This window comes from Cervus elaphus, chromosome 22 (genome assembly GCF_910594005.1).
Source record: "Cervus elaphus chromosome 22, mCerEla1.1, whole genome shotgun sequence".
Lineage (NCBI taxonomy): Eukaryota > Metazoa > Chordata > Mammalia > Artiodactyla > Cervidae > Cervus > Cervus elaphus.
Window position 1 is genome coordinate 24,558,832 of NC_057836.1, and position 288,358 is coordinate 24,847,189.

General features: G+C 41.1%; 12 protein-coding genes across 28 annotated transcripts in view; 3 read left to right on the top strand and 9 right to left on the bottom strand.

Annotated features, from left to right (window-relative positions):
- Positions 1–350: 350 nt before the first annotated feature.
- Positions 351–1,001, bottom strand: LOC122679957 (40S ribosomal protein S6-like). The gene has a single exon (XM_043880810.1). It carries the CDS (start codon positions 999–1,001, stop codon positions 351–353), a length of 651 nt encoding a protein of 216 aa, XP_043736745.1.
- A 5,501-nt stretch (positions 1,002–6,502) lies between these two features.
- On the bottom strand, positions 6,503–90,805 carry GUCY2C (guanylate cyclase 2C). 5 transcript variants are annotated; one of them, XM_043882188.1, is made up of 29 exons: positions 90,482–90,805; positions 78,598–78,704; positions 75,149–75,283; positions 65,496–65,608; positions 63,741–63,805; positions 60,807–61,022; positions 59,169–59,290; positions 56,861–56,957; positions 53,596–53,713; positions 51,578–51,713; positions 47,432–47,517; positions 45,989–46,100; positions 39,689–39,770; positions 38,570–38,675; positions 34,793–34,855; positions 34,096–34,167; positions 33,526–33,630; positions 30,230–30,316; positions 28,938–29,070; positions 26,179–26,316; positions 24,829–24,917; positions 21,555–21,646; positions 17,429–17,587; positions 15,514–15,706; positions 13,696–13,870; positions 11,561–11,659; positions 10,687–10,781; positions 8,700–8,776; positions 6,503–7,169 (listed from the first exon to the last, which is right to left on the bottom strand). In XM_043882188.1, the coding sequence occupies exons 5-29, from the start codon at positions 63,791–63,793 to the stop codon at positions 6,995–6,997; spliced, it is 2,880 nt and encodes a 959-aa protein (XP_043738123.1). In that variant the 5' UTR covers positions 63,794–63,805; positions 65,496–65,608; positions 75,149–75,283; positions 78,598–78,704; positions 90,482–90,805; the 3' UTR covers positions 6,503–6,994. The 5 variants fall into 5 exon arrangements, with proteins under 5 accessions (XP_043738123.1, XP_043738125.1, XP_043738126.1 ...); XM_043882190.1 differs by lacking the exon at positions 75,149–75,283; XM_043882191.1 differs by lacking the exon at positions 63,741–63,805 and having other exon boundaries at positions 90,482–90,804.
- A 329-nt stretch (positions 90,806–91,134) lies between these two features.
- On the bottom strand, positions 91,135–91,538 carry LOC122680611 (histone H4). The gene has a single exon (XM_043882193.1). The coding sequence runs from the start codon at positions 91,497–91,499 to the stop codon at positions 91,188–91,190; it is 312 nt and encodes a 103-aa protein (XP_043738128.1). The 5' UTR covers positions 91,500–91,538; the 3' UTR covers positions 91,135–91,187.
- Positions 91,539–93,298: 1,760 nt separating this feature from the next.
- LOC122680148 (histone H2A.J) lies at positions 93,299–94,015 on the top strand. Its single transcript, XM_043881179.1, has one exon. The coding sequence runs from the start codon at positions 93,449–93,451 to the stop codon at positions 93,836–93,838; it is 390 nt and encodes a 129-aa protein (XP_043737114.1). The 5' UTR covers positions 93,299–93,448; the 3' UTR covers positions 93,839–94,015.
- A 33-nt stretch (positions 94,016–94,048) lies between these two features.
- C22H12orf60 (chromosome 22 C12orf60 homolog) lies at positions 94,049–140,802 on the top strand. 4 transcript variants are annotated; one of them, XM_043881173.1, is made up of 2 exons: positions 94,049–94,087; positions 139,824–140,802. In XM_043881173.1, exon 2 carries the CDS (start codon positions 139,848–139,850, stop codon positions 140,562–140,564), a length of 717 nt encoding a protein of 238 aa, XP_043737108.1. In that variant the 5' UTR covers positions 94,049–94,087; positions 139,824–139,847; the 3' UTR covers positions 140,565–140,802. The 4 variants fall into 4 exon arrangements, with proteins under 4 accessions (XP_043737108.1, XP_043737106.1, XP_043737107.1 ...); XM_043881171.1 differs by lacking the exon at positions 94,049–94,087 and adding an exon at positions 124,646–124,939; XM_043881172.1 differs by lacking the exon at positions 94,049–94,087 and adding an exon at positions 125,081–125,111.
- Positions 109,454–124,365, bottom strand: WBP11 (WW domain binding protein 11). Of its 4 annotated transcripts, none has more exons than XM_043881168.1 (13): positions 124,209–124,365; positions 123,442–123,589; positions 122,153–122,267; positions 121,609–121,640; positions 120,835–120,928; positions 117,776–117,972; positions 116,761–116,894; positions 116,350–116,549; positions 115,552–115,743; positions 113,404–113,508; positions 112,704–112,991; positions 111,606–111,788; positions 109,454–110,465 (listed from the first exon to the last, which is right to left on the bottom strand). In XM_043881168.1, exons 3-13 carry the CDS (start codon positions 122,214–122,216, stop codon positions 110,032–110,034), a joined length of 1,923 nt encoding a protein of 640 aa, XP_043737103.1. In that variant the 5' UTR covers positions 122,217–122,267; positions 123,442–123,589; positions 124,209–124,365; the 3' UTR covers positions 109,454–110,031. The 4 variants fall into 4 exon arrangements, with proteins under 4 accessions (XP_043737103.1, XP_043737104.1, XP_043737102.1 ...); XM_043881169.1 differs by having other exon boundaries at positions 124,203–124,365; XM_043881167.1 differs by lacking the exon at positions 123,442–123,589.
- SMCO3 (single-pass membrane protein with coiled-coil domains 3) lies at positions 126,261–135,475 on the bottom strand. Of its 4 annotated transcripts, none has more exons than XM_043881175.1 (3): positions 135,210–135,475; positions 130,720–130,854; positions 126,261–127,590 (listed from the first exon to the last, which is right to left on the bottom strand). In XM_043881175.1, exon 3 carries the CDS (start codon positions 127,572–127,574, stop codon positions 126,897–126,899), a length of 678 nt encoding a protein of 225 aa, XP_043737110.1. In that variant the 5' UTR covers positions 127,575–127,590; positions 130,720–130,854; positions 135,210–135,475; the 3' UTR covers positions 126,261–126,896. The 4 variants fall into 4 exon arrangements, with proteins under 4 accessions (XP_043737110.1, XP_043737113.1, XP_043737112.1 ...); XM_043881178.1 differs by lacking the exon at positions 135,210–135,475 and adding an exon at positions 130,939–131,458; XM_043881177.1 differs by lacking the exon at positions 130,720–130,854.
- A 2,813-nt stretch (positions 140,803–143,615) lies between the features above and the next one.
- On the bottom strand, positions 143,616–157,556 carry ART4 (ADP-ribosyltransferase 4 (inactive) (Dombrock blood group)). Its single transcript, XM_043881180.1, has 3 exons — positions 157,062–157,556; positions 151,820–152,525; positions 143,616–143,924 (listed from the first exon to the last, which is right to left on the bottom strand). Exons 1-3 carry the CDS (start codon positions 157,230–157,232, stop codon positions 143,833–143,835), a joined length of 969 nt encoding a protein of 322 aa, XP_043737115.1. The 5' UTR covers positions 157,233–157,556; the 3' UTR covers positions 143,616–143,832.
- A 36,555-nt stretch (positions 157,557–194,111) lies between these two features.
- Positions 194,112–197,672, bottom strand: LOC122680259 (matrix Gla protein). Its single transcript, XM_043881430.1, has 4 exons — positions 197,523–197,672; positions 195,995–196,027; positions 195,093–195,168; positions 194,112–194,494 (listed from the first exon to the last, which is right to left on the bottom strand). The coding sequence occupies exons 1-4, from the start codon at positions 197,581–197,583 to the stop codon at positions 194,353–194,355; spliced, it is 312 nt and encodes a 103-aa protein (XP_043737365.1). The 5' UTR covers positions 197,584–197,672; the 3' UTR covers positions 194,112–194,352.
- Positions 197,673–227,854: 30,182 nt separating this feature from the next.
- Positions 227,855–253,940, bottom strand: ERP27 (endoplasmic reticulum protein 27). Of its 2 annotated transcripts, XM_043881427.1 has the most exons (7): positions 253,769–253,940; positions 253,070–253,167; positions 250,749–250,886; positions 235,189–235,305; positions 230,997–231,122; positions 229,433–229,630; positions 227,855–228,545 (listed from the first exon to the last, which is right to left on the bottom strand). In XM_043881427.1, exons 1-7 carry the CDS (start codon positions 253,851–253,853, stop codon positions 228,498–228,500), a joined length of 810 nt encoding a protein of 269 aa, XP_043737362.1. In that variant the 5' UTR covers positions 253,854–253,940; the 3' UTR covers positions 227,855–228,497. The 2 variants fall into 2 exon arrangements, with proteins under 2 accessions (XP_043737362.1, XP_043737363.1); XM_043881428.1 differs by lacking the exon at positions 229,433–229,630.
- A 1,857-nt stretch (positions 253,941–255,797) lies between these two features.
- On the bottom strand, positions 255,798–275,051 carry ARHGDIB (Rho GDP dissociation inhibitor beta). 2 transcript variants are annotated; one of them, XM_043881813.1, is made up of 6 exons: positions 274,876–275,051; positions 264,135–264,318; positions 263,375–263,458; positions 260,969–261,045; positions 259,324–259,387; positions 255,798–256,467 (listed from the first exon to the last, which is right to left on the bottom strand). In XM_043881813.1, exons 2-6 carry the CDS (start codon positions 264,310–264,312, stop codon positions 256,268–256,270), a joined length of 603 nt encoding a protein of 200 aa, XP_043737748.1. In that variant the 5' UTR covers positions 264,313–264,318; positions 274,876–275,051; the 3' UTR covers positions 255,798–256,267. The 2 variants fall into 2 exon arrangements, with proteins under 2 accessions (XP_043737748.1, XP_043737749.1); XM_043881814.1 differs by lacking the exon at positions 274,876–275,051 and adding an exon at positions 274,481–274,856.
- A 2,978-nt stretch (positions 275,052–278,029) lies between these two features.
- The window catches only part of PDE6H (phosphodiesterase 6H), an 18,566-nt gene continuing 8,237 nt past the window's right edge, over positions 278,030–288,358 (top strand). The window contains exon 1 of one of the 2 annotated variants that reach the window (XM_043881816.1): positions 278,030–278,080. The gene's annotated coding sequence lies outside the window, so the exon portion shown is untranslated. Of the gene's footprint in view, positions 278,081–286,316; positions 286,362–288,358 lie in introns of those variants that run through there. The other variant, XM_043881817.1, reaches the window with a different exon arrangement.

The window sequence follows — 288,358 nt, forward strand, 5'->3', positions numbered from 1 at the left end:
AGGAGTTGATGATGGACAGGGAGGCCTGGCATGCTGGGTTGCAGAGAATCGGACACAACTGAGCGACTGAACTCGACTGAGTGGATCTTGCCTGAAAAATTATTAATCTCATGTTCCCGTAGCCATTTTCTTTTTCCTTCATTTTTTCTACATTTCTCAATTAGATTATTCTGTAAGGAAGTGTTGTCTCACCTCCACTTTATTCATATATTTAATCACACCTCCTTTGTTATGGAATCATGGATAATTTTATTATTTATTGATAATTTTCTTCCAGCTGAGACCATTGGGAGTTCTTTTTTTTTTCTTTTTTTTTGATGTTTGATCTTATTTGTTACTCTCAGAACATCTCATTTTTGACTGGACTCAGAAGTAGAAGCTCTCAGGGAGGACAGCCTCCGTCTCTTGGCAATCTGTTCCTGGCATTTTTCTTTGGCTTCCTTCATTCTCCTGGCCAAAAGTTCAGCATATTCTGCAGCCTCTTCTTTATTTTTCTTAGTACGCTGTTTCTTCAGAGCAATACGCTGGTGTTTGTCTTGCAGAACTCGTGGAGTCACGAGATGCTGAATCTTGGGTGCTTTAGTCCTAGGTTTCTTACCGTCTTTGTTTAGGGGCTTTCGCACAACATACTGGCGGACATCATCTGCTTTAAAGAGATTGAAAAGTTTGCGGATTCTGCTAGCTATTTTGGGACCAAGGCGACGAGGCATTGTAGTATCAGTGAGTCCAGGAATATCCTTCTCCCCTTTTTTCACGATGACCAAATTGAGAACACTCAGATTGGCATCCACAATGCAACCCCGTACAGATTTGCGCTTTCTCTCTCCAGTCCTCCTTGGTCTGTAACAGGAATGCCCCTTACTCAGTAGCAGGCGAACTCGGCCATGGGTCAAGACACCCTGCTTCATGGGGAAACCTTGCTTATTGTTCCCGCCACTGATTCGGACCACATAACGCTTCCATTCTTCACCCAGAGTGTCAGCAGCAAATTCTGTGGCCATACGCGTCTCGTAGAAGGTAGGAAGTTTTCGTTCATCATCCACTTCAATTAGCTTCTGGAAGCCAGTGGCTGGACTCTTCTGCAAAGAGTCCTCATTCCTTTTGACAATGGTATTTAGAAGCCATGATCTGGACACTAGCTCTGTTCATTGCTATTTGGGTGTCATGACTTCTAATTCCTAATAGTGGGTTAGTATATAGACACATGCACATTTATGTCTTTCTATCTATCCTGTTTCAAAGTCCACTTTGATATGAGTATTTGTCCCCAACTTTCATTTCCATTTGTATGGAATATATTTTTTAATCCTTTCAATTTCAGTCTGTATATATCTTTAGCTCTGAAATGAGTCTCCTGTAGGCAGCATATAGATGGGTCCATTTTTTTAAATCCAATTAACCAATTCATGGGGTCGCAAAGAGTCGGACACGACTGAGCGACTGAACTGAACTGAACCACCTTATGTCTTTTGATTAGAGCATATAATCTGTTAACATTTAAAGTAAATTTTGATAGGAATGTACTTATAGCCATTTTGTTACTTGTTTTCTCATTGTTTTTGTAGTTCTTCTCTTCTTTTAGTTTCTTCCTTTGTGGTTTGTTGATTCTCTTTAGTGTTAGGCTTGTGTTCACATATCTATTATAGGTTTTTAATTTGTGGTTCCTGTGGTGTTCATATACATTGGACTATATCTACTAGTTGTAAAATGGTAGGCATTTAAGTTCAAACTCATTTTAATAGGGATATATTTTTAACTCCCTCTCCCTATGTTATGTGTTTTTAGTATCATATTTCACATTTCCATGTTTGTGTGCTTGGTCACTAAGTCATGTCCCACTCCATGACCCCACAGATTGCAGTGTTCCAGGCTTCCCTGTCCATGGGATCTTCCTGACAAGAATACTGGAGTGTGTTGCCATTTCCTCCTCTAGGATTTTACATGTTCATGTTTATCCTTTATTTCTTGCAGTTATAGTTGATTAAAAATTTTTTTAACCTTCATACTAGCTTATTTAAGTGGTTGATCCACAGACTCTACTATATACTTGCCTTTACCAGTGGATTTTTCCTTCTGTTTAATTTCTTATTTCTTAATGTAGCCTTTTCGTTTTTCACTTAAAGAAGACACTTTAATGCTTCTTGTGAGGTTGGTTTAGTACTAATGAACTCTTTCAGTTTTTGCTTTTCAGAGAAATTCCTTATCTCTCCTTCAATTCTGGATGATAACCTCAAGTTGTACATTTTCTCTTTTAAAACTTTATGTCATGCCACTCCCTTCTGGCCTGCAAAGTCTCTGCAGAAAAATCAGTTGTTCGCCTTATGGGGCTACCCTACACGTGACTCTTTGTTTTTCTCTTGTTGCCATTAAAATTCTCTTTAACTTTCGTCATCTTAATTAAGAGATGTTTCTGTATGGGTCTCTTTGGGCTCATTTTGCTTGATGACTCTGTGTTTCCTGTACCTGGAAATCTATGTCCTTCCTCAGGTTCAGAGAGAGTTTTCAGCCACAATTTTATTAAGTACACCTTCTATCCCTTGCTCACTCGTCTCTCCTTCTGGGGCCCCTATATTGTTAATGTTAGTAAGACTGATGCTGTCCTAGAAGTACTGAGGCTATTCTTATCTATCCTCTTTTTAAATTTGTTTTTCTTTTTGTATTCTGAGTGGATGATTTCCATTATTCAATCTTCTAGGTCACTTATGTGTTCTTCTGTATCAACTAATCAGCTGTTAATTCCTTCCTGTGTATTTTTCATTTTAGCTATTGTATTATTCAGCAATGACTGGTTCCTTTTTACATTTTCCAGTTCCTTGTCAAAAATTTCACTCTATTCATCTATTCTTTCCCCAGGTTTCAGTTAGCATTCTTATTACTGATGCTTTGAACTCTTTATCTGGTAACTTATTTATCTCTGCTTCATTTGGGTTTCTTTTTCTTTTCTTGTACTTTCATTTTGAACAAATTCCTCTGTCTTCTCAATTTGTTTAACTTTCTCTGCCCCATGAAATTAGGTGAAACAGTTACCTGTTATGGTCTTGAAGGCCTGTCTTTGTGTTGAAGCATCCCGAGCAGTCTGTGGCGCCCAGTGGTTTTGGTGGGAGAGCTGATCTGAAGTGAGCATGTCTGCCCCGGGTGTGCTGGCAGCCCCCACCTCGGTGGGAGGTGAGGCCAGAGCTGGAGCCGCTTAAGCCAGAGCCAGGGACAAACTGGAGCTTCTCCTATGGTCAATGGCTGTTATCACCCTGAGGTGGAGATGGGGCCCAAGGTGCTGTAGCAGGAGCGCTAAGGGAGCTGAGTTTCTCCCCGACATGTGATGGTTGTGATGGTGGTTTCTACCTTGGTGTGCATCATAGCCAGGGCCTGAGGGCTTGCTCGGTGCTTCACTTTTGTGCTGGTTTCACCTTTTCCCAGGTACACGTGACTTGGTCAGAGGTTGGATCAGGGTCAGAGGGGCTGTTGCCACACTACTCAGCTGGTTTTGCTCTCATTTGTTATGGTTACGGAATTAGCACCCCGGAGCTAATTCCACTCCTCCCAAGTGTGGGCAGGGATGCGCATGCTGACAATGGCTGCCTCAGTCTCCATCAGAGGCAGAGTCAGGGACCAAGCTGGCTCCGTTCCCCTAAGTGTAGCCTCCACCCCAGTGCTGGTTAGCCCTAAGATCCTCTCTTCCCACTCTGTCTGCTCCTTCTGAGCTTGGAGCTCCCCCAGGACCCATCCTACCTTTTCCCAGCAGTCCTCTTCTACAACTGCTTTGGGCTACTCTTCCCTTGTTTAGTCTGATCCCATTTGTTTTTCTTTCAAAACTGACTCATAATTTCTATTTCACTAAGGATATTCTTTCCTGTTTCCCAATTCTTTATATAAAAAAAACTTTTCTGTCATTTTGGGTGCATGAGGTGGGAGTGGGTGATTAAAACTTGCACCAAATGTGGCATTATAATGTAGTCTGATTATAATCGGATCATTATTGATCATTGGAGCTGGATCTCAGTGTATTAGTCTCCACATCTAAATTCTCCTTTAGGAGACTGGCTACATAAATTATCTTGGGCAAATATTAATTTATCTTCTGGATCTAACTACCAAATTCCAAGAAATATGGAAAATACAACAAATTAAATAAAACCATGTGTAATCAATCAGCTGAATTCACTGAGGAATTACGTAGGAAAAATGACTCAGTTTCAACAAATCAATGTCATAGGAAAAAAGTGTGTATCGGTGAAGCAGTATAGGTTAAGAGACTAGAGGGACATTTCAAGGACATGCAAACATGTGGACCTCTTTGAATCCTGCTTTGAACAAACTAATTAAAAAAAATTTTGAAACAATCAGGGAAATCATTTAATAAATATAAAGCTATTATTAGTTAATATTAAGGAATTATCATTCATTTCATTGGATATGATAAGGGTATTTTAGTTATGTTTTTAAAAATTCATTAAATAAAAAAAGATTCTTATCTGCTAGAACAGGGTAAGCAAAAAAAAAAACGTGTACTTAGTCACTCAGTCATGTCTGACTCTTTGCAACCCCATGGACTGTAGCCCACCAGGCTCCTCTCTCCATGGTGATTCTCCAGGCAGGAACACTGGAATAGGTGACCATACCCTCCTCCAAGGAATCTTCCCAACCAAGGGATCAATACCAGGTCTCCTGCATTGCAGGCGGATTCTTTACTGTCTGAGTCAGGGAAGCAAACAATAGCCACAAATAAAAATACACTTTGATTGGAACACATTCTACCCACTGCCATTGTCTGTGGATGCTTTCCTGATATGACAGCAGAGATGAGTCACTGCAATGGAGACAGGGCAGCCTGCACGATGTAAACTATTTACTATCTGGTCCTTTACAGAAACTGTTTGTCCACTGGTTAGTAGGGGAGAGGAATAAACAAGTAGTTTGAGATAAACCGATGTATGCTACTATATATAAAATAGATAAATGACAAGGATCTATGGCACAGGGAACCATATTCAGTATCTTGTAATAACCTATAATGGAAAAGATCAAAAAAGAATACATATATATATGTGATACCGAATCACTTTGCCGTACACCTGAAACTAACACAACATTGTCAATCAACTATACTGCAACTAAAAAAATCATTATAACAACTCCTTGAGGTGGATATGATGCAGACTGAATTATTAATGAAACATTAGGGGCTTGGAGACATTGATTAATTTATAGTTAGGAAAGAGCAGAGAAAGAATTTGCCTGGTACTGTCCTTAGTTGTCACTGATATGACATATCCACATTGTTAAGTGGACAAGACAAAGCCACACATCTGTTTAAAGGTCAAGAAATATTTCACAAGCGTGTAGAGTCTATAAAAGAACATAAACACTGGCGCCTTCAGCTGAGAAGCTTTTCATCAATGCCCTTCCCTGGTGGCTCAGCTTGTGAAGAATCCGCCTGGAATGCAGGAGACCTGGGTTTGATCCCTGGGTTGGGAAGATCCCCTGGAGAAGGGAACAGCTACCCACTCCAGTATTCTGGCCAGGAGAATTCCATGGAGTCCATGGGGTCGCAAAGAGTCTGACATGACTGAGTGGCTTTCACTTCATTTCATGAGCCTTAAAAGACCGATTTTCTGGCCGGTCTTAGAGTTGCTGTTGCTAAGTTTGCCTGTTTGTCAAGGTAGATGTTTGGTCTTCACACCCCTTTATCACTTTACATTTCTCTCTCCTGTAAGATTCAAGGCTTGGTAGAGGCCATATCTATACCATGTACACTAAGCCCAGTTCCTGGAATAAGAAGAGAAGCTCAAATATGTTTCCTGAATGAATGACCAACAACGTCCACATCACAACCTCATCCCTGAGTTTTAAGTCTCCTTGTGCTAGACACAGAGGCACAAACAGATCATAAAGCTCCAGGCACCAAGAAAGGGCTTTTGCTGCATATTAAGTGCTCAGCCTGTACACCAGGAGATCATTTATTGTTTGATGGTCTGCTTTTCGAAGTGACAGAGAAGATGTAACCTATTTCTTAACCTCTAGAGTGGTTTTCATGGCAGAGGCCTGGGGAGGCATACTTGGTTGGAGCAATTGTTTTAGTTGTGAAGGTCAATGCCGGGGTGTTACATGCCTGTTCTTGCCTGTGCTGATATTAGTCTACTCAACCTGGCTCTGTCTTTTTCAAGAGATTTCAAGCAAATAAATCATGCTTGGCTGCCCTTAAAAGGGGAAGGAGATGATTGCTGGATGTGAAAGGGGGATATTTGCAGAGTCTGGAGTAAAGTGTCTCTACAAAGAGACAGGATGTGAATTTACCACCTGAACAGCCTCTATAGTAGAGAACTAGACACAAAATCCCCCCATGCACACAGGTGATGCTGAACATCAAGGTTTGGACTTCTGAACAACGATGTGAGCTCTGCCCTTCTTCACTGCAGGGGTGTTAAGTCAGTTTTTCAACCAGCACAAGACAATGGCTGGTGCATTCCAGGAAAATGGGTGCAACAGAGAGAAACACATCCACAGATCCAGGAAATGTTTAACTTTTATTCCTGCCTCACATACAGCATATTGTCTGCCAAAATTAGGAGTTAAATATAATTTAATGGAGATAAAATATTTAATATCACTGGGACAATTAAAAAAAATGTTATCATGAATACAGAAAGAAAAAGAGCCAGTAAACAAAACAAAGCTGAAACAGGTGAAATAAGAACAAAATCTCTTCAACTTTGAGATAGTACATATTCATTTCTCTTCTTTCCCAGGATGAAGTTCCCTGGAGCAGCTATTGAGATCAGGCTGCAGAGGAGAAGGTAATTATTGCACTAAGAGTGTACGTGATTCACAGAAGCAAGCCTACGTCCCAGACAGGGAAGCCGAGGCTATTGGAGACTGCATCTAAGTCTTCTGCTTTACTGAGGTCTCAGAGAAGCGGAAGCTTCAGGACACTTGTGGTCATTGCCCCAGGTGTGGCTGGACTTGAAGTTTTTCCTGAGCGCTTAGCTGTTACCAAGGTTTAAAAATGGGTGCTCTCATTGTCTGTCGTGTTCAGCTGCAAATATTCCAGGGTGCCCTTCTTGTAGCTGGCCACCCGGGTTGGTTTTCGGTTCCTTATCCCCAAGGCCTGTCTTTTCTGTAAAGAGCTGGCGATCATGTCGGCGAACTCAGCTTGCAAGCGCTGTTGATTCTCCCTGGAGAGACAGAGCATGGATTCTCAGCCATTCAAAGAGACTAGCCCTCAGCTCCAGAACCGCCTGTTTCATTCACTGATTTCTCGTTGAATGCCTACTCTGTGCTGCACGCAGGAAGTCCAGAGAACACAGAACGACCCTTGGCTTCCACCGATGAGCCTAAAGAACTGTTACCCTTGTTCTGTGTAGTTGTAGGGAAAGCAGAATATATTTCAAGCAGGAATATATTTCGATTTCAAAGTGAGACAACATAATGCGGAATTGAGAGGTGAGGTTAGGTTTACATATACCACTGGAGCGAGAGGAAGAGAAGCCAGGAGGGTGCTAGGCCCTAGTGTGTGTGCTACATCGCTTCAGTCGTGTCCGACTCTTTGCGACCCCATGGACCGTAGCCAGCCAGACTCCTCTGTCCATGGGATTCTCCAGGCAAGAACACTGGAGTGGATAGCCATTTCCTACTCCAGCGGATCTTCGTGACCCAGGGATCGAACCCGCATCTCTTATGTCTCCTGCATTGGCGGGCAGGTTCTCTATCACCAGTGCCACCTGGGAAGGCCACTAAAGTGTTAGTCGCTCTACTAACACTTGGAGAGTTGTGTTCTACTCTTTGCAACCCCGTGGACTGCAGCCCGCCAGGGTTCTCTGTCCCTGGAATTGTCCAGGCAAGAATACTGGAGTGGGTTGCCATTCCCTTCTCCAGGGGATCTTTCCGACCCAGGGATCACACCTGGGTCTCCTGCATTGCAGGCAGATTCTTTATCGTCTGAGCCACCAGTCACCACAAAACTCTGAAAACGTGTTGGTCCCACACTTTCGTAGGAGTGTGGGTCTTGTCTGGGGAGGGCTCTGAATGAGTGGAGGGTTTTAAGAGATTAGAATGGACCTGGGGAGCTCTTAGTAAGGGGCCAGGTCCCCCCGTGCCATAGGGATGGTCTGCATTGTTTTGGCATCTCTATGGTATTGCCATCTGTCTGGGTTCCGCATCCAGGCATCTGCAGGACAGGGTTTCTCTACCGCAGCAAAAGCCATTCCAATGGCCACATGACTCACTGCAGTGGCCCAAATGCAACTGGAAGACCATCTGAGTCACCTTTAGGGGAAACTGAAACCAGTTAATTAGACCTGAAACCTGTTTTCCTCATCTCAGGGGGAATACACACTCCATGTGAAGACCCCAAACCGCAGTCCTGGAGCTGGGGAGTTCCTGTTTCATCAGGGGACTCAGCAGAGAGCTGTAAGCAGGGGTGGAAATGCCTTGGCCCCTGGTCCCTACTGTGCCCTACTCTTGACCACACGTGCAGGGGGTGAGCCCTAAACTGTCCTCTGGTCTCCCGAGCGAGCCTGAGACACTCTGGCAGCCAGAGAAGGGGGGTTTCCAAGCCTTTTCAATGTGCGTTGTCTCTCACCTTGAGTCAATGCCTCATTGCCACTGGCAAAACATTCGCCAACAGTTAAACTCTGCACACAGTACAAGATAGAAAGCCAAGACCTCTACTTCCCAGCCCCTCCCCGCCCCAGCCAGCAGCTTACGCGGTTGGAGGGGTCGGTAGGTTGTACTCCTGGTCCTTCACCCCGGTCAGCCAGTAGGTGGTCTCAGCTCCTCTTCCCTAGAGAGACAAGAAAGGTGTGTACCATGGAGGCCCAGAAGGCAGCCAGCTCTAACCCACTGTTCTGACAAGTATCAGCTTCCAAGAGACCTCTCCCCTCTGAGTTTGTCATCAGAGCCTATATTTCAATACAACACCTGTTCCTGGCATGATCTGTGTTATCTCTAGACCAATCTTTATTTCCAAGCACCTTTAAAAAAGTATCTCTCATCCACCAGACATGTGTTTTCTTTTTTTTCCAAACTAAAATTTTCTTTTATTCCCCAAAAGACATTTCCAAATATCACCTTAGCAATAGCACAAAAATTCTAAATGAAGAAGGAAGAAAATTCATCTATGATCCTGCTACTCCAATGAATCCAACTGGTTTCTGTCATCCACATTTTATTCTGGCCATTTTTGCCGCAAAACTTTTGCCATAGTTTCCCCACCTGAAGTGTGTAAATTACAAACACAGGTGCCTCATAATAAACACTCACTAATTGACATTTGCTAGGTACATCTGCAGGCTGTAAAATAAATGGAAGCAACAGCAAATTCTTTTCTGGCTGGAGTGTTTTGTGTTTGAAAAGCAGACTGGATAGTTATATTTTTAAAAACCACTCATTCAAAAAAAATTAGTGGTTTGGGGCTGTGTTTGGACTGTAATATTTGAACTTCCCAAGTGGCGCCAATGGTAAAGAACCTGCTTGCCAATGCAGGATATGCAAGAGACTTGGGTTCAATCCCCCGGAGTAGGAAATGGCAACCCACTCCAGTATTCTTGCCTAGAAAATCCCACAGACAAAGGAACCTGGCAGGTTACAGTCATGGGGTCACAGAGTCAGACACCACTGAGCCCATACACCTAACTACCTGGACTGTAATAATTCACACACCACTTCTATTTTGGGGGGAACACTGCAGAGAATGTGTTTACGGAGAAGTAAAAAAGCCAGTGTGTTGTTCGGACACAGCTACCTAAAGGAGGCTCTTCCAAGTTGCTGTCAGTGTAAAGGCCAGCGCTGCTATGGCTGGTGGAGGCAGATGGTCTTAGCCGATCACTGGCTTCAGACCAGTTGGGACAGCATGACACGTCTAGAACAGGGATTCCCACACTTCTATATGCATCACAGTCACTTGATTAAAATACAGATCTCTGATCTATACCCAAAGAGAATTGGACTCAGCAGGTCTGGTCGGGCATCCGTGCTTAATTGCTAAGTCATGTCTGACTCTTTGTGACCCCGTGAACTGCAGCCCGCCAGGCTCCTCTGTCCATGGGATTCTCCAGGCAAGAAAACTGGAGTGGGTTGCCATGCCCTCCTCCAGGGGATCTTCCCAACCCAGGGATCGAACCCGTGTCTCTTATGTCCCGTGCTTTGGCAGGCAGGTTCTTTACCACTAGCGCCACCCGGTGGACCATCCAGGCATCTGCATGGTAACAAGCTCCTCAATGACGCTGAGTCAGGATCGGGGTCCACAATTTGAGATTCACTGGCCGGGAGCCTCAGAGCAGCACGGCAAGAGAGGCAGCCTTAGAGAGCAGCGTCCTGCAGTGAAAGCGAGGATGTAAGTAGATGGATGGGGGCTTTAGCTTAAGTAAGATCTGCAGCAGACACTGCAGCTCTTGGGGTGGAGGAGGAACCGGGAACAAATTTGGGCAGAGGTAGAAGAAATGGTGGCAGCATTTTATAATGCAGTGGCTATCATTCACAACATCAAAAGGGGTTTCTGGAGTAAAGGAAAGGTCTGAGTTTATAGTCTTCAGTGGTGGCATCTCCTACAGGGAAGAGTGGGTGATCACTGTGGGGAGAACAGAAAAGGATTCTTCATCCTTGTGCTCGTCAGCATCACTGACCTCTGGATGTCCAGTCTCAAAGCAGGCATCCCCTGGGTGCTGGTGTGAGCTTTCTTGATGGGTTCCTTACCTTTAAGTAGGTTTCTCCTCTTACTTCATAGAGGAACTGGCACTCTGTCCTCTTCAGGATGGCTATGGTGGAGCCGCTGACATGGATTCTCAAGGCTGGAAATGCAAAATAGATCAATGAAAACCTTGTCCATTTTGACTGCTATCATAAGGCCCCGTTTGCTTCCCCTTCAGCCAGAATATTTACTATGAGTGCTCTTAACAGCTTAGATATTGTCATAAAAAAAAAAAAAAAACTTTAGAATAGCATCGGTGAGATGAGAACCATCATCAGACATGGGGAGAGGGTCTAGTGCTGGTTTTCAGGGTCCTGAGTAAGGAGCTTACATTACATTACATTACATTACATTATATTACATTAAGCCCTGGAGCTTCTCATTCCAGCTCAGAGAGGGGAGCCCCCTGGGCCTGGGTTTGGATTTTACTTTGTGGTGCTGAGCTAAAAAGCTGGAATTTGGTTTGGGGTCTCCATGTAAATGGCAACCCACTCCAGTATTCTTGCCTGGAGAATTCCATGGACTGAGGAGCCTGGTGGGCTACAGTCCGTGGAACTGCAGAGAGTTGGACATGACTCAGCTAAAACTTTCTTTTACATGGATCTAAGACTATTCCAGGTAGAGCATGCCTGAATGCACCGCAAACGAACCCAGACTAATAAGAAGAGTTAAACTAAGCCATAAAGGAAGAAAAAAATTATGATCAGTAAACGGCAATATGTAGCAAGGACTGGATTGACCCAGGCTCACAGTCAGTCAATGTGAAGAGTCATTCTTCACCTTCACCTCACTGGCAGTATTATGCATTTTTATCCTACAGTTCCCCTTGGTTGGGAGACAGAATCTTTGTCCTCTAAGAAAAGTCCTCTCCTTTCTTACGGAGGCCAGTGGATTCCATCCGAGAGGCTGTGTTGACTGTATCTCCAAACAGGCAATAACGAGGCATCTTGATCCCCACGACTCCAGCAGCACAGGGACCTGTGAGGGACAGAAAGCAAGAAGGTGGAGGCCACGGGAGTCCCAGAGTGGTGTTAAGGTGGGTGAGCCTCTTCTCAAGATCACAATGCTCAGTGCCTCATTAGATGGGAGAAGTGGTTTCAGGGGTAAAATGTGAGCTGTGACCTCGGCTCTAAATGAATGTATTTGTTGGGAGTAGCATCATTATCCAAATCACGCTTTCAGAAAGTGTTTTGCTGCATAGAAAAGCACATTTTCGAGAAACAAGAAGACATTTTGAGATCAGCATGCAAAGGTGGAAAATGCTCCTTAATATATTACACAGAAGGCTCTCAGGAAGGATGGAGACCATCTCACCACTTTCTTGTTGTGCCAGCCACACAGCCCAGAGTTCTGAACCATCGGGGGGCACAGTGCACTGAAGGCTCAATGGCCCGTTTGTTTTATTTTGGGGCTTCCTTGGTAGCTCAGCTGGTAAAGAATCCGCCTGCAATGCAGGAGACCTGGGTTCGACCCTGGGTTGGGAAGATCCCCTGGAGGAGGGCATGGCAACCCACTCCAGTATTCTTGCCTGGAGAATCCCCACCGACAGAGGAGCCTGGCGGGCTGCAGTCCATGAGGTTGCAAAGAGTCCCCCATGACTGAGTGACTAAGGCCTGGCTCAGCACAGCATTTTAGGGATTGGTGGCCTGATGATGGAAGACCCAGATGACAAGGACTTGGTACCTTCTTTCATGCGCTTTTCATGCACCACGTGAATGCAGCAGGAAGGGGGAGCCTACGACACAAGGATACCCCAAAAGGCAGAACAAAAGCCAAGGCCAGATGATGCACAGGGGCTTATAGGTAGGGAAAAAGGGCTGCTCAAGCAAGTATTTGTGTGGAAAGACTGAATGCAGGGAGTTAAAATTTGCAGAAGTTGAAGATTAACTCAGAAACTGCAAAACCAGGTTTTGGATAGAGGTAACTATTGATTTTCTGGTTTGTTTATCAGGTTTTGATCTATATGAATTTCTTTATAGATTTGTCCTTTGAACACTGTTGTTTACAGACATTGAAAAAAAATAGAACATTAAGTTGGGCATTGCTTATGTACACTTGAAAAAAAAAATACTGAGTACTGAATCTTCCCTGTTAGGTTCAATGCTAAAATACAAAACAAAAACAGACAGAAGCAGCAGCAGCTACTTGATTAGATCTCTGAGGAAGCTAAAATATGACACAGATATACTTATCTACGAAACAGATTCACAGACATAGAGAAAAGACTTGTGGTTACCAAGGGGTAGGGGAGGGATGGACTGGGAGTTTTGAGATTAGCAGATGCAAACTATTTTATACATATGTATAACCGAATCACTTTGCTGTATACCAGAAACTAATAAAACACTGTAAATCAGCTATATTCCAATTTAAAAAAAAAGGTCTCTAAAATGTCTCAATCACATCAGAAAGATAATAAAATCCATTTAAGATACTGTAATATTTTACTGGAAAAAAATTTACAGAAGGCAGAGATGGGGCGAGGGAGGGAATGGGGAAGAGATAAATAGTAAATGTGCTGTGCTTGGTCGCTCAGTCGTGTCCAACTCTATATGGTACATAGACTGTAGTCCGCCAGGCTCCTCTGTCCTTGGGATTCTCCAGGCAAGAATACTGGAGTGGGTTGCCATGCCCTCCTCCAGGGGATCTTCCCAACTCAGGGATCGAAGCCACGTCTCCTGCACTGCATTGCAGGCGGATTCTCTACCATCTGAGTCACCAGGGAATAGGGTGACTTAAACAGGAGATCTGGAGCTTGTTATTTTAGTTTGTGGTTGGTGTTTATTATCATTCCATGAGTGCTGTCGTGACTGTTGTTTCCTAAAACTCTCCAGACACTTATTATAGGTCTAATTATGTCAGGATGTGTAACTGGACCTTGTATTTGGCCAGTGGATTCAAGAGTAAGCCTCATGTGAAAATTGATCTCATCTGAGGATCCTTCAACCTTTCTAATTTAGTTGGTGTGCAGAGGTACACACGGTTCCCGACTGCTACAGTGCTCAGCTGCGTACCGGAGTGAATTCCAATGCGAATCCATATTGGGAGGCCAGGAAGATGCTCCAGCTCAAAGGTCCCCACAAAGCTGAGGAGGTCCAAGGCCATCTTGGCAATGTCTATTGCATGCCGGTTGCCATTTCTCTTAGGCAAACCGCTGGCCACCATGTAGGCATCACCAATGGTTTCCACCTGTGGAAGTAGTTTCTCATCAGTGAATCTGTCCCTTCTAAAGGCACCAGAAAGTACACAGAAGCAGTTTATTGCACATCAAATTCAGAAATGTTTGAGAACTCATATGAGCATAGCCCTGTACACTTATTCTGGGACTACTTCAAGACCAGTACTATGCTAATTTCTTTAGGGTTTTTATAGCCTAGTTAGGATGTGGCGTGTGCATGCTCAGCCATGTCCAACTCTCTGTGACCCTATGGACTGTAGCCTACCAGGCTCCTGTGTCCATGAAATTTTCCAAGCAAGAATACTGGACCAGGTTGTCATTTCCTTCTGTAGGGGATCTTCCTGGCCCAGGGATCAAACCCGTATCACCTGCGTCTCCTGCATTGGCAGGCAGATTCTTTACCACTTCGCCACCTAGGAAGCTATAACCTAGTTAAAAAGCTGATGAAACAACTACAAAGGATTTTAACTGAGTGAAGTACTTTATAACAATGTAAGTCATGCAGATGTGGTGACAATTCTACAGTGTTGAAACAATCTGAATGGCTTTATGTAATTTTAGTAAACCATCTCTAATTATCAGAAAAGTCATGTTTAGTGCTTTACTTTTCAAAAACTATTTGATAAAAAAAGAATTGTAGGTTCCTCTAAGACATAAAGGGGCTTCCCTGGTGGCTCAAGTGGTAAAAATTCTGCCCGCAAGGCAGAAGACCTGGGTTCGACCCCTGGGTTGGGAAGATCTCCTGGAGAAGGGCATGGCAAGCCACTCCAGTATTCTTGCCTGGAGAGTCCCATGGACAGAGGAGCCTGGCGGGCTACAGTCCACGGGGTTGCAAAGAGTCAGACACGACTGAGTGACTTTCATTTTCACTTCACTAAAGACATAACACACATTCTTGTACCAGATGCTTCCAAACACTTTTCTTGTAATAGGTAGTAGACTCCTATTAACATTATTCTTTGATATTCTCCCTTTTAATTTCATTTTAATAATCATATGCATGGTTCATATGTATTGGTTAGTTAATTTCTTCTTTCTGAATATCGTTAAAATGCATAATCACTTTCTATTGAACTGGAACTCTTGTTAGTAAGACTTTCTGATCTACACAGGGTGAGAATTTCAACTTCTGACCACTCTTATTCTTTCACTTCACTTGTAGCTCAGACTCAACCACTAATTTACTAACTCTTTTTTTGTTTTTTTTAATTTACTAACTCTTAAATGACAAAGGAAAAGACCTGAGTAGAGTCAGCTCTCTGACTCTCTAGGTTCCGCACTGTGGATTCAATGACCCATGATTCAAAAATATTTAAATAAAACTCCAGAAAGTTCCAAAAAGTAAAACTTGAATTTGCCACAACTCCAGCAACTATTTTACATGGCATTTACATTGTATTAGGTATTATACGTAATCTAGAGATGATTTAAATTAGAGTACATGGGTATGTACATAGGTTGTATGCAAATACTATATTATTTTATACCAGGGACTTGAGCACCTGGGGACTTGGGGATCCAGGACAATCCTGGAAGCATCCTGAGGCAGAGGTGGTAGGGGTTGCGAAGGAGAACTGTAATAACAGAAACAGCCAATCCTGGCTCTGCTGACCTGGGGTCAAACCATCATCTGTCTGTTAGGTGTAGTGGTTACCTTGTACACGTCGTGATGGTCCAGAATGTGGTCAAAGTTCTTATAGATGTCGTTGAGCATGTCCACCACCTCCATGGGGGTGCTGTACTTGCAGATGGTAGTGAACCCTACAATGTCACTGAAGTAGACTGTGACCTCCTCGTAGAGTTCAGGCTCCACGAAGCCTTTCTCCTTCAGAGACTTGACCACCAGCCTAGATGAGGAAGGTAAAAACAGGGCCCTCAATTTCAGTAAATCCCTTCTTCCTCTACGGAAATCTTTGAGATAGTACTAACTGTTCACCAGGAATTCTAGAACTGAGGATTTCCAATGAATGGTGTGGCGAGGAAACAAAGACAGTTTGCAAATACCAAGTCTAGGAACATATCACACACACAGAGCACATTTATGTGGCCTCAGATGAATAGGAGGTTCAGTATTAATACTTGATTATAACTCTAATAAATGTGAGTGTTCAGTTGCTCAGTCGTGTCCGACTCTATGTGACCCCATGGACTGCAGCCTGCCAGGCTCCTCTGTCCATGGAGTTTTCCAGGCAAGAATACTAGAGTGGGTTTCCATTTCTTCCTCCAGGGGATCTTCCCCACCCAGGGACTGAATTGAATTGAACTGAATTGCATTGAATTGCATTGAATTGAATTCCGGTCTCCCACACTGAAGGTAGATTCTTTACCATCTGAGCCACCAGGGAAGCCTTCCTGCACTAAAGATGGCTCCTATCTTACTTTTAATTAATTTTTACTGGAGCATAGTCGCTTTATTAATAAATATAAAGTGTTAGTTTCTACTGTTTAGCAAAATGAATCCGCTGTACATATACGTACATCCCCTCCATTTTGGACTTCCTTCCAGTTTAGGTCACCCCAGAGCAGCAAGTAGAGTTCCCTGTGCTATTCAGTCGCTTCTCATTAGTCATATATTTTTCGTGTGTGTACATGTTAGTCGTTAAGTTGTGTCCGACTCTTCTGTGACACAGTGGACTGCAGCCCGACAAGCTCCTCTGTCCATGGGATTTCCCAGGGAGGAATACTGGAGTCAGTAGCAACTCCCTTCCCTAGGGGATCTTCCCAATGCAGGGATCAAACCTGGGTCTCCTGCATTGCAGGCAGATTCTTAACCTTCTGAATCTCCAGGGAAGCCCCAGCGTCTATTTTATACATAGTTATCAACAGAGCGAACCTGCCAATCCCAATCTCCCTATTTCTCCCTACCCACCCACCCCTTTCCCACTCGGTGTCCATACATTTGCTTTCTACATCTTTGTCTCTATTTCTGTTTTGCAAATAAGCTCATCTATATAATTTCCTGTAATATGGCCTTTACTATGAGGCTGAAAGAAGATGGCAAAGAAACTAACGCTTTAATTTTTATTTTTGTATGAAGGAGAGACAGTGACTGGCCTAAGGTCTCCGACTTAGTAAAAGTGACCAACAGGTGTTGGAATCTAGGTGGCTCTAACTCTGCCATCCATGCTCCTTCCATGGCACTGGAAAACAATCTCTTTTAGCAATTTAGACAGTGCAAACCGGGACAAAGCTTAGCAAGAATGTGCATCTTTAAACACAACGATCTGATGAAGAAAATGCAAAAGGGAGCAATCCTATATAAATGTAGAGAAGGGACTTCCCTGGTGGTCCAGTGACTAAGACTCTGCATTCCCAATGCAGGGGACCTAGGTTCTATCCCTGCTCTGGGAACTAGATGCCACACGCCCTAATTAAAATTTCGCACGCTGCAAATAAAGATCCTGTGTGCTGTAACTAAGATCCAGCACAGCCAAATAAATACGTAAAAATAAAGTAAGAAAAGTACAGAGAAAACCAATGCTAGACAAGGATGCTTTGGCTTTCAGCGTTAGGGCTGAGGCACAGCTCTGGAGTCCTGTACAGTCCCGTCCGTGGAAGGACTTCCTTACCGTGGGAGCAACATGAAATTAAGCTGGTCAGCCCTGTCCCTCTCCGCCTTGTATAGCTGTGTCCTTTCTTCCACCAGATGTTCCAGGTTCCGGGAATACAGCTGTAGACGTCGGATCAAGGTATCCATGTAACTCTCATTTTTTTGGTCATGGAAAAGGCTGTAGGTAGAGACAGGTAAAGAGCTCTCCATATTACTAAGAAAACATGAATATTCATTAAAGCAACAGGCAGAAGATATTAAGGACAGGTAAGTAAAGAAAGAATAAAAATGGTCAACAAATATAGAAAAAAATTTAATCTTGGGAAGGATCAAAGAAATAGAAAAGACACTAAAAAAAAAAAGAAAAACAAATGATAGCACAATGGTAATCAATGTAAATAAGATGGAGGAAAAATATACATTATAGTCTTCCTGGAGGGAAATACGGTAAAATGCGTCATAAATCTTAAGAATGCTTATGTGGACCAGCCTCTCAATTCTACTTCTTAGAATTACCCGAAGGAAACTCACGAATGTGCTAAAAGTGAACTATAAAGAAAGTCAGAGTTATTCCTCACAAAGAATCATTTAAAAATTACCCTAAATGTGTAACAAAAAGTAATTAAATTATTATGAAATGATGGACTATCAAATACAAGTTAAAATCATGAAGTACATAGAAAGATACTACTTTTACATTATTTAAGTGAAAAAAGCCATTTATATAACAGCAAACATTATCTTATTTTTAATTTTTGAAAACTGGTCATTATCTGTTGAAAAATAGGTGATGTTTTTACTTTCTTATTTGCCTATTCATATTTCTAGAGTTTTAATAAGGAACAACTTGCAATAAAGGGAAATGTAAGAAAAGAACCTCGTACGGCAGAAACCACCACAACATTGTAGAGCAATTTTCCTTCAATTAAAAAAAAAAAAAGAAAGAAAGAATCAAGAAAAGTAAAACTGAGCCTTATATTATTCCTCAGAATAGAGAGTCAGGGTCCTAAAGCAAAAGCCCTAAGTCTATTTTGTTAGATCAAGATGACTTAGATGAGATGCCAGCTCTTTGTGACCCTGTGACCCCAGGATGCAGGGCCCAGGGGTCCTGCAGGACCCGGGTGCAGACCCCAGCAGGAAATTAACTGTTGTGAGAACTGGAGACAATGTTCATGACACAACCCAAGGGATGAATAAATCGTCCTATTTCATCATCATAACAACAATTAAACTTGCCATTTCTGTGCTCAAAAAGACAGACTATGTTGTAATCCCCTTGGTATGGGGTGGGATGTTTGTTAAAAATTCAATACATTTCTTCAGTTCAGTTCAGTCGCTCAATTGTGTCTAACTCTTTGCTTACTATGTTGTAAAAAAAAAAAAACCCCCCAAACAGGAAATTAACATGTGGACTTTCCTCTTAGCTCAGTCAGTGAAGAATCAACCTGCAATGCAGGACACCCAAGTTTGATTCCTGGGTCAGGAAGATCCCCTGGAGAAGGAAATGGCAACCCACTCCAGTACTGCCTGGAGAACCCCATGGACAGAGGAGCCTGGCGGGCTACAGTCCATGGGGCTGCAAGAGTCAGACAGAGCTGAGTGTCTAAAGCACCACCACCACAGTATTATTAACTAACATATAGATTTTGTTCAAATTTCACAAAATTTTATGCTAGTGTCCATTATTTGTTTCTATACCTTATTCAATTGTGTACCTTATACAATTTCACACTGTATTTAGATGCACTGAGCAGCTTCAGATGCATGCAACAAATTCTGGTAAATTCTCTTTTATTTTTATTCTGTTATAAGTATTTTCTAATTTTCCTTGTTATACCTTCTTAGATATACCCATCATTTAAAAGTGGACATTTAATTTCCAAATACATGGGGTTTTAAATAATCTTTGATTTTAATTTCTCATTTAAATGCTTTCTTCTCTGCAATCACTGTATTTTTTCATTAAGCTGACTTTATTGAGGCTTTCAATGAGACCTTTATTGAGGTCTGTCTTGGTAAATGCCACATTGGACTTGAAAATAGGTGCATTATCTTCAAGTATCTTCTGATATTGATTTCTAACATAATTTCACAGTGATCAGAGAACATACTGTGTATGATTTCAATACCTTTAGACCATGAAATGTTTGCACCTTGTTTTATGTCCCTGGATATGTTCCAGAGACTCCTAGTTTATAGTCTATGGGAACCTGAATAGACTTTGTATCCTACTGTTGTATGAAAATTGTATAAATCTTAATTATATTTAGTTGGTTCATGGTGCTTTTCAGGTCTACTACATCCTTCTACTTTGTATATTCATTCTGTTAACTTTTGAGAGTTTGACATTGAAACTCCAACTAAAAATCTTAGTTTATCTACTTAAAAAATAATTGTAATATATAGTGGAACTATATATAACTTTGTTCTGTATTTTCCAAGTCTCCTGTAAATGTATCATACTTTCATAATTTAAAAAATAAAAAAGAGAAAAAAATTCATACATTTCTGAGTTCTATCACAGACCTATTACAACTGGAAACTGCTAGGTTTGGGATGAAGAGAAATTTTTAACAAGGTCCCCAGGAGATTCTCACCCGAAACCATAAAGAAATCGAGCTGGGTTGAAAGAATGAGGGAGCAGGTGGAAGGGATGAAGATGGATAATCTGATTTCATGATGAATTGATTCAATTAAAACAGTTTCCTCAACCTCGGCTGTGTATTTTAATCACCTGAGGAGCTTATTTGAACTCCTGATGACACCCTGCACCCAGATCAATTACATCAGACTCTCTCGGGTAGCACTCCGGCATCACTAGTTTGCAACTATCCCCAGGTGATTTCAATGTGCAGCCAAGTAGAGAACCACCACATTAAAGGCTAAATACCAGGGGCCTAGTTTTATCTTCATGAGCTCACATTTCATCTGTCACACATACAGTTTCATCTGCTCTTAGTAATAGATCTGGGAAGGAATGAAAAAGAGCAAGATTGAAATCATTTATTATTTCCTGCTCTTTTCCCCCATTGAGTGGTTTAGATCAAGCAATCAATGGCCACACTTTCATTGTCTTCACTCTACCCCAGAGGTCCCCAACATTTTTGCCATCAGGGACTGGTTTCATGGAAGATAACTTTTCCGTGGACTGGGCAGGGGTGGGGGTGGGGGAGGGTATGGTTTCGAGATGATTCAAGGACGTTACATTTATTGTGCGCTGTATTTCTATTTTGTGGCAATCTCAGGATATTCTGCCCTGACTTTAGGGTTAGGGTTCACGCTCCTATGAGAATCAAATGCTGCTGCTGATTTGAAAGGAGGCAGAACTTGGGTGGTAATGTGAGCAAAGAGGAACAGATGAAGCTGCCCCCCAACCCCACCTCACCTCCTGCTGTGTGGCCTGGTGTGGGGGGTTGGGACCACTACTCCACCCCATCTCAGTCCTGGGCTTTATTTAGCTTCAATAAGTGTCTGAGTCTTTGACTTAACGAGACTACAGAAAGAGCTAGAAGGAACTGCAGGAATCATCTACAGAAAATTCATTCCAATTTTACGAGCAACAAAATTGGTAACCATAACTAGCTATTATTAGATCCTAGCCTAGAAACTGGATCTCCTAGAGCTATTTTTCTCACTCTGCATTGTGTCTGCCTCCAAACATGGAAAATCTAAAATTCAACCTTACTGGATAACTGTATGTTACTTTTCTCTTGATCCTGAATTATACTCTGATTCAGCCAAAGTTCCTGATCTTACGATTTTTAAAACTCTAAGGAACTTGCTGATGTTAAGAATTATCCAGGGGTTTTAAGATCCTCAGGATTCTACTAGACTTCTAAATCCTAATTACCTGCAGAAGAGTAAGGGAACTATATTTTTTTAACAGATATAATCATGATCAGTCAGAATCTATTTTCTAATCAGGCTCATCTTGCCCTTGAACATATAGTACTTAGCTTTTCAAGTGATTATTCCTTGAGAAAATGGTCTGTTCATCTCCATATCATTTTAATTTTTTGGAGATAGGTGTTGCAATCTGTGATTTTTCATTAGAAAAGGCATTCTCATACTTAGCTACCACTGAATGTCAACTATTATTAGAAAAAACTGAAGTTAGTGGCGAAAAGTAAAAATGTCCACCATACCCAAATATCTTGGCCAGGGTATTCTCAATTTTCTTGAAATCTGGCCTCTTTTCTGGATCTTCCTCCCAGCAGTTTTTGACAAGTAGATAGACCTGGAAGAAAGAAGTCGTCGAATTGAAGTAACTCAGAAAAAGACAAATGCCATATGGTACCACTTACATGTGAAGACTAAAATATGACACAAATGAACCTACTTATGAAAGAGAAACAGACTCACAGGCTTAGAGAACACACTTGTGGTTGCCAAAGGAGTGGGGAGAGGGAAGGACTGGGAGTGTGGGGTTGGTAGATGCAAACTATTACCTTTAAAATAGGTAAAAACAAGGTCTTACTATATATAGCACAGGGAACTACAGCCAATCCCCTTGGGATAAACTATAATGGAAAAGAATATGAAAAGGAATGTATAAATGAGTCACTTTGCTATACAGCAGAGATTAGCACAAGACTGTCAATCAGCTGTACTTCAGATAAAAACTAAGAGGTGGATTAGCTTAGAGGGTGGTATCCTGTACTATTCTGTTCTGTGATGTAAGCAACTGAAGCAGGGAATATTTTTAAAACATCTCAACTCTCACAACAAGTATGAAATGGCCCAGTTCCCTGTGGTCATCATTGCTGCACTACTTTGCCTCACCCCTCCTTTCGATCCTAGGCTAAGGAGAAAACAGCAATATTGATTTGGACGAGGTGGGATGGGGGAGAGAAAACGCCTTACGGACATCTGCAGGGTTTGTGCTGGGGAGCGGGATAAATAGCTGGGCTTGGTGAGTACCGGGCGACTCTAAAACGAGAGTGAAGCTCTACGACATTAGTTTTCAACTGTGCCTGACCGTGGAATTGTCTGGGGAGCATACACAAAATTTCTTAGGACTTCAGGAGCTTCTGAATTAATTGGTTTGTGAAGGGATCTTGTTAGGGTTCTCAGATGTAGGAAAAAAAAAAAGTTTAACAGGACACCCAGTTAAACTTGAATTTCAGATTAAAAAATTAATAATTTCCTTAGCACAAGTATGTCCCAGGTATGACATGGGCAGAGGACATTAATCTATGTACTTTTGTAAGTTTCCCAGCTGCAGTGAAGAGAAACGAGGAAGGGGGGTTGGGGTTGGGGGAGGTGGGGAGGGGAGGTGGGAGGATGGGAGGGATTGGAGGGTGTGTGTGGGGTGTGGGGGGGTCAGAGGAAGAGGGAGAGGACAGGAAGCCCATGGAACCATCATCTAATTTGATACCGCTTGTTTGCAGCTTTTGTGGGAATCAAAAAGCATGCTGAAGGGCATTTGCTTTAAGTTAAGTTTGTTCTTCACTCTGAACACAAACAGGATCACAAATGGTACTAGATACAGAGCCTGTCTGCATTCTTTTGCGTTAATGAAGAGTCCCTGGGGAGGGAGATGACCACGGTATAGAACTGTAGTTGCCCATATTCATCACTAGGTGGTACCCCTGCCTGGGAAAACAATCCGCTGGCTGACTGCCTTAGAGGATGGGACAGAAACGCCGACAAGTGAGCTGATGCAGCGTGCGTGCGTGCCAAATTGCTTCAGTCCTGTCTGACTCTGCAACCCCATGGGTCCTAGCCCACCAGGCTCCTCGGTCAACAGCACATGCCCTTCAGGCCAAGTCTTGGAGTTTCAGCCCTGTATTCTAGTGGAACCAACTACTAGAAGACGGAATCGAATTCCTCATTTCCAATTCCAGAACCATCCAGCCGCACGAGTAAATGGACAAGGAGGCGGCTTTGGTGAAAGCTGTTTTAAACATGAGGATATACTCAGACTAGAAAGCAGGGTTTGAGAGGAGAGATACTGATGTGCGGAGAGGAATTCCAGGATCCAGAAAAGCAGCAGGAAGGGAAGGGATGAGGAGAAGGCAAGAGGAGTGGATGTAGCTCAGAACACCTTGGGGTACAACCTGCCTTTCATGTTGAAAAACAGAAAGAAATAAAAAAGGCCCATTCATGCTCAGTAGAGTCTGACCATAAACCTCATCTAGCAGGTCACTTGCAAACTGAAGCAAAATGTTTTTATCTTTATCCTGCAAGGAACAAAAGTTTAAAAAAAATTTAATAACCATAAATATTTTTTCAACATTTACTCACCATATTCTGGATTAGAGAAGCTCAGATAAAATTCGAAAGAAAAAATTAGAATTTTTTTCTCCACAGTCCTTAAAGGCCTTTGTGAGGGATTATAAAACAATTAAGCAAATACAGAAAAGTCTCCATTTTCTTCGGAGGAAGGATAGAAAGAGTGAAAGTACATTTCTTTATTGTTTCTAGATCTTGGCATGTTTATTTTATAATCAGGAGGTAGTTTTATAAGTTTAATAAGTGTTTCACAGAGACATCTTGCTCTTCCAGCTCCTAAATACTGAGAATGTGATGTGCGCTGGAGGACCTCTTTTGTGTGTTAGGAGGATGACAGATTGATAACAGCTCCCAAGAATGTGTCCCAACCCCCGGACCTAGTGAATGCTACCTTACTTGGAAAAAGGGTTTCTGCAGGTATGATTAAGGATCTTGCAATGGGAAGATAATTCTGGATTATCCTTTTGAAAAAAGTTTTTTAAAAAATCCAATGTATTTTATTTTTTTAAAACTTTTTGGCTACATGGTATGTGGTATCTTAGTTCCCTGAGAGGAGACTGAACCATGCCTCCTGCAGTGGAAGTACGTAGTCTTAAACAATGAAGCACCGGGGAAGTCCCTGGACTGAAACTTCAGTACTTTGGCCACCTGATGTGAAGAGCCAGCTCATCAGAAAAGACCCTGATTCTGGGAAAGATTGAGGACAAAAGGAGAAGAGCGTGGCAGAGGATGAGATGGTTGGGTTGCATCACTGACTCAATGGGCATGAATGAGTTTCAGCAAACTTCAGGAGACAGTAGTGAAGGACAGGGAAGCCTGGCGTGCTGCAGTCCATGGGGTCGCAAAGAACTGGACACGACCTAGCAACTAAATAACAGCAATAGTCACATGTATCCTCATATAGGAGAGAAGCAGATTAGACAGAAATGGAGCATGTGGCCTGGAGGCAGAGATTAGTGTTGTGGCCACAAGCCAAGGCATGTCAAGAGCCACCAGAAGCTCCTGGGAGAAGTGGGAATGGATTCTCCTGTAGAGCCTCCGGAGGAGGCATGGCCTCTGACAACTCATTTCAGACTTCTGGCCTCCAGAACTGTAAGTGGATCTATTTCCTTGGTGTTCATCCACCGAGTTTGTGCTCCTTTGATGCTGCAACCCCAAAGAAACTCCTGCGGGAGACATACTCACTTCCAGCTCTTTTTCCTCTGCTGTTTCCAGGAACAGATCGGGGCGGAAGGGTTTCACTCCGTTGGAATTCTCCACTCTGAAAATCTTCTCTGATGGGACGAGAACCATTCGAATTACAAGAAAGAATGCAGTGTGAAGAAATTTTAGCAGCAGCCTCCAGACTCTGAATGGGTTCCCGGACCCTGGATGGGGAGCCGGTGGGAGTGTGGCAGAGCCTAGGCTAGCACTCAACAAACAGATGTGAATGAATGGATGAGCCACCAGGGGAAGGGGTCTTAGACCCTCTTACACCCAGGAAGTACTTCAGATAAAGCTACAAACCCTTTAAAACTTAACTCAAAGACCACTATCTTAGGGAGGTTTCCTCTGACCAAGATGCTAGCCTGTCCTCCCTACACCCTTCTGCTACCTTCATCCTCCATACTGGTAAGAGCTGGCACACAGTAAGTACCCAGTAAATCGAGAATTGGATGAACGGAATGAAACATTTCCCCCCAACAAGGACCTGCTGTAGATCACAGAGAACTCTGCTCAATGTTCTATGGCAGCCTGGATGGGAGGGGAGTCTGGGAGAGAATGGATACATGCATACGTATGGCTTAGTCACTTTGCTCTCCACCTGAAACTATCACAACATTGTTAATCGGCTATACCCCAATATAAAATACAAAGTTTAATAATAAAAAAAAAGAATAGTCAAATTTAATATTCCATGGGGAGTAAATATAATCTCTAAATCAACTTTCTAGAATTTAATAAACTATGCTACCCCCCCCCCCCCATACACACACATACATACACACAAGAGATGGGTAGCATCACTGACTCAGTGGACATGAACTTGAGCAAACTCCAGGAGACAGTGGAGGATGGGGAAGGTTTGGCGTGCTGCAGTCCATAGGGGTCACAAAGAGTCAGACACGACAGCCACTGAACAACAGCAAAAATGCCCCCCAACACACACACATAAAAAGAGGACATGTGACAAAACTACTAGAGATATTCTCTTAGTGAGACCTCAAGGATGTATGTGGGCCTGTTAGTGATCTAGTTCAGGTGTTAAAGACGCATATCTCTTAATGGAATCAGAAGGAAAGCAGGGAATTTTACGGCACAGCCCTTTAACTCAATAATGCTGACAGTGGGGGTGGCTGGCAGTAGGGCATTGGCCTACACTTTTCAGAGCCCTCTGACATTCATACTGTCATTGAATCCCTCCAACCGCCCTGTGCAGTGAGGAGCGCGGGAGTGACATTGCTCTCGCTGACAAGGGGACTGAGATGTGGTCACAGAAACCTCGGGGTCTCGGTCAGCCTAGAATTCCTGCCGGCTCCCAGAGAGGGTCCTCACCTTTCTGGTCCCGACAGCTGAGCGTGTAGAAGGTTTCTCTCCGCTGGATGATCTCCTGGGCGATGATGCCATAGCTGTACACGTCTCCTTTCTGTGAAACGCTGGCTACGCGGAGATGCTCCGGGGCCGTCCACAAGTCTGTGTGTTCAGCATTGAGACTGTGAGGTTGAGGGGGTGAGCCGCCCAGAGATCCCCGACACGCTCTTCAAGTCCCTCCACCACGCTCATGCTGGCGATGGGGGCAGAACACACACTTGCCTTCCCAGCTGACTAGGTAATGCCAGGATCTGGGTGAGGAAACATGGAATGCCTTCCCTAAAACTGCCTGGGTCATAGTCCTGAAAACCCTCAAGGTCTACCTAGAACAGCGCCTGGGTACAAGGACTGCTCGGTAAATACTTGTGGGGTGAATTCAGTAGAATGTAAGAGACTGAGGATTTAATAGTTTATGGAACATGCAGCATAAAGCTATGAAAGCCTTTATAAATACTTTAAAATTATATATTTATATATTTTATGTAATATAAAACATTGTGTGCATGCTCTGTCACGTCTGACTCTGTGACCCCATGGACTGCTGCCCACCAGGCTCCGCTGTCCATGGGCTTTTCCAGGCAAGAATACTGGAGTGGGTTGCCATTTCCTTGTCCAGGGGATCTTCCTGACCCAGGAATCAAACCCAGGTCTCTTGCATTGCAGGCAGATTCTTTATCACTAAGCCACCTGGGAAGCCCACATAAAACACTACATATGTATAAATACTTAATAAATATATGTTTACAAATTTTATGTAATATAAAACATATTTCTTTCAGTAAATATAAATATATTTACTATATATATGTTTGGTGGTGGTGGTTTAGTCCCTAAGTCATGTCTGACGCTTTTGCGATGCAATGGACTGTAGCACCCCAGGCTCCTCTGTCCATGGGATTCTCCAGATAAGAGTACTGGAGTGGCTAGCCATTCCCTTCTTCAGGGGATCAAACCTGAGTCTCCTGCATTGCAGGTGAATTCTTTACTGACTGAGCCACCAGGGAACTGCCATATATGTATATTTACTAAAAGGAAATAGTGGGCTTTCCAAGTGCCTCAGACGGTAATGAATCTGCCGGCAATGCAGGAGACACGGGTTCAATCCCTGGGTAGGAAAGATCCCGTGGAGAAGTGAATGGCAACCCACAACAGTATTTTTACTAGAAGAAAATGAAGACAGCACATTTAAACAGAGAGACAGTCACTGATAGTTTCCAGATGTGATACAGTAGCTGCCATGAGGTCAGTTATTACACAGATGTGCTTTCTTTGGTTCCTGTGGTATTCTTAAAAAAAAAAAAAGCATACGATTTACTCAAATTTTACTAGTGTGCGTGCTATTACTAGTGCTTCCCATCAAGCTCATTTCAAGAGTGAAGCGTTCCTGTGTCTGGCTCCTGTAGTCACTTGGGTTTGGGACCCCCATTACATACCTTATTTATAATAATGGGGGCATACAATTAATTATTCTCCAACATCCCTTGGGAGTTTTCCAGGATCACCTAGCTTCCTGTAGACTTATTGAGATTTCTACCTTCAGCAGTTTCAATTAAATAAATCAACAGATTTGTGTGTTTAGGTATCGTGAGATGCTTATGATAAAGCACACTTTCCCCATTTGGCTTTCCATCCAAGTGTTCACTGCCTTTTCAGATTTATGTCTTGTGAATTTATGTGGCTTGTGACTCATTAACAATGGATCCTAATGGTTGGGCTTGTAGGAGATGGAAGTAAATCCACTTATAATAAGATTTCAGGTAACCAACTCCACAGGTAGGCTCATATAACTGGATGTTCAGGAGGGTAGGCTTGGATCTGCAATTCATCTGATTTTGTGTCACGGTGAGTCATTTCATGAAAGGGATTTGCTTACTCTAAGATGAACCCGGGCATGCAGTAGGTTCTCAATAAGCACTAACTGGATTTAGTCCAGTGTCTTAGCATCCTTGACATAGCTAAAGAAGTGGGTGCAGGATTGTAATTTTTCGTCTATTATGGAAAACTAAAAGGACTGCAAAATAGAATTAGAGGTAGAATTTAGTTTTTGAGGAATTTAGTGGTATTTTGAGGCATATATAAGTCCTAGCCCTCTGAGGCTGTTTAACCCTGAGATCTAATAAAGGACTGGCAAACAGTCAACATGAAAAGCCCTTGATACTTTACAGATCACTTTTTTTGACCTTCATCACCACTCCTGAAAGGGATAAAAGAATATATTTTACCAATAAGGCTTTTTTTTTAAGCATCATCATTTCTGATCGTTATCACAGATAAACGAATGATGTCTAGAATTTGGAAAGGGGCTTCAGTCTTAAACTCTTTCTTTTTGGGCAATTCTCTTAGCCTCTCTGAGCTTTAGTTCTGTCTTCTATAAAAGAGGAGGGTTCAATAAGAGGATTTCTAAGGTCTCCTACGGCTCTAACTTTCTGTATTTTTTCACACAGTCCTGCCTCCACAAGCCAATAACTCTTTCATGATTTCTCCCTTAAATCAAGGGACACACAGCTGAAGAAGACCCACAGAGGAGATCTGTTCAACTTGACAGGCACACGCTGAACACTGAGAAGGGGGTAATGCTGGGGAATGAGCCAGCTACTGCCTCTTAGGGAAGTGTTTTCTCTGGTCAGTATCACCATTTCCTGAGCACTTTACATGGACTTGTGCAAAAATTAAAAGAAACATGTTTAAGTGGGAAACTAGTGAAAATTTCATTCATGACAGACCTTTTCTTGGAGGCAAAATGGAATTGCAGCCAAAATCGGTGATCTTCACCACCATCCTACTGTCCACCACGCAGTTGGTCGATTTCAGTCGGCCGTGGACTTCTGTCTTACTGGAGTGCAGATAGGACATTCCCTGTAGTTTTTCAGGTGACAGGAAAACAAAGAGATATGACACTCCTCAGCTGCTCTGTCATTTTCAGGAAGGAGATGACTTGGTGAAATCATTTCGGCATGTGGCTAGAATCACCGTCGAGTTTTAAATTTAATTCCATTAACTTTATAAAATATTGTTAAAGCCCTAATATTTGCCTAAGTCCTGCATCCAGTTTTGAAGGTTATTTAGGTGACACAGTAAAAGGCAACTGTCTAAAGACTCTGGTTAAGGAGCTGTAGACAATATGAAGCAAAGATTGATCCTAATTTTTTCTTTTTAAGTGTTTTTGCTTACCACTTATTCAGTTTGTGACCTTGCGTATGTCTCTGGTTCTCTGCTACCTCAATATGAATATGAAAATAATATGAATAATAAGGCTTTGCCTTCCTGAAGGGAGAAGTTAGGCTAGATTATTTGTTGAAATCTAATTGCTTTCCATCTATTTTGAAACAGAACGTTTCATTCCGTTTTGAAAGAGGAAGTTCTTTTTTGGCTGTTGTGTCTCCCCCTGGTGGCCAGAGGTGGTGGTACTGCAGACACTAGTTACCAGCCTTGGTCCTGGGAGTGAACTGAGGCAAGTAAGATATTGTACCACACTTTTTTCCCCCAACTGATTCCGATGCTATGTGTCTTTCAGGTGATTTAAGACTGCATCAAATAGCTCACTCTTGGGACTGGTTTTTCTTCATTCTTGAATAGGGCCCTAGTTACTGGTAGCCACTTCCTTTTCATAGCATGTCTAGGAAATATACATGTCCAAATTTTTTTATTGCCTCATGCAAGATGAATGCCTGCCGTTATATTTTCTCTTACATTGAGGTGAAGATTCAGTTATCTTCCCTGAAACTTTATGTGATTTTTTTTTACTTCCAGCAAATCTATGAAAATGTGTGCCTGCAACCCAGTGAAGAAAGAATTTAATAATAAAAATAATAAGTCAGTATACATATTGAATACTTGCTTGTCAGGCCTTTTACAAAGCCCATGTGTTGTTTCATAAAATCTTCACAAAAACCCTATGGCGCAGGTAATACTTTCATTATCATTTTACAGATGAAGAAACCAATGCGATAGCTGGCTAGGTCCGTTTTCCAGATTTAACTTTCATAAATATCTTTCATGTCTGTGGGTCTCTTACCTTAGCAATGTCATACAAGACAGAGATTTTAAACTCCCAGTCCATGAATGTACCATCAGGGTAAGAAATTGTATCATTTAAAACTTCCTGAGCAGGAGAAAAAGAAAATGAAGATGAGTTGTCTAAAGGATGCCACTGTGGAGAGATTCTTACAGGTAAATAATGATCTTTTGTTTTTTATTTTTTAACATTTTGATCACACCCCAAGGCATGTGGGATCTTAGCTGCCCAACCAGGGATTGAACCCACGCCCCATGTGGTAGAAGCATAAATATTAACTATTGGACCACCAAGGAAGTTCCAGTAATGATCTAATCACGAGTCCTTGGGCTCAGGAACAAGCTGGAACTCCATTGTCTTGTTTTTCTTGAACATATGTTTCTTTTCTCTCTAAGAAACACTAGGTGGTTCTTTATCACAAGGAGATGAGCATGAGGTGCCCACAGATCCCAAATCCTGGTTCTTCACCAGACAGTGGTAAAGGAATGAGCAGGTACCTGCCAGGAGAGGGGGCTGGTGAGCCCGATTCACAAGTGCCTGGGCTGCAGGCTCTGTTATTATCAAAAATAACACTAGTGTTTTCCTACAAGGAATCGCTATCAGGATATCCCTTCACTAGGCTTCCATTTTTTTTTTTTCCCATTTATTTTTATTAGTTGGAGGCTAATTACTTTACAATATTGTAGTGGTTTTTGCCATATGACCCAGCAATCCCACTTCTGGGCATACACACTGAGGAAACCAGATCTGAAAGACACACGTGCACCCCAATGTTCATCGCGGCACTGTTTATAATAGCCAGGACATGGAAGCAACCTAGATGCCCATCAGCAGACGAATGGATAAGGAAGCTGTGGTACATATACACCATGGAATATTACTCAGCCATTAAAAAGAATTCATTTGAATCAGTTCTAATGAGATGGATGAAACTGGAGCCCATTATACAGAGTGAAGTAAGCCAGAAAGATAAAGACCAATACAGTATACTAACGCATATATATGGAATTTAGAAAGATGGCTTCCATTTTTACTTAGAAGACCAACTGCATCAATTGGTTTAAGAGCTCTAGGTGTTCCGTTCGTTTATTAAGTCCTCTGTCATTAAGACAGAGCTCTTGAATTTTTGTGTGAACTGTATGACCTAGAATTTTGAACTCATAGTATTAACGTGGTGATGGTTCTATCAAGATATAGGGTAGTTAAACTAAGCTAATTCTTCACAGTAAAACTCTAAGCAGGACCCTAACTGAAAACCTAACAACAGTTTCTTGTTTGGGGGAAAAGCCCAGTTTTAGCGTAGGCAGTGTACCAGCAGTCTCCGGCAAAGGGCCCAGAGTCATTGGTTGTTTCAGATGAGGCTCCTGAAGCGGTGGGTAACCCGTCAGTTTAAGGGAGGGGAGTTAGGAGCAGACAGACTCTTCCCTTAGCACCTGATATATGGCTTTTGTTTATTTGTTTATTATCTCTTCTCCCTATGAAAATGTCCTCTGTGATAATCTTCACTTACTGGTGTATCTAAATTTTTTGTCACGTTGAAACCAAATGATTCAGATATGGTCTAGCCCTTTATGGAAAGTATTTCTAATTTTGAAAGACTTGAATTGTTATTATTAGGGATGTGTTTATTTTATTGTATCAGCAGCAATTTAAATGAACATTTTCAGCACCAATTAAAATGATCTATAGCCTTTCTCCAAAGACCTTTTGATATGATGCATTAGAGTAATATTTTTTCCATTCATAGAACTAACATATCTAACTGTATTATGCTTTTCATATATGACTTGGCTTAGAGTTACCTGTATTGCGTTTATAATTTTTCCATTTATATTGATAAATGACAGTAGTCTTTAATTACATTTTAGTATCGACTTTATGCTAGCCTTGTTGAATGTTAAATGAATTTAGAAGATGTTCATGTTTTTCTTTAACTTTAGAACAGTGTTTATAGACAGTGAGAATTATTCATTGAAGTTTAGAAAAATTAAACTGAATCTGGTTTTCTTTGTAATGGAAACGTTAATGTCTTCTACCATTATTGACTTCCTTAAGTTTTTACTTCTTGAGTCAAGTTTTCATAATTATATTGTTTCTGAAATTTTCCCCTTTTTTAGACTTTATAATTTAATAGTCATGATATATTCTTTCATAATTGAAAGCATCTTTTTCATAGCTTTTTTATTTTCATTTTATTTTTATGGTTGCTTTAAAGATCTAATTAGAAGTATAAGAGGCTTGTATATTTTATAGTTTTTTAAAAATAAGTCAAGAATGCACTTTAAAATTTTATGAGTTTTATAATAATTTAATTGTGGTTTCCTTTCCTTTAGGCCATAGTTATTCTAAACTTTTCACTGAATACTTAGATTTTTTTTTTTTTCCAGTTCCATGGAGATAATACTTATTTATTTATTTATTTATTTTCTTGCCTTCTTTTTGCCTTTTATATATTTTTTTGCCTTTTTTTGCCTATATAAATAAAAAATATTTATATATTTTTTGCTTTTATTTATTATTTTTTTTCTTAGATTATTTTTTAAAGAAAGAACAGCATTTAGGGCTATGATTTTTTTTCCTTGAGGATACATTTGAGTTTATGCCATACATACATTTTAAAATCTACACTTTTTTCTAATAACCATCCAGTTTTCTCTTAATACAAAAGCAAATATGCAAGTAAAATAAAATGAATGGAGGGCAATCACTTTTCCACATTTCCACATTTGTTCTTTGTTTTTTCAAGTCTACACTCCTAAATATTTTTTAGCTAGTTAGCTCAGCTGGTAAAGAATCCGCCTGCAATGCAGGGGACCCCAGTTCAATTCCTGGGTCAAGAAGATGCCCTGGAGAAGGGATAGGCTACTCACTCCAGTATTCCTGGGCTTCCCTGGTAGCTCAGCTGGTAAATAATTCACCTGCAGTGTGAGAGACCTGGGTTCAATCCCTGGGTTGGGAAGATCCCCTGGAGAAGGGAACAGCTACCCACTCCAGTATTCTGGCCTGGAGAATTCTATGGACAGAGGAGCCTGGCAGACTACAGTCCATGGGGTCCCAAAGAGTTGGACACGACTGAGTGACTTTCACTTTCACTTACAAAGATATAATAGGGATAAATGGACAAAATCTGAGTGATCTAGTTTGATAAGCATATGGGCCCATACACTTTTCCTGATAACTCTCTGCTGTTATTATTTCACTGAGTGAGCATTTAAAATTTCTACTACACATTGTTTTTTTTTTTTTTTGCACATGGTTGGCTGGTTAGGAAATTGGAAATGATTCTGGTTCCTTACCCGGAGGGATCCTCTCTCGCAGTACTCAATCACCCCAAAGATCGTGGAATCAAGCTTCACCGTGCCGTAGAACTTGGTTAGGTTGTAATAGTCAATCTGAAGCAACTAAAACATAACACACTCATTTACACAGCAGCTCAGCCAGAAAAGAGCACCTGATTAAAAACTAATAATATACTAATAAAACGTGCCATGTCTCAGATCTCTGGGAAGATATTCTACTGCTCCTGATACAATGAATCATCAGTGCGTCTTCTTCTGCACTTGGCATTAATCTGACCTCATGGCCTTTCTCTTGTCAGCAAGAAGACCTGAATACAACAAACCTTTGACTACTCTCCCATCACATCAGGACCACTTTCTAGGACATGCCAGCATGTTCTGTACCATCAAACATCTTTGACAAAATTTGGGGGGAGAATTTTCAACAAGAAGTATGGTCACCCATTCCTTGGTCTATAGGCTTCTCTGTCAGGACTCCCTAATAACATCTTGCTCCATCAGGGACCTCAATGCTTGGGGAAAACGGAGTAAGGTCATTTCTCACTTAAAGGTCTTATGTAAGCATACCTTGTTCAATTCGATCTTCTGTTTCTCAGTGAAATTGCCATCATTGTGCTTGAGATCCTTTAGAATCACTCGCTGCAAAGATCAATTGAATTAAGGAGATCGTGTCGCATGACCGCTATATGCATGTTATAATCATCTGCTCACATGACTATCTTCCCACACTACTGTAAGCTCTTGAAAGCGGTAACATCCCTTTACTGCTGTTTATATCCCTGGTGGCAAGTGCCTGGGATGTGGCAGGCTCATATGAGAGTTTGTCTTTAAAATGACTAAGGGAGAAAAGGAGGAAGGAAGGAAGGAAAGAAGGGAGGGAAGGAGGAAGGAGGAGAGAAAGGAAGGAAAGAAGGAAGGACGGAAGATATAAAACGCTGCTATGGGATTGTCACATCCCCGCTGCAATGATTCAAAATACAATACAGGGTTGCCTGGACTGCTCTGAATCCGTTATTTTTCCTTCCTACACTCTCCCCCTCTTAAAAATTTTATTTTTTCTTCAGTATACTCAGGACTTGGGAATATTGTAAGCGGTAAAGCAGAGCCCTGCCCAGCCCTGTGAAAGGCTCCAAGAACACCCCTTGGGTCAGCCCCGGGACCCGGGCCATCACCCCACCGACATCAGAGCTGCGGCCACGATGAGTCAGAAGGCCCGGCACACATCCCTGACCGAGAGTTCAGAAAAGCAGAGGAGACCAGTCACCTTTTTGTCGTATTTGCACTGTCGCAGTCTCTGGATTGTGTCTCGCCTCTTGTCATCATCGATCTGGCACAAGGACAAGCTAATTATTCCAGAGGCTCCAGGTCTTGGCTCCCCAACTGCTGGCCAAAGGCTGAGAGACTCTGCCTGTGTCTACTGCAGTTAGTTCACAGCATGCCAGGCAGGCTCAGAAAAACTGTTATAATTGTCCAGTGTCCCCTCTCATGCTCACCTCCCCCCTCCAATGGTATCTTCTTTCCAAGTATCCACCAGCCGCACACTTAACTCTGGGTTTTCTCCCCGCTTCTTCTTGTGGCCTATTTCAGCCAGAGACTTCCTTTGCTTCCTTCCCACCCAGCCCCCCCAGACTATTGGGAACCATTGCCTACAGCTACGGACAGACGCTCTCAGGGAATCATGCTTGGCATCTGAGCTGTGAACTCATGCCTCAAGGCCCAAGTAGCATGCAAGTGAGGACACCCTGCTGGGGCTTAAGGAGGCAGCCACATCAGCTTGGGGTTCAGCCTGCAGTTGTGAGATCATCTGGTTTGTCAAAAGAAGCCAGTAATGTGGATTTCTCTATTCCATTCCAAGATTTGTGTATTTGATAATTAATTAAAAATATATTCATTTATTTATTTGGTGGCGCTGGGTCTTAGTTGCAGCATGTGGGATTTAGTTCTCTGACCAGAGATTGAACCTGGACCCCCTGCATTGGGAGCTCGAAGTCTTAGCCCCTGAACCATCAGGGAAATCCCAGTAATTAATTTTAAAAGAAGTTAAATATTGACCGAAACACAACACACACACACACACACCCACACACCCTTGCAGGCTAGATACAGCTCTTGGTCTGCTACTCGAAAGGCAGAAAAGATTGTGAACCACTGCATCTTTCCATTCAATTCTTATAAAAACCTGTGATGTATTTTATTGGTTAAAAGCTACCTCATAGGGACATTTTGAAAATGTGACTGAAATAAGTAATATCCAATTCCATGCATGACGCCTGGCACAGCGCAGATTAATAAACGTCACTGGTCTCCCCTTCTCCTGTTTCTCATTTTATCTGTGAGGTACAAAGGGTTACGTGTCACCACGTGTAACCTGAGAATGTACGGAACCTGGGTGTGATTTCTCGGCTAGTATTCTTTTTACCCTCTCAAGCCTCGATTGGATCATTTAAACCATTTGAACTTCAGTCCCTTATCTGGGCAATCCTAACTTACAGGGATACCTGGGGAATCAAATGAGACCAACGTGGTGCTTGTACTTTGTTACAAGCAAAGGTGTTTTATCCTCAAATGAGTCCTCTGCATCTTTATCATTATTTTCTGTCTGCCACCCTCCCCTCGGGCTTTGCTGACATCTCTCCCTCTGGCTGCCTTGGTTTGCTGACACTTTCCATTCTAACCTGGGATACCTTCTTCTTCATCTCGCCCCTGAGTCTTGCTTCCTTACCCAGAGCTCAAACCAGCGCCTATCCGGTCACATGGCATTTTCCCCTCTTGCTGACTCTGGTCGACCCCCGTGGGTCTTCTTCCAGTCCTGTCTGATTCTCAGCACCAGAAAACCTCTTCTTACAGCGAATCCCTGGTCGTCTGCTCCCCAGCTGGTCTGTAGCTCGCCATAACAATGACTCCCCATGCTCTGAATCACTTCTAACCTTCCTCCTCCTGGCAACTTGTCCCAAAGACCTCATTCTTAGCCAGGTGAGCGGCTAATGATGAATTAACTCATAAAAATTCTGTCATATCCAACAAGGGGTAGACGGGTTATGCTCCTAGGAGTATTTACATTTTAACAAAACACACAGCAACATGATGTTTTAGGCTTAACTCAAAAGAACCAAGTGCAGTACAGGGTTCTGAGGCGGTGGGGGAGGCTTGTGAGGGGTGGAGCCGTGGCAGGACCTGGGCAGAAGTGAACCATGTGGGAACCCAACCTGGGGTCACACCAGAGGCGGGGACCACTCACTCCTTCTACAGGTCTCCTCCTCCCTTCCTAGGGTACTGCCACTAAGTCATTCAGGTCGATGAGTTCTCTTTTCGAAAATCCAATGATCTTACAATCGTAGTTGTAAGTCACAGGTTTTGATGAGAATCAAATGGAAAGATGCAATGTGAAATATAAATGATTGTAAGATTACTGGATTTTCAAAGAGAGAATTGATTGATTGATTTCTTCCTGACACGTGCCTGAGACAGATTGATCTTTTCTTAATTTAAAAATTTTTAAAAAACTATTTATTTTTTTGGTCGCACTGCAAAGCATGGGGGAATCTTAGTTTCCTGATCAGGACCCAGACCTGTGCCCACTGCAGTGAAGTATGGAGTCCTAACCACCGGACTGCTGGGGAAGTTCCTGGTCTTTGTCAATAGCATTTTTATTTCTGTGGCTCAGGATTTAATAGGAGTGTTACTTTGGTGCATGGAGCATTTCTGGAGGAAAGGGAGATCTAGTCCTCACTGAGCCATGAGGGGATCTGAGCCACTGGAGTGCCGCGTGCAGGACTTGGGGTGGGATGCCCAGAGAGCTGGTGGAAAGGCTCCAGACACAAACCTGACCCATGTGGCAATTTTATTTTTGCTGATTCTAAGCAGGGAGGCGTCTCAAGTCACACTGTCCTGTCAGCTTGGCCCTACTCCTAGGGACCCTGATCATTCCTTCATGTGGAGGTTCTGGGACTCCACCGCCTCCTAGTTTGCTTTGGTATAAAACCTCTGGGATTTCCCTGGTGGTCCGGTAGTTGAGAATCTGCCCTGCCAATGCAGGGAACACGGGTTTGATGCCTGGTCTGGGAGGATCTCACAAGAGCAAATAAGCCTGGGACTACTGAGCCTGTGCCCGAGAGCCTGTGCTCTGGAACAAGAGAAGCCACTGCGATGAGAAGCCCGAACACCACAACTGGAGGGTCGCCCTCGTTTGCTGCAACTAGAGAAAGCCCGCGAGCAACAACGAAGGCCCAGGGCAGTCAAAAATAAATGAATTAAAATCTGAAAAAAACCCAGGAAACCTCTGAGGGTTAAGTGTTAAGTGTCACACTGACACGGGGTGGGTTCAGACTGTGGCCAGTTCTTGAAATTCTAGCCCCGTTGCCTCAAAGAGCTCAGAAACAATGAAACAGGTCCCGGTATCAGGCATATGAGAAATGCTCAGAAGTGCTGGTGGGTTACATCTGCAGTAACCTGGATGTGTGTGTGACCCGGCCCTGCTGCTCGACTCTTTGTCCTTCATTTTCCTCATCAGCAAAGACAGGATGATAAAGTTCATCTCCTGAGGTCCTGGTGAGGAGGAGATAAGACCATGCAGGTCCCGAATTAACCATGGCCCACGGGAGGCGGTATTGCTGGTGGCTGCTGAGCCTTCCTGGCTGAGCGCAAGTGTGGGCAGAGGACTCTTTTTTCAGCAGTGAGCAAGTAAGTCACACGTCCTGAGTGTGAGAGAGTAATTCCCCCAGGTTTAGGGGAACTCAGATGCCTTACCCATTCCTACATCCCTTCCATGGCAAATCCTCCCTCTCTGCACTCCTCTTCTGGGTCACATGCCAAAAGTGAGTAACATGCCATATCTCAGCCTCCACCAAAGTGTTCACTGGATCAAGTAGCATCATGAAGAATCAAGGGAAAGGCAGGAAGCTGAGAATTCTAACATCTAAGTCTTGGATTCTGAAACAAATGACCCTGCCTGGCACGTTCTGTACCATGGACCAAAGTCTCCTCAAATCCCTGGGAAGTTGCACCAGTCCGCACATTCTTCACCAGGTAAGGGATGCCTTACCTTTAGGCTAACATGGTTGGTCTCATTGGACTCCAAAGGAAAGATGTTTTCAGAAGGAATATGGGACCACTTCTTCTGACGAAGTGCATGTTCTCTCTTATATTTTCTGTGAAAGGAACAGAGCCAGCCCATAAGCTTTTATTATGCCATTCCGTTTCTGACCATTAGTTGACATCTAGAGCTCTGATGGGGGGGCTTCCTCAATGGCCCAGATGATAAAGAATCTGCCTGCAATGCAGGAAACATGGGAGACACAGGTTTGATTCCTGGGTCGGGAAGATCCCCTGGAGGAGGACATGCAACCCACTCCAGTATTCTTGCCTGGAAAATCCCACAGAGGAGCCTGGCAGACTACAGTCCACAGGGCTGCAAAAAGATTCAGTCGGGACTTAACAACAAAGCCTCTTCAGCCTGAAAGTATATAATACTTAACTAAATGCTTAACAACAACAATAATACTTAACTAAATACTTAACTAAAAAACAACACTTAACTAAATACTTAACTAAACAACAACCACAAAGACTCTTCAGCCTGAAAGTATGTAATAGAGAGACTTTGAAAATTCCCATAATGTACTAATGAAAGAGCAGAAATAGCTATTTCCACCCACAGAATGCCAATTCTATGGTCATTATACAGACTTTATCTCAATTCCCCGCAACAGTTCAGACGAAGATACTGAAGCCAAGTAACATGCTTAAGTTGCTAATAACACAGGTAAGATCACACAACTGGTGAATGTCAGAACTGAGATTTGAGTTCAGGTGTCTCAGGAAGACTCCCTGGAGGAGGGCATGGCAACCCCCTCCAATATTCTTGCCCAGGAAATCCCGTGGACGGAGGAGCCTGGCGGGCTACAGTCTATGGGGGCGCAAAGAGTTGGACATGACTGAAGCAACTTAGCACGCACGCACGCATGTCTCTGAGGGCAAGCTCTAATTCATCCGCTCAGTAGTATTCTGCTCCAGACAGACTTTTTGATGCAGAATGCCTTTATAATCTTAGCTCTATCCAGGGACCTGCTTGTGAATGTATACTGTCAACAGGGATCAGATGCCCCACTCTCACCCACCCCTCCACCTGAGAGATGAGCACCCCAGGTTAGCCGGCAGGTACCTGAGCACCAGGAGAGCAATGAGAAGCAGGAGGACCACTGTTCCCGCGAGTGTGAAGACGGCAATCATCAGGATTTGAGGGCCTGTGGCAGAAAACACAGTGAAAACTACACTAGGAAGGACCCCTGAAAAGAGAACAAATGCATTTCACAAGAGTCTAGTTGTATAGGATAATTTGAGCAAGGGGAAAGGGACAGCTCTTTTTTTTTTTTTTTATTAGTTGGAGGCTAATTACTTCACAACATTTCAGTGGGTTTTGTCATACATTGATATGAATCAGCCATGGATTTACACGTATTCCCCATCCCGATCCCCGCTCCCACCTCCCTCTCCACCCGATTCCTCTGGGTCGGGACAGCTCTTTTAAGAGCTCTGTTTTTTAGAGAAAGACAAATGTCATATGATAACACTTGTATTTGTAATCTAAAAAAACCAGAATGATACACGGACTTCCCTAGTGACCCAGTGGTGAAGTGGAAGACTTCATCTTCCAATGCAGGGGCTCTGGGTTTGATCCCTGGTCAGAGAGCTAAGATCCCACATGCCTTGTGGACAAAAAACCAGAACATGAAACTGAAGCAATACAGTAACAGATTCAATAAAGACCTTAAAAATGGTCCACATCAAAAAGATCTTGAGAAAAAAATTTTAAAAATGATACAAATGAACTTATTTACAAAATAGAAACAGACTCACAGACCTAGAAAGCAAACTTACAGTTACCAAAGGGGAAAGGTGGGAAGGAAGGATAAATGAGGATGAACATATACACACTACTATATATAAAACAGATAATCAACAAGGACATACCGTATAACACAGGGAACTCTACTCAAAATTCTGTAATAACCTATATGGGTGAAGAATCTGAAGAAGAATGGATATATGTATATGTGCAACTGAATCATTTTACTGTACATCTGAAACTAACACAACATTGTAAATCAACTATATTCCAAAATAAAATAAAAATTAAGTTTAGGGGTGGGTTGGGATGGGGGTGAGAAGGAGGTTCAAGAGGAATGGGACATATGTATACTTATGGCTGATTCACTTTGTTGTTTGGCAGAAACCAACACAACATTGTAAAGAAATTATCCTCCAATTAAAAATGAAAATTTTCTAAAAAGTAGGAAAAGTAGGAAGCACTTCAAAAGTAGGAAGTCAAGGCATACCTGGAGTAACAGGCAAATGTGGCCTTGGAGTACAAGTCAAAGCCTACAGAGTTTTGCCAAGAGAATGCACTGGTCATAGCAAGCACCCTCTTCCAACAACACAAGAGAGACTCTACACATAGACATCACCAGATGGTCAATACCGAAATCAGATTGATTATATTCTTTGCAGCTCTATAGTAAGCTCTATACAGTCAGCAAAAACAAGACAGGGAGCTGACTGTGGCTCAGATCATGGACTCCTTATTGCCAAATTCAGACTTAAATTGAAGAAAGTAGGGAAAACCACTAGACCATTCAGGTATGTTAGTCACTCAGTTGTATCTGACTCTTGTGACCCCATAGAAGGTAGCCTGCCAGGCTCCTCTGTCTATGGGATTCTCCAGGCAAGAATACTGGAGTGAGTTGCCATTTCCTTCTCCAGGGGATCTTCCTGACCCAAGGATCGAACCCAGGTCTCCTGCTTTGCAGTCAGACTCTTTACCAACTGAGCTACGAGGGAAGCCCCCATTCTGGTATGATCTAAATCAAATCCCTTACGATTATACACTGGAAGTGACAAAGAGATTCAAGGGATTAGATCTGATAGAGTGCCTGAAGAACTATGGACAGGGTTTGTGACATTGAACAGAAGGCAGGGATTAAGACCATCCCCAAGAAAAAGAAATGCAAAAAGGCAAAACAGTTGTCTGAGGAGGCCTTATAAATAGCTAAGAAAAGAAGAGAAGCTAAAGGCAAAGGAGAAAAGGAAAGATATACTCATTTGAGTGCTGAGCTCCAAAGAATAGCAAGGAGAGATAAGAAAGCCTTCTTCAGTGATCCATGCAAAGAAATAGAGGAAAAGAATAGAATGGGAAAGACTAGAGATCTCTTCAAGGAAATTAGAGATACCAAGGGAACATTTCATGCAAAGATGGGCACAATTAAGGACAGAAATGGTATGGACCTAACAGAAGCAGAAGATATTCAGTAGAGGTGGCAAGAATACACAGAAGAACTATACAAAAAAGATCTTCATGACCCAGATAACCACTATGGTGTGATCACTCACCTAGAGCCAGACATCCTGGAATGAGAAGTCAAGTGGGCCTTAGGAAGCAACACTACGAACAAAGCTAGTGGAGGTGATGAAATTCCGGCTGAACTATTTCAAATCCTAAAAGATAATGCTGTGATAGTGCTGCACTCAATATGCCAGCAAATTTGGAAAACTCATCAGTGGCCACAGGACTGGAAAAGGTCAGTTTTCATTCCAATCCCAAAGAAAGGCAATGCCAAAGAATGATCAAACTACTGCACAATTACACTCATCTCACATGCTAGCAAAGTGATGCTCAAAATTCTCCAAGCCAGGCTTCAACAGTACACGAACCATGAACTTCCAGATGTTCAAGCTGGATTTAGAAAAGGCAGAGGAACCAGAAATCAAATTGCCAACATCTGCTGGATCATCGAAAAAGTAGAGAGTTCCTGAAAAACATCTACTTCTGCTTTATTGAATATGCCAAAGCCTTTGAACGTGTGGGTCACAACACACTGTGGAAAATTCTGAAAGAGATGGGAATACCAGACCACCTGACCCACCTCCTGAGAAATCTGGTGTGCAGGTCAAGAAGCAACAGTTAGAATTGGACCTGGAACAACAGACTTGTTCCAAATTGGGAAAGGAGTTCATCAACGCTGTATATTGTCATCCTGCTTATTTAACTTAGATGCAGAGTACATCATGTGAAATGCCAGGCTGAATGAAACACAAGCTGGAATCAAGATTGAAGGGAGAAATATCAATAACCTCAGATATGCAGATGATACCACCCTCACGGCAGAAAGTGAAGAACTAAAGAGCCTCTTGACGAAAGTGAAAGAGAAGAGTGAAAAAGTTGGCTTAAAGGTCAACACTCAGAAAACTAAGATCATGGCATCTGGTCCCATCACTTCTTGGCAAATAGATGGGGAAACAATGGAAACAGTGACAGATTTTATTTTTGGGGGATCCAAAATCACTGCAGATGGTGATTGCAGCCATGAAATTAAAAGACACTTGCTCCTTGGAAGAAAAGCTATGACCAACCTAACAGCATATTAAAAAGCAGAGACATTACTTTGCAACAAAAGTCCGTCTAGTCAAAGCTATGTTTTTTCCAGTAGTCATGTATGGATGTGAGAGTTGGACTATAAAAAAGATGAGCACCGAAGAATTGCTGCTTTTGAAATGTGGTGTTGGAGAAGACGCTTGAGAGTCCCTTGGACTGCAAGGAGATCCAACCAGTCCATCCTAAAGGAGATCAGTCCTTACTATTCCTTGGAAGGACTGATGCTGAAGCTGAATCTCCAATACTTTGGCCACCTGATGCAAAGAGCTGACTCATTTGAAAAGACCCTGATGCTGGGAAAGACTGAAGGTGGGAAGAGAAGGGGACAACATAGATTGTTGGATGGCATCACCGACTTGATGGACGTGAGTTTGAGTAAGCTCTGGGAATTGGTGATGGACAGGGAGGCCTGGCATGCTGCAGTCCATGGGGTCACAAAGAGTCGGACATGACTGAGCAACTGAACTGAACTGACTGAAAAATGAAAATAAATTTTTAAAATTAAATTTTAAAAAGATATTATTCATTTTTTAATCTCTTCATTGGTAATAGAGATGCTGCATCTTTGTTCTCTGAAGAAAATTGTTTGGAATGTGCCTCCCAAGTGGCATTATTTCAGTTACCCTTATAGTTTATACATCTGTTTTCTTATGGGAGGGCTTCCCTGGTGGCTCAGATGGTAAAGAATCTGCCTGCAACGCAGGAGACCAGGGTTCGATCCCTGGGTCGGGATGAACTACTGGAGATGGGAATGGCAACCCACGCTAGTATTCTTGCCTGGACAATGAAATGGACAGAGGAGCCTGGTGGGCTACAGTCCATGGGGTTGCAAAGAGTTGTACACGACTGAGCGACTAACACTTTCTTATGGGAATCATTGAATGTTAGAAGATAAAATAGTTTCCAGCACAGAATTCGGAAGAGAAGACTATCTGATGTCTTTGAAACTAACATACCTAAGGAAGAGTCATAGAGGAAGACAGTGACAACTGGTTTTCAATTCAGAGAACAAATCAGAGGCAAAGTAGGTCACACAGTCAATGATAGTGTTGCCCGCTGGTCCTTTCCAAGCTCAACCAGGTCACTGAGGGAAGTCAATGGGAAGTGTAAGGAATTTGATTTATTAGTATGTAGGTGAAGCTGTATAGATGGAGGAGTTTGAGAGATTCACAGAAGAATAAGTGGAATTCAGGAAAATGTGGATTCAACCCAGCACAGCATTGAAGCAGAGTTCTGCGTGGGCAGAGGACTAGAGTGGTAAGGACAACAATAATAAAACTGTACAAGAAGGTCATGGTTCACACATGCCTCACAGGCTGCCTCTTGAATGCTCTAACTTCCTATTTTTTTCAGAAGGTAGAGGGTTCAAGAAGAAGAAATGGGATGGACTCCAAGCAATAGACAGTGTATAAGAAGCTAGAAGATAATAGCAATATGGTGAAGAAGACAGGTATTTTTCTTACAGCAAAAATATGAGAGATAGTCAAACTCCAAGGATAAATGTTCAAGGAAGGTGTAGTCTAAAAATAAAACTGTAAAATATTTTGAGAATTTGGCATTTAAAAAATCCCTTTGTGTGCACGTGTGTCACAAAAGAGAGACATTGGGGCTATACACTATTGGGCCTCATAAAGATAATAATAATGAAAATATTTAACGATTTTCAATTTAAAAAACCAACTCACGGGTAAATGCCAGAAGGCTTCCTATGGCTAGCAAATAAATATGATCAGCCCTGACAAATAAAAGAAAAATACAGGAGAATTTGGGAGGTGAGAAGGAGGCAGAAGGAAGGATAGAGACATGAACATCTTCATCTTACAACTTTGGGAAGCAAGAAGCTTTATACATGTTTGATAGAACTCTAGGCTTATGAATATTAATTAAAATTACAAATGTAAAATTATAATACACTAAATGTATTGACAAAAAGACACAACTACGTTGAGAAGAGCTTAGAGAAAAGTACACCTAATGAAAATGAATTTAAATTTATGAATGAATGAAAATAAATTTTAATTTATCAATACAAGAAATAGATAACATCTAAAGCTCATAAATCAAGAAATACATGCATATAATTTAGAAATATGCAAAAAACTAAGCAGAATGGACAAGACCAGAGATGCACAGAGGTGGGACTAGATACACTCCCTTTCTGTTACGAATATTTCTACTCTAGGATTTTAAAATCATGTGCATGAATTTTTCTATGATAAAAATATAACGAAAAAAGTCATTTTATTAGTAGTGCTTGCACCTTTTTTTTGCATCTTTGGACATAAATATTTGTTAAAATTTAAACTTTTTTCCCTAAAAATTGATTAGTAATGTGGAATCACTTACTATTCATTGTGGAAAGCCTTAGCCAAGCCAGCCAAGGGCAGAGAGTCCTGAGATCTTGTTGCTCAGGAGACACTTGGCTGGCCTGTCTAGTGATAAGTCAGTGTCACACACAGCTTTACTTCAAGTTGCATGGATGAAGGTCTGGCCGTGTTAGGACTTTCATGACATGATGGGACCTCACCTCAAGTAGGTAGGTAACCATTGTTATGACCCAAGCATGTATGCTCTAAGGCAAAAGGGGAGAATTTAGAGGTCAGGCTCACTGACCACCCCTTAGCCTGATGACATCAAGTATTCCTTGCTGAAATACACTGGATACATTCCTTGAGTTTCTTGTAGTAAAATGTAAATGGAATGAGACTATTGTCTCTGTGTTCATTCTGCCAATTGCCAAACCTAGTTTTCTATAGGAAAATTTATGTCAAAGGTTGGATAGAACATATATTAAAGATAGGTATAGCTAAATTAGAATGGAATATTTTTGGTGTTTTATCAGAACTGTAATATCATTCATTGGGCAGAGAAGTAAAGTCTGTATTTACAAATCTGGCGCATCTTATTCAGACAATAAGTAAAACAAAACAAAACTAAACTAAAAACCACAAGCTAATTGCATAAACCACAGAATTTACTCTCCTTCTCCATAAAACAACTTTAGGGAAAGGAAATTCATGAAGGATCTCTTACCCCGTCCTGGAATATCATTAGGAAGTTTGTGGTTCTTCCAGATGAACGTGGGGCTCTTAGCCACAGGGCTAGTCTGGTTCACACGGGTGTCATAGGTCAAAAGAACCTCGTACTGTGTCAGGGCATGAAAGAGAAGAAGGGTGCAGAGAAAAAGACACGTTAGAATGACTTCTGATGAGATTCACTGTCCTTCCCAATGACATTTGAATTTTTAAACATTAATTTATTGGAGCATAGTGGCTTTAGAATGTCATGTTAGTTTCTGTTGTACAACACAGTGAATCTGCCATATATATTTCTCAGTGAAACAAGGCAAATGTTACACAGATGGGAACTAGTTAGGATCTACTGGGTTCTCATCATGAACACTATTAGGCTGAATAGTTTTCTGTTTTTAATGACCATACATTATGCCTGCCCAATAGACATTTTCTGGGTCTTTAGAGAATTCAAGTCTTTCATTTTCTTGTGAAAACAGAGGCAAGAATAAAAATATTAAATGGCTAGCTCTAAGTCACATGACAAGGGAGGCACCAGTGTTTTCCACAATATTAAACTGCTATTAAAAATGATGGCTTGAGAAAATACACCATAGTCAAAATTCATTATCTATATTTATACATGTCAAGGGGCTGCTAGAGAATTCTACATTCCTTAAGTTCTATCAATTACATGATTTTTGAATCTCTTCTATCTCTATGCTCTAATGTGCTTTCTTATAAAAAGTTTCTTTTTGAAGCAATGTGCCAATAGAAATATTCATATGTCCTTAAATTACTGCTGCATATATTGAGTCAGCTTTGTAAGAGACATCTCCAAAATGATCACCCTTCTAAAATTCACCACTGATCCCTCAAAACATGCTGGATCAAAGTTTTACATTCTCAAAACTATACTCTTAACTTGACAGCAGAATATAAACTAATATTACATATTAATATAATAATATGTATCATATTCACACACAATACTATGTGTGTATATATACCATGTGTACATATAGCATAACATTACAGGGCTATTTTTATGCGCCCGAGGGATCACACAATTAATGATTTTCATGAGATTGCAGAGGGAGAGAACAAGGAATGTTTCATTGAAATTTTTAGTTTTGGAAATGAACAAACAATTCTTAGAAAAAAAACAACAACCAAAAAGAAAATCTGTCATCTTCTCATTGGTATCCCATCAATAGTCTGGTCTTCATATCAGTGTTTTCTGGGTGGGTATGTTTTACATAGTAAATAGAGTGGATATTCTGAATAAGAAGTTCTATGGGAGAAAATGTTTAAGGAATGTGGCCCCAAGAGGGGCATAACTGTAAATCTGAAATTAACTTGTAGATTCTAAACATAACTTCTCCTAGTCCTTCTCTATGACTTGCCTTTCAGGATAACCCTCCTCACCCAGTCACCTGACCCCAAGTTCTTGATAAGAACATACTTTGCTGGTGTCCACAGAGGTGTACAGAAGGTACATGGTATTGTCAATATCCCCACAGGCATCCAGAGTCACAGGACCCACATGCCCTAGGGCAAAATCAGAAACAGTTAGAGACCATCATTGACTTCCTGACTGAAAAGACCAGTTACATCCTGACACGGGGCATAAAGCAGATTCAGATTGCTCTATTTTACTGAAAAATTGTGACCTTAATGATGTAATTAGAGGGCATTGGTTCTTGGCTCTGAGATCGCTGAAGGATATTTCTATGAGAGACGCTATTTAGTAAGAAGGAAAACTCTCTTTCACTGCATTTAGGATGATGACACTAAATATAGTCAGGAGGTTTCTCCTGATGATTTGAGACAAGTTTTTGCTGAGAGTGTTAACTAGTGGCACAGTGTTTAAGTCATTGCACAACCTAAAGTAGATTGCTAAAAGGTCAAAATCCCTTCACTATCACTTATTAGCTGAACACATTGAGAAAATTAAGTTCTTGGAGCCTCAGTTTTCTCATCTGTGAAATTTTAGCCATATAGCATGAGTCTATGAAATGGCTTGTTAGGTTAAAAAAAAAATGATAGTATCAACAATTTCACATGGTTCAAAATAAGAGCTAGTAATGTTTACTGTACCAGGCTCTGTGCTAAGTATCTTATGTGCACTTATTATTTTAATCCTCCTGGAACACCATGACACACAAACTGTTATTATCTCCATTTTACTGATGAGAAATCGGAGGTCAGAGATATTATTTAATTGCTCCAGGTTATAGGTACAGCTAGCAGGTGGCTAATTACTACTTATGACCACAGAGGTGCAAGTAAAAAGGAGGGGGCCATTGTCTGCATCTCCTCTGCCCCCGGTCCATTGTTGATGTGACTTTCCCCCACTGCCGATGTGACTTTCAAGGAATGTAAAGGGTTGGTGCTCCCTTTGTTCTCTCTTTTCCCCCTTGAGAGCCAGGCCTTGAAGACTACAACATTCAAGCAACTTCACATATGGGGGAGATTAGAAAGTGACTACACATGCCGAGGGGAAGGCAGAGACTCAGAAAACTTGAGAAGACCTTAAGTTTCCATCTCAGGCTGATCCTCAGCAGAGATGGCCTACAACAAAAAAAACAAAAAGCAAAACCAAGTAACAGCAAGCCCTGAGAAGGAGAAAACTCACCATTCCCCAGGTGATTTTCAGGATTACCACATTATTAGATTCAAATGTCCAGTTTTCAATCAAAATTACAAGTCATATGAAGAAACAGGAAAATATGATTTATTCAATAGAAAAAAATAAACCAGTGGAAGCTATCCCTGAGAAAACGATGGTGGATCTACTAGACAAAGGCTTTAAAACAACTACCTTAAAGATGCTTAAAGACCTAAAGGAAGACATGGGTAAAGTCAAGGCATTGATGTATGAACAGAATGGAAATATTAGCAAAAAGAAAGAAATCATAAAAAAAAAAAAAGAAACTCTGGAACTGAAAAGTATAGAGGCTAAAATGAAAAATTCAAAGGCATATTTGAACAGGCAGAAGAATAATTAGTGAACCTGAAGATGAAAAAGAAAGTGAAAGTGTTAGTCACTCAATTGTGTCTGACTCTTTATGACCCCATGGACTATAGCCCAACAGACTCCTCTGTCCATGGAATTCTCTAGGTTAAAATACTGGAATGGGTAGCCATTCTTTTCTTCAGGGATCTTCCCAACCCAGTGACTGAATCTGGGTCTCCCTTATTGTGGGCAGCTTCTTTGCTGTCTGAGCCCCAGGGAAGCTGGAACTTGAAGAAAGGACAATGGAAATCACCAAATCTGAGGAAAAGAAATAAAAAAGACCGCAGAAAAGTGAACAGACCTTAAAGGACCTGTGGAATACCACGAAGTAGACCAACACACGCATTGTGGAAGCCCCAGAGGGAGAAGAGAAAGAGCGAGAAAACAGTAGAGAGAATATTTGAAGAAATAATGGCTGAAAATGTCCCAAATCTGATGAAAGATATGAATAAAAACATTCAAGAAGCTCAACAAATGCCAAGTAGAATGAATTTAAAGAAATCCATGCCAAGACACATTATAATCAAATCGTCCACAGCCAAAGACATAGACTTTTGAAAGCAGCAAAGAGAGAAGTAATTGATCACATATAAGAGATATTCAATAAGATTATAAAGCAGATTTCTCACTATATACTCTGAAGGTTAGAAGGCAGTGGGCTGATATATTCAAAATGCTAAAAGAAAAAAATATCAACTAAGAATCTGTTATTCAACAAAGCTGTCCTTCAAAAGTGAGGAGAGTAGGATATTCTGAAATAAATAAAAGCTGAGAGATTTTTACCAACCAATCTTCCCTGCAAGAAATTCTCAAGGGAGTCTAGGAGGTTAAAATGAAAGAACACCAGACAGTAGCTTGAAGCCATACGAAGAAATAAACATTCCAGTAAAGGTAAATAAGCAATTACAAAAACTAGTATTATTATAAAAACAATGTGTTATTTTACTGCTTCTTTTCTACATTACTTAAGAAATGAATATGTTTAAAAAAATTAGTCAAAAACTTGTATTATTGTAACTTTGATTTGTAACTCTACCCTTTTTTTGACGATTTAGGAGACTAATGCTTAAAAAATAATTAGTTTACTATTTGGACACAAAGCATAAGGATGTAGTTCTGCAACACCAGTGTCTGAGAGGGATGGAAATGGAGCTATTAAAGGAGCAGAGTTTTTGTATTTATTGAGGTTAAGCCAGTATAAATTCAAATTAGAGGGTTATAATTTTAGGATCTAATTCCCATGGTAACCACAAAGAAAACAGCTAAAGAATACACACAAAAAAATTTAAACATTTCAGTGTAAAGAAATAAATACAAAAGAAGACAGTAATGGATAAACTGGGATGAAAAAGCTATGCAGCATATAAAAAACAAACAGCAAAATTACAGAATAAATCTCTCTTTATCAGCAAGGAGATCCAACCAGTCCATCCTAAAGGAAATCAGTCCTGAATATTCATTAGAAGGACTGATGTTGAAGCTGGAACTCCAATACTTTGGCCATCTGATGCGAAGAACTGACTCATTTGAAAAGACCCTGATGCTGGGGAAGATTGAGGGCAGGAGGAGAAGAGGACGACAGAGGATGAAATGGTTGGATGGCATCACTGACTCAATGAACATGAAGCTTGAGTAAATTCTGGTAGTTGGTGATGGACAGGGAGGCCTGGTGTGCTGCAGTATGGGGTTGCAAAGACTCGGACACGACTGAGCGACTGAACTGAACTGATCAGTAATTACTTCAAATGTAAATGGATTAAATTCTCCAACCAAAGACAGAAATTGGAAAGTTAAATTAAAAAGTGATCCAACTATTTGATGTCTATAAAGAGATTCGCTTTTGATCCCAAGACACAGATAGTTTGAAAGCAAAAGGATGGAAAAGGATATTCCATGCAGAGGTGGATATACCGATATGAGACAAAAGTGATCAGACTTTTCATCAAAAAAGTTTATAAGAAACAAGGACTTTCATTATATATATATTAATAAAACACTCAATAGGGCAAAAATATATAAACAAGTATAAACATTTATGTACCTAATAACAGACCAACAAAATATATGAAGCAAAAATTGGCACAAAATAAATAATTTTATAATAGTGGTGCCAGTAGTCAAGAATCTGCAAGAGATGCAGGTTTGATCCCTGGGTCAGGAAGAGACCTCGGAGTAGGAAATGGCAACCCACTCCAGTATTCTTCTCTAGAAAATGCCATGGACAGAGGAGCCTGGCGGGCTACAGTCCATGGGATAGCAAAGAGTTGGACACAACTGACCACACATGCACTGTTTCATACAATAATAGTTGGAGATTTTAACACTCCACTTTCTCCAATGAATAGAATAACAAGATAGAAAATATGTAAGAAAATAGAGGACTTGAACATAACAAGAAACCAACTAGACATGACAGACAAATACAGAACATTCTACCCAACAACTGAACTTTTGCACATTTGTTGCCTCCAGTTAAGTTAAAGGTATTTAACTGTTGACCCATCTATTGCCACACTGTCTCTTTACTGTCCGCAGGGCGCATATCTGGGGAAACTGGAAGTAAAGTGTAGTTTGCTCTTAGGCAACTGGTACCTTCAAAAGTGATGTTCCTGAAAGCATGAGCAAATTTAGAGGTGGTAACATCTTCTCCATTTTCAAGAAATATCTTCAGCATATGTCCAAAAAGCAAGACTCCATCCAGGTAGGCAGCAGCAAAATCATTTTTTGCCTAAATTAGAAAGGAAAATCTTTAAAACGAGTTCCAAAAAAAACCAAGATTCTGGTCTTGAACCTGGAAAAAACATTTTTGGGGTCAAGCAGGGTAACTGGAAAGGTAAAAGAATATTAATGGAATTGCAGGGATGGGATTAAAGGAAGTTTTGGAAAAACTTTCCTTGGACCAGGGCTCTTTCTCATCCCCACATCACAATTCTGTCTTCTTTTGGGATCAATAAACTGTGAACACTGCCTTTAGGGAAGGAACTAAAAGTGGCTGTGCTTCCTCTTTCCCATGATGATAAAATATTTCCTTTTAACCAGAAAGAACAACATACAGCATTTTCAATTCTCATAAGGTTTTTATATAGAAACAATGTTTTCATTTAACAATAAAAGAGAACAGCAACAAAATGCCTTTGAGTATCATGATGGATAGGAAGAGTTTTGATTGGATGATGCCCCACTGTATTTGCTTTGGAGAGAGTCCTGATTCGGTATTAAGGCAGACATTTGACTCCTCTGCCTCTCTGACAGTTGGGTGGTGGTTTTCACAAAATTGGGCTGGATTGAAAGCTCAATGCCCCTGAGACTGAATGAGCTCAGTCAGCTCAGACAATTTGGCCCACCCACCTGTAAAGAATCAGACTTTTGCCAGGGCCTAGAAGCTGTGCAAGTGAAATCTGAATATGACACCCAGAAGTATATGCTAGAAAATATAAAAAGGAAAAATGAAAACATCTCTCATTGGCTTCAGTGTCTTTTGATGAAATCATCTTTTCTTGAGATGAAAAGCACCAGTTAAGACCCAGCCCCCGAAGGGGTTACAGCCCCAAATTTTGGCAGGGTTGCAAAACAGAGGGCTTAGAACTGCCAGTCTAGGCAAAGTGGTGATTCTTCGCTCTTTGGGCCTCGTCATCCTAAAGTCGTTTGGGGTCTTCAGGACTGATCGCTCCTTCCCCTCGTCCCTTCTCCAAACCTGCTCTCAACCGTGTGTGTGTTTAGCTGCATTAAGGTGCAGTGACCATCAAAATCCAATGTGGTGTTAGAGTCTGGGGTCTTGCATTTAATCAAGACATTAATGATTTAATGTCCAATTGGAGGCTCTTTTTCTGGGACAAATGCTAAATCAGATGGGATGCTGGAATAAGAGGAATAAACCAGGACTCTCCTGTACAAATTTGGATGATAATCAACCTAATGATAATAAAGGACTGTGTCTTAACCTGGGAATATGTATCTTTTGAGGTAAACCTCAGATACCAGGGCCAGCAGAAAGTTGCTTTAGGATGTAGGGAACTTCACCTATTCTACATTGTCTAACATGTACCTCCCCTAAGTTAGCAGGGCTTCTTCTGATCATCCCGTAACGTCACTTCTGTTCGGATGTTACAGCAGCGTGCAGTGTGGTGCTGGACCACAGCCTAGCACAGTGACACACAGAAAGAGTTTGATTTTTTGAAAATTTATTTATTTATTTTTGGCTGTGCTGGGTCTTCATTGCTGTGTGTGGGCTTTCTCTAGTTACGACAAGCGGGAGCTACTGTCTCGTGGCTATGTGTGGGCTTTCACTGTGGTGGCTTCTGAGCATGGGCTCTAGAATCACTGGCTCAGTAGTTGTGGTACACCTGCTTATGGCACGTGGAATCATCCTGGAGCAGGGATTGAACCCGTGTCTCCTGCATTGGTGGCCAGATTCTTAACCACTGGACCACCAGGGAAGTCCTGGAGTTTTAATAGCAAGAATCCTGCTATTACACATAATCGGCTCAGTTAACATTTGCTGAGTAAACTGGAACCAGTGGGGGAAAAAACTGCTCATTTTAGAATCTGGGTCCTAAATGGAAGAATGGCATCTTACCCTTGCCAGAAGAATAAGAGTCTATGAAGTTTACCAGTGATAAATTCTTGGAGGAAGAACTATTTGAGACGGAGTTTTCCGGAGGCAGGGTCAGGACAAGAACATTTTTCATGTAGTCAGGGGCTGTGACATTGTCCATGAAGTAGTGGTCACTGGAATAAAAAACACAAGTTTCTCATGAAAATCAGATTGCTCCAAAAAATGGAAATGGAACTCCTACCGATTCGTACATCAGCTTTGAGATAGTTTAAAACATTTTTTTCCCCAGATAAGTTTATTTTTTTCTATACCTGCTTCCTTGAATAGCAGAACTTAGATGCTGTGGCTAACAAACACAAATGGAAAGGGAAGATCAGAATACAGATACTTGTTTTTTTATAAAATTTATATGAATTTTAATATTTTTAAAATAAATATTTTGATACGTTATTCTGAAATTAAAATAAACATCAAGGATCTAGAATATACTAACAAACAGAGGTTTATTTGTTACTTTAGCAATTCACTGCAGATAATTCTTTAAAAAGAAAGAAGACTTTTGGGGAGCCCTGGATATGTAAGCTTGTTTTCAAGGTTTAATGACTCTTGGCTGATAACCTGAAAACTTTCTTTTCCTTAAGTGCTCATAACGCTTTATAGATTTAGGGATAGGATAGAGAGAAACTTTATGAATTCAATTTACTTTCCAGACAGTGAAACATAAACATGAAAAAAAATGAAGCATTTTCTCTAACACTGCATACTTAACATTAGCTAACTGGTCCTTGTATTCTCAATTCCTGGGCTTCCCAGTTGGCGCTAGTGGTAAAGACGACACCTGCCAATGCAGGAGACATATGAGACTCACTCTTGCAATGTGGGAGACCTGGGTTTGATCCCTGGGTTGGGAAGATCCTCTGGAGAAGGGAAAGGCTACCCACTCCAGTATTCTGGCCTGGAGAATTCCATGGACTGTACAGTTCATGAGGCTGCAAAGAGTTGGACACAACTGAACGACTTTCACTTTCACTTTTGCTGTTTGGGTTGGGAAGATCCCCTGGAGATCTGGCAACCCACTCCAGTATTCCTACCTGAGTATCTCATCAACAGAGGAGCCTGGCAGGCTACAGTCTATGGGGTCATAAAGAGTTGGACACGACGGGAGCAACACAGCAGTACGCATCCTCAATTCCTAGACACATTTGGCACATCGAGGACCCTCGATACTGTATATATTTATTTTTAAGATATTTATTTATTCGGCTGCTTTGGGTCTTAGTTGCAGCATGAGGAATCCTCATTGCATCACATGGGATCTCTTGCTGTGAAGCACTGGCTTAGTTGGTCCGAAGCATGTGGGACCTTAGTTCCCAGACCAGAGATCAAACTCGTCTCCCCCGTACTGCAAGGTGGATTCTTAACCACTGGACCACCAGGGAAGTACCTGCTTATCATTTTAATGTTTTAATCTGTAAATAATCTAACACTCTTGAACTACTGTTAGCCAGGATGACCATCATTTAATATTCAAATAGTAGATGAATATATCTATGTGCTGAGTACTGTATTGAAGAGTTTGTTTATATTACCACACCTCATCCTAAAGGACCCTTATAGATATTTTTATTCTCACTTGATAAATGAGAAGACTTAATCTCAAGATGCTAAGTAATACCCAAGAGGCAAATGAACCGAAAGTGTCAGAATCATAATTTGAAATCCCAAGTTATGTCTAGTTTCAAATGAATCTCATGATCTTCCCGAAACAGAGCCAGGTGACCTTAGGGAATAGTGATAAAAGGAGGCCAACACTTTGGCAGTAGATGGAGGAGTTTCTAAAAATAAAGCTACACCAAACTGGTTCCACTGAGGCCTCCTTCCAGGAAGCAAAGCAGTTATTGAAAGTGGCTATCAATGTGGTTGCAGGAATAAAGTGTTGAGAATTCTGCCCTCTTTCTTGTATTCTGCAGCTAAAAGGCTCAGCTGACTATATTATCTTCAGAAACTAGATAAGCCTGCAGTTCCCATGCTTCATTTTTCTCAACACTGGGACAAGTACATTCAAGGTGTCTGAAACGACTAATCAGATATGATACACTGTGGTAATAGTTTCTGTTCTGAATACAGACAGCAAATGATCAATGATCCAGTCAGATAAGTGAGGTCATATGATTCAGCCGATGGAGCAAGAGACACAAGATGTACCAGAAACATCTTTTTAAAGCTTAATCTGACTCAGATATTACCTTGGCACTTTTTTTTTTTATGGGTTCTCCATAAAACTGTAACTACATTAGAAGATGAGTGGGAAAGAAGAGGGGATGTGATAAAAGATGGCTTCTGTTTTCCAGAATTTTCTCCCCTCAGTGCCAGTGAAGTGCAGCGGAAAATCACCGCCCAGTGACTACACTGCAGAGGGCAAAGAATAATCGTGTCGATCAAATTCACTTAATGGGAACTTTCCTCTTACCAAAGGTGGCTGAAGGAAAATAACCAGGACCAAAGGCCACTAGCAATCAAAGGCACACGTATGGAACATACAGCCCATGTTCTCAGAAATATGACTGGGATATTAGGTGATTTATTACTGCCTGGGAGAAAGACTCTACGATCAGGCTGGAGACCAGGATCTTTGTCGAATGGGCATGTGGGTTTAATGCTTTTTTCTTTTTAAATAAAACGTTTGTATTTATCTACTTATTTTTTAGTTTTTAAAATTTTACACTGGAGTACAGTTGATCAACAATGTTGCATTAGTTTAAGGTGCACAGCAAAGTGATCCAGTTACACATACACATGTATCTGTGCTCAGTCGTGTTAGACTCTTCTGTGATCCCAACACTGCAGCCCACCAGGCTCCTCTGTCCATGGAATTTTTTCAGACAAGAATACTGGAGTGGGTTGCCATTTCCTCCTCCAGGACATCTTCCCAACCCAGGGATCAAAACAGTGTCTTGTGTCTCCTGCCTTGGCAGGTGGATTCTTTACCACGGCACCACCTGGGAAGCCCATACACGTATCTATTCTTCCAATTCTTTCCCCAGGTAGGCTGTTACATAATATTGAGCAGAGTTTCCTGTGCCACACAGTAGAAAACTTTCATATGGTCCTTAGACATGATAGCGACATCAAAGGTATACATCTCTGCTAAGGCTATAATGAATTGAATAAGAATGATAAAGAAGAAATGAAACATTGGTTAAAATATTATCTTTATACGGAATCCCATTTGAGGCTATGAAAAACATGAGGAAAGAGAGTACTTTTGGAAATCCTTATTTTCTTTCTGAAAAGAGAGTTCTTCCAAATATTATACCTACTTGAATAAATCCACTAGAATAATGACGATGTCTTCAGCCACTGCCCGGTCACCCCTGAGGTTGTGGATGGTTTCCGGTCTACCACACACAACAATCACTGCAGGAGAGAGAGCAAGACAGGGAGAAAAATATACAATAATCTGTTCCCAAGCAAGAAGGGAACCACGTGCTTGATTTTGAACCGAGTAAGTCTATGCTACATTTGTGTCATAAGATTAACACTAATTTCTCAAATTTATTCCCCCCCGCACCCCACCGCCTTTTTTTTTTTTTCTTTTTACAGAGTCAGAGTAGAGCTGCATGCGATCTTAAAAAGAATCATCTAGTCCAGGCTTCCTTGGCGGTCCAGTGGTGAAGAATCTGTCTGCCAACTCAGAGGACACAGGTTTGATCCCTGGTCTGGGAAGATCCCACATGCTTCAAGGCAACTAAGCCAGAGTGCTACAACTCCTGAGCCAATGCCCCAGAGGCTGCGAGCCACAACTACTGAAGACTGCGTGCCTACACCCACGCTCTGCAACAGAAGAAATCACTGCAATGAGAAGCCTGTGCACTGCAACTAGAGAGTATCTCCTGCTTGCCCCAACTAGAGAAAGCCCATGTACAGCAGTAAAGACCCAGGACAGCCGAAAAATAAAATAAACAAATATTAATACATATATCTGTAAAAAAGAATCATCTAGTTCATTTCTTTAATTTTACTGACTTAAGGAAACTATAGCCAAGATGCCAATGAGATAAAAAAAAACTGGTAGATGACAGAAACAGCTCTGATAGTCAAGCATTTGAGTCTGTTTAGTGCTTAGTCCATTACATAAGGCTGGAATAGTTACAAAAACTGTTTTCATTAATAAATGAAATGCATTACCCACATGTAAAGTTGCTGTAAAATATATAAGTTAATGTCAGCATCAATAAAATCTTCCTAAGCACCTTTCCTTGGGTTTTGCTTGCAGCTTCTTAACTCAGAACTCAGTGACAGAGTTCCAACCTGACTCTCTAAGCTCTCCAATGCATTGTAACCAGATTTCCGAAATGCATGGCTTGATGAGTAAGATGAGTGAGTTGGGAGACACTTCATTAGATCTTTTCCTACACTGTGTTGTCCAGTTGAATTGAAAACATTTTAGGGACATGAATCATTTTATATTTCTTTTTTCCCATACCTGGTTCAATGTTTTACAAAAGGTAGGTTCTTAATATGGTAAATGCTTGATAATGACAGCAAATGATGTTTTGAGGGATACCAGGAAATCCTGCCAAGCAAGAATCTTTCCTGGTAGAAAATTTGACAATTGATTCCTGATATATTCTTATTTGTAAAAAGATTTCTGTGGAGGGTGAAATAAATCACTGAATTACTTAGAATGATTTTATACCATTCACTTTTCATACTTGGTCTATAAATAATGATCACTGAGCAGGTGAAATAAAGAGAGAATAAAGCCAAGTGAAATAGTCTTGGCTTATCTTGTAATTTTGCCTAAGGCTAGATATCAATAAATACGTCCTCTTGGTCACTGGGGAATATTTGAGGATTCATCACAGATTCAACAGTATATTAGATTGTGGCGAACTTAAAAAGCAGTTTACTGGGACTTCCCTGGTGGTCCAGTGGCTAAGACTCCATGCTCCCAATGCAAGGGCCCTGGGTTTGATCCCTGGTCAGGCAGCTAGGTATCAAATGCCACAACTAGGACCAGGCCCAGCCAAATAAATAAATGTATTTTTAAAAAGCAGTTCACTGATGGTGGGGATTGTCATATCATTTTGGTTTATAAAAGTTGGCTTTTAGCCTTATCATTACTTTCATGACGCTGATATATTTTAAAATTTTATTTTACTTATTTATTTATGGCTGCACTGGGTCTTTCACATGGGCTTTCTCTGGTTGCGGTGCAAGGGCTTCTCATTCTGGCAGCTTCTTCTGTTGCAGAGCCCAGGCTCTAGGAAGCGTGGGCTTCAGTAGCTGTGGTGCTTGGACTTAGCTGTCCCAAGGCATGTAGAATCTTCCTGGACCAGGATCGAACCCATGTCTCCTGTCTTAGCAGGCAGACCCCCAAGTACTGGACCGCAAAGGAAGACCCATGTTAATATACTACTTTGCTAATTTCTCCAAGGGTAAGGTTTGAATCTGCAAAAGGAACCATATAATGGAGTTGCAAGCAGCTACAGATCTTCCGAAATACACAAAATATACAGTAGTGACAACAGCTCTAGGGGGTAGATTTGTCCAAATCACTCATAGAGAGGTGACAGTTGTGAGGAAGTAGCCGGCAAAAAACAATCTTGCTTCACGTCCTCTTACCATTGCTTTTCCTGTTATGATCCATTAAGATATCCTGAAACTCGGCATCTCCTCTCAACATCTCCTTGAAGCCTAGTTTCTGAGAAAAATAGGAAACTCCAGCCTCCAGAGCATTGAGGTACCTAGAACGGAAACAAAGAGAAACTCTAAGAAATCAGCTTAGTTTCTTCAGGGCTTTCCATGTTGTTTGCTCACTGCTTACAGATCTCTCCAGGGGACTTGTTCATCTAAAATCCATTGCCACTGTTAACACAACGGACAATACCCACCACGATCCCAAGGGTTAGGATGAATGTCTAATTTAGGGAGAGCATAGGGCGGTTTCAGGGGTTCTTCGTGTATTCATACAAACAGGAGGTATTTCCCAGATCCCTTCTAAAGACCTCTTGCTATTTGCTGAAGGAAGGCTACTCTGTTCTCATCCCATTATCACACAGAAATTGAAACTTTTGAATCAACAGTACAAAAATTCAGAGCTTATAGGAGTAATCTTTCCTCCTGTATGAAATAGACTTTTGTTCCCCCGAAGTTTCTAAGATGATGCCTTAGTGTTGATTCTTACAGTTCCCTAGATGCATGTTCTCAGAGGTACCCTATTTTAGTCCTCTGCATGCTTTGGTGGAGAGAGACTGCAGGTTCCTTCAAGTCATTCTTTCTGCCACTTTTGCTGGAGTTGTGTGAGCTCTGTAGTTTCATTTTAGCAACGGTGCCCAATACTCTATTCGCTCCAACAGTCTTATTCCTTTGAAAAGCTGTGAGAGAAATGATTTCTAACCTGTTGTGTAGGACAGGCAGAATGCATATTCTCTGCTATCATGTCTGATTTCCATTCTCCTTAAACAGAGATCATAGTACCTGTCCTCTTTTCTACAGAGGGTTTACTGTGCGGAATTAATAAAACTAACTTGAAAGTACTTTCAAAACTGCAAAGAGTGTCACACATGCAATGTATGTCAATTATATTAATGACATCATGTTCCTTTTGGCCCCTTTGCTTTTACTTGTTTATTCACTTCTCATCACTTTTAGTGGAACCAAAGTTTTTATCAAAGCTATATTTATTACTACTTTACTTATGCCATTTGGAAAAGAATTAGAAAAATACTTAGTCAATGTATTTACCATTACATAGACACTTTATGTCAATCACACTGAGGCAAGGAAAACAGATCATTGTTAACTAACAGACTCTATAAGAAACGGCAACTTTTTGAAAATATGTTCAAAAAACATCTACTCAGAGTTCTCAAGACATATAACATGCTCCATATGATTCCTTTTTATTAATATGAAACATTAGCTGTTGCTATTGATTTAGATCATTAAATCAGAGGCAGTGTCAACTTCAATTTGACCTGAAGTTAAGGGGTACCTACTTCAGAGAATTGTGTTTAATAGATCTAGTTCAAATAGGAGTAACAAACAGCCTTATCTAAATATATTTATAGCTTAAGAATGAAATCAGTTAAACATAAACTATGTACCAGTTGCATGTAAGAAAGTGGGTTGGTTTCCATTCCCAATGCTGTTACTTCATGGAACGAGCATCTGATAATAACTAGGGGTCTGCTGAGAGTTTATGGTTTCTCTCCATGGTTTATGGCTAAATGTCAGAAGGATATTAATGGTCTTGCTTACCAGAAACAGTCCTCAGTCTCTGTACTATTCTTGAAAACATACGCAGTGTTCCAGGAAAAAGGTTTGAATGGAAAAGAATTGACCTTCCAAAAGTCAACCAAAAAGTACATCAGCTTGCGAGCTGGAGACATCATCCTGGTTAAAGTTTCTTTGTAGTCACATGACAATCCAAAACTCCCAGCTGAAATCATGGGATAGTTTAAATCTGTGTCAAGGCTGTGCCAAGAGGTGAGAAATAAACCAATATCAGGATTAACTTAAGTAGCACAAGTAAGATCCTTCTTTAAGCTGTTTCAGCATGTGGGTGGAAATGACAAGAATGAAATAAGGTCATTCAAGCAGGTATTCGACCTACATGGGTCCCTCTCACACAAGTGAATTTAAAGGATGTTTACTGAACATATGCTACATGCTAAGCATACTCTGAATGTTTTCTTGTATATGTGGCTTGGTTTCCAGGTGGTGCTGGTGGTCACCTTCCAATGCAGGAGACATGAGAGACGTGGGTTCCATCCCTGCTCCCTGGAAAAGGGCATGGCAACCCGCTCCAGAATTCTTGCCTGGAGAATCTCATGGACAGAGGAGCCTGGTGGGCTACACTCCATAGGCTTGCAAAGAGTCAGACACGACTGAAGTGACTTAGCACGCACAGGCACACACACACACACGGCTTGGTTACTTTGATTTATTCTAAGATGAGTTTCATCAGGTCGTCCTAACATCTAGGCTAGGACATATGGACTTTGGGGCGTAGGGCTAAGAAAAACAGAAAATGGGCCACCACAGCTACTACAAATGTTGTGAAGCCCAAAAGATGTCCCTGAAATTACCCTCCACACACTGCTTTATTTTCAGCTCTTATACCCACTCCAGTATTCCTGCCTGGAAAAATCCCATGGACAAAGGAGCCTGGCGGGCTGCAGTCCACAGGGTCCCAAAGAGTCGGACACAACTTAGCAACTGAGCACGCAGGTGCTTCGGACTACCTCTGAGACAGGCATCACCTGAGGACTTTACAGTTTCCTTCTCCTGTTCGGCACATGGATCTACTCATGATTCCTTAAACATCAGGTCAGGTCAGTTCAGTCACTCAGTCATGTCTGACTCCTTGGGACCCCATGAACTGCAGCACACCAGGCCTCCCTGTCCATCACCAACTCCCAAAGTTTACCCAAACTCATCTCCATTGAGTTGGTGATGCCATCCAACCATCTCATCCTCTGTCGTCCCCTTCTCCTCCCATGTTCAATCTTTCCCAGCATCAGGGTCTTTTCAAATGAGTGAGCTCTTCACATCAGGTGGCCAAAGTATTGGAGTTTCAGCTTCAACATCAGTCCTTCCAATGAACATTCAGGACTGATCTCCTTTAGGATGGACTGGTTGGATTTCCTTGCAGTCCAAGGGACTCTCAAGAGTCTTCTCCAACACCACAGCTCAAAAGCATCAATTCTTCGGTGCTCAGCTTTCTTTATAGTCCAACTCTCACATCCATACATGACTATTGGAAAAACCAAAGCCTTGACTAGATGGACCTTTGTTGACAAAGGAATGTCTCTGCTTTTTAATATGCTGTCTAGGTTGGTCATAGCTTTTCTTCCAAGGAGCAAACATCTTTTAATTTCATGGATGCAGTCATGCCTTAAATATATCAACCTTTATTTTCTATCACGGTCTTTACAAATACCAGAAATGCTGTGCCCCTAACTCTTTGCCTGGTTGATTCTTACTGATCCATCAGGTCCTAGATTAAATCTCTTTATTCATTAGGAGAACTGTCTTTGATACCTGAGACCAGGTAATCATTTGAGAGAGAAATCTGTTTAATCTCTGTCTCCTCCACTAGACTGCAAGCACCATGAAGGTGAGCATCACACCGGGCTTGTTCACCTCAGTATCTCTGGTCTACCAAGTTCGTATGAAGATGTTTAATATGTATTTGAGAAAGGAAAACAACATCCCCTTCCATCTTTGGTGGTCTATTAAACGTTTTCTCTGTGTAGACAAAGAGTGATCTTGATTCAGGGGGAGATGGAACAGGTGCAAGAAAGGCATGTGGGAGGGATTTTTATTGGGGAAGGGTGATTTGGTAGAACGAAGTATTTTGTGGTGGTTAGAATTACATAGCATGAGATGAACAAGAGGGATGGGGGTGATGTTCCAGAAGCCAGAGAAGTATTTTCCCTCTAAAACATACTGGAAGATTTTTTCTTCTAAATTGATACGGGCACTGTGTAAAGTACTTTAGTATGTTACTCATATAATCCTCAAATAGCACTATGAAATAAGAATCCTACCACTGTCCCCATTCTTACAGACCTAAGGATGGAACAGAGCCCTGCCAAGGCCCTAGGGTGCTTTCCTTTGTGTTTGTGTCTGGGAATATTTCCTTTATTCAGTTTTCAAATTATCCAAGTTCACTATCTTCCCTGAATCTTGCCAGGAGTCTAACTTCATCTCTCACGCTAAGTCAGTTCAGTCACGTCTCTTTGCAACCCCATGGACTATTGCCCTCTAGGCTCCTCTGCTGATGGGCTTCTCCAGGCAAGAACACTGGAGCGGGTTGCGATGCCCTTCTCCAGGGGCTCTTCCCGACCCAGGGGTCAAACCCAGGTCTCCTGCATTGCAGGCAGACTCTTTACAGACTGAGCCATCAGGGAAGCTGCAACTTCATCTCTACCGGTTTGCTTCTCATGCTCAGATGTGAGTAACTGAACGGGAACAGCTACTGCCACTCACCCCACACTGCACAAAGGCAGAGGCACCTGGATGAGGGCACGACGGTCATTAGAGAGGGCTGCAGAATCCAAGGGCCCCGCACCGCTGACTGTATTACCTGGACTAGACGGCTGTTTGATAAATCACTTAAATATTGATGATCTCGTCCTGACTTCAAGTCACAGGGGTGTGAAAGCAATAACAAACCAAGCTACTTACTACATCTGGAAGGTGGAATAGGTACACGAGGGCCCCATGAGGACACAGCCCATCTGTTTTTTACTCTGTAAGATAAAAAAAAAAAACAACTAGTCCCTAAAAATAAAACATGAATCAGTGCACAGGAAAGAAGCGGGCAAGAGGGAGGCTCCAAGAAGACTGGAAAGTGGGCCTTTCTCCCTCATTCTCTCACCTCCGAGGTGTCTGAGTTGGGAGAGGCTGCGGGATGAGGGAAGAGAATCCCACGGAAGGGGTGCTGCCCGAACGGGAACCTGGACCCTCTTATCAAGGGGAGGATGTGCAGTGGCTGACGAGGCACAGGCAGACTGTAACATTAGCAGTGTCTGTAGGCCACGTGGGGAACAGCCTAGATTTGGAGGGGCCGTGGAGAGAGAGGGCAAGTTCCAGTTTTAGGGGACGCGACAAGCAGGGCTGCAGAGAACAAAATGCAGTGTAACTGCTCTGAGGACTATAGATCTCGTATTCCACCCTTTCTCAAGGGGCACCCGACTAGGGATATTCCATCGACGGTGTTGGAGAACCAGGTTACATCTTCCGCTGGAGAGGTAGAAAGAGGAGACACATTTTCGTAGAACTGCAAAGTGGAGTGTATTCAACTCCTCTTGCTCGCTCTGCACCCTCCACGATTTAGAAAGACGACTGTAATGAGCCACGCCTCCTGACATGAGTGTGGCCGATCAGGTTGAGTCTATGTTATTGATTAGAGCTTCAGAACCATGCTCTGTGCCCAGCACTGCTTTCTGAAGGGCTTTGTTTTTAGGTTTCTGTCGTAGAGGGGCATCTCACAGCCTAATTGCCTCTAGAGACCTTGGAACCCTCTTCAGCTCCGTAAAGCTCTGGTTGGGGTTAGGGCTGGGGTTGGGAGGAGGAAGTAGGCAAGAATCTCTCTCTTCCTATTTCTAGATTTTGACATTACAGTTGCTACTATAAAGTTAGGTTTTCACATTCCGCTCTTAAACAATCAACCTGTGACCATGTATATGGTGATGACTTGCAATAGGTCTCTGGTGTAGGGTTTTGGGGGCCTCCCCAGTGGCTCAGCAGTAAAGAATTCACCTGCAAGGCAGGAGCCACATGTTCGATCCCTGCATTGGAAGATCCCCTGGAGGAGTGCATGGCAACCCAGTACAGTATTCTTGCCTGGAGAACCCCATGGACAGAGGAGCCTGGCGGGCTACAGTCCACGGGGCCCCTGAGAGTTGGACATGACTAAGCACACATGCACAGAGGGCTTTGGAACATATTTTTGTAATAGGGCACCTCAAATATTTCTTGAGGGAACACAAAGGCACATCAGTTAATATCAACACTTAAAATTTTTTAAAAGACTTTTAAAAACAACTGAAAACAAAATAATCCCCCTCCATACCACTGACAACATAGCTAAGGTGCTCCCTACCTTCCTGGGTTCCCCGAGGGCCCTCTCACTTGGGAAATAAGATGGGGGGAGAGTCAGAGCACCCCATCTCCAAATCACTCAGCTGTGTAGCTGGAGGTGACGGGGGGGATGCTGGTGGACAGGTGGGATGCTGGCAGACAGGGGAGATGCTGGTGGGACAGGGGAGATGCTGGTGGACAGCGGAGAAGCTGGTGGACAGGTGGGATGCCGGCAGACAGGTGGGATGCTGGCAGATAGAGGAGATGCTGGGGTACAGCTGGACAGGTCGGGGAGCCCAGCCACCATCCCCCCAGGGCAGGAGGGTGATAGCTGACCCCGTAGAGGCAGGCACTCACTGAAATCGTCCTGAGGAGGTCGAGGCCTTCACAGGTACTGCTCCGGCAGTCACTGGACTTATAAATCACACCTTCTGAATAGATGAAGGTGGCATTCACGGTCACATTGAGGCCTGTTATCCAGAATGAGGGGAAAGAAAAGACTCGTGTTATTTCTCAGTAAGTTTATACTGGCTGTGAGATTTATCTTTTGCCAGCTGAGCCTGGGGGTGGGGGGCGGGGTAACTGTATATCCAGTTTCAGGCCTAGGAATATTTGAGTTCTGAGTTCCTATGTCACTCCCTGTCATTTCTTTATTATTATTACTTTAATGACTTTAGCATATTGTTTATTTATATTTTGGGGCCACACTGTGTAGCATGTGGGATCTTAGTACCTTGACCAAGGATTGAACCTGCAACCCCTGCAGTGGAAGTGTGGAGTCTTTAACCATGGGACCACCAGTGAAGCCTCCACTGAACACTTTTTGACAGTGGGATGGGGACTTCAAAGTAAAGATTAACTTATAAGCAGTTCCTCAGGTGTCGTTTCAACCCTATCCCATTTGCCATCTGCACACCATACCATGAGATCTCAGTGCTGGGAGGGTGAAGGGGACGTTATAGAATACAGGGTGATCTCAGATGATCTCTCTCCTATAAAGAACTTTGAGGATGGGATAGGACCAAAGTTAATTTGGATATGGGCTCTGGAGTCTAGGAAAGGGACCCCCCTCAGCACATGAAAGCATGTGGAGGGTATGGACCAGGTGGAGGGTATGGACCAGTGAAGGGTGTGGACCAGGTGGGGGGTATGGACCAGGTGGAGGGTATGGACCAGTGAGGAGTATGGACCAGTTGGGGGGTATGGACTAGGTTGAGGGTATGAACTGGTGTGTTTAGCCATGGCACATACATCCTTGGGAAGCTGATTTCCTAAGATTGAAGGAATCTTGTTTTCAAGCTTTCCACCAAGCCCTGTGTATTCTTCCAAACCCACAAAGCTTTCCTAGGTTCTTGGGGAAAACATTGCTCTCTTCCACTTAGACATCACCCACATTAGAACTCTATTCTTCAAGTTAGCTCTTAAGTATACTGTCTTAAATTTTCCCGGAATATCAATGCTTAATAAGCTTAGACTGTGAATCCATCTTTCCTTCACAAGCTGCATTTCTTGAGTTTACTATGCATGACCATCCATCTGACAAAATGCATCATCAGATGCAGAGATCTGGGCCTCAGTTTATTCTTTCACCCCTCAACCCGCCACCTTCTGATTCTCCTCTTATTGAGTTCATGCAAAGGCCTCTCACCATTATTGACTCTATTTTACAAATGAGATGACTGAACTTAGAATCAACAACTTGCTCAGGGTCACTCAACGAGTAAATGATGGAGCAGAAGTGCAAATTCGGGTTATGTGAGCTCAGAGATCAATATCTGAGCAACGCACTGCACTGTTTATTTTATGAGCCGGGTAACTTGTTCTGCTTAACAGCAGCAAGGGTGCAGCAACAACCACAACATCAACGTCCTTGACAAGAACAACAGCAACCGGGGCCACAATAAACACAATGGCCATTCAGTGAGTGCATAGTATGGATCAGTTAAGTACTTTATGTGAATCTCCTCATTTAATCCACACAATACTCACCGGAGGAAACTATACTGTGATTTTATAGGTGAAGGAACTGAGGCTCGGAAAATTTAAGTATAACTTGCTCGAGGTCACAGGTGATAAATGGTTGGATAAAAGGCTGGATTGTGAACTGGCCTCTGTCTGACTCCAAAACTCTGCTTCTAACCACAATGTTCCACTACTTTATTTTAATGAGCAAGTTAGTTCACGGTGGGTAAAGATCTTACAGTGGCGACATGATACGCTCTGTGGAATAAGACAGATATGGGTTTGACTCCTACTTCAAACAGAAAACTTGTATGACTTCAGCAAAGTTATTAAGTGAAATAACTCTGCTGTGAAACAGTGTCAGCAATGCTGATTGCACAGAGCTGTGGTGAGTAAAGAGATGATATATCTTACCTAGCACGTGTGTGTGTGTGCGCTAAGATGCTTCAGTCATGTCTGACTCTTTGAGACCCTACGGACTGTAGCCTGCCAGGCTCCTCTGTCCATGGAATTCTCCAGGCAGGAATGCTGGAGTGCGTTGCCATGCCCTCCTCCAGGGGATCCTCCCGACTCAGGGATCAAACCCGCATCTCGTGCATCTCCTGCTTTGGCAGGCGGGTTCTTTACCACTGAGCCACCTGGGAAGTTATTGCAGTAGCTTTTAAATAATCATGAGAAACTAAAAACAATGGAATATCCCAATGTAGGGAATTACCAGATGATCTGGAAGGGTCAGAGATACGGGAAGAGATACACAAGAGACATGGGAAATCCATTCACACGATACTATGAAGATTAAACAACTCCAGGAAAGCTACTTGTAGGATAATGTGAAATGAAGAAGGACAGAAAAGTGTTTCAGTGCGGAAGTGACTCCAAAGATGTTCTTAACAAGAAACTTGGAAGCACATGAAAAGAATCTGGAAATATCCAGGGGACTGGAAATTATCAGGGGTGATAACTTTCTCTTTATCATACATGTTTTACCTAATGTTATAATTTATTCTTAATAATTAAGAGATACACACAAACTAGTATAGATAGGATAGATTAACAACAAGGTCCCGCTGTATAGCACAAGGAACTATATTCAATATCCTCTGACAAACCACAATGGAAAAGAATACAAGAAAGAATATATATATAAACTGAATCATTCTGCTGTGAACCAGAAATTAATACAACACTGTAAATCAGCTATACTTCAATAAAACATAAAAAATAATTTTCTCATCCCCCTAAAAAGGGGGTACAATAAAGGACTGTTACACTATATTTGGGGCTTCCCTGGCAGCTCAGATGATAAAGAATATGCCTACAATGCAGGAGACCCAGCTTCAATCCCTCGGTGGGGAAGATCCCCTGGAGAAGGGCATGGAAACCCACTTCAGTATTCTTGTCTGGAGAATCCCCATGGACAGAGGAGCCTGGCAGGCTACAGTCCATGGGGTCACACCAGTCAGACACAACTGAAGAGATTTAGCGTGCATACACTGACTTTGATTGCAAATTTATCACATCGACTGCATCTTACAAGAACCGCCACCAGAGATGCAAAGAGAGAATAGATGGATTAAAAATCTTCATCAAAGACTCAGCATCTGTAGGAATTTTACTTGACTCATCTTCTTGATGGACAACCCTGGAAATCTCAAGTCCAGACCAAATCCTGCCCCTGAGGTGATGCAGAAGGAAACACAAGGCCCTGCCACTGAGTAGTAAATCCAGTTTTATTTGGGGGCATTTCACTGCTGCGAACACCTGGGTTGGACCCATTATTAGAGCAGAGCGTATCATGAGTGAACTCACTGAGGTAGGGCTCAAATCCTTCTTTCTGAAGATCTACTGCCTTGAAAGAGAGAAGGGCCCTTAGAGGAGGCTGGGTGATCAGGCAAAGAAGGCGAGGTCTTCGCTTAGCAGTGCTCTGGCTCCAGAGGAGGTAAACAGGGAGGAGAATTCTGTTACCGTATTCTTACCGGCTTCAAGCAGACGCTGCCTCACAATTTTCACTCCCTCCTTCACCACCTCTTCCAAGTTGTCCAGGGACTCTGGGAAGGCAGAGTTGTTCATCATCAGGACGCTGATCTCGTAGCTGCCATCCTGGCAGTTTCGACTCACATGGGAGGTCCAGAACGTCAACCCCGGCCGGAGGAGCAGTGACCACAAAGCCAAGGCCAACAGTGGCGTCTTCATGACCTCCCTCACCTCAGCACCATGCTCCTTGGGCTCGCTGGCTTCGCTCCGGGCTCTCAAGGAGGCAGAAGCTCCGGCCCGACAGCCTGTCGCTGCCGCAGTCCACTCTTCCCCGCGCTCCTCTCTGCTCACCCCACCGGTCACGTGGACCGTAGGAGACAGCCTGCCTGCCGGCAATTAGCAGCTGCATTATACTGGGAGATAAACCAAAGTTCACTCCGTGTGTTTGCTCACGGAAAGGTCAGAGTTGTAAACGGGGAGATTACCTGCGCCTCACCCAATTAAAACACATCACTTGGTGACACATCAGTGAGAAAAGGGGAAAAGAGGAAGAGGGCGGTATTGTACACACCAAAAACGCTTTGGAAATGGAAAATAAAGGTCAAAGTGTTTAAGGCAAGCACAAATATGATGGGTTATTAGCTTTTAGGTCACAGCTGTGCACTGAAACGAAACTAGGAAGATCTGTGCTTCAATCACCCAAGTCAGCAACTATTACTGAGACCTGACTCTGTGAGGCATGGGCAGGGCACTTGGTGTACAGCCGTGAATGATATGGATACATTAACGTCTTCACGGAACCTGCATCCTTGGAGGGGAAGACCAACATTAAATAAATCATTATGAATAACTAAACTCAATAATCAAGAATGGTGCAGAGGGCCACGGGAGCACATGAACAGTTGTTGATGTTGTTCAGTCCCTAAGTCCTGTCTGACTCTCTGCATTCCCACGCCAGTCTTCCCTGTCCTTTGTTATATCCCAGAGTTTGCTCAAACTCATGTCCATTGAGTCGGTGATGCCATCCAACCATCTCATCTTCTGTGACACCCTTCTCCTCCTGACCTCAATCTTTCCCAGCATCAGGGTCTTTCCCAGTGAGTCAGCTCTTCGCCTCAGGTGGCCAAAGTACTGGAGCTTCAGCTTCAGCATCATCCCTTCCAATCAATATTCGGGGTTGATTTCCTTTAGGATTGCCCAATTGATCTCCTTGTTGTCCAAAGGACTCTCAAGAGTCTTCTCCAGCACGACAGTTCGAAAGCATCAATTCCTTGGTGCTCAGCTTTCTTTATGGTCCAACTCTCACATCTGTACAAGACTACCGGAAAAACCACAGCTTTGCACGGACCTTTGTTGGCAAAGTGATATCTCTGCTTTTCAATATGCTGTCTGGGTTTGTCATAGCTTTCCTTCTAAGGAGCATCTTTTAATTTCATGGCTGCATGACAGATTAACCTAACCTATTCTGGAGAGTCAAGGATGCTTCCCTGAGAAGGTGCCCTTTGAACTGAGCCTTGAAGGATGAACAGGAGTTAGCTGAATGGAAGAGAAGGAGAGAATGTGGGCAGGGGCAGAGCTTGTGCAAAGACCCAGAAGCAAGATGTGGCATGGATGTTTGAGGAACTGAAAGATACACAGTGGAGTGAAGAAAGCTAGCCCTGTGCAATAAAGAATGCAGAGGAGTAGGCAAGGGTAAGCCAGGAAGTTTTCTGTAAACCATTAAGAATTTGGAACTTTAATCAACAAGGGAATGGATAAAAAAGATGTGGTACATATACACAATGGAATGTTGAAGTGAAGTGAAGTGAAGTGACTCAGTCGTGTCCAACTCTTTGCAACCCCATGGACTGTAGCCTACCAGGCTTCTCCCATGGGAGTTTCCAGGCAAGAGTACTGGAGTGGGTTGCCATTTCCTTCTCCAGAGGATCTTCCCCACCCAGGGATTGAACCCAGGTATCCCACATTGTAGGCAGACGCTTTACCGTCTGAGCCACCAGGGAAGTGGAATGTTACTCAGCCATAAAAAGAAACGAAATTGTACCATTTGTAGAAACATGGATGGACCCAGAGTCTGTCATACAGAGTGAAGTCAGTCAGAAAGAGAAAGACAAATATCGTATATTAATGCATACATTTGGAATCTAGACAAATGGTATGTGCTCAGCTGTTTCAGCCATGTCCAACTCTTTGTAACCCTATGGACTGTAGCCCGCCAGACTCCTCTGTCCACGGGATTCTCCAGGCAAGAATACTGGAGTGGGTTGCCATTTCCTCCTCCAGGGGATCTTCCTGACCCAAGGCACAAACTCTAATCTCTTGTGTCTCCTGCATTGGCAGTCGGGTTCTTTACCAGTAGCACCACCTGGGAAGCCTGAGAAAAACAATACAGATGAACTTATTTGCAAAGCGGAAACAGACCCAGATGTAGAAAACAAACATATGGATACCAAGTGGGGAAGACGCGTAGCAAGGCCAGTCTACAGTGGGGCTGTGGTGAAAGAAAATGCAGTGTTTATTACAGGTGCCAAGCAAGAAGAACAAGCAGCTAGTGCTCAAAGGCAAAAACTCCCTGATGGTCTTCAGGGAAAGGTTTTTAAAGGCAGTGCTGGGGTGAGGGTCGCAGGGTGTGTGATCAGCTCATGGACACTTTTCTGACGGGTAGAAGGTGAGGTGACAGGGTGGCGTTTCAGGAATCTCAATCATGCATTTTCCAGCTCCAACCAGGCTAGGGTCTAAGTGTTTAGGGTCAGCAGTTTCTACTTAAGGCAGGGGAGGGGGGTCTGGTTTCTCTACGAAATAACTTAAGGACGTGTGTCAGACACTGTTATATGTTTTTCTCGAGAAGAACTAAGACTTTATGACCCCATGCTTCAGTTTTACTTATTATTCAGGTTGTTATCACCTTCCTTGCTTGACTGACTCTTCTTGGGTCCCACTTTTGCCCTTTCTTCAATGATTAGCTGCTTGAGTCTGTTTTCTGAAACAGGCCAGGGAAACTAAGGTTTTTTTTTCCCTAAAGGTAGGAATGGGGAACACAGAAGGGTGTGTAATGAGGAAGACGCGGCGGGGCTCTGATTAGATTCATATATACAAGCATATTTCTAGACTTGTGCCTGGAAGATGAGATTGTTTATGTAAGATTGTTTAATAATTCTGAAGGAGGTGAGTCATCGGCTGAGAATGAAAGCAGAGCTGGGCTAGTCCGAGGTTTGAGGAGGGAGGGACTCGAAAAGTTATCGTGATGAGAGAGAGGGAACTGATAAGAGGTGTGCCCTAAGGTTGTCTGGCGGTGGTTGAGTAGGCAGACCAGATGAGTGACCAAACCCATGGTGGTCCTACTCTGCCTGGTTTTATGATTTTCTCCAGCCAAGCTGAGCTGCTCTAGAACAGGTACATACAGCAAAGTGAATGGCGGGGCTTACTTGGGTCTGGAGGTTTTCTAGGTACGTGCGATGAAAGAACAAATGGATTAAAAAAAAGAAGAAAGTTGAAATAGTGGGGAGATGGACTACAAGATCTAAACTGAATTTAAAGAATGAAGTGCATGCAGGAGGGGAGTGAGGGAAAGCCATAAAGAAAAGGCTTGAGGGAATTCCCTGGTGATCCAGTGGTTAGGATCAGGGCTTTCTCTACAGGGAGGGAGGGCTCAGTTCTTGGTCAGGGAACTAAGATCCTGCATGCCATAAGGCAAAGCCAAGAAAGAAAAGAGAGAGAGAGAGTAGGGGCTTGAAGGGAACAGTAGTGAGGCAGAACAGGTAGAAAGGGGACAATTGAAACAAACATCTGGAAGGGTACAGTCTGCCATTAAAGGGCAGATTTCTACATTAAAGGGCAGGCTTTCTGCATGACTGATGTGAGCAGTTCAAGGTGGCTGAGAGCAGGGGCGGGAAAATGTTTCTAAACAGAGGAGCTGAAGGAACTCAGAGTCCAGTCTGTTAGACAGTCACCTCCTGGGTATGAAAATCAACCAGATTGATGGCAGGCCCTTACTGGAGAGGAATCCTCGAGGGAGAGCAACGAGGACTTCAGTAACTGACAGTGGTTGACAAAAAGGGATAGTGTGTGTTGTGGCTTGATGATACAGGCCTCAAGGGAACAGAGGTAGGTTTTATTTTTTTAAATTTTAAATTATGAGGTAGATCATAGATGTAAAGGCATAGCTGCAATGAACATACACCAATTAAAAGAAAAATAAAATGAACACTCACTTATATACAGGATAGCCTGTAAACCATTACTAGAGTCTTTGTACCACTCTGCGCCCCTTTCCTAACACATTACTCCTCCTCTCAATCTAGCCTGGAGGGGTACAGAAGAGTTTATGAAGCAATAAAGGGTATTGGGGCATTTATTGATTATGGTGTAGCAATATGGGGATGATAAAATGCTAGGGAAGGTAGGACACCAGGGTTTCCCTGGTGGTCCAGTGGTTAAGAGTCTGCCTTGCAATGCAAGGGACTTCCTGGTCCTGGAAGATCCCGCATCTGAGCCCACGTGCCGCAAGTACTGAAGCCCGAGTGCTTGGAGCCCGTGCTCTATAACAAGAGAGGCCACTGCAGTGAGAAGTCCCCACTTGCTACAACTAGAGGAAGCCTGCATGCAGCAACGAAGACCCAGTGCAGCCAAAAAAACTAAATACATAAAAGTTAAGACGCAACACCAAGTGTCCATGTTTGAGGGGATGACTGATATGGAATAAGGGGGGTTCAATCCTAGTGTCTCCTGGAGGGAGGATGGCAGATGCTCAGACTTCAGAGGATTCAGCTTTGATTCAGAAGGCACTAGGGTTGTTTTATAAGGTGGGTGGAGTAGGTGGTAACGAGTGACTGACAGTGGTCAGGAGGAGGTACCCCTGGAGACTTCTAGTGGACATCAGGAGGAATGGACCACCAGGCTGCAGAGAGGCACATGGCCATCACAAGGCTGATTAACCTTTGCTGCAGGTAACAATTTTATGTCCTGCACATTGGGTGGCCAAGCGTGGACTCAAACCTGGTTGTCTAACTGTTGATATGTTGCTATTTCCATTTCCTGGGGTAGGGGAAAAAGTAGACTGGTTTTTTTCTATTTCATCCACAAATTGCAAATATGAAAAAAAGCTATGTCGAGGGATGGAGGAAGTAGTAACGGTCAAGTGCTTTTAATTCAGGTGTGAAGACAAAAGGCAGATGCAGTTCTGGGAATCCTCTGATTAGAGCATGAAACCAGGAAAACATTTTCAAAATGGAAGGAACAAGATAACATTCCTTCCTGGATCCTTTAAGGTAAAAATCATGTGTCTTCTTTATGGTGCAAAACTACTAGCATGTAGATCATGATTAAAGGGAGGGAGGTTCTACTGGGAAAGTTTCAAGGGTCATAAGCAAATATTGAACACCAAGTTGGCAGATTTATGAGATGCACTTTACAATAGAACACAAAAGCCCTAAAGATACGAGAAAAAAAAAAAAAAAGGGAAACTATTTCACATGGGAAGGAGCAGCTGAGCAGATCACCTGCATGTCCCGCTCTTTCATTTCTGACAATGGGTCTCTTCTGTATGTTTCCCATTAAGATCCCCTGCTCACTACTGGAACCCTTAGCATCTCTACATTCCGTAGCAGTCCTAGGCTCTCTCTGTCCCTTATTTCAGTGGAGATGCAAAAGTGAGTTGTTCAAAAGGGATTTTACGAACTAATGTAACTGATGGAATTAAAACATGAAAGCTTTTTTTAAAATGAGCACAAAAGTAGACATCCTGATTTGAACTTGTTGAGGAAAACTGGCTATAGTAAAGTACTTCTCTTTTTTCCAGTGTCATTGAGAAATAATTCACATACATCACTATGTAAGTTTAAGGCATACAGCATGAAGGTTTGCTTTATGTATGTTGTGAAATGATTATAATAGGTTCAACTAATATGCATCTTGTCATATACAGACAATGAAGAGAGGAAAAAAATGAAAACATTCTCCTCGTGACGAGAACCCTTCGAATTTACTCTCTTAACAGCCTTCCTGTACATCATACAGCAGTGTGAGCTCATCATGTTGTACATGAGAGCATTTCTGAACCTATGATTTAACAGACTCACCAGATTAGCTGAAATACACTCTGAATGCCTGCAGCCACTGGATGTGTGTACTTCCACTTCCTCCAATCAAGTCATTTGTTTACCAAGGGTCCGTTCTGTTTGTGCCCAAATTTGCCAAAATGATAAAGACTCCACCTGCCAATGCAGGAGACACAGGTTCGATTACTGGGTCAGGAAGATCGCCTGGAGTAGGAAATGGCAACCGACTCCAGTACTGTTGCCTGGGAAATCCCATGGACAGAGCAGCCTGGCAGGTTACAGTCCATGGGGTTGCAAAAGAGTGGGACGTGACCTATTGACTCAACAACAACAACAAACCTGATAAAATAATTTAAAAACTGTTGAAAATTTTAAACGAAGACAAATTACTGAGAAAACAGCTGTGGAAAAACTGCTATAAAACACTGGAAAATACAAAGAAACCTAACAAAAACTTTGTCCTTGGAGAGCTTGTCAGTTACCTTAAAACATGTAACACCCAAAGCAGTATTAGTATTAATATGAGATGCATTTTACTTAAGAAATCTGATATAGCAGGGAGGGAAAAATGGGGAATTTGAGATTAACAGATACATACTATTATATATGAAATAAAACAAGGACCTACTGTATAGTACAAGGAACTATATTCAATATCTTACAATAACATAATGGAAAGGAATCTGAAAAAGAATATATATATATGTATTCACAGACACAACTGAATCACTTTTCTGCAAAGCAACTATACTTTAATTAAAAAAAGAAAGCTGATACAAAGGTTCAATCTAAGGACTAATGTTCAAAGAAAATTACCTGGCCTAATATCAACCAGTGGGAGAATAAATAAACATGAACATATTTTGAGATTTTAAAAAAACAACTTTTAAGGTCTAAATAAAATATTTTAAATGATTTCTACTTTACTGTCTTTCCCTGTGGAGGAAATACTTACTGGTCCTATTCACACAGGATAACATGATGCCAGATGGGTTCGGGTAACTAAAAGTCTACACGGTTTTGTTGAACATTCAAGAGTTAAGGTGGCTCAGATGGTAAAGGGTCTGCCTGCAATGCAGGAGACCTGGGTTTGGTCCCTGGTTTCGGAAGATCCCTGGGAGAAGTGAATGGCAACCCACTCCAGTACTCTTGCCCAGAGAGTTCCATGGACAGAGGAGCTTGACAGGCTACAGTCCATGGGATCGCAAAGAGTCGGACACAATAGAGAGACTAACATTTTCACTTAAGTGTCTTTGGTTATGCAAACCTTCTGAGTTAGGCACAGAGAAACATAAACTGCTTGATATAATAAAATGAGGAAATGTGAAGTTCCCAGGGCTAACCCAGGAACAAGGGAATGAGGAGGAGAGATGGAAAGAGATAAAAGGAAAGAAATGGGAGTTATGTATTGGGTTGGTCAAAAAGTTCGTTTGTGTTTTAAGTAACACTGTACAGAAAAATCTGAACAAAATTTCTGGTCAACTCAATAGAAAGAAATGGCCAACGTGATGGGGACTAAAGACTCTTGAGAACAAGGATATATAAAATACATAAGAGGATGCAGGTTGCTTGTCTTTTCCTTAAGGAAAAGATGCCTAACTCCATCCATACAATAGATTATTTATCGAGCTCCCTAAACCATCTCAGCATTGGAGTTACACAAATTCCATTTAATTACATTAAATTTCCTAGCGGGAGTTTAAAACTGATAAAACTGGGTGAAAGTTCCTCAGTTATGTCTGACTCTTTGGGACCCCACGGGCTGTAGCCTGCCAGGCTCCTCTGTCCGTGGGATTTTCCAGGCAAGAATACTGGAGTGGTTTGCCATGCCCTCCTCCAGGGGATCTTCCCAACCCAGGGATTGAACTCAGGTATCCCACGTTGTAGGCAGATTCTTTACCATCTGAGCCACCAGGCAAGCCCACTGGGTAACTCTTCCCAACTTCAGTCAAGTCTGTGGCAGACACCACTTGCCTAACCTGTGGGAATTACGGACAAGGGCTCACATCTGTGTCTAGATGGATGACGCAAGAACAGGAATGGGATGACTAGGTGATTCTCAGAAGCAGCCCAGTCTCAAGTCAGAGATGATCATGGTGGTTTAAGTCTTCAGGGCTTGATGAAATACTGGGGAGTGGTTTTGGACTTTCTACAAGGATGAGATGAGAGTCAAAGTCATCTTCTGTAGATCTCCAGGTCGGGTAACCCAACTGACACTCGAATCACTACTGTACACTAGGGCTGAATAGCTAAATTCAGCACCAGTGCCTGGGCACTTCAGGTTGACAAGTCTGTTTCTTTTCCTGGTTCCCATTCCAAAAGAAACTCTATTTAATCCTTGAGAAATGTTTTCCTCGGGGCTTCCCAGGTGGTGCTAGTGGTAAAGAGCCCACCTGCCAATGCAGGTAGACATAAGAGATGCTAGTTCCATCCCTGGGTCAGGAAGATCTCCTGGAGGACAGCATGGCAACCCACTCCGATCTTCTTGCCTGGAGAATCCCATGGACAGAGGAGCCTGGCGGGCTACAGTCCACAGGGTCACAAAGAGTCGGACACGACTGAGGCGACCTCGCACACAGTCATCTTCTCCCTCCTTCCCCAGCCCATTTTGTACAGTCAAATGTGCTCGGGAAAGGCTGGAGTAGATGACTGTTATATATTTGCAGGGGCAGCCGGAATTCTGTTCAGTTTCCCAGCGACTCTTGCATTACCTCCTGGGTCCAGGTGGCTATGTTTACATACTAAGGGAAATATGCGTTGGAGATGGCAGTAATGCATTTCAGCTGTCATAAAGATCCCCGTGCTCTGGAAATAACTTTGTTTGTTTTCTCTTATCTCCAACACATGGAAGGAAACAGACCCTAGGCTGCCAAAGAGTGGATATTGGGTTGACAAGTCAACTCTGAAAAAGGAACTCTGTATTCTCCTGTAGAGAAGTCAGAGGTTACTCTTCCCCACCCCTACCCACCCCCTACTCCCTCTGAGGGCAGCTGAAGAATTACTTCCTCATAATTATATGGGTTAAAATAATAGCTTGGGAAAGAAGAAAAAAAAAAAACTGATGAGTTCCTTGAAGTGTAAACTTCTTACAAATAGAGTAATTGCCAGTTTTGTTTACTAATGCTTCTCTAGGTAGTAGGAAATGTCGGGCAAGCATTTAAACAACAGAATTGTGTATCTAGAGGTAAAGAAGAGCTTCTTTGAGTCCCAGGAGGCAGTCTGATATTCTTAAACAAAAAAACCCAAACCCACAAAACTTGAAGCTGGATTTGAATCATGTCTCATGCCTTTGTTAAGCATATGAACGTGGGCAGATTATCTACATTTGCTGATTTTCAGTTTTCTTTATTATAAGATAAATTTAATTCCTATTCTAGCCAAGAAGCCTGAGCTGTGACCCTTGCTGGCACCTGGACGTGGGTAGGTGTGCCAGGTGATGGATGGGATTTGTCCAGACAATATTCACTCACCTGGAGTTCAACAGTCACACCATAAGTGATTCATTCTCAGGGAAACAGCCAAACAATAGTAGCCAGATTATTCAAGCCCATCTCCAATCCAGTCCATACACGCAGACCTTAGTTTTAAAGAGAAAAAGACCTGGAATAAAAAACTAGAACCACCTGATATACAGCTCAGGAGAATACTAAGTCACAGATATAACTGCCCAGGGGCTCTCTAACAGGCCCCCTCCCCTCACACAAAGCAGAGCAATGATGTTCACTTGATCAAAAGTTGGCAGCCTGTTTTGGAGCTTTGAGAGTCCTCGGCGAGTGCCTGGGGCTATGGGAGCTGTGGCTGCACCCACTGGGGGACTTCAGCGCATGAGCAGACTGCAGCCACCAGGGGGCAGAATCCGCTGCAGACCCTCGTGTCCATAGGACAAATAGACCTACTGGACAATATTCAGGACATGCCTGGCAGGTTCTAGAAATACTCATGAGAGCTCCAACAAATGAAAATTAAGTTTCTACTAACTATTCTGTTAAGTTTCTAGTAACTACTGTTATTGTGAACTTTGCAGATTCTTGTATGGGGAAGTGTGGTTTAATTAAAGCAGAAAATGATGTTATAAAGTTCCTGGCACCTAGCTGGCTTCCCTGGTGGCTCAGCTGGTCAAGAATCTGCCTGCAATGGAGGGGACCCCAGTTCAATTCCTGGGTTGGCAAGGTTCCCTGGAGACGGGATAGGCTACCCACTCCAGTATTCTTGGGTCTCCCTGTTGGCTCAGAGGGTAACCTAGTTAGTGATTGTTATTCCTGGTTGCCATTCTCTAAATGGCAGGATCAACTGCTTCTTCCTTTGTGCTATTTTTGTGTATAGTAGGTGTATCTTCTCTAATTTTAACTAAAATTAATTGGATTGAGAAAACTACATATATGACAACTTCACTTTATTAGAAAAGAGTGGTAATGGAAAGAAATTTCAGTGGTATTCAAGAAATAACTGTGTAACTAGATGTGATTAAAACATTATCCCGAAAACAAATATTTGGAATCTACCACAGGAATGAAAGTTTAAACTATGTTTATTTAGATAAACTTTTTTATTAGTTGAAATATATTTACACTGCATTAGCAGGATATATTTGAGAGAAAGAATAGAAACTCTGAAATGCAGAATGGCAGATATTCCTTTTCACGTTATGTATGAGATTAGGAAAAGCGAATCTGTTGAATGTTTAAAACTTGGCAAAATTATTTGAGGAAGGAGCAAATGCCTGGTGAAATAGGATTAGATGGAAATGGATAAGAAGGTCAAGGGGAGAAAACTTATTAATCCTTCAAGATTGAAGAAACTGGTTTCCTAAAGACATATCATATCAAATGTGTCAGACATGGCTACATTTAATACATTTGTTTAAAAAAAAAAGTCTGTAAAAAACTGAAAGGCGTCTTACAGTTTTGCTGTGGATTTGAGCAAACTCTGGGAGATAGGGGAGGACAGAGGAGCCTGGCATGTGCTATAGTCCATGGGGTCGCACAAGGTCAGACACAAATTAGCAATTAAACGACAAGTTGGAATAATATACCAGTTTTTTTTTTTTTTGTTTTTTGTATTTGGAGCCAAGACTTCTTTCTTTTAGGTCTCAAACACCTTTATAGACTTTTGAGATCTAGACAGTGATAGACTGTCCCTGATAAGTAAGGATGTAAAAATAGACTGTGAGAAAGAAACCAAACCCATTTACAGCTGGCACGTATAACATCCCTGTGAAATAGGAGAGTATTTAAATTAAGGTGTTTGTCAGAGAAAGGGAGGCCAAGAGCCAGCAAAACGGAGTACAAAACTGTAAATCTGTCAGGGAAGAAAATATAGTCATGTGAGGATGTGAACGTAGGGACGAGTAAGAATTTCTGGCATAAATTTCAAGAGCAAGCTCCATGGGCAGTCTGAAACACAAACGTGAAATCAGCAGGAATGGTAATGATGCCGGAGGTTTGGATTTTGCTAGATTGAACCAAACTTGGGTCCACGCCCACCCCCCCGCCCCACCCCACATAAGGCCAACTGACTGGGTTGTGATGAAGGAAAGTGCAGTTTTTATTGCAGGCACCAGACACAGAGTCTGGGACAGCTAAGGCTCTAAAAACCCAGATTCCCAATGGGTCTCAGGGAGGCATTCTTAAAGACCAAGTGAGGCAGCGGAGTCCCAGGGTATGTGACCAGTTCCTGAAGTTCTCTGACTGGTTGGTGATGAGATGACGGTGAAGTGTCACAGGGGTTAACACCATCAAGGCTCAGGCGCCACTATGGCTGACAGCTTATGGTCATCAAATCGTTCATTTCTTCCACTTGGTGGGGATTTTAGCTTCTGTAAAACAACTCAGGAAAGATGCATCAGATACTGTTAGCTAGGTACTTCACAGAGGAGCTGGGGAAGGGGTCCGTCCCTGGATGGCTCCATAGCGTCCTGCTATGTCACAACTTTACCATGAAAAAATGGAGGAAGTTGGATCAAGAAATTCCTGGTACCGGATTTCTTGTGTATGGTTGCTATGTATGCTTAGTCACTCAGTCGTGTCCAACGTTTGCGATCCCACAGACTGTAGCCTGCCAGGCTCCTCTGTCCATGGGGTTCTCCAGGCAAGAATACTGGAGTGGGTTGCCATTTCCTTTTGCAGCTTATGGTTGTTACTCAGGGTATACAGCGCTACTGATGGAGAATTTCTGCATGACTATAGAAGAACTAGAAGCTTAAAAAACAACAACAACAACAAAAAAAACAGGCTATGTGTTTCCTCCTGAAAGAAGGATGGTTAAGAGAGATGGTTAGGAATAACAACATTTTCACAGCTTGGTTGTAAGTTGAAGAAAGTAGGACAAAGTAGACAAAAATTGAGATAAATTTCAAATTCCCTCTTTCAAGTGGAAGACTTCTAGAAAAGGTATCCTCAGATGAAGAGAAAACAATCCCTAAATCAGAACATGCAAAAAGCATGGAACAATAGCCTGGTTCAAAACTGGGAAAGGAGTTGGACAAGGTTGTATACTTTCACCCTGCTTACTTAGCTCACAGGCAGAGTACATCATGAGAAATGCTGGACTGGATGACTCACAAGCTGGAATCAAGGTTGCCAGGAGATGCTGCAGAAGAGTCAGCACAGCTCTCCTCTTGGTCCTGAGAGGTCCCTTCCAAATGGTCCAAGGGACTCTACATATTGCCAGCCCATGTTTGGCCTTGACAGTTCATGCACAGTTCTAGCAAAATTTCTCTTACCAGTGTCAAGGTTTGCTTGTTCCAGAGGTCAAGCCCTGAGCCTTTGGACTGGGAGCACTGACTCCAAGACCCTAGATCACCAGAGAACTAACCTTAGGGAGCATCAAATAGTGAGAACTCACACAAAGGAAACCACTTGAATACAAGACCCAGCGTCTCCCAACCACCAGTAGCAGCCTGTGCAGGAAGCCTCATCAAAAAAACAAACAAAACAAAAATACAAACCAAATCATCGGCAGACAGGATTACCACCTCAGTCTTGCCCATCAGAGGAAAAACAAACAAACCACTCAGCACAAATCTCACCCTATAGGAAGCTTATACAAACCACTGGACTAAACTTAGGAGGGCAGAAACCAAATGGAAGAAAGATTTCAACCTTGAAGCCTGGGAAAAGGAGACCTCAAACACAATAAGTTAAAAAAAATTTTTTTTAAAGGCAGAGAAATACTGTACAAATGAAGGAATCAACTAGAAACACAGAAGTCAAAATAAATGAACAGGAAATAGGCAAACTACATGAAAGAGAATTCAGAATAATGATAGTAAAGATGATTTAAAAATTGAAAATGAAATGGAGAAAATGCAAGAATAAATTAAAGACTTAGAAGAATCAAAGAATGAACATAAAAACAACACAGTTACTGAAGTTAAAAATACTCTAGAAAGAACCACTAGTAGAATACCCGAAGCAGAGGAACGAATCAGTGAGCTGGAAGATACAATGGTGGAAATAACTTCTGAAGAGCAGAAAAAAGTAAAAAGAATGAAAAGAACTGAGGATAGTCTCAGAGACCTCTGGGACAATATCAAGTGCACCAACAATGGCATCACTGACTCGATGGACATGAGTTTGAGTAAACTCCGGGAGTTGGTGATGGACAGGGAGGCCTGGCGTGCTGTGATTCATGGGGTTGCAAAGAGTCAGACACGACTGAGCGACTGAACTGAAGAAGAGGAAGAGAAAAAGAAAGGGTATGAGAAAATTTTTGAAGAGATTATAGTTGAAAATTTCCCCAACATGGAAAAGAAAATAGTTGATCAAGTCCAAGAGGTGCAAAGAGGCCCCATACAGGATAAACCCAAGGAGAAACATGCCAAGACACATACTATTCAAACTAACAAAGACTAAACACAAAGAAATAACACTAAAAGCAGCAAGGGAAAAGCAACAAGTAACATACAAGGGAAACTCCATACACTTAACAGCTGATCTTTCAGCAGAAACTCTGCAGGCCAGAGGGGAATGGCAGGATACATTCAAAGTACTGAAAGGGAAAAATCTACAACCAAGATTACTGTACCTGGCAAGGATCTCATTCAAAATTGATGGAGAAATGAAAAGCATTTCAGGCAAGCAGAAGTTAAGAGAATTCAGTACCACTAAACCAGCTTTACAACAAATGGTAAAGGGACTTATATAGTCAAGAAATACAAGAGAAGAAAAAAGATCTACAAAATCAACCCCAATTAAGAAAATGGCAATAAGAATGGCAGTATGTGTATCAATAATTACTTTACATGTACATGGATTAAATGTTCCACCCAAAAGACACAGACTGACTGAATTGATTAAAAAAAAAAAATCCATATATATGCTGTCTACAAGAAATCCACTTCAGACCTAAAGACACATATAGACTGACAGTGAGAGAACGGAAAAATATATTCCATGCAAATGGGAAGCAAAAGAAAGCTGGAGTAGCAATCTTCGTATCAGACAAAATAGACCTCAAAATAAAGAAGATTACAAGAGATAAGGAAGGATGCTACATAATGATCAAGGGATCAGTCCAAGAGGAAGACATAACAATTGTAAATATCTATGCACCCAACATAGGAACACCTCAGTACATAACACAAATGCTAACAGACATGAAAGGAGAAATTGACAGTAACACAATAACAGTAGGGACTTTAACAACTCACTCACACCAATGGAAAGATCATCAAAACAGAAAATTAATAAGGAAACACAAGTCTTAAATGATACACTAGATGAGATAGATCTCATTGATATCCTCAGGACATTCCATCCAAATGCAGAATATACTTTCTTCTCAAGTGCACATGGAACATTCTCCAGGATAGACTACATCCTGGGTCACAAATCAAACCTCAGTAAATTTAACAAAATTGAAATAGTATCAAGCATCTTCTCTGACCACAACGCTATGAGACTAGATATCAATTACAAGAAAAAAACTTCAAAAAACACAAACATATGGAGATTAAACAACAAGTTTCTAAATAACCAACAGGTTACTGAAGAAATCAAAAGGGAAATCAAAAATTTCTGGAAACAAATGACAATGAAAACACAACTCAAAACCTATGCAATGCAGCAAAAGCAGTTCTAAGAGGTAAGTTTAGAGCAATACAATCCTACCTCAAGAAACAAGAAAAACATTGAACAGACAACCTAACTTTACACCTGAAACAGTTGGAAAAAGAGAACAAAAAAAAAACCAAAATTAGTAGAAGGAAAGAAATCATAAAGATCAGAGCAGAGATAAATGAAAAAAAAATGAAAGAAACAATAGTAAAGATTAATAAAACTAAAAGCTGGTTCTTTGAGAATATAAACAAAATCGACAAGCCTTTAGCTAGACTCATTCAGAAAAAAACAGAGAAGAATCAAATCAACAAAATTAGAAATGAAAAAGAAGAGGTTACAACAGACAATGCAGAGATACAAAGGATTATAAGATACTATTACGAACAACTATATGTCAATAAAATAGAAAACCTGGAAGAAATGGACATATTCTTAGAAAAGTTTAATCTTCCAAGACTGAATCAGGAAGAAATAGATATTATCAACAACCATATTACAAGCACTGAAATTGAAGCTGCAATTAAAAAAACTCCCCAAAAACAAAAGCCCAGGACCAGATGGCTTCACAGGAGAATTCTATCAAACATTTAGAGAAGAGCTAATGTCTATCCTTCAGCAAAATGTGAACCGTGAAATTCCAGATGTTCAAGCTGGTTTTAGAAAAGGCAGAAGAAACAGAGATCAAATTGCCAACATCTGCTGGATCATCAAAAAAGCAAGAGAGTTCCAGAAAAACATCTATTTCTGCTTTACTGACTATGCCAAAGCCTTTGACTGTGTGGATCACAAGAAACTGTGGAAAATTCTGAAAGAGATGGGAATACCAGACCACCTGACCTGCCTCTTGAGAAACCTGTATGCAGGTCAGGAAGCAACAGTTAGAACTGGACCTGGAACAACAGACTGGTTCCAAATTGGGAAAGGAGTTCGTCAAGACTGTATATTGTCACCTTGCTTAGTTAACTTATATGCAGAATACATCAAGAGAAACGCTGGGCTGGATGAAGCACAAGCTGGAATCAAGATTGCTGGGAGAAATATCAATAACCTCAGATATGCAGATGACACCACCCTTATGGCAGAAAGTGAAGAACTAAAGAGTCTCCTGATGAAAGTGAAAGAAGAGAGTGAAAAAGTTGGCTTAAAGCTCAACATTCAAAAAACTAAGATCACGGCATCCAGTCCCATCACTTCAAGGCAAATAGATGGGGAAACAGTGGAAACAGTGGCTGACTTTATTTTTTTGGACTCCAAAATCACTGCAGATGGTGACTGCAGCCATGAAATTAAAAGATGCTTACTCCTTGGAAAGAAAGTATAACCAACCTAGACAGCATATTAAAAAGCAGAGACATTACTTTGCCAACAAAGGTCCATCTAGTCAAGGCTATGGTTTTTCCAGTAGTCATGTATGGATGTGAGAGTTGGACTATAAGCAAAGCTGAGCAACGAAGAATTGATGCTTTTGAACTGTGGTGTTGGAGAAGACTCTTGAGAGTCCCTTGGACTGCAAGGAGATCCAACCAGTCCATCCTAAAGGAGATCAGTCTTGAGTGTGCATTGGAAGGACTGATTGAAACTCCAATACTTCGGCCACCTTGATTTGAAGATCTGACTCATTTGAAAAGACCCTGATGCTGGGAAAGATTGAAGGCAGGAAGAGAAGGGGACGACAGAGGATGAGATGGTTGGATGGCATCACCAACTCAATAGACACGAGTTTGGGTAAACTCTGGGAGCTGGTGATGGACAGGGAGGCCTGGCATGTTGCAGTCCGTGGGGTTGCAAAGAGTCAGACACGACTGAGCGACTGAACTGAACTGAATGTCTATCCTTCTAAAACTCTTTCAAAAATCTGCACAGGAAGGAACACTTCCAAACTGATTCTATGAGTCCACCATGACCGAGATACCAAAACCAGAGAAAGAAAACACAAAAAAAGAAAACTACACAACAATATCACTGATGAACATAGATGCAAAAATCCTCAACATTCTTTGGGACTGCCCTTCTTTGGGAATGGAATGAAAACTGACCTCTTCCAGTTCTGTGGCCACTGCTGAGTTTTCCAAATTTGCTGAAATATTGAGTGCAGCACTTTCACAGCATCATCTTTTAGGATTTGAGAAAGGTCAGCTGGAACTCCATCACCTCCACTAGCTTTGTAGTGATGTTTCCTAAGGCCCACTTGCCTTCACACTCCAAAATGTCTGGCTTTAGGTGAGTGACTGACCACATCATCATGGTTATCCAGGTCATTAAGATCTTTTTTTGTATACTTCTTCTGTATTTTCTTGCCACCTCTTTCTTAATCTCTTCTGTTTCTGTTATACACACATAGTCGCTCAGTCATGTCTGACTCTTTGCAACCTCATGGACTGTAGCCTGCCAGGCTCTTCTATCCAAGGAATATTCCAGGCAAAAATATTGGAATGGGTAGCCATTCCCTTTTCCAGGGGATCTTCCCAACCCAGGGTCAAACCAATGTCTCCTGCATTGCAGGCAGATTCTTTACCATCCGGAGCTTCCCTTGTGGCTCAGCTGGTAAAGAATCCGTCTGCATTGAGAGAGACCTAGGTTCAATCCCTGGTTTAGGAAGATCCCCTGGAGAAAGGGAAAGGCTACCCACTCCAGTATTCTGGCCTGGAGAATTCCATGAACTGTATAGTCCAGGGGGTCACAAAGAGTCGGACACGACTGAGTGACTTTCACTTTTCCACTTTCTTTACCATCTGAGCCACACGGGATGCCCCTACTTCTGTTAGGTCCTTAGCATTTTTGTCCTTTATCATGTCCATCTTTGCATGAAATGTTCCCTTAACATCTCCAATTTTCTTGAAGAGATCTGTAGTCTTTCCCATTCCTCTATTGTTTGCATTGTTCAAGTAAGAAGGCTTTCTTATCTCTCCTTGCTATTCTCTGGAACTTTGCATTCAGTTAGGTATATTTTTCCCTTTCTCCCTTGCCTTTTGCTTCTCTTTTCTCACCTATTTGTAAAGGCAAATATCATGTTACTATTCTTCTGAAAATAGTTTAATTCTGCTGACCCTTTAAAGTGTCTTGAGGACCTTCACCCAAGGAGTCTACAGACCATGCTTTGAGAATCACTACTTTACATGGTAGTTATCTTATCACATTGTAGGTCTCCTCACCTATTCTTCTCTGCCTTCTCACTTAAGAATGTTTGCATCAACTGCTCCCCCAGCTGGGAACTCTCTGCCACTGGTCTCTTTATTGTTATCAGATTTCAACTCAATGGCACCTCCTGGAGACACCTGTTGTGCTTAACCAGTTTAAAGAACACGTCTCTCCCGTAGTCACTCTCTATTATGTTATTTCACATTACTTTATGAAAGTTATCATCATTTGATACTATCTTGTTAATTAATATGCCTCCCCTATTAGAATTTAAGTGTAGTAATTCAAGGAATTGAGTTGTCTTACTCATTTCTGTATCTCCAGTTCCTAGAAGAGTGCAGTCAAAATTCAATAAAATTTTAAAAGACCTTGAGGAATTAAAAGAAAAAGTAGATACTGCAAGTAATTTGAAAAGCACAAAGCCTTATAAGGCAGTTTATTATAGTTTTCAGTATTAATCTTCCAATGACTATTATCTCATGACATTTTTTCATTGTTTATAATCAACTTTAATATTCTCTCCACATCAGTATAGAACTTGCATTGTTCTATTTTCCATTCCCATTATTACACTTGGATGGAATGTAAAATATCTTAGGGCATAGACAAAGAAGCTAGAAGGGCATGTAATATATCCTTCTGCTTAAAAAAAAGTAATTTTTTCCATAGTATTTTTAGAGCATAGTGTATGTAAAGGTTAACATTTATGAGCATGATCAATCTGGGGTATTTGACATCTTTAGCATTTTGAGTCTTCTTATTCAGGAACATGGACTGTCGCTTTACTTATGTCTTTATTGATGCATCTAAATGAAGTTTTACTATTTTATATATATGTATACTGTATATTGACCAACCTAGATAGCATATTAAAAAGCAGAGACATGACTTTGCCAACAAAGGTCTGTCTGTTCAAGGCTATGGTTTTTCCAGTAGTCATGTATGGATGTGAGAGTTGGACTGCGAAGAAAGCTGAGCGCCGAAGAATTGATGCTTTTGAACTGTGGTGTTGGAGAAGACTCTTGAGAGTCCGTCCCTTGGACTGCAGAGATCCAACCAGTCCATCCTAAAGGAGATCAGTCCTTAATATTCATTGGAAGGACTGATGCTGAAACTTCAATACTTTGGCCACCCGATGCAAAGAACTGACTCATTTGAAAAGACCTTGATGCTGGGAAAGACTGAAGGCGAGAGGAGAAGGAGACAACAGAGGATGAGATAGTTGGATGGCATCACTGCTTGACATGAATTTCATTAAATTCCGGGAGTTGGTGATGGACAGCAAGGCCTGGCATGCTGCAGTCCATGGGGTTGCAAAGAGTCAGACACAACCGAGCAACTGAACTGAACTGATCTGATGGCTTATTTATCTTTGAATCTTCAAAAGTTAAAACAGTTCTTGGGATAAAAGAGGCATTAAATGTTCAAAGTAGAAGAGATGACTTTGCTACAGGATCTAATTTCAACAGGACTTTATTCTACATTGCAAGAAAAGCATTTTAGAAGAGCTTTAAATTAAGTTTTTTATTTAACAAACACGTGTAGTAATGCATTCTATATTTTCTGAAGTTAACTCCTGAAAATCTCAGTTCTAATTTCAGATAACTTGTGTTCTCAAATTTTGTGACCCCCTTTTGGTTTGGAAAATCATTTCTTCAGGACTGGATACTACCACGGGACTCAAACAGAAACAAAGACTTCTCATGTTCAAATAATTTGGTATTATTTTATAAAGTACATAAAACATGAACAATAAGCTGTGCTACAACGGAAAATTAAGTTCTACTAGATAGGTTCAAAAAATATTGAGGCCATCATCAAAAATATAAACAAAAAATAATCCCAAGTAATTTAAATACTTAAGGAATAGATATTTTAAATTACCATATTCTTATTTTGCTCCACTTATTAATAAGTATTAATAATACTTATTAATGCTCCACTGCAGTCCCACCTTCATCCTCAATAATCTTATTCACACTAAATTGGGGATTTAATTTAGTTTAATTTTACTAAATTTAATAGGTACATTACCTATCTATTAAAATTCACGCATTCCCTCAGTCAACAAATATAAACGTACTCAAGTGTGCCATACCCTGATGCTTCTTTTTAGGTAACTCAGGGGTTTTCTTCGCTTGAACTAAAGAACGATTAGCTTCTGGAACTGTCTCACTTCCTAGAAATTTAATACATAACCACCACCACAGATAAGTATGGAGAAGAAAGTACTAAGAAGTGAAGTGTCAACAAATGGCGGCTGGGGGCTCCCTGGAAGCGGCAGTGGCACATAAGGGTTAAGAACCTTATGGGTTCAAATCCTGATTCCAGTACTTTTCCCCTGTATCCGTTACCTCGTCTGTAAAATGGTAATTAATAATAAATAATTCATATATTTGCTGGAGAATCGAATGCAAAAATGGAATACAATGTGTTCCAAAGTGGCTGATATTCGTTAAACGGTATGATGCCAGCCTCTGCTGCGGGTAGAGGGGAAATGCTTTCCTGGCTAGAGTACATCTCAAATATATATGGTTTAAAACTACAGGTACGTACATCACTGTCAAGGCTGGGAAACTACTCCACGCAACCAGTCCAGGAAACTAAGTGATTTCACGGTGTGCAGACAAGCCAGAGTTAGGGGAGATTAGTTAAGGTGCATGGGATCACACTTCCTGTTGCGGTTCTAAGCCCCTTCCCAATTTCCATCACACAGAGGAAGGACAGAGCCAGAAGTCGAGCAACGGTTCCAGCCTCGCCCTTGCCGGCAGCACGCAGGTGGAGAGTCCTTGTCTTCAGTCCCGCCTTTGACCCCAGGAAACGCCCGCAAACCGGCCCTCCTTACTCGGTCTCCTGGGCAGGACAAATGGGTAGGACTCCACGACTATACAGCTCTCTCGCTACACCATTTTCACCGAACTCTAGATTCCAACCCGCCGCCCCACTCCTTCCCGCAGCCCTGGGCCGGGCCGTTATGAACAGGACATTCACTTAGGAAGCCAGGGTTTATCTCCTGGGTGCGAGCGGGTCACAAGACCCTCTCTCTCCTGGGCAACAGTACTGCCTGCGCCCCGGCACTGCTGCCGGCTAACTCCTGGATTCCCGCGTCCCGGGGCTTGAGCACCGCTGCCGGGCAGTCTTGGATTGGGATGCTCACCTGCTCGGCGCGACCACCTTTGTGCAGTCGACCCACGAGTAGCGCAGAGGCCGACGGTCTGGGCCCAGCCTTGCCCTTCGCCCACACGTGGCCGCCCTGCATTCCGCGTCGGAGTTGGATTACCTCTCACTCAAACATTCCGTCGATGTATAAAATATTAACGCTTGGCAGGACCCCTGCGCGAAACTCTAGGCCTGCACCTCGCGCTTTCCTATTGGACACAACATGCCGGGTCTCAGAGGTGGCCGGCCGCATTGGCGAGAACCACGCCCTCTGATAGCTCCCGTCCAATCGGAGGCAGAGAACTGCATTTGCCCTATTTGCATACAAGTTACTCTACATAAGCTCAGGTCCGGCGGCATTCGCTCCCAAAACACCCATTTCTAAATTGACGATACCTGTTTCCCAAACGGAGTCCAAACTCAGCACGGCAGCGTCGGAAACAAACGGGAAGATCGCTTACTGCCCTGAGATGCATTTCCCAGGCTATGTGCCTAGCGCGGGCCCTGTGAGCTTTGCTACTCACACCTCCCCTAGCCTCAAGCCTAACCCCGAATCATCCGTCCGGACAACTGCAATCGTAGGTCCTCCTCTGAAGCACCTATTTGCACATTCACCAGGGACCTTAAGCGTTATCAACCCTTTTTTTGAGGTTTTGGTGGCCCTAAAAAGGGCCTTTTGTAATCTGATAAGCCGCAGGCACAGCTCAGCCACCGAAGCCGTAGAGAGTGCGGCCCTGGCGTTTCAGAGCATACACCACATCCATGGCCGTGACCGTCTTGCGCTTGGCGTGCTCCGTGTATGTCACTGCATCGCGGATCACATTTTCCAAGAACACTTTGAGCACTCCACGGGTCTCCTCGTAGATGAGCCCTGAGATGCGCTTGACACCACCACGGCGGGCCAGACGGCGAATTGCGGGTTTCGTAATGCCCTGGATGTTGTCCCGTAAGACCTTCCGATGACGCTTGGCACCTCCCTTCCCCAGCCCTTTACCACCCTTGCCCCTGCCAGACATCTTCAACACTGACTAAACGATAGCCGCGTAAACCAAGTTCGTAACAGTTAGGGGAGTGAGGAACCTGGGCTTATATATCCTTACAGCGGACCTAGTTGAAAACCTCAAGGTAGTGGGCGGAGCTAAGTCCCCATGAGGATTTTTTGTGTTTTTTTTTTAATCGCCTCCCTACAAAATTTTTCGGTTGCTTATTTGGGAAAATTTTTGTTATTTTTGCCATGAAATTGAGGAAAGACTCGATAGAAATTATATTGCCGTTTTTTCCACACTTAAAAAACGGTAGGCCAGATCCAGTGAGTGCTGCGTTTCCCTTCTCTCTTTGCTCCACCTCGTCCGCCCCCGCCTCTCTCTAGCGCGCGGGAATTCTATTTTTATAGTTTTCAAACGAAATGCACACTTTTATAATACAATTCTTAGACTAATTTGAAACTCAATAGGAACTGGGAATGCTTTACTACTTTTTAAATTTCAAAGCAGTTGTTTTACACCTGTGAGTCTTTTAAAGTCACCAGTTGGGGTAGAGGAAATTTTTCAATCGTTCTTTTTCTCTTTTGTGGCCCCGTGAAGAAAAAATTAAAATCTTTTCAAAAAGTTTAACCTTACCCCTTCCTCCCCACCCCCACCCCCACCGCCGACTTTTCTCTTGCAGCTTCTTCTGGACAATTTGCAGGTCTTACTGCTTCCTCCGTCCCCTACCCCCAGCCCAAGCACGGGGTTTTGCTTCTCAAATGACAATTTCTGTGATTAGTTAAAACAATGTAACATTCTTATTTCATTAAAACTCGAAGTTCTTGTGAAATAATGGATGCCATGATCATGGCTTTAAATCAGGAGGTTCTCGTTTCTTAAGAAATCCCTTGAGAAAAACGTAACTTTGAGTAGTGTCACCACTCTAGGAGACAGGACTGTTTTCCCAAAAGGTTCATACTGGGAAAAAAGGCAGTATTTAAGTATGATTCATAACTCTTTCCCAGGTACTTAACACCATGAGGAATGACTATATTGGTAAATTGTGTTCCCTGTACCTAGACCTGACGAATAAGCCTTTCCAGTAGGAAAGCTTTATGGCAAATATTTGCTTATTATGTACCTATCCTCACCCATCTCTATAGCACAAAATAGATATAATGTTATTATTAAGGCAGAATTAAAGAACCCTCAGAACACTGGATGGTTGGGGGTGGGGGGGGGGCGGCGGGGAAGTTCTAAATAGTCGAATTGTACCTCTTGATTTTAATGCTTGATTCAAAAGAAAGAAGAGTTTGGAAGAGTCAGGATTCTTGTAATGGTAAAATAGTTTTTTTTTTTTTTTAAGTATTTACTAAGAAGTCAAGGTTAGAACATTTTCAAGTTAGAGATCTCTTTTGCTTACAAGGATTTTTTTTTTTTGTCAATAATAATAAAGGTAATGTGTCAAAAATTTCGGGCATACCCAGCCCGAACTGCTAGAGGCATTTCTTGATTTGAGTGCTTAGTATTTGTTGACTAAGTTAACTAAGGAGTAACTCTCCTTCCTGATTTTTCTGTTTCTTATCACGGGTTCCTTAATTCTTAAGACATTCTTTCCCTGAGAGCGACAGAGGACGTTGAAACCTCAGAATCCGCTAAAAATTCAATCGAACTCAATAAATTCAAAGGAATCCCAACCATGGAACACGCGCACCTAGGTATTCATAAGAGCTGTTATGTAAATGAGGGCTTAGCAGTTTGCTCTTTTGATTGGAGAGAGCTGGAGAAGGCGGTCCCTCTGCCAGCGTGCTAATTGGGAGCAGAGCCTGCCTGTCATTGGTCACCGGAGCCAAGGATGTTGCGGAGCCCAATGGGAAGGCGCAGCCTAGTGTCAGCAAAGTGTTGGTAGAGGCAGTTCCGGTGTGGTACGTTGCATTCCTGTACTAGCAACCGGATCGCTGGTTTTTTCCTCTCGCTGGAGTTTTAGGCGAGAGACAAACATGTCTGGTCGTGGAAAGCAGGGCGGCAAAGTGCGGGCAAAGGCCAAGTCCAGGTCCTCCCGCGCGGGCCTGCAGTTCCCAGTGGGCCGAGTGCACAGACTGCTACGCAAGGGTAACTACGCTGAGCGAGTGGGCGCCGGGGCGCCGGTGTACCTGGCCGCGGTGTTGGAATACCTGACGGCGGAGATCCTGGAGTTGGCTGGCAACGCCGCGCGGGACAACAAGAAGACCAGGATAATCCCTCGCCACCTGCAGCTCGCCATCCGCAACGACGAAGAGCTAAACAAGCTTCTGGGGAAAGTGACCATCGCTCAGGGCGGCGTCCTGCCCAACATCCAGGCCGTGCTGCTGCCCAAGAAGACGGAGAGTCAGAAGACGAAGAGCAAGTGACCCTGATGCCGCCACAGGGGAGCCGGCTTCCCCAGCAAGGGCTCTCTCCAGAGACGCCCCGCCCGCAGTGTTTTTGAACATGCTTGATGTTATGGAAGGCCGGAGCCATCTAGTGGGGAGGTGGGCGGCGAGGAGACCAACTGGGTCGGGGGCCCAATAAAGTCGGTGAAAATCGTCTGGTCGAGAGAGCTGTGTAGTCGCGGGGCCCTGCCGGGAGACCCAGGGGCGACCGGGAGACCTTTGGAAGAGGTACTGGTGGGTCGGCTTGAGCCACTTTCTGGGCAGCTTTGTTCCGCAGTCACCCTCGAGGCGCTACGGGTGGACAAAGGGAGACCAGAAGGGACCCACTGGCGTGGAGGTGGACAGAGTCGGGGGCTCTCCCTGCTCGCCTGGAGGCAGAGGCGACGCGGAGTAGGTGCGGATGAGGCTGGGCGAGTTGTTTTTACATCCGCCTGCCAGGGCCTGTGCTCCCCTGCCCTCTTAGGGCAGTTCCGGAACCAGTTCTAGGAAAGAGATAGTGATGACGATGTGGTCTTGGGCAGGAGGTTGTCTGTCCGGCCACACTTTTCAGAAGGGAGAATAACTTTGCAGCTTGGAAGAGTAGCTTTGACGACAGAGTGCCAATTTAACAGATTTTTCTTAGCCTGACAGCTGTTCTGTTTTCTTGTTTGGGGTGTTAGATATTTTTGTGTGCACGCTTATGTTCACATTTCTTTAAAATGAAGGAACCATCCAGTAATATGTGTAGTACAGAAGCCTGAGTCATGAAGTTGGAAATTTGTTGCGCTGACACTCATGTTGCGTAATAGTGCAGCGCCTTTAGTCATGAGTTACCTATACCTGAGGAGCTTTTAAAATGACTTTCTCAAGTTTCCAGCTTCATAGTGGTCTTATTTCCACAATATCATATCCCTTTGGAAAGGTAATTGGTTTGATTTTGCTTTATAACAACAAATCCCCCTCTTAAGGTCCCTTGTGTTCTACCACTGGGCCTGAGGTAATGACCGCATTCCAACAACACCTATTGGGTTTGTGTTGCTTAATGGCACAGTAAGGCTTTCATAAATATGTGAGATGTGAGAAAAGGCAAGGACAGATGTTATGGGGAGAAACATTTCTCATCAGGAATTTATGTTTAAAAGTTACACAGTAACAACCCTGGTCTGTCTTAGATTGACCCTTCCATTTCCCCCTTTTCTACAAGCTTCCTCCTGGCCTACAAAAGAGATCCTCCTTTATTTAGATTTCACATATTTAGATTCATGTTTTTCTTAAGTCAGAGTTGATGTCATTCTGGGGAAAAGAAAAGGATATGTCTTCTACCATCAATGGTAGTAGTTGGCCCGTTTTCTCGGCATGGACTTTTATTTCTTCCCCAGCATTTACTGAGAAACTCTGTGTGCTATGCACAGTAATGGGTTGCTGTGGCCAGCACAGCAGATAGGGATCGAAAGTGGTCAACCGCACAGTTTGGGAAAAAGACACTAGAGACAGAATTAAAATTTTAAAGATGGGACCGGGGGACTCAAGACCTCTTGGGTCAAGAGCCCTGTTCCTCAGAGCCACATCACTTTTATTTAGTGTCTTGGCCAGCAGAAAGTATCTGTTGTGCTACGATGAAGTCAGCCTCCTGTGTCCCCAGTCACATCTCCCATTTTATTGATTACTTTAAGCTATCTTTGTTATTTTCTTGTACAAGGGCTATCACCTAACTGGAGGTCATAGACCCACATATGCCTTGGGAAAACATCTTAGTGTGTGCACAAGCAGCGTTCTGAACTTGTGCTGACTCAGTGTTCCAAGGTCCACACTATGTTTTTCCTTAACTTAGTAGGGCATGACAACCCCACCTGATCAACCCGACATACTTTCATTTGGGTTATGCTGTATTGCTATATTTTGCTTTTATTCTTTTCCCATGGTGATTTTCTCATGGCTTAGCCAGAGTAACAGATGGCTATTAACCCCTGCCACGGGTGATGAGGGTACCCTGGTCTATGAAACCAACTAGATTTTCACTCCTGAAGCTTACTTTTTTTTTCTGGGTAACTGATAAACAAATAAGTGACCATCAAAGAAAGGATTCCCCTTCGGCTTCTGCTACTACTTGTGTCTCTATTGCTTGTGGAATGGATGTTGGGATTACTTCTCCCTTGTGATCAAGTTTGAAGTATATACAAAGGTCAGGCCACACATACCCCTTTTAGGAGGCAAGTTATTGCCCCCTACGTCCAAAAGAGAATAGACCCCAAGGGTACATACCTTGGGCAGTTTCCAAGGCGTCCAACTGTTTATTCCACTTCCTGCCTATTCGGAAGACCTCGTGTAAAGTAGTCACAATAGCTATTTTGATGACCGGGATTGTTCCTTTATTCCATGCCAGATATTGGATGCTCAGTAAATAGAAGTACCAGTTTCTACGGGGATATGGGCTTACCTTTATAGGTTAAAGTAGAGGTAACTAACGAATATTTTGTTGTTATTTTTAATGCCCAGTTGTTAGGAATAGTTCTTATTACTGCCTTGTGGCATGGTGAAGAAGAAAAAAAGTGTGTTATCAGTTGCTGGTTTTGACATTTATGTCTTAATTTCCTAAAAAATTTGAGGCCTCTCTAAGATTATTACCAAATGCTAAGGAAATAAGGGTAAGACATTTATAAAATAATAAAAAAAAAACTTTTCTCTCTAAAGTTTCACAGAAGTCTCACCCTGTTACCTGAAGATAAAAATAGGCAAGATTCACAGATGTCAGTGCACTGACGACCCCATTATCACCCTATCTCAACCACCACTGTGCCAGAGATTCATAGGCTCCCCTCGAATACTTCCCCTGCTGCATGATTCAGTCAGTCCATTTTAACCTCACCATTTCTGTTTTTGAGAGCTTTTTAAACCTGAATACTTTATTGGCAGTTAAAAATGCATTTGTTGTTGTTGTTCAGTTGCTCAGTCATGTCTGACTCTTTTGGACCCATGGACTGAAGTACGCCAGACCTCCCTGTCCCTCACCATCTCCTGGAGCTGGCCCAGGTTCATGTCCATTTCTTTAGTGATGCCATCCAACCATCTCATCCTCTGAGGAGGATACCCCTTGCCAAATCAATTCAGCCTGTGAATCTGCTATGCATAAATAGTTTTTGCCAATATATGATCATTAACTTAAAAGGCCAATGTTTTTTTCAAGCATGAGACCCAGTGGAAAAAGATTTAGGATAGAAACTGGTGAGGCCTGAATTCTGGTCTTTAGTAGATTTCTAATCCACAGTTGTGTGTGTAGACACATATGCACTTTCCCATGGAGATAAGCCATTCAGTGTGGCTCGTTGTGACTTGGCCAGGATTTGTTCCTCTTTGCTTTTCCTGCAGGGCCAGTCTTGTCTTTGTGTCTCTGAGAACTGGTCTGCTTAGTTTTACCTGCCTGGAATCAAAAGGTTTAGTCTGGCCCCATAATTGGTGATGACTATACGCAAACTCTTCACAAATTTCTTTCCAGTGGTTGAAAGGTCATACGCCACAATATTTAAGAACTTACTCTCTTGGAATGAGACTTGGGTTGAAATCCACTCATCTCCTCAGTAGCTGAGTGATTTTGGAAATGCTACTCAATTTCTTTAAATGTCAGTTTCATCTATTAACTGGGCATAATAGAGTTACATCAGTGAGTTTAGAGGAAGATTAGAGATAATGTGAATGAAGGCACCGAGTTTCCCCTATAGAAATGCACTCAATGAATAGTAACTAATAGTGTGTGAAGCTGGATTTAGAGCAGTGGCAGTCGTGATGAGACCTATTGAAGGTAATAAACATCTGGCATTCTAGTAATTCTGTGATTTTTTGGATATCTCACCTAAAAACAAGCTTGGTGGCTGTTTACTAATTATAGAACATCTACAACTCAGTCTAGAACAGAAAAGAGTCATAAATAGCAAAATTAACTTTGTGAACCTGAATTTGTATCTCCCGGTCCAAAAACAACCTAGCTTGGAATTAATAGATTAAGTGTATCATTCAGATTAAAAATGGAACCCATTTGTTCAGCAATTTATTGAGTGTATATTACATGTTGTGCCCATGATTGATAATCCACTGTCAAGAAAAATGATGACAATGTAATGAGAAAGATGATCATGATCTAGCAGACCACATGTTAAGAAAAGGAGATGCTCAGGGTGTTACAGGTACAGGGAAGAGACACCTGTGTCCCTTGGCCTGGTGGGGAGTGTGGTGCCTGAGATGAGTCCAGTGCAAAAGTGTGTCTGACGTGACAGGCTGTGCTAGGAAGATAGCATGCACGGAAGTACAGGAGTCAGACAGTACCTGTGGCCAGATGTAAGCGTAACCAGAGGAAAAGGTCTGGCCTGGAGATAAAATCTTGGGAATCATGATTAACAATGGTCTGCATGGGTAAAATCATCCAGAGGGAATATAGATGTAGAGAGTATATGTAGAGAGATGTACCAGTCAATCTCTAGGAAACAGCAGACAGGGCAAGTGGGGATGGGACAGGTCTAATCCACTGTCAAGCAAGAGGAGCCATTCAGAGATGAGAGAGGACGTGGCCTGGAAAGCATCAAGGGGTAGAGATTTTTCACAATTTGGATCTATCACTGTGCTCCCTGACTCTACCTAAGTTGCCTTTACTTTTACATACAACTGGGATATGTTCTATAAAAGTTATTACATTTTCCTACCCAGAAGCTTCCCTGGTGACTCAGCAGTAAAGAATCTGCCTGCCAGTGCAGGAGATGTGGGTTTGATTCCTGGGTCAGGGAGATCCCCTGGAGAAGGAAATGGCAACCTGCTCCCCTATTCTTGTCTGGGAAATTCCATGGACGGAGGAGCCTTGGTGGGCTACAGTCCATGAGGTCACAAAAGAGTTGGACATGACTTAGAGACTAAACAATAATGACCCAGTGAGTGCTAGTGGCCCTGGAATGGAGATGTACTTTTCCCCTTTGCATTTTCACACTGCACATACAGAAATTAGAGGTATATATCTGTGGTGACAAAAAACCACTTTTTTGAAAAAGCCCAGAAGAATATTGGCAAAGAACCATTTAAAAATACATCTTTTGTTATCATCCCATTTATTTAAAAAGCTTTTTACATATTTTAACTTTGATCAGTTTTAATTTTAATTGTTTTAATCTTAAGTTATATAAACAGTGGCAACTTATTTTTTTATTGACGTATAGTTGATTTACAGTATTGTGTTAGAGCAATTTATTAATTCATATAGCCAATGTAAGTATTTTAGAATGATTAAAGCATGAGAAATTTGACCCTGACAAACTTAATTAATTGATGTTTAAGTGCTTAGTTTGCCATGAGAGGGAAATGGAGAATAAGAGAAAAAAAACAAAACTTAAAAAAGAAACCAGCTGGCTTCAGGAAGATATGAAATTATCACTGTAAGGCTTTATTTCATTTTCTCTTCAAGGAGAGAAAAAAGTGTTTATAGGTATTGAAAAACACATTTTAATATATGTGTGCCTGTCAGTCGCTCGGTAGTGTCCAATTCTTTGCAACCCCATGGACTGTAGCCCACCAGTCTCCTCTGTCCATGGAGATTCTCCAGCAAGAATGCTGGAGTAGGTGAGGAAGTTAGTGGATCTTCCTAACCCAGGGATCAAATCCTGGTCTTCTGCATTGCAAGCAGATTCTTTACCATCTGAACCACCAGGGAAGCCCCATTTTAACATATGTGTGTGTGTGTGTGTGTATATATATATATATATATATATATATATATGTATGTATGTATGTATGTATATGTATATATATTTTATATATGTGTGTGTATATATATATGTATATACATGTATATATATTTTATGTGTGTGTGTATATACATGTATATATATTTTATGTGTGTGTGTATATATATATATATATATATATGTAAAGGGAAAATTCTTAAAGAGATGGGAGTACCAGACCACCTTACCTATCTTCTGAAAAATCTGTATGCAGGATAAGAAGCAACAGTAGTAACTGGGGTCTTTGATAATTTTATCAAGCCATGCAATTAAAAAGTTAGCACTACTTTGCTCCAAATTATAGAAACAAAGGAAGGATAAGCCCTACATTAAACAAAATTATCTTTCTTTTAGGCAAACCAGACAAGCAGTCTGCTTATGAAGGTTTATTTGCTTTCTGTCTTGAAATATTAATGCATCTCAAATGAGCTATCTTCATGTCAAAAGCCCAAGTGGTCACTGCTGCTCTAAAATATTCCTGATGAAATTGAGTCTATTAGAGAGGTCAGTGTATGGCCTGGAGGAGGTGAGGTTTTAGATTGTGACAACGGACAAGGAGGAATATAATGGTTTGTAAATATGTGTAACTTCTGATCCCAAGAACCTGGCCAATGGTCAGTCATTACTAGTTGTGGGTCCAGGCAGACAAAACTAAATGGAGCAGTTCTCAGACACACAAAGACCAGAATGAAGAAGTCTTCATCCGATTTAGAAACGGTGACCTGAAGCAAAATTGGCCGGAAGGTCATGTTCTGAGAACTTCTGAACTCAGCCCTCAGAGGTTCAGCTCCAAAACAGACTTATTAAGCCTCTAATGCTATGGACTGTGCCTCTTACACACAACACTAATTATTAAGCAAGCTAACAATAATGAAAGCAGGAAATAGAAGACTGAAAACAGTTTTACTAAAGAACACTAATCAGTCAAATTCTAAGAGGTCTTATTCCCAGGGAAATAAAACAGACTCAACACTGCAGTGTTTCAGCAAACTATAGGAACTCGCTTGCACATGAACTTACCAGCCCTGGCATCTCCTACCGAGGGAATCACAAGGGGTCCCAGATGTTCACAACATTGCTGAATTGAGAGTCCTGGTCCAAGTATGAGCCCTTTAGCTGAGTGTGTACTTTTGTCTTTACCCTCCAGCCAAACCAAGAACAAACCTGTATTTTAACAAGTTGGGTTTATTGCTCTTTGTAGCAGGGAGCACACATACTGGGAAGGTGTGAGGTGTTTCATTAAAATATTGGGAAGAGTTATAGGGCTGGAGTTTGTGTATAGATTATAGGGCTGGGACTTTGCCCAGGATTCCATACTGTCGGAAACAGAGGAGATAAGTCTTAGATTTGGTGTCTTAAAACAGCTAATCAAGTACAAGGAAGGAAATGAGGCTAAAGCTGTAATAGGTGAAGATGCTAATGCATATGTGCCTGCCCACGAGTCCCTGGTCATTTTGGGGGTTTGGACAATGCTCGTATTTTTGTGGTTTGGACAATGCTCATGTTTTGTGTGTGTGTATGTGTTCAGCTATGATACAGAGGGACTTCCCTGGTGGCTCAGATGGTAAAGAATCCACCTGCAATGCAGGTGACCCAGGTTTGATCCCTGGGTTGGAAAGATCCCCTGGAGAATGGAATGGCAACCCACTCCAGTTTTCTTACCTGGAGAATCCCATGAACACAGGAGTCTGGAGGGCTACAGTTCATGGGGTCACAAAGAGTCAGACAATGACTGAATAACTAACACAAACATGATGCAGAGAGAGGGCTTCCCTGATGGGCTCAGCGGTGAAGAGTCTGCCTGCCAGGAGATGTAGGAAACTTGGGTTCGATCCCTGAGTCAGGAGGATCCCCTGGAGGAGGAGCTGGCAGCCCACTCCAGTATTCTTGCCTGGAGAATCTCATGGACAGAGGAGCCTGGCAGGCTACAGTCCATGGGGTCGCAGAGTCAGACACACCTGAGCGACAAAGCAACAGTGTGATACAGAGAACTCTTGTTTTCATTTCAGTTTTTCATGGCAGAATGGCTGTGTGTGGTGTTGGTGTGGTGTGAAATGGTTCTGTTTCACAGAATACTATGGTGCAGCTATGTCAGGCCAACTCCTAGCAACAGCAAGATCTAGCTGATGGTCCAGGCCAGTTTCGATCTGTCATGGGCTGCTTGCCCCTCTCTCAAAGCTGAAGAAAAAAAAAAATGTGACCCAGAGAAGAGGGCTTGCTGACCAGCGGAAGTAGACAGAGATATCCAGGGTAGATGTTGGCAATGTCCAAGCACCACTTGAAAGAGGGAACTACTGACTATGGGTATTTCAGTCCCATGTTTAAGTACTTTAAACTTTGAAAGTCCCACTTTATGTACTTCAGATCCTCTGACACCATCCCCCTATGTTTGTCAAGGAATTTTTTCTCTTGAATTTATCTTTTTGTGTGTTCATATAGGGGACACAATGTCTTGCTGTTTTTCATGTGATGATCCATGTACTTCTAACAATAAATTGTTTTAAATTTAAATTACATTTATATATACTTTATATACATAAAATTGTGCATAATTTTTATGTATTGGGTTGGCTAAAAAATTCTTTCGGATTTTTCCATCAGATGGTACGAAAAACCTGAACAAACTTTTTTTGGCCAGCCCAATGTTTAACTAAATATATCAAGTAAATACCATAACCACTCACTTTTCTCCCTCTTCCAATATCCTTCTTCCCATTTTCCAGCCCAAGTAGAAACCAGTAAGTTATTCTCATTTGAACTCATGCCAGCAAAAAAAAAAAAGCATTCACACCAGTAGAAATCTAGGCATTTATTTATAAGCTTGCTAAGTCTTGGTTTTCTCATGTATAAAAGTGGAGTAAAACTGTGTCTTCCTTATCATAAGGCTTTTAGCGTCTAGTATAGTTAAGACCTCGATAAGTTATTGCTATTGTTGTGAGTATTAGCTTCGATTTTCTCCTTCAATTTTCCCCTTCCCTTTTGTATTTATGGTGTGCAGCCCCCACCTGCCTCCTGAGCATCGAACTTCACCTACCTACTTAAGATCACCATAGGTTATCTCCCTGGAGTTTCATCCCCAGCTGTTCCACCCTAGGCCAATTCCCTTCATTCCACACCGCCCTCCCCAGTCCACTGCTGAGGTTTGAGTTTCTGCTCCCTTAGTTGTGTAACCCCAAGCAAATGATCACATCATTCTTTACCTCAGTGGGCACATCTGTAAAATGACAGCTGCCTCACAGGGCTGTTGTGAGGATTAAATAAATGAATACATGTAAAGCAGTTCCGAGCTTCCCAGGTGGCGCTAGTGTTAAAGAACCCAGCTGCCAATGCAGGAGACAAGAGAGCCAGGTTTGATCTCTGGGCCAGGAAGATGCCCTGGAGGAGGGCATGCAACTCACTCCAGTATTCTTGCCTGGAGAATCTCATGGACAGAGGAGCCCAGCAGGCTACAGTCCATGGGGTCACAAAGCGTTGGATATGGTTGAGCAACTAAACACAGCAAACACTATTCTGAGAGTTTTATAATATTAGCACATTTGTTATCTGTATTCAGTCACTTCTCTCTCTCGTATATTATTTATTCAATACATCCTATATTTATTCAGATGCTAAGTCAGCCAGGATCCTGCCAGAAACAGATGGCATGCCCAAATGTGGTGATTTGAGGACAATTTAATAAAAGGACTGCTGACGGTGATGTAAGCAGCGTGCAAGGAGAGCACATGGAAGAAACGGTGACAGCCGGGCTCCGCTCCCACCCCTCGGCTGATGGGGTCAAGGGGAACGGCCGGCAGACCCGGGAGCAGTAGGTAGTGTGAGGGGCCCGAGTGACGGGGAGTCAGGGAAGGTTAACCCGTGGCAGCCGTGCGGGGAGGGCCCGGGGCATTCTTAATTCCATGACCTCATATTCCTCCCTCCCTCCCATACCCTGTTTATCACCCAGCCTAAAAGGATGCCAAAAGCTAAGAAAACCTGTTGAGGCAGTCTCTATAGTTCAGCCTCCTGGGGACATAGAACACGGTGGAATCATGTAAACAGGGAATCTGGAGCAGCAGACCCTTAGTTGTTCAAATATAACGTGAGCCGGCACCCTCTGCCATGCGGAATATCACCCGACCATTCCAGGAGACAAAGGTTACCCGAGAGTTTACACAAAACCCTTGATACTCAGCGTTCTAGTAAGAGCAAACAGGCTAGATGGAATTCCTGTGTTCCTGAAGTTTCCCACATAAGTAGTCCTTAAATGAAGTCGATAAAGTTTATAGATGGCAGCCTGTTCTGCCGTGTTTTCATAGATATGCCAGTTGTCACCTCTGCAGCAGTCCTTTCTGTCTCTTCCGTCAGCACCGGGTTGGAATACAGGGAACTCACACCCACCCTACTTTGCTTCCGCAAAGAACTAGTTCATGCTTAATCTCACTGTAAAGAAACCTGGAAAATGCAGAAGCGCACAGGAATTTTTTTTTAGTGAGTACCACTGTCTCTGTCAGAGTTTCTGAGTATTTATATTTTTTGCTTATTTCTCAGTTTTTAGCTTTGTTCTGTTTAACAACCCCCTAACAGAGTCGGCCAGTCAACTGCAGTTCTCGTGAGATTTTTTGAGAACAAAAATCACACACACACAAATTCTATCATCAGCTAATACCTGTAAGCTAATATGATTGCCACAGGGTAAAGAGGGGAAGGATAAATTTGGAGACTGGAATTAATGTACGCTGCTGCTGCTAAGTCACTTCAGTCGTGTCCGACTCTGTGCGACCCCCAAGACGGCAGCCCACCAGGCTCCCCCATCCCTGGGCTTCTCCAGGCAAGAACACTGGAGTGGGTTGTCATTTCCTTCTCCAATGCACGAAAGTGAAAAGTGAAAGTGAAGTCTCTCAGTCGTGTCTGACTCTTAGCAACCCCATGGACTGCAGCCCACCAGGCTCCTCCGTCCATGGGATTTTCCAGGCAAGAGCACTGGAGTGGGGTGCCATTGCCTTCTCCAGGAATTAATGTATATACATTACTATATATATAAAATAGATAAGTAATAAGGACCTGCTATATAGCACAGGGAACTCTACTCAATACTCTGTAATGACCTATATGGGAAAAGAATCTAAAAAAGAGTGGATATGTGTATACCTATAACTGAAGCACTTTGCTATACACCTGAAACTAACACAACATTGTAAATCAACTATACTCCAATAAATTTCTTTTGAAAAAGAGCAAAAGTGACACACATAAATTTTATCATCAGCTAATACTCCTACCCTAGTGACTAACTCCCTGACAGAAAGAGCTTGAGCAATATTCTATATATTTTCACGAAAGGAGGTTTGTGCTGACAATTTTATAACTAGGTTGTGATAGTGGAAGTAAAAAGATTGAGTTTTCTTTATGCTCTCCGTGCCAGTTTTAAATGTATTGCTTCTGAGCCCCAAATTCCAATGTCAGGGTGGGCTCCGTGATAATAGTTGGCGTTCTTCTGGGCCCGTCTTCCTCACGGAAGCGCGAATCCAGGCTCTGTTGGAGGAGGGCACCTGAGGGCCTTTGCAGGCAGGAAGGGTGACTGTCACTGGCTCAGGCTGCCGTGTGGTGCTGGTGGGTAAGCAGTGAGGGGGAGAGGATATCCAATGGCCTCTGCTCCAGCCATGCGCCCAGAATGCACGCTGTCTCCATGACCTGCACCCCTGACTCGCCCTGGGGACCACCTTTCAAGACCCTGCCAATGGGAAAACAGCACGCTTGGCCTCCAGCCGTCAGAGGTCTCCTGGCTCCCTTGCAAGTCAACTTGCTCACGTTTCCCTCCTGGGTCCCTTTGCATGTGGCCGTGGAGTACAACTGGTCACCCGCATGTACTACAGGCTTCACACTGCAAAGGCAGGTTTGTGGCAGCAACTCTGTAGCTCCCAGAGCCCCAAATATCTATGGAAATTTTGCTGATCCCTGTTCTGCTTTATTGGTGGAAACAAAAATAAGAAGTAATAAACACAAAGCATCTTTTAAAACAACTCCTGTTGCTTTATTTGGTTTTTCTCTCCATAAAAGTGATATTTTCATGTCATACTTTACTTTCACATGTTACCCCTCAAGTTTTTTAAATGAACATGTATTTTATGGGTAAACTCAGTACAAATAAGGATTTAAAAGGACTTCCTCCTGCGATCTGGGTTACTCTGCAAGAAGAATGGTCCTAGAAACAGATGTTGGATTTGTTCTCTACCCGTATTTTAATTCCCTCCTCACATAAGGAAGTCAATAGATTTTATTTGAAGGTATGGATTTGCTTTATAGTAAGTTCTTAAATATGGCAACCTTTATCAACTCACTGTAAAAAGCCAGGCCTTTGTGACGATGATAAGCCCTTTTCATTTGTCGGTGGTATATTTCATGAAACCAGGCAAGATTTCAGAGATAAACTAAAGTTCTTTCTTTCTCCTCGACCTGCCGTAACTGTGGCTGTCGCCTTCCTGTTCCTTTACCTCGCTCCCCAGTTTACTGGGGCAAGGTTGCTGGGTGCAGTGATAATGAATATTGTAGTTAACTCTTCTTTTTTGGACTCTAATTTTTCCTGAGATTCAATGAATATAAACACTATAGCATTCTACTTTTCCTCACAAAATATTGTTACAACAGATCCTTAAATCATTTTTTGCATCTCACAGTTTTTTCTCTTTTTTAATTAAAAAAAATTTTTTTTGGCTGTTGAGATCTTAGGTTCCCCAACCAGGGATCAAACCAGCATCCTCAGCAGTGAAAGTTTGGAGTCCTAACTATTGGACCTCCAGGGAATTCCCTCATAGCGTTTTTATAGTGTTAAATCTCCTACATATCAGTTATTTATCTCTGCACATGTGGTATAATTCTGTGGATTATGGTGACAATAGAAAACATCTTATTTTTAGGCTTCAGATGGTTAACAAGGGAAAATACTCTGTATAGGATAACAGGTCAAAAAAAAACACAGATTTGGGGATCCATGGTTTTTTCTTTGAAAACTTTTAAGAAAAATGTTTTCTCTCTTTGGTTGTAGCACCATGAAGGTAATCAGTTGATATTAAGTATTTTTAAATGTTCAGATAAACATTTTCATTTTTAATAGCTTCTCTATAAAAAGGTAACATAAAAATCTTAAAGTTCTGATGAATATGTCTTTACCAGCACACAGCACATATAGCCCTCAGATTATTTTTTTCCAGATTGTTTATTAGTGCAGGTTAAAAAAATAATAAATTCTTAAAAAAAATTAGCACTGGTAAATACCACATGGTATTTACTGTCTCGTACTGTAGGTGTTGACTCAGAAGCAGTATAGACATTTATGTTTCTCTCCTGAAATTTCTTGAAGGCCCATGATAGTAGAGACATCTGATTTTCTTACTACTTCTTTCCCAGCAAGCGCCTAGCTCCCAGCAGGTTCTCAGTAACAATATGAAATAAACAGTTTGTACTCCTACATGCCTCCCCAAACTCTTAGGTACCTCAAATCATCAATTAGCCTCTAATTCTCCAACCTCTCTCTCTACTGGTTACTCATCCTTGGTAAAATGAACAAGTTGATTAAGGAAAACTCCTCTGCTCATCCAGGCCTGGCCACTTGTCCTGTCCTCTTGACTTTTCCTTCACAGCCAACTACAGGCCTGTGCATGTGTGTATTTTGCTAAGTCACTTCAGTCAAGTCCGGCTCTATGTGACCCTATGGACTGAAGCCTGCCAGGCTCCTCTGTCCATGTCCTCTGTCCTCTTGTCTCCAGGCAAGAATACTGGGTCAAACCTGTGTCTCCTGCAGCTCCTGAACTGCAGGCAGATTATTTATCACTGAGCCACCCGGGAAGCCAATTACAGGCCTTCTTAGAGACAAAAGACCTGGAGTAGGTAGTTACTTTGGTCTCACAAAAGTCCCAGTTCCCTCCTTCACCGAAAGTCCTTATTATCCAGGAATGTAAAGCTTCCCCACCGCACCCAGGACCTGGGAGTGAAGTTATCCATAGCTCTGCTCGGGAACAGCTTTGAGCTCCACAAGTCCTGCCATCAGGTCTCTCCTCCAAACTGGTTCTGGCTGAGGAACATTGCCAAGTGTTAGACCTGCTTGTTTTGAGTTCAGGACAGAACAGAAACGTGCAGTTATCCATGGGGTGGTGACTGGGTATCTTCTGTGTCTGAAGAATTGCTTGAATGCAGCAAAAAATAGCTTAATAAAAGTCTCCCTGCTAAATAGGGAGATATTTTAATAAAGAGCACAAACTAGAATATACAAAATGAGAATTGAAAGAGAAACTTAGATGTCAAGTCGGGCTTTATGCTGATTCCATGCCATGTGGTGATCCTTAATTCACACTGTACAGTCCCTTAAAGGAACTTCAAAATGGTGTTAAGGAGCAATTAATGTGTAATAAAGTGACACTTTATGATAAAGGATCATTTATCCTTATACCTGATTGAAAGTTTGTATCAGACTTATGTTTCATAGCAGTGATTTAACTAGAGCAAATATTTTTAAAAAACCAGGAAAGTGAGTGTTGCTCAGTTGCGTCTTAGTGACCCCATGGACTGTGTAGCCCACCATACTCCTCTGTCCATGGCATTCTCCAGGCAATATTGGAATGGATAGCCATTCCCTTGTCCAGGGGATCTTCCCACCCAGGGATCAAACCTGGGTCTCCACGATGTAAATGACAAAAACCTACCCAGAATCGACTGATTTCTCCTTTCCTGCAGATGCAGCTAACACATGAAATGTACGATTTTACCAACCAGAAGGATTTTCAGAAGGTAAAACTAGCAATATTAGACAATGACTTTTAAGATAAACCATATAGCTTCCTTAATGTGAAACAGAAATCTCACCCAGAAAAAATATGAACTTCAAGGCAGAACAATAAAAATGTTGCAAACCAAATACCATTATTTACACTTAAAATATTGATCTGAGGATGTAATTGTGTTCTACCTTTGCATATAAACAAAGATTCAATTCACCTGCTGACCCACAATGATTATACTAAAAAATAATAATCCCAAAGTGGTCTGTAGACTGCTCTGGCAGGATCTGCTTTAATTTGAAATAACAACTTCCCAGTCAGAAAAGATCTCAGGACAAATATTTTAAATCTATCAAAGAACTCAGTTGTAAAAAGTCTTATTACTGTACTACCTTTTTTAGGATATCACCAATTTTTGATGAGACACACATGAAAGACATTTACGATACTATGGAAAGAATCAGGTATGCCTAGCCTAAACACAATGTATACATTGTCTATGTGTATACATATGGTGTGTGTCTCCTTGTGTGTAAGACACACTTTGGGTCTCTGGACATGAGCCCTTTAACACCAATACCTTCACCAGTAAAATGGGGAAAATATCCCTGGAAGTCATTCCCCAGTATTACTGGATAGATATTAGCACTTTGTAAAAAAAAGACCAATGCAAATTAAAAGCATTAGGCATTCTTATTCATTTTCTGTGCTTTTAATAACAAAAGCTCACAGAAGTGACAAATTCAAAAAGAGCAATAGCAGTAGCCTTTTCTGGCTATTTAACAGCTTAGAATTGATTTAAGAGAACTTTTCACTATTCAACGGATATCCATCCATTCACAGAGCTCTGGAAAAGTAATCTTGGAGAATAAGACTCTTCTTAGCAATAAAACCTCTCAACTTCCTAAGCCAATATATAATAATCCTAAAGGAAAATAATTATCTTTATCCTTTAAAGTTAAAACTTAGTTCTAACCATTTTCAATAAAATTCTCATTCCATATTCCATACCAGAAATGGCAGTTCCTTAAAACCCAAATTTTAAACACTTGCTTTTCTGCCCATGAAAGTTATGTTTATACATTGTCAGTAAGACAGAAGATAGCTTGGTGTAGAACATTTATTTATTTATTCCATGGAACACTCAAAGTTTAGATCAGTGGGAATTTTAATCAATCAAAGAATTGTACATTTTCTTCCCACATATATCGCTTTGTATTAGGAAATGACATTGTGATCCATTTCACTACAATATTACAAAATATTTACAAGAAAATATTAAAAATAACTCAAACATGAAAGGCAAGATGGGGGTGAAATAAACTGGTTTTTCCAGAAATCTCTACTCCAGTGCCCACAGCACACAAGAGAGCCAAAACAAAGTTCCCCTTGATCACAAGTTTCCAAGGAATTGGAGTAGGGGAAGAAACCGGATGAAAATGGTGGTATGAAGGGGGATGGATGTTATTAGCAGCACTGCTTCAATAACCAATTTATTTTGCATGAAATACCCTCTCTTTTATATGCAGTAAATTCTGAACAAGGCTAAACTTTAGGATATTCCTTGAACTGAAATTAAAAATACCCTGACAGTGAAAGCAACTCTTTCACCTAAGCTGAGTAAGAGCCTCTTTCTCCATGAACCACTGATGTGAACAGAAGCCTGATCTAGCATCCAAAGCTGTCACAGCAGCCCTTCCATCTCTTTCATGAAAGCCTCATAGACATCGTCCTTAGTCTGCACCGACACGGGAACAGATGGGCCAGATTTGGGCGCTGTTTTGGCAAGAGGCACAGCAGAATCATCCTCTGACTTTCTCTGGGGAGCAGCAGCAGCCCCTTTATTCTCCCGACGCACCCGCAGTGCGGTGGGCACGAATCGTGTGATCTCTGCCTTGGGATTAGTGATCTGTGGCTTGGCACTGATGGTTGCCGTAGCTTTCTTCTCGATGGTGGCTGCGCTTGTGTCATCCGCCTTGGGTCGTTGGATCAAGTTGGGGGGAGCACTTAGAACCCCCGGGTTGGGTAAGGGAGCTGGTGGGAAGAGCCCAGGTGGGGCAGGTCCAAGAGGAGGCACCAGAGGTGGGCGCATCATGCCAGGACGGGGTGGAGGGATACCTAGATGAAGGAGAACACAATAATAAAATGTAACTACTATTAAGGACTTTACAAACACAGGCTGACAATTTCTTGAAAAGCACAATTTGTAGAAAATAAATCATACTGCCTGCTATCTGAAACTCAGGAATATATTTTGATAGTAAAGAATATTTTTTTTGTAAAACAGTATTCGCCTTCCATCTGTATCCCAATTCTTATGTTTTCCTCCTCTCTTAATAATGTACTACTTTAAAGTAAAAGTAACACCACCAACTGTTTTCAAATATGATCTTAAGATGGCTGAATCTGTAATTTGATAACCTAAGATTTTATTCCATCTGTACAGTGCAGATGCGATCAAGCCAAGGTTGGGATTTGATTCCCATGCATTATTACTGATTTACACAATACTCCTCCTCCTTAAAATGTAGCTGAATGGGCAGGAAATACAATTTTAATGTTGGAATGAGAAAATCTGACTAATCATAAAATGTCACCATTACTGGAAAAGAATTCATGTCCTACTGATGGTTTGGACATACCATTACCATTTACCAGGAAGTGCAGAATAATTTTCTCCAAATACCCTCTTTAAGACTGAGAATAAAGTACCAAATTTCCTCAACCTAGGACACTATTGCTTATACAGACTCATAATTATTCCATATACCACTGAGAGAGAAAAAAATGTCCAAGAACAAGCTGAGGAGCTTAAAAGGAGACCTTCACATTAAATTGAGACAATCAATGTAGTAAACCAGAAATATACCTGCCACATATAAGATCAAAAGGAAATTTACCTATCTAACCTTGACACTGGGTAGAGAGAATGGAAGAAAAAAAACTTCCCCTTGTGATTGTAAATTTAAAAGTTGATACCCATGCAGATGTATAGAATGACTTCACAACTCTAAGTGTGGTCCTAAAAAAATCTTAAATCAACACTTTAATCCAAAGTGTTCTCTGGCAAGGAAAAGTCCTCTCTGTGACAGCATCCAATTCAAATACCACTGGTAAGAACTTCTACCTAGGCCAGAAGCAATTTAAAAACACCATTTTAAGATACCGCTTGATTTTAGGATACTGAAATGTGAAAATGTCTTAGGACAAATGAAATATATAGCAGACAGATTTTTGTCACAGAAAGCAAAGCTTCACCTGGAGGTGCTGGGGGAGGTAGCCGTGGTGGGGGTCCCCGAGGAGGAGGGCCAGGAGGCAGACCCGGAGGTGGGCCTGGAGGAGGGCCAGGGGGCCGACCTGGTGGCGGGCCTGGAGGTAAAAGTCGGGGTAGAGGCCCTCGGAGCCCTGGCATTCCAGGTGGTCTCAGGAACGGAGGAGCTCCTGAAACGAGAAAAGTGCTTAGTTAACATCAAACAAATATATCTGAAGTAGTAATTGTGGTATAAGATAACTGAGATGTGGTTTCACTTTAACTTAACATCAAATAACTTCAAAATTTATTATGGTCCATTTCTCTTTATTTCCCAGTCCTAACATAAAGCATTTTAAACCACAGCTCTGCTGGGCTGGAGCTACACAAAGATGACATTTCTTAAATGGCTCCCACATAAGCTGAAAATGCAGTATGAAAAGCATGGTGCTTTAAGGATCCTCTGAAACTCATTAAGATATACAAAGACCACTGAGAATGTCATAGGATAGGTAATTTTGCTTTGCACTAGTCAGAAGAGAATGACTCAACTGAAAATTTAACTGGCAGACTATCGGACTAAAAATCATAATTGGCCAGTAAGTTTTATATGTTGTTTCAAGCTGTAAATTAACTTATTATACTTTTAAGCTGAAGACCTGATTAATACTGATGACTTCAGTCTCTAACTATACAGATTACACTAACATCCAGTAACTCCCAACCAAAGACGGATATGCAGTAGCATCTACTGTGCTCTCGTCCTATTCACAACCAAGAACTGGGTCAACTCGGTATACTGAAGAGTAATTCTAAACAGCTCAGTTATATACTCTAGTTTCTGCTTGCTAAACTGCTAATATCAGAACTGATAAACCCTGAAAAAGAAGAGCTCTGGAGAAAGAGACAGCTGTCACAAGTTCTATGACTTGCAAACCATGTTCTAGGAGTGAGCAAGTTGTGCTTATCCTTGGAGAATCTTGATTTCTTAGAAAATTACACTAGCAGGAAACCAGAAATCATTACTGCTAATGATGTCTACTTTCTGGAATAACTTCACTGTAACCACATTTAGGCTTATTTATTTATAGCAAGTAAGTACTTACCTGGAGGTGGTCCAGGAGGAAGGCCTGTAGGTGGCCCAGGTGGCCGTAAAGGTGGAGCAGGTGGCGGTCCAAGCGGAGGTGGTCCTGGCATGGGGGGTGCTTGTATCTGAGATGGAGGAACAGACTGTGGAGGGGCTTGCTGCTGGGAAGCTGCAGATGTGCCATCAGAGAGAGACTCCTCTTTGTGCTGCTTCTGTGACTGCTTCTCTGCTTCGGAATCATCTGACTCTTCATCGTCGTCCTCTGAAAACTCCTCGACTTCTCGGCCCTCCTCGGGGATTTCCTGCCCTGAAAGAAATTGGAAACCAGACAAATGGAGCAGATTCGTATTTTACAGCCTGTGAAATAGCAATGCCTACAACACATGCTCAATAAATGCTTTCTTAAAATTAACAACCAGTCTCCTTCAACAGAATACTCAGATACCCAAGAATACAGTAGTATTCTTCTCATCCATACTAGGGCAGCAGAGTGCAAGGAGTCCAAGTTTAGAACAAGATAGACCAGATAGACCTGGACTTAAATGCCAGTCCAACTATTTACTGGCTGGTTAACTTTGGGCAGCTTACCTCAATGTCTCCAAACCTTGACTTTTGAAAAACAAGAATTTATTACTTGATTGCTAAGATATTAAATAGAAAAATGTATGTAAAGCAACTGGCAGGAGGAAATATCAATCACTGTTCTTTCCATGCCTCACCTGCCATTCGAAGCATCATGGCTTGGAGAGGAGTCAGCTCCTTCATGTTTTTCTTCTTCTTCTTTCTAGATTTTCCAGGCATATCTGCAAACCGTACACTTAGACCTAAAGGATCAGAGAAGGGAAAGGATCAACAAAATTCAGTATATGTTTACTATAAACAAAATACTAGCTATAACTGCTTCCCACTACTTGGCAAAAAGACAGAGCTATATTAAAGACAGTAAATCAAATGCCCACTGGTGGTAAATACATGCTACAGTGATTTTAAAGTTGAAAGTGAAAGTGTTAAGTCACTCAATCGTGTCCGACTCTTTGAGACCCCATGGACTGTATAGCCCACCAGGCTCCTCTGTCCATGGAATTCTCCAGACAAGAATACTGGAGTGGGTTGCCATTTCCTTCTCCAGGGGATCTTCCCAACCCTGGGATTGAACCCAGGTCTCCTGCATTGCAGGAGAATTCTTTACTGACTGAGCCACCACTACTGAAAACTTTACGCCAATAAAACTGAACATGCCAATGAAAGTAATTGATAATTTTCTAGAAAAATGTTACTTACAACTGGCCAAAGGGGTGACAAGATCAGAAAATAGAAATTAAAATGGTAATCAAATAAAAGTTCCTCAAAGGCACCTGGCCCAAATAACTTTACAAGGAAATTCAGCCAAATGTTAAGTTAGAGCAATTTCCTGTAAAAGGGCACAGGAAAAGATGGAGTGCTATCCAGAACTTGAAGCTAGCAGAACCCACATACCAAAATAAACCTGCTGGCCAACATAAAACATAAGCAGATTGAATTCGACAGTGTTTTAAAAGAAAATAACTTCATAAACATGTAGGGTTGGTCCCAGAAACGCAAAAATGAGTTAACATTAGAAAAGCCATGAATGTAATTCATTACAATAAACAGCAAAAAGAAAGAAAAATCATTAACAATATCCCAAGAGATGATTAAAAAGTATAATTAAAACCTCTTAGCAAACTTAGACTAAAAGGGAACTCCTTAACCTGACAAAGGCTCTCTACCAGACACCTGAAGATGCTAAATGGTATAGTATTAGGAGCGTTCTTATTCTTAGATGGTAAACATTTATAGGATAAAAGTTCTATGTAGGCAGGCTTTAGTTTCGTTTACTCTGCATCCTTAGTGTGTAGAAAAATGCTTTGTACATAGTAAAAACTCAATTATTAGCTGAATATCAAGTCATAGTTAGGATAACCATTTCCAACATATGTGCATCAATGAATATATTGATATTTGTATTCATCATCATTCAATATATAAAAAAATTAGTTCGTCCAAAAAGAGGAAAATGAGGCAAATGACCACAGTCTAGAGAAAAAGGGAACTGGTGTGGCTCTAGCAACTTTCCACTTTCCAGTACCACTTCTTACCTAAGTGTCCTCTACCATTTTTCACTACCAGTTCTATCTACCTCTTTAAACTAGCTTTCTGGTTTGCAACCATGATTTAAGGAATATCTGGAGAAAATTTTATCATCATTATCAATACTGTAATATTACTAATATATAAATACTGTTTTGAAGACTGCAATTACAAAAGAAGCTCCAAGGCTACTAGAATATGACAGATGGTACATTTTGTAAATTCCCTTAATGAATGACATAGCTACTTTCTGAAAGTACATGTAGCTCAGTCTGAATTTATAATAAACAGATAACATACATTATAAGTACGACGTTTCCATTAAACCATGACTCCACTCACAGGTTTACCTTTTCTTGTTCACTTAAGACTGCATGAACATAGAATAATATAAAGGACTTCAAACATAGATATGTAAACAGACTCATTAAAAAACAATCAGGTGAATATGGTTTTCTTCCTACACATAACCATGATAGGACATCCTTATGCATTTTCCCCAAAAGTGGACTTTACTATGTAGATTTTTTTTAAAAAAATCACATACACAGCTCAGTTTTTTTTTCCTCTCACAAACATCCACCAGCTACTTACTGTGTGTCAACAACGTTGAGACTTTGGAGTTACAAAGATGAATAGAGCACTGATCCTCCTTTCAAGGCACTCACAATTACTTTCATGGATCCATTAATAAATCAAGACCTTCAGCTTGTGTGCTTTTTATTGCTTAATACCATGAAACTTTCATCTTCACATACCTGATTTTTTTTCTTCATTGTTTTCTCTCTCAGTGTCATCACGGTGTACAAATTCATCCCCTTCACTTTCTCCATCTGATCTGTCACTGTCGCTGTCATCAGTACTGTCGTCATGCTTATCCTGGTCCATGTCTTCAGGATAGCCATCATCTTCACTGGTGCTAGAAACATCATCGTCATGACCCCGCTGAGCTGGAAAGGGAAGAGGGAGCCAGGATCAAGTTACATAGCTGGATCCTATATGGTACCCCCAAATACAGAAAGCCAGGCTATTTGACTCAGAATAACTCGATTAAATTTTATCTATATGAACTCAGCTATTCACATAGTCTGACAATATTTCCACTTGACAATAGTTTTAAATTCTCCTTTTTTATAATGTAAGATTTTTTTTAAAGCTTTGAAGCTTTAAGTTTCAATTTTGAAATTGAGAACAAATTCCACTCAGAAAGCTACATAAGGACATGCACAATCATTGTAACTGTATACAAGGATGCTCTAGTCGAATGAAAATAAAGCTAAATGGGAAACAAGTACACAAGTGACCAATTTTTAAGGTACTGACGGTAAGAGAGTGTATCTTCAAGGAAAGTCTACTTTAAAATACAACAGACATTTCTATAGTTCCTTATGCATACTGTTTTCCTGAGTAGATCTATGATTTATCCATCTGTTGGTATGTACAGGGTAGCCTCATTTATTTCCCAGGTTCTGAGGGTGGTGAACAAGATGTTATACAGCTAAATTAAAAGTGAAGGTGGAAAGGTTCTAAGAGCAAAAGGAATAGTCACTCCTTACCAAGTTCAGGACTATATAACATGTCTTCATCTCGCCTACGAGCGGGAAGATCTAGGGCAAAGCCCACTTTGCGGCCATACATTTGTAAGACTTGAGGAGGAGGTGGGCCCGGAGGAGGACCTGGAGGTTTCCTGCCAGGGGGCAAACGTGGAACGCCATGTCCAAGAAGAGGAAGTATAGAAACTGCCCGAGTTGGAGGTCTGTAAAGAAAATTTACAGCAATCACATTACCAGTAATGAGATATCCGCTTCCTCTTCTAAACAATTTTTAAAGGAGCTCTCAGGTTCTATCTAACCAAAGAACTGCTTACATCCCCACTGTCCTTTACTTTCCACTGCAATAATACTGGCACAGGATAGTCAAAAGGTGCTTTTACTACATGCTACTGGGTTCTGTTACCACTGCCTTACCCATAGGCTGAGGTCTTCTTAAGGATGGAGGGTGGCTGGGCCCCAGGAAGTGGAATGTCCTGGATCAAGATGTTGGAAGGAGCATGCGGCATATCTGGCAGAGGAATACTCTCCACTTCCACATGCTGGGCATTCTGAAAGAGAGTGTCTTCTGGTCAGTAAGAGTAATCCCCCAACTCAACACCACAAACTCTACATCAGCTATTTCATTACCTGGATTTGCTTTCCACCTAACATTAAGTATCATGAGAAACAAAGCCAAGTCAACATTTTTAAGATTGTCAGTTAGTTGAAACCTCTGGATAGTATGTATTCAGTGGTAGCACTTGGACTCTAAAATTAGCCTGCTGCTGTTGAATTCCTGTCACATACAAGCTGTATGATGAAGTAAGTAACCTTAGCTTTCTTATCTGTAAAATGGGACCCATGCTACATACTTTACCAAATTAAATCATTTTTAAAAACATTTTGTTCTTGAGGCACAATTTACAATAAAATGTACAAATTCAGTGAATTTTGACAAATGCATATAATTTCATACTTACTCCCAATCAATCCTTAACACTATCCCAAGGCCACTACTGATACAAATTTCTTCCTCCATAAATTAGTTTTGCCTGGTCTAGAATTTCATGTAAATGGAATCATAACCATGAAGAAAGGATAGTATGTTTTTGAGATTTAGCCATTAAAATTTTTACCTCATGTTTTTTGGATTATTAGCTGGTCATTCCCTTTTATTACTGAGTAGCATTTAATTTTAGGAAAATGTAACAGTTTATCAGTCATCTCATTAATGGGTAGCTGGGCTGTTTCCACTCCAGCTATTACTGTAGTGGCAGGTAGATAAAGTTCCCTTGCATAAACACAGAGGGTTAGATTTGCTGGCTAATGGGGTAGATATATGTTTAGTCTGACAAGAGGAGGAGGTTCAACATCAAGTTTCCCATTATCAACTTTAAGAGTAAGTCTAACTATAAAATTCTAGTTTAGCTCTCAAAAGAAACGTGATTACCTTGACAGCATCAAAATATTGACTAAGTTGAGCCCTCTTCTGTTCATATTCTACTTCTAGCTTTCTCAATTCTTTGTAAATATCTGGATTCTCTTTCTCATAGAGTCGTAGAATACGTTCAAATGTTTCACGTAGCTTTTTACGCTTGTCTTTCAGCACTTTCTCATTTAACTGTGGCTGCTGCACTGGGTTAAACTCTGAGAGGAAAAAAAGCAGATTATGGCATTAAACACACACAAAAAAGTCACTTCAACAGATTACATCATTTATTAAAAATACACTTACATGTTAAAACTTTTCAAAAGGGGATTTAGACACCAGATATATTCTTGTCAAACAAGAACTGTACATTTATTGACATTTCATCCCTTTAAGATGCCTATTAATTTTACTTCCTTTCCTAAAAAATGTCACCTGACTTTATTTTTATTATCATTGTAATAAAAATCAATTTCATTCCTCTGTGCTAACAACCTGATACAGCTGTTAGTATATCAACAACTATAGGCCTGGGCTTACATACTACACTGGGTCTGTCATTGAATTCTGAGATCCTGCGCACTTAAACTCTCTGATCTTCAGCTTCTTCATCTGGAAAATGGGGACATCAACTACTTCACAATCAAGCTCTGATGATCAAATGAGACTGCAAACATAAACTGGTATCTGGCTCACCACTCAACTACTATTTTTGTATGAGTTAGTGTTCCTTGTTGAGCTACTTAAACCTTTCTCTTCCGGTGTGTTCAACATGGAGCTTAATTTGGTCTCCAAGAGGGACCAGAAGGGATTGGATTAGCACAGGACTTCCAGGTCTGCCTGGTCAACCATACCTGCCTCCCTCCATCTCCTTTTGCCAGTGACTGACTCCGAGATCAACCGGCACGTGAGCCAAATTGGGACCAGATCCTTCTCCAAGACTTTAAATATGGGAAAGAAGCTCTCACATGTAGGAATGAAATAAACCTAGAGCTGTCCATGGCCTCATCTCTCAACCATCACTAACTCCACCACATATTCCACCTTCTTTCCAAGAAATTCACTGGCTGGACAGAATTTCTTCTACCTAAGAAATTCACTAGGTCAGACAGATGGACAGTCTTGCTCAAAATATTTGGGTTTTTGAGGCCCACTTCCCTCCAGGATTTCCCAATTATGGGAGTCAAGGAATACTTTTTTCTGTTTAAATTAGTTTGTATTGAGTTTTATGAATTATAATTAGAGCTCTGATGACTAGTGTTCCTTCCTCCTTTTTCTTAAAAGAATCACAAGCTTACTTATTGTCTTTCTTAAATCTTATTAACACTTTGATGATGTATTATTCAATATCAGAAGTGTGGTCTATTCCTAGTGTGATTCATGAAAGTGCTAAGTGTTTAACTTTAAATCCCAGCTGTGCCCCTTTTGAACAGTGTAACCTTGAGAAAGGTAATGTCTCTGTGCCTAAGCTTCCTCAACTGTAAAGGAGGGACAATATACCCACCCAAAAGAGCTGTTGCGAAAGTGAAGATTAAATGAAAATGTGGGGAAAAAAAAAAAAAAAAAGAACCAATCCTGGCATGTAACAAGATAAAAAAAGCTAAATAAACCTAAGTTATTAATACATAATTTGGGGTCATTTAATAGGTAAATATCCTGACATGCCAGGGAAAGCAATTGTCCCTACCAATATTTAGACTAGAGGCAACAAGTGGAATCAGTTATAGCTGAACTGGGAGGGAGATGATGCAGTTTGACCCAGAACTCTTGCCCAGGCTGGCTTCAGTATCTCCCACATTATTTGAGAAAGCTTTTAATACCACAACCCCACATAACTGGATGTTTTTGGAACCCTACTTAATGCATCACTGAGAAGTTTCACTGCATCTCTTTCACTCACTATCTGTTTTTTTGGGCAAACCAGAAACCTGTATGGAAACCTTTGTAAACAAAACTTGTAAAGATTCTTTCAAAATGCAATTAAAAAAAAAAAATGCAGGGGACAGAAAGCAGAATTGGCAAAAACTTGACAGCTGAAAACTATGGAGTTAATTAGACTATTTTTGGATGTTTGAAAGCTACTAAAAAAAAGGAAAATTAAAAACTCCATGTTCTCAAGTTAACAGAATGGGTTGAATACAGAATCCATTTTGTGACTCTCCTCTGTATTATTTATAACTACCTAAAGTCACTTTAGGCCATTCTGGACTCCTACTTTTAATTAATTGTAATCTGTTAAAAATACTTCCAAAGACTTTTTTCCTTTCATACCTGTAAGTATAAAGTATATAAATAAGGAAATAAGGGTTAATTAAATATGTTATACAATCTTTGGGACTTGGTAAAACTGCATTCTATTTTGAAGAGGTTTTTTAAACTAAAGGAACTTCTCTGTGAGTTAGAATAGAACTTCCAGTGGCAGCATCACAGATGATTCTCAAGCAACTCAGATACAAGAAAAGATAACATGCAGTTGTTTCATATGGATTCCAGTAATGACAAAGCAGTGATACTGAAGATGCACATGATGAGACTAGATAAAATTATCCTATATAATGCAAAAAAGGAAGAAATTCTAATAGGATATTTTTTAAAATGTGATTTTAAGTATTTGATTTCTTCTATATCCTTACTAAGTAGTCATTTATCTTTGGATCGTCTATTGGAAAAGACGGGCAACGGACACATTCATGGTGGCCTAATATTGAGATTTACATGGTAGGTGCCAACATTGAAACCCAAAACAAAAAAAGCCCAAGGTGATTTCAAAAAGCACTTAGTCTTCTCTTAAAAAAATGAACTGGCCAAACTGAGCTTTTGTTATCTTATAAATAACAATTAGCTAAAGCTAAATAACAGCCTCCCTCTTATTCTAGATGAGATTTAAAGTTGGTAACATCCCTTCACTTCATTTTGTTCTTCTAACGCTAAAACTAAATCCAAGCATCGCATGCTGTCATGCTTTCTGTATTTCTGTATCTGTAATTCTTATATCTGTTCTGCTTCACTCATTAACTGCCTGTCTCTATGTATCAGACTATTATCTCTGCTATAAAATCCATCCCTTTACAAAATCTTACCCATTTCATCCAATTTTTCCATGTCCCGGATAATTTGTTTGGGATCCTTCATCTTTAAAACTGCAGCTCGTACCATCATGCGCTGTTTTTTGTTCTTAAAAAAAAGAAAAAAGAGCACAATTTGCAGAAGCTGAATACTCCTGAGTTTTCATTTCAATGTGTCTCAAAAATCCATTTAAACTGAAGTTGAACTTCTTAGTTTCTGATCACTTGTTTCAACCACTGCAAACAGGAGTAGTATCATTTTTTTATTCCCCCAAATGTTTGCAGTTTAGACAAAAAGATCTAAGTTTTGCAAAATTTAATGCTAGCAATGAAACAAGAATGAACAGCTGGAAACTACTGAAAAACTAGGTTCTCTCAGTGTGTTAAGGCATGACACTAAAATGCAAATCCTTTTTTATTCCGGGGACACTTTTCCACAAATTCAACAAAATCATCCTCAGGAAAATTTAGTGTCACATTTACTTCCATTCACTAATTCAGTAGCTTCCAACAAAGCAGTTAAATGGCAAGAGAAGCATTTCTTAAAGTATTTCTTTAAGTCACTGAGAATGGTAATCAAATAAAAAATGTTATAATAACTCATCATGAGCTTATCTACAAACTTAGTTCGGTTTCCCAGCACTGTGGCTTAGTAAATCATATGGTTTGTTATGAGAAGCATAAAGTATCTTTTCTGGCAAATAAATGGAAATGTTTCTAAATCCACTCATCTCAAATAAGACGGGTCAAATTACACTTATGTCTAACAGGATGCTTCTGGAATCATACCTTCTTTAATTCTCTTTTCCGAGCTTCTTTTCCTTAAGAGAGGGAGAGAATATAAAACTTAAAGCCTTGAACATTAGCATTTTCTCCAATTTAATACAAGTAATTTTTTACTGTCAGAGGTTGCTCTGTGAGCTCTAGGATATTTAACACCATTCCCTGCCTCCACTAGATACCAATAGCACCCTTCTAATTATGCCAACCAAAACTGCCTCAAGACATTTTTAAGTTTCTTAAAAAAATAACTATGAATCTGAAAAGATGTCATAAAGTACTAAAAAGGCACTTACAAAGCAATTTGTTAAAAATGCCACATACAAAAAAGAAGGCTTTAAGCTAATTCTACTTTGCAAGTCAACCAAATTAAAAATATGGGTACTACCTTTTGTTGCATGTTTAAAGTTTTAATCATGTGCCCACTAGAACAGTAGATAACTTTAATTAACAAATACTACAGATCTTGTAATTAAGAAAATAATAAAATAGACTCCCTGAGGCAATTTTTACCACCCCTCTTCTTCATCATTCCACATTAATGGACACTTACTGGCTTGGTCTGTAGGGTTCATAAATTTTCCACTTTTGGTGGATGACGTGGATCTCCGCCCCATGTTGACAAGTTGTTTGATTTACTTGCTTATTTAAAAAATAAAACCTAAAACCTGTGAAGACAAAAAGGCTTACTTTTCCTTAATTTACAAGATTTTTTCCTTTTTATATTTATAAACTTTTCTTCCCGACCATCTCTGAAAAGAAACTTTGATTATTAAGACCTTGTTCTTTCCCTAGTTTTAACTTAATGCCCAGGAAAAACAGCTTCAACTTCTCCAACCACAAAAAATTAGATCCCTATTATTTATAAAGGTAATGAGTATGAAGATTACTACAAGATTACTACTATCATTAACTCATCAATTAACTTTCTTTTATGGATCACAGCACTGACCCATCAATTGGAAAAAATCAATCATCAAAGAATGTTTCAGCAATATGACACACACTATGTACATGAGAGGTCATTTGTTCTTTTCTTATATTCTCCCTTGATTTATATGCAGGCTGAAAAAGGAGTAAAAGGGAAATGAGGGTAATGATCTGGGCTCAAGGACAAATAGCTCATCCTTGTCCTTCTCCATGGTTTCTTGGCCTGTATTCTCATCACCACTAAGACAGTAAAAACTCATCAATTTAAGCCTATTTATTAATTTAGATTTAGTTCCAATTCAGATATAATTCTTGATTCTTAAGCAGAAACTTAAAAACATAAAACCACAAATAGTCAAAATATTATATGAGCTTGTATAAAAATCAAGATACAAATTTTTCTTACTAATGTCTACTTGACTCCTGACTTGTATTTTTTAAGGTAACTGAAAGGAGTAAATGTGTATGAGGGAAAATATTTTGTAAGTCAAAACTTTAATTGACCTAAGAAATTATTATGGGTTTCCCAAGAGGCGCAGAGGTAAAGAAAGAGCCTGTCAGTGCAGGAGATGCAAGAGACTTGGGTTCGATCCCTGGGGGAGGCAGATCCCCAGAGGAGGAAATGGCAACCCACTCCAATATTATTGCCTGAAAAATCACCGGGACAGAGGAGCCTGGAGGGCTACAGCCCATGGGGTCGAAAAGAGTTGGCCAAGACTGAGCACACGTGCAGGAAAACACTATCATAATCACCTCTTCCAGTTATTCCAAATGGATGACAACTTTCTGATACTTTGCTCTTTCCAGTAAGAAAGAGTAATAAATTTCCTTCCCTTTGAAAGCAGACACTTTTAAAGGGAGGTAAAGGGAAGATCATGAGGTAGATTTTTTAAACGGACCATAGAATTATACCTTCCCTTCACGAAGGTTTTGTCAGGCAAGTTTATTAGTTAAGGCGTCTTCCAGAAAGTATCCAACTGCCTTGATTTCTGCTAAACGCTTCAAAGCTGTTCCAGTCGCAACTAATTTACCCTGTCAAGGGTTTGCTTTCTCAGAAAAACTGGAATTGGGGAAGAAAGGAAGCGAAAACAAGCAAAATTAGCACAAATACAAGCACTCACATCTTTGAAGGCCTGTATCTTTTTTGCTTCCCTCTCTCAGTTATCCTTAGGCTCATTTTTTTTTTTTTTTTTAACCCTCTTCTCCCACAAATGAAACCTAGGATAGTTACAGAGGACACTAGAGCCTTAGTCTGCACAAACTACTTGTCTTGTCTAAACCCAGATGAGATGGGTAAATCCGGTCACGAATCTTTTAGGGCAACTTTCAACAGTCAAAGAGGCTCCCAAGGGACGGAGCCCAAGTCCAGCAAAGGAGCCAACAGCATTTGCAACTGCCGAAACCATAGCGACGGTTGATCCCCGACTCGAGGTAGCAGCAAGCCTAAGGCAACCAACCGGTCAGCGTCAGGAGGCGGCACTGACCGACCCAGGCGAAGACAGCCGCTTAACCGCTGGACGCAGCGCCGCCCAAAGAGACCCCCTAGTCCGCGATTGGGGAGACCTCAACCGCGGAGAAGAGCGGGACTGAGGGGCCTGGCGTTCCCGAGGCAACCGCGCGGGCCCCGCGAAGGGACGGGAAAGGTGAAGTAACGGAGTGGAACGATCCCGCACACTCACGCTTCTGCTGGGCTCCTGGGGCTGTGAGAAGCGGGGAGGGGACGATTCTCGGCCCGTTTGACTTCGTAGGGGCCTTCACCTCGGCCTTTCGGTCAACCACCCAACCACCGCCATCTTGAAACCTCGCGCCCCTCCGCCATCCCTACGTCACTTCCGGGCCGAAGATCTCCGCGTTTCTTCGCCCTGGAACCATAGAGAGTAACTGAGAGCTGCAGGACCAGAGTCCCTTCCGCCCCAATACAGTACCGAATTGGTTGGTTATCGGCTAAGAGCCCGCCTCCACCACTCAGTTCAACGGTTTCATGTTGATTGACATTTGTCTAGCCCAATAAGAGTGTGAAAATGAAGCGGGTGGGCTATATGTTTGGCTGAGGAGGCTTCTCTTCTACCTCTCGGGCCACAGGCATTCTGACCTAACATCCGAGGGACCTGTTTAGCGCTATTTGTGTCACCTGGAATTGTGTTTCTGTAGATTTTTTTCTCGTTTATGATGTAAGCGCATGAAATCTTTGGGGAGTTTCTGTTTGAAAAGGAATCCCGGAGTAACGCTTGCTGCCGTGGTTCATGCATTTAGCTTGGTTTGCTCCCGGAAGTTGATTTTTCCACAGAACATTTGTAGACCTGAGGAAATCACTGTAAATGTTAGAGTCCCAGATTGCTAATCTACAGGATTCGTTTTTTGAAGAGGAAATGTGAGGACACACGTATAGTCAGTTTTAAGTTTACGAGAGGTGAGGTTGGTTTACATTGTGTCTTTTTACCTACCGGTCTTTTCACTCACAAAATATCCTTTATGACGTCACCGTACAAAGGGGTGTGTTCCCTTAGGTCTAATCTTTGTCCTTTCCTTCTCTTTTGCCTGCTCTTTATCTAAGACTCGTCCCATATCTTTTCCCCTTAAAGGTGAGTTTAAACATTCAAAAATAGTATCTTTTACCGGAAAGTGTGTTAGATATGGGCTTCTCTCATAGCTCAGTTGGTAAAGAATCTGCCTGCAATGCAGGAGACCCCGGTTGGATTCCTGGGTGGGGAAGATCCTCTGGAGAAGGAAATGCAACCAACTCCAGTATTCTTGCCTGGAGAATCCCATGGACAGAGGAGTACCCTGGCAGGCTACAGTCCATGGAGTCTCAAGAATCGGACACAGATTAGCAACTAAAGAGAGAGAGATGTTATATAGAGGTCAATTCTTACTATCAGTTATAAATGCTCCAAGATCTTGACGGAGATACATACTAGTTTTCTTAGAGAATATTTAAAAGTGCGCTTAACCTGTAAGATTGGTCCCTTACCTAAAGCTTTGTTTTACAAGATTATTGATATGGTTTTTGGCTGAATTCCGAGTCTCACAAGAGCAGTACGTTTTTAAGTTTCAGAATCAGATAATAAATGCAAAATAAAAATTTTGAAGGTGAACTAAATTGTGATGTTTTGCAACTAATTTATCGAAGCAGTGTCAGAAGGGAAAGAAAATGAAGACTAACTTTGAAAAGCTATAGTGTTTCATCTAGATTTTTGAGATACGTTGTGCTTTTAAAATGTCAAGACGTTTCTTTTAATTGGATGCAAGAATCAACTGTAACGAACATTCTTGCAGGAATAACTTTTAAAATAATTTTGTAAATAGAACCCACAAGTCTCAGTGGGGAGTTACTGGTTGTTGAAGGATTTAGAAAATAAACACTTGCTTCAGAAATTTAGCTGACCCCCTAGGCCTCTATAGCCTTGGGATTTTTCTGAAATTAGGTAATTAATGTAATGGATCTCCTGAGTTTTTTATATAGCAGGGAAAGCTGCCTCCTTTTTGCTAGTATTGAAAATGAAATTTAGTTTTTCTTAAAACTCATAAAGTAATAAATTACAACTTTAAACAATAAATTCTTAAAAGAGTAGCAAGTGCCTCTGCTACATTTAAATGCATTACATATATATGTATATGTGAGATTTGCTTATTTTAAAAATGTTCCAAAGTGTCTAGACATTCACTTGAAAATTTAATCATCAAAAAAAAAAGAAAAGAAAATTTAATCATCACACCACAGTTGGTCAGGATTGATTGCAATTACAGCAACAATTTTTATTTTTTATATTTTAACTTTTCTCTGAACAGTCAATCGGAATTACAGATTAGTAATTAGTAGAACTTTCCAGAACAGTTGGCTCCTTTGAAGTAAATTGTTACAAACCGAAATTCAGTCTCTTCCAGTTTAGGGCAAATTGCATTTGAACTGATGGTCACAATTACTGTAGTCTTTCTGTTCAATTCTAAGGCTCAGCTTTCATGTGGGGGCAGAAGTTACTATGTCCCTTAGAACTAAATGATGTCTGAAGCTAGTAATAGTCTCTTCATTCAGTGCAAATTTTGAAGATTTTGACTGGGAATTGGAAAAGGTCACCCCTACACGCTGCTCTGCAATAGCATTCACCGTAATGTTGATCTGTAGAGCACAGTGAGAGGACATCCCAGGATGCAGTCTTTCACTCACAGGTCTAGCACCAACTGATCCAGACATTCATTGTTGATAGAAAACTCTAGAGTCATTTAGTTGTAGCATTTCAGAATCCTCGGAGTTGTTTACTGTATTTATATCTTGTTGGAAGCTTATGGAAAATGAACCTAATCAGAGAAGCAAAACACCATTATGGAGAGAAAGGCAGAGAAATACTCTGGTAGCAAATAAAGTAACTTTATTTCATTTGATGTTTCACTGTGTTGGTGACCTCAGTAATGGCTTGATGATATTTTTCTGAAGCTGACTTGAATTCTACCAGATGCTTCTCGTAACTTTTGATGGCTGCTTGAAGCTGTGTTTTCTCCACTGCTCCCAGGATGGCACGGAAGATCATATCTATCCCAAGGCCAAGAACAGCGACTCCTATGCTACCGAGGAGAGATGCACCAATCTGAGCTAGCACAGTGACCAACTTGTTAATTATGCCAGTTGTGATATTTGAGCCCACAAGTTTAACAGCCACTGCACTGGCGGCAGAAGTAGCTTCTCCCAGTATGACTGAAATAACCTTCTGTACTATCGCAATTTTCTCGGTTTCTCTTTCCTTAATATCCTGAAGTTTTCTGTAAAGAGTTGGCTCTAGTTTATCTTTTAGTGCTTCATCCACCTTTTGCAATTCTTTTTGGATGTTCATCATGGCTTGGATGATGATATCACAGTTTTCTTTGATGGTCCCATCTCTTTTCATTTCAATGGAAGGTAACGTACATCCTAAGTGTGTGTTTAAAACCCCAGTCAGCTTATTGGTGGCATGGAAGCTGTCAGATAAGCAGTCAAGGAGCTCCTGGTGAAGACGGTTTACTTCTTGTCGCCTTTTTGGATTCTCTGGATAGAGGAAGTCACTTTGAGCCATATTTCAAATATGGTCTCTGAAAAATACAATAGGAAATCTTTACTAAGAATCTTGAAAAATATCTGCTGGTTGCATAGATTTGACCAGAAACTCTTTTACTGTGTGGATTAAAAAGTAGTATGCTACCTAAGGAATTTCTCAGAAAACTCAACGTGTTCTTCAAAATCATTTTTTGAAATGTGAAGTCACTATGAAAATACGGGTAACATAGTATAACCCATGGATGCATTAATTATGGCAGTAGATCTTGGGATGGAGAGAATCCTAGATAGTACAGATTTGTGTTTGTCTAACATCTGATTATGGAGAAGGCAATGGCACCCCACTCCAGTGTTCTTGCCTGGAGAATCCCAGGGACAGGGGAGCCTGGTGGGCTGCCATCTATGGGGTCGCACAGAGTTGGACACGACTGAAGCGACTTAGCAGCAGCAGCAACATCTGATTATTAATAGATGTGATTATTTCCAAGTAATATTTAATAATATATTTGAAATGGTTAGCTCTTGATTACCAGTGCTTCTTAATTTCCTCAACCTATAGTCATCACTTTGAATTAGACCTACCAAATTGATTTTTCTAATATTTGAAATTAGTAGGGTTGGAAGAATATTAAGATCTCTGACTTTACAGGGCAATAGCTAATTTTATTTATGCACTCATCTTTTATTTGAGTGGTTATTCTATTCACATGGTTTTAAAAGTATATAGTGTATATAGTATATGTAGTTTAAAGTATAACATATGCTCTGTTATTTTAAAATATTAAAAAAGAAATCAAAACACTTTGTATCTTTACAGGCAACCTGTTTGCACTCCAAAACCTAAGAAGCATCCAGAGGCAACACATATAACAATAGAATATTTACAAAAAGATTCTCATGATAAAAGTATATTTGCAAGATTGCTTAGATTAAAGTCTCACTTAGGCAGTCATGCTGATGGAAGGGACAGGGCAGTTATGAATATCTCTCTGGTTCACTATTTGCAAAGCTTGTAAGTTAAATTCTGTAGAATTGTCTTTACTGCTCTTGGCCATTATTCAGATAAGCTAGAGTTGGCCTCAGAAAGAAGATAATGCCATTCCAGGAAGGTGTTAAGGAATAAGTAACAAGAATCCACCATAGAGAGGAAAAAAGAGTACACCATAGAATGAATAAGCCTGATGTTTATATCCTGCTTGTGTTTGTACTTTTGGCTCAGAGAAAGGAGGAACAAGTGACACTCCTCTGAGTGAATGTGGGTGAAAGTTTGGACCCGGTGAGAACATTGTTCCTCCATATGCGCACTTAGAGTAGTCTTTCTACGTACCTGACACTGATTTTTTTGTTTGGACTCTGGGGAGAGAAGAATAAGAAAATGGAGTCCTTTTTACCTGTGTAGGATCTGGCATATTCTCATTGAGAAAACAACATCCTAATTAATTGGGGCCCTATCTTTCTACCACCGTGGTTTTGGATATTTATAGTGTATTTATAGTATATTTATGGTATTTCTAGGCTTGGATATTGGGAACCTTGGAAACATGGGATGAAGGAATGAAGATATTTTCTGTCAGGAAACTAAACATGAATATAACCTATCCTCCATGTTAGAAGGATACAATATGGAAATGGGAAATTTTTGGAAAAAAAAAAAACAGATTAAGAACATCATTATTTTTGCTCTTAGTTTTAGAAAAATGCACTAGTACCCCTGATGGAGTAAATTGTATCATGATCAGATATTCATTTTTATCTTTGATTTAGATACAGCACGCACACACACACACACACACACACACACACACACAGAGTAAATTGTATCATGGTCAGAAATTCATTTTTATCTTTGATTTAGATATAGTACACACACACACACACACACAAACACACACACCAGACACAAATGTCCACAAATCAGTAAATAGAAACTATCTCAATTCTGTTTAAAGAAATTGTCGAGTGAGTGAAGTGAGTGAAGTTCGCTCAGTTGTGTCCGACTCTTTGCAACCCCATGGATTATATAGTCCATGAAGTCCTCCAGGCCAGAATACTGGAGTGGGTAGCCATTCCTTCTCCAGGGGGTCATCCCAACCCAGGGATTAAACCCAGGTCTCCCACATTGCAGGTGGATTCGTTACCAGCTGAACCATAAGGGACTATTAAATATTCCCCAAACTCACTATTGGGTTGCAAACTGCAGTTTGCTAACCACAAACTATTACTTTGATTTTGCTTTTTCTCTCCTAGAAATTTTACATTAAACCTTTTTGTTGTTGTCCCTAGTGTTAAGATCTTATCACGAAATGAAAACTCCAGTTTCTGGCTTTGAGTTCTGAAGATCACAGATTACATCCCCATACAGAAATTTAGGTGAGAATAGTCTTTCATACCCTGAACAAGTGAAAAATTTGTCTAAAAACTATCATATGCCATTATTTGAAGGCATAACTTTTAGAAAAGGTGTGTGGTTCTATTTACCTGAAGATAAATACTTGGAGAGATAACCTTCCCCTTTGATAAGAGGTTAAATGCTTCCAAGTGGTCAGTTGCTTTTCAATTAATTCATTGTTTTAACACAGCTTGACAAATTAATCATAAAGTACATTTGAAAGACTAGACTTTTCCTTTCCTCAACATTGAAGCACCTTAAAAACGCAGTATGAACCAGTGTTGTACCAGGTGCAAGAGTAGATGGAATTATGGAGCAAAATAGTCCCCAGAGGAGACCCTGATATATGTTTGATTTAATATATAATGTATGTAGACACTCAAATCATTAATAATTGAAATTAGTATTCCATAAATGATTCTGGAGTATTAAAAATTTTTAATGTTATCAGTGTAAAATTTTAAATGTTATCAGTATAGTACATGTAAAAAAAAAAGTGATACAATAGCTAGAAGAAAATAGATACTTTTTAAATGTCTGTATGGAGGGCTTCATAAGCTTAAAACCAGTGGGAATAAGTCACACAAACTTTAACAATGATGACCATGTAAAAAGAACTAAAACTACTCAAAATGGAGGAAAAATGAAAAAATATTGATTTCTAAAGTTTAGCTATTAATAAGGAAAGCAGTAATAATCTCACAGCTAAACACACTTTGAACAGACAGTAAAAGAAGAAATAGTAATAACTAATTGATGAAAGGTTCAGTCTTACCGTAAATCAGACACTGTGTTTTCATCTGCAAAAGTAATGTTTTCTTTCCTCTGCATACTAAAAACCCTTGGGCGTTCACATTTATAGTCTTTTTCCTGGGTTCCAGATATCCATAATTTTGTGCCAATAACAAGTCTGAGTAAGAAACATCATGATGTGCTCAGAATTATTTTTTACATCTAATGAAGAAAGACTTTTATTGTCTTGAGTCAGGCTTACCTTCCTTTTTTTCACTTGGGGAAGGGGACTTGACAGTTTCTTTCTGCGGAGAGATCTTCAGCAGGCCTGCCAGTATACTTGCCCCAGTACTGAATACACTTTAAAATTATTTCTATCCCAACAGTGAGATAAACACTAGAGAACTAGGTGGAGGAGAGGTGGCGTTTGAAGGTGAAACCAAGGATTATGTTTTGGGCAGGTGAAACTTGAAGAGCCCAATGAAGGAAGTAATTTAATAATGCAGTAGCAATTTATCTAATGGATAGTAGTACTTTACTATTATAAGGTAGTATGCTACGCTCTGTAGAGCCTACGGAAATGAAGTAGATATGGTCCCTGCTTTTATAGAATTCCTAATGTAGGTAGGAAGTTAAGACATTTAAGACTGCAGTGTCAAGCTGAAGGCAGTATATCGTACCAAATTATAGATAGAGGTGGTGCATGGCTTCTGCAAACTCATTTAAAAGAACTCTCACTTTGAAGTAAGATACATCATATGGTGTCACTTATAAATGGGAATCTAAAAAAATGGTGTATGTGAACTTATTTACAAAACAGAAACAGAGTAACAGATGCAGAAGATAATCTTATAGTTACCTGGGGTAAAGGGAGGGGAGGGATAAACTGGGAGATTGGAATTGACATATATACACTACTATATATAAAATAGATGAGTAATAAGCATATGCTGTATCTCACAGGGAACTCTACCCCATATTATGTAATGACCTATGTGGGAAAAGAATCTAAAAAAGAGTGGAGATACTTATAACTGATTCACTTTTCTGTACAGCAGAACCAACACAACATTGTAAAAAAAGAAGAAAGTGAAGTTGCTCAGTCGTGTCTGACTCTGCGACCCCATGGATTGTGCCCTACCAGGCCCCTCAGTCCATGGAATTTTCCAGGCAAGAGTACTGGAGTGTGGGTTGCCATTTCCTTCTCCAACATTGTAGATCAGGTTTATTCCAATAAAAATTAAAAAAACAAAAAAAACCTCACACTTTAATAATATTGACCCTGGGGCCATGTGGAGACATCCAGTTATCTAGGGAAATGATTTGTACCCTTTCAAACTGATGCTCTTAGATATATGCTTGATATTTAAAGGACAGGTTATGCACCATTTGGAGAAGGAAAAGGCAACCCACTCCAGTACTCGTGCCTGGAAAATCCCATGGACGGAGAAGCCTGGTAGACTACAGTCCATGGGATCGCAAAGAGTCGGACATGACTGAGCGACTTCACTTTTTATACACCACTTGAAAAATCTTAGTTGGCAATGGGCAGCATTTGCACTATTGCCCATGACAATTTAGCTCTGACACTTGAATTGCTCCCTTCCCTCAGCAAAACGAGAAAGATCTGCCATCAGTTGGAGTCACCTTTCTTAAAGATCACAGTTGTTACTCAGGCATGCCTCAAGTGATATCTTACCAACAATATGTAGTACTGTACCCAAGAGGAATTCTGGGCTGTATACTTCCCTCTATCTTATTGCATTTCAGGTTTGACCTTTTAAATACTGACTTTAAAATTCAATCTTTTAAAATAATTTTAAAGTCATTTAAAAAATGATTTTTAAAGTTCAGCAGGCAATTAAGTGGTGTATTTAATCCAGCTCTGATCAACGGCATCTTTTGTATGGAAGATGTCAACTTTACACTATTTTTTATCACATGATAGTGCTCCTAGTTAGCAATGGGCAGTTACCATTCACTTATGTACAGCCTACTTTGAGCTGGTGTAGTGGTTCATGAAATAGAAAGAGTCCTGCACAGCCTGATGGGGAATTGCTAACCAGCAGGTGGAGCACTTGGCCTCTGGCACATTAATTTCACCACAGCCTTTACTAAAGCAGCTGTGCATTCTCTGCTGCTGTATTTGGGCTGTGGGTGGGTAAAATTTTGTGTGATAAGAGAGTTCTGTTGCTAAAACAGTTTGGAAATCACATGTGTTTTGGCTTATTTTATTTAAAAAAAGGAAGTAGACAAATCTTGAAGCTACAGCTCGTATTAGGGACTTGCAATGAAAACAAAGACTATTCTTATTGGACCAAACTCATCAATGTTGTTGAAATGACAAGTAAACATTCATAATTAAAGAACATGTGAGAAATGGTAGAAATATACTGATGATTGTATCTAAAAGTTAATTTTGTGATACTGGGCTTCCCTGGTGGCTTAGATGGTAAAGAATCTGTCTGCAATGCAAGAGGCCTGGGTTCGATCCCTGGATCAGGAAGATCCCGTGGAGAAGGGAATGGCTACTGATGATTGTATCTAAAAGTTAATTTAGTGATGTGACAGTTGTTTTAGTTTTTCAGGAAAGGAACCACCTTAAAGATAAAAATGTATTGGTTATCACATATGCAGATAAATATTTCTCAGGATACTTTTGTGAATTACGTAGTGCTTTGACTGTCCAGTGCTATAGGAATTTAAACAGAAATTTTAGGACCGAGATGATTAGAGGAAGATTCATGGAGAAAGTGACAGTGATTGTGCTTTGATAGGTGGTAAAATTATAACACAAAGAATTTAAAAGATTTGGTAAAACAAAGTATTTTAAAAAGTTTATAGCAATAATATATAAATACTTTAATATCCACAAGGAAAAACATCTATAAACCTCCCATCTTGTTTTTTTGAATTATTCCTTTCCAAAGTTTATTTAAAGGCATAAGTGCTTTTACAAAGTTGTGATAATAGTATAAATAAAATTTCATCTTATATTAATTTAAATACTTCCCCCATTTCTAGTTTTATAATTATTTTATTGGTTATATAAAATATACATATTTATATTTTATAAAATATTTCCTATATATTTACCACAATTTATTAAATCCTTAATTGTTTCACTACCTTAATATAAGTATTTTAATACACATGATCCTTTTTCTCTCAATTACCGGATTATTTCCTCAGGGTAAATTTCCAGAGGAAATTCAAATCATATAAACATAATTTATATAATCAATAGGTATAAAAATTTATATTTTGATATGTACTGCAAGTGCATTGCAAAAGCTTTTCCACCTACATCAAAAATTAATTTTTACAGCAGGACACTGGGTGTGTTTCAAAGTCAAAGACAATTCTGTTAAATATTACTGGTTTGAGAAGCATAAGGTCAAATTTCAGAGAGTTCTTGCTTTTGTGGAAATGTACCCTGAAAAAGTTAATGATGAAATGACACTGAAATTTGATTACAAATACTCTAGAAGGGAGATTGGAGTAGGTTCATAGAGGTAATAAGATCAACCTTATACTGATAATTTTTGAAGCTGGATTATGAGTATACAGGAGTTTATTATTATTTTCACTTTTGTGTATGTTTGGACTTTTCCCATCATAACAATTAAAAATAGAAAGGAAGAAGGAAAGAAAGCAAAGACCCTGTCTTAGCTTCTGATGTCTGATCATTAGTGCTGTCTAAGCTTCTACCTTTCTCCATGCTGTCTCCTATCCTCACTATCCATATTGCGTCTAGCTGTACTGCAAGGTTCACTTATCTGGGAGTGTGGGTTTAGGGTATGGGTAAAGTCAGAAGCTTTTCAGGAGAAAATAACAGCTACTAACTAGTTCTGAGCCTCCTTTAAATCAAAACAATGGCCTTTAATTTAAAAAAATAAAAAGTTGATCATGCTGTGATGACACTCTGATATAAGTGTTTAAAAGAATATTTCTGGCCAGAAAGGAGAATATTGAGGTCATTTACCAGCATTTATCAGATGTTCACTTGGGAACCTCTGCCATATGCCTTGAGTAAACAAAGTTCCTTGCCCTCAAGAAGATAGCAGTCTATTTGAAGACACACAGCAAATGCCCAGTGGTATTTAAATGTAATAGAACTTATGAAGGAACATAAGCACTAGACATTAACTAGAATTAGGTCACACATTCATTCTTCTAAAGGTGCTGAATCATAAATTAATGTTAAAGACATAAAGATGTTACAATCCATATAAATAGCACACTTTCACACACAGGTGTCCTTTCATCCTTGTTCTTTTCTAAAAGTGATGTCTTTACTACTTTATCTTCCCTGCTGACTTAATTATATAAGCTGTTAATTTTCTTCTTTCTTGGTATCTTCAGAGACATAAATGATCACCAGGAACATGTCATGGGATCCACTTAAAGTTGTTTTGTTGCTTTATTATATTTATAGCTAGGATTCAAGTCTAGCATATTACTGCAGATACCTTTTAATATGGAGAAGCAGAGTATTATATCAATACTAACAGAAATACCCATATTGCTTACCTTGCTGTGTTTCTGAGTCCAGTGGTCCCAGCAGTTGTTTAGGAGTAGTTGCTGTGCTTTTTCATCTGGTTTCATCTGGATGTTTCTAATGGAATGTGATGACTTACAGGCTTTGTTAGTCTCTGCTGGGTCCCTCTGCCTGTCTGGTTTATTGACTGTTTGTACATGGTTTAGTTCTCAGAATTCTTTTATCTTCTATATTAATATAAAATTGGTATGTATTAAGTAATATTGGACTGCAGGGAGATCCAATCAGTCCATCCTAAAAAAAATCAGTCCTGAATATTCATTGGAAGGACTGATGCTGAAGCTGAAACTCCAGTGCTTTAGCCACCTGATGTGAAGAGCTGACTCATTGGAAAAGACCCTGATGCTGGGAAAGATCGAAAGCAGGAAGAGAAGGGGACAACAGAAGATGAGATGGTTGGATGGCATCACCAACTCAATGGCCATGGGTTTGGGTGGACTCCGGGAGTTGGTGATGGACAGGGAGGCCTAGCGTGCTGCAGTCCATGGGGTTGCAAAGAGTCGAACACGACTGAATGACTGAACTGAACTGAACTGAATATAATTTGAAAGACTGATACAATGATAAAACATCCAATTTTTTATTCTTTAATGGACTTTTAATTTGAAAAGTTCTGTCCAACTGAGCTAATTTGATTCAGTAGAGTAGATGCCTCTTTGATTGAAACTCTCAGAATTTTGACGTTCCATAATGTCAGCTTGGAGAAGGAACTGGCAACCCACTTCAGTATTCTTGCCTAGAGAATTCTGTGGATGGAGGAGCCTGGTGGGCTGCTATCCATAGGGTCGCACAGAGTCGGACACGACTGAAGTGACTTAGCATGCATGCATGCATGCATTGCAGAAGGAAATGGCAGCCCACTCCAGTATTCTTGCCTGGGGAATCCCAGGGACGGAGGAGCTTGGTGGCCTGCTGTCTATGGGGTCGCACAGAGTCGGACACAACTAAAATGATGCAGCAGCGTGTCAGCTATTCCAGATATTAAATTTACTTTAGCTTCTGTTGCCTTTTGTACCTCCTGTTGCTGATTGCTCTAAGTTCTCAAGACATATGGGCAGAGATATTTTCAGCCAAATGTGTTTTGTGTGTGTGTGTGTGTGTGCTCTTCTTTCCTGGCTGGAAGTTCTGCTCTTTATTACTGTCTTCTGTGTTATCTTGGTTAATCATCTTGACTTCTTTCCCTTAAAGCTTAGATCAGCATCTCCCACGCTTCTTCCTCTAGATTCTGTCCTAATCTCTACTGATTCCTCTACATCAGAGATACATCAGAAGCAGGTAAAATCACTCAACCTCAATAACTTAGTGGAAACACCATGGGCTTTTGAGTTGGACAGTCTCTATTTCGTGTATAGGGGCTTCCTTGGTGGCTTAGATGGTAAGGAATCTGTCTGCAGTGCGGGAGACCTGGGTTCAGTTCCTGGGTTGGGAAGATCCCCTGGAGAAGGAAATGACAACCTACTTCATGGACAGAGGAATCTGGCAGGTTATAGTCCATGGGTTGCCAGAGTCAGACATGACTTAGCAACTAAATCACCAAGACAATAGGGTGTAGAGGATGAATGTCTAGTCTGAAGGGGACAACCTCAGTTCTAGGAAATTTCTCCATCCAGAAAAAGGACTTACTACTACCAGTTCATTTCATTTTTTCAATAATCAATAGAAATCTCGATTTCTGTGTTTCAATTTAAAATTTGCAACTGATAATGAATTGTAGTAGGTCAAACAAAGCATATCTGGTTAAATTTTTTTCCTGTGAATTGTCAGTTTGTGACCCTTTGACAAAAATATTGAGATCAAATGTGAGACCATTAAAATTGTCTAAATGAGAGTTCACTGGAATAGTAGTTGTGGGAATGGAAGGGAGGGGGTGGATTGAAATAAGTTCAAAGAGGGTTAACAAGTTATAGGGACTGATTCAGTTTGGTGTAGAGAAAAGGAAGATAGATTTTGAGCCTCAACAATGAGGCAAGATGCAAAAATGCATCTCAGATATGCAGATGACACCACCCTTATGGCAGAAAGTGAAGAAGAACTAAAGAGCCTCTTGATGAAAATGAAAGAGAGTGAAAAAGTTGGCTTAAAGCTCAAAATTCAGAAAACTAAGATCATGGCATCCGGTCTCATCACTTCATGGCAGATAGATGGAGAAACAGTGGAAACAGTGGCTGACTTTATTTTTCTGGGCTCCAAAATCACTGCAGATGGTGATTGCAGGCATGAGATTAAAAGACGCTTACACCTTGGAAGGAAAGTTATGACCAACCTAGATAGCATATTAAAAAGCAGAGACATTACTTTGTCAACAAAGGTCCGTCTAGTCAAGGCTGTGGTTTTTCCAGTAGTCATGTATGGATGTGAGAGTTGGACCATGAAGAAAGCTGAGCATCGAAGAATTGATGCTTTTGACCTGTGGTGTTGGAGAAGACTCTTAGGTCTTGAGAGTCCTTTGGACTGCAAGGAGATCGAACCAGTCCATCCTAAAGGAGATCAGTCCTGGGTGTTCATTGGAAAGACTGATGTTGAAGCTGAAACTCCAATACTTTGGCCACCTCACGCGAAGAGCTGACTCACTTGAAAAGACCCTGATGCTGGGAAAGACTGAAGGCAGGAGGAGACAGAGGATGAGATGGTTGCATGGCATCACTGACTTAATGGCCATGGGTTTGGGTGGACTCCGGGAGTTGATGATGGACAGGAAGGCCTGGCATGCTGCAGTTCATGGGGTTGCAAAGAGTCGGATACGACTGAGCGACTGAACTGAACTGAATGAGGCAAGGATTAAGAGGAGAATGTTTTTGGAGGAGATGAGTGCAGTTTGGGATTATTGTTTGACATATACTGGTACGGTTACCATATGATGACCAGTAGGTAGTTGGAAATGTAGATCTGGAGATCAGGAGAATTTCTGAGGCTACACTGGGAGATGTAGGAGTCATCTGCACACAGATGACATTTATAATTAATGGGGATAGGCGAGATCTTTTTTAAAAAATAATTTAGCTTTTATTTATTAATCTTTAGGCTTCACTGGATCTTTGTTGCTGTGCACGGACTTTCTCTAGTTGCAGTGAGTAGGGGCTACTCTCCAGTTACAGTACACAGACTTATTGCAGCGACTTCTCCTCTGCTGGGTCCCTCTGCCTGTCTGGTTTATTGACTGTTTGTACATGGTTTAGTTCTCAGAATTCTTTTATCTTCTATATTAATATAAAATTGGTATGTATTAAGTAATATTGGACTGCAGGGAGATCCAACCAGTCCATCCTAAAAGAAATCAGTCCTGAATATTCATTGGAAGGACTGATGCTGAAGCTGAAACTCCAGTGCTTTAGCCACCTGATGTGAAGAGCTGACTCATTGGAAAAGACCCTGATGCTGGGAAAGATTGAAGGCAGGAGGAGAAGGGGACAACAGAAGATGAGATGGTTGGATGGCATCACCAACTCAATGGCCATGGGTTTGGGTGGACTCTGGGAGTTGGTGATGGACAGGGAGGCCTGGCATGCTGCAGTCCATGGGGTTGCAAAGAGTCGGATACGACTGAGTGACTGAACTGAACTGAATGAGGCAAGGATTAAGAGGAGAATGTTTTTGGAGGAGATGAGTGCAGTTTGGGATTATTGTGTGTCTCTCTTAAAAGGATACTAATCCTGTTGCATCAGGGCCTTAACCTTAATTACCTCCTAATAGGACCTGTCTCCAAATAAATCATACTGGAAATTAGAGTGTCAACCTACTGGATTTCAGAAGGATGCATTCATAGGACAGTTCAGTTCATAGCACAAGAGGAAGAGGGGGTGGTTGATAGAACATAATTCTAGAGAAAACATCAAAAGAGGACTGTGAACATTGGTTATAGACAGTAATATTCCTCTCTATTGCAGAAGAGGACAAGTTGTGATGAAAGGACATTTTTAGACAAGATAGACATTTTGGGAGTTTGGATTAGATAACCTTGATCTTCTTTGGAATACTGCCATCCCTACCTCCTCTGTCTGCTGCTGTCTACCTTTCAGAGTTGTTTAATAGTTACTTGAGATATTCTGTTCAGGACTTTTAGCTGTAATTAGTAGGAAAGACTGAATTGAGTGTGAGTGAGTATTAGTCATTTAGTCGTATCTGACTCTTTGTGACCCCTTGGACTGTAGCCCACCAGGCTCCTCTGTCCATGGGATTCTCCAGGCGAGAATATTAGAGTGGGTTGCCATGCCCTTCTCTGGTGGATGGAGAGTACTTGCTGTGTTTTAACTGGAGCCAGAGTCCCTCTACATATTCTTTCATGTTTTATCCAGTCTTTTCCACTAGACTGGATGGTTACTGAGGGTAATTCCTGAGTATCCATAGGTCAGCATATCCAATATGGGATCTAGCATGCAATATTTAATATGGGGTTTAAAGTTTATGAAAATCCCTATTCTACTCTGCTTTATTTTTGTTACTATTTTTATTAAAGCACAAGATCATTTATGCTTGTATAGCCTTCCAACCTTTGACAGGAGTTATCATCATGTTTAGGTTATACTTTCAGTCTATTTATGGTTGAAACATGCATTTAGTTTTCATTTGGATTCCTACTTGTTTTACAGTGCTGAAACCTTTCTGCTGGAGAAATGTCTTCAGAGTCAGAAAAGGATAAAGAGAGGCTCGTTCAAGCTGCCAAAACATTCTTCTTTTACATGCAAGATCTTGCTTCCTTCACAAATGCACTCATCGAATTGTTCAACAGCAGTATGAGCACTCAGATCCTCTTGATGACTGTGAAAGAAGATGGTAATGTGAAGGCTGTCTTTGAACAAATGCTCAAAATTTTTAAGGAGATGCACTCTGTGGTGGCGGCCAAGCAGGACCCAATGCAAAGTGAACCTTTAAGTTCCAAGATTGCAACAGCTATTTCCTCTATGGTTGAGAAGAGTAACAATATAAGGGAGTTGCAACAGTCAACCAAAGAAATGTTCAAAAATGCCCAGTCACCGATCATTGCCTCTGTGCTGAATAGTGGTAACATTCTTGAGAGTTTGGAATCTTCTCTTTTACTCTTGATGAAATATCCCATCATGAATCTCCAATTAAGTGACTTCTACAGGAAAGGACAATCAGATGCCACCACATCTGAGAAAAGTCCAGGTCCATCCAAAGCCACTACAATAGATGCCTTGAAAAAGTTGCAGGATGCACTCAACATTGAGAATGCTAAGAATACCATTAAGTCAGCTGCAGATCAAATGGAACAAATTGTCAAAACTATGGGACCCATCTTAGAGGTCCTTCAAAAAGCCATAAAAACTATGGAAACCAAGTTTTCTGTGTTTAAGAAACCCAGGAACTAGTAGGAGTGCAACAGAAGTGTTCGTGCTGGTCAGAAAACCAATTCAAACCATGCAAGTTTTCATAGTACTCTCTAAGACCCTCAGTGCCCAACATGTGGCCTATTGGGACATGAATTCAAAGAGTAGTCACCTGGCAAACCATGTACCTCAAGGTTTGCTTTATTCAAATAAAAATAAATAACCAAAGAAATCCTGCTTGAAATGGTGGTTCCTGAAAAGAATATATTGTTCAAAAAAATTCAAGTATGATAATATATTTGAGGATATTTCTAAACATTGTATTTCATCTTAAAGCATAATTGAAATAACCTTCAATTAATTTCTACTCTTAGTAATTCTATTTCTAGTTTCTACAGTGCAAGGTCTAGGTAAATATATATATTATCAATAAATAATATTGTTCAGACCCTAGGAAACAACTTCTCTATTTTTGTCACCCATATACCAATTTCTGTACACTTCAGTGGCTTGCCTATCATACACCATCACTAAATACCTTTGATATGATTTATCCAGAAGTAAAAAAGAATAATGAATGAGGAGTAATAGAATTTTCTTGCCTATGTGAATAAGACCAAAGCAGATGAGTCAGTCTTTGTTTCCTACTGTGGTCTTATGATGAGGAGATATTAGAGGTTGAAAAATGAAAGTACTCTAACATTTTACACGGACATACAGACACGCACAGACACACAGACTAACACACACACACAAAGACCTAACACTTGTTACTTGACCGAAACAGAAATAAGATTTCTGAGATGTGCTTGACTGAACTGGGGGAAAAAAGACAGATCCATTTGCCTGCCATAAAGTCTTGGGTTCTCATGAATTGCAAATAAGTGTATGCTCTCAAGATTGCCCTATTTCCCTTTATATCTAATAGGAACTTTGTGAAGCACAAGAAAGGCAATTAAGGGTGCTAATATTTTTTTTTTCTTTTTAAGAAGTACGGAATTTACTATTTATTTTAAAAGCAGTTAACTCTAGTTCTCTTTTGGAATTTTACTTTCTGAGAATACCAGATCTTTCCTCGTTTAAATATTTTCTTGTTTAAAAATCTTAAATCCCATTTTCTCTTTCAAAAAAATAAATGCTTGCTTTTCATCTATATCTCAGAGGAACTAAGCAACCTGGACTTTCAGAATTCATGGCTATGGAACTAGCTTTCATCTTCACCCCATTTAGCTCAATTAGTAGGGTCTTTAGAGACTTAGCGATTCCCCATCAACCCGCTTATCTTGTCTACTCCCCGAAAGAAGAGTTGGAGAACATTCTTAGCTGGGAAGTTTGATTTGCACTTTTTAAAAACCTAATTGCACATAATGGGGATTCAATATATCTTTGATATTTTCTGGGTAATTAGATGTTTTACTACTCTATCTTCACACACATATACTTGCATTCTTAGCAAATGTGCTTAAATTTGCAGTGAAGGCTTAAAATCCAATTTGCCATAAAGTCCTCAGTAAATTAACATATGAATTTAAATTCTAACTTTTTAATAGTTTAGAAGAAATGTGTGTGCAACACCCCATTACAGGCAGTGAGTAAGATTCCACTGACATCTTTAACTTTGCCTTTTATTTCTTGGGTTTCTGTGTTTTCTCCCATCAGACTGAGACAGGCTGGGACCTGGGATCCTTTGCTACAGTCCTGCAGTACTTAGACTTGGACACAACTCTCTTCAAGCAACAAAATGCAAAGAAACTGTATGGGACTACAAATAACTGTGTCATGTGTAAGTGGTATAAATTCTGGACCCAAAAGGTACAAAGAGACCAAAAACCCAATTGCCACATCTGAAGAGCCCTGAGCAAAAACAGGGTACTGCACAAGCCCCCTGCACACAACATCACCTAAGGAGGGGGCAGAACACCTAAGCCAGCCCTCTGGCCTGACCGGTGGACACACCCCTACTCTCACCCCACACAAGAAGCAGGCTTGCCCTTCCGCTGTCTCAGGGAGCAAGCAAGCAAGGGAGCCTGTTGTTTGCTCTCAGCTTCCTCCTGCCAAAGCAGGGGTCCCAATAAAGTGAAAGTGAAAGTGAAGTAGTGTCTGACTCTTTGGGACCCCGTGGACTGTAGCCCACCAGGCTCCTCCGTGCTTGGAATTTTCCAGGCAAGAGTCCTGGAGTGGATTGCCATTTCCTTCTCCAGGGGATCTTCGTGACCCAGGAATCAAACCCGGGTCTCCTGCATTGCAGGCAGACACTTTACCGTCTGAGCGCCAGGGAAGCACAGTAAAGCCTTGCCTGAATTTCTGGTCTGGTCTCTAGGCAATTTCTGTTGATTGGGGACGGCCAAGAACACTGATTGATAACAAGACTACACTAGCTTGGTCTTGAATGCTGGTAAAATTCTCTAAAAAGTAATAAAATTGCTTGAGAGCAGAGGAAAAAAATCTTTAAAGAAAATTCACACGTTTAGTATGTCCTTGGGGCTCATCAAATTCTTTGATGAAGAATTTGTCCTTTGCTAACAGGTATCTCTGATGTGTTCCTAGTATTTGGGCTCTCCCAGTGGCTCAAACAGTAAAGAGTCTGCCTGCAATGCAGAAGACCTGGGTTTGATCCCTGGGTTGGCAAGATCCCCTGGGGAAGAGAACGGCAACCCACTCTAGTATCCTTACCTGAAGAATTCCATGGAGAGAGGAGCTCACGTATTTCTGATGTGTTCCTAATATTTAGGATTGCTAAATAAAAAATAAGGGAAAGTCTTTGTATTCATCATAAAATTCCTTCAACTGAGACAACATTTAATTCAAATTATTAAGGCAGAAATATAATTTATTGATTTATGTGATGAAAAAGCTCAGGGTATCCAGTTTCAGACAGTTGGATCTAGGTGCACATAGCTTGTCATCAGGATGCACTTTCTTTTCATTTCACCACTCCTCTTTCATTGTGTTAGCTAGGGAGGTAGAGTCTCTCTTTTTGGTGGCAAGAGAGCTGCTAGGGGCTCTAGCTTCATATTCTGCTTTCACTGATCTCCACTGAAATAAAAAAGGCCCCTACCCCACTCCCAGCCCTAATTCTAATAAAGTACACTGATTGTATCTCACAGGCTCCTAATGAGTCATTTTCTATCCAACGTGACTTCTTGTATCCATGGAGAAGAAATATACTTACAGGCCTACTCATAGACAGTGGACTGAGCCAGTTCTACATCAGCTGATAGCTCGGCAGACTGATTCTCTATGGGTATTCAGGGTGCCCTGACTGGAATAAAGCAAAAGGGTACAGGAGAGGCAAAACCACAGGCTTCCGTTATGCTCCACTTTTGGAAGAGATGATGACACTGGTCAAAAAGGAGAGAGAAGCAATAACTAGAGGAGTAGGGATGCACTTTCTGCTGGAAGCTGTGAAAACAAACAAAAAGAATTATTGAAGTTTTAGGTAACAGAATTTTTTTCCCCCTAAAAAATCTACTTCATTTCATTTCTCCTTTGGTTCATGTCTTAAACTTAGAAAATTTGTAACAAAAAATATTTGAAACTACTGTTTTTAAAGGTGTGTAGTCTTTTTTAATAAGATGACTTTTTTTTTTTCCTTGTCACATCATGTGGCAAGCAGGATCTTAGCTCCCCAATGAAGGGTCAAACCTGCACCCCCTGTACTGGAAGAGCAGTGTTGTAACCACTGGACCACCAGGGAAGGACTGAAACTAGCTCATTTTAAAAGGATGTATTCTCTCTTAGATTTTTCTAAATGACAACACAGGTCACTTATTGTGTAGAAGATAAATTAGGTCCCAAGAGGATAAAAGGTATACCTCAGGGTTAATGATAAAAGTTGATGATAGAGCTCTCCCAATTGTATGTCTTTATTATCATCATCAGCAGAATTATTACCATTACCATTATCCTCATCTTCATCACCATTATGAAAGCTAACATTGTTTAAAGGCTTATTCTGTTCTGGGATCTTTTTAAACGCTTGCTACAAATTAACTCATTTAATCCACACAACAAAACTATGAGGTATTTATCCTCATTGTCTTCATTTTTTATTTAATAAAGCTGTGACAGAGATGTGAAGAAACTTGTCACATGCCATGCATCTAGTATGTAGTGGAGGCAGCCATCAAATTTAGGCGGTCAGGTTTGAGCCATATATATTTAAAAACTTTTATTTATGTAGTTATTTATGGCTGTGCTGGTTCCTCATTGCTGCATGCGAGCTTTCTCTGACTGCAGCAAGCAGGAGCTATTCTTCGCTGTGGTGGGCAAACTTCTCATTGCAGTGTCTTCTTTTGTGGAGCACTGGCTCAGAGCACAGATGCTTCAGTAGTTGTGCATGGGCATAGTTGCCTGGCTGCCTGTGAGGTCTTCCCGGACCAGGGGTCAAGCTGGTGTCCTTTGCACTGCAAGGCAGACCCTTAACTCTGTATTTTTAACCACTGTATGGTCTCTACATATATTGCATGTCCAGTCATTTTTTTTTTTAATTATAAGGTGAGCAAAAAGTATTCATACAATCCTGCTTGAGGTATGTGTGTGTGTGTCTGCGTGTGTATACTGCCTACATGGACACACACTTCACGGGAAAGGTTAGCAGACAGTTAGGTGTGGCTGATGGAAGTGATACTTATTATACTAATTGGGAATACAGTGGGATGAGAATATTGGATGAGATGGAGGAGGGAAACCTTTAAAATATGCTCTAAATAAAGAATGGACTCTCCTTTTCAACCAGACTTCACTGATTATTAGTGTAGAAAAGACATTGAGATAGAAAGCCATTCAACTCTGTGATTGCCTCAGTATTTGACCATATTGTTTGATAGGATTACCAGATAATGGAGAAATATTTTTCCACCACTTTCATGTAACATATAAGATCCCTTGAGTTTCTAGGAATTTCTATTTGGAATTCTACATATACTTACAATAAATTTCAAAACCCTAATTTTCTTAGACAAACAAATTAAGAATGCAAGCATATTTCTAAGCTTTTGTCAAAGTTTATGTTTAAGTTGTACTATCTGAATTCTCAAAGGGACTAGGAGCCATTAATATCACTTTAGCAGGTTACTCATTAGAATGATTCTTACGTGTTTTCTGTTTTGTTTTCTCTTCATTGAGACTAGAGATCACAAGGACCTCTAACCCCACCCTTTCTCACCTTTCTCATTTTTTCATGGAGTAAGATTCTACTGATGAGTTGTCAGAAAATATTGATTGACAAGAAAACAATGTAACAGTGAAAGATCATGATTTGGGGATGATCAGCTTTGGTAATCAAAGAGCCTCTTGATGAGGGTGAAGGGGGAGAGTGAAAGAGTCGGCTTAAGACGAAATGTTAAAAAAACCTAAGATCATGGCATCTGGCCCCATTACTGCATGGCAAATAGAAAAGGAAAAAGTGGAAGAAGTGACAGATTTCTTCTTCTTGAGCTCCAAAATCACTGTGAATGGTGACTGCAGCCATGAAATCAGGAGATGATTGCTTCTTGGCAGAAAAGTGATGAAAAACCTAGACAGTGTGTTGAAAAGCAGAGACATTACTCTGCTGACAAAGGTCTGTATAGTCAAGGCTATCTATGGTCTTCCCAGTGGTCACGTACTGTTGTGAGAGCTGGACCATAACGAAGGCAGAATGCCAAAGAATTGATGCTTTCAAACTGCGGTGCTGGAGAAGACTCCGGAAAGTCCCCTGGAGGGCAAGGAGATCAAACCAGTCAATCTTAAGGGAGATGAACCCTGAATATTCACTGGAAGGACTAATGCTGAAGCTGAAGCTCCAGTATTTTGGTCATCTGATGAGAACAGATGACTGACGACTCATTATAAAAGTCCCTGATGCTGGGAAAGATCAAGGGCAGAAGGAGAAGAGGGTGTCAGAGGATGAGATGGCTGGATGGCATCATCAATGCAATGAACATGAATTTGGGCAAACTCTGGTAGATGGTGAGGGACAGGGAGGCCTGGCATGCTGCTGTCCATGGGTTTGCAAAGAGTCAGACTCAACTGGGCAACTGAAAAACAACAACAAAGCTTTGGTATTGAAGCTTTACCCTTAGATGCTTGACTTTGATCATTTTTGTTCACTGGGACTCAGTTTTCTCATCTGTAAAATGAGTTTTTTACATCCCTGGGTCGGGAAGATCCCCTGGAGGAAGGCATGGCAACTCACTCCAGTATTCTTGCCTGGAGAACTCCAAGGACAGAGGAGCCTGGTGGGCTGCAGTCTATAGGGTTGCAAAGAGTCAGAGATGACTGAGGTGATGTAGCACCCAGGCATACAGCTATTAACCAATGCCCAGCTCTCACTGCCTCCATCATCTGCTCTTCCCATCATGCTTTGTGGTCCATCTCCCAGATTCATTCCATTACTTATTCTTCCATCCATTCATTTCAGATGGACACTGTACTTCAAGAAAAGTACGATGTCACAAATTGTGTAAACTACTTTGGGATAATTGAAGCCCAGAGTAAAAGAAAACAGGAAGCAGTAAGTTAATAAAATAAAGATGAAAGTCTTTATGACTTTATGACTCCAGGCCAGAATACTAGAGTGGGTAGCCTTTTCCTTCTCCAGGGGATCTTCCCAACTCAGGTATCAAACTCAGGTCTGCCACATTGCAGCGGATTCTTTACCTGCTGAGCCACAAGGGAAGCCCAAGAATACTGGAGTGGGTAGCCTATCCCTCTCCAATGGATCTTCCCGAGCCAGGAATTGAACCAGGGTCTCCTGTATTGCAGGCAGATTCTTTACCAACTGAGCTATCAGGGAAGCCATGGTAATGGTAATAGTAACTTATAGTTCTAAGAGCTTTTGCATGCATTCATTCATTTTCTCTTCACCAGGATCTTATAAGGTCGGTTTTATTTTTTTTAAATTATTCCCATCTTACATATGAAGGAAATGAGGCACAGAGAGAATAAGCCATTTGCTTGTATTCTCACTGCTAGTAACTGGCAAGATTAACATGTAAACCCACGCTGACTGCAAACAATTGACTATATTTTTTCTAGAAGTGTACTTAAGAATTTTAATTATGTGAAAGATTTTAACAAATAAACCACACTTCTTTGTGAACCCAATGATACAGAACAGAGCATGTATTTGTGTGTCTACAGATTTTTGGCACCAATTATTTTGCTGAAAGAAGCAACATTTAAGGACAAATACCTAACATAACGTATTTTGGGTCTTCCAATGGGCATGAAAACATCTGTTTCCATGGTAACAAGTATAGGTCACATGAGGGGTGGGAGAAGAATTAGAAGGAAAAGCTGTTCATTTAGACTGTCTTTTAACAATTTTTCTTTTGCAAATTTACTTCCTTCAGTGTAGTATGCTACCAATTTGACCTCATGACTCTCTGAAGGCGACAGATTTTTGGGAACTCTTTGAACTCAAGCACTTCAGTTACAAGTTAATGGAAGCAATTTTGAAATACATTGAAGGACTGAGGAAGCTCTGCTCTTTAATCTACTGTTTCGTCGTTGGGAGAAACGCAGTGTCCCAGGCTGACCCATTTTAAAAGCCTTCATGTTGTTTTTCGCATATTGCATCTGGCAGATTAAGAGGGAACTGGAAAAGAAACGTAAGTCACTGGCTCGAAGGGACTTTTTAGGATATAAAATAATGGGACTTCCCTGGTGGTCCAGTGTTTAGACTCTGAGCTTCCAGCGCAGGGGATCTGGGTTTGATCCCTCGGTGGGGAACTAGGATCCCACATGCCACAGGGCACAGCCAAAAAAATAAACAAATAAAAATAATATATAGACTAGTTTGTGGCTTTCTGCTGGTGAAAAAATTGAAAGAATAGAAAAGAATCTCCTGAGAAGATTCCAGTTTCACGAGGAATTAGATACTGTGAATTCTCCAGGCTGAGGTTAGTGATTATCTAGGTGATTGACCAGGAGTAGTGATGTGGACAACACCAGCCATCTAGAAAAACAGGGCTTTAGAGTCTACTGACCTTCCTTCCTTTTCCCAGTGAAGGACTCCCAGATAAGAAAAACACACCATCTCCCTCCTCCCACTGTTCATGTTTGCATCAATCTAATACTGCTCCAGGATGTTGGGATAAGCAGAGTGTCACTTATCAGTTAATAGAAATGACTTCAGAAATTTGAGTACTTCCCTAGTGACTGAGATGGTAAAGAATCTGCCTGCAATGCAGATCTGAGTTTGATCACTGAGTTGGGAAGATCCCCTGGAGAAGGGAATGGCTAGGCTGAACACCCAAGAATCGATGCTTTCACTTTGTGGTGCTGGAGAAGACTGTTTAGAGTCCCTTGGGCAGCAAAGAGATCAAACCAGCCAATCCTAAAGGAAATCAATCCTGAATATTCACTGAAGTTCCACTACTTTGGCCACCTGATGTAAAAGGCTAACTCATTGGAAAAGACCCTGATGCTGGGAAAGATTAAAGGCAGGAGGAGAAGGGGGTGACAGAGGATGAGATGGTTGGATGACATCACCAACTCAATGGACATGTGTTTGAGCAAACTCCTGGAGATAGTGAAGGACAGGGAAGCCTGGTGTGCTGCAGTCCTTGGGGTTGCAAAGAGTCAGACATGGCTTATGGACTGAACAAAGAACAACAAGAAATTTTGGTCTTCCCAGGTGGTGCTAGCGGTAAAGAGCCACCTGCCAATGCAGGACAAGGGACACGGGTTCGATCCCTAGGTTGGGAAGGTCCCCTGGAGAAGCAAAGGCAACTCACTCCAGTATTCTTGCCTGAAGAATTTCATGGATGGAGAAGCCTGGCAGGCTATAGTCCATGGGACTGTAAAGAGTTGGACATGACTGTGTGACTGAACACACAGCACATGAGAGATTTCAGAAAGAGCTTTCCCACTAAGGAATAAAAACCTCAAGAAACAAGAACAAAATCAAAAACACTGCAGTGAATAGCTGAAAATATTCTGAAGTCTTTCAAATTTTTTTGTATAACCGATAGAGATAGGTGAATAGCAGCAAAACTGTGTGTAGTCCCTCAGTCACGTTTGACTCTTTGTGACCCCATGGACTGTAGCCCACCAGGTTCCTCTCTCCATGGGATTCTCCAGAGAAGAATACTGGAGTGAGTTGCCATGCGCTCCTCCAGGGCTTCTCTTCAATCCAGGGATCCAACCCAGGTCTCCTCATTGCAGGCTGATTCTTTACCAGTGGAGCTAGCGGGGAAGCCCACTAGCAAAGCTACCTATCTCAAATGATGAGAACGAAGCCACAGTATTCCAGGCAGATGCAATTCCAGAGAATCCTGGAACCTGGCTATGGATATTCTTATGTATTATCAAAAGCTCACTATTTTATTCACATTCTACCCTAGTTTTTCATTCTTCTCTATAAACATTAATCTTTTGGGTCTGTGGAGCAGAAACACATGCCATTCACTACTGCTATCTTCCCTGCTGCCAAGGAGAGAAGGGTGTGGATGAAAGTCTTAGTAGAGCACTTCTCCCTTGGTCTGTGTTTACAGATAGGCCAGAGTGAGCAGGATCTTGACCTTGGCGGGTTTGCCAGTTTGAAGACCGTTGCAATGCTGCAGCCTTAACATGTTGAGAAATGCTGATGGGCTGAATTATTCACAGTAGCCATGATGATGGAGTAGAGGAAGAGTGGGGGATATTTCAAAGGTAGACACTTAGCTGAGTTATGGTTGACTTTGTAAACGAATACACATATGGATCAGGATGGCTTTCCTCTTTCTGAACCAAACAGGGCACAGCCTTTGCTATAGAATTTTCACTGCGTTTGCTCCTTCAAATGACTGTGGCTGGCAACATACAAGGATAAAAAGGAATCAGTCACATGTGTTTCTATAAAAGAGCTTAACATATGTTTATATTGTGAAAGCTAATTTCTCCTACTTCAGTTCATTTTCCATGGTATCATCAGTTGTTCTGTTATTTAGGTGCCAAGTTTTGTCTGACTCCTTGTGATCCCATGGACTGCAGCACACCAGGCTTCCCTGTCCCTCTCCATCTCCCAGAGTTTGCCCAAGTTCATGTCCAATGAGTTGGTGATGCCATCCAAACATCTCATCCTCTGTCTCCCTCTTCTCCTTCTGCCTTCAATCTTTCCCAGCATAAGGACTCTTGCTAAAATACTGATCTGACTGATACTCCACTCAGACTCTAATGATTTCTCACTGCTTACGGCACGAAGTTTGAAAATCCTTGGCGTGAAATACAAGAGTTTTACAAACTGGCCCCGTCAGATCTCTCTAGCCCAAAGCCACTTCCTACTCCCTTTCTACTCCTGGCTTCTTCCTACATCTTACACTCTGGTTGTCCAGAATTTTGAAATTTACCTGAAGATACCAGATTGTTTGAAATCTCTGAAATTCAGTATATGTTTTTTCTGCTTGAAATGACTTTTTGTCTCGTCCTTACTGAAAGCCAACATACATGTTTTTGGCCTCTCCCCCATAAGCCCACTTAAAAAAATAACTTTTATAAAAGAATAGCGATGCAGAAAACAAATTTATGGTTACCAGGGGGGAAATGGGGGGAGAGATAAATTGGAAGATTGGGACTGACATATATACAGTGTGTGTGTATATGTGTGAGTCGAATCAGTCAAGTCCAACATTTTGCGACCCTACAGACTGTAGCCCGCCAGGCTCTTCTGTCCACAGGGATTCTCCAGGCAAGAATACTGGAGTGGGTTGCTGTGCCCTCCTCCAGTGGATCTTTCCAACCCAGGGATCGAACCCAGGTCTCTCATATTGCAGGCGGATTCTTTACCAACTGAGCTACTAGGGAAGCCCCCACATACACATTACTATATATAAAATTATAACTAATAAGGACCTATTGTTCAGCACAGGGAACTCTACTTAGTACTCTGTAATAACTTTTATGGGAAAAGAACCTGAAAAAGAGTAGATATATGTGTATGTATAACAGATTCACTCTACTGTACATCTGAAACTAACACAACATTATAAATCAACCACACTCCAATAAAACTTTTTTAAAAAAGAAAAAAAATTACAATTACTTTTTTCACAAGATTTAAAAAAAAATAGTGGCCTGTGATCTAGTAATGTATGTGGTTTAGTCGCTCAGTCATGTTCAACTCTTTGTAACCTGATGGATTGTAGTCCTCCAGGCTCCTCTGTCCATGGGGCTTTCCCAGGCAAGAATACTGGAGTGGGTTGCCATGCCCCTCTCCAGGGGATCTTCCCAATCTGGGTCTCCCACACTGCAGGTGGTCTCCTTACCAACTGAGCCACTAGGGAAATCCCGACCCTGGTTATAGTGAATTGAATTTGGATCAATAACAATACCTTTTAGCAGCTGACAGTTGTACATGCTTTGGGTCCCATTTGACAGCAATTGCAACCAATTTCCTCTTGGATGGTAGCTCGCATTGACAACTTTAAACAGCTCATAGGGAGGGACCAAGACCTTCTTGAGAGACAAGTCTTGTAGTGGTGCCCCCAGGCAGGTCAACATGGTAAGTAGAGTTTGGTTCCCAAATCTCTGTGCCTGTTCTCTGGCTGGGGAGGTGGAGAGGAACTGGCCAAAGCGAACGATGGCACCCACGGGGGCTTGCAAGTAAACGCCCTTCAACTCATGGTGCACCTCGTAACACAGAGAGTCTTTCCTCGAGATAATCTCTTTCCTCAGCAGCTGGATTGCTGAGGTCAGGAAGTAGTGTAGATATTTGAAATGGAATGAATGTCTATACTGCTGCGGAGACCCAGCAGCACTGGCCATGGCTCTGGAGAAGTCTAAGTGAACTCTGTTGTCCGATAAATAAACCAAGACAGCCACAGCATGTGTAGTAGTCATGTTCCTGGGGAGAGGTTTTTCTTGGTTCAGCCAGTTAAAGTTTGTTTGTTTCCAGGCCTTGCGGTAATCCTTATTGGATTCTAGTTCTTCGGTGAAATAATCCCCTTGAAGCAGCATCTCCATGACTTGTTGGCTGCAGCCTCGGTATTGATCATCAAAGGAATTTGGTGCCAAGTCAAAGTCGATTTTAACTGCAATCTATAAGGGAAGAATTTCACATGCTAGCAAGGTAATTCTCAAAATCTTTCAGGCTAGGTTTCAACAATACATGAATCAAGAACTTCCAGATGTACAAACTGAATCTAGCAAAGGCAGAGGAATCAGAGATCAAATTGCCAACATCTGCTGGATGATAGAAAAGCAAGAGAATTCCAGAAAAACATCTATTTCTGCTTCACTGACTGTGCTAAAGCCTTTGAATGTGTGGATCACAACAAACTGGAAAATTCTTAAGGAGATGAGAATACCAGACCACCTTACCTGCCTCCCGAGAAACCTGTGTGCAGATTAAGAAGCAACAGTTAAAACTGGACAAGATTGAGCGACTGAACAACAATAAGGAAAGAAGACTCTTGATTATAATTTTTCAAATCAGATGGTGAGTCTTGTTGACCCGAAATAAATAGACTGCCAGGTAATTCACTAGCAAAGATAGGTTTATTCAGGATCAGCAAAGAGCTGCAATTCAGGGTTTGTAACCATGGCACACCATGTACAGGTCCTCACAGGGTGAGGGGAGAAAAACACTCTCCTAGAGAAGAAACGGAAGATGGGAGGATACAGTAAACAGAGTTCATGGCTTTTCATTGGCCCAGTCCTTGCCAGGAAAGGGGCTTCCCTGATAGCTCAGTTGCTAAAGAATCCACCTGCAATGCAGGAGACCCTGGTTCGATTCCTGGGGAGGGAAGATCCCCTGGAGAAAGGAAAGTCTACCTACTCCAGTATTCTGGCCTGGAGAATTCCATGACTGTATAGTCCATGGGGTCACAAAGAGTCGGACACGACTGAATGACTTTCACACTCACTTTGCCAGGAAAGAAGAGGTGCTTCTCTTCTTCCTGTTGGGCTCTACTATTCTGGGAGCAGGGCTTCCCCAAAAGAATCCATCTGCAATGCAGGAGACAATAGAGATGCTGGTTTGATCCCTGGGAAGATACCCTGGAAAAGGAAATGGCAACCCACTCCTGTATTCATGCCTGGGAAATCCCAAAGATGGAGGTGCCTGGTGGGCTACAGTCTAAAGAGTCGCAAAGAATTGGACATGACTAAGCGACTAAGCGCACAACACACACAAACACACACACATCCCGGGAGTAAGAGCTCCCCCTTCTGGTCTTCTGACTCTTATTTAACTGAGTTTTCTGTGTGTGTTTTTTTTTTTTAATTTTTGCAGTGTGGTAGCTGATTTGCTTTATTTGCTATACTCTTTAAGACCAAGTCGTCTCCTCAAAATCGGTATCTGCTGAAATAAGTTTCACTCATAGTCATTACATGGCTCCAGTCCTTCCTGTGTCTGTGACCCATGTTAGATATTGAATTTAGTTTGACAAATATTGCTAAAAATACAAACATCCTCATCCCCCACGGAGAAAGAGACTCTTCTGTATCACTGCAAAGTCTTTTGGTACATTGAGTATTTTGAAGAAAAAATAATTATCTTAAAGTTTAATTATACTTTCTGTTTCTTCTCCTGACCCCTTCACATTCTCACATTGATGTTATAGGGAATATTTCTTTTACGAATACTTAAAGACTGTATTAGAAGTCTTTAGGACTTCCCTGGTGGTCCAGTGGTTAAGACTCTGCATCTTCATTGCAGGAAGCACAGTTTGGATGCCTGGTCATGGAACAAAGATCCCTCATGCCATCCATTGCGGCCAAAACAAAAGCAAAACCAAACCAAACCAAAATAACAAAAAATGACTTCAGTGATGGGTATTGTTGAGTTCTCTAAGGGGGCTATGACAACCCTCTCCTCTGCCCAGGACTTGAAATATGAAGGCTAACATACAATTTTTGCTATTGAATGAGAACATGTTGGAATACCCATCTTTAGGTCTGATGGCTGGTGGGCTTATTAAGGGTAAACCCCAGAATGAGTTGACTTGCCCCCTTAGCTGCAGGCAATATTGGATTGTAGCCTGTCCAAGTGGGATTCTTGTCATGGAGGCACACATAACTCATGCCTTTTGCCGTGGGGCTATCTCCCAGGAGGAAGAGGAGCAGAGTCAAATGCAGTATAGCCAGTTATTCTTCCTGACTCTGCCCACATCCAGGGAAGCAGCATGAGGAAAGAGCTGGCCAGAGGTCAGTAGGGTTCCTGGGAAAGTCCCTCCTCTTATTAATAAAAACCAGGAGTAGGAAAAAGACACTCTCTCATAGGGAGCCAATAGAATATTACTTATTGATATCTAGTGCATATTAGGTTTACCACAATAAAGTTAGTGGTACATGGGCTTCCCTGGTGGCTCAGATAGTAAAGAGTCTGAACCTGGGGAGACCCAGGTTCAATCCCTGGATCAGGAAGATCCTGTGGAAAAGGAACTGGCAGTCCAACTCCAGTATTCTTGCCTGGAAAATTTCATGGGCAAAGGAGCCTGGTGGGCTATAGTCCGTGAGGTCACAGAGACTTGGACATGACTGAGAGACTACTAACACTTTTTCACCTTCAAAATAAATAAATAGAAGTTAGAGATTTGAAGACAAGTTCATTAAGTATCATCCACCCATAACTGAAAGCCATATTTTTCAGTTATCTGAATTCCAAAATGTTTCCTTCTTGGCAAAGAAATGATGCTTTCTTAATAAACAGTACTTATTAAGGAACATATTAAGAGAGAAAATTCCATCCAATGAGTGTCAACAGAGCAGCAGCTGAAACTCAGAAACATACCATTGGGTATTTTTGCTATGTTATTTATGGCAAGAGGTCAACTAGTTTGTGTAAATTGAAACAAAATTTTAAGACTGCTTAAATGATTTTAACCAATGACTCTTCACAGCAGGTTAACAAATAGTTCTACAGAATATATCTAAGCCAAAAACAAAAGAAAAATACCTTCTGTCAAACCTCATACACTCCAAAACTTTAATCTATTCAGTTCAGTTCAGTTCAGTCACTCAGTCATGTCCGACTCTTTGCAACCCCATGAATCGCAGCAAGCCAGGCCTCCCTGTCCATCACCAACTCCCGGAGTTCACTCAAACCCATGTCCATCGAGTCGGTGATGCCACCCAGCCATCTCACCCTCTGTCATCCCCTTCTCCTCCTGCCCCCAACCCCTCCCAGCATCAGGGCTTTTCCCAATGAGTCAACTCTTCGCATGAGGTGGCCAAAGTACTGGAATTTCAGCTTCAGCATCAGTCCTTCCAATGAACACCCAGGACTGATCTTTAGGATGGACTGGTTGGATCTCCTTGCAGTCCAAGGGACTCTCAAAAATCTTCTCCAACACCACAGTTCAAAAGCATCAACTTTTCAGCGCTCAGCTTTCCTCACAGTGCAACTCTTACATTCATACATGACCACTGGAAAAATCATAGCCTTGACCAGACAGATCTTTGTTGGCAAAGTAATGTCTTTGCTTTTTTTAATATGCTGTCTAGGTTGGTCATAACTTTTCTTCCAAGGAGTAAGTGCCTTTTAATTTCATGGCTGCAGTCACCATTTGCAGTGATTTTGGAGCCCCAAAAAATAAAGTCTGGCATTGTTTCCACTGTCTCCCCATCTATTTGCCATGAAGTGATGGGACCAGATGCCATGATCTTAGTTTTCTGAATGTTGCACCTTAAGACAACTTTTTCACTCTGCTCTTTCACTTTCATCAAGAGGCTTTTGAGTTACTAGATATCAAATGGGTATTCTGTTTTCTATTAACATGAGGTCATATAGAACTTTATAATGCTTCTTTTGAGTTAATCTATATGATATGGCTAATGTCAGATAGTGAAAGTGAAAGCATTAGTTGTTCAGCTGTGTCTGACTCTTTGCGACCCCATGGACTGTTATGTAGCTCACCAGGCTTCTCTGTCCATAGAATTCTCCAGGCCAGAATACTGGAGTACATAGCCATTCCCTTCTCCAGGGGATCGTCCCAACCTAGGGCTTGAACCCAGGTCTCCAGCATTGCTGGTGGGATTCTTTACTGTCTGATCCACCAGGGAAGCCAAAGCCAGAAAGACTTGGTTTATTTTGCATGATTTGTCCTACAGATGCAGTCTTGTATGCAAATGTTATTGAGAGTGAAAAATTAATGCTGAGACTTCCCTGGTGGTTCAGTGCTTAAGACTCCACATTTCCACTGCAGGGGGCAAAGGTTCGAACCCTGGTCAGGGAACTAAGATCTTGCATGCCACCAGGCACAGCCAAAAAAGACCACCAAAAAATCCAAAACAAAAAAGAATGCTGTGTCTCTACCTTGCATGTGTGCATGCTAAGTTGCTTTAGTCATGTCCAACTCTTTGTGAACCTATGGACCGTAGCCTGCCAAGCTCCTCTGTCCATGTGATTCTCCAGCAAGAATACTGGAGTGGGTTGCCATTCCCTTCTCCAGGGGATCTTCCTGACCCAGGGATCGAACCTGGGTCTCCTGCCTTGCAGGCAGATTCTTTACCGTCTGAGCCACTAGGAAGCCCCTATCCCAAGGAACTAAAGGTCATTTAAAGGTTATCACCAGGAGGATGCTCCAGCGGAGCCCTGATCATAAAGCGATCACCTCCTGCACCATAACTCACCGCGGGTCTCTGCAGAGCAGGGCACAGCAGCAGGAGAAGAAGCTGTCCCCGCACCAGCCAGATTCTCACCGCAGGGGCTGCAGTATTTGCTAGAAGAATCCTTCTGCGACGATTGGTCAAGGGACAGCATTTGTTTGTGTGCACAGTGCTTCTTTGCCCTCGCAGCTCCATTCTGAAATCAGCTTTCAGGATGCCCCTTTGAGGTTTTTCTCTTGCAGTAAGTCTCAGCAAGAACTCTCCTCTCCCATGTGTATCTGGAGACGTGTTGACCACCACCAACTAGCAGTTTTCCCGAGGGAAGAATTCAACTCACTCGTAAAGCTGGAACTGCTGTTGAAGAGTCAGACTTGCGCACCAAATAAGGGATTCTAAAGTGAACTCAAGTTAGTGCCCAATTAAAAAAAAAAGTCCTGGTCTTGTTTGTATGTGGGGAAATTCCAAAGGCTTATTCAGGGTCAGGTTCACCAGCTCAACCTTAAACTTCCTTAGCAAAGCAGGACAAGGCATGCCCCGTACGATGTTTGGGGTCAAACAGTATTATCTGGAGCTGCAGCTCCCTGTTGTGAGTGATATGATTGGCTGGTGAAGGTCCTTGGGAGCATGCAACCAGAAGGTGAGTCTGTGTTGAGTTCATCTGGCACTGCTGACAGACCCCACCCAGGAGGGGCTGCCACAAGGCAGAACAGTAGGGATATTGTCAAAACAAAGTCTGTCTTTGACTCACAAACTTAAGAGAACAAACTTACAGTTGCCAGAGGTGGGGGATGGCGCGGGGGGAGTTAGGGGGTTTGGGATGGACATGTCCACACAGCTACATTTAAAATGGATAACCAACAAGAACCTACTGTATAACATAGGGAACTCTGCTCAATGTTAATGGCAGCCTGGATGGGAGGGGAATTTGGGGGAGAATGGATCCATGTATGTGTATGATTGAGTCCCTTTGTTGTTCACCTGAAACTGTCACAACATGGTTAAGTGGCTATACTCCAATACAAAATAAAAAGTTTAAAAAAACACAATATCTGCAAAGTGCAAAAAAAAAAAAATAGGCTTCTCTTTGTTGCTTTTACACTGCACACTTGAAATTGGCCACTCTAGAAATTATACCTGTTGGGGTCACAGATCGTCTATGTTTTTCTCTTTTAAAGGCATCAGATCCTCAATCCACGCTATTTCAGTCTGTAGTGAATCCAAATGACTACTCTTAGAAAAGGAGCTGACAGCATTCAATAACGTGGATCAAGAAGAGGTTGCAGGGTGCTAAGTTCATTCAGCACAAGTATCCTGTGAAACTGTCTCTTTTAGTCACTTCCTTTTCTAGTCTGAACACCCTTCCCTTGTTCTCAGTCTTTTGGGTAATTGTTTTTCATGTGAATCTTTCCCAAACTTACACTTTCTGATTCATATTTAACTGTAAAAGGAAATGAGATCTTGTTCTTGGAAATTCTGAGTTTTTTTTCAGCAACTTAAAATATTTTTAAGTTGAAACTTCTGATAATATCACAGCAGTTATGCTTCATCACCAAAGTTCAGAGTATCTAGAAAAGTATGTCAGGTTGGTTTATTTCCCTCTCAGTTCTTGTCTCAACACATCAAAAGTTTGGAACAACAAACTAAACAGTTTAAAACAACAGACAAGTTATAGCTCAGTTACAGCCCAAGAAGACAAATCTTTTATTAAACAGGCATTCCCAAGACATAGGACAAGGTTAACCCCAAAGGCACCATGGTAATAATCCCTCTTGGCATCCCCCTTCTTATACTTCTTGTCTTCTCCCTTTGGTTGTGCCCTGTGCAAAATATGGCTTGTACCCACCACCAATCACGAAAGGGGATGCAAATAGGCATATGCTCAAGACTGATTGACAGCTGCAAGTTATATAGCAACAGGCTCCTTTATGTTTTCCCATAGTTCAACCTGTTATAATCAGAGGTACATATATGTAGAATATTTATGAACCCTTAATGGGCTCCTAGCTCCCTAAGGTTACTTGAGGAAACAGCTGAACATCAAGGGCTCTTGTGACAGAGCTGGAGAAGTCCCTGTGTTTAGTTTGTATCCACTGAGTGCCTAGAATGCATATGCAGAAACTGGAAAACTCTGTGGTTATTTTTGTAGCATATCTGTGAGCTCTCCTGGGTGTGTCTGGGATGGCATTTGGAGATCAGCTTGCCTCCTTTACAGCTAGGCCACCCCTTGTTGCTCATGCCTAATTTTCTACCCAACAAGTATAAAGGAGGAAACAAAATTACCCATAAGCCATCATCTGAAAAAAGGTGCTATTTTGATTTAGATTTTAGTTTTACACACACACACATTCTAGGACTGAAATAAAAGTGTGCAATTTTGCATGCTGATTTTTTCCCTTAATTTTTTTCTTCTACATATTAGGTTTTTTTTTTTTAATGAAGTATAGTTGATTTCCCTTAATGTTTTAATGTCAGCACGCCCTCATGTAACTTAATACTTACTGAAAGCATGATTTTTTTTTCACGGCTATACAATATTCTACTATCTGTGCTACCATGCAATGAAATATGGGGTGGTTCCATGGACCATACTGTCACAAAAGCAGATTGGTGAATAGGAAGGACATGGACTCTTGAGAAAGACACGTCAGTTCAATTCCTGGCTCTCCTATTCAACCTTTGACATCGTGCAATGGAGTTAACTTCTTTGTTCCCCCGTTTCCTCAGTTGTTAAGTGGAGAAAGGAATAGTGCTTACAGGGACTTCCCTGGGTGTTCGGTGGTTCTGATTCCTGCTTCCCCTGAAGGAGGTGCAGGTTCGATCCTTGGCCAGGGAAGTAAAATCCCTCATGTCATGCAGTGCAGCCAAAAAACAAACAAAAACAAGTAATAATAGTACTTACCTCTCTGAATGCTTTGATACATTTGTAACCCTTTAACAGCAGTTGATCCTGAGAAATTGTTTAATAACATTATCATTTGTACCCAACACATCCTTATTTGTACCAAAATTTATTGGATAAATGTGTTAAACTTAGCCTGTTTTCAACTTTGAATTACTATAAACAATGACTCGTGAAAATGTTTTGGACACAAATTTTTGTGTGCTTTTCATCTTGCAATTTTTGAGACACAATTTAGAGATGTGCATAGTTTTGGACTTCATTGAAAATGCAATGTGCATAGTTTTGGACTTCATTGGAAACATGAGTAGTGCATGAAAATATCCCTTTAAGATTTTAATTTTAATTCTTAAGATTCTTAACTGTTAACTTGAGATACTGAAGTTTTATGAAGAGAACTAAAATTAGAGTCTGAAAACTTGGGTTATGGGTCTGGTTCTACAGTTTGGTAGCTGAGTTAACTTTAAAAAACCCTGAAACTGTGCTGAGCTTCAATTTCCTTAACCTTACAGTTGTTCAGTCAGTTCTGTCTGACTCTTTGAGACCCCATGGACTGCTGCATGCTAGGCTTCCCTGTGTCCATCACCAACTCCCAGAGCTTGCTCAAACTCATGTCCATTGAGTCAATGATGCCATCCAACCATCTCATCCTCTGTCACCCCCTTCTTCTCCTGTCTTCAATCTTTCCCAGCATCAGGGTCTTTTCCAATGAGTCAGCTCTTCTCTTCAGGTGGCCAAAGTATTGGAACTTCAGCATCAGTCCAATGAATATTCAAGGTTGATTTCCTTTAGGATTGACTGGTTTGATCTCTTTGCTGTCTAAGGGACTCTCAAGAGTCTTCTCCAGCACCACAGTTCAAAAGCATCAATTATTTGGTATTCAGCCTTCTTTATGATCCAACTCTCACATCCGTACATGACTACTAAAAAATCATAACTTTGACTAGGTGGACCTTTGTCAGTAAAGTGATGTGTTAGCTTTTTAATATGTTGTCTAGGATTGTCATACCTTTTCTTCTAAGGAGAAAGTGTGTTTTACTTTCAAGCTGCAGTCACCATGCGTGGTGATTACCAAGTGGACAAAAACAAATAATATAATAATTACCATTCTAGAGAGTGTACTGTGCTTCAGTAACTTTTACTTTGTTATCGCAACCCACAATAAGACTATTAGGGAGAGATATTTTAGCCTCCATTTTCTGGGTGCATTTGCTGAAACTCTGAGGGTAAATAACTTGTCAGTGATCACTGGGAATTTCCTTATTTCCATGGCCCACTGCCTCCAAAAATTCTAATGGACTGTGTCATTTTTTTCGGTCATGGCATGCAGCTTGTAGGATTTTAGTCCCCTGACCAGGGATTGAACCCAGACCATGGCAGTGAAAGTGCGGCGTCCTAACCACAGGACGGCCTGGGAGCTCCCCTGTGTCATTTTACTATTATTGCCTATAAAGGTCTTGCCGATTTTCCTAATGGGACTGTCACTTCCCAAATAAGACCACCAGGCGGCAGCAGAAACCTTTGTAACCTATTCAGTTCAGTCAGTTGAGTCTGACTTTGCAACCCCATGGACTACAGCACGCCTGGCGTCCCTGTCCATCACCAACTCCCAGAGCTTGCTCAAACTTATGTTCATCGAGTCGGTGATGCCATCAAAGCCATCTCATCCTCTGTTGTTCCCTTCTCTTCCAGTCTTCAATCTTTCCCAGCATCAGGGTCTTTTCCAGTGAGTCGGTTCTTCACATCAGGTGGCCTAAGTATTGGAGCTTCAGCTTCGGCATCAGTCCTTCCAACGAATATTCAGGACTGATTTCCTTTCAGACTGACTGGTTTGATCTCCTTGCAGTCCAAGGATTAAAAGTGTAACCTTTTAATACAACTGAAATTTAAAGGTGGGGGAGAAGAAGAAGGAGGGGGGCGGTGGAAGGAGAAACAGGGAGACAGAAACAGAAAAGAGATTGAGACAGAAGGGAAAGAGAGAAGGAAGCAAGGGGACATCAGCAATCGTATCTGGGGTAAGGCCGCAGATCTGGAGTGTGTGTGTGTGTGCATTCAAAGAAATTTGTTTGCCTGCACAGAGTCATAGTTGTGGCCTACAGGATCTAGCTCCTTGACCAGGGATTGAACGTGGGGCCCCCTCCCTTCGGAGTTTGGAGTCTTAACCACTAAACCATCAGGGACAGATGTTCTGAGTGTGTGTACATTTTATTAAAATAAAAAGCTTTCTGATGCTATTTAGAGTCATTGTAAAAAAACAATCTTTTGCTCGAGGGTTATTTTATTAAATTTCCCATGAGATAATTTAATTTGAGTTAATTCGAGCTTGAGGTTCACTAGTTACCTTTCTTCTTCTTTTTATTTTCTTTTTTAATAACACTCAATTCTTCAAAATACAGTCTGCTGTCTTGATGGGTTAAGGGATACGGGTTTTGAAGTTGCACAGAGCTATGTTGCTGTTTTGCCTTCATGATTTCCTAGCTTTTGTGAACTGGGATAACTAATGTTAGTTCTCCATTTCAGTTTCGTTATATACAAAAGCAGAAATGACGACTCCATTCCTACAGGGTTGTGTTGGCAATGAAACTGATATACTCTTGCAAAATATCATGACACGAATCCGTGAACTATACTGTCTCAGAAGCAGATTGGCTGAGAAGTAGAACACGGGCTCTTGAGAAAGACAGTGCTTGTTCTTAGTTGCTAAGCCGTAGTCGTGTCTGACTCTTCTGAGACCCTGTGGACTGTATCCCGCCAGGCTCCTCTGTCCATGGGATTTTCCAGCAAGAATACTGCAGTGGGTTGCCATTTCCTACTCCAGGGGATCTTCCCGACCCAGGGATTGAACCCATGTCTCCTGAGTCTCCTGCACTGGTAGACAGATTCTTTACCACTGAGCCACTAGGGAAACCCCTTGAGAAAGATCAGTTCACTTCAGTCGCTCAGTCGTGTCTGACTCTTTGCGACCCCATGAATCGCAGCACGCCAGGCCTCCCTGTCCATCACAAACTCCCGGAGTCTACTCAAACTCATGCCCATCAAGTCAGTGATGCCATCCAGCCATCTCATCCTCTGTCATCCCCTTCTCCTCCTGCCTGCAATCCCTCCCAGCATCAGGGTCTTTTCCAATGAGTCAACTCTTTGCATGAGGTGGCCGAAGTATTGGAGTTTCAGCTTCAGCATCAGTCCTTCCAATGAACACCCAGGACTGATCTCCTTCAGTATGAACTGGTTCGATCTCCTTGCAGTCCAAGGGACTCTCAAGAGTCTTCTCCAACACCACAGTTCAAAAGCATCAATTTTTTGGTGCTCAGCTTTCTTCACAGTCCACCTCTCACATCCATACGTGACCACTGGAAAAACCATAGCCTTGACCAGACGGACCTTTGTTGGCAAAGTAATGTCTCTGCTTTTTAATATGCTATCTAGGTTGGTCATAACTATCCTTCCAACGAATAAGCGTCTTTTAATTTCATAGCTGCAGTCACCATCTGCAGTGATTTTGGAGCCCCAAAAAATTAAGTCTGACACTGCTTCCACTATTTCCCCATCTATTTCCCATGAAGTGATGGGACGGATGCCATGAACTTAGTTTTCTGAATGTTGAGCTTTAAGCCAACTTTTTCACTCTCCTCTTTCACTTTCATCAAGAGGCTTTTTAGTTCCTCTTAACTTTCTGCCATAAGGGTGGTGTCATCTGCATATCTTGAGAAAGATACCTTAGCTCAATTCCATGTTCTATCACTTCCTTAACATTTGACCTGGACAAGTATTTTACATCTGTGCTGCGCAGTTTCTTTATTTTTCTGATGCCCCTGACACTTAGCAGATGCTCAAAGCATGTTGCCTACTCAGATATTTGAAGACCAACAACTCACAGGGGGTTTAACACAGTGAAAGTTAATTTGTATTAAATATTTAATAAAGAGCGGCATAAGAAACTATTTTGCTAACTTTCTAGGACATTTAGACTAGTTTTCTAAAACTACTTTCGAAGCATGCGTTAAAGTAGTCACTAGAGGGACTTTGAGGGGTGAGGGAGGGAGTGTATCTTTTGCCACTAGCCCCAAGGTTGGAAAATGGCTCTTGGCATTTCCTGTTTGAGTCTTGCTAAACTCCTCTGGACCTGTGTTAATTTCATGCAGGTTCTGCCAGAAGTCCTTAATATCCAAAGGAAAGTGGTTTGTTAGCTATCCCCAAAGTAGATAGTCAAGATAGCTTTAACATTTTAACTTGCCTGTTCTCTTTTACCCTCAAATCCTTATAGAAGCAAAACTCCTTCAATTATTTCATGGTTTAAAATAAATTTTATCCAGATAAAAATTTTTTTATTTTTATTTTTTTGTTTATATCTTACAGATATGTAAGAGCTTGTGAGCATGCCTGCATGCTCAGTCACTTCAGTCATGTCTGACTCTTTGTGACCCCATACTGTAGCCCTCCAGGTTCCTCTGTCTATCTTATTTTTCAGGCAAAAACACTGGAGTGGGTTGCCATGCTCACCTCCAGGGAATCGTCCCGACCCAGGGATTGAACCCACATCTCCACAATGCAGGCAGATTCTTTACCACTGAGACACTGGGGGAAGCCCTCCAAATTTTTTATTTTTTAATTAATAAATTATTTTTGGTTGCGCTGGATTGTTGTTGCTTACCTCGGGCTTTGTCTAGTTGCAGCAAGGGGTGGGGGGAGCTCCTCTTTGATGAGGTGTGAAGGCTTCTTATTGTGATGGCTTCTCTTGCTGTGGCTCCCACGCCCTAGAGCGAAGGCTTCAGTAGTCGTGACGCATGGGCTTAGTTGCTCTTCAGCATGTGGAATCTTCCCAGACCAGGGATTAAACCCGTGTCCCCTGCATTGGCAGATGGATTCTTATCCACTGCACCACCAGGGAAGTCCTAGATAAAATTTTAAACTTACAGAAACCAAGTTTCTGCTGTTGTTTAGTTGCTGAGTCATGTCCAACTCTTTTGAGACCCCATGGACCGTGGCCCACCAGGCTCCTCTCTTCATGGATTTTCCCAGGCAAGAATACTGAACTGGGTTGCCATGCTCATCTCCAGGGGATCTTCCCAACCCAGGGATCTAACCCTCGTCTTCTGCATTGGCAGGAGGATTCTTTACCACTAAGCTACCAGGAAAACCCTAAGTTTCTGTATAAGGAACATATGCATGTTCAAGCAACTCCCAGGACCTGTTGTAACCGAGCAGGACACTATGGGGGGTGCTTCCTGGGACAGACCCCTCCCCATATTTTCTGTTATAGCTCCTCTCTGAAGTACCCAGGTAACAGTAACTCATGAATATTTTCTGAGTTTTTTTCAGATGCTAAAGTGAACTGAAAGTCGCTCAGTCGTATCCGTGGGACCCTATAGACTATATATTTGCGATCCCATGGACTATACAGTCCACGGAATTCTCCTAGCCAGAATACTGGAGTGGGTAGCTGTTCCCTTCTCCAAGGAATCTTCCCAACCCAGGGATTGAACCCAGGTCTCCCACATTGCAGGCAGATTCTTTACCAGCTGAGACACAAGGGAAGCCCAAGAATCCTGCAGCGGGTAGCCTATCCCTTCTCCAGTGGATCTTCCTGACCTAGGAATCGAATAGGGGTCTCCAGCATTGCAGGCGGATTCTTTATGAACTGAGCTATCAGGGAAGCCCTCAGATGCTAAAAACCACCATCACATAGAAGAAGTTAAGAACATGACCCAAAACCTACAGGTGCCTAAGGATTGGTAATGTTACCTCACCATCAGCCAATCAGAAAACTGTACATGGGCCCATCACATACCCTGGGGTGCCTTCCTTATCTGGACTTCAAAACGGCTTTGCTAGAGCCCTTTAGGGAGTTTGGAGTTTGTGGGGCACGAACCATTCTTTCTCTTCGGATGGCCCGCAATAAGCCTTTCTCTGCTCCAAACTCCAATGTTTTGGTTTGTCTGGTCTGTGTGTCCGTCACTTGAACTGTGTTCACACGATCCACATTCATCCATTGCTTATGTTTTGCCCCATGTGCTCGCTCTCTCTCTTTTTCCTAAACCATTTGAGAGTAAATTGCAGACATCATGCCCTTTGAGGCATATTAAAAAATTTTAAGGGTTTGAGCAAAAATCACTTCATATTGAGCAGTTGCCAAACTGAAATGGTTAGGAATGCTGTACTGATAGGAGCTGAGGAGAGACTTACACAGAGAAAAGGAGGAAGAAAAGCAAGGAAATTGATTGACTGTAGCTTCAGCAATTGTCTTATTTGGAAAAGCTTCATTGGCTGTTTGTGATGGCTGTCCTTGAATTTCAAAGTCTCCACCTTGAGGCCAGTGCACACTTAGGTTTTGGTTTGCTTGTGTAGGCTGCTAAAGTATTACCATCACCTCAGACTCATGGTCTCCTTGTTTAGTTAATTTAACACCTGTAGGGACAGAAATATTTTCCCTTCTACCCTTCTAGGGTCTTTGGCTGGTGTGAAAATTAGATTGATGTAAGACAAAGTAACAGGAGAAAAACAAATTTTGTATGTATGGGATTCCATAAAAAATATGAACACTCCCCCCCTGCCCCAATGTGAAACCCAAAGGCAGTCAGGTAATTGAGGCTTGTATGGCATTCTGATAAATGAATGTACGGCCCTGAGGCTTCAATGGGGAGAAGGGCAGATCACGGGAAGATGAGAAGAGCAGATATGTGCCCCGCCATGTAGGTTGAGTCAGCTAAAAACTTATCTCCGCCGATAGCTCTCTTTCTAGCAGCCCCCAATTTAAATTCTTTCAGGCAGTGAAGAGAGATCAAAAGTTTCCTTGAGTCTGTTGGGTCTTGATTGCCTTCAGCTCAAAATAATCCACATGGGGCTTCCTTGATGAAATAGCAGATAAGAATCTGCCTGCCCCTGCAGGGGACATGGGTTCGATCCCTGGTCCAGGAAGATTCCACATGGCATGGAGCAACTAAGCCTGGGCGCTGCAACTACTGAAGCCGTCCAACCTTGAGCCTGTGCTCTGCAACAAGAGAAGCCACCGTAATGAAAAGCCTGCATATTGCAACAAAAAGTGGCACCTGCTTACTACAACTAGAGAAAACCCATGCAAAGCAATAAAGACCCTCTGCAGCCAAATGTAAATAAATAAATTTAGGAGAAAAAAATCCCGCACAACAAAGTGGGAGACCTATTTTGCTCCCCTACACACCCTTTACCCTTAAATACATCACAACATATTTCCTAAAGACAGTCTCATACACAACCATAGTACAATGACCAATATCAAGAAATTTAACATTTGTACAAGACCATTGTCTAATCCATACTCCGTATGCAAGTTTCATCAACTGTTCCTGTAATGTTCTTTATAGGTATTTTCCAGGATCATGGTGTGCATTGACTTGTCAAGTCTTTTTGGTTTCTATAAACTGGAATGCTTCCTCAGTATTTATTTTGCTTTTTGATGTTGACTTTTTTGAAATGGTCAGTTCTTTTGTAGAATGTCTCTCAACTGAGGCTTGTCTGTTATTTCTTAATGATTAGATTCAGGTTCTGTGATTTTGGCAGGGATGTACTGTTCTCAGAAGGCACTAGCATCCATTGTTTCAGTAGATTTTATTATAACAATTGTTGTTAGATCCATTGCTTCATTATGAAGGAAGTTATCTAACCTTTCTCATTTCCACTGCCCCGTTTTTTAAAGCATAATGAAACCATTTAGGTGTCATTTCTGGGACTCTGAAGAACTCCAGTACCACAGTCCTTTATATCTCAACGCAGAAAGGAGTTCAGTGAGATGCTGAGTGATAGATAGGAAGTGATTTATGAGAATAGGATGCTTGTAAGGCTCAAAAGTGGGCAAGCGGGCAAGCATCATGTTGCCCTGAGTACTCAGGGGTCACAGTTTTATAATCAAAGGAAGAGAGGTGAGGGGGAGAAGATCCTCTTTGTCTTTCTTCTCTTTGTCTTTCTTGAGTAGACATCATACTTCCATCACCAGCTCCTCACCCTGGTAGGGCAGGGAAGTTTTCTTGTCCCTATTTAGTCAGGCTGGGACTGTTATAGCACTTTGGAAAAATTATTCCAGGTCTCAGTACAATGAAGGTCTTTTATTTTGAGAAGTCACCTTTCCCTAAATGATTGTTTGTGTGTGTGTGTGTGTGTGTGTGCACAGAGTATACCCTGGGAATCATAAACTTGATGACGTTGCTGGGTAGATTTTCGGCCTTATTTGCTACCATCATTTTATTGTTTTGGGGGCATTGTGCAAAGAACATGTCTTAAAGGCCAGAGAGCATGCTTTGGGGGTCATTAACTCACTGAGCTCACTGGGCAGAGTATAGTTCTCAGTCACCATTGTTTTATTGTTTGTGGGCATGTCTTGCTTCTGTTGCATAGTTTTGTTGCGAAGCAAGTTAGCTTGATTGTATTGTTAAACAAAGCCAACCACTTTGATGCTAAGTGACTTGCTCTGCTTTATGAGTCAAGCAAGCCCACACTTTAAGAATTTTCCCATTACTTTCTTGGGTGATCATTAACCTTATTGTGGTCTTCTGAAGCCCCCTAGAGTTCCCTCTCTATCTATAATTTCCTAATCAGCTATTTGAATATCTATTTGATTATCTATTAGCTATTTGATTATCCTACTTTGTCCCTATTAATAGGATCTTAGTGTTGGGAAAGAACTTTGTAATCCTCTTCCATCCAGTGTGAATCCCCTTCTCAACATTTTGACGGAGGAACTTCTGCCATGTGTGTTACGCAGTATTGTGATTTTCAGTATATATTCAGTCTTTTCCATGGTTCCTGGCACACTGCTCCTAAAATCTTTGTAATTTCCTAAGTGATAAGAGCTATGAAGCAATCTTTTGCTTCAAGTTCTTGAAATAGCTCCAGAGGCATAAAAGTGAAATGGATATCTCTTTTTTCTCTATTTGAGGTATAGTTGATGTACAATATTATATACATTTCAGGTGTACAACATAGAGATTCATAATTTTAAAGGCTATATTCTATTTGTATTATAAAATATTGGTTATATTCCCCATGTTGTACAATAGTCAATATACACTTGTAGTGTACTTATTTTACACAAAGAAGTTTGTATCTCTTAATCCCTTCCATCTTACCCCTTTCTTTTCCCCACTGGTAATCAATAGTTTACTCTCTTCATCAGTGAGTCTCTTTTTTGCTATATTCACTAGTTTTTAAAAAAAATTTGATTAATTAATAATTAAACTTAGGGCAGGAGGAAAAGGCATAGGGACCTGGGGCTGGACAGTTAGAACAGAATTCCCTGTGGCCCAGAAGAGGGTCTGAGGCAAAGCTTACAGGCAAGGCAGAGGTCCAAGGACTATGGCTGGGTCTGTCCACAACTCTGGGCACACAATGGGCAGCAGAAGATCCAACATGACTCTGGGAGCATCTCAACACTTGGGTGGAACAGAGTCATGAAAATACCAGGAAGGGAGTAACCATCCACACAGGTAGTTGTTTATGGCACATTTAACTGAGCTTTCTGTGAGCTTCTGGGAACTCAGTAGTCCTGGCTCCCAAGGAACCTAGATTTATGCAGTTTTGAAGGTTGGCTCATAGGTAACCAGGGTTTAGCAGTTAAGGGGGGACCCATGAGGTTGCAAAGAATCAGACTAACTGAATCATAATCATAATATTAATTTTTCTATAAAATTCATATCTCTGTCCTTCAGTTAACAGAACTTTTGCTCTCCCTCTGCTCTGGGACATATTACAAATCTTACATTAACTAACAATGAAAGGCACAAACATGCATCACATTTATTTAATCACTAGTTTTTTTGTTTGATCAGAGGGGAAATGTTTGTCTACCTTACCCCAAGTATAATAACATATCAAATAATACATAAAAAGTTTCATCTACTCCCAATCTGTTTACTATTCCTAATATTGTTTTAAATAATTTTTTATCTCTGGGGCCAAATCCTACACACCCCCCCCCCCCAACCTCCACCTCTTTTCTTTTCTAGTATTTGAAGAAGATGTTCTGTTCTTCCAGCTTTCCCTTTGCAGACTTGATATTCTGACTCAACTCTTCCTCAGATTATCATCCTGGCCATCTTCCTCTTTCTAAATTCCAGTAAGTCAGTGACTCTTGTGAAATATGGCAACAAGACACCACACACGTATCTCATCAATGGGACTAAAGGCTTTTTTGTTCTGAATGGTTTCTTTCACTGATGTAACCTAAGGTGAAGCAGGTTTTCTGGGTATCTATGTCATTCTTTTGACTTGCTGAATTTTCATCTATTAAAAATCATGAAGTCATTTGGGCATAAACTTCTATTATTAAGTCAGATATCACTGATCCTAAGCACCTGTAAATTTTTTAAAAAGATTTTTTGATGTAGATCATTTTTTACAGTCTTTATTAAATCTGTTACAATATTGCTTCTGTTTTATGTTTTGGTTTTTTGGCCCTGAGGCATGTGGGATCTTAGCTCCCCTACTAAGGATTGAACCTGTATCCCCCACATTGGAAGGCAAGATCTTCACCATTGGACCACCAGGGAAATCCTAGTGAAGTGAGGGAAAGTCATTCAGTTGTGTCCGACTCTTTGCGACCCCATGGACTACACAGTCCTAGGAATTCTCCAGGCCAGAAAAATGGAGTGGGTAACTTTTCCCTTCTCCAGGGCATCTTCCCAACCCAAGGATCGAACTCAGGTCTCCCTCACTGCAGGTGGATTCTTTACCAGCTGAGCCACAAGGGAAGCCCAGGGAAGTCCTAATGCACCTGTAAATTTGAAGTAGATTTAGCAGGTTCACTTTTAGGACCTTACATGTATACATCCTTAACTCCTTTATTTTAACCTGACTTCACAAATCCTGATTCTGGTGCAAAGTGTTATAGCAATAACTCCTGGTTAGTTTTATACAAAAATTAGAATACCATTCTTCTTATATCTTCACCAAAACAATAATTAAAATATGAAAAATAGCACGGGGTTAAGCAGACATTCCTGGGCATAACAATAGGAATTTCCTTTTAGGTTGAAAATGATATGTGCTGAAGTTCTCTTTAATGATGCATCCACTAGTTTCTCAACCAGACATGAACGCACCTAATTCTGCCCCTGTCTTAACCAGGGATCACAACGCGTCAGCTGAATTAAAAAGATATATTTCATTTAAATAATTTAAAAATATTTAAATACCCTTAGGTGGGTCATACATTCTTCATTTAGCCATAATTCATACCTGTCACTCTTAGACTAGTTTAATCATAGATGTTATCTATCTACCTAGATCTTCAGACGTTTGCAGTCCTATCTGAATTATTCCACTGGCGGTAAAGAAACCTTAGGCTTCCCAACTGGTGCCAGTGGTAAAGAACCCATCTGCCGATGCAGGAGACATAAGAGATATGGGTTTGATCCCTGGGTTGGGAAGATCCCCTGGAGAAGGGAATGGCCACCCCCGCCAGTATTCTTGCCTGGAAAATCCCATGGACAGAGGAACCTGGCAGGCTTTCACAGGGTTGCAAAGAGTTGAACACCACTGAGTGACCGAACATGCTCTCAAAGAAACCTTAAGAGATGTCACCACACGCTAAACATGAGAAAAACCCCAGGAATCTTCAAAATCCTAAATTTTCTGGAACCCATGAAATACCCAAGGTCACAAGACGGCCAGGTCAATTGAGTTTCAAACTGTGAGAGCCCCTGTGAAGAGAGAGGGGGCCCATGAGTTGCTTCCTCTTTATTAAAGTAGAGGAGAAAGAGGCAGCTGCCATTAAAGTGTGTAAAAAATAAACATCCAACATTTAAACAAATCTTTAAAGATTAACAATGAGCTGGCAAGACTGTTGAAGAATATTCTGGGGCTCCAGACTGAAAGGGAAGAGGCACCCACTCAAGCTCTTTTCTAAGCCTCTTCTGGGTGTTCATGAAAAAGACTGGAGACAGGACAAGAGAAATTGCCCCCTTGGTGATGAAAACAGGTAAAAAGCTTCTCTCTCTCTCTTTTTTAAAAAATTTGCTTTATTTTTAATTGGAGGATAATTGCTTTACAACATTGCATTGGTTTCTGCCATCCATTAACATGAATCAGACACAGGTATACATATGTCCCCTCCCTCTTGAACCTCCTTCCCCATCCCCCTCCTCTAGGTTGTCATAAGGCACCAGGTTTGGGTTCCATGCGTCATAGAACTAATTCCCACTGGCTATGTATTTTACATATGATAATATGTATGTTTCTGGCTTCCTTGGTGGCTCAGTGGTTAAGAATCCACCTGCAAAAAAAAAAAAAAAGAATCCACCTGCAATGCAGCAGCCATAGGAGATGCCGTTTGATCCCTGGGTCGGGAAGATCCCCTGGAGAAAGGCATAGCAACTCACTCCAGTATTCTTGCCAGGAGAATCCAGTGGACAGAGTAACCTGGTGGGCTACAGTCCATAGGGCTGCAGAGTTGGACACAACTGAAATGACTTAGTACATAGGCATAACTTTATTTAAATGTATATGCTTTGGAGGAAATGGACAGTGTTTTAAGGGTTTGCTCTCTTTGTCTTCTTTTCTTAATAATTGATTTTTATTCAGTATGTTGTTATTATTGCTCTTAAGGGTTTTTTTTTTCCTACTTGGAAATGTGATTCTGCTGATTTGCCACCTACTGATAAGTTTTGTGCTTTGTCTTTTTAATACTTGGATGACTCCGTGCTGATTCTTCTTTGTCCTGAACAATTTTGTTTTCTCCTCTTTAGTGCTATTTTTACTTTGGTCCACCCACTAGTTTTTATTAATACTAATAAGTCGTCTGTAGGTCTATCATTCGTAGAAAATCATATTACCATTCATTTAATATGCAGTTCAGATCAAACAAATACTTCAGGAGCATTTTCAGAGTGTAAGCTTTATGAGGGCAGAAATCATATCTTTTTTTCACTGCTCTATCATTATGCTTGTGATAGTGCCTGTCACTGGATAGACCCTCAATGAATTATTATTAAAAAAATTTTTTTAACATGTTTTTTATTCTGAAAATGAATTTTTCACAGTAATGCAATTAGTTCCCCAAAATGAGCTCATTTATCTGGCTTTTCTACAAAGGACAATTGAAACACTTAAGGCAAGATTCACTTATTTATCTCCATTTTAAGATGAAAAGAAAATAGCAGACATCAGGTACTGGTTAAAATTAACAAAATACGGGAAAGCTCCTTTTTCTTTTCTTTATTTCTTTTCTGGTGGTTTCCTGTGTAAAAGCTTTGCATTACTATGGATATTTTATAGTAAGACACTTTTGTTTCTAACCGTATATATTGAATACAATTTTTTGTATGTGTAAATGAATCAACCTATGCTTGCCAAATAGGCTAAGCATTTTCTAATATATTCTCACTTAATCCTCCTGATGATTTGGTGAGTAGATATTATAGTTCCCCCCCCTTTTTTTTTTTTTAAAGATGAACACATGGAGACTCAGTAGGTAGTATAACTTGCCTAACATAGCTTAGCTAGAGCAAAGCAAACAAGATTCAAACCAGGTCTTCTGACTCTCAGCCAATCAGTGCACTAAACTGCACTATATAAGAAAGCTGAAGATAGCCTTTTAAAATGATAAAATCACCACCAATGTTTATTGAATACTTTCTATAAGCCAAATATTATGCCAAGTACTCTATATGCTTAATCTCATTCCCCCAGTTGCCCTTTTTGGTTATAACATCATTAGTCCAAATTTACTGAGGATCTGAGGTTTGAAGTAACTAAAGGAGCTTTCAGCCTTCTTCCTAATTTCTGTTATATCTTGTTCTCCAGACCCTTTGTTGGGGTGAGGGCAGTTTTGTCCTCAGTCCCCTGACGTGAATTTATGACCTCTCGCACTCTGAATCTTATTTTCCTGAAGTGGTGATACAAGCCTGTTTTTTCCCTAACTGGCAGATTTTTCTGTTTGATTCGTGTCCACATGAAAAATGGTGCCTGGTGGCACTTCTCTGAACTTCATAGGGTTTGTCAAGTTCCCAAACCCTGTTGGGCAGGATTTGGAATTCTCTGACCTAGTCTTGATGAATTTTGGACATGGTTTTAACACCTCTTGGCCAGCCCTGTAATTTTGATGTTCAAGTTCATTTTCTCCTTCAAGTCCTGCATGATCAAAGGACACAGTATTTAAGAGACAGGCAGATGTGGGCTTCAACCCTGATTCTACTTTTATTTTTATGTGGGCAATTTTTAAAAGTATTTATTGAATTTGTTACAATACTGTTTTGGTTTTTTGGCCACAAAGCATATGTGATATTAGCTCCCTGACCAGGGATCGAATCAGCACCCTTTGGACTGGAAGGCTAAGTCTTAACTACTGGACCACCAGAGAAGTCCCCCTGATTCTACTTTTTCTGATCTGATGACACTGAGCAAATTACTTTCCCTCTCTGAGTCTTAGCTTACACTTTTGTAAAATTAAGTTAATACTATCTACCTGAATGGTCACTCTTAGGACTGAATGAGCAAAGTTTGTAAAGTGTTTAGGGCAGTGTCTATTATATAGGGAGCGCGCAGTGAACGGCAATTATTACTCTAGCTTATATTATTATGATAACTATTGTTTAGAAGGAGGTTTTCTAGATTCCAATTGATATCTGTGTTGTTCTTAGCACTATGGGTTAATTGTCAGATCAAACCAGTCAAAATCATCTATCTGCACAATAATTTTCTGAAGAATGGAACTTGCTTTTCATATACCCATGTTTTCAATTGTATTTAATCAATTGAATGCTTAGCAAAGACCTTGGGGAGATAGAGGTGGAGGAGGGTGGAGGAGGGGCCCTTGGGTTCTTTTAAATAAAAAAAAAATTGTTTATTTGACTGCTCTAGGTCTTAGTTGTGGCATGCAAGATCTTTGATCTTTCTTGTGGCATGTGGAATTGAACCCAGGCCCCTTGTACTGGGAGTGTGGAATCTTAGCCCCTGGACCACCAGAAAGCCCCTTAAATTTTTAATTATGTAATTTCTTTACGTTGCAACTGTTTATTTTATTGTTGTTCACTTTTCCTTTTTTGTTTTTTTAGCAGCCATGAATGTTTTCAGTATTATTATTATTTTCTTACAGAGAAAAGTATTTGTGCCATTTGCAAATAGATGCTTCATCATTTCAATAAATATTTACTATATTTAATTGTAAAACTGCCAACTGATAGACACCATATCATTGTCCCCACGTAGGGAGTAATAAGAATACTTTAATTGAGATATAACATAGGTTTTCTGTACCTGGTAAAGATTCATTGCCTAATTAATAGTTTGTTTCTTTCCCTTAATTTTAAAAATATGCTTTTAGATGTTGTTTCGGGAGGGAAGATCTTTGGGTAAAACCTTAATTGCTGTCAAGGAAAACATAATTTTCCGGCCAACTTAATATAACCACACAGTTCAACATTCATGTAAGGTGTATACAAAAGCAGAATTGTACTGTAATGTTGAGAAGGAACGTTTTGGTTAAGCTGGTGCCTCTGGATTTTGACTGTAGTTACATAAACATTGACATTTTGTGACTAATGGCCGGGAAAACAGCTACTCACACCAAAAGTTCAGGGTTGGAGTATTCACTCACTAGCCTAGCAGGACAGCTTATTATAATTCTCTCAGTGATTTGAATTGTGGGGCAGATTTGGGCAACTAAGTACCTGATCTTCTCCACCAGCTCACTTGTACCTGATCTTCCCTAAATTAGAGCCAGGATTTCAGACTATAACTAGGGATACATCTCAGAAGGCAACTGTAGATGGAAAAAATGATACACGGACTTTCATGTGTCAAGGTACACAAGACTGCAGATTATTTCCCAATGGGAGATTTTTGACTAGGGTGTGGTTGAAGGGGTTGACACAGGGTCACACTTTACCATGATGTAAGGGGTGGGGGAGTAAGGAAGTGCAAACAAAAGGGAAATGAGAGGCACTAAAGAAAGCAAAACTATTTTAGGATTTTACTTCTCTCTTTTTAAAAGAATTTTCTTGGCCGTGTGACACATGGGATCTTAGTTCCCTGACCAGGGATCAAACCCATGCCCTTTGCTTTAGAAGTGCAGAGTCTTAACCACTGGACCACCAGGAAAGTCCCTAGGAGCTTACCTTGAGCAGCCCTTTGTGTGCTGAAGAGTCTTTTGTTCTCAGATTTAGAAGTATGGAAATTATTAGAATCAGTATATTTTTCATAATTTTGTGTATAGCATAAAGAAAATTCCCATTTTAAAGAGTGGAGCTAGAAATTTTTTAAAAAAGGAAGCAATTTAGGTCTCCTAATAGCTAACTAAAGTATATTTTTATAAGTTCTATATAGAGAAGTATGCAACAGTGTACATAAAAATATCTAACCTGGGTCAAGAATTCTTTTTATGCATGCTTTCCCGCTCATATACTAACTTTTCAGTCAGCAGTTTAAAATTTTCATTATCCAAGGTGATCCTAATAATAGGACATAAAGTAGGTAGAACAGACATTGTTTTTTCTGGGTGTGAGTCAAATAGGCTTAGCTACCTAGTTAAGTTACACATGACTAGTATATGTGAGGACTAGGCATAAGACCCACATCTACTATGTACAAGCCCAGATTCATTTCTACTGAATGGCATGAACTGTAGCAAAATAAAATGTGCAATGCATGCTTTTATTAGTTTAATTACCTTAAACATTATGAGACATGAGATGCGCAGAGAATAATAGAAATTCTTTCCTTCCTTGTCAAACCCTGTCAAACTGTCACCTGCATTTGATCACAATTAAGGGTAAGGTTATAATGAGACCTAAAGAATTAAATCAGTCATCTGAAAAATAAAATGCAAGCTCCTCACATTTATGTTTATCTGTGCATATTAATAATGTCAAGGGGTCAATGCCAAATCAAGATACAGTGCCAGTTACTTAATTTTATTTCACTGATTATTTACCAATCTAACAGCTCAATTATAATCATCTCCTTATCTGCCTAACTTAACCTGCTCATTCTGTCTGTCCTGGAGATTCTTACTTAAAAATCATGAAATATTAAGGTTTGAAACTACCTCTGGTCTAGGTAACAATCCACCCCCCAAATCTCCTTTTGTTTGTCCCTATCAAGCAATGTTAGTTGCTTGAGTGGAGTGAAAAGTCTATGTGTTCAGTTGTGTCCAACTCTTTGCTACCCCATGGGCTGTAGCCCCCCAGGCTCCCCTGTCCATGAGATTTCTCAGGCAAGAACACTGGAGTGGATTGCCATTCCCCCTCCAGGGGATCTTCCCAGCCCAGGAATCGAACCTGTGTCTCTTGTATCTCCTGCACTGACAGGTAGATTCTTTACCATCGAGTCACCTGGGAAGCCCCATGTTTAAATATCTCCCATGATGAGAAGCTCACACCATAGCCCTTTCCAAATTTGAACGTGCTCCTTAGATTTGCATTTTTTGAAAAAAAATTTTCTCCAAACACTGGTCATATAGCTTAAAGTTTCTTTTTCTTCATGTTTATTCTCCTCTAGACATAGTGTTCCTAATTTCCAGAGCTCATCTCTGGACTGTAAAGTAGAACCACATAACAAGCCAGGATAAAGAAAGTCATCGGGATTTTTTTTTTTTAATTGATAACTCAACTTGGTCTCAGTTTTGAGACTATTTTTTTTTTTTAAATTTCTATTGGAGTATAGTTGCTTTACAATATTGTATTAGTTTCTCCTGCATAGCAAAATGAATCAGCTCTATGTATATGCATATCCCCTCATTTTTGGACTTCCTTCCCATTTCACCACGGAGCCTTGAGTAGAGTTCCCTGTGCTTTACAGAAAGTTCTTACTAGTTATCTATTTTATACCAATATCAATAGTGTATATATGTCAATCCCAAGTTCCTAATTCATCCCACCCCTCTTTCCTTTTGGTATTTATATGTTTGTTCTCTCTGTGTCTCTATTTCTGCTTTGTAAATAAGATCATAAGATCGTCCGTACCAATTTAAGGGGAATATGTATCTGAGTTTTCTAAAGGGGTGTGATGGGCTACTTGAGATTATGATGTGAGGAGAGGTCAAACAAAGGAGGAGATCTTCTAATTTAGGCAGTCTTTGGTTCTAGTGACTAGGATAGAAGAAGACACAAAGAGGGATACTGAAAATAAGTCCCAGCTAAGCTTAAAGAGGTACAGAGAGGTACAAAATTTCTTGGAAACCTAGAGGCTTATAAATATGGATACTGGAAAAACTGTAGTGTATGTAAGGGCTAATCCTAGAGCTTGAGTATTTAAATACCTAGTTATCCATTAAGATCTTATTTAGCCTCTGCAAGTAATACCTGCTTGTCTTTAATATGAAAGTGATAAATCATGTGATTGTTTAAAATTCTAAGGTATGTGTACACCATGCGGGCACAGACCTGAATAGTGACTTTGAAGGTTTCTAATGGCAGCATTTAGAACCCCAGTTTAGCTTGTGGAAAACTGGATATATTTTGGTTTGGCTCCAAGCCTTCTTTTCATCCTCTAGGTTACCGAGTGCAAAGGAAAAAAAAAAAAAAAAGAACACTGTATATACTTTTGAAGCACAGGTTTATTTTCCCCTTTTGCAAAATTGCCATTGAATTATTTGATTTTTGTCCAAGAGATTTAGCTTGTTCTACGACAAGAGACTGATTATCCTGAAAAATGCTTTTTACACTGACTTTAAACATGTGACTCTGTGATTCTCAAGGAAGTCTTATCAGAAACCGAGAGACGACTTCAAAGGAGCTTTTCCTTCTCGACACTTTTTCTAGTGTTAGGGCTGGGCCTTCTCTCTCTTTTTAAAATTATATTAATTTGTTTATTAGGCTATGCTGGGTCTTAGTTGAGGCGTATAGGATCTAGTTCCTAGATTCTAGACCAGGGATTGAACCTGGGCTTTGTACATTGAGAGCTTGGAGTCTTAGCCATTGGACCACCAGGGAAGTCCCTGGGCCTTCTCTTCTCTATGCTGTTGCAAGTGTGGTCAGTTTACACATATGGCCTAACCCTAGTTTTGCTTTTGCAAAAACCCCCAAAGCTTCTTACCAGTAGTAGATAAAGGGATATCTAGGTATTGAAAATTGAGGTTCAGTGCTGGTTTTGCTTTATGCTACAGGTGACTTTGTAAGTAAGTGTATGTGTTAGTTGCTCAGTCATGTCTGACTCTTTGTGACCCAGTGGACTGTAGCCCACCAGGCTCTTCTGTCCGTGCAATTCTCCAGGCAAGAATACTGGAATGGGTAGCCATTCTCTTCTCCAAGGGATCTTCCCGACTCAAGGATCGAACCCAGGTCTCCTGCATTGCAGGCAGACTCTACTGTCTGAGCCATCAACTTTAACCTACCAGATTTTTAGTTTTCATACCTCTTGATTATGGATTATAATTCCTGCTTTGCCTACAACTCATAGACACTGTTAGTAGCAGTGGAAATAGTGTATGTATGTGAAAGCATTTAAAATAAATACATTTACAAAAGTGGAAAATTAGTATCATACAACCAGGACTCCTAGGGCAGAAGTAAGGGCAGAGCTTGTATGGACAAGATCTTGAACTGGGCTTGCTCTGAGACTGCTTCTCCTTTTTCTTTCATTACATGCACACTCACACTCACACACAGATGCACGTGTGTGCAAATACAATCTTGATTCTAGGTCTGTATTCATATGCGACATTCTAGATTTGAGCTCTAGCATGCTTCTCCTTCAAACCAATCCTGACTTCTTTATAGATACTGGGGAAATGCAGGGGATCCAGAAGCTAGTAGTTCCCAGGAGTCCAAAAAATTTTCAGCTTCCCTTTTATCTAGAGGACCCCTCAGAGACCCAGTTGGGCTGGGCCTCGTTTTCCTTTACTCTTAGCTTACAGCGTGAGAAATTGCCTCTCTGTTCAGCTGGCAAAGCAGAGCTTTACTTGTCAGTACACCAGGTTGTTACTCAATCATATGATTTAAGAGGTGCTCTGGGAGTCATACCCCAAAGCACCTTGTTCAGGAGCTTGTCTTTCTGCCTTTAAGGACACTGTTTGAGACTAATTTTTGTCTTTGTGTCAACATAGTCCTCTCCAAACTCTATTTTTAAAATGCAGACATCTCTTTGGAGGGACAAAGGTTAACTTGTTTTGGCCAGTAGTGGGGAGGGAGTAGATCGAAAAAGAAAAGCTGGAAAGGAAAAGTGTGGATGCCTGGGACAATATTTTCCTTCTTTGTCACAGTTCTGTCTCAGGTTGACCTGGCCTCAGGTCATCCTATGCAAAACACATGTTAGTAAACACTAAACATGGACTTAAAGCTCTGGGGTGGGAGGAGTGAGTGAGGTCTGGCCTGGAAAATCTTCTAAATTACCCTTCATTCAGGAGTCTTCATTTGACTCATTGTAAACTTTTAGCAGACTTTGTTTTCTGTTCTCTTGGCTCAGGTAACTGGGTTTACACTGGATTGTATATCAGCTAATTATGTAGCACCTGATGACTCAGTTATGCATTTTGAATGACAAGGAAACAAAACGACAGGGTCAAATTACGGAACACAGAGAGCCTGTGTAATTAGCTTATTGACTCCGTAAATCTTCGTTGGGATCTCTAAAATCACAAGCTAGCCTAATTGGAATACACGTGCTACAATGAGAGCCTCCCAGGGGGCACAGTTGTAAGGAATCTGCCTGCCAATGCAGGAGACATGAGTTTGATCCCTGGGTCAGGAAGATCCCTTGGAGGAGGAAATGTTAACCCACTCCAGTATTCTTGCCTGGGAAATCCCATGGACAGAGGAACTTGGTGGGCTACAAGTCCATGGGGGTCACAGAGTCATACACAACTGAGTGACTGAGCACACACCCACACACAAGCCACAGTGAGTGATGCAATTAACTCTGAAGTGAATTTTAATGCCCGGCACTGTTTCCTCATGTTACCTTCCCAGACCTTTCCTCACCCTACCTTCTTTTTCTTTCTTCCTCATGAATCTGTTGCTAATCCCCACTGATCAACACATTTTATTCAAAGGCATGGAGGAAGACATACTCATCAAATGTTCAGATGTGTCAAATCTCCAAGAAAGAGCTAACAAAATAAATAACAAAAGTATCTCCATTATTGAATGAACAAGATGACATTTTATTTTTTAAAATATTATTTCTATGCTTATTTGGCTGTGCCGGGTCTTAGTTGTAGCACTCAGGATCTTCTTCGGGATACACAGGATCTTTAGTTGTAGTGTGGGGGGTCTGGTTCCCTGACCAAGCATTGAACCCAGGCCCCCTGCATTGAGAGCATGGAGTTTTAGCCACTGGACCACCAGGGAAGTCCCAAGATGACATTTTAAAAGGGATAAAATATACTTTGCATTTAGATTATAAAGTGTGCTGGCAAAGACAGGATGAGAGAAGGTGTGACTTGCTAGGAATTTATATATATTTAAAAAAAAAACAAACCTGAAGAGCTTCCCTAGTGACTCATTGGTAAAGAATACACCTGCTAATGCAGGAGACACAGGTTTGATCCCTGATCCAGGAAGATCCCACATACTTTGGAGCAACTAAGCCTGTGTGCCACAACTATTGAACCTGTGCTCTAGAGCCCATGTGCCGCAACAAGAGAAGCCACCGCAATGAGAAGGTTGCACACCACAACTGGAGAGTTGCCCCTGCTCACAGCAACTAGAGAAAAGCCCAAGCAGCAGTGAAAACCCAGGACAGCCAAAAATAAATAAAGATTAAAAATAATACATGAAAGTTTTAACAGGCCATGAGAAGCAGCCTTGAGAGAAGCAATGGCAGGCTTAGACACCCCAGAGAAGGACAAGTTTTGGGTTATGAGCAGTCACAGTTAGTTGCACCCTGAGACCATCAGACAATTTTCTGTGCTTCACACTGGATCTTATAGAACTGATACCCATAAACTAGAATCTATTCAGGAAAAGAGGCATTGATGGAGGAGGCAGTGACATAAGCAAGATGGTGAGGTAGAAGGTCCTGGACCCTACTTCTTCCTACAAAAACACCAATTCAGCAACAATTCACAGACAAACTGTCTTTGTGAGAAACCCAGAATTTCTGAATTCTACTCAGAAGGCTCCTACACCCTGGACAAGCACAAAACCAGGCTCACTGAAATTTATATGAAGGCCTGGGACATTCTCATACCAGGGTCCCTGCCCCCAGCCCAGTCATAAAATTTAGAAGAAACCTTTGAGCTCCCAGCTCCTCCTAAGAGAGGGAGTCATTGTCCTGTACATTCAGCATCCCAGCTTTTCTAACATCAGTTACCCAGAAGACTGGCTTCTTCTGCCTGACTAAACTTGGAACTCTGACTGGTCTCTCATGGTCTAGCCACATAAGGGAGATAAAAATGGCAGCCCGAGGTGGTAGAGCTGATGGAGCTGGTAGAGATGGTGGAGCACTAGAACCTCATCTCTGCTCAACATGGAGTGAATAGGATGAAAAAATCTGAGCTCTCAGCTATACCCTGAGGAGGGAAAAAGTTGATCCATGTGTCCAATATTCCAACTTTTCTAGTACTTCCCAAGGAACTAGCTTGTATCAGTCTTGTCAGTCTTGGAGGACTGATGGGTTTGGCACAATCTAGTTGTCTGGGGGAGAATGGAGATGGTGGTTTGGGCACATAGATGCCATAGATCCTCTCTCTGGCTTAGCACAGAATAAACAGATGAAAAATTTCTCAGCTCTCAGCTTCCCCTAGGGGAGGACAAGAATGGATACTTGCACCCAGCACCCCAACTTCTCTGGGACCACCCAGGGAAGTAGCATGTATTAGCTCTCCACCCAAGGCACATGTTGTCTGTATAGGGACACTTCCACATAAGAAGCCCCCTTCGAGATCTCAATAGGTAACTGTTTCACCTAAATTCACAGAAGCAGAGAAAGCTAAGTACAATGGAAAGGCAGAAGAATTTCTCTTAATTGAAAGTGCAAGAGAAAACACCTGAAAAAATAATGAAATGGAAATAAACGGTTTACCAGATAAAGCATTTAAAGCATTGGTAATAGGAATGTTAATTAAATTTAAAAAAGAATTGACAAAAACAGTGAATATCTTAACAAGGAACTGGAAAATATAAAAAAGATCCAGTCAGAAACAAAGAGTTCAATAGCTGAAATAAAAAAACACTAGGGAAAAAAATGAATAGCAGTGGTACAGAAGAATGCATAAGTGATCTGGAAGACAGAATAATAGAAATCACCCAATCAAAACAGCAAAAAGAAAAATCAGTTTAAAAAGTGGAAACATTTTAAGAAGTCTCTGAGATAACATTAAACATACCAACATTCTCAATATAGGGACACCAGAAGGAAGAGAGAGAGAGAGAGAGAGGATCAAAAATCTATTTGAGGGCATTGTGGCTGAAAACTTTCCAAACCTGAGAAAGGAAACAGAAATTCAAATATAGGAAGCACAAAGGGGCCCAAACATGATGAACCCAAACAGACCCACACTAGCATATATCATAATTAAAATGGCAAAACTTAAATATAAAGAGAGAATTATAAAGGCAAACAAAGGAAAAGAAAGAGTCATATACAAGAGAATCCTCATAAGGCTATCAGCTGATTTTTCTGCAGAAACTTTGAGACCAAAAGAGAGCAGCATGATCCATTCAAAATGCTGGAGGGAAAAAACAACAACCTAGGATAATCTACACAGCAAGGGAATATTTACACTCTGTTGCATGTATGCAATCACTTCAGTTGTGTCTGAATATTTGTGACTATATGGACAGTAGCCCACCAGCAGGCTCCTCGGTCCTTGGGATTCTCCAGGCAAGAATACTGGAGTGGGTTACCATTTCCTACTCCAGGGGATTCTTCCCAGTCCACGAATCGAACCCCAGTCACTTACATCTCCTGAATTGATGGGCAGGTTCTTTACCACTAGTGCCACCTTGATGGAAATGTAAATTGGTGGAGCCACTATGGAAAATAGTAAGGAGATTCCTTAAAAAACTAAAAATAGAAATACCATATGATCCAACAGTTTCACTCCTGGGTATATATCCAAAGAAAGCAAAAATATTAACTCAAAAAGGTACATGCACTCCAATGCTCATAGCAACATTATTTACCATAGCCAAGACACAGAAGCAAACCAAGTGTCCATCAACAGATGGATGGAAAGAAGATACACACACACACACACACACACACACACACACACTGAAATACTATTCAACTATAAAAAGAATGAAATTCTGCCATTTGCAAAAACATGGATGGATGTAGAGAACTATTATGGTTAGTGAAATAAGTCAGACAGAGAATGACAGTGTATGATGTCACTTATATGTGGAGTCTAAAACAAATGTATATAGCCAAACAGAAACAGACTCGCAGGTATAGAAAACAAGATAGTGGTTACCAATGGGAAGAGGAAAGAGGGGGCAAGACAGGCATATGGGATTAAAAGATCTGAACTACTATGCATAAAATAGGTAGGCAACAAAGATATATTATATACAGTTGGAAATATAGCCATTATTTTGTAAACATTTTAATAGAGTACAATTTGCAAGAACATTGAATCACTATGTTGTGTAACTGGGTGAGTGAGCACTTAGTCACTCAGTTGTGTCTGACTCTTTGCACCCCTAGTGTAGTGCATGAGGCTCATCTGTCTGTGAGATTTCCTGGCAAGAATACTGTAAGTGGGTTGTCATTTTCTCCTCCAGGGGAACTTCCTAACCCAGGGATCGACCCCACATCTTCCGTGTCTACTGCATTGCAGGAGATTTGTTACCACTGAGCCATGAGGGAAGCCCTTATACACCTGAAACTAATATAATATTGTAAATCAACTATGCTTCAAAAATCACATAATCATCTCAATAGATGTAGAAAAAGTATTTTGCAAAATCCAACACCTTTCCATGATAAAAACTTTGAACAAATAAAGAATAGAAGGAATATACCTCACCATAATAAAGGCCATATATGACAATCCCAAAACTAATTTTAAGTTCAATGGTGAAAAGCTGAAATCTTTTCCTCTAACATCAGAAACAAGACAAGAATGCCCATTCCCACCACTTCTATTCAATATATTACTGGACATCCTAAGCAGAGCAATTAGGTTGAACAAAGAAATAAAAGGAAGGTAATTCCACTTACAGTAGCACTAAAAAGAATGAAATATTTAGGAATAAACTTAAAAGACTTATACACTGAAAACTACAAAACATTGATGAAGGAAATTAAGAAGACACAAATGGAAAGTCATCCTATGTTCATGGTGAAAATTTAGTATTATTCAAAAGTCCATAGTAGCCAAAGCAATCTATAGGTTCAGTGCAATCCTTATCAAATTGTAAGTGGCATTTTGTACAGAAACAGAAAAAACTACTCTAAAATTCATGAGGAACCACAAATTATCATGAAGATAAATTGACCTCATGAAGAAGAACAAAACTGGAAGCATCACATGTCTTGATTTCAAAATATACTGCATAGTTACAGAGATCAAAATAGTATGGTGATGGTAAAAAGACAGACATGTAGATCAGTGGAACAGACTAAAGAGCCCAGAAATAAATCTGTGAATATGTGGTCAAGCAATATTTAATAAGAATGTCAAAGATGCACAATGGAAAAAAGAATTGTCTCTGCAACAAATGGTGTTTGGGGAACTAGATATCCACATATGAAATTGGACCCATATGCTATACTATACACAAAAATCAATTCAAAATGGGTTAAAGACTTAAAAGACTTAAAATCATAAAACTCTCAGGAGAAAACCGTTTATGATATTGGTCTTGGCAATGATTTCATGGATAAGACACTGAAACATAGGTATCTGAAACAAAAATAGGCAATTATGACCACACCAAGCTAAAAAATTTCTGAGTGATCAATCAACAGAGTGAAAGGTTACCTAGTGAATGGGAGAAAATATTCATAAATCATGTGTCTGATAAGAGATCAGTTTTCACAATATATAAGGAATACTTAGAACTCAAGTAGCAAATAAATAAATAGCCTGATATTTTTTAAAAAATGGGCAAAGGTCTTAAATAGATATTTCTCCAAAGAAAACATATATATGACCAACAGATAAATGAAAAGATACTGACACTAATCATCCAGGAAATGCAAATTAAAAGCACACAGAGCTATCACCTCACATCTGTCAGGATGGTAATGATCAGAAAGATAAGAGGTAAGTGTTGGTGAGGTTGAGGAGAAACTGAAATTCTTGCACACTGATGGTGGAATGCAAAATAATGCAGCCATTATAAAAAACAGTATGCCAGCTCCTTAAAAAATTAAATATAAAACTATCATATGATCTAGCAATCCCACCTCTAGATCCAAAAGAATGAAATCAGAATATTGAAGAGATAACTATATTCCCATGTTCATCGAGGTGCTATTCACAATAGCCAGGTTGTAGAAATAAGCAAGATGTCCACTGACAGGTGAATGGATAAAGAAAATGTACACAATGGAATATTATTTAACCTTAAAAAAGAAGGAAATTCTCCAGTGCTAAGCAACAGGGATGAATCTCTGAACTTTGTGCTTAGTGAAATAAACCAGTCCCAGAAAGAAAAATACTGCATTATTCCACTTATATGTGGTATCTGAGATAATCAAATTTGTAGAGTTGAAGAGTTGTTGGTGATTGTCAGAGGTTTGGTGGTGAGATGAAGAGTTACGATGAAGGGGCATAAAGTTACAGTTACACAAGATAAATAAGCTCTAGCGATCTGCTATATAACATTGAACATATAGTCAACAATGCTATTGTACTGAACACTTAAAACTGTTAAGATGGTGGATACGGTATTAAATTGCTTACCATGATAAAATAACATAAAATAGAAGAAATTATATAGCTTTGCTGTCTTAGAATCATGGCAAATGGAACATGTAGCATTGGGTCATTTTTTGCATTGAAGTGAAAAGAAAACTTTGCTTGGTAAATGAAATAGACCCTTATTCCTAAGCTCCTGGTCGAGATGCCCTTCTCAGGCCACGGCTGACATACAAGGTTAGCATGTTTATGAAAAAAAGTGCATTTGTTTTACCCATAAGTGAAGCATTGTGCTGTTATTGTATAGCATACTGAATGGCATAGAGCAGGTACATGATAACTATTTAAATGTTAAATTCATACTAGCCACGCTATTGAGGGAAAGAGAGAGAGGTTGGGCCTAACTAATTCTAAAACAGGTTGTGCAGGATGTTGATCAATGTTCTTTGAAAAGAATGGTCTATTGTCAAATTATCTTGTGAACCCCTGTGTTAAATGGACTCAGGTTCCTTTATTGATGGACTGCAGAGAAGGCTTCATACATTAAATGCTCTCTCTCTCCATGTATGTATACATATGTTTCAGAAATGGGATATATAAGAACAGTAGAACTTATTTGAGCATAAAACAACTTTTGGCAGGATTTTGATGGCAACGTTGTTCCTTAGAACAGATGCTTGGGAAACTGGTATAAATTTGCTCTATTTTTAATTTGAATTCCCAATTCCATTTTTGTTTTCAAAGAGATGGGTACTATTTGTTCATATGCTTCAACTAAACTTTCTAGTTTTAGCCACCTTTTCCTGTGGCTATAAAATACTGTGGCTATTTTATAGAATTGTACTTGTCAGTTTAGTGAAAAATTTATCTCCCCTTTTCTCAGTTCTAAATATCTTCTTTGGTGCACTCTCAAGTTTGAGGACTAACTCACTGATATGATTGAGCACTTTTGATTTTCTTTGAGTACTTTTATAAAACAGAATTATTATCCTTTAGAAACATTTCCAAGACTCTTTGTAAGAAGGAAAATTCTCTCTTAGGATGTTTAAACACATGCATCCAAATGTATGCAGTTAATTTTCCTACTTTATTACAGGTTTGTTGTCAAAAGGAGTGGTCATTATCCTTAGATGAAATGGGTAGGGACAAATTTTGTATATTGCTTTATCCAAAGGAAAGGAATCAGAGTGTTTCTAGGCAAACACCATAAAAATCTCCTGTATTAAACAGAGAAAAGGGCGCATTTCTTGAACAGTATTTTCAAAGCTTAACCTCATGTTTTAACAACCCCAGATGACTTATGTTTCTGGCTTTCATGTTTGTTGGTTAGCTTTCAATGCCTGAATTCACAGAAATGAGAGATGGAAAAAACCCCCAACAGGTCACCCGGTTTATTTCTCTAAAGAAATTAATAGATGAATCTCAATGTAGTCTCACAATGCAGTCTGATGGGTGGTGGGGAGCTACATTTTAAATTCAGAAAAATTGGGGTCAGTTTCAATCCTAGGATGAATTTAGATCCCACCAAAAGCTTTCCATATCCTACCTCTGCTTTATATATATGTGTGTGTGTGTACATATATTCATAAACTGACCAAACGGCCCATGACACAGTCCGACTCTTTAACATTGAAGTAGCAGGAGAAGGGAAGATAAGAAAGAAGTGGGCCTACCCTGGTGGTGCCATGGGTGAGAATCCACCTGCCAATGCAGGACACACAGGTTCTTCTTTCTTTTTTATGGTGATGGTTATTTAGTTGCTAAGTCATGTCTGACTCTTTGTGACCCCTTGGACTGTAGCCCACCAGGCTCCTCTGTCCGTGGGATTTCCCAGCCAAGAATACTGGAGTGGGTTGCCATTTCCTTCTCCAGGGGATTTTCCTGACTTCATGTATTTTTTATTTTGGGCTGTGCTGGGTCTTGGGTGCTGCACAGGCTTTTCTCTAGTTGCAGAGAGTGGTTGTGATGCTCAGGCTTCTCATCGTGGTGGCTCCTCTAGTTGTGGATCAGGGGCTCTTGTGGTTGTGGCTTCTGGGCTCCAGAGCACAGGCTCAATAGTTGTGGCTGTGCCACAGGTGCTTAATCGCTCCATGGCCTAGAGGATCTTCCTGAATCATGGATGGAACCCATGTCTCCTGCATTGGCAGGTGGATTCTTTGCCCCTGAGCCACAAGGATGAAATTGGACCCTTCTCCACAAATGAAAACTCAGAGGCAATTTAGGCAATGTTTCAGACTTTCAAATCAAAATGAACTTGAGGTAAAATTTACTCTCATTTGAACTTCCTTGGCGCCCCAGTGATAAAGAATCCACCTGCCAATGCAGGGGGCATGGTTTGATCCCTGGTCTAGGGAGATCCCACATGCTATAGAGTAACTAAGCCTGTGGGCCACAACTGCTGAGCCTGAGCAAGCCCATGAACCACAGCAGAGAGTAGCCCCCGCTCTCCACAAGTAGAGAAAGACCATGTGTTGCAATCCAGTGACAACCCAGCACTGCCAAAAATAAGTAATAAATAAATTTTTAAAAAACAACAACAAAAAAGAATTTGTTCTCATTAGAGTTCTGTAAGGGCTTCCCTGGTGGCTCAGACAGTGAAGAATCTGTAATAGCGTTACTGAAATCACGAGCCCATGTGTCTGACGCACAGTGAGGCCCATCAATACTAAACATTAGAGTTTGGAACAGAGAGGTTTATTTCAGATTCATACAAGGAGATGGGTGGCTCATGCCCTGAGATCCCCAAAGTTACTGAAAGCTTTCAGCAAGTCCCTTTAAAGGCAAAGGTGAGGGATGGGCATGGTTAGTTGTTGCAGACTTCTCGGTGTCAGATCCTTTTTTCTTGAGGTCTGGTCACGGTCAAGTAATGATGTTCCTGTAAATTTCTACCAGATGAATGTTATTCTCTGTCCTGACCAGAAAGGGTAAAGCCCCAAGGCACAATTCTCACACTCCAAGGTCCCAGTCCTGGTTAAGAGGAGGCAGAGCTGAGTTGGCAGTTCCTTCAGGGCCAGGTTCCCACATCCTGCCCAGCTGTCATCTTTGAGGGAGCCAGGCATCCAACCCAAATGTCCCTCAGTCTCCTCAAGCTGCCAAAATGGGGAGACCAGGTCTCACAAACTGTGACCAAACAGATGGCCACTGCTAGGAGGTCACAGAGACAGGGATGGGGGAGAGGTTCACCACTCCTCAAGGCCTGGGCCAAGGCTAGTGGAGGGCCTTAGTCAGGGCTCTGGAGCCCCCAGGATATAGTCTCCAGTCTGTTCCCCGGGCCCCCTGGCTCACCCACTGGCCCAAGGCTGGGTGAGCTGGAGGGCCTCCAGCAGAAGGCCTGAATCTGCCTCTTAACTTACTTTCCACCTGATGACCACCACACCACTGACCCTTGACTGAGTCACTTTCCCAGTTGTTCCTCATTGACCATTACCAGTGGGCAGGCCTCACTGCAATACTGACCAAAAGCTGAGCAGGATAGCTAATGGCCACTCACTGACAGTGAGTTGCTTGTGGGAAGGTCCCACTGAGGCACCTGAACAATGGCTGAGCAAGACCTGTTGCCTAGTAACAGGGAGCAGAGTAATGAGGGCCAGCAATGGCTACCTCCTACAGGCTGAGCTCATCCTGATCTGTTACAATGTGACAAAGAGCTAGGCCAGAAGTAGTAAGATGGAGAAGTTGAAGGAAAGTCTACTAATGATGGATAATCATGGTGCTCAAAAATTCAGAGTAGAACAACAGTATTACTTGCAGATTTCTATTATTGAAAAGGTAGATGTATGAATGAAAATTAAAAGATGCTTACTCCTTGGAAGAAAAGTTATGACCAACCTGGACAGCAGATTAAAAAGCAGAGACATTACTTTGCCAACAAAGGTCTGTCTAGTCAAGGCTATGGTTTTTCCAGTAGTCAGTATGGATGTGAGAGTTGGACTGTAAAGAAAGCTGAGTGTTGAAGAATTGATGTTTTTGAACTGTGGTGTTGGAGAAGACCCTTGAGAGTCCCTTGGACTGCAAGGAGATCCAACCAGTCCATCCTAAAGGAAATCAGTTCTGAATATTCATTGGAAGGACTGATGTTGAAACTGAAACTCCAGTATTTTGGCCACCGATGCAAAGAGCTGACTCATTTGAAAAGACCCTGTTGCTGGAAAAGATTGAAGGTGGGAGGAGGGGAAGAGAATGACAGAGGATGAGATGGTTGGATGGCATCACCGACTCAATGGACATGAGTTTGGGTAAACTCCAGGAGTTGGTGATGGACAGGGAGGCCTGGTGTGCTGCAGTCTGCGGGATCTCAAAGAGTTGGACATGACTGAGCGACTGAACTGAACTGAACTGATGAATGAAAAAAGTGCTTGAACATACTACTACTATGTAAGTATATAAGTTTAACTCCATTCTATTGTGGATATTTTATTATGATACAAAAGTGTGGCTATAAGAATCACAAGCCTAGTAGAGCGTGAAAGCTAAGATCATACGTTTTCCTTAAATCCTGTCCTGATCTTCTGAAACCACATGCTTTGTCAGCGTAGGTAGAAGAGAGGAAGAATGGCTTGGGTACAAGCTGGCCGGTGCTACCAATAGTCTTTTGTTATTAAGACTGCCTTCGAGATATAAATGAGACTCTCCAAAGAGAAATTGTCTTGTCATTTCTTAAGATCCAGAGTATGGTGCTTTATCGTAATAGTAATAGTACAATAAAAAATAACAGAAGAAATACTTAACACTTATTAGCACTTACTCTATGCTGGGCAGTATTTCAGACATTTTACATATATTCGTTTATTTAATATTTACAACTCTAAGGTGGGAACTAGAATCACCTTATTTGACATAAGGAAACTGAAGTACAGCAAGATGAATTAACAGAGAATTTCACAGTTCCAAGTGGTGGAACTGGGAGACCCAGTTCCGTAGTTTTTGTAATTCTCAAATGCTGTGCTAAAATGCTAAATTGCTTTTATGGGATGGGAGCAGAATATCTTGTCTGTGTTTAAACACTCTTTGGTTCCCAGGATTTACTACTCCCATGAAAGGACTTACCAAGATCATGAAGGGGAAATAGTAAGACCTGTGAGCTATCACTTTAAATGTCTTGGCTCTGGAAAAACCAGAATATACCAAAAAAGAAATGGAACTGAGAATATAAATAGATGAACTCTGACTGAGGTGGAAACTACATTAAAAATAACTTTATCAGATGGGGAAGTGTGATTGTACCCAATCGGAGATTGATACAAATATATGGACCGTTTGTTTATAACCCTTTAAAAATTGACTTAAGGGCTTAGATTTTTATGAGGTCAATACAAGCAAATTTCTTAAGAGGATAGAATTACCTGTCCTTGGAATAGTCATTTAGTCTCTTAGCTCTCAAATTACTCAGTTAAAAGAAAGGAGTTGAATTAGGTTATTGCTGAGCTCCTTGCCAGCTCAAAAACTATGAATTTAGTGTTGTATAATATATACGAGGTCTGGCACTTAAGGACCCTGGGCCCCCAATTTATTATCTGAATCATGGTCATAGATCTGGTTCCTGGAACTTTAAGACTTGGAAGTTAGTGTGTGCATGCTAAGTTGCTTCAGTTGTGTCTGACTCTTTGTGACCCTATGGACTATAGCCCACGAGGCTCCTCTGTCCACGGGATTCTCCAGGAAAGAACACTGGAGTGGGCTGCCATTTCCTTCTCCAGATCTTCCCAACCCAGGGATTGAACCCTTGTCTCCTGCATTGGCAGGTGGATTCTTTACCACTGAGCCATCAGGGAAGCAAATAGTCACCATAACTGTATCTAATATGTAAAAAAAAGTTGAGACATGGAGAATATTAAAACACCTATACCAAACTTCTAGAGATGAAAACTATAATGACCGAGATGAAAAATACATTCAATAGGATTAACAGTAAACTATACATTACTGAAGACAAAGTTGGTAAACTTATAGATACATTAAAAGAAATAATAAAAAATGAAACAGTAGAGAAAAAACAACTTATAAAAATGAAAATAATATGATGGAGCTATGGAAAAACTGCCAGTGATTAATGTGCATGTCACTGCAATCTCCAAAGGAGGAGTGAAGGAGTGAAAATATTTGAAGAAATAATGACTGAAAATTTTCTAAATCCAATGCATTTCAAGAATTAAATAAACCCCAGAACAAGAAAAACAGACCTGACCACACCAACATGCATTTACTACAGTACCTTCAGAAAGTTACCTCTTTGAGTTTCTATTTTACCATCTAATATTACTTATTTTCTGCATTGTTCTAAGTCTAATGAATTAGAGCTTGCAAAAAAGGTTAGAAAATTGTAAAACACCCATCATTATATTAATACAATGATAGTTGAAATTATACAACACATTATTGTGATGAATCAGTTTCAGAATTGGCTGATCATTCCCCATGACTGTCAGTCTGTTTTTTCTGCTTTCGTTGAATTACCCTTTACAGCCAGAACATAGCACCAAGGTTATAGAGAGAAAAGAAATTGCAGTTATAGTGCCTACCCTCCAAGAATTTACCATAATGTTAGACAAATATACATAACAAGAAATTTAATCAAAACATGAATTGAACAATATCATTGTACTTGAATCTTTACATACATGCATTCTCAACATGAAATATAGTTGATTTACAATGTTGTGCCAATAACTGCTCTACAGCAAAGTGACTTTACATGAATCTTGAGGGGCTGGGTGCTGGCTTGAGTAGCGTGATGGGAGCTGAGTGGATTTAACCATTATAGATTTTGTAAAGTGCTTGCATCTTAAGCTGGGTTTTGAAGGCTTAGAAAGATACTGCACTAAAGCGATGAAGGCAGTGGGCCTATTGGAAGGAACGGATGCAGAGATGGACACGAACCAGTCCTCAGGGCAGAGAAGAACAAGGTCTGAATGGGGATTGAGATATCCTGGATTTTGTCCCTCATTACCAAGCAGGAGACTCTGCAGCCTCCTGGTTGGCAAATCAGATTAAAGGGAGCTCTAGTATTTTGTATGGCTCCAAAATCCAGGCTCAAATCCTCTAAAAATGTTGAGTGATTTTGAAAGCACACATATTTTCTTGGTTCCAGAAAGAGTCAAAACTGTAGCCTCTTAGGATATGATAATATTCAGGTGAGGGTGAAGAGCCAGGGTACAGAATCTAGAATCCACACAGAAGGAATTTAGGAGCCATTTAAATTTTGGGAGCAGGAAAATCATATGGTCGATCATCTATGATGTTTGAAAATCCTGGAAAACACATAATAGGAAGCAGCCATTCACTGATCCAGAGGTAGAGAGAGTCTAGACAAACTACAGCTGGGCAAGTGTCTTCTAAGTTAATTTTTTCCTGTGCACTTAATCAGCATTAGAACACGATTAACAGAATCTCCTGTTCTGGGCGAGGTGGGCCATGATTGAAATATCTCAGTATTTTCCCAGAAGAAATCAGACTCAAAATGTAAGTATCCAACCAGAAGTTTATTATGGAAGAATCACACATCCTAACTCCCCCTTGACCTTCACTTCACTTCATTTTCATTACTTTTCAACCTGTGGGCAGGAAAGAGGGATGCAGCCAGACAAGAACATTTAAGGAACAATTAAGCGATTCGTATGTTTCTATATAGTTCAGTAATGCTACTGCAAGGGAATATAAAACCAGGCACCAGGCTCTGGAAAGAAAGAGACTTTTGTCCAGTCTCATTTGGCCCCTCGGCGCTGCCGGAAATAACGGTCATAGGCAGCATTGTATCCATACATCATGGCATAGCGTTCGCAAAGTTTGAAGTCATCACAAGCTTCCCGGTTGAGCTCGTATTGAGGCTTGTTGAGTTCTCGGATTCTAGAAAGTGAGAAAAAAAAAAAAAAAGAAGAAGCCCAAATTGAGAGGCATAAAGAAAGTGGAGAAGTAAGAAAAAAAGAATACGAAAATATCGTGGAGAGATCCCATAGTGTTAGTGGCTCAGGTGTGTCTCTGTGACCCCATGGACTATAGCCAGCCAGGTTTCTCTGGCATGGAATTCTCCAGGCAAGAATACTGGAGTGGGTAGCCATTCCCTTCTCCAGGGGATCTTCCTGACTCAGGAATCGTACCCAGGTCTCCTTCACTGCAGGTGGATTCTTTATAGTCTGAGTCTTGGGATTCCCCCAAGATGAAGAGATATTTACAGAACAAGGAGTAAAGGTAAAAGAGGGGGAATTTTCTTTTTCAATGAAAATATGAATTTTCTGTCTTTCCTCCTTTACCTCCTCCCTCCCTCTCCTTTCTGGGCCGTTCACAAAATAGTCTTCTAAAAAATCAGTTGTTTTTGTATATTGTTTTTAAATTCTTTGATTTTGGAATATACTTAGAAATAATATATACGGTGGAAAAAAAACCCATTTCTCCCTCCATTCAGATCTGGGAATAATGATCACCCCCATCACGTGTCATCACCTACCTCTCTTGGGCTTTCGCTCTCCATCTCAGTTGTGGTGATATAAAGGTGTTAGCGTTTCTCCTGTTAATGAAGGGATCTTAAAACAGAAAACAGGTGCAATTTTAGGCAATCAGTCATTGAAAATATTTCCATGAGTATTCTCTGATGCAAATATCTTTGAAAGCTCACTCATTCATTTATGCATTTCATGTAACTATGAAGAGTAAAGGGGGAGATAAAGCAAATTTCATAAACTGCCTGATCCAAAGAAATTAACAACCTACATGTGGGTTACTAGACACTTGGCACACAGGCAACAATAGACCTTGCTTGTTTATTTTGCTTTGGGTCATCATTTTGCCTTTCTCGATTTTGGTATTTCTACTTGAGTGTGTTTTTTATTCCTGTGAGGAGAAATCCTCTTTGTCCTGAGGACTCGTAAAACGTAATTTTAGATTTTCAGTAAATGAACAGTTTCAACATCATAAAATAATAAACAAATTAAAGATGAGCATGATATTTATTTCTCTACTCAGTCTTTATAAGTTGATATTCAATAGTGTCCAGATCATCAGCTGATGTCTGTGGTCTCCCAGCTGACTTGGCCTCCAAGCCTGTACTTTGTCATTTGTCACTACTCCTCATTTTCCATCTGTGTGGTTGTTGTGGTGCCAACTTAAACTTTCCAAATGAGATTTTATGGTTCCTAAGTATGTCGAAAGCATACTTGCCATCTTACAAATTTAAAAATGCTCATCTGGTGATTTTTTTTATAGTCATTGACTTTTAAAATTTACTTTACTTTTCCAAAAGATACCCTCTTTTTCCTCTCTGTTATAGGTATTACCATTTTGTCTATTTAAGAATTAGGAAAGATTCTTCAATACCTGAGATTTCAGTAAGGAATTCAAATATTTACTTACTGATTTCATAGGATTCCAGGCTTTCATGAGATTCTGGAATAAAAAAAAAAAAGATTCATTTTATTGTTACTTTTCACAGACCACAGGAGTTTAAATATAGGGAAGGAAGGGAAGGGAAGAGTCAAAAAGATGGGAGGGGTATATTTAGCAGTGTGGTTATTACAAATTTCAGGCATTTAGGATTTATGAGCTATTTCTCTAGCTCTGTTCTTGCTGGGATATGTCTACTCTTTAGTTTTCTGGTGTTTAAGGAGCCAGCGGCCCTGGTTTAAGCTAAAATTTTCTAAGAGCTATGAAGTCTTTAGGCTGGTGAAAGAAGACAATTTAAGTGCTGCATGTAAGTCTCCAGGGAGCCTTGCTTGATTTAACTTGGGACCTGAAATAAGAACAGGATCAAGGAAGGGACATAGGGTTGAGGAGACAGGCAAGTCTCTCCAGGCAGGCTGGGCAGATGGCTTGGCCGGACTTCTCCACGACAGGTTCCTAAGAGGTTCTGAAAGCCTCTTAAGAATCTGTGTTAAGCTGACAGCCACAGAAACCACTGGCTTCAGCTGACATCTCACACTGGGCACGATGCCAGGTCAGAGAAAGAACTGAGACGACGCTGAAGGAAAAGATTTCTTCTTTCTCCCATTCTCCTAGGCAAAGCAGGTAAATTTGGCAATAATAAACTCATAGTTGTAAGCATATGAGTGTGCTTGAAAAGTTAAAAAGAAGGTGAAAAACCAAATACTCTGATACATAAAACTGGCAAATAATTTCAAGACTAAGGAGCAAACTACAGATAGCTGTTAATATAATTGAGGCTCAAGGAAACCTAGAATATCCACATAATTGAACCATAAGACTGAATGACCTAAATCATGTTGCCTGAGATTTCTTTTCATTAGCTTCACACAGACACGCATATATTTAACAACACAGAGAACCAGGCAAAATTGGTCTTTTAACAATAGGATCTAAGAAAGCGATTTTTCTCTGAGATTCTTTAAATGTAAAACTTTATTTTTAAATTCATTCACTAAAAAAAAAATGTCGTTAACTTTGTGAGATTGTCCTGCTCCTAGAGAAGGCCATACATACCATGTCGAGTGAAAATTGGTTTTCTTAAAGGTGATTGATTCAACCAATACCCTTAACCAATTGTAACCAAAGTCGAAATAAACATCCTTATTTGTTTAAATGAGAGCTTAGGGGCTGGAGAGTTGATATCTTTCTTCCCTCCCCCCTTGAAATAGCAAAGTTTCCAGGTATAGAGCGACTTACCATAGAAAGAACTTGTCTATTAAGTTAAATACAAGAGTCTGGATATGGAAGAGGTAAAAAAAACAATGGGAAGAAAAAAAAGACTTGATGGAGCAGATCAGTGCTCAAAGGACTTGGGAAATGTCAAATTCATGGTCCTGTAAGATTATAAGAGCAAAAGGGAAAGAAGAGAAGGAGGGAGAGGAAAAAATCCATGAAAACTGAAGTCAGAGGCAGGAAAGAAAAAAACCAAAGCGCAGAGACAGTAGGAGAAAGTTCTCACCATAACACAGAGCTGCCATGGCCAAGGCAGCCAGGATGGAGAGAAGGAGCAGACTCTTCATGGTGTCTCCGGGTCTCTCACACCGTCTCCTGCAGCAGCAGTGGGGAGGGACAACTACAGGCTGTTGGTGAAAGGCTGTGGGGTTTTTATAAGAATCAGAGCAGCTGAAAGGGGTGGAACCAGTGGGAGGGGGCCGGAGAAGGTGGAGACTGGTTGGCATTCAATGAGCACTGGGACTTTTCCCAAATACTCATTCCTTCCAGATAGTATCTACTCCGGGTGGGCAGTTTTCCCTCACTCCTGGACCTGACTTGTATGGCAGGATGCTGCCCTGGTACACAAGTTGTGGCTGCCCTATGTTTGGGTCAGACCTGGGCACAGGTCCACAGAGAAGGGAGTTGCCACAAACACGTGTTTGCCTTTCTAATTCCTTCTCTGGTCTGCCATCCCTGGCCTTGACTTTGGGTCTTTCAGGTTTGGTCCATACACAGAGCCATAGTGTTCTCTTCACTCCCCTGATGGATGGATGAGAGGTTCTGGGGGAGAAAGGACTTCACTTTCTGTGCTGGTTCTAATTTAGAATTATTTTCCTAGTAGGGCTGAACTGTTCATCTGAACCACTTGGGTGTTCACCTGGTGATATATCCCTTTTGCAGTTTTTCCAAGTGCTCAGCAGGACAGGGATGGCCAAGGACCCCCCGGCTTCTGTTTCCTCCACTGGCTTCACAGCAACTTGCTCATCCAGTTTTGTGACTTGAGTCCAGACCTGCACACTGATGCTTTCTCAGGCTGGCTATCACTCATCTAAAGTGCACCTAGGATATCCACCTCACCTTGTCTGAAGGGATTGTCTTGATAATGAGCTAATTCAATAGGCTCTTAGTGAGTGGCAGATGAGATGCAAGGTACCCTGCTAGGTGATGTGGGGACCTAGAGACAAACAAGTCAGTCCCTAAGGAGGTAAGAACCTCCTTACTATTCACTTTGCTCTTGAGCTGTCCTGTATCCTCCAAGACATTTTCAGAAACACACACCTTCACAAGCACACACCTCCATCAGAACCAGCAGCTCTATTTCTTATAGAAGGATTGCAGTTTGGTGTCTTTGGTTGTCTTGTAGACAGAGCTTCTTTATTTTTTTTATCCTCTTGGACAATCAGAAAACCTTTTCTATCAGATGTGTCTCTGTTGCCTGGGTACCCAAGAGTCTTCTCAACAGAAAAATAAGACTTTTGTCACAGAACAGCAGATTGTAGCAGAGCTAAAGTTGCAGAACCTCTAACTTGGGCTGGAAGACCAAAAGGGGCTGCAATGGGGTGGGTGGGTATACTTTTCAATGAATATTAATTTCTAGGAGCAATGATGAACAGCTAGGCAGAGCCTCTTGCCTCATTGTTTTTGTCTTATTGGGGTGTACTTCCCTGGTCGCTCAGATGGTAAAGAATCTGCCTACAATGCAGGAATCCTGGGTTTGATCTCTGGGTCAGGAAGATCTCCTGGAGAAGGGAATGGCTACGTACTCCAGTGCCTGGAGAATCCCAAGGACAGAGGAGTCTGGTGGGCTACTGTCCATGGGGTCACAAAAAGTCAGACATGACTAAGGGACTAACAGTTTCAATTTTACAGAGTCTCTCTTCTCCAGCTACAAACATGTGCTTTGTGATGTATACTAGCTCCATCTTTTTCTGGTCGATTCTAGCAATCCCCTCTACTCCCAAATGCAGAGGGCAGCCATGCTTCGTCAGCTTTCTGACCTCACAATTATTTACTTTTCCATTCTCTAAATCCAAACTTGAAAATCTTACATTTCTCCTTCCGATTTAAAGTGAAATGAAGTCGCTCAGTAGTGTCCGACTCTTTGCGACCCTGTGGGCTGTAGCCCACCAGGCTCCTCCGTCCATGGGATTCTCCAGGCAAGAATACTGGAGTGGGTTGCCATTTCCTTCTCCAGGGGATCTTCCCGATCCAGGAATCGAACCTAGGTCTCCCGCATTGCAGGCAGACACTTTAACCTCTGAACCACCAGGGAAGCCCAATTTAAGCTTCACCTTTTTTTCACAAGTCATTTTAAACACAGTCTCCACTGGGTTTCCTCAATGTTTACAAATCTCTCTTTATTGTCCTTTTTGAAAAAATATTTTTAAATAAAGGATTTATTGTTTTCTTCTCAGGAAAAACAGGAAGTTAGGGAAACACATTACATTTTACGGCCCATATTAGTTTGCAGTTGATCCTAACTCTTCCTGGCACAACTGTCAATAGCATTAGCTGTTTTAACCAGAACCAAGGTGTTCATCTCAATAGAATGTACACAGATGACGCTGAAAGACTGCAGGTTTTCCTCTGAGAGTAGCATCAAACTCGTTTTGGTTTTTGTAAGGCTGACACTTCCTTTTGGAAACTGTCTCTCACAAGTCTCTCATCTTTCCTTTCACTGTTTCCACCTATGCCTGAGTTCTCCTATGCTCAATTCCATTTACGTAGGATTCGTAAATGATTAGCATGTGTGCGTATGTGAGAATTCAGAGCCCTTCTATTTCTTTCTTCCCGTATCACTTGGTCTTCTCTAGTGCCAATTGGCTATCTAAATTGTCTCAAACACAATTCTGTATGTGTCAATTCCAGTCATGTATCCTAATAAAGAGGATTTGGACTAACTCAATGGAGCTTTTGTATTGGAAAAGGCCAAGACTGACTTATGAGAGAGAGAAAAAATGGAGGTAGAAAAAAAGTGGAGGGGGAGCAAGGAAGAGCTTTGTAGGCTTGGTTTGCTGGATGGGGGAGTTTAAGGAAGAGATTGAGTTATAGAGAGTAAAGCTTTGAGACAGCTGTAGGATGTGAGACATGTTGAAAATAAGACATGAAAACAGACAAATCAGAATGGCTTTGGTTATGAATAGTATTGTTTAAGATTGTAAAGGATTGCGAACTGCCAAAAATATTTAAATGTTTTTAATTAATGTTAGCTGCTAGTTTGCATTTTTAAAATTTGGATGTCTTGTAAAGACTAGACTATCTGAGGTTTTAACTTACATTTGGAATTTTGAAATCCAGTGAAAAACATTTATATAGTTATTTCCCCCTAACTACTCAAGAGAAATGTTTTTCAGTGAAGAGAATATTTGAAGACACTTTCAGAAGTGACACCCAAGTTCTGAGAGAGGCAGTGATAGGATTACCAGTTTTTATTTAGATTGTACAGGAATTTTTTCATGTGAGATTGGCAGTGTGGTACAATCCAGGCCACAGAAATACAAGATCTCCTATTCTACGTGTCTCAGGAGGAAAAGACAAGGATGGCCACACCTTTCAGAACCAGAAGTAGCCTTAAGGTTTTAGTATCCATCCATCAATCCATCTCACAAATTTATTGAGCATTTATTTGCCATGTGTCAACTCTAAGGTGGAAATACAGTGATGAAAAATGCAGATATGAACTCTGCTCTCATGAATGAAGTGTGTTTTTAGATCACAAATTTAATCAGTGATTAAATTAAATTCTTATATGGACATTTGTTTAGATAGCTGATTGGCACTAAAGAAGACCAAGTGATATGCTTTCTCATTGGACTGACTTTTTTATGGACTGACTTTTTATGACTCAGGAGTGCCTTTGTTTGCAGAGCCTGGTGAAAAACACTGGACAAGCTCAGAATTCAAGGAGAGAATTTGACTCGGGGGAAGGCTGGCAGAGCTGCCAGGAATTATTAGGGGAGAAGTTTCTTAGAAAAATATGTGCCAGAACATATGCCAAAAGAGTTATCACTTTTTTGTACTATTTCTGTGAAATAATGGTACAGTAATAAGGACTGATGCTAAAGCTTCAATACTTTGGCCACCTGATGCAAAGAGTTGACTCATTGGAAAAGACCCTGATGTTGGGAAAGATTGAAGGCAAAAGGAGAAGGGGGTGGCAGAGAATGAGTTGGTTAGATAGCATCACTGACTCAATGGACATGAATCTGAGCAAACTCTGGGAGATAGTGAAGGACAGGGAACCCTGGTGTGTGCAATCCACAGGGTCACAGAGAGTCGGACACGACTTAGCAACTGAACAACAACAACAGATAAAGTGAATGTTTTTCTCCACCAATTCTACCTCTTCCTCTTTCTCTTCTTTCTTACCCTTTCTCTAGGGTAGAGACTGCTACCTTTATTTCAGACTGCTAGGCATTTTGTCTTTTTTAGGAACTTTCCTGGCTCCCATCAGGTTGTTTTTTTTTTTCTGTCCCATGAAATTCAGCTTTATTTACACAATGTGGGTTTTATGAGTTCATATTATTATTTTACTGGCAGCACTAAAACCTCACTCTTGCCAGTAAAGGGGAAAAGGCAAAGAAGAGAAGAGGAGGAAGAAACAGCCCTGAAAATAAAAACAGGAGTCACTTTCTAGGACGCCAAAAGGCAATGAATTGAAAAACATCTAACCAGTTTTATGAGACAATGCCGACCTCTTTGTTCTATTATGTTAAGGGAAGCTCCTTGAATGGATTCTTCATCTCGTATTTACGAATCCACATAGCTTTTTGTGAATCATTCCCCAGTCTTTTTCTTAATTTGTCTTGTAGCTGAACTAAGGGAAACTCAATCTTTGTCAAACTCAAGCATGGGAGGAGCATCTTGGAAACCTGGGCACAAAATTCTGGGGAAAGGTGAAGAAAGCTGGATAAACTGAACTCCTGGCTAGGAATGGCTGTAATTTCTCTCTTCTTACTATATAGATCATTTCCTCTACCCTTTTCTTTTCTATTAAAATCTTCATTTTAAAAAATGCTATAGCAGATATAAAAAATACAACTATCAAAGTAATATATCATACATCAAGTCTGCACTATATACTAAGCACTGTGATAATCACTTTTTAGTCATTGTAATTTTTACTTCTCATAATAATCCTACACACCAAACTTAATTTTTTATATACTATGTATGAGAAAATTAAGCTCAAGAAATTGCATATTTAAACCAAGGCCATACAACAATTAAGTGGCAAAGAAGAGATTCAAACACAGGGTTGTTTGACTTAAAAGAATATGATTTTAACCACTGATACAATCACACATTATTCCCTAATGTTCTGATTCCTACTTAAATAATTATATGATTGTGTCTGCAGGGAACATTGAAGTCCCAGTTTCAAAGCTAAAGATAAAATTAAACAAAGATATACATATTTAATATAATAATTTATTCAATGTCCTTTAAATTTTGACAATAAAAGTCAAGGATTTTCATAATGCGATTTCATCTCAGATAGTTTAATGACATAAAATCAGAGAAAAGGGATGCGTTCGGTATTGGAACCCAAGTCCCTCATTTCGCTATCCAGCACTCTGCATGCTAAATTGCCTGTCCAAACAAGCTCCAACTCAAAAAGTGGCTTCCCCAAACCTTTCAGCTTGCTTCAGGAATCACCAAGTCATCTGGTTTGGTATAAGAATACAGGCTCCACAGTGTCTACAAAGTCAATTTCTACAGTTACTTATACCAAACCAGATGACAGTCAGCAAACATGAGTGTTCATAGAGACTTGGTGATTCCTGAAGCAAGCTGAAAGGTTTGGGGAAGCAACCTATCTGGTATAAGAATACAGGCTCCACGGGGTCTACAAAGCCAATTTCTACAGTTACTTAGACCCCAAGCAAAGCTGGAAATCCAGACTCAATTTACAAGATGCTCCTTCAACTCAAAGCAAAACAGAGAACAGGTTCTGTGTCTCGAATCCTGGCTAGAGATGAAGTTGGGGAAGGCTGGCTGCTTACTCATCAGACTCTGGCTGCTTCCTGTGGGAAAGGTGTGAAGTTAAAGTCTGGGGAACTCTTCTCATGGCACCATGACCTTAGCTGGAGGGGAAGGGGCCCCATTAGATCTATTCTCCTCCCATCCCACCCTTGGCCACATCCTGTGTTCTCCTTTCATTATTCCAACTCACCAACATAAAAATAGTTCTTCCTATATTCAGGAAATTTACAACAGCAAGAAATAGAGCCAAGTAACTTGCAGGAACTGAAGAAGGTATTGGTGGCTGGCAGAAACAGGAGGTTTGGAGATGGGACTGGTAAAACGTGATATGAGAAGGATGGAATGGTGTCTCTATGGGTAAGATGAAAGCAGTACTCAGTTATGTTCAACTCTTGGAGACCCCGTGGACGGCAGACACAAAGCTCCTCTGCCCATGGAGTTTTCCAGGCAAGAATACTGGAGTGGGTTGCTGTTTTCTTCTCCAGGGGATCTTCCTGAACTAGGGATTGAACCTGCATCTCTGAGGTTGGCAGGTGGATTTCTTTATCACTGCTCCACCTGGGAAATCCAAGGTGAAAGCAGAGCAGTATGGTTTTAAACATTTGTAAAATCGTGAAGGGAAAGGATGATACCTTTGTTCACCAAATCACAACACACAAGAGCTTGAGAGTACAGTTTTAAATTACAAAAAGTAGTTTTAGGGAAGATAAAACAATAGCTTTAAACAATAGTGAATGATTCAAGAGAAATTTAAGTATGCATAATAATGGTATCATTAGTAATAAGAGAAGTTAAAAATAGCTAGCCACTTTTAAAGTTGACCTGAAGAAATGAAAATATGTTCTTTGAACTCCCTCGTCAGAGGTAGATATCTGGATGGACCTTGAGTACAATCCAGAAGTACTTCATTTAAGTGGAAAGTTAACTAATTCTTAAGGTGATTTTAACTTTAGGTAGTAAATCGAGTGGGCTTCCCTGGTGGTTCAGTAGTAGAGAATCCATCTGCCAATGCAGGAGACTGCGAGTTCAATCCCTGGAAGAAGTGACGATCCCTTGGCTTTATTTCACCTTGGTATTCCTTCTGTATCTTTGCTACTTCCTCAGAGAAACAATCTTCATATAAGCTAGACTGGGTTCTGAAGAAGGGTCCTGTAATAGGTAAATAATCCTACTGGCTGGGGGATATTATTTTTGGAAATGACTTAAGTGTCCATCAACAGATGACTGGATAAAGAGAAAGTGGTACCTAGATGATGGAAAGTTATTGTGTGACATTTGGCAAGTCCTCTTAGTTCCTGAGCCTCATATTTCTCAGTGACACAGTTAGGGGATATAAAACTGACTAATGAGACTGTTGATTGGATTAAATAAGACAGCGCAGGCAGAGTTTTCTCCACTAATGATTGGATGTGATGCCATCGAGTATACACAAACACACACACAATGTTATTTCAAAAAAGATTGGCTTAACTCTGTTGGTTTAGTGTTAAACCATATTTTTGGTTTGGTTGGGACATGTATTTTGGTTTTCCCCCAATAGTCAAGGAATAGATTAAAACAGAGGAGAGAAGGTGAAAAATGGGAGCAATTGAATCAGCAAGGTTTCATCCAGTGGGAACCAAATTGGATGCTGGAAGGGCTCAGTTTAGTTCCAACACTGCTGCAAAATGCCTGTGTGACTTTTGAACAAAACATTTAATTCTCTTTCTAAACATGAGTTGGAATAAACTGCTGTGATTGTGTGCTCTAAATTATTTCATCCTTGGAATAGGTAAACAAGATAGAGAAATAATTTTATAATCAGGGTTTGAAGGAACACTATGTTCTTAGTGCTGTTTTGCAAGTGTTTCTTCCAGGGCTGATGGGTATTTGGGTGTCCACCCTGGGCTTGAAAACCACTAGCAAGATGCTTTGCAAAAATTTCATCCAAATCACTGCTTCTCAGTCAGCCCTCTCATTTCCCAATGTTGTCAGATAATTTCATTCATTCAAGCTGGACTTTGATATGCTTCGAAATCCTTGGGACCAGGAAAAAAAAAAAAAGCAATCTTTTTAGCCAGGGTTTGGTCAGTAGAGAAAAATCTCATGGCAGAAATCTAAAACTCTGCAATTCCTCTCCTTTGTCTCATCATCTAGTCACTGCAAACCCTGGAAATAGGATGAGATTCAGAAAAAGTTGAAAGAGGACAGGAAGGAAAAATTTCCAGGTTAATAGTAGAGAGAGCATAATGCAGAGCGTGTATTTGCTGATCAAGCTAAAAAGTGGACAGGCTGTGAAATAAGAGATTGTTTTCACATCTGACTGCTCCCTGATGGAGCTGTGATGGAAAACACTGTTGTGAAGTGTGGGTTGGTATGACCTGTGGAAATTTAATTCAGCCTGCCTGTTGCTCTTCTCTTAAATGGTCCTATAGCCAGTGTTTGTCTTAATCTTGGAGTCATCATCCTCAACTCTGATTCTTCCAATTTATCATTTTCCCTGTTTCCTGTCTTTCTTGTAATCTTAGATTATTTCATTTCTATCCACTCTGAAATTTTAAAAGACATTTTTATTCTGTTGAGAATGAGAGGATTTTTCACTTGCATGCTTTCTCTGGCTTTTGGTAGGAGATAAATGAGTGGGAGTAAGGACGGGATCAAAAGGAAGAGGAGAGAAACTGAAGGGAACAAGATGTAATGTAAATTTTGGTTTTGTTTTGCTTTGAGAGAGCAACAGAAGGGCAGGTGAAATAGATATGGGCTGTGGTGTAGGATGTGTAAGGAGGAGAGTCCAGCGTGAACTCTTGTTTGTCTTGCACTCCCATCAGACTGTGAGGTTTTTGAGGTTGGCCACTGAAAATATATATGTGTGTGTGTGTATATATATATATATATATTTTTTTTTTCTTTCTTTCTTCATTTTTGTTTGGCTGTGCTTTGCAGCATGCAGGATCTTAGTTCCCATACCAGGGTTCAAACCTGTGCCCTCTGCAATGGAAGTGTGTAGTCTTAGCCACTGGACCACCAGGGAAGTTCCTAGCCAGGGGATATTATTCATCTTTCAAATCTCCAACAACTGTCTGGTGTTTGAATTGAGCCAATATCCTTCTTATCTAGGTCTGGTGACCTAGTAGATAGACAGTGGAAAAGAGCATGTGTTTGGAGTCAGTAAGACTGAATTTGAATTCTGTTCTCTCAACTGAGTGATCTGCTCTTTGTTTAATTCTCATTTTCTTTTTCTAAAAGAATGGGGACGCTGATGGAGAATAGTTGGGTGTGGCGGTGTGTCCTCAGTCGCTCAGTCGTGTCGGATTCTTCTGTGATCCCATGGATTGTAGCCCACCAGGCTCCTCTTTCCATGGAATTCTTCAGGCAAGAATACTGGAGTGGGTTGCCATTTCCTTCTCCATGGGATCTTCCTGACCTGGGGATCAAACTCGTATCTCCTGCCTCTCCTGCATTTGCAGGCAGATTCTTTACTACTGAGCCACCTGGGAAGCCCCTTATAGAGTTGTAATGATGATTAAGGCACAGTGCTGGCATATAGTAAATGTTCCATGAAAGTAACTCTTATTTTCACTCTTGCTGTGTGACCCTGGATAAGTCATTTCCTCACTGTAGCATGTGAGGGATGATAATTGTTACATAAATTGCAAAGATTTAATCAGATAATCCTTGTAGAATACCCAGTGTCCACAATACAGTAGCTGCTCATTAAATATTAGTTTTCTTCCTTATATTCCCAGTTGTCTGTTCCAATTCTTTTCTTTCACTTTTTCACCTGCATGTGACCAATCCTTCAGCGAAACTGAGTAACTTGTTCAAAAATGGTCCACAGTGTTTGCCATCACATCTTTTGCTCATTGCATCATCTTTTTTTTTTTTTTTTCCTGCATTCTTGTCTCTGTCTATAGCCACCCTGGGCACATTTTAAGGCCTAATCTCAAATACCACTTGCTTCTTGATGTATTACGTAAGTGAGCTTCCAAACTGGGTTATTTCTCCTTCCTTCAAACACTCCCTTAGCATTCTGTTTTCTTTCTTTTTGGAACAGAGAAACGCCATGCAAGGAGATGAGTGGTTCATGCCTTACAAAACCCTGAACTCTTGTTTTATTTCTTTAGCAGTGCATTTCTTTACCTTCTTCCTTTTTCAAATTATAGGTTTTCTGTTCTCTGTATTTGTCATAAACCTGCTCCCCAAATATTGATAGTACAGTCACCGGTCTCCTACTCATCCACCAACCCAGACACATTTATCCACCAGACTCCAACTGATTGTCTAGGAAACCTTCATCTCTAGAAAGACTGGATTAAATTCCTTTGTTGAATTCACATATTGAGTTAAATGCCTTTGGTGTGTCCTCATAGTAACCCTAGGACACCCTTTCATAAATCACACCCGATTTCATTGCAAAATATTGGAACTGTTTACATGAGTGAATCCTACATTGAATTTTAAGCTCTTCAAAGGAAACTCGGGACTTGTATTCTATTTGTCTTTGTAGCCCTAGTCCCATATACATTGTCTTATCTGCTAACCTTGTGCAGTGTCTGAAATCATAAGAACTCAGTGAAGTTACCCTTAACAATCCACTCCAGCCGTCTCGTAACACACACAGAATATTCCCGTCCATTGGTTGAAACACGAATTTAATTCCGTGAAAAGAGAAAATTACTATACTTTGAAAAACTAAATATGTATGCTCAAAAAAGGGAAGGAAACTATTTCACTCATATTTTTTCTACATTTGGCTCATTTGGCAACCCAACTATTAAATTAGCTAATTATCTGCTTTATGAAATAGAAATATTCCTGAAAAACTTCCAGATGATAACATTGTAAAATTAAGTTATGGTGTAAATTCATGAAAAAAAGCATCCTCTCTCTTCAAAGAAAATCCCTTGAATAGCAAGAATGCTTCTGGAAGAACAAAACAAGAAAATGCTCCCTTTACCATGTGTGGGATGTCAATTTTTCCCTTATGTATTTTTCTTTACATTTAGATTTTTACACATTGATCAAACCTGTATATATCAGTTGAGATCATGTAAAGAAACTGACTCCATGTGTAGCAGCCAACATTGCAGATAATAGATAAAAGAATTTCAATGGAACAAAAACAAGAATATATGAAAGATGGCCAAATCATGTTTTTCATTAAGTTAGCTTTTATTTATTAAATCGTATTTCACTTCTTTCTTTTCTCTTCATTTTTTTGGTTCACCCAAGCAAGACTTTCATCTATACCAACTATCTTTAAAAAAAGCACAGTTTTTTCCAAACGGAAAAATATGAATGTCTTATCTATAATATAAACAAAGTTAATTCTTGAAAAAGAGACTGCAAGGCTATTCAAAAGCTTCCTGAAGCTCGCTCTCTACATGCAATTTTTTTTTTTTTTTGCATTCACTGAACATTTGCTGAATAGCTGAAGGGAAGAAAATTTTGTTCCATTTTCCTTTTCCCAGAAGTTGTGCTGTATTTCTTGGAATGAATTTCAGTCCTTTCTTTCCATCTTCAGATAACGATGACACATGAACCTTCTCACAAGGTCAGCAGCCAGAGCTAGAGGATTTGTGGGGGTACATGTTTTGAAGCCGAAAAATCTGGAGAATGAGAAAGAACTCAAATACAGATACTGGCTGTTCTCTATACTGGGGACTCTCCAGAAAAGATGGGCTTAAATACTTAGTATTTTGGAGCTGTAAATAAATCAAGTGGACAATGGTGCAAAAGTTAAAATGTGGAGGTCAATTTTGACCTTGGCTAGTGTGGCAACTTGAGCTTGGATTTCTCAGCTGAACATTTGGTCTTCATATTATGGTTTGTACCTAGACTCACCCCTTCAAGGGCCAGGCACAGGCCCTCTGGTTGGCTGAGGTTTTTCCCGTGTGTGCTCAAAGATAAATAAAACAACCAACTCACTCCTCCTCTTGCCAATGTGTCTTTCTGTTGCACAAAAAGAAAACAAGCATATGGGCTGCCATGAATAGATTTGGCACGGCTGGCTTGTAGGGATAACTTCCATATGGTGTAAGATTAGAATTAATTATTCAAACAAAGACAGTTAAAGACCCCTCAGGCATTTTAAGTGTTCTGAAAGAAAAGAAAAAAAGACCAAGAAAGGAAAAGATACTGAAACATTTCAGAGTTTATCTGAATAAATGTATACAGGCCCTGGCATATAGCATATTATTTAAACTATCTAGGACTTAAGTGATACTTTAAGGAAAAAATGTTCACTACTGGCATACACCAAAATTGATTAAAAAAATATATATACAAAAGAGGCAATTCTTAGTACTCTTCAAAGAGGATCAGTAAATAAAAGGTATGCAAACAACCAAGAAAGTCTACAATAAAAATTCACACATGCATATAAATACAAGAGTCTAAAATATTATCTTGATAAAGAGAATACAGTTTATCTTTATAAAGTTCTTATGGAGAGAGCGACACTTGGAGTTGTCCAAAAAGATATCATAGGCTTGGATGCCTTGGATTTCACCTGACTTCAAGCAGTTCTCTGTGTTCATGTTTATATGTGAGTGTATATATCATTGGTATTGGATTGTATATCATTTTTATATTAGATTATAGGTATTTAATGAGTGAAGATCATATATTCTAATATTCATAATATCTGTGTTTTAATGTAGCACATAAATCATTGTCTGGCAAATGATAAACACTTAAAAATTATTTGCTGAATAAAATTTATAAAAACAAGCTGACAAGGCAATTTCTAAGCACAATAATGATAATCCACTCATTTGCTAATTTTTCTACAATCACTTTTAAACTACTTACTTTATTCTAGATACTGTATTAATTGGAATTCATATCTGTCTCAAGGAAATTATAGTCTATAGATGGCTAGAATGATATATAAACAAATAATTGTAAGTACCATGATAAATCTTTCATCAGTTATATAAAAAGCATTGTACTGTAGTTTAGTCTTAATAAGTGGTAATTCTAGTTAATGTAAATGGGCCAAACTCACCAATTAATGTACAGACTATGGCTTTCCTGGTGACTCAGATAGTAAAGAACCTACCTGCAGGTGCAGGAGATGTGGGTTTAGTCCCTGGGTCAGGAAGGTCCCCTGGAGAAGGGAAGGGCGACCCACTCTGGTATTCTTGCCTGGAGAATCCCATGGATAGAAAAACCTGGCAGACTATGGTCCATAGAGTTGCAAAGACTTGGACTTGACTGAAGCGACTTAGCATGCATGCATGAATTAAATGTATAAAGGAGGTAATAAGAACAGGAAGAGAAAGAGTCTTATAGGCTCAAGGAATGATAATTATATAAGTTGTAAAGTGGAATTAGGCTGTGTTTTTTAAAAACACAAGATCTTAAGTGTACTCACCATCACCTACACACATACCATACACACACACACACACACATGTACAAGGTAGCTATGTGAGGTGATAAATTAGTTAATTAACTTGACTATAGTAATTGTTTCACACATTGCTATACCTTAAAAAATCACAGTGTACAACCTAAATAGATACAATTTTTGTCAATTATACCTCAATAAAACCAAAACACACAAGACAAGGCCGGGGAATTAGGCAGGACCTTTGGCAGAAAATGCCAAAGGTCAAACTTTTAAAAATATTTTTTTAAAAAAACTTAAAAAAATTTATTTATTTATTTGGCTGCACTGGGTCTTAGTTGCAACATGCATATCTTTAGTTGCAGCATGTGGGATCTAGTTCTCTGACCAGGGATTGAATGCAGGTTCCCTTCATTGGGAGCATGGAGTCTTTGCCACTGGACCACCAGGGAAGTCCCATAACTTCTTTGAACCTTAAAGGTATTTGAAAGCCATTGAAAAACTTTAAGAAAGAAAAGAATGATGTAATTAAATTGTGTTTTAAAAAATGAGTCTGGCTGCAGTGAAGAGAATAGATTAGAAAGAGGTCAGTTTGGGGGTCCATGTAGTAGCTCGTGTACGGAGTGATGGGAGCTTAAACCAAGAAAATGTTGAAATGGAACAAAGGAAGAGGGATAAGAAACTTATTTAAAATGTAACATTGAACCAATGAATGTAGAGATAAAGGTGTGTTGTCAAAGATGGCGACCCCTGTTTCTGGTTTGCACAAGTTGGTGCTAATTGAGAGTAGTTCATAGCTTGTGGGAGAAATGAAAATGGATATATATAGTGAGTTGAAATGCTTTCATGATATCTAGTTAAAAATGTAGAGTAGATGGTTGGGGTTCAGGGTTTCATTTGAAGTGGAAATACAAATTTGAGAGTCATCAGCTCACGCAAATAAAGTGGCTACATTTATTTTTTTAAAATAAGTGAAAATACACCTTTTCCTAAATGGTTTCCCACCTGTCTTCCTCAACAGAATAGATGGCTTTGTACTCAGGGATGATGAAGGGGATGAATGAGTCCTTAGGAGTAAGTGACTGTCATTTCCTTTTGCTTACTGTTTTTCAACTCTTTCACCAGTAACTATAATAAACCAAATAATAATAGTAGTAATAACAAAATCAAACAATATATTGCAAAATCTCAACAAAATCGAGTTATATATAGTGAATTTAAACCACTTAAGTCCACTGGAATGATTTGCTCAGAGTAGGCGATCAATACATATTTGCTGCTTGACCAAGTCACACGAAAAGTGTTACTAAATCACTTTATAATGATGGCTTATAATTGAGTTTGTTGTAAGAACCATAACGATGGCCATAAATACTTTTATGTATTTGAGAAGACAAAAGAAAGCCCTTCCAAATCTGGAGAGGCTGACATTGGCTACCATATTTCAGTGACCTAGCTTAACCTCAGACCCAAAGTTTCAGGCTGTCACTTAGCCTTTGGTGGGCTGTGGACCTTCACACCTAATATAATTTGGCAAACACAAAGTGTTTTATATGACAGGCAATGTGGAAAGAACTCAGTAATTTTGCCAATGTTTTTAACCACTCACCTTCCCAAATACTGCCTCAGTCAAATTAATTTACAAAGGTCTTGTATTTTCCATGTCCTTTTCCATTCCTTCTCTAGGGACCAAGGACTTGGCATGAACCCTAGCTCTAGTAGCCCCATGGGATCAGGCTGAGTAGTTAGCTATCTGGAAGGACCAGAAAAAGGTACTATTTAAGAGTCAAGTTCAAGTTCAAGGAAAGCAAGTTAAGGGTAAAGCCAGAGGGACAATATATTATACACTGGGGCCTAGGGTAGAGTTTGGGGCTGTAGACAGGAAATATGGCAAGAAATCAAGAGATCAGTGATAGGTTTCCTAGCCAAATGCTAGGATACAAGAATATGGAAGAAGATCCGAATGTAGTTGTGAAGACCTTTGAAAATTAATAAATAATTAATAAAATAAAAAATAAAACAAGGGTGTCAGGAGTTTCTTTTATCGGCGTTGGGCAATAGGGACATTTAAAAGCTCAGGATCATCTCAGACATCTGAGTCCTTTTGTGGTACACGCCTCCTTTCTTTTGGAATGTTTCCCTTTCCCTTTGCTTACTTAAATCCTTTCTATTTTCTGCACATCAATTCAAGTCCTATATCTTGTGTAAATGTTGATATAATATTTAATAGGCCTGAGACCTAGTGTGGGAAAATCTATTTCCTAATAAAAATGCCAAGTCACTGTAGCTTGTTTGTTTTAGGAAGTTAATTTTGCCATCTTTGGTGTGTCTTAAAGTATTTTGTCCTCTTTTCTCCAGAACTTTCAGCGAATTTTTCTCTTTTCTTTTTTTACCATTAAAATTTCATTTATTTATATATTTATTTCTTTATTTTTGGCTTTGTTGGGTCTTTGTTGCTCTGTGTAGGCTTTCTCTCATTGAGGTGAATGGGAGCTACTCTCTAGGTGTGGTATATGGGCTTCTCCTTGTGGTGGCTTCTCTTGTCACAAAGCAGAGGACTCAAGTGGCGTGGACTCAGTAGTTGGGGCACATTGCTTAGTTGCCCTGTGGCACGTGGGATCTTCCCTGGGCAAAAGATCAAACTTGTGTTCCCTGCATTGGCAGGTGGATTCTTACCACTGGATCACCAGGGAAACTCCTCTCTTCTTTTGCTTTTGAAAAAATTTCTATTTTCAGGGAATAATTACTGAGTATGTTTTAGCACATTAAATTTAATGTATCATATCATATACTTCTTGAGAGTTTCCTAGATGGCACTCATTTCAGTTCAGTCGCTTAGTCATGTCCAACTCTTTGCAATCCCATGAACTGCAGCACATCAGGCCTCCCTGTCCATCACCAACTCTCAGAGTTTACCCAAACTCATGTCCATTAAGTCAGTGATGCGATCCAACCATCTCATCCTCTGCTGTCCCTTTCTCCTCCTGCCCTCCCTCTTTCCCAGCATCAGGGTCTTTTCAAATGAGTCAACTCTTCGCATCAGGTGGCCAAAGTATTGGAGTTTCAGCTTCAACATCAGTCCTTCCAGTGAACACCCAGGACTGATCTCCTTTAGGATGGACTGATTGGTGCTCCTTGCAGTCCAAGGGACTCTCAAGAGTCTTCTCCAACACCACAGTTCAAAAGCATCAATTCTTCGGTGCTCAGCTTTCTTCACAGTCCAACTCTCACATCCATGCATGATTACTGGAAAAACCACAGCCTTGACTGGACAGAATTTTGTTGGCAAAGTAATATCTCTGCTTTTTAATATGCTGTCTAGGTGGGTCATAACTTTTCTTCCAAGGAGTAGGTATCTTTTAATTTCATGGCTGCAATCACCATCTGCAGTGATTTTGGAGCTCCCCAAAATAAAGTCAACCACTATTTCCATTGTTGCCCGATCTATTTGCCTTGAAGTGATGGGAACGGATGCCATGATCTTAGTTTTCTGAATGTTGTGCTTTAAGCCAACTTTTTCACTCTCCTCTTTCACTTTCATCAAGAGCCTCTTTAGTTCTTCTTCACTTTCTGCCATAAGGGTAGTGTCATCTGCATATCTGAGGTTATTGATATGTTTCCCAGCAATCTTGATTCCAGCTTGTGCTTCTTCCAGCCCAATGTTTCTCATGATGTACTCTGCATATAAGTTAAATAAGCAGGGTGACAATACACAGCCTTGACATACTCCTTTTCCTATTTGGAACCAGTCTGTTGTTCCATGTCCAGTTCTAACTGTTGCTTCCTGACCTGCATACAGGTTTCTCAAGCGACAGGTCAGGTGGTCTGGTAGTCCCATCTCTTTTAGAATTTTCCACAGTTTATTGTGATCCATACCGTCAAAGAGTTTGGCATAGTCATTAAAACAGAAATAGATGTTTTTCTGGAACTCTCTTGCTTTTTCGATGATCCAGTGGATGTTGGCAATTTGACTTCTGGTTCCTCTGCCTTTTCTAAAACCAGCTTGAACATCTGGAAGTTCATGGTTCATGTATTTCTGAAGCCTGGCTTGGAGAATTTTGAGCATTACTTTACTAGCATGTGAGACACTAGTGGTAAAGAAATTGCTGCTAATGTATGAGACATGGTTTCGATCCCTGGGTTGGGAATATCCTCTGGAAGAAGGTGTGACAACCCACTCCAGTATACTTGCCTGGAGAATCCCATGGACAGAGGAGCCTGGTGGGCTACAGTTTATGGGGTCACATGGAGTCTGACATGACTGAAGCAACTTAGCAGACAGCATGTAATACTTCTTGCAGGTTAAGAGTCATGTTTTACTTATATTGTTTTATATACTTTTGAATAATAATGATATCTATTATTCATGAAGTCCCAAATATAGTCCAGATATTTCACCTTTATTATTTTTAATTTTCATGAAAACCATTCCAGATATGGATATAATTCCCATTTTGGGTTTAGAAAGATTGTGCTTAGTCACTCAGTCATGTCCAACTCTTTGCTACCCCATGGACTGTAGCCCACCAGACTACTCTGTCCTTGGAATTCTCCAGGAAAGAATACTGGAGTGGGTTGCCAGACCCTCCTCCAGAGGATCTTTGTGACCCAGGGATCGAACCCAGGTCTCCTGCATTGCAAGTGGATTCTTTACCGTCTGAGCCACCAGGGAAGACCTTAGAAAGTTTAACTTGCTCAAAGATTGAACCAGTAGATGCTGGGGTTGAGATCAGAACTCAGGTTTGATCTCTCTTCTCTATGCTCGGCTGTCCTAGAACACTTGTTGACTTGATTGCTTTGAATTGTTGATTACATAATTTATGTTCCCCATCTCCTATAGTTTCTTTGACCATCTCCAGAGTCAGTCTAAACAGGAGCCAATGAGAGAGATAGAAGGAGAAAAAGAGAAAGATTCTCATTTTGTGCCTTCTTGTTTCAAATGAGAAAAGCTTCCATTTCTTCTCTTTTGGTTTTTGTTTTTCTTCTTTTATGACTTTTCTACTCTTTGTCCTTTTACTTGCTCATAAACACACTCATTTATTTAAAAAAATTAATTTTCTTGCATATCGACCCTTCTTACCACCTCTCTGGTACAATTTTCCATCAGTAAATGCCTGGTCTAATCTAAAAATTTTGCAAAAGCTCTTTAGATAATGAGCTAAATTTCAAAAAGTTAATTTGTTCAGCAGAGGTTGCTAATTTCTATGACCTTCCAAGGGGGAGGGAAATATACATACAGTTTCTTAGAGGAGAAAACCAATAATTCCAGCAAATGTATTCTTGGAGGCAGACAAGCTAATTTTTAAAACCAAATAGATAAACTCTGTGGAGTCTCTTGATTTGTTCAGATCTGGTCCTGAGGTTTACGGCTCTACTTATTCTGCTCCAGCCCTGTGTTCAAGAATCTTCTATTTGCCCAGATAGCTCTGAGTCTTTCGATGGTCATGGTCATGTGCTCATACATTATCAGAGCATCATAGATGTGATGGTGGAAAGAAACTATTGAAAACAGGTTTGGAGATGTTTCCCAGAGATCAAAACTATGTGTTGTGCTCTCATTGTGTGCTATATGCTTTGTAAAGATGTATATATATATATATATATCATTTAAAAATATAATATATAATAAATTATTAATGGCAATAAGAGGAATGAGACCCAAGGAAAGCTCCAGAGAGACGCATTTGAGTGGGGCCCTTGATGATTGATGAGGGGCTGCCAACAAAGAAAGGTGGGGGTGGGCATTTCCAGGTAAAACGAACAGTTAATACCTTAGTACAAGCCAGGCAAAAGAAAAACAAAGAAAGCTTGTGAAGTGTGTGATATCTGCACATTTTTGAATATTTTTCAAGTAGGATAACAGATACTTGCTCTGTGCCAAGTCGTTTACTTGTGCTATTTCATTTAATCTTCACCTAGGAAGTTAGCATCAAAGAATTGATGCTTTTGAACTGTGGTGTTGGAGAAGACTCTTGAGAGTCCCTTGGAGAGCAAGGAGATCCAACCAGTCCATCCTAAAGGAAATCAGTCTTAAATATTCATTAGAAGGACTGATGCAGAAGCTGAAGCTCCAATGCTTTGGCCATCTGATGTGAAGAACTGACTCATTGGAAAAGACCCTGATGCTGGGAAAGATTGAAGGTGGGAGGAGAAGGGAATGACAGAGGATGAGCTAGTTGGATGGCATCACCAACTCAATGGACATGAGTTTGAGTAATCTCCAGGAGTTGGTGATGGACAGGGAAGCCTGGCGTGCTGCAGTCCATGGGGTCACAAAGAGTCGGACATGACTGGGCAACTGATCTGAACTGAACTGAGGAAGTTAGGTCTGTTATGATTCCCATTTTACATGGTAGAAACTGAGGCACAGAGAAACCAGTAATGTTTTGAGAGTCCATACTTTTATTACACAACTGATAAGTAGTAGAATCAGGCTGTCTGCCCCTAGAGTCTGTGTGCTAAAGGCTATGCTATACTTGCTTCCACATGTTTTTTGAACTAGAAATAAAAAGTAGTGTTAGTTCCTTCTGTGGGTAACTTGTGTCTTTCACTAATTGTAAACCCCTATGTATTTTTATTTATTTATTTATTTTAACCCCCTTGTATTTTTTATTAATTTTTATTGTAGTATAGTTGCTTCCCTGGTGACTCAGTGGTAAAGAGTCCTCCAGCAATGCTGGAAGATCTTCCCTGGGCTGGGAAGATCCCTTGGAGAAGGGTATATGGCAACCCACTCCATTATTCTTGCCTGGAGAATCCCCATGGACAGAGGAACCTGGTGGGCTACAGACCATGGGGTCACAAAGAGTTGGACATGACTGAGTGACTAAGCACATAATTGTTTTATAATGTTGTATTAGTTTCAGCTGCACAGCCAAGTGAATCAGTTATGCACATATTTCCTCTTTTTCAGATTTCTTTCCCATTTAGGTCACCACAGAGCACTGAGTAGAAGCCCCTGTGCTAAACAGTAGGTTCTCATTAGTTGTCTATTTTATACATAGTGTCAGTAGTCTATATATATATCAATACCAGTCTCCTAATTTATCTCACCCCTGCTTCCCTTGGCAACCTTAAATTTTTTTTCTACTTCTATGACTCTATATTTCTGCTTTGCAAATAAGTCCATCTGTATCATTTTTCTAGATTTCACATATAAGTGATATTGTAAGATATTTGTCTTTCTCTTTCTGACTTCATTCTGTATGACACTCTCTAGGCTCACCTATGGAATGGCACTATTTTGTTCCCTTTTTATAGCTGAGTAATATTCCATTGTATAATGTACCACATCTTTTTTATCCATTCCTCTGTCAATGGACATTTAGGTTGCTTCCATGTCCTGGCTGTTGTAAATAGTGCTGCAATATCCTATAAATCCTTATATTTTAATAGATCTTCATAAAATCTCCTGAGGAGGAAAAAAAAAAAAGGCAGACCTAAAAGGGAAAAAGTCCCTTAAAAGTGGAAAGGAGAGGGCCAAAAATAAACTCAGTCCTGGGTTTAGTTATAGGTTTGAATATCATGTTGGGACAGGAAGTGATAAAGACCACCATCCCTGGTTAACACTAGAAGGACAGTGAGAGTCCAAAAAACATGGAAGGCAATTTTCAGACAAAAATGTGTCTCATTCATTGGGATGAATGTGTCAACTTTCATAAAAGGAAGATAAAGATTCCTGCTAGGGTTTAGGTAATTCATGTTTTGTCAGGGCCAATTTGATTACTGCCAGTTGCCTTTAGGAATTTCTCGTATTCTTGGCTCTATTTTTCACTGAGATGCTCTACACAGATCTGAGGTAATAAGCACATGTTGGAGCCCTGGATTCTGAGGGCTTTGGGGGAGCAGATTTGTGAGAAAGGAGTGGAAAGGAAGCAAGGAGGAGGATGTTTATTTTTAATAAAGAGACCCTGCCCTCCCTTCCTGAGCTCAAATCCGTCTAGACTTGTTTTTTCCATTTTACACAATGTTCACAACAACAGAATAAATGTATTAAAGCCAAACAAGCTGGGGGCTGAGTTTTGGCATGGAGGGTCAGACAGGAATAGAATCAGCTGCTTTTGAGTTGAGTCAAATAATTGATTTACAACAGTGGTAGATTAAGGCTGTGCTGGCCTGAACTGAACCAAAGTTATTTTCATTCTGAGGAGACAATAAGGAGGCGATATGTCTGGCCTGGTGCCCAGGACAGGAACTATCCGCCTGTTTGCACTCTTTGTCCTTCAGTTTTCAAAACTAACAGTGTTAGTTCAAGGAACCTTTACAGTCACGTTTCCCATCACCTATTTTGTGTGGTGGGAACTAGGTCTCAGAGAAGTAAGATGTCTCTCAGAGAAGTAAGCGCTGGATCAAATCATGTTTCACTGAATTATCAGACAGTACCTACAAAGGGTCAGGGAGCGAGGGGGTGGCTTTCCTCATGGCTCAGATGGTAAAGAATCTGCCTGCCATGTGGGAGACCTGGGTTTGATCCTTGGGTTGGGATGATTTTCCTGGAGGAGGGCATGGCAACCCAGTCCAGTATTCTTGCCTGGAGAATCTCCATGGACAGAGGGGGCTGGCAGGCTACAGTCCATGGGGTCTCAAAAGAGTCGGATATGACTAAGCACAGCATAGCACCTACAAAGGGGGAGTTTCAGTTTTTGCTCTCTGTGTTGAGAAATCAATGTAGGAACAATTTGGCTTGAACACAACTGATCATACATTCTGAGTTAACTCTTTATGAATTGATAGACTCCATGTTTGAGGATTCTCCTGTTTTGCCCCTTCTTCTTCTTAGCCATTCAAGACTGCCTTTTATAGTACATCTGGACAAGGGTGTGTGTGTGTGTGTGTGTGTGTGTGTGTGTGTGTGGGCAGGGCTAGTTACTGGAGTTTCTGAGTCCAGGCCAAAGTCAATGTGTATTTTTACATCTCAGAATGCTTAACATTCCTCAACTCATTTAATCCTGACTATATAAATGTGAGGAGTTAGAAAGTTATGACAACCCTATTTTATATGTTGGGAAAACGAGACCTATGATATTCCCAAGATGACATGATGAATTTAATGGGCAAGTCCAGATTCAAACCCAAATGTCCCCTCTCTCACTTCATGTTCCTCCTCTACTGTGCCCTCTTATTAATATGAATTTGAGAAGTTGTCTAATAAAGGAAGATTGGAAGGTATGTGTGCTCCTAGGTTTATTTTCACAAGAGATGCTTCTGTTTCTTCAATATGTTGGGCTAATTTTGAAGGGAGTTTGGATTCTTAAAAGTCACTTCTTTTATGGGCTCCATTATTTTAAATTTTAACTCTCCATGTCTAGCCTAAAGAGACAGATCCTTTCACATACCTCTTTGTGGACAATCCAGGCCCAACACTTCTAGTGGACAATCATATTATTATGACAGATTATTAGAGGTTAGATGTCTTAAATAAACAAAACCCATGACGGTCTCTTAAAAAATGTTTTGTTTGTTCATTTGGCTGCATTGGGTCTCAGTTGCAGCGTGTGAAATCTTCATTGTGTTATGCAGGATCTTTTGTTGTGTCTCACAGACTCTCTAGTTGTGGCAAGTGAGCTCAGTAGACACAGCGCACGGGCTCAGTTGCTCCAGGGCATGTGGGTTCTTAGATCCCTGACGAGGGATTGAGCCCATGTACTGTGCATTGCAAGGCGGAATTTTAACCACTGGACCACCAGAAAGTCCCCCATGACCATCTTTTAAGTGCTGAACAGAGGAGTAACTCTGATGGGAGGGACGGTTGCCTGGAGAGGTGATTTTTCCTTAAGGTATTTCCTATTCCCTTGGCTTTTCTTCCTTTTCATACAACTGTGACCACTTTGCTCAGATCCTAAGGGGTCAATCCCTCACAGGAAAAAAATAAAATCTTTTATCTTGATGGATTATTGAGTATCTTTTTTTAAGGATAAACTGAAACATGGTCAAGAATTTGTAGAGATGCATGAGAAATTACCATTGGCTTCCCAAATGAAAAAGCCTTTGCTGTGGTTTGGATTCTATTCCGTTTTTGGTGACTAAGAGTTGTATCTATTATATGGTTTGTTCCAAATACATCCCTTTTAAGATCCCGCTTGATGGTTATCACAGTCTTCCTCAATTCATTCCTTACTTATATAGCAACAAAGTCCTTTTAAAGTTTATTCGTAAAATTTCTTTCTCTTCTTGGAAGTTGAGAACATTGTGTTTAAAACCAGATATTTTGAAAACTATGTGAAAATTGTGTTTTGTGACCTTTCAGACATGGCTTGTGCTAATAAGATGCTAAAATGTAATTAAAATCATGCAATTAGAAAATGGTGACTTTCTCCCTGAAGAAGCCCTGATGAACTTGAATATGCTGTAATTTAGCAAATTGGAAAATGAGACGGTGGAAGGAGAAAGAGAGGGTCATAAGTTGATGGCAATTCTAAAACTGTCACCTTTGGTAAATTGCCATTTTAACACTTGGTCTAGCATCCATAATTATATCCAGGCTTAACCTCACTGACTACCATTCTTTTCCAAACACTGGCTGGCCCCAACTCTGCAATAGTTCTCTGACCCGTTAGCCCATTGCCTTACAAATCAACATCCCATCATTGGCTGCTTGCTACCATTCTTGCATTGCACCATCGTGTAAATATCTTACCACAAAACCACCTGCCTGCCCACAAACACCTCACATTTCCACTTGTTGACTGACTTAGCCTCTTCCCCTCTCCAGCCCTGGCATATTATTAGTGGTGTGAAGGAAACGAGCAGGTGGAGTGAGCAGAATGAGTCAATGCAAGTAATTATTTCCCATTTTCATTCAGTGGCACATCTGCCCAAGTGCAGTGGAGTGCCCATTGAGACCAGTAAGAGTCTCATGGTCATGGTGATAAAAGTGGATGGTGCGGGACAGGGCCAGGACTTTCAATATACTGTTCAACATGTACCTGCTTCCTTCCAGATACTTCTTTCCCTGAACATGACCCTTTGTGCTCAGAGCTCATATTATAACTCAACCTGTCTCAACCTCTCCCCAACGTAGTCACCTGGAACAATATCCTAGGATAGGTAAAGATGGAGGAGGAAGTGGAGACAGAGACCATACATTGGTGGGAAAGTAATAAAGGATGGAACTCAGGGTTGGCAATTATTAGCAAGAAAGTGAATATACAGGAAAGAATGAGGAACAGGAAGTGGAGACAGGAAGGTAAGGCACTGTTGATATTGTTAAATATCTTTTCCCACGTAAAGGGAAAAGATACTTAACAAGCAAGGTGCATGCGTGCATGCTCAGTCATGTCCAACTCTTTGAGACTCCATGGATTATAGCCCACCAGGATCTTATGTTCATGGGATTTTCCAGGCAAGAATACTGGAGTGGGTTGCCATTTCCTCCTTCAGGGGATCTTCCTGACCCAGGGATCGAACTGTTGTCTCCAGGGGCTCCTGCTTTGGCAGGCAGATTCTTTACCACTGAGCCACCTGGGAAACATGATTTGCATCAGATGATCAGCGTCAGGGTATAAAGGCGGCTTCTCCATTCTCCAATTTGGTATGACCCTGCAAAGATATTTCAGCACTTAATAGCCCCATGGGATAATCTGAGACGTTGTGTGACAATATCACATCCCAGCTTTTCCTTCTGCCCTATCCGATTTTCTTCATTTCCTCATAGGTCCTAAGAACACTGCCCACCACTCCCCGCCCCCTTCAATAAACTTCCTGTAAGGAAATTCAGTCTCAGAGTCTTCTTTCTGGGAAATAAGACCTGAAACACTACATATTTGTTAATTTTTAAATTCTTACTTCACTAGAGCTGGAATTACATCAAATCTCATCTATTTTTTTCTTCCTTGAGCCTAGGCTAAAACCATGTTACCATATTAAGAATAGTGGGTCTAATGTAGACATCGAATCCTGCTATTAAGACTGAGTGCAACTGTTTGGACAATGACACATTAAAGTCTGGATTCCACACAGCTTTTCAAAAACCATACATGCAGCTTAACCTCCTCATCCTTCACTCTCCGTAACCTTCTGCTCTAGAGTCACTCAGAGATTTTGCTATGAAACTCACAGGAACAATGACCTCTGGTTGCGGAATAGAAAAAAAAAAAATGACACCTTGACCTACTTTAGATATGATTTCAATGCAGGTGAATCTCATGCCTGTTTACAGAGTTATGATTTTAAAATTCATTTGTTTCTTTGATTTCTCAAGTATATTTTCTCCAAAGGTTCAAAATGAAGAAGTTTTAAATGTTCTTCTTTTTCTATTCTTATGTCTCTGGATGTAAAAGTGCTGTAATTAGGGGCATGCGTCAGATACCATCCCACTTCCTGTTTATTTTCCTTGCTTAGGAAACCAGATCCTTTCAGGAAGGTGAAATACATAGCGAATGTTGTTAGTCGCTCAGTTGTGTATAGTGTCTGACTCTTTGTGACCCCGTGGGCTGTAGCCCTCCAGGCTCCTCTGTCCATGGGATTTTCCAGGCATGAATACCAGAATGGGTTGCCATTTCCTTCTCCAAGGGACCTTCCTGACCCAGGGATGGAACCCAGGTCTCCTGCATTGCAGGCAGATTCCTTACCATCTGAACCACATAGGGCTGGTTCCAAACTCCACTGTGAAATAGTTTGTCTGTGGTGAGCCTCTTCCCTTTTGTGGGATACTCCAGTCACTTTGTCTTTTCTCTTCCCCTGATTCTGGGGTCTTCCCCAGCCTACTGCCAGCATCTTATCCATCTCTCCCCATAGCTCTCCATCCCTTTTTATCCAGCTTTCCCTGCTCTACTTTTCTCTGTCCATGACCCAGAATCAGTCTGATGCTGCCTGTTGTCACTACAGTTGAAACTTCCCTGTTCTGTTGTTCATCAGTCAAGGCCAACTTTCTCTCTTAGGAGGCATTTCTGCCTGATTTAACTTGTAGTTGATTGATTAGTATTTAAATAAATGACTGGACATATGAATAAGTGAAATGCTCTCTCATAATAGGCCACTTAGCACCTGTCTTATCCCCACACACCCAAGGTATATGTGTATTCATAAGGGCCTGATAAAGACAGTATGCCTTCCTTTGTAGCATGACCAAACCAGGTGAGTTGACAGAGAAATCTCATGACAGGTGAGTGGTGGAAGATTGCAGATAAACCATGAATGTTTCTGATGATTTGACATCTGGGAATTTGCTGCCCCTGGAGAGACTGCTCCTCCCAGAGCTAGCCAATCCTAGAGATAATAAACAATTCACCTGATAGAGTTTCTTTCATATGCAAACCAACATGTCCATTCTTTATACCCCAACCACTTCCTTTACTGAGCTCTCACAAGACTCTCAATCGAATTCTGGGACACAGTTCATTTGCTCTAATAACACCAGGGCCAGGTTCAAGGCAACTAAGGACAGTTTCTATAGCCCAGAGTCTGCTGAAATTGTTTTTATCAGTCCATCCTCCTGCTTACCCTGCCTTGACTGTTCTTCCCACAAAAGCCACAGTGAAGGCCCTTGCCCATATTTCCCCCTTGCTCCTTCTGTCTCTTGACCAATCCTGGTGCTTCCCCATGTGGTTCTTGGTGACAGAGCTGTTCCCTCCTCTTAGGAACTGTGAGTAACAAGCTCTCTTTTCAGTGGCGATCATCTCCTGATCTGCTGGCTTCACCCTACCTGGGTGATAATAAAGCTTACATTTTACAAGTTATAGTTCTTTCAAGGGAGGACAGGGTGGAGATCAGTGGTAGAGCACCTGCATAGCAGGAATGAGGCCCTGGATTCAGCTCCCAGTACCTCCATGTTTGATAAAACCAAAACAACTTTTAAAGTTTCAACTATTTCTCCAATCTCAGGTGTGAGGCCCCGCCCCCCATGCTAATTCTTTTAAGACCCTGAAGGAAACCTCTCCTTTGCTATATGTTCAGACGATTAGAGAAATGATTGTTGTCCAGACAAGGCAGGGTAGAATTAAATTTAAAAAATGAAAGTAATGACTGAGACTTTCCTGGTAGTCCAGGGGTTAAGACTTCACCTTCTAGTACAGGGGGTACAGGTTCGATCCCTGGTTGGGAGGATCCTACATGCCTTGGGGCCAAAACACCAGAACATAAAACAGAAGCAATGTTGTAACAAATTCAATAAAGACTTTACACAAAAGGTCCACATCAGAAAAAGTTTTCAAAAAAAGTAATGACAAACCTTATTTAATATATGTTGTCACTTTGAGATCTCGGAAAAAAAAAAAAAAAGATCCTATGAATTATTATCGTATTATCCATGATGAATGGAAGTTCTAAGATAGAAAGTGGTTTTTCCAAGGTCACAGAGTCACAGACACAGAGAGGTGAGTCTCAAATACAAACTTTCCTGGCATTCCTCTGACTCATGCTGCTCCCACTCCTTCCGTCTGTCATAGTCTTCCAAACCATCCAATAGCTTTTACAAAGTATTGTATAACATCACCACTTCCTTCATAATTTAAGGAAAAAAATAAGGCAGTCTTGCCAACTAGGACTAATGAATGGTTCCACAGTGAAAAATAGCTGTGACATATTAATATTTAAATATTTCAACAATAATACAGCCTTTGGGAAAGGAATATAGATCTTAGGAAGATAATTACACAAAGAGAGGATCTAGAGATGACAGAAGTTTCTAGTACTAAGTCTGATCTTTAGTGAATGAACAAGGACCTTTAGAAATTTCTTCTTTCTAGAGAAGTTCCATTCTTTGCTCATAAGTCCCTGGTGGCTCAGACGGTGAAGAATCTACCTGCAAAGCAGGATACCCAGGTTCAGTCCCTGGGTTGGGAAGATGCCCTGGAGAAGGGAATGGCTACCCATTCCAGTATTCTTGCCTAGAGAGTTCCACGGACAGAGGAGTCTCGCAGGCTACAGTCTATGTGGTCGCAAAGAGTCAGTTAGTTGCAACTGAGCAACTAACACTTTAACATACAAAGAACAAGATTGGCCGTGAAGGAGACAGACAAGAATATCTTTCAGTTTTGGAGAAATATAAACCTAAAAGGACTAATTAAATACCATAAGATAAAAAGAAACGTACAAAATACAAAGTATAATGAAATTGCTATTGAAGGTCATCAAGAGAAAAATACCCTGTAAAGAAGTTAATATCTGTGTAGTCAATGCTGACCATAGTTATTAGCGGGAAGACTTCAAGTAAAATAATTGAAAAATGAACCCAATATTGAACAGAATATAGCTCATGGGAATTTATGTGTTCAGTTCAGTTCAGTTCAGTCGCTCAGTCGTGTCCGACTCTTTGCCACCCCATGAATCGCAGCACACCAGGCCTCCCTGTCCATCACCAACTCCTGGGGTCCACCCAAACCCATGTCCATTGAGTCGGTGATGCCATCCAACCAGCTCATCCTCTGTTGTCCCCTTCTCCTTCTGCCCCCAATCCCTCCCAGCATCAGGGTCTTTTCAAATGAGTCAGCTCTTCGCATCAGGTGGCCAAAGTATTGGAGTTTCAGCTTCAGCATCAGTCCTTCCAATGAACACACAGGATTGATCTCCTTTAGGATGGACTGGTTGGATCTCCTTGCAGTCCAAGGGACTCTCAAGAGTCTTCTCCAACACCACAGTTCAAAAGCATCAATTTTTTGGCGCTCAGCTTTCTTCACAGTCCAAATCTCACATCCATACATGACCACTAGAAAAACCATAGCCTTGACTAGACGGACCTTTGTTGGCAAAGTAATGTCTCTGCTTTTTAATATGCTATCTAGGTTGGTCATAACTATCCTTCCAAGGAGTAAGTGTCTTTTAATTTCATGGCTGCAATCACCATCTGCTGTGATTTTGGAGCCCAAAAAAATAAAGTCTGACACTGCTTCCACTGTTTCCCCATCTATTTCTCATGAAGTGATGGGACCAGATGCCATGATCTTAGTTTTCTGAATGTTGAGCTTTAAGCCAACGTTTTCACTCTCCTCTTTCACTTTCATCAAGAGGCTTTTTAGTTCCTCTTCACTTTCTGCCATAAGGGTGGTGTCATCTGCATATCTGAGGTTACTGATATTTCTCCTTGCAATCTTGATTCCAGCTTGTGCTTCTTCCAGCCCAGTGTTTCTCATGATGTACTCTGCATATAAGTTAAATAAGCAGGGTGACAATACACAGCCTTGACGTACTCCTTTTCCTATTTGGAACCAGTCTGTTGGTCCAGTGTTAGCATTTACCAAATACCTACAAGGGTTTGGAATCCCATTCTTTTAAGCAAAAGAGAGCCAATGTTGACAAAAGAGGAAAAGGGAAAATAATAAAGTCAATCAAATGACTTGGAAATTTTTTAAAGAGGTGAAAAGTTTGGATTACGACGAGTATGGAAGAAAGAAGACAGGTTAAGAAGGTTTAAGAGCAATCAGTAAGGAGTTAAAGGTACTATTTAGAGATGGTGATTGGCAGCCATTAGGAATTTCCATGCAGTATAAGTTAGAAGAAAGAGCTTGTGTGGTTAGTAGACCTCAGCAGGATATCAGGAAGAATTTCCTGATGGTAAATGTCAAGAGTTCTGGTTCGGAGGATCAAAGGGCAGCTTCTGGGATGTGCCTATCCCAGGAATATTTTTCAGCCTCAAGCAGGAGACTGTTTGGGTGGTTTTCAGCAGCCCCGTGGATGGATGGGTCTGCCTCCTTGGAATCCGCTGGTCTCATGTTGCCGAGGGGCGTGCCCTCCACAGCTGCTTTCATGGACTCCCAGCCAGCAGCCAACTCCCAGCTCACAGGCCATGGAGTTTTCCCCCCAGAAAGGAACAACTAAGTCTTTCAGTGTCTATTCCCCACTTGGACCAGCCCTTAGGTATACACTGTGGTTTTTCAGCTCTTCAGCACTTAGGCACTTTCCTTCGGAGCCAAAAGCCCTCCTGGGAACAATGCAGCATTTGTGTGTTGACAGTAACAGCCTGTGGCCCAGAGACACTCAGCCAAACTCTCCCTCTGTCCCACATGGGCTGGATCACACACCTCATCTGTAATAATCCACACTCAGTCAGCCCCAGCTTGCCCCTAAGGACCAAGCACCCCACTTCTCTTCCCCCCTGTTCCCCAACTTCTTACCTAATTCAATCCCCAGCTCCACTACCATGTTTATCCCAGTGGTCATGCAGGATGATCTCCACCAGCTCCCATCACACCCATGGGGAACAATGACACAGAGGTGGCTCATGGCCTGACCCTAAACAGTAGGCACTGAAGAGGGAGGTCCACTCTGCTGAGCTGAGCAGTGGGGTGTTTACAAGAGGTTAGGTCTGCAAAGAGATGCCAGTCTTTTCCTATAAGATAGGACTTTTTATTTATCATGCGGTTGTTGATTCACATGGGGAGTTAGGAACGTGAAACAAGCATAGAGTTGTACACGGTCTCTTTCTGCCGAGTTCAGAGACTCGGAAATATTGTTTGACTTCTGGCATGAAGACAATTCCAGAAAGGTGTTTAAAACCATGTTTGTGTCCTTGGTTCTGAGTCAGAGAGGGACAAGGGCTTATAGTAGGGTTTCAACCCTTAGGCAACCCTACAAGATGTTGGATGTTTCAATATTAAATGACCCATCAGAACAGTTTCCCTCTAGGAATGCTCCCTGTCCCCTCATCTCCCCCACCCCCCACTTCACAGCAACAGTGCAGTGTTTCTCTTAAAACCTCCATCCAGTGTATGGGTCCACTCAGTATGAATGCAGAAGAGAAAAATCAGATGGGTAGTAGAGAGTATAGAAAATTTAAAAGAAAGGGCAAGTAGAGTAATTGAGATTTTAAGGAACAAACTGGAGTTTTGTGTGTGTGTGTGTGTGTGTGTGTGTGAAGCTTAGTGAGTCTGTTATTTAGTGTCTCTGAGATTTGAGTCTTTTTATTGACCCCTTTTCATTCAGCATAAAGTAGTTACTTGATTGTACGCAGAAGAAACAGGGAAGCAATCAGAGTTCCACCTTTGACGTCTTCTCTTCTGATTCATGATTTTCTCTCTGAAAAACATCATGGCATGGATATTCAGATCTGGAGCCCAATCTTGTTTTTGAACTCTGAGATGAACAAATTGAGCTATTTAATCCCTCCTGAAAGCCCTAAGTCCATCTTCCACTGTTATCTCATGAACCCCTCATATGAATTTGACTTATTTCCCATCGATATTGTACACAGAATGGTAAAATCCAAAATCCAGCTTCTTTGAATATGCAAGACCTTCCCCAAAGTGCTTTTGGAGTTCTGTTTTGGTTTGGTTCCCATGACTACGGGCTTCCCTGATAGCTCAGTTGCTAAAGAATCCACCTGCAATGCAGGAGACCCCGGTTCAATTCCTGGGTGGGGAAGATCCCCTGGAGAAGGGATAGGGTACCCACTCCAGTATTCTTGGTCTTCCCTTGTGGCTCAGCTGGTAAAGAATCCCCCTGCAATGCGGGAGACCTGGATTCAATCCCTGGTTGGGAAGATCCCCTAGAGAAGGGATAGGCTACCCATTCCAATACTGTGGCCTGGAGAATCCCATGGACTGTAGTCCATAGGGTCACAAAGAGTCTGACATGACTGAGCCACTTTCATTCACTCCCATGATTACCTCCTAAAAAGCGTCTTGACCCTGACCACCATATCCTCCTACTCCTTTACTCTTAATCAAATCCAGCAGAGGTCAAATAATTTTTATTTAACAGAAAATTAAAGGGACTGAGAGGGAAAATGGATTCGATTCAATGGACATGAGTTTGAGCAAGCTCCAGGAGTTGGTGTTGGACAGGGAAGCCTGGCATTCTGCAGTCCGTGGGGTTGCAGAGTCAGACATGACTGAGCAACGGAACTGAACTGAACTGAGAGGGAAAAAAACCTCAACTTGCTTTACCTGCAGTTTCATACTTACCAGTCCCTTCCCTTTCAGGAATCCATCACAAAAATTTTGCACTTGCTCTACTAAGACCTCTGTTATAGGCAGTGTATCCCACTTATCATCCAGAGTCTGGTAAATTGCTAAAGCAGGCAGTTCAGACATCTTTAGTTTGAAAAATGATATCGCCTTTTCATTTTGCTTCACTCCACTGTCCACCAGAATAAAAAGAATCTGCAGTTTGGGAAATTTGAAAGAGAAAGATCTGTCTGAGGTCCTCCTTGGAAGAAAGAGACACTTGGTGATTGTTGCTGTTTACATTGATTGAACTTAGGGTCTGTGCCACAATTTAAATATTCATTGAATTAAAATGAAGTTCTTCTTTTACTTTGCATTGTTTTAGGTTTTTTTCCTTTAGATCAGGTCTATTTAATTTTAAGAACATAGAACTGGAAGACAGTTTAATGATTAGCTAAGGGAGAAAGTATGATCTAATGGCTAAACATGGAGAATTCGTTTTAAATGTTGCCTCTAGTACTTTCTAGCTGTCTGACTTTTGGTAATCAGCCTCTCTGAGATTCAGTGTTCTTATTGGATTTTGTTGGGGGGAGACTGAATAAGAGAATAGATAATATTTCTAGTACAGTTTTTAGCTTATATAGTAAGTGCTTGATAGGGCTTCCCTGGTGGCTCAGATGGTAAATAATTGTTAACTATTTTATATTATTAAATCAAACCTTCTGCTCGATGAGGAAATCTCCTTGATAACAGTCTAGTTAGAGCGTTATCTACATTTAGTAACACTGAAAACTTCCAGTGTTAGGGAAACAACCACCAGAAAGATTTTTTTTTTTTTTTAACCAAACAACCCTCATCATTGGTGTCTCTAGTTCAATGCAGTAGACTTGAAGTAGTTGAAGTTTTACTATTTCAGTGACATAAGCAGAACTGCACAAAGTGGGGAAGGGAAAGAAAGAAATATTTATTGCATATCCAGTAGACACTAGGTACAAGATATGTGTTTTATGTGAGAAATAAACCCTGGGTCTAAAACTTCAGAGTTTATAGTAAGGAGTAAATAAATCACGGGGCTTCCCTGGTGGCTCAGTGGTAAAGAATCTGCCAGCAATTCAGGAGACACGGGTTTGATCCCTGGGTCAGGAAGATCCCCTGGAGGAGGGCATGGCAACCCACTCCAATATTCTTGGCTGGAAAATCCCCTGGACGAGGAGCCTGCCAGGACTGAAGCTACTTGGCACAGCACAGATACATGAAGCTATCAAGACTAACAGGTGATTTTTATGTTCAGTCTCTTTGGATCTCTAATTTTTTTTTTGTCCAACCATCAATGAATAAAAAAGAAATAGACTTTCTGCTAATGGAAGATATGATTAAATACATCATTAACAGTTTAAAATACATCTTAAGTTTTAAGGCAGAGTAATGGGATTTAATGGGATTTATTATACTCCAGTTCTCACTTCATTACCCCTTAACCATAATTATTTTTCTCATTTCTCTCACTTCCCTAGCCCCATCTCTCTTTTTCTGGTGTCCTACAGCTGAGTATTCAAAAGGGAATCTCCCAGTCCAGACTTACCCTCCCCTGGAAGAGCTTAGCTGCCTCCTGAAATCTGTGTAAGTTTTCTTCAAACTCTGAGGAGGCCTTGTTCATAATCAGTAGAAGATGAATCGGAATCATACTATTGAATAGGCCAATTGCAGTCTGGCAAATTGAAATGTATTAAAGCAGAATGAAAGAGAAAAGGAGGGGAAAAAATATTAGTGACAACTCAATGACTAGGTACACTGGACCATAAATGATACCTGACCACCCATCACACCAATGGTAACTCCTACAAGATGGCTTTGGATCAATTTCATTCTCCTAATTTTCATGCAACTTAGTAGATCCCTCATCCCCACACTGAACAGGGTGGAGCTGAGCAGCCAAAGCGATACTGCAGTAGTGATGGTTGGGTTGGGTCCAACCCTCCAAGGGTTGGGTCATAGAAGACATAGTAGCATCTACTTTGTTCTCTCCTGTATCACTTACTCTCTTATACTGTCCACTCAACCAGCCCTGGGAAGAGAATCACATAGTTTCTATGAAGGAACTAAGTTCTCCTGCTAACAACCAGCACTGACTTGCCAATCAGGTGACTGAATCATCTTGGAAGAAATCCTCCAGCCCCCATCAAACCTTCAGATGATTGCCTCCCTGACCAATGGCTGCAACCTCACATGAGCCCCCGGGATCAGAGGCCCCCATCCCTAGTCACTCTCAAACTTGACCCACAGAAACTGTATGAGATAATCAATTTTTTTCTGTTCTAAATTGTTACATTTTGGAGTAAACTGTTATGCATCATTAGACAACAAATACACCATGGAATATTTTAGTCACTTTTTTCAACCCCTTTTGAAATGTGGTGGTCCAGTGGTTAGGACTCCAAGCTTTCACTGCCAGAAGTGTGGGTTAATTCCCTGATTAGGGAACAAAGATCCTGCTGGCCACACAGCACAGCAAAAAACAAAGCAAAACAAACAAAAAACCAAGAGAAGCCAGATACACTTAAAATGGGATTTTGAACCCTTGATAGTAGTGTACACTTTTGAGTGCTTTTGATGTGCTGGGTAGTGTTTTCAGGTCTTTAAGTATAATAACTAATTTAATCTTCAAAGTCCCAGTTTTATAAATAAAGACATTGAGGTGCAAGATCGCCTCAAGTCACATAAGTGATGAGCTGGAATTCTCAGCAGGCAGTGTGACTTGAGAGTCTGTACCCTTAACCATGAGACTCCTACACGGCTGATGGCAAAACCTCAACAAAATCAACTCAGCCCTAAGCACGGTTGAGTTAGTCCATCTCAGGTCAGCCGTAAGATAACTGCTTCAGGAGACGGGAAGTTTGGCCCTTTTGTGTGGATTAGAGATGCTGATTTCCCCTGAGGCTGTGGGTGGTAGAGCGGAGGAGTCAGCTGTGAGGCAGAGGGAGGAGAGAAGGGAGACTGTAAAACTATGACGCTAGCCCCCTTCATTTCCCTGTTCAGAAACAGCGCTGCAACCGTCTCTATTTTAAACAAAATCCCATTTCTTCTTACCTCTCCCTTCTAAAGACAGAGAGTATTGCTGTTGAACTAGCATGTGCGCACACACACACACACACACACACACACACACACACAGAGTGAGCTGTAGGTTAATGAACCTTTGGGCAAAGTCCCAGGATGATGGGAACGGGAGTCACTACACAGGACTCTTCCAGAAGCTACATACTACCCTGAAGAGAATTTTCAGCTCTACTGGCCAACATGTAGGCAAGGAGGATCCATTAAGTTCTTTCCAAAAACTTTCTCCCTGGAGTTTAAAACCAGGTCTTCAATTTTAAATTTGGAAGATTGGAAATTTAAATAATTGTCTCTTGTTTTGTTATTTAAATTTATAGCATGCAATCTACCCTCCTAGAACAGAGATAGAGGATAAATCTTGGGAAGAGTCAAGAAACCAAAGCTAAAAAGTCAAACGATATAGTGAAAGGATAGAGGAAGAGATTGAACATTGCAGAAATGATGAGTTTAATCCTAATAGACACAGTCCGATTTTCACCTTGAAGCCAAGTGTTGAGTGTATGCATTAACAGTGCACAGGAAGTCAACCACGGGACTGGGAATTTCTGCCAGTTGCTACTGGTACAAACCTCTGCACCAGAAACAGATGAGAAATAACCATAGTAGTGTGGGCAGGTCTCAAAAAGAGAAAAACACTACTTTTGGGAAATGAAAAAGTCATGATAAAACTTGCTTCTTTAGAGAAATTCTTTCCTCATTTCTTCTTGATATGAGTCGGCGTCGCCTCTAATGTAGAACTTAACAAAATGTGTCATTGTTCTATAAGTAAGAGATGACCCATTCATCAGAACTTACAAAGGCTAGTCTTTGCCTCTGCCCTCATTCACCTGTGGAATTCCAGGACCCTGGGTCATAAACCAGGGACTGGAAGATCATCTTTTCTGGTCCCCAATGCACTCCTGGCAGCGTTACAGACAATGACCAGAATGGTGATGGTCTAGGCACTTTTCAATGCCTTTTAAATTATTGCTGCCAATGCCCCTGGGATGCATGTGTTTGCAATCCTAACAGAAATGGAAATGGGATCACCATTCCATGGAGACTAACATGGTGTGAGAGGTGGACAGGAATTTAGTCAACAGGAAGAGGGGTGTTTTCTGTTGTAGGCTATGTAGGGGAATGGAAAAACCACAGGACTCAGTCAGACAGAACAGTCATGAAAAAAGCTGGGACAAGTGGACAGGGCTGAACTTCAAATGACAAGTTGTAGGGCTTGAGGAAGTTACTTCACTTTTCTGAACTCCCATCTCCTCTCCTGTAAAATGGAAATGCATGCATCATCAAATGTTCTGCCTTCAGTGACGTCTTTTCTACTTACCGTGTAATATTGAACGTTGTTTGGAACTTAAGAGTCCTCCTCTATAAAATGGACATAATAATCTCCTCTCTTCTACCTCAAAAAAATCTGTGAGTATTATGTGAAAAAGTGGCATAAAAGGGTTTTGTTAGTTCTGAAAAGCATGACATGCATATAAAGTACTGTTATGAGAGAATGTGCAGCATTTTGGAGCCGAGGTAGATCACTGGAAATCAACACTCCATCACTTAATGATGTAAGTTTGGGAAGGTAAAAGGTAGGACATATAAGGTAATTCTATAAGCTGTGTTAGAAGGCCAGAAGATTATCAGGACAGGTGGACCAACACCTTCACCCAGGTTGTAGACAGCATGCAACAACCTAGAAAGACACCCAGAAAGAAACCTGAGACTCTAGGAGGGTCTAGGCAAGTGCTAATTGTACCCGACTGAGAACTGCTGGTCATGAGTCTGCAAGGAGGTAGACACAGAAAATGGGAATAGGTGTGTAAAAACTTTTTAGAAATTTTACATTGCTGTGACATCCAAATATGTGATCAGTGTTTTTAAACAGTTCATTTGTATTTTACAAAAATATTGGTCTCCAATGATTTAGGGAAAAAATTGACCTTCAGCATTTTTGCAATTGTGGCAAGCTTGCCATCTTGTTTGAGAAGCATGGTCTAGAATGCTGGTCACATCAGAGTTGCTTCACTGAACTCTCTTGCAACCAAACTCAGAAGTTTTTGATTAGTCACCCTAACTTTGCATTCTGACTCTCTTACTAGTCATGTAACATGTCATCTCACTTTTCTTTCTTTGTTGGGTAGGAACAAGTTTATCAATCTTAAGGGTTGTAGTAGGGATAGGAATATAAACAATTACAAATTGATTTAATGGTGGTTACTGTTATCATGGGCTGCCTTGGTAGCTCCCATTGGTAAAGAATCCACCTGCAATGCAGGAGACCCTGGTTCGATTCCTAGGTCGGGAAGATCCACTGGAGAAGGGATAGGCTACCCACTCCAGTATTCTTGGGCTTCCCTTGTGGCTCAGTTGGTAAAGAATCTGCCTGTAATGCAGGAGGCCTGGGTTTGATCTCTGGGTTGGGAAGATCCCCTGGAAAAGGAAATGGCAACCCAGTCCAGTACTCTTGCTTGGGAAATCCCATAGACAGAGGCTCCTGGTGGGCTACAGTCCATGGGGTCCCAAAAGAGTCTGACACGACTTAGTGACTAAACAACAATAACAACTGTTATTATTAATTAAAAGATCAGAATGCTTGGAGGAAAGGATTTCTCCTTTGAAGGCAATTACCCTCCCTGACACAGGGCCTGAAGGGTCTAGAGACAGGGGCTACTTACTATAGCATTGTACTCCGTCACCAAGTGGAGGTTGTTGCTCTCAATGAAACGGCTTAACTTGGTGGCATCCATGCTTTCCATGTCTTCACCCTTTAAATCCAGTTGTTTGTTATCCACCTGGGTCACACAAAAAGGATAAAATTGTCACTGTTTTGTCATCAATAAATGTTTCTGAACTATTAAACCCAAGTCAGCCACTAACTCAAGCTCCAAAGACAGAAAGGTCAGTGTTCCTGGCTCTCGAGGAATGCACTGTCCTGTGGGTCACCGAGAAGTAAACAGGAATATCCCACAGAACGTGACAAGTATTATCACAGACCCGTATGTCATCTCAGGAAGAGGAGAAACGCTTCCAGGAAGAGACAGCTCCCAATGAATGGCTAAGACTTGGTCAGATGAATGAGGATGGGGTAGGAGTTTTAAATAAAGAACAGTGTTTGTAAAAGGCAAAAAGATAACAGATGTTCTGTTCTAGAAGCTGCAGTTAGGTTAGCTAGACTATAGCAGTGGATGTTAAGTGTAGTAGGAGAGAGACATGGGCAGTGGGGTGGAAAGTGACTGCAGCTGGCCAGACTCCTCTATCCTTGTGATTTCCCAGGCAAGGATACTGGAGTGGATTGTCATTTCCTTCTCCAGGGGATCTTTCTGACCCAGGGATCAAACCCAGGTCTTTTGCATTGCAGGCAGATTCTTTAAGATCTGAGCCATCAGGGCAATGGGGTAGTGAGGGCAAATTCCCAAAGAACCTTGAGGTTAAGATAAGCAATTAAATTCTAACCTGAGGGCAAGGGGAGCCACTTACAGGATCAGATTTATGTTTTATTTATGTACATTTCTAATGTGAAATGAAACACACATGCAGAGAAAAGCACAAAATGGAAAATATAAAGCTCAGAAAATTGTCACAGAGTAAACAACTGTGGAACCACCACTAAAGGAAAGACATAGAATATTGCCAGAATGTCTGAAGCCCTCTGTGATCCTTCTATTGTTGTTTAGTAGCTAAGTTGTGTATGACTCTGTGCAACCCCATGGACTGCAGCACACCAGGCTTTCCTGTCCTCCATGATCTCCCAGAGTTTGCTCAAGTTCATGTCCATTTTATAATCCGTTATCTTTCTGCCAACGTTCACCATTATCCTGACTTTTACAATGACTATTTTCATTCTTCATAGCTTTACTGCTTAAAAATGCATCTCACTGTTACAGTTTAGTTTCATCTTTTAAAAAATATTATGTAGGGACTTCCTTGGTGGTCCAGTGGTTAAGATTCCATGCTTCTAATGCAGGTGGTGTGGGTTTGGTTCCTGGCTGGGGAACTAAGATCCCACATGCAGTAGGGATGCATAAAAAAAATTATGCAAGTGGAAACAGACTATGTTTTTTTGTTTGTGTATCTCAATTATTTTGTTTTTAAGAGTTATCCATATTATTGCATGTAGCTGTAATTTGTTCATTTTCCTTGCTGTAATAGTATCCCATTGTATAAATATGCAAAACCTTATTTTACTACTGATGGATATTTAGGTTGTTTCCAGTTTCTGGTTATTAAAATAATGCTGCAGTGAACTCTCTTGTTCATTTCTCTTGGAACTCATGCCTCTGTATCTATTGAGCATGTATTTAGGATTGAAATTTTTGATTATAGGATATGTATATTTTTGACATGCACTTTGATGTTTATTTGGGAGATAAGGCCAAGCTATTTTCTAAAATGAAGAATAATGTACACTTGCATCTGTACTGTTTGAAAGATCCCAGTGTTTCACACCCTGGCCAGCACTTGGTATTATCCACCTTTCTAATTTTATTCATTTTGATGAATATGTGGTAGTATTTCATTGCAGTTTAACCTCCAATTCCCCAATTAACTAGTTATATATCGTCTTTTTTGAAGTGTCTGTTCAAGTCACTTGCCTATTTTTCTATTGAGTTGATCCTTTCCTTGTTGATTTGAAGGTGTTTTATATATTCTGGATATGAGCCCTTTATGGTTCTATATTACATATCTTTTCTCACTGGGGACTTCTATTTTAATGGTGACTGCTTGTGAATAGAAGTTAATTTCAATGTAGTCATCAACCTTTTCATTTATAACTAGTGTGTGTTTTTGTTTTGTTTTGTTTAAAATGCTTTGACTACACCAAAGTACTGAGATCCAGAAGTGCTGACATTCACTCAACTGGCAACTTAATCACCTTATGATTTTTTTTTTTCACAACTCAAACTTATGAAATACATAAATGCTGAGATACAGAAAATGTTTGTCTTTATAAAAAGAATCTTGAAAAAAACATTCATCGAAACCACAGGATATTTTAAAATGTGACTTCCCTTTGCATATTTAATTGTTTTAAAATTCACAGTATTTGAGAGAAAGCCTGGGAGAGAACTACGAAAGCAGGAGAAGTCATCCTAGGTGGGGCCTCGCCCACCCTTCTCCCATCCTTCTCCTCCAGGAGAAAGAGAGTGAGCACAAAGGATTTTTAAAGCTGCATAATGCCCAGATGGTGCTAGTGGTAAAGCATCTGCCAGCAAATGCAGGAGAGGCAGGAGATACGAGTTCAATCCCCAGGTCAGGAAGATCCCATGGAGGAGGAAATGGCAATCCACTCCAGTCTTCGTGCCTGGAGAATTCCATGGACAGAGGAGCCTGGCGGGCTACAGTCCATGGGGTTACAGAGTCAGAAACAACTGAAGCGACCTAGCAATGCCTTGTACGTTTCCTTCCTAAGGTTTTGCTAATTGCATAACCATCAGAATCATTACTGTAATCACAACCAGGGTCCTTTTTATGTTTAATACATCTAAATACTTTCTGATTATTTTTCTAGAAACTTGGAGGCCTGGTGTCTACACCACAGCGGATAGAACTGTGCTCTGAGCCAGGAGCTCCTCCCTCGCTGCTCTCTTTTCCAGGCAAACCCTCGCATTTCCCAGAACAGGATGAACAGGAAATGCCAGCTACTCCAGGTGGCTCTGGACTTGAGGAATGCAGTATAGGGGAGGCAGAGTTTGTGAAGTGGTGATAACATTCTCTAAGAAGCAAAGATCTTTCATAAAAGCCACCCTCCTGAAGCCTCTCCAGCTGGTCATGGCTCTTTAAATGAAGCATACCTGATTATTTCTCTATTTCTTAAACCAACAAACTCCGGAGTGCTCATGTGTAGGGTTCCTGGAAACATTTAAACAGGAAACCTCCCTTCTGTAAAGGGAATTTATTTGCATAATGCCCTGGAAAGAAAAATCCGACCCTGGATCCCAGAGTGGGAGAAAATATTTTTTAATATATTTTTCCAGTTTTTGGAAAGAATTTTCTTTGAAAAATCATATTATTTTTCTCCTCAAGAAAAGAGGCACCAGAAGAAAAACAGAAATAGTAAACCAGAAGGGTTGTCACCTTACAATATAATTTTGAGGTTCCCCGAGAGTATCAGATGTGGATTATTATATGATTCAGACACTGTATCATACCAGCGGATTTCATCATTCCTTTTCTGTTTGTTAGTATTTCAGCAATACTCTTTTGAATTAATTCCAATAGATTCCTGTAATTAACAACCCAGCTTTTTGTAAAACATTAAAGTTGTTTTAGTTTGCACCAGTTACAATGTTAAATATCTTGGCCACCATGGAGAAATCATTTGTTCAGTACATGCCCTCTCCTCTCGGGTTTGTTTTTATAAGCTGCTTGGTTACCATATACTTGGTAAATGTATACTTTAGGATTTCTCTGGTGGTCTAATGGTTGGGAATCTGCCTGCCAATGCAGGAGACATGGGTTCTAGTTCTGGTCCAGGAAGATCCCACATGCTGCAGAGCAACAGAGCCTGTGTCCACAACTACTGAGCCTGAACTCCAGGACCTGTGAGCTGAAACTACTGAGCCCATGTGCCCTAGAGCCCATGATCCGCAACAAGAGAAGCCACAACAATGAGAAACCCACACACCGCAACTAGAGAGTAGTCCCTGCTCACCACGACTAGAGAAAGCCCGTGCACAGCAGTGAAGACCCAGTGCAGCCAAAAATAAATAAATTAAAATATATATATATATACACTTTAGAAAAATATTTTAAAATTTGGCATATCTTATTTATTGCCTTTGTTATCAGTTTATTTTTATGCACTCTGCTCTGATTCTCTGCTTGGCTAGGTGCATTTCTTATAAAAGGTTTCCAGGAAAAATTGTGAAAGGCATGAAAGGATGCCCCTACCGTATTTCTATTACTATCCCGTTGGGTCAAAGTTAGACTTGTTCAAGTAGAAGTGGTGGAGAATATTCAAAATGAGGTACACATTCAAATAATATCTGAGATTCCATTTTAGGACAGGTTCATGGTTTATTCAACACAGGATTACATCTCTGTTAGGGTAATAGTAACAGTCCTATTGAGAGTGGGGGGCTGTTATGGCCATACCACCCTGAATGCACTGGATTTTGTCCGATCTCAGAAGCTAAGCAGGGTTGGCCCTGGTTAGTGCTTGGATGGGAGAGTGGGGAGGGACCTCGCACTAGTGCTAGGACAAGCTGTGTCCTCACGCAGACAGGTTGTCATACACAACTTACTATTGCTCCATTTTAATTTTTTCTCAATCACATTTATATAGTTGGCCTGAGCTATTTTTGCAGACTGATGCATTCCATAAATATAGCAAATGCTGCCTTCTTATCTCTCCCGTATAACTGTCAACTCATATTTCCACTTATTATTTCAGCTTATTTCTAAACATGTTCTTACAGTGGAAATTTGCTGTATGGGATAATTCTGAAATTTCTTTGCCAAAATACATTATGTGTGTGTGTGTGTGTGTGTGTGTGTGCACGCGCGCACTCAGTCATTCAGTCATGTCTGACTGTTTGGGATCCCATGGATTCCAAAGGCTTATTTGTCCATGGAATTTCCCAGGCAAGAATACTGGAGTAGGTTGCCATTTCCTACTCCAGGGGATATTCCTGACCCAGGGATCCAACCCACGTCTCTTGCACCTCCTGCATTGGCAGGTGAATTCTCCACTACTGCATCACCTGGGAAAACCCAAAATATGTCATGCCTAGGTTAAATCTTGAGAAATAAGCCAGGGGTTTGATTAAATAGTGCTAAGGAGAGAGAAATGGTTTAGGAAAAATGTTTTTTGTCTTTTTAGCTATATTTAATGAGGTTTTATTTAATGAGGAGCATTAGAGTAGGTAAAATATATGAGTAAAAACAGGCTTTTTTCAGAATTAAATACTGTAGAAAGTCACTATAATAAGGTAGAAAAGGTAGCTTTGGAGTCAGCCATGCTGGGTATGGGCTTTCCTTTTAGTTCAGTTGGTAAAGAATCTGCCTGCAATGCAGGAGAACCCAGTTCGATTCCTGGGTCGGGAAGATCCGCTGGAGAAGGGACAGGCGACCCACTCCAGTATTCATGGGCTTCCCTGGTGGCTCAGCTGGTAAAGAATCTGCCTGCAATGCAGGAGACCTGAGTTTGATCCCTGGGTTGGGAAGATCTCCTGGAGAAGGGAAAGGCTACCCATTCCAGTACTCTGGCCTAGAGAATGCTGGGTATGAGTCAGATGTTTGTGACTCTATAGTTCTGAGAGTCTAGACATCAGAATCAATCTCATGGAACTTCAGTTTCTTTATTGATAATGCAGGGTCGATAATGGGCTCCCCTGGTGGCTCAGATGGTAAAGAATCCCCCTGCAAAGTAGAGACCTGGGTTTGATCCCTGGGTCAGGAAGATCCCCTGGGTCAGGAAGATCCCCTGGATGAGGGCATGGCAACCCACTCCAGTATTCTTGCCTGGAAAATCCCATGGGTAGAAGAGCCTGGTGGGTTTCAGTCTATGGGGTCGCAAAGAGTCAGACACGACTGAGTGACTAAGTGCACACAGGGATGATAATAATAATTTCATCAGATTCTAGTGCCTATCATAAATTAGGCACTAAAACAAACGGATGAAATTCTAGATCTTAAATGAAAGAAAGTATCAGAAGATCTGCAATTGATTCACATTTCCCAGTGTCAAGAAGAAGTCTTAACTGTAGACATAAAAGGGCCTCCTAATGGGTCACATTGAGTATTACATAGAGTAATACATAGAGTCCCAGATACCAACAGGCAGGAATCAGTGAAGACCATGTCCATTGTGTATGTCTGTTCACTCCCAGACCACCCCTACAGGACACAGGCATTGATTATCATTTCTAAACATTGGGATCCTCTTCTGAAGGGCACAGTCACATTGTGTGGTATTTTTTGAGTATATTGAAAGCCTCAGTTTGTTCAATGCCAAACTTTTAAATATACCTCAGTTTAAGAAAACACTAAAAAGAGAGAACAGTCTTGGTTGATGTTCTTTTTCTTTTTTAAAAAAATTATCCCAAAAGCCTGAAGAACATACCTCAACATAATAAAAGCTATATATGACAAACCCACAGCAAGCATTACCCTCAATGGTGAAAAATTGAAAGCATTTCCCCTGAAATCAGGAACAAGACAAGGGTGCCCACTCTCACCACTACTATTCAACATAGTGTTGGAAGTTTTGGCCACAGCAATCAGAGCAGAAAAAGAAGTAAAAGGAATCCAGATAGGAAAAGAAGAAGTGAAACTCTCGCTGTTTGCAGATGACATGATCCTCTACATAGAAAACCCTAAAGACTCTTCCAGAAAATTACTAGAGCTAATCAATGAATATAGTAAAGTTGCAGAATATAAAATTAACACACAGAAATCCCTTGCATTCCTATATACTAACAATGAAAAAACAGAAAGAGAAATTAAGGAAACAATACCATTCACCATTGCAACAAAAAGAATAAAATACTTAGGAGTATATCTACCTAAAGAAACAAAAGACCTATACATAGAAAACTATAAAACACTGATGAAAGAAATCAAAGAGGACACAAACAGATGGAGAAACATATCGTGTTCATGGATTGGAAGAATCAATATTGCCAAAATGGCTACTCTACCCAAAGCAATCTATAGATTCAATGCACTCTCTATCAAGCTACCAACAGTATTTTTCACAGAACTAGAACAAATAATTTCACAATTTGTATGGAAATACAAAAAACCTTGAATAGCCAAAGTAATCTTGAGAAAGAAGAATGGAACTGGAGGAATCAACCTGCCTGACTTCAGACTCTACTACAAAGCCACAGTCATCAAGACAGTATGGTACTGGCACAAAGACAGAAATATAGATCAATGGAACAGAATAGAAAGCCCAGAGATAAATCCACGAACCTATGGACACCTTATCTTTGACAAAGGAGGCAAGGATATACAATGGAAAAAAGACAACCTCTTTAACAAGTGGTGCTGGGAAAACTGGTCAACCACTTGTAAAAGAATGAAACTAGAACACTTTCTAACACCATACACAAAAATAAACTCAAAATGGATTAAAGATCTAAATGTAAGACCAGAAACTATAAAACTCCTAGAGGAGAACATAGGCAAAACACTCTCCGACATCAATCACAGCAAGATCCTCTATGACCCACCTCCCAGAATATTGGAAATAAAAGCAAAAATAAACAAATGGGACCTAATGAAACTTAAAAGCTTTTGCACAACAAAGGAAACTATAAGTAAGGTGAAAAGACAGCCCTCAGATTGGGAGAAAATAATAGCAAATGAAGAAACAGACAAAGGATTAATCTCAAAAATATACAAGCAACTCTTGAAGCTCAATTCCAGAAAAATAAATGACCCAGTCAAAAAATGGGCCAAAGAACAAAACAGACATTTCTCCAAAGAAGACATACAGATGGCTAACAAACACATGAAAAGATGCTCAACATCACTCATTATCAGAGAAATGCAAATCAAAACCACAATGAGGTACCATTACACACCAGTCAGGATGGCTGCTATCCAAAAGTCTACAAACAATAAATGCTGGAGAGGGTGTGGAGAAAAGGGAACCCTCTTACACTGTTGGTGGGAATACAAACTAGTACAGCCACTATGGAGAACAGTGTGGAGATTTCTTAAAAAACTGGAAATAGAACTGCCATATGACCCAGCAATCCCACTTCTGGGCATACACACTGAGGAAGCCAGATCTGAAAGAGACACGTGCACCCCAATGTTCATCGCAGCACTGTTTATAATAGCCAGGACATGGAAGCAACCTAGATGCCCATCAGCAGATGAATGGATAAGGAAGCTGTGGTACATATACACCATGGAATATTACTCAGCCGTTAAAAAGAATTCATTTGAACCAGTTCTAATGAGATGGATGAAACTGGAGCCCATTATACAGAGTGAAGTAAGCCAGGAAGATAAAGAACATTACAGCATACTAACACATATATATGGAATTTAGAAAAATGGTAATGATAACCCTTTATGCAAAACAGAAAAAGAGACACAGAAGTACAGAACAGACTTTTGGACTCTGTGGGAGAAGGTGAGGGTGGGATGTTGCGAAAGAACAGCATGTATATTATCTATGGTGAAACAGAACACCAGCCCAGGTGGGATGCATGAGACAAGTGCTCGGGCCTGGTGCACTGGGAAGACCCAGAGGAATTGGGTGGAGAGGGAGGAGGGAGGGGGGATCGGGATGGGGAATGCGTATAACTCTATGGCTGGTTCATATCAATGTATGACAAAACCCACTGAAATGTTGTGAAGTAATTAGCCTCCAACTAAAAAATAAATAAATAAATAAATAATCCTAGTAAAATTTGGACTGAATTTTCAAAAGTGTAGGGCTCCAAAATCACTGCAGCTGGTGACTGCAGCCATGAAATTAAAAGATGCTTACTCCTTGTAAGGAAAGTTATGACCAACCTACACAGCATATTAAAAAGCAGAGACATTACTTTGCCAACAACGGTCTGTCTAGTCAAGGCCATGGTTTTTCCAGTGGTCATGTATGGATGTGAGAGTGGACTGTGAAGAAAGCTGAGTGCAGAAGAATTGATGCTTTTGAACTGTGGTGTTGGAGGATTCTTGAGAGTTCCTTGGACTGCAAGGAGAGCCAACCAGTCCATCCTAAAGGAGATCAGTCCTGGGTATTCATTGGAAGGACTGATATTGAAGCTGAAACTCCAATACTTTGGCTACCTAATGCGAAGAGCTGACTCATTGGAAAAGACCTGATGCTGGGAGGGATTGAGGGCAGGAGGAGAAGGGGACAACGGAGGATGAGATGGTTGGGCGGCATCACTGACTCAATGGACATGGGTTTGGGTGGACTCCGGGAGTTGGTAATGGACAGGGAGGCCTGGTGAGCTGTGGTTCATGGGGTTGCAAAGAGTTGGACACGACTGAGTGACTGAACTGAACTGAACTGAAACTGAGAAAAAAATGTTTATCTAAAAGCTGTCACCACAGACTTGCCAGTGGAGCAGGGTTCTTGTTTTTGGTATGGCACATAAATAATCTTGTCCACAGAGGTTCCAAGAGTTCATTCGGAGTAGGTCTGTCACTGGTGGGAAACAGCCAGCAGATTCTAAAGAAGAGCGAGCAACTCTGAGAAGTCATCAACAGGACTTTGTAGAGAATAAATCATAAACAAAGTAAAGCGTTTGTTAGAGGTCGTAAAACCTGCAGACACTGAAAGCAATAAGCACTTGTTTTTCTTCCCAAATGTGTATCTTGGTGGAACTAGGACTTTTAAATCAGGCTTTCATAAGGCTATAAACAAAAAACTGGAAAAAAAGTACTTGTGGATCTGTAGCTAATTGGAAATTTTTGTATTGATAGGTTGCTACAAATAGTTCAATGGTACAGTACCGGGAAATGCATTAGTGTAAACTTTTATATCTTTCTTTAAAAAAACATTTTTTTAACTGAAGTATAGTTGACTTACAATGTTATGTTAGTCTCTGGTATATAGCAAAGTGATTCAATTATATATTTTATATATATAACATATGTATATTTTCATATTCTTTTCCATTATGGTTTATTATAGTATATAAACTATAGCTCCCTGTGAAATACACTAAGACCTTATTATTGATCTATTTTATATATAGTCTATATCTTTCTCACCAAAACTCTTCACAGAAGGATTTGATTTAATCCTATTTTACAGTGCAAACCAGCAGCTTCTGTCCAGGTGGGGGAAGAACTGCTCAAGGGACTCAGGCATCTTCAGACAGAGTTTTGGGAGTGAGTAAATTCCTCAAACACTTTCCAAGTGTCTTTGAGTTATCAGAGACCTACTGTAGACCTTTGGGACACAAAGATGAATAAGTCATGGTTCCTGCCTTGAATAAGCTCATGGTCTAGTAGGGTAAAAGGTGAAACAGACACAGAAATACATGACGTGCCCTCTAAAGTGGTCAATTACGTGGGATTTTAGAGGAAACTCTGTCAGTGCTCAGCCGTGTCTGACTTTTCGAGACCCCATGGATTGTAGACTGCCAGGCTCCTCTGTCCATGGGATTTTCCAGGCAAGAATACTGGACTGGGTTGCCTCTTCCTGCTCCAGGGGGTCCTGACCCAAGGATCAAACTTGAGTCTCCTGCATCTCCTGCATTGGCAGGCAGATTCTTTACCACTGTGCCACCTGGGAAGCTTCAGAGGAGTGGTTAGGACAATTGGAAGATTCCAGGGAGCCTTTCTGAAGAATAAGCTGCTGGAACTGTTTCACTGGAATATGAGGAGGAGTTGGTTGGGTGAGCCTAAGAGAAAGGGGCCCTGAGGGGGGCTGGCATTCTAGGCAGAGAAATAGCCTATGTGACATGATGGAAGCATGTCCTCATACTGTGTATAGTTGGGTTATTGAAAGGGTAGAGACCAGGGTGGGAATGTGCTAGAAAAGGGAATGGAGAAGCAGGTAGTGGCCTGGTCATAAAAACTACACATTTAAATGTCTTGATTTTGTTCTTGTAATATGGGGGAATATTGAAGTGTTTTCTAAAGAAAGAGGTGTCATGGTCAAATGTCCATTTTAATTCCATCATTGTCATACCAATCTAGAAACTGAATAAGAAATAGTGAAGGGAAACCTATTAAGAAGGTATGGGAAATGTTTATGCTAAAAAGGTGCTAAGAGTCTAAGCAAGGAACAAAACAAAGGGCAGAGGAAAAGTCAATTTTTGTGCATAACACCATCAGTACATTAATTGAATCAATAATAATAACACAGGAGCAACAGTAAGATTCAGGCAGCTACAGACACAGAAAATACTTCAAACTATTTAATAAAGATGGAAGCATTAACTGGATAATAAAACAACGTGTAATGGCCATGGCTGTGGGACTGGCTAAATCAGACCTCACCAGTGGCAACACTGAGTTTTCATTGCTGTTTAGGGACCTCCCTCATAGCTTACATAGTAAAGAATCTGCCTGCAGTGAAGAAGGCCTGGGTTCAATCCCTGGATCACGAAGATCCCCTGGTGAAGAGAATGGATACTCACTCCAGTCATTTTGCCTGGAGAATTCCATCGACAGAGGAGGCTGGCGGGCTACAATTCATGGGGTCCCAAAGAGTCGGACATAATTGAGCAACTAACCCTTTCACTTACATTTATGAACTCATTATTGTTGATTACTGTCTTCCTTCAGAAGTATCACTTGTATTTTATGTGTCTCCACAAATATTTTGCTGGTGCCTGAATAAACTGGTGTAATAGTAAAAAGAAGAGTTAAGGAGAACATAGGCTCCAAATACAGGGTGGGAGGTATGATTGGCAAAGATTAGAGAGTGAATGAACGTAGCCATTCACTAAAATAGTGTTTTCATGGGAAGAATGTGACACAGAAAGGGAAGGTGACAAACTCAGTCTTGACTAAGTGAAGACAGCAGTCAGTTTAGCTCAGTCGCTCAGTCATGTCTGACTCTTTGCAACCCCATGGATTGCAGCGCACCTGGCTTCCCTGTCCATCACCAACTCCCGGAGCTTGCTCAAACTCCAGGACTGCAGTATTTATGAGGATATTCAAATAGTTCTATCCAGCAAGCATCTGAATCATGAGAGACGTCCCGGCTAGAGATAAAACATTTCACATCCTCAACAAACACATAACCATAAAACATAAGAAAAGATCCTATTACTGAAGAATTACTCATTCATTCATTCATTCATTAGTTGATTCACTCACAGGCAGAGCACAGAGGAATTTAAGGGCAGTGAAAATCCTGGGATACCATAATGATAGATTTATGCCATTACTCATTGTCCAAAACCATACATTGTAGAACACCAAGAGTGAACTATGATGTAAATTATAGAGTTTGGGTGGTTATGACATTTCAATGTAGCTTCATCGGCTGTGACAAATGTACCACTCTGGTGGAGATGTTGCTGATGGGGGAGGCCATGGATGTGTGGGGCAGGAGATATAAGGGGAATCTTTGCATTTTAGTCTCAGTTCTGCTCTGAACTTGAAACTGCTCTAAATAAATAAAGCCTTTTTCAAAAATTAAAAAAAAAAAAAGATTCATTGACATATTCATTTATTCAGCAAATACTTATGAGTACCTGCTACATGGCAGGCACTTTTATTTTTTATCTTGTTTTTTTAAAGATGCTTAATTAAATTTATTTTTAATTTATTTTTGGCCACAGATCATCCCATGCAGAACCTTAGTTCTCTGATCAGGGATCGAGCCCATGCCCCTGCAGTGGAAGTGCAGATTATTAACCACTGGACCACCAAGGAAGTCCTGACAGACTCTGTTAAATGCTCAGTGGTTGAAATAGTGAATAAGACAGTCTCTGCCTCCATGGAGTCTATAACTTAGATTGGGAAGAGCATTGGGTCAGGCAGTAGTGTGGATAGAGAAAGAGAAGAACTCAAGGAGGCCAAAAGAAGAGGTGGACCTAGAGAAGCAGGTTCCTAGGTCAGGGAAAGAGAGACTATTAAAGAGAAAAAAAGAGTGGTTAGCAATGTCAAATATGGCAGAAATGGTCAGTAAAATAAGATCTAAACAATGTTGGTTGGGTTTGGAGATATGGAAGCCATGGACACCTGGGTGAAAGCAATTTTAATGGAGTGATATGCAAATTAGATAATGTATTAAGTAAGAGCTTAAAGAAAGCCAAAGACACTGAATACAAAATACATTTTAAAGCAATTTGGATGAAGAATGTAAGAGAGAGAGGATAAAGAGTAGAGGGAAGAACACTCAGACCAGAAATTTTGAAACTTTAATGTTTGCTCAGTTTCTCATTTCCAGTGGACTCTGATCATCTTCACTTTGACGTTCCACCCACAACATAAACGTAACAACCAAATAAAACATCAGAAATACCCACTTCTGTTATACCCTCACTATTCCTTAGATACTGTGACTTTCAAGCTCTCCTCCTCTCCATAATTTGATATCTGATCCTTGCAGTAGTGTGGACAGAAAAAGAGAGAACCCAAGGAGACTAAAAGAAGAGGTGGACCCAGAGAAGCAGGCTCCCAGGTCAAGGAAAGAGAGAATATTATGCCTTTTCTTCACTTTCTGCTGCTACCTCTTTGCTACAGATCCTTAGTACACGATCTATCTTGTCAGCCTGATAAAAGTTCTCTCTATTCCTGTCTTTTTTGCCTAACCATCCATCCAACTCATTGCTGCCAAAATAATCTTGCACAAACACATTATTGTTCATGTTATTCCCCTGATCTAAAGGCTTGAGGGGTTGCCCAGCGCCGGTCAACTTAAGTGCAAACTCATTAAGCTGGTATTCAAATTTCTCCACAATATGGTTCCAATCAAACTGCTCTTTTATTCATCTGCCCAAAACATGTTCTCTGAGATTCAGTCAAGTTGGCTTGATTACTCTTTCCCAAGTTTAATTTTTTTCCCCCATTTGGGCCATGAATTCTCCTCTATGTTGTCCAAATTTTATCTGTTCCTTAAATCTCAGTTCAGTTGTCTCCTTCATAACCTATTTTGGTCAGAATTCCTACTCTGCTTTTTTTTTAATCCCATTTTTTATTCTTTTTATTAGAATATATTAGCATTAACACTGTGTTGATAATAGCATTAACGTTAGAAACTGTTGATGACAGTACTGAGAACATCCTTAAGAAGGGAACAAAGGAACTATGTTCCAATACTCACTGAAATCTTCTTAACCTACCCTTTCTTCATTGTAAAAGGGACAGGGAAAGTGTAGGGGTTTGGGAGATGGCTCAAAGGAGGAAAACGGCATGCTATATTCTGCACATCTCTGGATTTAATATTTGCAGGCCATAGAGAAGGTCCAGAATGTGGAATAACTCTTAAGGCCATTCAGCCAGGACTTGGATCATGGGTTACAAAGCTGATGTTCTGGCCAACTCATGTAGTGCCTATCCTGCTTTGACCAGTTAGACTCTTGTAATGTTGCACCTGGAGAAGGAAATGGCTATCCACTCCAGTACTCCTGCCTGAAGAATTCCATGGGCAGAGGAGCCTGGAGGCCTCAAATAAGGGCCTGGAAGTCCATGGGGTCTCAAATGGTCGAACATGACTGAGGAACTAATATACACACACACACAGTATTTTACCCATGGTGATGCTGTTTGTATTATAGATACTTGTATGTTACGTCTACAATCTCTACCATATTTTAAGAGCTATGAGAGGGGAGAATATACTCAATGTGTTTTTATGATCATTACCTTGCATAGGGAACCCAGTAGTTGTTAACACACATTTGATAAATATAAGTGAACTCTCAAAGATATGAAAATATTAAAAAGTATATATATATGGAAATATAAAAATATAAAGATCTCTGACCCAAGGATCAAACCCAGGTCTCCCACATTGCAGGTAGATTCTTTATTGTCTGAGCCACCAGGGAAGCCCCATAAAAGCATTTATTATAGCACTGCAGTAATATAAAATATTTGAGATTATCTAATTATCTGTAGAGAGCTTCCCTGGTGGCTCAGAGGGTAAAGAATCTTCCTGCAGTACAGAAGACCTGAGTTCAATCCCTAGGTTGGGAAGATCCCCTGGAGAAGGGAATGGCAATCTGCTCCAGTATTCTTGCCTAGAGAGTTCCATGGACAGAGGAACCTAGTGGGCTATGGTCCATGGGGTTGCAAAGAGTCCGACACGACTGAGGGACTAATACACACACCGAATTATCTATAAATAGGAAAATGGCTAATTAAGCTATTCCATGTCCAAATTATGGAGCTGTATGCAGTAGTTTTTTTCTTTGTATTTTTTCTTTTGAAAATTTATTTTAATTAGAGTATAATTGCTTTACAATGTTGTATTAATTTCTGCTGTAAAACATGAATCAGCTATATGTATACATATATCCCCTCCCTCCCGAGCCTCCCTCCCACTCCTCTTTTATTTTATAGATAAAAGAATCGAAGTCAAGAAAGTGTTTTGTGACCTGCCCAAGTCACATGGCTGTTCAGTGAGAAAGCAGTGCTGTAAACCTCATGTCCTGACCCTCAGTCCAGGCTTCTTCCCATTTCATGACAGCATCTGTTTAGGAAGCTTGAGTTGAGCCATCCTCCTCATATGGTCCCTGATGCTGGCATCACCGTTGTGATTCAAGATCTAGACTCCATTCTGGTCTCAGAAGTCTGTGCATTCACAACCCAAGGAAAAACTAGAAGCCTGGCTGGAGTTGCCCACCTGACTTACCAGACGGAAGAGGGAAATGGTGTTCCCAGTGATGTTGTAGTGAGCCAGAACCTCGGAGGCAGTGCTGATCCCAAAAGACACGTCTTGGAAATTTTGCACCACACCGTGGATTAGGGACACTGCCGGTACTTCTAAATCCTAAAGACAAGAAGGAAAAAAAAGAAAGAAAAAAACCCACAGGTTGTTTCTGGAGGAAAGAGTGAAAGAGACTAGGGAGTAGAAATATGCTCACACATATCAAATCAAAGTGTCCAGTGAGACAACATTGACCTCTAAAAATGCAGGCTGGCTTCTCAGGGACATGATTGAATTTTCCAGGCTGGGTGGGTTAATAGGTAACTATGACACAGTGGCTAAGTCTAGAACACCTATCTGGCTTTACTGCAGAACTTGCAGTTTGCTGGGCTTCCTTGGTGGCTCAGCTGGTAAAGAATCTGCCTGTAATGCAGGAGACCCAGGTTTGATCCCCGGGTCAGGAAGATCCCCTGGAGAAGGGGATGGCTATCCACTCTAGTTTTCTTGCCTGGAGAATTCCATGGACACAGGAGCCTGGTGGGCTACCATCCATGGGGTCACAAAGAGTCAGACATGACTGAACGACTAACTTGTAGTTTGTTAATAGCTGAGAAGGGGCTCAAAATCATAAAGACCTGAATATCCACAGTCATCGATAAACCAAAGGAGGCAAATATTTGGGGAATAATTTGTGGAGGAAAGAAGAAACGTAAAAATCAGAAATAGGTGCTGTCAAAAGGACCAAAAAAGAGAAAATAAAAAGAAGAGAAATTAAAGTGGAAGCTTAGAAGGTGTGTTAACAAGGCTGTGTAGGACGTTGGGGAGCAGTGCTCTTTCCACTGTATGTACGCCATGAAGATACTGTTCAGGCGTTGCTCATACTCTAGAACCAAGGCCTGCAGGACAGAGTAGAGAAGCCTGTTTTGAATGATGATTCCAGGCCTTCTTATTTCCCTGCGCTCATGGGACCCTCATCCCCAGAATCTCTGAGCAATAAACAGCCGTGAACATGTTTGTCCTTGACATTTCTCTGGCAAGAGGAGATATGCTCAGAGAAAAGATCATGGTTAGCCTGCAGCTGGGGTCAAGCAGAGGGAGCTGGCACTGTGCTCATCCAAAAGGGCGTGTGGAGTTCATTTCAGGTTATGAACAATTGTTCTTCAAGGCTTCGTCTTTTTTTTTTTTTTTTAAGCCACTCCTTAGAATGGAATTGCTCTAGAAGCAAACAGCGACACCTGGTGACCATTTGAGTTATCGCACCCTCCTCCAATTCCACTTCCTTGCCACTCAGGCCTAAGTGTAGGCTGCTGTTTTTGTCTACAGGTCAGATCGCCCATCACTGAAAAATTTGCCCCCAGGCCTCACACCCACTCCCCCACTCCACTCCTGTCTTCCTCCCCTACTTATAGATCATCAATTTTATTTCCAGCTGTGTACACAGAAAAGACAAGATGATGGTGATTTGGAATTAATGAATAGAAACAGGCAAGAAGGTCTGAGAGGAGAAAGTAGGGGATTAATTAGCTGTGAAATCAGCAGATTTACCTCCAGAGAAAAAGAAAAATGCTGGAATAATGCCTTCTCCTTTATGGTTGATTTTTTAGCCAGGCAGCTAATCTGGAAGATGGAGGCTAAGACCTTCAATATGCAAAATGTCATCTTTATTCAATATTTCAGAGCAAACAAATGAAAAAAAAAAAACAAAAAAACCCAAAGAAGAGTGTGTATGCATGCTCTGTTGAACTCTTTGTGACCCCATGGACTGTAACTCACCAGACTCCTCTGTCCGTGGGATTTCCCAGGCAAGAATACTGGGGTGGGTTGCCATTTCCTACTCCAGGGGATCTTCCCGACCCAGGGATTGAACCTGTGTTTCCTGCATTGACAGGTGAATTCTTTACCACGGAGCCACCTGCGAAGCAAAAGAAGAGTGCAGGACTCCTTACTTGCTAAGAGGCTCTAGACTGGAGGCAGCTATTCACAAATGTGTTGCCTGCTTGATACAAGTTGGTTTACTCTGGGCCCTGCCTTGGAAATTCAAATACTGACTGAAGCTTCAAAGCATGTACAGATGGGGAGACCCAGACAGCAGCCTCAGAACTCTTGAAACAAATATGAGAAAGATGTGATTCAGAGACTGGGAACGTCTAGAAATTGTGAGATCTTGATTGACACGCTAAAATCAGACTCTGCTCTTTGACTTCTAAGGCAGTATCATCTGGCCGGCAAGTGACTAGCATGGCTCCCTTAAGGTAGCATATTTCTGGTTCTTTGGGAGAAGGGCAGGTGGCAATATCTGAACAAACCTGGAAGAAGCCTATGACAGCCACCTCAGCAGCAGCAATGAATTCCATGGCAGCTTGGACATCTGTGAGCTGCACAGGTTCCTGGGCGCCGGGACCATCTAGGCAGAGATGAGGGTAGGGGTGGGAGGAAGAGAGAGAGAGAGAGACAGAGAGCTTGCAGGTACTGAGTGGGGAAAAAGCAACTCTAAATCACAAGGGCATCTCTATTTTTCCTCTTCATACTAAGGCCAAAGAGATTTGGGAGTGCAGATGTCACTCCAAGGCTTTATTTCTTTACTAACTTGTGTGTGTGGGGGACTTCTCTCATAATAACCTATTTTAAAATAATATTTATTTATTTATTTGGTTTCGCCAAGTCTTAGTTGTAGCACGAAGAATCTTTAGTTGAGGCATGTGGGATCTAGCTCCCTGACCAGGGATCGAACCTGGGACCCCCTGCATTGGGAGCACGGAGACTTAAGTCATGGGACCACCAGGGAAGCCCATGATAGCCTATTTCTTTTTTTTTTTCTTTTTTAGCCTATTTCTTAAGGATCCCAGACTCCCCTCTTCTCTGCTAGGCAAGGCAGATTTTTATCCAGCATCTCCTGAAAAGTTCCTAGGTTTGGGGAACAAATACCCAGAGTTCTACCAATATTCCCTTCCCTTCTTCCAATAACTCTTTCACCCCCTGGTCACTCAAGTGCTCCTTTCTCTTACCTGATGATTCCTGAATTTCTGCAGCAACTTCCGGGGAAGGTTTGTATGTGAAGAGAAATAACAGAATCAGGCATCTGGACGTCATGGCTTCCACTTTCTTGCTCCTGTTCCACACCCTGGTCTTGGTGTTTGGAGCCGCTGACACAGGGCAGCCCACTCTGCAGTTAATGGATTGTGGTGTAATTTGTGCTCTGGGAACACTGCAGCTGACTCTGGGGCAGGGGGACCTTCAACTTTTGAGATAAGAGACAGGATTCGGTAACAGGGCCTCAGAACAAAACCAATCAGAAGAAAGTCAGGCTACTTCCTTTAAATAAAACAAAACATTCTATGCCAGGTGGTTGACTTAGACACTATGGACATAGCAATCATGGTGATCTGATCACCTCTCCCAGCTTAGATCGTTAATATGAAAGATGAGCAGTTAAATAGATCATTTAAATGTAAAATGGAAAGTGATTAAAAAATTGGGAAACTCACAGGGTGCTAGGAGAAGATGAACTAAGGACATTTTGCACAATGATGGTGTCTGGTGAAAGCTTTCTTCCTGCGGGGGCGGGGGGGGGGGGGCGCCCAAGCAGTGCGTGTGTGCACACTCAGTCATGTCTGACTCCAGGGAAGAATACTGGAATCGGCTCCATGGCCTTCTCCTTGGATCTTCCCCACACACGGATCGAACCTGCATCTCCTGCACTGGCAGGCAGTTTTACCACTGCACCACCTGGGAAGTGTGCCTAAGCAGAGTCCTGGGTAAATCAAACTTTTCCAGGCAATGAAGGTGAAAAGGGAGTTTCACGTAAAGAGCCAAAGCACTGAGATGCAAATGTGATGTGCAAATTACTAACAAGAGAATTATTAGTAATTGAGCATTACCAGAAAATGGAATAATAAATCTGGGCAGAAAGGCATTCTGAGGCCAGGTCCCAGGGGACCTTGTATACTAAGTGTAGGAGCTTTAACTGTATTTTGCAGGTGATGGGAAGCCACTGAAGAGCTTAAGCAGGAGAGGAAGAATGCCTGATGTGGCCCAAGTGCCTGTGGAAATCCAAGGCATTCCCATAGGCAAGGGATATGTAAGTCTCAAGCTTAGTAGAAGCTTCTATCCATGGGTTTGCAAAGGGTTGGACATGACTGAAGCAACTCAGCATGCATGCACTATATGATAATAAAATACACTGAGGGACTTCCCTGCTGGTGCAGTGGATGGGAATCTGCCTGAAGATTCAGGGAGCACAGATTCCATCCCTGGTCCAGAAAGATCCCACATGCCTTGGAGCAGCTGAGCTCATGAGCCACAACTATTGAGTCTGTGCTCTAGAGCCCAGGAGCTGCAACTACCAAGTCTGTGCTCTAGAGACTGTGCTCTGAAACAAGAGAAGCAACTCCAATGGAAAGCCCGAGCACCACAATGAAGAGTATCCCCTGTTCACCACAACTAGAGAGAGCCTGTGTGTAGCAAGACTCAGTGGGGCCAAAGATAGAAAAAAAAAATGTAATTAATTAAAAAAAAGACTCCTTGCTTCCATTTGACCCTTGTTTGATCTCTGGTCAGGTAACTAGATCCTGCATGCCACAACTAATATCCACCACAGCAAGTGAAACTCATGTCTGACTCTTTGAGATTCCCTGGACTGTAGTCTGCCAGGCTCTTCTGTCCATGGAATTCTCCAGGGAAGAATACTGGAGTGGGTTGCCATTCCCTTCTCCAGGGGATCTTCCTGACCCAGGGATTGAACCTGGGTCTCCTGCATTGCAGGCAGATTTTGTAAAGATGGTGACATCTGAGTCACCAGGGAAGTCACAGCAAAGCAAATTAAAAAAAAAAAAAAGACCATGCTTATTAAAAAATAAATAAATAAATTGAGATTTTTCTAGCATTTGCACTGAAACAGGGGGGTGAAACTTCTCCCAATGATGTAAAACCTCCTGTACTGAGCTCTGCCCACCTCTTCCAAGGAAACGCATGAATGGGAACCATCCAGTTACCATATTTGCTTGAAGGGAGAATGCAGAGAAAGGAGGGTCTCAGTCAGCTCTTATAACTGCTTTATTCTTGTTCTCTTGTGCTGTTTACAGTGTCTCCCAGAAAAGGAAAACCCCAGTTGGCAGGGAACGTGATGAGGGACCTTCACTGAACCAGCAGTAACCACAGGAGAATCCAGGGGTGGGAGGGAGAGACAAGGACCTGAGGCAGAAGGACTGTGCTAGTTTGCCCATCTTCTGATCTCCAGTTGCTCAAATGGGAATAAAAGAGGGAATATTAAATGATCGTCTATGGGACAGAGAACTTGGGAGATCTTGGCCATGATCAGGAGGGCAGGATGAAGGCCCGGATTTTAAGCATCTTGTTCGGGTATCACTGGGAGACACCGTGTGGGAGAGGGTGCAGTGCTAAGAGATGGTGGAGGGTGCTGGGGAAGGGGCCCAACTGTGACCAGGGAGGAGGGACTAAGGGCTCTTCTGGGTGGCAAAGATAGGCAGAGCGAAGGGCAGAGGCGCTCATTCTGTCCAGTCCTTCTTAATGGACAGGTTCCACTCCCAGGTGAGGTGGTCATGCTTGTCGTCGTCGGTGAAGAAGGACTTGTTGTGGTAAGTGCCTCGGGCCAGCATGCCCTTGGGGGCCTCCTCAACTGGAGTCAGAAACTCATATTCCTCCGGCCGAGGCCCGTAGCTGCCCACCATGAACGTTGCTTTATCCACTGGGAAGAAAGAAAAGTTCATTAGGATGAGAGCCTGTTAGATGGAGACCCTGCACGTGACAATTTGGAGCAGAGTTCACTGTGATCAAAGCCAAGAGCAATGGTTTCCAAGCCTGGCTAAATATCAGATTTACCTGGAGTAACTTTTTTTTTTTTTTCCTTAAAAAACATTTTTTAAATGGAATCTCTTCAGAGTGCAGTATACTTTGATCCCCTGTCAATCCATTTGATCCCCTGTCAATTTAGTCAATCTATGGTTAGTACTGTTGTGAGTCCCAAGAATCAGCCTTTAAAACACATCCCAGCTGACGCTGAGATTCAGGAAAGCTGAGGAATCAGTGCCCTAAATCAATGGGGATCAAGACTCTATGGAGATGTAGCAGATTATATCATAAAAAACAATTCCAGGTACTCCAAAAGTACACACTTCCAGTTACAAAATAAGTAAGTCCAGGGATCTACTCAACCCAGGAATCGAACCTGGGTGTCCTGTATTGCAGGAAGATTCTTTACCAACTGACCCAGGGAAGCCCTAAAGTACAGCGTGGTGACCATAGTTAACAATACTACATTGTGTGTTTGAAAGTTGAAGAGTTGATCTTAAAAGTTCTCATCACAAGAAAAAAAAATTGAAATTGTGTGTGGTGATGGGAGTTAATTAGACTAATTACTGTAATTATTTTACAATATGTACACGTACAGGTCACTATGCTGTATGCCTAAAACTAACACAATGTTATATGCCAGGTATATCTCAGTAAAAAATCCTGAAACTAATTGAGACCTGAGTTTTGATCTCAGCTCTGCAACTATCTACGTTTTGGGGATTCTGTTTCTTTTCTATATAATACAGCTTGAGGATCTTCTATCTACAAACTATCATTCTGTGGATAGTTGCCAGAGATAAGGTAAAGCTGGTGATCAGAATGAATGAAATCATGAATGCAGTAATTAGATGAAATGGGAAGACCAATAATTTGGTTAAAAAAAAAAGTATCAGTGAACTGAAACAGATAGTAAAAGTAGCCAACCAGAGTTATTAAAAGGTGAGCAACTGGGATATATATTAAAATTAATAAGGATTAGAAAGTTTAAGTAAAGGTAGGTGGGCAGGCGGGTGACGTTTAAATTGACTGTTATTTTGGAAAAGTTTGGAGGACTAACTGCAGACATCCTTGACGACCTTTTGCCCAAGTGACACATCAGAGTCTTTACACCCAAAGGAAAATAGGAAATTTAATTATTTTTTCGTGAGACTATGTATTGGAAGAGCAAGGACGATCTTTCAGGTTAACAATCTTCTGCGGGATTTGAGTCATTAAGTAGTTCTTTATTTCATGCTAATTGATCACTGTCTTCCTTAGCCTTCATTGATGGATTTGGTGGAACTGACCTATGCATTACTGCTTCACACCTCTAGGGGACGCTGTTTCACACCATCAGGTTAACGAAACGTTAGAAGTGCTTTCATCAGCCTTCCACCTTTCATTTTTCTCTGCTCTTATTAACAGAACACAACTGAACATGTACCGTTTAGGTGCAGCTTGTCAAGAAAACTGTAGATTAAAGAATGTGATGTTATTTGTTTCAGTTACAAAGTGAAAGTGAAGTCACTCAGTTGTGTCCGACTCTTTGCGACCCCATGGCCTGTAGCCTACCAGGCTCCTCCGTCCATGGGATTTTCCAGGCTAGAGTACTGGAGTGGGTTGCCATTTCCTTCTCCAAGGGGATCTTCCCGACACGGGGATGGAACCCGGGTCTTCTGCATTGTAGGTAGACGCTTTACTGTCTGAGCCGCTTTTCTCCATTCTAGAAAGATTTTTTTTTTTTTTTCCCTTCCATTCTTTGGCTAGGAAATTGAGCCCCGCAGCCCACCCCTCCCCCCTGCCAACTGCCCATCACATGCTACTAGCACCTCCCATTTGGGTAGGTCTTTCCTCTCTTGGATTTCTCTGACACTCAGGTTTTTTACTTGTGGATTCAGTTCAATTCAGTCGCTCAGTCGTGTCTGACTCTTTGCGACCCCATGAACCGCAGCACGCCAGGCCTCCCTGTCCATCACCAACAACTGGAGTTCACCCAAACCCATGTTCATGGAGTCACTGATGCCATCCAACCATCTTATCCTCTGTCGTCTCCTTCTCCTCCTGCTGTCAATCTTTCCCAGCATCAGGATCTTTTCCATTGAGTCAGCTCTTCCCATCAGGTGGCCAAAGTATTGGAGTTTCAGCTTCAACATCAGTCCTTCCAATGAACACCCAGGACTGATCTCCTTTAGGATGGACTGGTTGGATCTCCTTGCAGTCCAAGGGACTCTCAAGAGTCTTCTCCAACACCACAGTTCAAAAGCATCAATTCTTCTGCGCTCAGCTTTCTTTATAGTCCAACTATTGCTTTTTAAAAAAATTTCAAGAGTACATTTACGTACTTGAATTCAAACTTGGTTGTGTTCGCTTGCATGCTATGTTGCTTCAGTTGTGCCCGACTCTTTGCGACCCTATGGACTGTAGCCCTCCAGGCTCCTCTGACCATGGAGTTCTCCAGGCAAGAATATTGGAGTCGGTTGCCATGCCCTCCTCTGGAGGATCTTCCTGACCCAGGGATCGAATTCTTATTCTTCCCCTTTATAAGTAATAAAATCGGATTTCAGAAGCAGAATGCTGAAGGTTGGTGGTTGACCCAGTCTTAACTAGGGTTCCTTTAACATGGGAATATATGTGTGCCTCTCCAAGGGTGAATGTCCACAGCTCTCATCAGATTCTTAAATGAGTCTAGGACTAAACATTGCTAATAACCTGAAGTTTACGTGTCCCTGAGAAGCAGAGTTTGGGACAGTGGAAAATGTGCATACTTTACCTTTTACCCCCGTCCGATAGGTGTGTTGAACATACTTCAGTCCTGACACAATATCCTTGTTCACCTGTAGGTGGGAAGGAGCCAAGTGATTCAGATTAAAGAGAGTCTTCAGTTTTTCCTCATCTTTCATGCTGATCTGACCTAGCTGATGCTTTTCTGAGGATGAAAGGACTGAAGATTTAGTTCAGAATAAGTTACTACCATCGTTTAGCCTGGCAATGAGGCAGAGATTAAAGAGAGGAAGTCACGAGACTCAGTGTTACCGAAGCTGGTTCCAATTGTCGAACACCATGATTTCTGGTGTGGGTGAGGGGATGGTTAATTAGAACACTGTCTCAATACTCTATATTACATTTCTCCTTCCTCCATGGCCCAGAGAAGGGTCTTGAGCTCCTTCTCCCTGAAGACTGGCCATAAGATCTTTCTTGTTTTTACATTACAAAGGCATTAATGGAAACTAATTATTATGTAAATATCTGAAAATTCTAATCTCAGAAATGATCCACCTAGCATATGAAAAACAAACAGGGAGAAAAGTCGTGATGGAAAGTTGGACCTAGAAGATGATTTTGCTTGTAATGTAACTGTGATTGGAGTCTAGAGATGAGATGAGTCACAGGAAAACAACCCCCTTGGATGAAAATAATGGGTGAAATCCATTTGCCTCTGGCATATAGTTTGGATGGCTGTCATTCTCAGATGTTGTCTGGAATCTTGCCACTTTCCCAAGCCTTTCAGAGAAAATTTGCTAAAGCGGAATGAAAATATAGACAGGTCAAGCACTTTATTTTTCCATGATTCATTCTACTTAGGGCTGAACCGGTCTGTTAATTTTATACCATGGTCATGTTTATAGAAGCAAATTAAAGTGAGCATGGCACCATTAGCTGGGTGGCTTTGCTAATTGTTTACCCATGTAAGAATGAAAGTGTATTGTTTCTCCTGGACAATAACCAGGGCTCCAGTTTTTGTTTTGGATAGAACAATTAAAGCAGTCTCTCAGTGACACATTTTGTTTTGTTGGCAGTGAGGCAGTATAGCCATGAATACTTCCTGCTTAGGTTTGGAACAATCACTCAGCAAAACCTGTAGCATAAAGCTATCAAAAGCAGACAGAAGGAAAAAAGCTTCATTGAAGAAAGTGTGATAAAATGAAACCCGAACTTTCTAATTCTTCTAACTTCTGCATGTGACTCATAGATATAGGGAAAAAAACCCACATCCTTCTAGAAGCTTCTAAGCTGGTCTCCTGGGCATAGTAGAAGATGTGGTCTGGTGGGTAAAAGACCAAAAAAAGACAGAAATGGTGGTGGAGTAGTAATAAGGACTTCAAAAAAGAAAGACTCTTTTGTTTTGCTACTGCTCCACAGATCTTCCGTTTAATATAAACATGGTTGAGATGGACAAAAGAAAAGTGTGACTATTCCTTGTTATTCCCTGCCTCTGCCTGCCCACCCTTCCTGATTGTCTTCCACCCCATAAGGAAGAAGCTTTGGGAACTAGAACTGAGAGCCAGATTTAGGGAGAAATAGAAATTAACAAAAAGTATGCCAATGTGATAATGCAAGAAATTTGATTTTTTTCCTTCTGATTACAGAAAGAATTTAAACTTTATACAAATATACAAGCAGGGCCAGATACTTACTTTGAAGTTAATTTTTACTCTATATTCAACACCTTCCTTTAGGACAAAGTTTTCTTTTTTAAGGGCTTCCAGATCCCCTGTAGAAATGAATTTTAAAAGAGTTAATTCTCATTGGAAGGACATTCACAAGAAGATGAATGAAGTCGAAGTTCCTGAGCCATTTTCTGAACTCCTCAGAGCAACATGGCCCCCACGGTCCTCAGGTCAAAGAATGTTTGAGATTAGTCACTGCACAAACACACATTTGGAATGCCTGAAATCTTACAGCAGATGCGAAAGAAACATGATAGAGCTTTCCCGCCAAGTTTGACTGCAATCTTAAGAATACGCAAGACTTTTTGCTTAAAGACTCTGCCCCCAGTCCTCAAATATATAGGAGAAAAATATTATGTAAGAATGCCAGCTATTTGTTTCTGTAGGTTTGTTAATGTGTGTGGTGTTTTCTAAGCTTTAGAAAATGTGCTTGTTTGGTTCCTTTTTATCATTCTAAGAAATATATAAAATAAAAAAAAATTTTAAAAATTTAAAAAATATACTTTTGTACTTAATTTTGCTTTTGCATTTGCAATTTCATACTTTTTTTTTTCTTAAGGAAAAGAAAACTTATCACTTAAGTTCTAAAGGCTTCAGGCTCCATAAAACTGGCATCTGCACCCTAGTTCCTGTACCTTGGTTAGAGAGGTGGTCTTTGCTCCTTTCCCAAAGTGATCCTGTATAATTTGACATTTGGGGTGACTGTGTGTGTTTTGCACAGTTTTGTGCAAAATTTCATGCATATAGCTGGCATCATCTAGGATTCACCTCAGTAGCCTTTTTTTGGTGACAGAAAACCACAGTTTTCTTGTTGCTGGGGAAAAGGGACAGAGACCAAGTTTTCCCTGCAGGATCGATCATCAAGCCCTTCTGCAGAGCAGGCTTCCTTAGCACTACATCAGACCTTATCTTGCAAAATGGCGGTTATACCTGTTAACCTTACACAATTTCTCACAGGAAGAGGTGTGAGGCCCGGTGTGAGAGAGAATTCCTTTCTGAGAGATGCTAGAACGTGGGGGTAGTTGAATGTGTGACTGTGCTCTAATGATTTCAGTTGAACAGGAAGTGTGTCTTTTCAGCCTCCAATTTCCTCCCTCTGACAAAAAGCCCGTATAAGGTAAAGAGTGTCTGTCTCATGAGAGGGGAACTACCTTGCTCCTAAGCGTACTGTTTTCTTGTCATGCTGTGTTCTGTCTCATGAGTCTGTTTTCTGAATCTGGTAATAATAATTTTTTTTTTTTTCACTAAAGACCTGCCTTTGATGTCCCCAACCCCTGGCTTGGTGGCCCTTTCCTTATTTCTCCCAGTGGCCTACTTTCCCCCAAATCAGCCCCCTTTCCAGTTTCTCCTCATCTCCTCCAGACCTAAGTCTCAGGAAAGGACTTGACCTTGGCAACAATAAAGTGAAAGAAAATAACATGTTAAGTTGTACATCTTTAGTGAGGGAAGTTGCTTATTTCAAAGAATCATAGTTTTAAGCTAAAAAAAAAATCCTGCAGATTTAACAATGGAATTCCTAGCATTAATCAGGAGGTTTTAGATTTCTTCTTGCCTTCAGGTAAGTTCTGTAGCTGATACAGGATCAATATTTTCTCTGATCTTTATATTGTATGTGTGTGTGTTTGTGTGTGTTTGTGTGTGCGTGTGCACTCAGTTATGTCAGACTCTGTGATTCCATGGACTGTAGCCTGCCAGGCTCCTCTGTCCATGAGATTTCACAGGCAAGAATACTGGAGTGGGTTTCCATTTCCTTCTCCAGGGGACCTTCCCGACACTGAAATGGTAAAATATTACCATTTCAGAAGCCTACAACTTGCTTCTTAATATTTTCATTAGTGGTCTTTTTCCGTGAATAATAATTCTCCTATGCCGTGTGGAGATAAAAATCTAAAATAAATATAATACAGGTAGACATATCAGGTACTTATGCTTGACCCCTTTCAATTAAATAGAAATGGAGGTTGGACTTTTCATTAAGCATGGTAAATACTGTGAAAACAATGACTTGTGAGCTGGTCCCAGCATACCTTACTAGAATTCACCTTACTGCGTGCACACATGCTCAGTTGTGTCTGACTCTTTGCGACCCCATAAACTGTAGCTTACCAGGCTCCTCTGTCCATGGGATTTCCCAGGCAAGAATACTGGAGTGGGTTGCTATGTCCTTCTCCAGGGGATCTTCCCAACCCAAAGATCAAACCCAAGTCTCCTGCGTCCCCTGCATTGGCAGGTGGATTCTTGACCACTGTGCTGCCTGGGAAGCTGTTTACTTTACTAGGTTTTTTTTCTTGGCTGGGACAAGGGACAAAAACCATGCCCTGGTCCTTATGATGTCATGAGGCCCCACTAAACAGAAGAGCTGTGACCACTTACCAGTGAGGTCCATGGTGATTGGTCCTGGGGCACTTTCACAAACGAGGGTCAGGCGGGTGACCGTGACATTGGGGGCTGTTGGGTCTGCAGGAATTAAAAGGCATTGTGAGCACAGAGAAGAGGCATATACATACTGTGTGTGTGTGTGTGTGTATACATTTCAAGTAGGAAAGAGGGAAGATGCAAAAGAAAAATGGATCTCTGTCTCTAGAGGAGAAATAAAGATGGAAGTGGCAGATTCACCAGGCTTGGTCTTAGTGGCCTTGGACCATCCTGTGATGCTATTTCTGCTTCAGGTAACTGTACGCCCACCTTATTCATCAATAGCAAACATTTCCCGAGTGGCTAGGGGTAAGGTACTCTGCTGGTTGGGCAGGGTGCGTCCATATCTTTGGGTCATGTCTGACTCTGCCATTGTGTATTGGAAATGATGGATGTTAGGTAAGGAGTGGGAAGGAGAAAGAGAAGAGAGAATGTGAGAGACCATGGAGAGAATTCAGTTCTGAGTAATAGTCTGAAACTCCTTCTAAATCCTTCCTATGTGTTATATTTGTCTATTTCAAGGCAAAGTACGCCTTACCTCCAAAGAAAACTTGATTATCCATCTGTAACTTGGTTTGGCCACATGGAGATTGCAGCTCACTCCCTTAACCTTAGAAGCTTGAGACCCTCTCCTGTGCGTCTGCTCCTGAGTAGCTCGAATGTCTGCCTTCTCTGTGCCCCTCCACATGTCCCATTCTGTCTCCTCACATACACATACCTGCTACCACAGGACCGTCCCCCAGGAGCGTTTTCTTGTACTTAGTTAGACTTTCATCATCTTTGTCCATCTCCTGCAGCTCCTTTAGGGACTTCTGTGGGGGGGGCTTGTAGTTGAGCTTGCCATCCAGCTCATCGTCATCCTCCTCCACGTGTGGTTCTGGGGCCTTTTCAGTCATTTTGATCTAGAGGGAGAGAGGAAGAGAGACAGTGATGATCTGTTGGCCAAAAGTCCGTGGATATGAGCTATGCTTGAGGGGCTGCTCTTAGTCTTGTTGTTTTTTAGTCACTAAGTCCTGTCCAACTCTTTGCGATCCCACGGACTATAACCTGCCAGGCTCCTCTGTCCATGGGATTTCCCCGACAAGAATTCCGGAGTGGGTTGCCATTTCCTTCTCCAGGGGATCTTCCCAGCCCAGGGATTGAACCCACATCTCCTGCACTGGCAGATGGATTCTTTACCACTGAATCACCAGGGAAGCCCACTCTTAGTGTTATTTTTGCCCTAATAAACTTCTGTAATTGTCAATGATTTTCCAGGAGATTTCCCTCTGATTCAGCCTCATTCTATTTCACAAAATAAGAATATAATGCATTCTAGGTTTTCCTTTGACATGTTTGAATGTTTTCATATTGTGATGAATCCCTCCTATTCATGGAATAAAACTGACTGTAAGTAACTCACTTGTGAATTCTATAAAACAAGTGAAGCAACATAGCACAAGCTGTCCTGGACAATGAACGAACAGCCCCAGTTCAGAGAGTTATAGAAATGATCATAGTCCTACAAATCCAGCCAGTCTTGCAGGTGTCAAAGTGCTCAGCATGTATCAATACAATCCCAGTTATAACGGTGTCAAGTACTTGGTAAAGCAAGTTAGTTTTTCCCCATTCATTGCATCTTTCCCTGAACTCCTGCAAGAACTCAAAGGCAACTCATGAGAAGTTTTAGGCCCCTGTGATATCTGCCTGAGTGTCCTCCCCCTGCCCCCAATGTAGCTAATAATTCCCTGGGGCCAGCTAGTGGGTTTTGTTTCTCTCTCACTTTTTGGCTGCTCTGGGTCTTCATTGTATCATATGGGATCTAGTTCCCTGACCAGGGATCAAACCCAGGACCCCTGCATTACGAGCACAGAGTCTTAGCCACTGGACCACCAAGAAGTTTCTTGAATCTCCCAAAACGCTTGAATACTTGTCATTTTATATGTGCTCATTGATAGGGTTAATAGGTTCTATATCTGAGCTTCTGTTCTTTTGAAATAACAAAAAATAATAAAGGACTCCAACTTCTTCTAGACAAATTGCAACTGTCTCTTTAGTACCCTTCTATCCGTCTCCACCTCTCCTTTAGTACCTCCTTCCCTTCTCCAGATCTCCTGTGACCTTATGCTCTAAGATCTCACCTGGGCATACCCTATTTTCTTCCTTCATCATCTACATTTACTTGTTTTGTGTTAAAACATCAAGGGGAGATCTAATACAATTATTTACACTTAAGTGTTAATGACTGATTATAAATTTTAAAATTATTTTTCTTGAGGCATGTATATAGTCTGAACTTTTCAGAGTTGTAATGAACCTTGGAGGTGATATAGTCCAAAAACTTGCTAGTCACTCAGTCGTGTCCAACTCTTTGTGACCCCATGGACTGTAGCCCACCAGACTCCTCTGTCCGTGGCATTCTTCAGGCCATAATACTGGAGTGGGTAGCCATTCCCTTCCCCTCATTTTATCACTGAGAAACTCGAAACCCAGAGCTTAAGAGAATTGCCCAAGTTCATGGATCTCAATGAGATGCCCCATTCTAATAAAGAGGAAGGAATCTCTAGGAAGAATTTCGGGCCTGGGGTTGGCAGAAATGGAGCTATTTGGGGGAAACAAGGGAGATATTTACACAAGGAGATAATTTCCTGGTTTCTTTTCATTCTGCTCCCAGGGTAACTCTCTTTCCTGCCTTGGGTAAAGGCTTTACTGTTCCAAAGTAATAGAACTCTAAGACAACACCTATCACATCTCATCTTGAGTGACTCTGCCAAGTTCTATAAGGTTCCGGAGAGTGAAGCTATCTGTGGCCAAAATCAGTTGTGGTTTTGACTTTTAATGTTGCTGTTATTGGCAATGGGAAGAAAAATAATTTGGAAGTGAAGCCAAACAAAAGCAATTTTAACAGGGAAAAAAAAAGGAAAGGAAAAGAAATGATATCTCTTGGCTCATTTTTCCTCTTCCAGAAAAATAACAAGCTGAACACTATGAGACTTGATCAACTCTGCAAACAGTATTGCATTGCTTGGGTCCACTTCCTGTGCAGGAAGGAAGCTTGTAGGCCTGTTGCTATGGCAACTCTTGCTTCTGCTGAAGAACCAGCACCACTCAGAGCTGAGCCTCTAGAGAACAGCACAATAAACAGAGTGACTAATTCAAGTCCCATTCCAAACAACACTCAGGGAAAGTGAATGAACTGGCTGGAAAAATGATGAAGGATGCAGTGGGTGGAGGTTGTAGGCTGTGGGTAGTTTAAGGACAACCATTAAGCCACAGATAAAGAACAACACAGATGAGACTAATTAGATGGGACAGGTTCTCCTCTGGTGACACCCAGGAGCCTGACCAAATACCCAGGGTAGAGGTCACGTAAAAAAACTGCAGACAGAGTATCAGCAAAGCTATCACCATATGAGGACATCTCAGCACTGCAGAGAGGCCTTTCTGGAATGTATTACTTGGTTCTCACAAGTCATGTGCTTGAAGTTTGACTATGAGAAGATGACATTACATCCAGCCACTAATTAGCTCAAGGTGATTTTAGTAATCTGTAGGGAAATGACAACCCACTCTAGTATTCCTGCCTAGAAAAATTCCGTGGACAGAGGATCCTGGCAGGCTACAGCCCATGGGGTTGTAAAGAGTCAGACATGATTGAGTGACTGAGCACACACACAGGGAATTATAATTCTGCACTCAAATCTCAATTTTGAAAGGAGAGGGAAACAGAGACAGAGAAAGAGAAAGATCTGGTTTAGGACAGTATTTTCTAACTTTTAATAGTGTCATACTTGGCAACAGAATTTATCTGTCATCTAGATCTTGATTTTTTAATTGGTAAATCAGAGACATGTCACTTCTAAATTTCCTTAATCCACTGCAAAGAGATATAATAATTGCTCTATGAAAATGAGCCACACATTTATTTAAAGACATTGAAGAGCAGAGAATAATGTGGGATTATGATATGAAGTTGTGGCAGTCAAAAGGAGGAAATTTGGGACCAAATGAAAATAATTTGGTCTAATTATATAGCATAAGAAAAAGAGATATGAAGTCAGATGACTCCAAATCAGCTCACTCTGGAGAGCTGATTAGAATAAAGAAAAAAAAAAGGTGAAAATGTCATAAAATGACAAAGAAAGGACTGGAAAGCACTTCTCAGGGAAAGCCCTTCTGAAAGCAAAATGAAGGTCACAAATATTTGATGAGCATCTAGCATTTACAAGACAGTGTTCTTTAGCACATACTGATGTTTAAGTTATTCTCCAAAGTGGAAAAAGTTGGGGGCTGAGCAATCTAGCCTTGCCAAAAAGGCCCAGCTGGTTTGACTGGTGTTTCTTAAGCTTTCTGGAGATGGCAAGTCTCTTTAAAAATCTAGTAAGAGTCACAGTCTTTATAAAAGGAGAAAAGGAAAAGCCCATGGAATTGTGCATGCAGCACAAGGAATTCATGGAGCCCTGAAGTCCTTCGTAGACTCTACTGGAGTCCGCGATTGAGAACGTGACCTTGAAACTATAACTTTTGTAAACAGTGAAGCAAAGCATTGAGTGTTAAGCATGGACTTCCCTGGTGGCTCAGATGGTAAAGTGTCATGCCTACAATGCAGGAGACTCAGGTTCAGTCCCTGGGTTGGGAAGATCCTCTGGAGAAGGAAATGGCAACCCACTCCAGTACTCTCACCTGGAAAATCCCATGGAGGGAGGAGCACTATAGGCTGTAGTCCATGGGGTTGCAAAGAGTCGGACATGACTGAGCGACTTCACTTTCTTTTTTACCTTTTGCTTCTCTCTGAAGCCTGGCCAGACCAACGACACAACTCAGCCTCAAGCCAGGGGTCATGTCTGTGAGCCTGAAACACTGGACCTGCAGAAGCAGGAGGAGACACTGGGTAACGTCTGGATCTTAGGGAACATGACCATAGTCCAGCAGAAGAGCAGTGGTTTGGGAAGAGTTCTGGGTCAATCTACTTGATTTTGGATGATTATCCCCTCAATGAACTGGGCCTCATCACACATGAGTGTTCATTCTGGCTTTGCCACTAACTAGCTGTGACCCTTTGAGCAAATGTTCCAACCACTGATCTTCCTTTCCTCATCTTGGGAGGTGAGAGGTTAGGGGAGACCATCTCTAGGTGCTTCTTTTTCTAAGGTTGCTACCTGTAGTCAGGTGTCAGCTCAGTTGTCATTCAGTTACCTTATTTCACCTGTAGAAAAGGCTATCTGCCTCTATTTTATTATTTCATATTGTTTATTTATATGAATTCCCCAGAGAGTCTGCATTTTCAATTTTACAATTCATTTCCAGGAAATTTCAGATTCTCCCAAAGCCCCAGCTGGTGAATAATATATCTTGACAACAGTTTCCCAAGCTAACTGTGTATGTATAGTGAACTACAAGTATCATTTTTCTCCTTTTAAAAATAGTTTAAAACTTTGTGTGTGTGTGTGTTTTGTTTGTTTTTGTTGTTGTTTGTTTGCTTGTTTTTTGGCTGCACCACGGGCCTTGCAGGATCTTAGTTTCCTGACCAGGGCTTAAACCCTGGCCACAGCAGCGAAACCACAGAGTCCTAGCCACTGGACCACTGGGAAACTCCCTCATTTTTCTCTTTTTATCCTTCCATCTTACGGGTGCTTGCTGAAGAATAGGAATTTTAGGCAAATGCCAGATTGCTTTTCAATTGCATCATCTAAAGAACAGTTTTTGTGTGTTGGAGTATAGCCAATTAACCATGTTGTGATAGTTTCAGGTGACCAGTGAAGGGACTGTCATACATATACATGTATCCATTCCACCCCAAACTCCTGTCCCATCCAGGCTGCCACATAACATTGAGTAGAGTTCCCTATGCTGTATAGTAGGTGTGTGTTGGTTATCCATTCCAAGTATAGCAGTGTGTACATGCCCAACCCAAACTCCCTAATTCTTCCGTCCCCCCACTACCCGCCCCCTGCAACCATAAATTCATTCTGTAAGTCTGTGCAGAACATCTGGTTTTGTTATTGATAACAATAATTCTAACAGCTATCACACATAGGGCTAAACCCTGTCCCGAGGATTATCTCACTTAGACCTCACCACAGCCTTAAGGATGGCTGTTACCGTCATTCCCTTCTACAGATTAGGAAACTAAACTCGAAGTAAATAACTTGCCCGAGAAAGCACGATGTCTAAGTGACAGCATGAATATGAGCCCGGGGGGTTTCTGACGGAAGGCTCTAAGCTCTGTCACTCCAGCTGTCTTTATTAAGAAGTAATAATGAAATTAGAGAGCTCATTGGTTATCTTGAGAATCTCCATGGGGGTTGCTGCACAGACAGAGGTAAGTGCTACTTTGCAAAACTCTGCCGGGAGGCTTTAGCAAGTCAGGGAAGTGTCATCTAAAGAGAATTTCGGTGCAACTCTACCCCATGTCCCCTTGCGCAAGTTGTTGAACCTCTGCTCCAGTTTTGGCCTCTGCAAAGTGAAACGGTTGCATTGAAAGATCTCTGGGGCGCCTTCATAATTCAATGACTCTAATGCTCTCCTTAATTTAAACAAGGCTGTAAACCAAGAAAGAGAAAGAGGAAGTGGATGTGAGGCTGGGGAGAACCCAGATCATCATCACAGAACATTCTAGATTGGGCTGTGTTCACCTCCCTCTGGGGCTTGCACCCTCTTCGACAAAGAGCGGGGCTGTGTTGCTTGTCTTCGTGCTGTGTTTGACTATAGTTTTTTACACAGTAAAAGTGAAATGGGGAATTAGCCATTATGTATTTAATAAGGCCCCAAAGCACATACGATTTTCTTTTTTGTTTTCATGTGCTCGCCACTCTAGTTATCTTTATTTCCTGTTTCACAGATTTCTCTACAGGTGAAGTTTCACAGCGAACCCTTACACACCCATTTTTACTGTTCAGTGAAACAGGGTCAAGCATTAGATGGGCTGAGGCAGGAACTTAATCCTCTCAGGCTCAATTAAAATGCCAGATTAAATTAGGGTGGGTATTCACGGCATGGGTATAACAACACAAATCAGTATTTTTGCTTAAAAATTCAGTGAAACTTCCAAGACACTGGAAGTGACATACACCTGAGAATTTACCAGTCTCAGGATGGAGCACACTCTTCTGGTTCATGACGCAGTTCCGAATAAGTGAAAGGCAAAGACAAGGTAAAACTCTTGAATTTAGATGAAACAAACCACCTGGTTAATTCATAAAACAAGGACCCTTTGTTGTGTCTCTTGGGACTTGAGCACTGAGTCAGATAGACTAGAGATTCAAAATGTGTATATACGATTGACGTTCCAGAAAGTAAGGGTGTTATTAGCCTCACTGAGCCTGAGTTTTTCTACCAGTAAAGTGGGATAATCTTTTTTGATGGGGTTGAAGAGTTGGAGAAGACATGAAAAGTTCTGGGACTCTTGTGGCCAACAGTAGATGTTCAATGACCTTTGTTCCCTTCTTCTCCTCCCTTCTCCATGATACTCTTTGTTTGCTAGTTTCAGCTTCAGCGAGGTACCTGACTGCCAGGCACCAAGGCCTTCTTTAAGCTCGGCCATGTTGACAAAGTCCTCTCCTTCCTTCTTAAAAATAGATTTGGTTTCTTTGAGGAGCATGGAAGAGACAAGAGGTTCTGGGAACTGCCAGGATTGTTTAGGAACTGAATCAGCCTGTAAAATGCAATCGTCACTATTCTAGTTCTTTAAAGAGCAATTTAATTTTAGATTCTATTTATTGCTCCCTTTCCTAAGTGAAGCCAGAGGTCAGTCTGGGACCGATGGGAAATGATAGGAGACACAGGAACAGCAAATAGAGAGATTTTCCTCTGGCTCTGGAGGAAAGTACAGTGGAGACTTAACTCAAGCCCCGAAGTTGCCTGATCACACAACCTGATGCACCGGCCAGGAGGATTAGGCAGAAGTGGTAGAGTTGAGGGAGAGATAGAAAGAAATGGGGAAGTGCCAGAAGTAGGGGGTTTCCAGCAGAGAAGTACCTATGTGAGTGTCAGCATTCTATGTCACCCCGTCATCTTCACTTCCTGATGTCTAGGATATGCCCACTTTCCCCAAACTGGAGGTCGTTGGTCTACAGCAGGTCATGGAGAGCTGGACTGTCTCTGAAGGACCACAGACATTTTGGAGCCAGTCGAGGAGGATTTGGGTCTGCTCTTCTGCCTGGTGATTTGGCTTCACTGGGGATTCTAAGTCTATCCCTCGGGACACGGCACGCTGTCTTGGTTCTAAATTCCTTTCTGGTGTGTCACTATTTCCTAGTGACACAGAGGAACTGATGCTTCCAATTAGGAGCTGCTGTCTACCACCTCCACCCCACCAAGAGCTTCTGAAACTGCAGAGCCAGAAGACAGCAACCAGCCCAGTGCCTGAGAGGACAGAGTCCTCTCACATGCGTTAAACATTAAGATCAAGCCAGAGAGGGGGTACCGAGTCTTAGAAGCAGAATTCTTTAGTGTTTCCCTTGAAGTAATTATTTCCCAAGATATAATACATTATTCCTCCCTGGGCATTCATAGAAGGGTTGGTACTCTCTTGATACCAAGAGCACGGGACTTGCAGCATCTATGGATTTTGGTATCAAGGAGGATGCGGGTGGTCCTAGAACCAATGCCCCATGGACTCCCAGATTCATATGCAAAAGGAGAGAGAACTCAGCGGATGCATTCAGCTTTTCTGAGTGTCTACTATGTAAAGTCACATGCTAGGTGCTCTCATGAATACTCATTTTAAATAATCCGCAAAGAAAATTGCATAAAGGCAGCCATTGTTGGGCAAAAGACTACACTGCAATTACTCAGTCCACTCACGAGGTTTTAAATCAAACATGAAAAATTATGGCTCAGATGGTAAAGAATCCACCTGCAATACAGGACACCAGGATTCCACCTCTGGGTTAGGAAGATCACCTGGAGAAGGTAAGGACAACCCACTTTAATATTCTTGCCTGGAGACTCCCATGGACCGAGGAGCCTGGCAGACTACAGTCCATGGGGTTACAAGGAGTCAGACACAACTGAGCAACTGACACTTTCCCAAAGACAATTTTTATAAGCACAAATGGTGAATATTAGCTCCTCTGAGAAAACCCAAGTGAATTTTTGCCAGATCTGGTTGTGGGAACCAGAGTGTGTGGAAACCAGCAGGGAGGGACTCAGTAAATCTTTATTGAGTGGATAAATATTGAAGTTTCAAAAATAGCATTAGACTCATCTGTGGGGGGTGCCAGAATGGACTCTAACACAAGATCTGGGGTGACAGTAACACTGACCCAGAGCAAGGATACTCAGAATGGGGGCTTAAAGAACATTTCTGCTATGGGGCATTTCCTAAAATGTCCTTCTGAGGAGTGTAGTTACTGATTGTTTTTTGCATCAGTGTGTGACTTTAGTCAAGTCATTGCATACTTCTGAGCCTTCTTGTCCTCTCGGTGTCCTCACGGGATTCAGTTTTATACGTTTCTCACACCAGATCTGACACATAGAAGGCCCTCCACATAAGCTGGTTCTCTTTATCTTCTTAATTTTGACCACCCCCACCCCCACTCCTCAGGGTGTCTCTCTATCGGCCTGCTGAAGTTGGAATCTATTGTGCTCGCATGCATTGGCCAAGGCCCTCATCTTCCCATCAGACTGACTTAGCTATTCTAAGCTTCCACTGAAAACAGAACCTGCTCATTGCTCAGAGCATACTGCCTGAGGGACAAGCTCATGCTCTCCCAAATAAGGAAGGACCATTGTCCAGCGCCTGGAGGTTGTCAGCCTTTGTTCAGCTATAACCTGGTTATTCTTTATGGGCTGTATCTGTGTAGTTTGGGTGGTGAATGAACTTTTCTTTCACAATTGCACACATATCAGGAAAGAATAAAATGATCTTACTGAGCTTGTGTCATATCCAGACCTGGGAGGGGCCTTTTCTTATAAATGTAATAAAATCAAGCAATGGCAAAGATAAATGGTGACTACCTATGACTGAACTTCCTGAGTGCCAGCACAGACCTCTTGACTTCCCTCACTTGATCATTCCTGCCCTGAGCATCCAATATGCTAACTCTGAATCCAGTGTTTCTTGGTCTCTCCATGGAGATACAACCATGGGACCTCCAAGTAAGGGTATCTGCCTTCCCTTGCCTTGAACAGAAGACCAGCTCAGAGTTTATCAGACTTATACCACAAATTACTCTAGGTCCAGAGTTTAACCCACTCCAGCATGCTTGCCCAAGAAATGCCAGGGACAGAGGGGCCCAGTGTGCTCTGGGGTCACAAAAAGAGCCTGATACGACAGCAACTAAACAAAAAAACAGAGTTGAAGTAAAGACCATGTTTGTAACATGTGCTGCCTGGAACATCCTTTAAAAGAGAAGAAAGTATTTCAGGTCACAACTAAAGCACTTCTCATGACTGCCAAAACCAGACCCCAACATTTGGAAGGTCCGCTGCCTGGGTGTCCTAGCTGAGCCTACTTGGATTTTTCTAGAATGCATCTCTTAATAAGGGGCTTTCCTGATGGCTCAGCAGGTAAAGAATCCACATGCAATGAGGAAGACAGGAGACGCAGGGTTCAATCTGGGTTGGGAATATCCCCTGGAGGAATAAATGGCAACCCATTCCAGTCTTCTCGCCTGAAAAACCCCATGGACAGAGGAGCCTGGCAGGCTACAGTCCATGGGATCTCAGAGTCAGATACGATTGAGCAACCAAGCATACATCTCTCAATAAATTGTTGGGTGTCTTCTGGGTTTGCTTTTAGCCCTCTCAGATGTAAAGAGCTGGTCTTGGCAACCGCAGCAGTTATCTTTCTGCCCATCTCACTGGGTTTTGCTAGTGGTAGAAATGCCATCTCGGTAGACTGATGAATCAATAGCCATGCATTCTGCTATGCTCCCCCCTGGATTATTAAATCTCATTGGACCCCAGTGGAGGTTTTCATTATGTATTTCCTTTATGTGCCCAGAAAATTCTTCCCGTGGAGAACAGTTTCATGTTTGACAATTTCAAATCGATTTTTTTATTTTCCTTTTCAACCCGTCTCTTTAAGTCTGCTTAAAAACAGGAAACCACACATCTCCACCCCAGGACCAACCAACTCACCGTGCACCAGCTTGGTTCGAATCAGCTTGGTTCTACAGTCTTTTTGCTTCTGAGCTTGGCTAGATGCCGGCTTTGACCTTGTAGGAAACCGGCCAGGCACTGCTGGCGAGTGCCCTTGGAATCCTTCTCCAGGACATGAAGGCTGGGTCTCCTGGGCGGGCGTGCACGCTCTCCCTCTTAGACCAGCCTCCCCTGAGTCACTGTTGCCATTCCCTGCCCGGACTTCCCCTTCTCTGCAGCCTCCTTAATAACTTTCTTATCATGGTTTGTTTTAAAGAGGAATAACCCCTCTTAAAATAAATAAACTGTACAGGCTGGTAGCCAGGTTTAGAAATGTCTTGCATTTGTCTGCGCTCACCTGCAGCCTTCCCCACCCCGAAGGGATCTCAACTTACTGTGAGTGGTCCACGTCTCCGTCCTGGGTGCCTCTGCCTCTCAAGCCTGACTTCTGAGCACTGGCAGTTAGAACAGGAAGGAAGTTGTGAGAAAAAAAAAAATGCTTTAAACCTACTCAAAGAGGAAACCCTGGGCTGTCTCAAATCCTGTTCCTTTGCGCTGCGTATCTCCTGATCAGCCAACTCTGAGCAGCACTCTTGACAATTCATGGTGCATGCTAGAACATGACCATCCAGGTGAGCATGCAGCTTCCTGAGTGTTCAGTCAAGGGTCTTCAGCCTATCATTGTGAGTGCTGTGAATAATTGTGTGGCTGTGTCTAAAAATCAAGCCATTTCAGTGCATACACTTCAGAGGCAAGTTGTCTAAAACCAGTAGCAGAAAATTCGCATAGGCCTTACTTTGTATGACTAACTTCTGTTCCTTTGGGGTCTCTGCCAGCTCCCTTATCAGCCAGATATGTTGAAAGTTTGCTGGCAGTGAATATTGCTAAGGGGTGCTAAGAAATTATGAATTTTAACTACATGCATTTAGCCCTAAATCTTAACATTGGTCCTCAAATTGATTTTTAGAGTTTTGTTGGTCAGAGTTTCAAGATGTGGCTTGTATGCCAGCACAAATCATCACATGTTATGTATTGTAGTTTTCACTAATTTTTCTTTTAAATGAAAAAAGTGAAAGCCCTGTTTTGATTAAACCTAAGGATTGCAGATAGCAAAATAAAACTTCATTAATTCATAGTCTTCTAAGTCAGAACTTGTTATAATTTAACAAGTGCTAAAACTGACTTTGTACCTTATTTGAGGAAACGGCTCCTGAAGTAATTTGAATGGGAACAAGTTACAGAGGCCATATTTAAATCATTTGAGGGAAGTTTTTAAAGCACCCAAACCACATTTTCATTAGACATCTCCACAACTGCTGCCAATAATAAATGCTTTATTGTTAATATTTAAATATTCAGTATTTTGGGGCTTCCCAGGTGGTGCTAGTAGTAAAGAACCTACCTACCAATACAGGAGATGTAAGAGATGTGGGTTCGACCCCTGGGTTGGGAAGATCCCCTGGAGGAGGGCATGGCAACCCACTTCAGTATACATGCCTGGAGAGTCCCTTGGATAGAGGAGTCTGATGGGCTATGGTCCATAGCATCACAAAGAATCAGACGTGAGTAAAGTGACTTAGCACACATGCATTCAGTATTTACTTTGTTCCAATATGTTTAGAGCTGACTAATTATGCAAATATATTTGGAGAAACTGACATTTATTTTGTTGTCATTGAAATGTAATGCATTTTGTTTACTTCATTTTGTATATTGATAACCACCAGCTAAATCTTATCTTTAGTCAATGAAACTAAAGTAATCAAGGAAGTGGTGATCATTTGATGGGAGAAAAGAGATTAATCTAGAAAAATATGAAAAGAAAAACAGTAAAAGTGCTGGAAACAAAAAACAGATTTAGTCTATAAATTTCAGGATGATGTATACAAAAGAGCTTTTGAAACAAAGAGGCTGACCATATTATAAATAGAAGCAAATATTAATTTACTCAGTAGACAGTAAATTTTGTAGCACAGAACTCTCAAGAGAGGACATATTTCTTCTTTCAAGAATATTTTTTGAGCACATAGTTCCTCCAGGTCCTGTTCTAGACATTGCATCTAGATTCATGGTCGGTAAATACAAAGTATCAAGATACAGCTGCAGGCAACAGGCATAATCTCAAAATCTCTGTTCTCTTGTGGAATTTATGTTCTGGGAGAAGACAATTTAAAAATAGGTCTAGTTTTAAAACAGGAAGAGTTAGCATATGATCCAGCTATCCTGCTGCTGAGCATACTTCCAGAAAAGACAAAAACCTTAATTTGAAAAGATACATATATCCCAATATTCACAGCAGCAGTTTACAATAGCCAAGACATGGAGGCAACCTAAATGTTCATTGATAGATGAACGGATAAAGAAGGTGTGATGTATACACACACACACATATATACATAGATGTTATATATATATATATATATATATATATATATATATATATATATATATATATATATACACGCAATAGAACATTACTCAGATATAAGAAAAGAACAAAATAATGCCATTTGCAGCAATGTGGATGGACCTAGAGATCATCATACTGAAGTGAAGTAAGTCAGACAAAGACAAGCATTATATGATATCACTTATATGTGAAATCCAAAAAAATGATACAAATGAACTTATTTACAAAACAGAAACAGACTCCCAGACATGGGAAACAAGCTTATAGTCGCCAAAGGGGGAATTGCAAGGAGTTTGGGATTAACAGATAACACTACTATACAACAATATCCTACTGGGTAGTACGGGGAACTATTTCAATATCTTGCACTGTGCTCACTGTGTGTGTTGCTCAGTCATGTCTGACTCTTTGCGACACGATGAACTGTAGCCCGCCAGGCTCCTCTGTCCATGGGGATTCTCCAGGCAAGAATACTGGAGTGGGTTGCCATGCCCTCCTCCAGGGGATCTTCCCAACCCAGGGACTGAACCCAGGTCTTCGGCTTTGCAAGTGGATTCTTTACCATCTGAGCCACCAGGAAAGCATTCTCTTGTCATACCTGTAATAGAAAAGAATCTGAAGAAGAATCCATTCAACTAGAACTAACACAACACTGTAAATCAACTATACCTCAATAAAAACAATAACCACATAGGTAGAATACATTTTTTGGAACAAGAAGGACTTGAAGAATCCGGAATGGTAGATTCAGTGGGTGCCACTACCCATTTCTTATGTTACTAGGAAAGACATCATTAGTCAAATAGGGTGTTTTTTCCTACTAAGCCCAATGTGTCATCAAGATTATTCCTAATACGCTGCTTTAGGCACAGACATTAGAAGATGTGGAAACCCCTAAAAGTGTCCATGATATCAATATGTATATATGCAGTGTTTCTGTGCATTTACTGGAGTTGGGGGAGGGGAGGGGAGAACATTCCTAACTTTCATCAAATTTTTAAGGAAGTCCATGACCTCAAATGGATTGAGTTGCTAATGAAAAGCCTCTTTTCTTTCTTTTTAAAAAAAGTTTTATTTATTTATTTATTTTGGCCACACTGCACAGCACGCAGGATCCCAGTTCTCCGACCAGGGATATAACCTGTGCCCCCTGCAATGAAAGTGAGGAATCCCAACCACTGGACCACCAGGTAAGCTCCTAGAATCTCTTCTTGATGATACATTGGTGGACTTGCAGTAAGTTGGAGGACAATTTCATATTCTTCTAAAATGACTTTCAGCATCACTGTCAGGGCTGGGGTCTACCTGAAATGACCGTTTCTCACTTTCTTCTGTTGTAGTTCATTTTTTAGAACCCACCTGCCTATCCAGGAGACACAAGAGATGCGGGTTCTATCCCTGGGTCTGGAAAATCCCCTGGAGGAGGGTATGACTACCTACTCTAGTATTTTTGCCTTTGAAATCCCATGGACAGAGGAGCCTGGTGGGCTACAGTCCATGGGGTCACAAGAGTCAAACATGACTTAGTGACCACCACCAGTAGAAGTATATCTAAATTAGATAGAATTGGGACCTCCCTGGTGGTCCAGTGGCTAAGATTTCCCTCTCTCAAGGCAGGGACCTCATTTGATCCCTGGTCCAGGATCTAGATCTTGCATGCTGTAACAAAGAGTTTGCATGCCTCAGCTGAGACCCGACACAGCCAGATAAATAAATAAATAAATAAATTTAGAAATTAAATAAAATAAATTAGAGTTGCCTAATTCCATCTCTTTTCTGGGATAAGAATATTGCCTCGGGGAAGGATGAGCATGAGAGTGGTCACTGAGACCAACCTTCCTTTTTCTTCCTGTCTTTTATATACATGACATTTTAAACTACACTATTCAGGGTTTCATAGCCTTGGCCTAAAAACTCATTTCTTAATTCAACAAACCCTTGCTCATTCCCAGTCTACACCAGGCCAGGACTTGTGCCCAGATACAGAGATAAACAAGACACAGTCCTACATCTGTGCAACTAGTCCTAGTTGCCAAAGATGTAATGGGGGAAAACAGAAATAAACAAATGGAAAACTCTTTTGTTAGTTTAGGAAAAGTAATATACTTGGGGTGTTATGAGAGCACTAAGTAACCATATCAGAGAAGGCTTCTTGGAGGAAGTGACTACAGCTGTCAGTCTCAAAGGATAGTAGGTAGTTGACGGGGAGGGTTGGAACGGGAAGAAAAGGCATTTGAGGAAAGGGTCACGTATATGTGCCAAGTCGCTTTAGTCGAGTCTGACTCTTTGAGACCCTATGGACTGTAGCCTGCCAGGCTGCTTTGTCCATGGGATTCTCCAGGCAAGAGTACTGAAGTGGGTTGCCATGCCCTCCTCCAGGGGATCTCCCCTACTCTGAGATCGAATCCGTGTCTCTTGCGTTGGCAGGCAGGTTCCTTACCACTAGAGCTACTTGGGAAGCCTTAGGAGAAAAGAGGACGCATGAGCAAAGATGCAGCATCCTTAAATAATATGATATGTTCAGGGGATTACAAGAAAGCAGCTCAAGGTGGCTGGACCTCAAAACGTGCATCACACGGGGAGAAGCAGCATGCCTGGAGGTGGGCGCAGGTACAGCTCACAGTAGATGACTTATGCCGTGTAGGCAAGGAGCTTTGTTTTGATCCTGTCCATGGCTCAGAGCCATTGAAAGTAAAGAAAGAAAATGTTTTCCTCTGCAGTTTACTCTGGTAGCTGTGTGGATGAATTTGACGGAAACAAAAACCGTTTGGGGACAGTTCAGGCCTGAACTAGAGCACTCATAATAGAGACAGAGGAAGATTTGAGAAATATATAAGTGAAATTGGCCTGGCTTGTTGGCTAATGAGATGTGAAGGATGAGGGTGAAGAGGAGTGAGGAATCACAGATGACTTATGGGTTTCTTGCTAGAATGAATGGGTCCTTGGTAGGTGTAGGGTAAGGGAGTTAGAGAAGGCGAGGTTCGGAAAAAGAACCAGACCGGCACTTTACAGGAACAGATCAGCTTTAATGATGTGAGAAAGGGCAGCAGTCAGATTAACGAGCTGCTGCACTAACCCAAGGAAAGAGTAGGTATATACAGGCATGTATGTGGAAATCCACTATCTTAAGGGGGCCTGTCCTTCTCCAAGGTTGTTCAGAGTAGTTATCTCTGAAACTGCTGGGGCAAGGAATTCTGGGGATAGGCCAGAGGCTGGACTGGCTGGGAGCTGGGCGTAATCAGGGAGAGAGTTCTTTGTTTTGCATAGAATGGTGGGGGGGACCTGGAGGGGAATTTTAACTCCACGCTATTTGAGCCATGTAACTTTGCTTCAGTAGGAAAACAAGTTGAGATAGAGAACACAGAGGAAGGAACAGAGGTGTTGGGGGAGATAAAGACTTGAGTTTGAAGATGTTGAGTATCAAGTCTGAAAGACACTGGGACATTTCTAGGAAGTGATTTCAGACTGTAAGTGAGATACAGAAAACTGAATTTCAACCCTAAGTTGATGATTTACACTTCATCAAGTTATAAAGTGAAGTCGCTCAGTCGTGTCCGACTCTTTGGGACCCCATGGACTGTAGCCCACCAGGCTCCTCCATCCATGGGGTTTTCCAGGCAATAGTACTGGAGTGGGTTGCCATTTCCTTCTCCATCATCAAGTTATAGACAGTAACTTAAACCAGGTTATCCAAAGTGTGGTTTGAGGATCAACAGATCAGTTGCCAGGAATTTGTTAGAAATGGGAATCCTTAGGCCTGATTTCAGGCCTCCTGTATCAGAATCTCTAGGGTTGGTGCCAGGAAGCAGGTTTTTTTAGTCTGTTTGTTTGTTTTTTTAAAACAAAACAAAACAACTTTGAGGTAAATTGTAAAGTTTGAGAAATGCTGGCTTAAACCATGAAAATGGATGAGATATTCCCCTGCTGAACTCACTTATAAGCTTTAGGAGATTTTAAAATATAGATTCCTTAGGATTTTCTAATCTTGTCATCTGTGACTAGAAACAGGCTTTTTTTTTTTTTTTGCCTTTTTTTTTTTTTAATCTTTGTCTCCAATCTTGGTGGTTTCTGTTATTTTATGCCTGATTGCACTGGCCAGAGCTTTCAGTTCCATGTTGGTAAGAGTGATGAGAGCAGACATTCTTGACTTGTTCCTTATCTTAGAGAGAAAGCATTCGGGCTTTCACAATCAAATGTGATGTTTCTGTAGATGCTTTTTATTAGTTTCTTTCTATTTCTAGTTTGTTGAGAGTTTCTATCATTAATAAATGCTGGATTTTGTGAAATGCTTTCTGCATCAGTTAATATGATCATACAATTTTTCTTCTTTAGTTTGTTGGTGTAGAGCCTTATCTTGACTGAGTTTTGGATATTGAGCAAATCTTGAAATATATAGAATAAACTCTACTAGGTCTTGATGTATTAGCATTTTTATATATTACTGTATTAGATAAGGTAATATTTTAAAGGTTTTTACATCTGAAGTCACAGGATATACTGGCCTGTATTTTTCCTTTTTACTGTTTTTGTCTGATTTTGGTGTCAGAATGTTTCATGAGGGTATGGGTGAAGGGGTCAACTACATGGTGATTTATGGTAACTGGACTTGTGGTGGTGATCACTTTGTAGTGTATACAGATGTTAAACTGTAATTCTTCCCCCTGAATCTTACATAAAAATCATTTTAAAAATCCATGAGGGTAAAACTGGTCTCATAAAAATGAGTTGAGAAGTGTACTCTTCTATTTTCTGAAAGAGAATATTGTATTTTTAATGAGGCTATTTTTTCAAGAGTGAGAGTGTTGTTTTGCATGGATGGACCTAGAGAGTGTCATACTCAGTGAAGTAAGTCAGACAGAGAAGGAGAAATATTGTATGACATCCCTTACGTGTGGGATATAAAAAGAAATGATGCAAATGAACTTAAGAGACTCATAAACTCAGAGAACGAACTTAGGGTTGCCAGGGGGAAGGATGCAGGGAAGGGACAGTTAGGGAGTTTGGGAGGGACATGTACACACTGCTGTGTTTAAAATGGATAACCAACAAGGACCTACAGTATAGCACAGGGAACTCTGCTCTATATTATGTGACAGCCTGGATGGGAGGGGAGTTTGGAGGAGAGTGAATACATGTATATGTATGACTGAATCCCTTCACTGTTCATCTGAAACTATCACAACATTGTTTGTTAATTGACTATACCTCAATACAAAATAAAAAGTGAAAAAAAAAAAAGTGTTGTTCTGGAGAATCCCTAAGCATGGTAAAGTGTTAAGGGAAGGAGGGACCAGCCTTGTACATTTCTGCTTCACATTTAGAATGTTTCTCTCTAGAGTCCACTGTGCGTTAATAGAGGGGGAAGTTCAGTCTAGGAGGTTCAAAATGTGGAAGAGATGTGACTTTGATGTGTGTCTTCCGACTCACTGGTATTTTAAGAAACACTAAAGAAAGATTAGAGATTAGCATTCGTGTAAGCAGCTTATAGGACAGCTAAAATTTTAATCACATTCTAATGACTTAGTACCTGCCCTTTAACTTCTTTCCTGTATATAATTAATAACACTTCCCCATCTACTAGAAAAGATAAAGAACCAAGGATTAGAGAACTATGGAGCAAAGGTTTTTTTTTTTTTTAAATAAGTATTTTATGATATTTAGGTTTAAACTGGCATTAGGAAAACTCACTCTATGTAGTGTACAATTCTGTAGGTTTTGACAAGTGCATAGAGTTGTGTATCTACCTCTAATACCATTTCATTACTTTAAAAATTCCTTTCATTTCCCTTTATAGTCAGCTCCTCCTCTCAACTCCTGGGAATCACTGATTTGTTTGCCCATGCTATAGCTTTACCTTTCCAAGAATATCATAAATAAAATCAGACAGCATAGAGCCTTTGACTTTGATTCTTTCACTTGGCAAAATGTGCTTAATATTTATCTACTAAATAATGACATTACATCTAAGTCACTTCATCTATTCATAAGTTCTCTCTTTTTCTTCTCACTCAACAAGTTTCCTACTGGCTTTGTTTCACTTCTCTCTCTCTCTCTCTTTAAAATTTTTAGTGTTTTTGCACAGGCTTTCTTCCTTCATTTCTTGGCTACACCATGTTGCATGTAGAATCTTAGTTCCCTGACCAGGGATTGAACCAACGTCTCTTTCACTTGAAGCAGGTTGTCTTAATCACTGGAGCACCAGGGAAGTCTCTGCCTTTGTTTCTTTTGCCTATGAAATCAAGGCACACTCAAACTTCTTCCAGGAAATTACTTGGCCATTGATCATCTTAAACAAGATGAAACAGCTTTAAACAAGGCTGTGTGACCCTATTACCTGATTGGTAAGATCAGAGGCAGATAACGGACCAAAAGTATGCCACACTAGGCAAGGCAATGACCAATGAAGTGACATGGTAGGAGAACTCTGTTCAGCAAAGGCAGAGCATGTTGACTGACCGGCCAGTCTATTCCAATCCTCTAAGACTCAGTGGTAGCAGAAGTAGTAGAGATAGTGGCAGAAAGAACATCCACTTGGAGCAGGGAAACGTGGGTGCACTTTCTGCAAGTACAAGGTGATCAGATCTTTAGAATGTCAGTATCTTTTTTTAATTAAAAAAAATTTTTTTGGTTGCACCATGCAGCACGGGGAACTTCCCTGACCAGGGATGGAACCTATGCCTTCTGCAGTAGAAGTGCAGAGTTTTAACCAGTGGACCACCAGGGAAATCTAGAATGTCAGTGTCTTGAACAATGTTTCATTCTCCATATAACCTTCTTGAGAGTGACTGAGTTCCCTGTCTTTCACACTCCACCTCAAATCCCATAATTTTTTCACTGCTGTTTCTTTTTAGATGTTCAACATTTCCTTCTGTCATTTTTTTTTTTCTGTTTCAAGAACTTTCTTTATTATTCTTATGCAGTATTTAGGTGACAGATTCTTCTAATCTTCCTTTTTCTGAGGATGTCTTTATTTCCCCTTCATTCCTGAAGGATCAGTTCATTTGATAATAGAATTCAAAAGTTGACAGTTTTTTTCTTTTGGGATGTGAAAAATGTGCCACTTCCTTCCAGCCCCCACTGTTTCTGATGAGAAATCTTCTGTCCTTCACCAGGAAAATGGAGATGGTGGGAGGGTTCAGCAGAGAGGTATCAAAACATCCACGGGTCTGATGGAGAAAAAGCTGGGAGTAATAATGGAGACAGGGAAGGACGAGGAAGCCTAGTGTGCTGCAGTCCATGGGGTCCCAAAGAGTTGGACACAATTGAGCGACTGAACAACAACGATGATGGAGACATAGAAGGGAGTGGAAGGACCCATCCAGAGACAAAATACCCTGCCACCTTTGTGAGGTGTTTGCTGCCATCAAAACTCCTCTAATTCTGGTAGCTACCAAGGGAAAGCTTACTGAAAAGAACCCTTAAGCTGGTTAGCTGCCCATGTAATCTGCTTGGGTGTTAAGACTCTTTCCTTGCCTAGAAAGGATAAATTGACCTTCTTTCTGTATAATCTTACAGAGTACACTTTTCTTACAAGTGACAATTTAGAGAAGCACATTGCAATTTTCCAGCAATGTGTGAGAGTGACCAGAACAAGGAATCTTGGTCCAGGTTCATTTTGTATTCATATAGTAGAAAGGTAGCTGAATATGCAAGATACTTTCAGGGTTGGGTCTTACTCCTGGCTCCCCTTCTAACTTTATATGCAGCCTTTAAAAAATATTTTATTTTTTATTGACATATAATTGACTTGAGATACCATATTAGTTGCAAGTATAGATCATCACTGTTGTTCAGGTGTTTAGTCATGTCTGACTCTTTGCGACCCCGTGGTCTTCACTGATGCTCAGTAGTTAAAGAGTCTGCCTGCAATGCTGGAGATCTGGGTTCAATCCCTGGCTGGGAAGATCTCCTGGAGAAGGAAATGGCAACCCATTTCAGTATTTTTGCCTGGAGAATTCCATGGACAGAGGAATCTGGTGGGCTACAGGCCATGGGTCACAAAGAGACGGACTGCAGCACACCAGGCTTCCCTGACCTTCACTATCTCCCAGGGTTTGAACAAACTCATGTCCATTGAGTCGGTGATGCCATTCAACCATCTCATCTTCTGTTGTCCCCTTCTCCTCCTGTCTTCAATCTTTCCCAGCATCAGGGGCTTTGGCCAAAGTATTGGAGCTTCAGCTTCAACAGCTGTCCTTCCAATGAACATTCAGGGTTGATTTCCTTTAGGATTGATTGGTTTGATCTCCTTGCAGTCCAAGAGACTCTCAAGAGTGTTCTCCAGCACCGCAGTTTCAAAGCATCAATTTTTTGGTTCTCAGCCTTCTTTATGGTCCAATTCTCAATATTTCTAGTTTTTATATATGCAGTCTTGAATAAATCATTTAATTTCTCTATGACAAATTTGGCAAAAAAGCTGAATGATACTGACATATGAATTAAGGTCCTTTCAAAACTGTATAAAGTGATGTACAAATTCATGCTAGTGGCTCGATGCAATTGGAAGACTAAAGTCAAGTATTACACTGAATGGGATTATAGCCTGGACCCTTTGGGTGTAAAAGATCCAGTAACCAATTCTCAAATATAAGAGTCACCAGTTACCAGCTATCACTTGGGCTGTTTCTCAGTTACATATCACTGGACCTTAGGTTTTTCCTAATTTGTGGTTTCTTCTCTCAGAGAAAAATGCATATAACATCAGTTAGGGAGAGATGCTGGTATTTCTCAGTGTCATTGCTCACATGATGAGTGTTCTCAGTGAAGCAGGTTGCAGTGTAAGAATTACATGATCATGATGATGATGATGATGTGTGTATGTGTGTGTGTGAGAAAGAGAGAGAGAGAGAAAAGAGAGAGAGAAACAGTAAGCATGAGTGTGTGTGTTTGTCAAAGAAAGGGAAGGATAGAGGGTAAGAACTAAAAATAGCAATGGAGAAGGAAAAAAGGTATTGTATTATAATCTGCAAATCCCCCCCTTGGAAACCAACACCCAACACTTTGTGTGTGTTTATGAATTCAATACCTGTTTGTGGGTAGGAGAGAGCCCAAGACATTTGTAAGAGCATCCGATTATCAGCAAAGCCTGCCCCAGTCTCACCCCACACTCTTCCAACTTCTTTGCACCTAGGCCGATGCTCTTAAGCCTATGATGACGTGATTACGTAGCATGAGGGTATTACAGAGAGATAAATCAGGATGCAAAGATCCTTTATTCATCTACTGTGAAGAAGGCAGCTGGACAGCTTATAAGAGAAACATTTAACTCTGTGAGTATTTCTCAACTTCTGGAGAGTTTAATCAGGATGTAATCAAAGGGCTTTTGTGGGAGTTTGGGGGTTCAATCTGGCTCTAAAACCAAGAAATAGAAGAAAATAACACACTGAACCTGTGGGTCTGGACCAGGGTTGGGGACGGAAATGGGCGAAAACGTGGAGGAAACACATCAAAACTTCCTTCTGTGACAAGCTAGTAAGTGAAACTTCATTATTATAAGGTCACTGCAAACCTTGATTACTAACCCCAAACTGACCCTCCCTTTTTGGCGGCTCCATAGCAAACAGCTTTCTGGAAAAGGAGGGATCTGGGGCACTCGATGACCACAGAGCAAACAGTCCTTTACTCCTAGGATGTGCTTGGAAACTTGGTCCAGCCATCAAGAGGCTGACAGGGGAGTGGGAGGATGAAGGTAAGAAGCCCAGAGTCAGCCAGGAAACGACCGCAGTGCAAGGAGGGTGCACCCAGCCATCTCCCTCCAAGGTGAAAGTGTCTGTTTGTTCCTAGTTGAAGCAACGTACTTGTTGGATTTTTGTTTTTGTTTTTTTCATGGCTTTGGTTTGGGTCTTCTTTGACTCTGAATTATTTGATTTTCTCTGCCTCAGCGGGACCCTGGGTGACATCTGTGGGTCCAATGGCATCAGAGGAGGAGACGGGTCCTCTGCCTGTCTTCTCCTCATCCTTGGCCATCAGCAACAGAATTGGTTATCTGCTCATATCTTTGCTAAGAAAGAGGGAGAAGAAGTCTAGGATGATAATCATAGCATCTGAAAGCCTGACTCACGAATCTTCAGAAACTGCCCTTATTTAGCTGGAATTTATGGAGCATCACCCTCTTGCTTCCTACAACTGAGCTCTGCTGCCTTGGGACTAAGGCAATGCCAAGCTCAGTGCCCTGCAAAACTATGCCTTGAAATCTTACATTGCTGCACCCACTTCTTTCTTCAGGAGAAGACTTTGTAGTCTTCAAAAGGGGAAGGGCTAACATTGTTTTAAAAACAGGAAAACATTCTGCCTCCTGAAGGAATGAATTACTTGACCCTTTTGGAGGCAAAAATGTGAAACGTCCGCTTGTAGCTAAAATCATGTCTGATATTGGATTCAGGTTTATTCAACTCCATAGAGGCCCTAGGAAAACATGGTCAGGATAAGTTCAGCCGTCGGTGATACCTGGGGCTGACAGGACTGACTTCCAAGGCAGGACAGGGTCATATTTGTTCTACTCCTCCCAAGGGTTTTACAGGGAAAATTGGGGGGTAAGTCTATGCCAGAAACACCCTAGTGATTGGTGGACTGTCCTACACACTCAGAAATGAAATACTATACCTGAAATGCACAATAAATGTAAAAACAGTTAGTCATAGGGCAAATCTTGAGTGCCATGAGGATCGAGGGATTAGCCAGGCAACTGTTACATAACTTTCTGAGGAGAATTCTTTTACAGAATGCATTGCACTTAGAATTGGACATGAACTCAGTCCTGGCCTAGAGTTGTAACTTCAGAATGAGATAAACATGCAAAAGAAACTCGCCAGAGAAAAGGGGAAGTATAGTCAGGGGGACATAGAAATCAAGTATCAATTTCAAATTCTTTGGGGTTACTGTTAGAAGTATCAAAGAAATCCAAGGATGGCTTCTTAAGAGGGAATTTTGAGACCAGAAATGGGGAATAGTTGGAGTATTTGAATGATGCAGAGGGTTACTCAGGAAGTGAAGATAGCAATTACCTCTCTGGTACTTGTCAAGCAGTTGTCAACCCATGGTCCTAGGGGAATGGGTGTGAATTTGCTTTCACAAATCCTGAAATTTGCTTTCAGGGTTCCCTTGACTGTCAGAAGATCTACTACATAGTTATTTCATTTTGAGTACTTTTCACCAAAAGCTGTACATTGTTCCTGCTTATTTTCCCCATTACCCTAAAATGAAAAAAATTTTGATTCATTTTATAGATAGAATGAGATCCAGAGAGGTGATACAGCTTATCCAAGTTCATATTAAACAGTCTGGTGGAGCAGGAATTTGAAATTGTTTCTTCTTTGATCTGAAAGCATCTACTCTTTACACTGTTTTGCCCCCAGAAGGTGATTTGGCTGATGAAGGTGATCTTTGCTGTTGTTTAGTTAATAAGTCCTGTCTGACTCTTAAGCGACCCCATGGACTGCAGTCCACCAGGCTCCTCTGTCCATGGGATT

Bases quoted from the DNA above. Each gene is read 5' to 3' on its own strand.
- LOC122679957 (XM_043880810.1), bottom strand. From the start codon at position 1,001: ATGGCCACAGAATTTGCTGCTGACACTCTGGGTGAAGAATGGAAGCGT.
- GUCY2C (XM_043882187.1), bottom strand. From the start codon at position 69,293: ATGAAGACGCCACTGTTGGCCTTGGCTTTGTGGTCACTGCTCCTCCGG. The intron at 46,101-47,431 runs GTATGTTCTTAT...GCCCTGACACAG, and splicing joins CCTCTGTGGACACCAGCAAA to TACGAGGTTCTTTTGACCTA. The intron at 7,170-8,699 runs GTAAGCTGCTGG...CTGTCTCTCCAG, and splicing joins CTACCGACCCCTCCAACCGC to GGAGAATCAACAGCGCTTGC.
- LOC122680611 (XM_043882193.1), bottom strand. From the start codon at position 91,499: ATGTCTGGCAGGGGCAAGGGTGGTAAAGGGCTGGGGAAGGGAGGTGCC.
- LOC122680148 (XM_043881179.1), top strand. From the start codon at position 93,449: ATGTCTGGTCGTGGAAAGCAGGGCGGCAAAGTGCGGGCAAAGGCCAAG.
- WBP11 (XM_043881167.1), bottom strand. From the start codon at position 122,216: ATGGGGCGGAGATCCACGTCATCCACCAAAAGTGGAAAATTTATGAAC. The intron at 112,992-113,403 runs GTGAGGCATGGA...AATTTCTTTCAG, and splicing joins CATGATGCTTCGAATGGCAG to GGCAGGAAATCCCCGAGGAG. The intron at 111,789-112,703 runs GTAAGTACTTAC...TTCTCGTTTCAG, and splicing joins TCCTCCTGGACCACCTCCAG to GAGCTCCTCCGTTCCTGAGA.
- SMCO3 (XM_043881177.1), bottom strand. From the start codon at position 127,574: ATGGCTCAAAGTGACTTCCTCTATCCAGAGAATCCAAAAAGGCGACAA.
- C22H12orf60 (XM_043881173.1), top strand. From the start codon at position 139,848: ATGTCTTCAGAGTCAGAAAAGGATAAAGAGAGGCTCGTTCAAGCTGCC.
- ART4 (XM_043881180.1), bottom strand. From the start codon at position 157,232: ATGGAGCTGCGAGGGCAAAGAAGCACTGTGCACACAAACAAATGCTGT. The intron at 152,526-157,061 runs GTGAGTTATGGT...CTTCCCTTATAG, and splicing joins CTGCTCTGCAGAGACCCGCG to ATTGCAGTTAAAATCGACTT. The intron at 143,925-151,819 runs GTATTGTTATTG...TTGTTTTCACAG, and splicing joins CAACTGTCAGCTGCTAAAAG to CTTCCAGCAGAAAGTGCATC.
- LOC122680259 (XM_043881430.1), bottom strand. From the start codon at position 197,583: ATGAAGAGTCTGCTCCTTCTCTCCATCCTGGCTGCCTTGGCCATGGCA. The intron at 196,028-197,522 runs GTGAGAACTTTC...TTTTTATTCCAG, and splicing joins CATGGCAGCTCTGTGTTATG to AATCTCATGAAAGCCTGGAA. The intron at 194,495-195,092 runs GTAGGTGATGAC...CTCACTTTCTAG, and splicing joins AGAGCGAAAGCCCAAGAGAG to AATCCGAGAACTCAACAAGC.
- ERP27 (XM_043881427.1), bottom strand. From the start codon at position 253,853: ATGACGTCCAGATGCCTGATTCTGTTATTTCTCTTCACATACAAACCT. The intron at 235,306-250,748 runs GTAAGTCAGGTG...TGTGTGACCCAG, and splicing joins CCATTTCCCTCTTCCGTCTG to GTGGATAACAAACAACTGGA. The intron at 229,631-230,996 runs GTAAGTCTGGAC...CCCAAACTGCAG, and splicing joins CTAAGCTCTTCCAGGGGAGG to ATTCTTTTTATTCTGGTGGA.
- ARHGDIB (XM_043881813.1), bottom strand. From the start codon at position 264,312: ATGACTGAAAAGGCCCCAGAACCACACGTGGAGGAGGATGACGATGAG. The intron at 259,388-260,968 runs GTAAGTATCTGG...TCCCACCTACAG, and splicing joins GAGTAAAAATTAACTTCAAA to GTGAACAAGGATATTGTGTC. The intron at 256,468-259,323 runs GTAAAGTATGCA...CTTTCTTCCCAG, and splicing joins CTATCGGACGGGGGTAAAAG to TGGATAAAGCAACGTTCATG.